The sequence below is a fragment of the Leucopleurus acutus genome (assembly GCF_964270905.1).
Source record: "Leucopleurus acutus genome assembly, chromosome: 16".
NCBI lineage: Eukaryota > Metazoa > Chordata > Mammalia > Artiodactyla > Delphinidae > Leucopleurus > Leucopleurus acutus.
In genome coordinates, this window is record NC_139158.1 from 22,984,327 (window position 1) to 23,242,552 (window position 258,226).

The following is a 258,226-nucleotide window of genomic DNA, read 5'->3' on the forward strand; positions in this document are numbered from 1 at the left end:
ATTTTTTGATTTTTTTTGTGTTGTTGGTCCATCATCCTTCATGTAGTAGCAGTAGTAGACTTCACCTCATGTAGGCATGGTCTGCAGAGACTGGCTAATTGATTTAGTAACAGGCTGAGGAAACCACACAAGAACATAGAAAATCTAAGCTTCCACCTGGGCCAGGTAACATATGGTTCAGAGGCTGCTTTGGTGTAACGGATACCTGACCGAACGTGAAAGTCCAAGTCCAGGTTAATGGAAGAGCATTAGGAATTCACTGACTCAGGCTTGGGCGCTGATGCTGTCTGATGCCTCAAAGTAGATGACTTAAAAGTGCATAATTTGTAAATTTGCCCATTGATTTTCATTTGAATAGTATCATATAGTAATAGTGGTATAGGAAGTAATTTTTTTTTTTTTTTTAGGAAGTAATTTTAATGAAAATAATTTTGTGAAATAAAGGCCACTTGGGAACATTTGAGCAATACCACTGTGCTTTCTGAATGTCTGTTATGTTCAGTTGAGGTGCATTCTTCAGTACACGCTGTTCCTTAACGGAGGCCGTTTTCTCGTGGGGTTCACTATTAAGCCAGCCGGAAAATCCATAGCATATTCTTGGTCCCAAGCTATTCAATTAAAACGTGAGTTTATGTAAATTAAAAAAAAAATTATTTTAGCTACTTTTACTGTGTGAACTGTAATCAGGCTTTTCACAGAGTAGAGGTAAAATGTAGTCTATCTACATTCAGTGTATACCTTCCAAAAGTACAATAGTTTGGGGGCACTTTTATTTTATTTATTTTTTTTTTGCGGTACGTGGGCCTCTCACTGTTGTGGCCTCTCCCATCGCGGAGCTCAGGCTCCGGACGCGCAGGCTCAGTGGCCATGGCTCACGGGCCCAGCCGCTCCGCGGCATGTGGGATCTTCCCGGACCAGGGCACGAACCCGTGTCCCCTGCATCGGCAGGCGGACTCTCAACCACTGCACCACCAGGGAAGCCCCTGGGGGCACTTTTAATCCACAGCTTGGATGCATTTTCCTGCACAAGGGGTTCTAGGCTGTGAGTCACCACCACCACCACCAATATTAATGCTCTTACTGATTCAGAATGTCAGTGGAAGCTCATTAGTGGTAATACAAGAATGAGATTCCGCCAAACTGATAACAAAGTAGACAGAATCATATGCTGTTCAGGGTTATGGCTGCAAGAAAACCAGGCGGTATGTTTAGACACGTTCTCTTCCGGATGAGAGTCAACTGTAATTAAATGAACAGTCATGAACATAAGTGTTCCTTCCGGAGGTTTATTCAGTTACAGTATATTTTCCATCGAAGCCACAGGGAATCTCAGATTTGACCTCACTTTCTCCTTTAATCCACCAGCATATTCTAAATCCAATCAAGAGCTGATTTTGATATAAAGCAAATTAGGGAAAGGGCACAGTGGGTCTGTCAAAGTGGACTGCTTTTTAAGGTTCTTTTTCCAATTAAAAAACACTTTCCAGAAAGGAAAGATGTTACTTGCATTCTTCAGTTTTTCCCTAAAGGCCCATCTGAAGGCCACCTGTGCAAAGAAACACTAAGATGCTGTGCTCAGTGAGCAGGAGTGGATTCGAATGCTCTGACAGCTCCCGCTTGTTCACTTCACTGGCAGAATAATCTAGTAGAGAAGCCAACCTGTACGTGTGTAAAAATAAAAACAAAAACGCAAAACAGGTCTTTCTGGACTTGGCACCAGAGCCCCTAGGGTCAGGTCCTCGTCTGCAGAGGGAGCCTGAGGGCCAGCTCGGTCAGATGCCCCATGTCTGGGTGTTTGCTTCGCTTCTTGATGTATTCCAGAGTTTTCACCTAGGAGGAAAGAGAAAGACTCATCTCCTTTCTGGTTCATAACTCAGGGCTCCAACAAATCAGCCATATCGGGAGCTCTGGCTTTTTTCTTAGCAGAGAAGGGAGGGGAAGAAACCAGCAGTTTTTAAATAAGACTCCTTAGATTATAGCTTGCTCTTAAAATCACCAGGAATGACTGGTGTTTTCATACATGTGGTTTTTATTCAGAGGGAATTAATTCTTAATACTACTCTGTGGTCCCTTGGTTCCAGGACCAAACTGAGGATACTGAATCCCTTATAGAAAATGGTGTCGTATTTGCATATCACCTACATACCTCCCCCTGTATATTTAAATCATCTCTAGATGACTTATAACACCTAATACAATGTAAATGCTATGTAAATAGTTGCTGATAGGTGGCAAATTCAGGTTTTGCTTCTTGGAAGTTTCTGGAATTTTTCCCCCCCCCTGAATATTTTTGATCTGTGGTTGGTTGACTCTGAGGATGCCAAACTTGCAGATACAGAGAGCCATCTGTACTTTGTAGGGCCTGGCACCTTTCTGGAAGGGTAGACTGGGGCTGTTTGATGTCCAGGCCCTGATGTTGTGTTGAGGCCGCTTGTGCCTGGCCAGTGGGCTTGCGTCACTCGCCAGGACAGCCGTGCCTGGTGGGTGTTGTGAGGGCCCCCACTCCCCCCACCCCTCCCCTCGCCTTGCCTCGCCTCACCATGGTCCTGGTGTCTGCACAGCCGTGCCTCTGTGCCAGGTGCCACAGGTTGACGGACAGCTGGTTGAGCCTGTTACTGCGCAGGTCCCCATGGGCCAAGATGCTGTTAAAGAAGGAAAGGCCCAACGAGCTCTGGCGCTTGAGGGCCTGATACAGAAAAAAGAGGTTACTATCTGGCACTGGGGCTCAGGCCCGGCCCAGTGTTGACGCTGCCAGGGGTTCCAAGGCCAGCTCTACCACGGATCTTCTGGAGGGCGAGCTGCTTAACCTCCCCGGGTTACCCCAGCACTGATAGGCCGTCTTGCATTAATGCAAGTACAGGAGTAAACTGAACAGTAAGATATGCCTCTTACAGACGTGTCCTCAAGCCACCCAAAGTTTCAGTCACTATTCCCACCCTCTGGGTGCTGGTAATAAAGACCAAAGACAGCTCCCCGTGAATAATGCTCCCCAATGCCTGGTGCCCATGCCCAGCTTTTATAGGAACCATTAGGTATTCTTCACACCAGATCATTCCTCTTTTGCTCAGTGATCTGATGTGAAAGGTACTCTCAAACAAGTAAAGTCTAACCAAAACGTCAGAGTAGACCAAACCTGAACCCCAGCTCTGAATGGTAAAGACAGAAGGGAAACTAAATCTCCAAAATGCAACAGGCCCAGGAGAAAAGATACCAGCTCCCCAAGGTAAACAAAGGCACCTGGGAAGGCCCAAGTCAGCAGGTGGGCCTGAGCAGGGGACCAGGTCAGATCACACATCTGTGTGGGTCCTGGGGAGCTGACACCCGGACCCTTGCTGGGTGCCCTTGGCTGGCGCTGCAGACGTCAGTGCTGCCAGGAGCCTCGAGTGTCTGCTTTGCTCCTTGGCAGCTAGGGGGTATGGGGTCCTTACACTGTGACAGGTATGAGCTCTGTGCCTTACACAGCTCACCTTGTTTAATCTTCACAACTCTCTGTAGGTAGGATTTTAGAGCTGGATCCCAACTCATGGTTATCCAAACACTAATCTAGGTGCTACTGTGAAGGGACTTTGCAGGTGTGATTAAGGTTATGGACCTTAGGGAGATAATCCTGGATTATCTGGGTGGGCCCAATCTAATCACTTGAGCCCTAAAAAGCAGAGAAATTCTTCAGGCTAGAGTCAGAGACAGGTAGCAGAAGAGGAAAGCAAAGGAAAGGTGACGCAGAAGGGGAGCCCAGAAAGATTTGAAGCATGAGAAGGACAGGACCCACCACTGCTGGCTTTCAAGATGGTAGAAGGGGGCCAAGAGCTAAGAAGTGCAGGCGGCTTCTAGAATCTGAGAACAACCCTCAACCAACAGCCAGCAAGGAAACAGGACCTCAGTCCTACACCGTATGGAACTGCAGTGGCCAACTCAAGTAAGCTGGGAGGTGGATTTTTCCCAGTGCCTCCTGGTAAGAGCCCAGCCACTCAACACCTTGATTTTGGCTTTGTGAAACCGGGAGCAGAGAAACTGGCCCAGCCCAGCACCAACGTCTGACTTACCAAACTGGTGAGATTATAAATGGGGGTTGTTTTAAGTTTGTGGTGACTTAAAGCTGTAATAGGAAACCAGTACGCTCCCATTTTGCTGATGAGGTCAGAAAGCTTCAGGAACTTGCTCAAGGACCACAGCCAGCAAGTGCAGAGTGAGGATTTGAGCTCCGGTCGTCCAGTTCTGGAGCCTGTGCTGGTACCCACACCCTCCCATGTCTGCCCCAGTTTATAAGATGTTCCCATAGACCCATGGTTAACATCACATTAGGCATCCAAATTCTGAAGAAGCTAACAGATTTGCCCAGTGCAGCTACACAGTTTTATCCAGGGAAATAGGAACGATTTGATGTGGTTTAGACCAATACATATTTTTTTCCTGCTTTTTTCAAACAACCTACTAACTGTCCATCTGTCCATGCATCCTTCCATGTGTGGAGCCCACAGAGCAGCAGACTACGCTAACTGCAGAGCCAACTTTGTTATTACCCCCTCCTGCTGCCCTCTCCCAAGTGAGGATTTAAAGTCTTCTAGTGGAGAAAAAAACAATGCAATAAAACTGCCAAGGAGCAGCTAAGAATGCAGTTGGGTGACAGTGGCTTTGTGACGACAGTGAAGAGATTCAAGCCCCCTAAACTGAGCCTGCCTGGACAACGGTCTGGACCAGGTGACCGCCACAGAAGAGCTGAGCCGCCCGAACAGCACTGCTGTCAAGGAGCGGGGTCACGCTGTCGGGCCTCAAGCCTGCAGGCACAAGGAGGGAAGGCTGGTAGACTAACTGGCTGGCAACTTCCTGCTTTGGGTTCCTTTGTTTAATCAGACAGTGAGCTCTGCCCCAGTCGGGAACGCGGCAGAGACCATCCAGTGGGTTCCAGCCCATCCTGCTCGCCTTTTCAACTGGCTCTCATCTGATGCCTGGGCCCTGGTTTCTGCTCAGACCTAGAGGACCAAGCTAACAGAAAACTCACAAATCCAACTATAAGAGTCTCCCAAGAGAGGCCCTTTAACTACATTTCTTTGAAGCAAGGGAGAATTTTTAAAAGTCAAACAAGTAAGACAGTATCTTACTGGTTACTTCTCTATTCTGTATCTTCTCAAGCATTTTACTCTAAAAGCCCAGTTCGCATGTGTTTTAAATGAACAGCCCATTAAAAATGAGATCATTAGAGACGGGTCTGGGGACGAGCAGGCCGGAGCAGGCAGGCAGCCGATGTGCAGAGACCCAGGAAACTGAACACATTATGACAGACCAAACCAGGGCCTCCAGCCCCTCCTCTCCCTACAGAGGTTTTAAATAGAAGAGCTGCTTTTGTTTCTTTTCCTAGGGGAATTGTCATTTGCAGGAAGTTGTAACCTTCTGGCATGGTTCCCAGCGTCACCACACCCAAACAAACAGCTTCATAAAGCTCGTGACTAGGGCAGGGCTGGCTCCTTCACGTGCACGTAGAGGACAATTTTGGAAGCAGGGCTGATACCAGCGCTGAGAGATGAGACACTCAGCTCGGGCACCAGCGTTGGGCTTTCACAGCGCCCAGCTTGGCTCCACAGCAGGTGGAGAGAGGTCTGAGTGCTCCGGGCTCTAGAGTCCTCCCCTCCCGGGGCCGCCTGTGCTGAATCTCACAGCATGCTGTTAAAGTGAAGGATGACACGTTCCATCTTAGCTCAGTCCACCCATATTTTTTCTAATAAATGTGCATATATGGGCAGACATTTTCAGTGAGAGTCCCTGGTATTTATGTGAGTTGAAATGTACTTCAGAAACTTTCCAGCCCTGCTATTCTTTCAGAATTATTTCAGAGTCCTTATCACAGTCAATGCCTCCTCCCCCAAGAGAAAGAGACAAATGTTAAAACAGTTCCAAATTATATGGTTCTGGGCTCTATTTTTGTTGTGAGCCTGGAGGTCCTAGACTGTGGTCGTTTATGCTGTCAGCAGCCACCTCTGATTAGACCCAGCCTGTCGAGTCAGAGTGAAGAAATGCATTTTCAAGCCCCGGGGCACATGTTTCTTGGGCATGACGTGTCAAACACACAGCCCTGCTCTGGCAAGAAGCTAGAGCCAGAGCCCTTGGCTGTAGGGATCAGGGAAGGTGCTAAGAATCCTTCACAGCAGGGGAGTGACCAGTGCAAGCTGAAGGTGAAGGACTCCATTTCTCCTGCAGCGTAAGGAGGGCTCTCTCCTGAAGGCTGCCTACCGCACAGAGACGAAGTTTACAGGCTTTCGAAAAAGGCCTTTCAGTTGGAGGAGGGGTGATCTCTTCTAGCACTAACTGGTTTGATAAACCAGTTCCTGAAGAAATTGGGGTTCTGATGCTGCCCCCTCCACTGACAGCCAGTGCCCTCCAAGCATTAACTCCCCAGCATTCTACAGCCCTGCACCCAGGGGGCCCCAGGGTCAGTGGGACCCACCCACAATCCTCCCTCCCTAGAGAGGGCGCTGGGAGGCACTTGGGGCCCCCAGGGCAGCAGTGGTTCCGTGTTTTCCATCTGCCTTTTGGCCTACTAACCTTAAGGCTGGCCCTGTGTGCAGTGCCCCTGACCTCCGCAGTGGCCACTGGGTAATGGAGTCTGGAAAAAATCCCGCTCTCTCCAAGACCTGCTTGAATACCCTTGGGGAGAATGGGAACGCGGGACATACATGTATGTTGCGTGTGTGTGTGTGTGTGTGCGCGCGCGCGTGCGTGCGCACCCACAGCTATAGAATATTCTCATGGTTTCTGTGGTGGGGTGGGGAAGGGGGGAAGGGCAATGGTGGCATTCTGTACAGTCCTGGAAGTGAGTAAGAATTAAAAGTCCAGTTTGATCTTATTTTGTCTTCAAAGGATTTAGTGGGGTGGGGAGTAGAGAAGCAAATCCTAAAAACGTGAGACGAGGTTTGGGAAGGAGGGAGCTGGGGAAGCGTGTGGGCAGGAAGGGGAGGGCTGGAAAGCCACTGGGAACCCTGCAGTCCGAAATCTGTCCTGGGTTTGGGAAAGGGAATTGGAGGGGGTGGGGGGTGAGTGGCAGTGAGAGAAGACGGAAATCTGCCAACATGAGATCAGGAATGAGCTGTCAGTATGTGGAGTAGCGAAGAGCAAGACTGGGGGTGTGGGGCAGACACGGAGGCAGAAGCCTGACAGGAGCTGCCCCAGGGGAAGGACGCGGAGAAAGTCAGGCACTGGCTTTGACTCCAGGGTCACTGCCAACCTCCCCACCCTGATTACACAGCAGGAATCAGCCTTAACGCAATGTCCACCAAGCCTGAGACAGAGCTTCTGGGATCCAACTGTCACCCACATGTTTGAGCTGACGCTGCAGAAATGGAGTAACTGGGTAAGGGTACCAGGTAGTTATTTAGATCGTACTATAATTTAGAAATTATTTTGAAATCAGTCAACCATCTATCTATAATATGGAGAATATGGGGAAAACTGCTCTGAAAAGGCAACGACGCAACATCTGATAAAGGAATATATTCTGTGGATCAGAGCATGGGTTCTAGAAGATTGCCTTGACCACATTCCATAGCTACCACTCTAGGATTCAGTTTCCTCATCTGGCAAGTGTAAAGGGATAACAGCTATTCCCACTCATGGGACTGTTGTGAGATGAAACCACACACGCAAAGTTCTCCACACTACACTTACATATGAGAAAGTCTGGGATGGGAATTTCCTGGCTGTCCAATGGTTAGGACTCCGAGCTTTCACTGCCAAAGGCCCGGGTTCAATCCCTGGTCGGGGAACTAAGATCCTGCAAGCTGTGGGGTGCAGCAAAAAAAAAAAGAAAAAGGCTGGGCAAGCATAGCCTACTATCATGGTTGCACAACAACCGTATGCCACTTGTTAAAAAGTAAGTGGTGGGCTTCCCTGGTGGCGCAGTGTTTGAGAGTCCGCCTGCCGATGCAGGGGACACGGGTTCGTGCCCCGGTCCGGGAAGATCCTACATGCCGCGGAGCGGCTGGGCCCGTGAGCCGTGGCCGCTGAGCCTGCGCGTCTGGAGCCTGTGCTCTGCAGCGGGAGAGGCCACAACGGTGAGGCCTGCGTACCGCAAAAAAAAAAAAAAAAAAAAAAAAGTAAGTGGTAAGGCCTTGACCGAGGAGGGTGCTGCAGTGGCTACGGATTCACACTTGAGGATCTGGGTGATCCCTGATCTGTCACAACCAGAGGAAACCAGCAGCTCTGGAAACTCTGAGCCTCGGTTTTCTTTTCTGTCCAAGGAGAATGAACGCAGCACCTACATCACAGGGCTGTTGTGGGCCTCAAAGAGCTAAGGTGTGGGAAGTGCAGGCTGTTACTCACTCAACATGCACTGATTGAGTGCCCGCTGTATGCCAGGTTCGAGGTGAGGATGCCGGGGTGAGTGACAGATGGATCCCAGAGACCCTGTCTCAGGCACAGGCAGGTCTCCGAGACCCACGTCTCGAGGTCCCGGCCACATGGAGCTTACATTCTGGTGGGGAGGCAGGCGACTGAGAAGTGAACACAGAGCATTTCAGAGAATGCCCGAGCATCACAGGGACAGTTCAGAGGGACGCAGAAGTGTAGAGGAGTGTAGTGGCTACCTGACACAGGGTTCAGGGAAGGCCACTCTGAGGAGGTACTTGAGCTGAGACCCGAATGATGAGAGGGGTGGCCAGGGGAACCCTGGGGAGGCACAGTGCAGGCAGAGAAAATGGTAGGAGCAAAGGCCCCGGGGCCCTCGATGAACAGTCTTCACACAGGCGCGTTAACTCTCTGGACGAACCAATGTCCAAGCACCCTGGGAACGCGTGCTTTCAGGGCAAGCGGCAGGGATGGGGGCGGCAGGGGCACCTACCTCGTCCTTGGCCAGGGTTTTCAGATGCTCCAGGATCTGAGCCATCACCGTCTCGCACAGCTTGTTGTTCTCAGCCAGAAACTTGGAGTCTCCCCCGTAGAGGCTGTCATTGGAGTCAACTGATGGAAGAAACCAGAGCAGTGAGACATTCCCAAGCCCAAGGCCAGGGAGAGGCAGCCGTGGTGTCAGCGGGTGGCAGGAAATCACGGCAGGGCAAATGGAAACGGCCAGAGTTTGCCACGGGCTTGGGCCCTTGGGAATCATGGAGAAAACACCTGGCCTTCCAGACAGTCTAGGCCAGAGAGCTCAGACTCTGAAGTCTGTCCCCTCCGGCCCAGGCATGGAGGGGGACAGCAAGCATCACAGTGGCCATCAGAATGGCTGTCAATACTGAGCACCGGGGTGCCAGGCGCTGGGCTCAGTGCTTCACAGGTGTTACCGTGGAGTCCTCAAAACCGCATGTGCAAGAGATGACAGATGGGGACACGGAGGCTCCGAGCCTGTCCCAGCCAGGATCCCAAACTGGGAGGCTCCCGTCAAAGCCTACGCAGTTAAGCACCGCCCCCAGCCCCCTGCCCTGTCACTCCACCTCCAAACTTCTGCAGATCGAACAGAAGGTTCTAAGTCTTCTCGCAAACCTGAATCCTTTCACTAAAGTCCCCTCTCTCCTTGGGCATCTCCTGTGACAGCCGCTGTCTAGAGAAAGAGCAGCTGCAAGAACAGCCTGGGTTTGACCTCCCCCCTCCCTCCTTCCTATCGACCTTCGCACAAAGCATGACCTCTGGGTAAGGAAGCAGAGGGACTCTACAGGGTGCGGTTTTGCACTTGTTTCTTTTTCACTTAATGATTCCTGGAGTTACTTCCATAGCATATATGGATGTGCTGCTTTGCCTGTACTAGCTGAGCAGTAGTCCATTGTGTGATGGACCAGAATGCTTTTGGTTGGTCCCTCCTGTGGACACTTCAGCGGTTCTCTTTCTTTTCTTTTTTTTTTGGGGGGGGGGGGCGGTGAGGGGTCAGGGCCAGGCTGCTGCAAAGTCTGTAAGGGAACCACAACCTCTGCCTTGCAGAGTCGATTCTTTCCCCCCATGCCTTTTCTCGCCAGATCCTTTTTGAACTGCTTTCACCCCAACTCCCAAATGCCGACTTGTATGTACGTGGCTGAGCAGTTATTTCCGGTGTGAATGAGCGGCGCTCAGCTCAGTGCAAAACCATTGGAGCACCCTCAGCGCTAAGTGGTCAAGGGGAGGAAAAGCGCAGTGGCAGCTCTTAGATGTTTCTGATCTGGTGGAGGCCTAAAATTTGGGCCACTGTCCCAGGTGCCGTGACATCTGATAAAGCAGAGGCCGTGCAGGTGCCTTTGGGGGGCGCGGCTGGGCTTATACAGCCATGTACACACAGTGCTAATCCAGTTCATGGTTTAGAGACGTCAATAAGCCGGTTCAGCTTAGCTCATCTGGGGGAATGTGGTTTGCTGTGCTCTTCTCGGCCCAGCTCCTCACCATCCCTAGGATCCTGTCTCTTAGGTATATACAATCAAAAGGGATGATACATATGGGATCACAGTAAAGCCCATGAAGTTGTGTGACGCAAACAACAGGTGACACCACAAGCGAGGGACACGGGGCACCCGTTTAGCTGGCAGGTGGGTGAGGCTGAGAGTCAGAGCCACAATGGATAGCCCCATTATGGTCAAAGTCACCAGCCGTCTGTCAGGGCCTGCACAGAACTATTCCCTGGACTGCTGGCAACGAGCTACAGAACCAGGGGATCACGTTAAACAGGCATTGGCCATGAAGACAAGAAAAGCCAAGCTACAATGTGCAGGGATGGCTTCTGAGCTTTTAAGAAAGAGACCCCTCTTAGGGTCACTTATAGGAAAATTGGCAAATACATCAGTGTACCAGAAATAAATCTAAATGGCCTATAATTTTAGGGGAAAAAAAAAGTTCAATTTCACTAGTGATCAAAGAACAGAAAACTAAAACCACAGAAGAACTTTTAGTAAAACATCACCTATCAGATTAACAAAGGTGAGAAAGAATACCAGGTTTTGATGTAGGCCTGGGCAAACTGCTGGTGGGAGTACCATAGTTTGGAAATCAGTAAGAAAAGCCTTAAGAAATGTCCAGTACCACTTCACACCCATTAGGATGGCTGTTATTTAAAAACAACAACAAAGAGGAAAATAAGAAGTATTGATGAAGATGTGGAGAAACTGGAAGCCTCGTGCATCGCTGGTGGGGATATAAAATGGTGCAGCTGCTGTGGGAAAGCGACTCCAGGATCCAGCAACTCCAATGCTCAAAGGACTTGAAAGCAGAGGCTCAAACAGATACATGCACATGAATGTTCATAGCAGCATTATTCACAAGAGCCGAAAGGTGGAAACAACCCAAGTATCCACTGACAGATCAATAGATAAGCAGAATGTGGTTTAGTGGTTTATCTAAACAGTGGCATGTTATTGAATCACAAAAAGGAATGAAATTCTACTACGTGTTACAACATGGATGAAGCTTGAAAGCATTATGATAAGAGAAATGTGCCAGACACAAAAGGACAACTAGGGCTTCCCTTGTGGCACAGTGGCTAAGAATCCGCCTGCCAATGCAGGGGACACGGGTTCGATCCCTGATCCAGGAAGATCCCACATGCCATGGAGCAACAAAGCCCGTGCGCCACAACTACTGAGCCTGCGCTCTAGGGTCCGCGAGCCACAACTACTGAGCCCGCACGCCTAGAGCCCGCGCTCCACAACAAGAGAAGCCACCGCAATGAGAAGCCCGAGCACCGCAACGAAGAGTAGCCCCCGCTCGCTGCAACTAGAGAAAGCCCGCGTGCAGCAACGAAGACCCAACGCAGCCAGAAAAAAATAATAAAAAAAAAGGACAACTATTGTATGACTCCACTTATATGAGGTACCTAGAAGACGCAAATTCATAAAAACAGAAAGTAAAATAGAGGTCACCAGAGGCTGGGGGGAGGGGGGAAGGGGGAAGTTATTTTCATTGGGTACAGAGTTTGTTGGGGAGGATGAAAAAATTTTGGAAATGGATAAAGGTGATGGTTGCACAACACTGCAACTATACTTGATAAAACTGAATTAAAAATAGTTAAAATGGTAAACTTTATATGTATTTTATCACTTTGTATATTTTACTCCAAAAAAAAAAGTCTTAGTACAGAAAAAAGGTCAGATCTTTGACTTGGGAAAACCCACTCCAAGGGATTTATCCTAAGAAAATCATCCCCCTAGTTGCACAAAGATGCATATATGTGATATTGTTTCATCACAGAGGACAATGTTCATTGTATGTTCAATGTGTGTTCATTATAAATGTTGTGTATAATGGTGAGAGGAGAAGCAATGGAAATATCTACCAAGAGTTTTGATTAAATGCTCTGTGGCATTAGCATTAAATACAATACTATGAAGGCAATAAAAGTATATGATCTATATAGTTGTTACCTACCATGTACTACACTATACTATACTATTGCTACAATATACTATTACAGAAAGATATTTATAATATACTGTTAGTAAAGTGACAAACCAGTATACCTATATACCACACACAGACATATATAGCCATATATTTCCTAATTTATAACTTCCTAAGAAACAATTTTTTCAATTAAAAAATTATATTTTATTACTTTATATATTTCCTGTAATCTGTCTTGAATCTTTTGGGGAATGGTACAGGTATAAGCATATAGTAATTAACTGATTGACAAAATAATTTCAGGGATGCTTCATGTACATTTCTCGCTGCTATTTCAAGAATAACTCCCGGGCTTCCCTGGTGGCACAGTGGTTGAGAGTCTGCCTGCCGATGCAGGGGACACGGGTTCGTGCCCTGGTCCGGGAAGATCCCACATGCCGCAGAGCGGCTGGGCCCGTGAGCCATGGCCGCTGAGCCTGTGCGTCCGGAGCCTGTGCTCCACAACGGGAGAGGCCACAACTGTGAGAGGCCCACATACCAAAAAAAAAAAAAAAAAAAAAAATAGAATAACTCCTTCTTCTACTTCAATAAAATTGTACATAATATTCTTTTAAAATTCTTACGTTTATATTTAACTCCCAATTAGGCATTTGGGAAAAGTATGAAGGAGGAAGAATGACGCTATGAAATGTATTTTTTAATGAGCCATTCTTTGCTTATTTTTTTCCAAATAAATTACTACTGAGTTTCTAAGTGGGAAAAAAAAAGAGAATAACTCCTTCTTTTATCCCCAGCTTTTTACTTAAACAAACGTCAAGGCTGTAGAACAGTGGGAATAACAGTACAGTGAAGCGCCGCCTCTCTCTCACCCAGCATCACCAGCTGATGCCGTTTTGCCACTTCCGTGAAGCTCTCTCACTTGCTCTCTCCACACACTCACGTACACACGTCATTTTTTTTGTCTAAACCATTTGTAAGCAGGTTGCAGACATACTGCCTGAGAACGAGGAGGACAGCTGGTCTCCTTGCTCCCCAGCTTCTCTGTCCGCCTGAAACCTCTACTCCGGTTCCGAACTGTCCCTTTGTGGGGAATATTCTGGGAGTGCTCTCCTGGGTCGGCTGCTGGCTTCGTAGTTGTTCCTATGACACAGGTTGGTAGTGAATTGCCCTGGGCTGCAGGCATCCGTCCCAGGATTTCTGAGACAGCTCTGGCTCTGGCTGCTGTGTTTCAACTGCCGTCCATGACGTGGAAGACAGCAGTTATTCTTGTAAGCAGAGAAAGAATTTGATTCAGCCATTCACCACCATCTGATTTTGAAGGGTGGCAAAATGCAGCTGGTAAAGGAATTTCTCGCACCTGCTGCCGAGGACGCGGCTAGTTCCTGGCATAAATTCCCAGTCTTACTCCGAGATGGAGTAACCTGCTCTCCTTCGGATTAGCCCAGCAGCAGGGGAGAAGTGAGAAGGTCTAGGACCACCTGTGGTCAACCACCCAAGCTGCAGGCATCCTGCCCAGAGGGGCCAGAGGCGTGTTGAGAGCAGCCCACTCACACACGCAGAGCGCGGACTAGGTGAGGACCTGCTCTGCGCCAGGTTCCAGGACCCGGAGACCCGGTGGGTGGGGAACGGGCTGACCTGGTCCTGCCCTCACAGAGCACACAGTCCACAGGAGGTGCAGACGAGCAAACGGGCAATCACAACCGCATGGGCTGCATGGCAGGAGAGGGTGGCCTAGGGGTCCCAGGATCCTAAAATCTAGGCTTGGGATGGAATTATAGAATCAGTGAGATCCAGGCTGAACCCTGAAGGTGGAAAATTCACAGAGAAAGTGAAAAACGGGGTCAGAAGTGGGGAAAAGTGTTTCCATGCTAACACTCGGTGGTGACAGCGGGGGAGAGAAGCGCGAAGTTCACAATCAGAAGTAATTTGGCCTGGCCAGAGTGTAAGGCAGGCCTGAGAGTCCAGACTGGCGCTCACAACGGGGAGAAATGAGATCCCTGGCAAATGGCTACTAAAAATAGCCCAGGATCTCTGCATCTGTCTGGCCCTGGGGTCACAACCCCAAATGCTTCAAGGGCCTGGCAGGTGACACGGAGGAGTGAAGGGGCTGTGCCAACTTCCCACGGGCCCCTGAGCTGTACTCTTCCAAGTAGACATCTGCGTGTTAAATAAATAGACATTCAGTGTCAGAAGTGTCCTGCCCTTCCACAGCAAGCACACTCTCTCGCACGCTCGCATGACAGCACTGGAGTTACGGCTCCAGGTCATTTCAGAACATTGTCTTCTTATTCATCTGGAAAGAAAACAGCCAAGGCATCCTTCGTAAATGCAAAGAAAAAAGCTGACCCCAGTTTTCCAAAAGTTCGAACCTTTGCCAGCGCTGTCTAAAGAGCGGCCTCGACTAAGAAGGAGGTGGGAAAGTGGAGCCCCCACCCTTGCAAAGCCTCCCGGGGCCCCAGGACTCTCTGCTACGAAGACAACTGTCAGGTCACAGTTGTGCACCCAGAGTAAACAGCTGGGCCGAGAAGGCAGCAAAGAAAACCCGCCGTTCTGTTTTCATCTCTAAAAGCTAGAGAACTAGACTCCACCTGTCAAACACAGCCACGCTCCCTGTGCTGGCGCTCTGGCTCCTACAGTCCGCCCTGCTGTGCTGTGTAGACAGGGGATTCAGTGAGTCTGTTTAAGGAAGGGAAGAGCGAGGAGAGGGCTTGCCCCTCTCATAGGGCCCAGGTTTCCAGACCCACTTCCGCGGCAGCATCTGGTCCTCAAAAGTTTCTCTGTTGTTCTGAGCCCTCCGCGTGCCCTTCACAAGAGAGGAAATAAAAATGCCAACAGATACGGGAAAAGCTCACCCTCATTAGCCATCAGAGAAATGCAAATTACACTCATCAGAAGAGACAAAATGAACAAGGGACCATATCAAGGGAACAAATGGAAATCTCATTCGTGCCTGGTGGGAGTGTAAACTGGTATAACCATTTTGGAGAACTGTGAGACAGTACCTACCAGAGCTGAACATAAGCACATCCCACCAGGCAGCATTTCCACCCTGGGCATATACCCAACAGACATGAACCCCAAGAGTTATATATTCAGGAATGTTCACAGCAGCACTCCTCACAGCAGCTCAGAACTGCATCCACAGGGGAATGAAGAAATTCTGGTATATTCATACGATGGAATACTATGCAGCAATGCAAAAGGATGGACAACAGCTACACACAACACAGAAGAATCTCACCGACGTAACACTGAGTGAAAGAAGCCAGACGCCAAAGAACGCCTGCTAAATGAGTCCATTTACGGAAAAGTCAAAAATTGGCAAACTAATCTGTAACGTTAGAAGTCAGGAGAGCAGTGTACCTTTGGAGAGGAAGGTGGTGGTGCTGAGTGGACGGGGGCATACAGGGGACTTCTGGGAGCTAGTAATGTTTGATTCCTCTGTCTCGGTGCTAGTTACTGGGTGTGTTCAGCCTGTGATGATCTGCTGAGCCTTATGATTTATTGTATGCATGTACTATGATATACTTTAATCAAAATACTGTTACTTTGTAATTAAGGAGGCAGCATAACGCGTGTACCACAGTGAATTCCACTCCGAGCACTAACTGGCCTTGAGCTTGGTAAAACCATTTGTCTTTCGGTGTCTCCCCTTGCTTGTGTGTAAAATGGAGACACATATGCCCGTCCTCCTCATAATGCTGTCAGGATTAAAGGAGACAGAGGCCCATGGAGTCTGGTGCCGTACCTGGCACACAGTAGGAGCTCAGATCGTGGGAGTTATCATCATTGACATTAACCAACCTCCCCAAGTTACATCTTTACGTAACCTCAGCCCCCAAATCCCAGCCAGAGGAAGCCTCTGAGAGTCGTAACAGGAGGCCATCCTTAGCACTGCAAATTTGTTCCCTAAAATATCCAAGTGTAGAGACAGTTGCTTAAACCCTGAAGTATTCATTTATTGGCCAAACTGCTTTTAACAATAGGGCCACTTTTTTGGAAACCAAAAATCGGAACTGAGGCTCTGACAAGCAGGAAGATGCTTAGGCTCACTGGGCAGAGGTCTGGAATTGGGCCTGTCCCCTGTTGTGTCAAGGACATGAGGAGGCTGCTCCCGAACCTGTAGGAGCAAGTTCAAGACGGCTGGTTGCATGTTGGGGAGCAAGGCCGTCTCCTTCTTCCAAGCACCTGCTCTAAGGGTCCAGGTCAGGACCCACATGAAACTGGTAAGGAACAGTCCTGGGATGAAGGTCATGCATGTGCCTACGTAGTCCCCATTCTAGGTTATTCTGTGGCACACCCAAGACATCACTGATCCAAGATAGTGCTTCTCTGAACTCGTCTGTTTGCCGAAATGACCTTGGATGCTTGTTAAAGATACAAATTCTCAGGCCTCTTCCTGGGGATTCTAATTTAGAAGAGACAGATGGGGCCCAGGAACGTGTATTCTTAAGAGCTCCCCAGGTAATTCTTACACTGGGCAAATTTATCAAGACCCTGGACTAGAAGTTCATGGTAGGTAAAACACAAGGGGATTAAATAAAAGAGAAAATGAAAACCCTGCACTTGCTGCTCAGAAGTTCAAACACAGTGCAGTCTGGTGGAGGGACCCAGCTACCTTTGTCTACGTGGTAGAGATAGGTCTCCTGGCTCATGGCGGACAGCAGGTGCAGGACACAGGTGTAGATGCGGATTTTCTCATCACTGTTGTCCTCCCAGGTGTAGTCCTGGATCACGTTGAGCAGCTCTCGAACAAGAAACAGAACCCCGTGTTCCGGATGATCCTAGTGGAAGACCAAAAAAAGGAAAAATAAACCTAGATGTGAAGCAGGAGGAAAAAAAAATCAAGACAGAAACCCAGGTCCCTCCCTTTAGCAGCTGTAGAGAAATTAAAGTGCCAGCTATGGTTAAACAATAGAGAGAAAAGTGACACAACGTCGTTAACTCCACTAAACAACACACTCCAGTCTGGGGAGACAAGCTTTGAGAGCTCTGGGTCTGAGGAAAGAAAGCAAAATTACCTGTCAGTTTAATGGGCTGTTTCCAAAATTACAGCCTTGCTCTTATGTCCATAACAGTAAAAAGCCCTGTTCTTCCAACTACAAAAGCTAGATTGCAGGTCTCGTTGCAGACAGCACAGCAGAAGCCACCTACCTCGGGTAAACCCCCAAATGATCACTGTCACCACCAAAGGCACCGACTTTAAACACATTCTCACTCTTTAGGGCATTCAGCAACATTAACAGCTAAATTGAGGATCCTCTCTTGGGAGAGGAAAAACCCAACAGTCAGTCACAGAGCTTATAACAGTGTTTCTCAGATGCTAAACTGAACCAGTGCTGGGATGCAAAAAAGTCAGCAGCTTCAATTCAGTTCCAAAAAGGATATGCAGGGCTTCCCTGGTGGCGCAGTGGTTGAGAGTCTGCCTGCCGATGCAGGGGACACGGGTTCGTGCCCCGGTCCGGGAAGATTCCACATGCCGCGGAGTGGCTGGGCCCATGAGACATGGCCGCCGAGCCTGCGTGTCCGAAGCCTGTGCTCCGCGACGGGAGAGGCCATAACAGTGAGAGGCCCGCGTACCGCAAAAAAAAAAAAAAAAAAAAAAAAAAAAAAAAAAAAAGGAGTATGCAATGCAGTGGCTCCCCTGCTGAATGCTCTCCAAAGACCCCTCCCCTCCCCAGCTCCTGCTGCCATCGCCCTGCTGACCCGGCTGGTCCATCTTGCCCCTCACTCAGTCCACCGCCACCTTTATGGCTCCTGGGACCAGCTGGACCGCTCAGGGTCCTGGCAGGACACAGAGGACACGCTCACAAGGGTTAAACGAGGATGGGTTAAAGAAAGATTATCAGAATGAAGAGAAGTAGCGAGAAGGCACCCAGGGCCTGGCAACAGAGGGAAACTGTTACCATCCTCGGGCTGAAAGCACGCGGTGGGGAGCGAGTTTTTGCAGTTGGAGGAGGCCACCCAGCAGCAGCTGCAGCCCTGGATGGAAGAACAAAGCCATCGCCAAACACGGCCCAGTGACAGTTGGGGGATAAATACCCCAGCCTCGCTCTCCCCCTGCCCTGCAGTCCATGTCACTACTCGCGCTGGCTGAACCAGCTGGAAGCCAGAAGGAAGGAAGCCCCGGTGATGCGATCCCCAGAGGCCCGTCTCCCACACAGACCGGACTGAAGGGCACAGGGTGCTCTGCAGGGCAGCTCATATGCCAAGGGGGTCTGGCCTCCCAGCCCTGCTGTTCCCCTGACTGGAATATTCACCTGTGAGACTTGGCTGCACTGGCTCCTTGACAGCCTCCAGATCTCATCTTACATGTTAGCTCCTGCCCTGATCGGCAGTCCAGAGCCCCTACCCGTCTCTCTTCATCTCTCTTCACGTCAAGTCATCCATCTCATTTTTTCAGAGCAGTGCTCAGCATCTGAAGTGATCTTATTTATTCCTAACTACCCAAACATACCTCTTGGTTCATCTTTTTTTTCATCCTAGCCTATAACCTCCAGGACGGCAGGTACTTTATCTGCTGTGTTTGCCAGTAATACACTGCCAGGACTGCCCAGGACTGCAAATGGTGCCCCATCCCTGTCTCTCCTTCCTGGGACAGTGCTGGGCACAGAGCAGGCACTTGGTAGGTAAATAATGTTGAATGGATAACATTTTTCAAGCACCTTCTACGTGCCAGGCACTGAGGTGGCTACAAAAACAACAGCTAACTTTTATGGTAGCTATTGTAGCTACCATAGCTTTTCTACGTTCCGGGAAGATACTTTTATGACTTCCTCTCCCCCCCATTTCACAGATGGGAAATGAGCTACACTGCTGGTGCATGGGGGAACCAGGATTTGAGCCCCGGGAGTCTGGCTCCAGAGTGGACATTCCTAACTGCTAATACTCTATTTATACTGCCTCTCTACAGATGAATTAGGGACGAACTAGACTTTATGGAGCTGGCCGGTTGGGGGAAGGCATACACGCAGTCGGCTGTCTTGAATTCAGGCATGGAGTAGAAGTGTGATAACTGAGGGGGGCGGGAGTTAACAGCTACATAATCCAATGTGTGGATACACAGCAGTAATACTTCCAATGGGCAAGAATGAGGGCGGAGGAGAGAGAGATGATTTGTACAGCTGCTAACATCTACAGGAATTGCTGTTACGGTATCGGCACAAAAGAAGACACACGATACTCCAAAATCTGAGTACCTCAAACTATATGCAGCAAAATTGCCCGTGCCATGGTCCGCCTTCCATTGCCAGAGTCAGTCTCAGATGGCAGCTCACTACTGCCTCGCTTTGCTAACAGCTGTTTCTAACTAGGCTATTTCGTTCTGCTGTGTGGATGTTCAAAATATATTCTATTTCAGGATCTGCCCTGGAAAGAGACGACACTCTGAATGTTCCAGTAACTTAATTTCAATACAAATTGCCGTAACTATTGTGAGAGAGCATTCAACACACCTGCAAAAAGGTGGAAGAAGGGGTCACGGAGACGTGAAGGTTCTTAGCCAGCCGTTTCTGCTAGCTTTAAACCGAAGAGACGAAGAGATTATTTCCAACCTTCTCTACAAGGAAAACATTTTCCACATGATAGCCACGCTTCAGTGGTTGTAACATTTTCAAAAGAAATTGTACCAGTGCCAGCAACTAAAGAAAGGCAAACACAGATTTTTTTTTAAAGAAGAAAAAGAGATCCCGATTCAGTTGGCAATCCGAGGGGGAAAAGGTTTCCCCGGGGGTCTCTGCCAAGGCTGCCCGGCAGCAAACAAATGCTCAGGAGGCGGCTCCCAAGGGGCGCCTGGGAGGGACTCAAACTGCTCGCTCTCTCTCTCTCTGCTGCACGGAAAGGGGGCCTGCCTTCAACCACTCAGAATATCCCTCTGGCTCCTTGGTCTGTGGGAATCCTTCTATTAAATGTCACTGCTTGAGGGAAGGAATACCCTGAAAACGACTGACTCCCCAGGAGACCTGAGAGGCAGCAAAGACAGCGCCGAGTACACACATCAAGGCTTTGAATTCTGTCTTGGCCACTTACTAGCTGGTGACCCTGGGTGAGTCACTTCACCTCTCTGTGCCAGGGTCTGCTTCTGTGAGATGAGGATAATAACAGGTTTGTTTGCAGTGAGTATTTGTGAACTGCTGGCTGGCTCACTGTAAAAGGTATGTAAGTGTGTTAAATAAACATTCAAGTCCTTTAGAAAAGGAACCAGAACACAAGGGGACGGGGAGGAAGGGCAAGGAAGGAAAGAGGGGCACTGGGAGGGCGTGGCGGGGGTGGAGGGCAGGAGACAGATCACCATGGAGATGCGAGGCCCTTGGTGAGTCTGCAGAGCTCCCTGGCCTTGCTGCAGCCAGCCCCTGCCCATCTTGCCAGCTCGAGACCCTGGTGTCCCTCTAGCCTCTCACCACCTCGCTCGTCACTGCGGCTCTCTTCCAGTCCCTCCAGTGCTGCTGGGTGACCCTTCTCACCTCAAGGCCTTACCCACGCTGCTCCCTCTGCCCGGAACACCCTCCCCTCCCCGCCCCCCGCACTTAGGGACCTACTAGTCTTCCTCTGGATCTCGGCTCAGGTAACACATTCTCAGGGAACTTCCCTGACCCACTTCCCTTCAAATCTGAGGCTCTCAGAGGTCCCTGCAGTTCTTTATGACACTTTATACAACTGTAGTTAAGTATTTATTTGCTTATTAGCATCGGTCTCCTTGAGTGGGAGCACACATTTCTCATGTTCACTCTTCCATTCCCAGATCAACAAATATTTGCGGGGTGGACGGAATGAATGAATCTTAGCATCTGGATACCATGTTATGCTGATGGCTGGACTTTTTCTCAAAGATAAGACGGAGAAAAGATATTTCCCTGCTGTGTCCTGGTGATCAGTGCCAGAAAACTGATGGGAAACATTTCCATTGCCTACAAATTTCAACTGAATCAAAATTAGGCGTCTGAAGTGGTAACACTGAACTTGTTCAATTAATTCTACTTTGCTTATCCTATCGAATGTTGTCAAAAGAAATGCATTAGTTCAGTAACATGGAGAAGACTGTTCTGCAGTCTACCAAGAGGCTGACTGCTACTAACGCCAAAGAAGAATGCTTCAAAATGCTCCAAAGGTGGTACTGCTTGCTGAGGAGAGAGGGCTGTCCTGGGGGAATGTTTACTTCTGCATTTATAAGTATGAATAGAGTGGGCCATGTATTTTATTTGGTCTAAAATGGCTTCAATTTTTTCCTAAACAAATAAAATGAATCAAAGCTGTCCAAACCCATTCTTTAAAAGTCTTGTGCTCTGGGGATGGGAATGCAAAATGGTGCAGCCACTACAGAAAACTGTATGCAGGTACCTCAAAGAATTAAAAATGGAACTGCTATATGATCCAGCAATCCCTCCTCTGGGTATTTATCCAAAATAATTGAAATCAGGATCTCAAAGAGATACTAGTGCTCTCATGTTCACTGTAGCACTATCACAACAGCCAAGATATGGAAACAACCTGAATGTTCATTGACAGATAAATGGATAAATAAAATGTGGTACACATATAATGGAATACTATTCAGCCTTAAAAAAATAAAAGAAAGGAAATGCTATCATAACCTTGGATGAACGTTGAGGATATTATGCTGAGTGAAATATGGCAGTCACAAAAAGACAAATACTGTATGATTCCACTTATGTAGGGCATCTAGAATAGTCATGTTCATAGAATCAAAGCGTGGAATTCAAGGGCTGGGAGGAGGAGGAAATGGGGAGTCACTAATCAATGAGCTTAAAGTTTCAGTTAAGCAAGGTGAATAAGCTGTAGGGATCTGCTGTACAATATTGTGCCTTGAGTCAACAAAGCTGTACTGTCCACTTAAAAATATGTTAAGAGGATAGATATGTTAAATGTCCTTACAACAATAAAATTAAATTTAAAAAATAGAATTTAAAAAAAAAGCTGTGACATGAAAGGTAAAATGCGAACCAGGTAGGGCTTCCCTGGTGGCGCAGTGGTTGAGAGTCCGCCTGCCGATGCAGGGGACACGGGTTCGTGCCCCGGTCCGGGAGGATCCCACATGCCGTGGAGCAGCTGGGCCCGTGAGCCATGGCTGCTGGGCCTGCACGTCCGGAGCCTGTGTTCCGCAACGGGAGAGGCCACAGCAGTGAGAGGCCCGCGTACCACAAAAAAAAAAAATGCGAACCAGGTAAAGGTGGGATATGGGAGTCATCTCCTGCTAAACCTACTCACGGCAGGCGGAGCTCGCGTGTGGCCCATCCTCCGGCTTCTGAGCTCGGTTAGCGCCCGGCCTTGGCCCTTCAGGCTCAACATCTCACGGCGCCCCGGAGAGCCTGCCAGTAGTTACTATGCTGCATCCCACAGGAGGGACATAGGGTTGTTAAGTCTCAACAACCTTGAGCAAATAAAGCCCCCTGCAAACGTTTCAGGCAGACCATGCAGGACAGGCTCTGGGGCAGCACAGACCTCCCAGCTCTGCTGCTCAACAGCTGCGCGACCCCAGGCAAGCCTCTTGGGCTCCAGGTCTCCTTAAGTGGGAAAGGTACAATGACTCCTACCTTGCAAGGCTTGGGGGCATTTTCCTAGAGACTGAATGTTGACGAAGGGAGTTAGCACTGCACAGGGCACCTAGTAAGAAGTCACGAACTGTGGCTATTCTTCATCTCATCATCTTTAGTAAATCCTGGCAAAAGCCTGAGCACTGATACCAGGAACCAATAAAGTCTGGCAGGGGGGTTCCCCTGAATGCCTAGGGGAACGGTAGGCAACAGAAAAGGATTTAATGGACCCAGAGGCACCCGGGGACCTGGAGAGAGTGCACATGCCCCGCAGGAAGGGCAGCTGCTCTCCAGCTGAGGTCAACTGGCCAGGCGGGGAATGCGGGCCTCACATGGCTGGACCTGATTTTTCACAAGGAACTAAATTTCTGGGGTTTCCTGTGATCTACCAATTTTTATTTTTATTTATTTATTTATTTATTTTTTCAGTACGCGGGCCTCTCACTGTTGTGGCCTCTCCCATTGCAGAGCAGAGGCTCCGGACGCGCAGGCTCAGCGGCCACGGCTCATGGGCCCAGCCGCTCTGCGGCATGTGGGATCTTCCCGGACCGGGGCACGAACCTGTGTCCCCTGCATTGGCAGGTGGACTCTCAACCACTGCCCCACCAGGGAAGCCCCTACCAATTTTTAAATGTGGGTAATTAGTTCCAAACGTTTTCCATCATGATGTGGCCAACAAGTATGTCTCCGGGCTGGATTCCACCCCCTGGTCATCAGTTTGTGACCCCAGGGACCAAGCTTCTGGCTCACAAAGCACTTTCATAGCTATCATTTCAGTCAATCCTCACAGCAGCCCTGCTAGGTGTGCATTTGGATGACATTTTTTTTTTTATTTTTTATTTTTTTTGCGGTACGCGGGCCTCTCACTGTTGTGGCCTCTCCTGTTGCAGAGCACAGGCTCCGGACGCGCAGGCTCAGCGGCCATGGCTCACGGGCCTAGCCGCTCCGCGGCATGTGGGATCTTCCCGGACCGGGGCACGAACCCGCGTCCCCTGCATCGGCAGGCGGACTCTCAACCACTGCGCCACCAGGGAAGCCCTTGGATGACATTTTAGAAAGGTGACAACTGAGACTCTGAAAGTTACAAAACTTTCTCAAGGCCACAAGGCTATTGAGTCATTGGGTCAGGACCGAACACAAGCTTTTCTTCAAGGCTCCAGTGATTTTTAACAGAGAAAACCCCATATGCAGAAGGAAAACGCATCCCAGTTAATCAATGAACAATGACACTGATCAACTTCCTCATTAGAAACCCTGATTTTGTCACCTGACAAATAACTAGAATATCCAAAAAAGAGAGAAACTGATTATAAAGTACTAAGAAGGAGATCTGAAAACACTGAAATCAAGCACCAAGCCCGCCTCCTGAATATCCCAGCCCCTCTTCAAAGAACTTGGGATCTGAACTTGGAAACTTCGGAGCAACTCACTTTTTGTTCTCTCAGCTTCACTAAGATATAATTCATACACCCAACAATTCACCCACTTAAAATGCACAGTTCATAGGTTGGTTGTATATTCAGAGTTGTGCGGTCATCACCACCGTCAATTTTAGAACATTTTCATCACCCCAAAAAGGAACTCTGTACCCACGGGAGCTGGGCTGCTTTCATGGCCTGAGTCCAGAGGGACATTTCTTAAAGTGTGGTCCTAGGACCACCTACACCTGACTTGGTGAGGGAGCTTTCAAAAATGCTGGTCCAGAGGCCAATCCCGCCTACTGAGTGAGACTCTCAGTGGGGAGGCGGGGATGGGACAAAGCAAGACTCTATTTTAAAAAGCATCCCCGATTCCTATGTACATCTGGCTTCATCAGGAGCCGACCCGTTTTGTGCCTGGGCCTTGTTACAACCTGGTGACGCCTATGCACAACTCAGAGTACTATTTTTAATGCAGAAAAGAAAATATGTAAGACTACAAAGGCAATCAATTATGCTAAAATATAGTTGTCAAAATATTTTTTCAATGTATTTGTTATACTGTAATCTATTACTTCTTGGTGAAGTAATGATGGGCCTAATAACTACTGCACTTTTAAAGGAAGGAAACATGTAGACGATCTTCTGAAATAACTTTCACACCTGAAATGTGATATAAACATAGTGTTGATTATTTTCGTGACGAAGTCCCAGCTACTGCAACTGGTACTGTGGCTCTTTGCCCGTGATTCACAATGAAGCAAAAGGCTAAACTTCACTGAGGTTTGTGAAAACAACAACAACAAAACAAAACAAAACACAAAAACCTTTTTTTTCTCATCTAAATTCGTGGTTGCCCTGCCAGAAACCCTGGGGTAGGTGGACCCCAGGTTAAGAACCCCAACTAGGGTGAAGGTCCTAATGCTGGATCCTGGGAGTGGCCTTGATTCCTTCCAGCCCAAGCCTGACTTCTCATCTCCTATATTCCACAAGAAACCCCAGCATCTTCCAACAATATCCCCTTCGACTTTTACTATCTTGTTGCGGTTTCTGGTACTTGCCATCAAAATAACACCACCATTACCTTTTTAAGTGTTTACTGTGCGCTAAGGCACTGCTCTAACCATATACGTACATTTGCTCACCTAATCATCACAACAACCTAGAGATGTAGATACTCTTATTATTTCCATTTTGTAAATGAGTAAACTGCATCCTGGTAATGGTACATAATCACCTGAAACTCAGAGCTGGAAGGCAGGGGAGCTGGGATTCTACCTTAGGTGTCTTGGTCTGGAGGCCTGAGCCCTCACCACTAAGTGATACCCCCTCGACCATACAGAGAGCCTAGACTATATACCCTGGACACAGAATGAATAGAAAACACATTGAAAAATTCGAACATCTGACTAGAAAACCAATACAGGTATAGACAGAACATCCCTGCACTTTTAGGACTAAGAATGTATGTAAAACAGGTCAAAGAAAGACATCACCTACAGGTCTTCTGGGGAAACGTACCGGAACTATTAATAAAGTAGAAAAGAAATTGCAGAGGAATTCCAGAAGGAATGATTCTGAGGGCCGCATCTTTCCATCAATACTAATCATCTTTGGAACTTCTGGAACGAGGCTTATAGCGGCTTTGAAAAAGGCATCAGCTGCAAGACAGAAGAAAAGTCCGTGTATGAGAATGTTGAAAACTTCAGGGTCTGCTTTCTTCTTCACACGGCCTGGAAGTCAGGCCACACCGAGGGCCCAAGACAGCTGGCGGGTCCTGGAAGAGGGTTTCTGCACCGTGATCGACTCGTTGGAACGTTCGCTTGAGAGGGTGCTGCCGCCTCCCAGCTCTCCTCTTCCCCCCTTCCTCCTTTGAGCGATTTGGCTCAGAGAACCTTAAACTGACTTCAGATAATACGTGAAAAAAGCACGTGGCAAATTGTTACAGAGGGCATAAAAGTCACAGTTGCCTGTACTGAAGGCTTCACCTGAACTGGTTCAGTGAACCATCCGGTTCACCACAGGAGGAAAGTGCTGTCCGCAGCCCACTTCACAGGTGGGAAATGAGGTGTGGAACGAGAAGTGTCCGGTCCTACCACAGGGCCTGTGTATGCGGGAGGGTCCAGCCGTGGTGGTGGAGCCCAGGCTCAAGCTCTGGTTTGTCTGAATATACTCTAACGCACACTGTATTTGTTAAAGAAATAACAATGGAAATGCCTGAAAGAATGTGTGTGCGCGCACACACACACGCACACACACGGCTTTAAAGACTTCTGATTAGGTGACAGTTCCAGAGAATCATTTGGAAAATGAAGACACTTTAAGAACTATGAAACAGACTATAAAACAAGAAGACCTCCAAGGGTGAGAGGGAGGAAAGAAGGGGAAGAGGGAGAGGGGAGGGATGGAGAGGAAGGGGGAGGCGAGAGAGAGGGAGTAACAGAAGGACACAGCCGGTGGGGGGAGGAACTAGTGTGTTGGTGGGAGCGTAGATGGAGAGGGAGAAGGAGAGATCTTTCTAGAACTGCCTAAGTATTAACCATGAGAAAGAGCCTCAGGGTCAGAACAGACAGAACACTGACCTGACAAACGAAATTTTAAACTACCCGACAAGATCAAACGTTTACATGGTTCAAATACACTTCCACTCCGCGACGGCTTGCAGTGATGCGCACAGAACAGTGCTCTGGTCTGCAGCACCCCGAGTTAAAGCCAGAAGCCCCTCCAGCACAGCAGAGGAGCAGATGCAACAACAAACGCCCACAGCCGGAAACAGAGGCTGGCCCTTAACGAGAAGAGTCTGCGACTGAAGCTGGAGAGTGGGGTAGTGACTTCTCTTCCTTCTTCAAAAGAAAAAACCACAGTATGGAAAGACACTGATATCAGGGTTTACTACGTAAAGTTACCTCTGCTCCAGGAGCTTCCCTCCCAGGACCCCGAACTCACACCCGTACCGCGTTCACCTAAGCACAGTTATTAAGCTCCAGCTGTGAACTGGCGCTCTCCCGGGCACTGTGGGCATGCATGGGAAAACAGAGGCGGCAAGAGTTGACGACGTAAGTGTGGTGATGAGCCCAACGTGATCACACTAATTAACACCTATCTGCTGGGAGCCTGTCGTATGCTCTGCTCTAAGGGGGACACAAAGCAGCTGATCCTGTCTTGATATAGGGGCTCTGGTAGATAAACCTCCCAGAGAGAGTCAGAAGCTGCAGGGTCTTCTGTCTTGGCCTACAGACAGTAGTAAATGGCACTATTCATGGAAACCAGAGGAACTCCTAGGCCCTATCTTACGGTAATTAACATTCTCAGTCCTCAGCAGTCCTATGGGGAAGGTACAATTATTTCCATGCCCAGATGATGAACAAAGCTCAAAAGCTGAGCGGCCAGGTGAGAGTAGCCCAGGGATGGTGAAAGACTGAGCTGAGCAGAGTTTAGAGGCCATCACCAGCACTGAGCAACACAGTCAGGTGTGCGTTTGTTAAAAGAAACACAAGTCTACAAATGACAGATATGATAAGGGGTTTATAACCAGAATACACAAAGACATTCTACAACAATGGAAAAAACAAGTAACCTGGCTAAAGGTTACCCTGAATAGACATTTCTCCACAGAAAATACACAAATGGACATCAAGCACATGGAAAGACGCTCAACATCATTCATCACGAGAGAAATGCAAATCAAAACCACCAGGTGAGGGGCTTCCCTGGTGGCGCAGTGGTTAGGAATCCGCCTGCCAATGCAGGGGACACGGGTTCCAGCCCTGGTCTGGGAAGATCCCACAGGCCGCGGAGCAACTAAACCCATGCACCACAACTACTGAGCTCTCATGCCACAAGTACTGAAGCCCACACACCTAGAGCCTGTGCTCTGCAACAAGAGAAGCCACCGCAATGAGAAGCCCGCGCACCGCAACAAAGAGTAGCCCCCGCTCGCCACAACTAGAGAAAGCCCGCACGCAGCAATGAAGACCCAACGCAGCCAAAAATAAATAAAATAAATAAATTTATTAAAAAAGAAAAACCACCATGAGATATCATCTCACACCCATGAGAATGGCCACTATGAAAAAAAAAGAGTAAATAACAAGTATTGGCAAAGATGTAAAGAAACTGGAATCTCTGTGTCCTGCTGGTGGGAATCTAAACTGGTGCAGTTGCTGTGGAAAATAGCTTGGTGGTTCCTCAGTTAAACATAGAATTGCCATCTGCCAGCGATTCCACTTCTAGGTGTATACAGCAAAGCAATGAAAGCAGGGACTCAAACAGATGCTTGTACACGAATGCTCACAGCAGCATTATTCACAAGAGCCAAAAGGTGGAAACCACCCAAGTGTCCATCAAAGAACAGATAAGCAAAACATGGTACATACATACAAAGGAGTATTACTCAGCCTTAAAAAGGAAGGAAATGCTGACATGTGCTATAAATATGAACGAACCTTGAAAACGTTATGCTAAATGAAATAGGTCAGACAAAAGGACAAACACTGTCTAACTCCACTGGTATGAGGTAGTCAGAGTGGTCAAATTCAGAGAGATAAAGTAGAATGGGAAGGCGGGAACAGAGGTATTATTTAATGGGTACAGAGTTTCATTCTCTTTGGGATGATGAAAAAGTTCTGGAAATGGAGGGTGGTGACGGTTGCACAGCACTGTGAATGTACTTAAAGCCACTGAAGTGTACACTCAAAAATGGTTACAATGGTAAATTTTATGTTGTGTGAACTTAACCACAATACGAAAATAAGAAACTGAGCTGAGCCTACCCTTGACCTCACCCCCTAGAGCACAGGCAGGCCTGGACTCCACCAGGTCCTGTGTCTTCCTCCTGGCTCTATAGGCACTGCTTTCCGGTGAAGACATTAAGTCCATCATCAAACAAAGTGAAGAGCCTTTCTCGGCGGAAATTAAAATTCTGCTCAGAACAACCTGAAAGACCATTTATGTATTCTATTTATGTGTTTGTTACCAAGTGGCCCTGAGAAAGGTGCCTATTATTATGGCTCATTAAAGAGGGACCCACTTTGTGCCGGGTGCCCTACTCCTCCCAGCCACCCTGCTCAGTTCCCATTCCAAAGGAGGGAGTGAAAAGAAACAGTTATTTAAGCGTTGAGGCAGGAAATGTTTCAAAGCAGATTTTTATTTCTATCCTCGGAAGACTTGCCCCATATATAAAATCTTGTCTGGGAGACCTTTCAATTTTGTCTTAGTAATTAGAACTCAAATCCTACTGTGTATGAAAACAGTTTTTCCTCATAGAGTTCAGAATAATCATGCCAATATCATATAACATTTTTTAAAAATTGAAGTTGGTTTATAACACTGTATGTTTCACGTGTACAACATTATATTTCTATTTCTATATACCCTACAGCACATAACACTTTATTTGTGGCTATTAAAAGCCACAGAAGACAATTACAGATAAAATGGGTTACATTGTTTTTTCTAAAAAAGACTTCTAGAAAAAGGAGAAATCAGATTCCAATTCATAAAGACTATTATCCTTGTTCCACTGGGGGAAGGAAAAAGCATGTACCAATCTATGCACTGGCTTCCCCATGCTATGCATTCCTCCATCTGAATCTTCTGAGGTTTCAAGGAACGGCTAGATTTATTTTCCATATTCCATCTTAAAAAAAAAAAAACAAACGAAAAACCCCACTCAAGCCTGGCTGACCTCACCCCAGAGTTCGTTCTGTTTAAGATCCTTTTTCTTGGGGTGCTGACTGCTCTGCAGAGAGGCATTCTGCTGCTGTTCTCTGCACAGTGATCAACACGTCCTTCAGTGCTTCTGGGCACTGGGTGGAAGACAGACAGCCACAGTAAGAGGGACTGGGCTATTGGAGACGGTGTTTTCCAAAATAGCCTGAGCATAACAATCATAGAGATCCTGTGAAAACACAGATTCCCAGGCCCCCAAACATTGCTGATGGGAATGGAACACGGTAAAGCCACTTCGCAAACTAATTTGGCAGTTCCTCCAACTCCACATGCATGCGGCATGTAGGCGTACATACACGCGACAATATGGACGCGCCTTGAAATCACTATGCTAAGTGAGTGCAGCCAGTCATAAAAGATCTGCATTGTAAGAGTCCATTTATGTGAAATGACTGGAATGGGCAAATCCATCCAAACAAAACGGAGGTTGGTGGCTGGGGGAAGCCTGTGGGAGGGGGGACGGGGTGTGAGATTGGTGGCTGGGGGAAGCCTGTGGGAGGGGGGACGGGGTGTGAGATTGGTGGCTGGGGGAAGCCTGTGGGAGGGGGGACGGGGTGTGACTGCCTAATGGATTCGGGGTTTTCTTTTGGGGAGGTGGAAATATTCTGTAATTAGTGACGATGATCACACAACTCTGAATATACTAAAAACCACTGAACTGTACTCTTTAAAAGGAGGGATTTTATGATACATGAATCATGTCTCAATAAAGCTGTTATTTCAAAAATATATATGGGTTCCCAGGCCCCACCTTAAATGTATTAAACCAGACTATCCATGATAGAGACTCAGGAAATCTAACTTTAAAAAAACATTTACCTTTGAATAGGCAACAGAGTCACATGATTTTAAATTCCAAAGGTAACACTCCTTCTCACTCCGGTCCCTGGCCATCCAGTTTCCCTTCCCAGAGGCAAAGAGGATTACCTGCTGCTTGGGCATGCTTCTAAGCGTACAGAAACAAATACATTTTCCCTTTCTTTGCTTCTCTTTCTGCAGAGTTAATATACGGTAGACACCATTTTGCAACTCCTCCCCCACCACTCAACAACATGTCTTGGAGATTAATCTATCAGGCATATAAAGTACAACTTCGTTCTCTTTTATAGCTACAAAGTGGAATCTGGCCCATTTCCTTTTTTCTTCCAATTTTTTTTTAAGAGGTAAAAGGCATATAACATAAAATTTACCATCTTAATCAACTGATCCATTTTTTTTTTAAACAAGCTTCTCCGGTGAATTTTATGATTCAACAGGTTTGAGAAAAATTGTTCTAAATCCTTCAGCTAAATGCAGAATATGACTTTCCAACAGCAAATGGCACACTCTGAAAGGTTTAATCTGGAGACATTCAGCAAGAAGCACACAGAGGTAGTCAGTAATAATGAAATTCAGCCAGGTCAGGCTGCCATCATTTCACATATACAGTGAGTAAGGGCCAGGGAGGCCTGTTAGACAATTATCACAGCACTTTAGATAATTTTCTGTCAGAGATTTCAGGTTTTCCTGTTTCCCAATCTGGGCAGTTTCAAAGGGTCTGCAGAACGTGAAAGGAGGATGATATTCTAGAAGCCTCAGGACATGAAGAAATCAAACACACCCAAAACACAAAGCCACTAAAGCTACAGAATGGTCACCAAGATATATGCCACTAGCAAACCCTGGGAGAGAATGAAAATAAGGGATCAGTTGAAGGTACTAAGTGAACTAGGTATGTTGGGATTATCTGGATCACCCATGCTGCCTAGTTACTGTAAACAACTGGGCCAATGGTTCTCCTTAGATGAAGGTATTTCGTATCAACTCAGCTCGATTGGAGAAAAACTGCAAACAACCCGACCATAAGAGACCAGTTAAAGAAATTATCGTACTGCCACACCATAGAAATGATATAGCTAATGAAGAAAATAAGGTGCGTTGGTATGTTTTGATGTGTAATACAGATTATCTATGATATATTAAGTACAAAATGTTGTACAACTGCATACAGTATGATCCTATTTTTACAAGAAAAAAATATATATATATTTAGGTAGATGCATAAAGAAAGGGAGGCAATATAATGCCAAACTATTAAGCGTGTTATAGAGTGGTAGCTGAGAGTGAAGGAAACCAGGTTCTTTCATGTACTGCTAGGTTACTATTTTGGAATTTTTATTTATAAATTTCCCCAAATAATTTTTCTTTAGCAAAGTCAATACAAGTTTATTATAAAATTTTCAATCACAGAAATGTACAAAACAGAAAGGGTAGTGGGATACATAGGGAGGATGGTCAAAGGGCGTTTCTGAGGAGTAGCCCCTTCCTTCTGTACCAGAGCAGGGAAGGCGGGAATGAGACTGGGGAAGGGCTCCTGTGGACTGTGGCACTCCTGCTGCCCTCAGGGATGCCCACCCTCCTCATGTACATAAAGCGAGGCACTAAGCTGAGGGGGGCACACATCTTCCAGGGCCCCAGGGACTGCACTGCAACCCACAGCCAATGTGCCAGGAAGCTTCCTCTCTGATTATCTGCTCTACAAATGGAGTCACACATAGCTCTCTAGACAGCTTCACTTGCATGGAACCTTCTTCTCAAGGCTTTAAAAGGTTTTGTTCACCCTGTGCTCTGAGGTCTCTTCCAGCTCCCGTAGAAAACTGAGGGGCCAGCGGCCTCCCACACACATGCCCCCACCTGAGGAGCCCCACTGCTGTCTGTTGTGCACTGAAGCTCTGCATATGTCTCTGAACAACAGGGTTCCATGTTCTAAGAGACAAAAATATCAGTCAATTGGACAACTGTCAGTTTCAAAATGCTCAGAATTAAGATGCCGGTTGCTCACTGTCTGTAGGAGCAAAAAACTAGAAAGAGTCCAAATATTTTTCAATAAGAGTTTGGGGGAAAAATGGGGGGGGGATGGTTGGGGAAATAATTTATAGCCCATCCCCTCGCCAAAAAAAAGAAATAGGGTACTGAATAGTCATTACAAAGAATAGAGTGGCAGGAAGGGGGTAGGAGGAGAGAGGCCAAGATAAGCAAAAAAAGCAAATTGAAAAACACTAGGGAAGACACATTTCCGTTTCTGAGGTGGGGGGCAGTGCGTATTTATATAAGAATATAGACAGATGGGTAGGACAGAAGAGCAGAGGAAAGAGGCAGACAGCATATGAGAATGGAAGCGTATTTTTTAATGTACACATAGAAGAAAAAAATCAAGAGAAATATACTAACTGAACAGTGGATACTTTTTAGAGGTGAGGAGACAGAGTGGATTACTGGTGACTTTACTTGGAGGCTTTTTATTTAAGATCTACATTTCTGTATTGTTAGAATTTTTTTCAAATGAGCATGAAATATTAAAATAAAAATCATTAAGATTTAAATGTGCTCCATACATGATAAAACTCAGATTCAACTGTGATCTCTGAGAGTAAGTTCGTCCTTCTGTGTCCTTGGCATTTGTTGATATAGAAGACGATTCAGTACATGAATCATAAGAGACGGTCAAGAAGTGATAACCCAGACCACCTTCAGAGGTAGCGTTTTATTTTGTAAATAACGCATTAGGTCAGTGCTAATGGAAACCTTTACTACTTGTCAGTCATAAACTCCCAGGCTAAACAAGACCTCACAGTAATCCACTCCACCCCATTCGCAGAACTTCAGTCATCATATGTCCTCCTGGACAACTCAGAAGGACAACTGTCCTAATCCAGGGAACTCCAGGAAAGGAAACATCACATTTCTTAAAACAAAATGTCATGAGTGGTTGAAAGACTCTCGTCCCTTGAATATACCTTATTAAAGCAGGGTTCAGGCTACAAGTACTATTCACTCTCTCAAGTTCTATCAACCCCATTGCTAAACATCTTCACCAGTTTTCAACATTTTCCATTAGGTTTGGATTCTATATCTATATAGCGGAAACTACTGTATAAAATGCAACATCAGGGCATAGCCTACTCTCTCAAACTTTGTGTTGTGGATTAAATGTTTACCCCCCACCAATTCATAGGTTAAAATCCTAAACCCCAATGTGATGGTATTAGGAGGTGGGGCCTTTGGGAGGTGATTAGGTCATGAGGGTATAGCCCTCTTGAATAGATTAGTGCCCTTATAAAAGGGACCCCAGAGAGCTCCTTATCCCTTCTGCCATGTAAGGACATAGCAAGAAGACAGTCTGTGAACTAGAAGTCCTCACCAGACACTGAATCCGCTAGTAGCTTGATCTTGGACTTCCAGTCTTTAGAACTGTGAGCAACAAATGTCTGTTGATTAAGCCACCCAGTCTATGGTATTTTTGTTATAGCAGCCCAAAGAGACTAAGGCAGTCTGCCATGAAGATGTGCTGTCACCAAGTGATAGGGGTGTCTTTGGGTAAAGCCTCATAGTCTAAATGGCCAAGTTATTATCCATAAGCAAGTTATCATAGAGACTCAATACTCTTTACTACGAAAACTGTGTTTTTATAACAGAGCCTGTTATTATAGGAATTAAGTTTGAGGATTTAAGGACCACTATTTTGGTGATTTGTGTATAGAGCAAGATTTAAAGAAATATGAATGCCTAGGGACAATTGAATACCTCATTCATTAAGCTGTCATCGATAACAATTAAGCATTAATCTAACCTTGATTCTGCCACCTGATTTATGCAGAATGTCGACAGTTAATGTGGAAAGTCCACTCAGACATACAGACGACTTCTCAGTTTCAGCAGCACCATAAGAGGTGCCTGTACGCTCTCCCTCTTTTATCTCTGATCAGCAAGGCCTCTCTCTGAGCCAAGCATGCTCAGCCCACGTGTCACCTGACTCAAATCTCTGGGATATTGCAGGGATGACACACCTTCCTGCCATCCCTGCAGTAGCTCACAGGAGGTTGTGAAGTTCTTCTGTGGATATTAAGCTTAGATTTCCCTAAGCAGAAAGGATTAGGCATTCCTTATCTTAATTCTGATTGCCTCCTAAATAAGTTTATCTAACGTTCAATCTATAATAACTGGTCTCTAGCAACCACACATACCGAGGGTTAGAAATAAAACACTGGATTATCGTTTAGAGGAACTAACCTAACTACAGAGAAGCACAGCGGTGGAGAGAGCACTTGAAGTCACTTATTGGCTAGATGCTCCTGGGCAAGTCATGTCACACCTCTGAGCTTCAGTTTCCTCCTCTGTAACAAGAAGATCAGCCACCCAGCAAATAATATGTACTGAATAAAACTAAACTCCTTTGCCAGGAATTCAGTTCTCTCAACATTTAGTCTCCAAACAACCTTCCTAACTTGATCTTCCACCCATTCCTTCCAGATGCACCATTTTTCCAGCCTCTAGGCCTTTACTCTTGCCGTTGCTTAGGCTAGAATGCCCTCTGCCTCACTTCAGCATATATAGATCCCCTTTACCTTCCACACTTTTCAATTCCACCTCTTTTAAGAAGCTTTTTTTTCTTCCTCTTCCAAGCCAAGGGTCATTTCTCTCTTCTCTAAAATTCCCTGGTACATTTTATGAACATCTTGCATGACATTTATCATGTGCTGCTTTGAATCACTGTAAACAGATCCGCTCCCCCTTGCTAGCAGGAAGTCTCTGTAAGTGCATTCCTGTTTCGGCACAATGCTCGGCACAGTGGCTTGCACGTAAAAACTGGCCAAGAACTGCTGGCAGGAGGAAGCAAATCGTAGGCGTTTACAATCATAAGGAGTTGAGTAAACTTAAGGGGGAGACTCACCCCTGCTCCTTTTCTGTGGGTTCTCCATCCCTGCCCTTACCTCCCCTAAGGTGGATGGATCATGCGTGTTCAGACATGAACATGGGCAACAAGCTTCATGCCATCTGCCCACCTGTGAACTGTTACAGCAAAATTAACCTATTGGGTTGGCCAAAAGGTTCATTTGGTTTTTTCCATAAGATGGCTCTAGTAGCGCTTACTTGTCTTTAACTTCATTTGAAACAATTTTTTTAGATTGTATTGTGACAGCTTTCATATCAGCTTGCATTTTAAAAAAACCTTATCAAAACTGGTAAATTTTTATGTAGCTATTTTAATATTGAAGATGGAAGAAAAAAAGCAATATTTTTGGCATATTATGCTTTATTATTTCAAGAAAGGTAAAAACGCAACTGCAACGCAAAAAAAGATTTGTGCAGTGTATGGAGAAGGTGCTGTGACTGATCGAACGTGTCAAAAGTGGTTTGCAAAGTTTCGTACTGGAGATTTCTCACTGGACGATGCTCCACGGTCAGGTAGACCAGTTGAAGTTGACAGCGATCAAATCGAGACATTAACTGAGAACAATCAACGTTATACTACGCGGGAGATAGCCGACACACTCAAAATATCCAAATCAAGCACTGAAAGTCATTTGCACCAGCTTGGTTACGTGAATCGCTTTGATATTTGGCTTCCACATAAGTTAAGCGAAGAAAGCCTTCTTAACCATATTTCCACATGCAATTCTCTACTTAAATGTTACAAAAACATTCGTTTTTAAAACAAACTGCGATGGGCGATGAAAAGTGGATACTGTACAACAATGTGGAACGGAAGACATCGTGGGGCAAATGAAATGAACCACCACCAAGCACACCAAAGGCCTGTCTTCGTCCAAAGAAGGTGATGTTGTTTATACAGTGGGATTAGACGGGAGTCCTCTATTATGAGGTCCTTCTGGAAAACCAAATGATTAATTAAAACAAGTACTGCTCCCAATTAGACCAACTGAAAGCAGCACACGATGAAAAGCATCCGGAATTAGTCAACAGAAAACGCATAATCTTCCATCAGGATAACGTAAGACTGCATGTTTCTTTGATGACCAGACAAAAACTGTTACAGCTTGGCTGGGGAGTTCTGATTCATCCGCCATATTCATCAGACATTGCACCTTCGGGTTGCCATTTATTTCGGTCTTTACAAAATAATGGAAAAAATTTCAATTCCCTGGAAGACTGTAAAAGGCACCTGGAAGAGTTCTTTGCTCAAAAAGATAAAAAGTTTTGGGAAGATGGAATTACGAAGTTGCCTGAATGATGGCAGAAGGTAGTGAAACAAAACGGTGAATACATTGTTCAATAAAGTTCTTGGTAAAAATGAAAAATGTGTCTTTTATTTTTACTTTAAAAACCGAAGGAACTTTTTGGCCAATCCAATACTTTGCCATAATCACCAGAGAGGCCTCATGGTTTGAGAAAACAGTCACATCAATCACATTCTTCAGAAGATGGTTTGTCAACAGAACAAGTAAATATGACCTTAAGCATAAACCCCAAAGACTTGGTAAGTGGATAGAGACCATTTTTCTCCATCACAAGCTGCTCCTTACTCTCCAAAAGGAGGAAATACAAAATTATTTTTCTCCTCCATTCTACTGCCCTGGCCTCCTCCATCAGCAGTTACAGTTCACAGTAGCCAGTGGACTTCATAATCGCAGGCTTTAGCCTTTCTTCTGGGCGTCCCCGTGTTCCTCACAAATCAAGCCAGCACTACAGCTCCAGTTAACGTGTCTATGAGCCTCGGCATATATTTGAACCTACCTTGTTTCCTGTTTTCTATAAATAGGAAAATCAATTATTTAAAACCTACCAAGAGGACTTTGATGAGACTCTTCTGAACACTTAGGTTGCTTAGGAGTTAGGTCCCTACCATGAAAGGTTTGGTACCATTTTACATTCATCAATATTATAAAGAGTTATCAACCATTATTATCATGTGGTACCATTCATTCCTTAAACATTTACTGAGCACCCATGCGTCAGGCAATGTGCCAGGAGACGGGCACAGCACAGTGACTAAGACAGATGAGACCTAATGGAGCTGACACTCTTCAGGGGAGAGAAGCAGACAATTCTTTACACATTTACTTGTTAAACAACAATGGTGATATGTACAATGAAGGAAAAGTGCATAGTGTGAGGATAAGATGTCTTACAGGAGAACCTGACCTAACTTTTGTTTGGGGCTTTTACTTAAGACATGGCTTGTGAGCACAGCTCTCCAAGATGAAGATGCAAAAAATAAGTAAAAGAAAGTACATTTTTAAAAGGGGGGAACCACGGGTGGAAAGCGGTTGGGGGTGGTGGTGGGATGAATTGGGAGACTGGGATTGACACGTATACACTGATGTGTATAAAATAGATGACTAATAAGAACCTGCTGTATAAAAAAAAATAATTTAATTTAAAAAAGGGGGGAGAAATAGGTAGAATCTAAAAAACAAAACAAATGAGCAAACATAAAAGAGAAAGAGTTCAAATCAAACATAAAAGAGAAACAGGTGGGCTTCCCTGGTGGCGCAGTGGTTGAGAGTCTGCCTGCCGATGCAGGGGACACGGGTTCGCGCCCCGGTCCGGGAAGATCCCACGTGCCGCGGAGCGGCTGGGCCCGTGAGCCATGGCCGCTGAGCCTGCGCGTCCGGAGCGTGCGCTCCGCAATGGGAGAGGCCACAACAGTGAGAGGCCTGAGTACCGCAAAAAAAAAAAAAAAAAGAGAGAAACAGGTGGTTGCCAGAGAGGAAGAGGGAGGGGGAAGGAGAGAAGTAGGTGAGGGAGATTAAGAGGTACAACCTCCCAGATGCAAAGTAAATGAGTTACGGGTATAAAATACACAGTGTAGGGAATACAGTCAATAACGATGTAATAACTTTATATGGTGTCATATCATAACTAGACTTATGATGGTGATCATTTTGAAATGTAGAGAAATGTCAAATCACTATATTGTGTCATAGGTCAATCATACTTCAAAAAAACCAAACAAACTCCTAGAAAAATAGGTCAGATTTGTGGTTACCAGAGGTGAGGGACAGGGGGAGGAGGAATTGGATGAAGGCAGTCAAAAGGAGTAAACTTCCACTTATAAGATAATTAAGTACCAGGGATGTAATGTACAACATGATAAATAGAATGAACACTGCTGTATGTTATATATGAAAGTTGAGAGTAAATCGTAAGAGTTCTCATCACAAGGAAAAGGTACTTCTTAAAATTTCTTTAACTTTGTACCTATATGAGATGATGGACGTTCACTAAACTTATTGTGATAATCAGTTCATGCTGTATGTAAGTCAAATCATTATGCTGTACACCTTAAACTTATATAGCACTATGTCATATCTCAATAAAACTGGAAGAAGAAAAAATTTTCAAATAAAAGGAGGGGGAAAGAATTCTGTAGGAGGGAAAAGCACTATTATTAATGATAAGAACAAAAACCGTTCTTTTTACCACTATTTTGCTTTAATTGTTCTCACTATTGTTTCATCTTCGGAGGAACTGCAGATCTGTTATTTTCAGGATAATTCAGCAGGTTTATCTTGAACTGAAGATCAGCTTTCCTGCAGATTTTCCAAGGTTCTGCGCATGAGAATTGGCTTTCAGAACTCTGAGGCTGCAGAGCTGCACTGTCCACAGTTAGCTCCTAAACTCCAAGGCATACTTTCACCTTTTGAGAGACGGTTATACTAAGTTAATATTTACTGAGTCGCTACTGTGCGCCAGTGGGCCGAGTGCTCCAAGTATGTTATCTCATTTAATCCACCACAGATAGGAACCATTGCCATCATCTTCACTTTAGAGATGGAAAAACTGAGGCACCATATGGCCAATTTGTCCAAGGGCATCCAACTCACAAGTAGCAGAATCAGAATTGGGACCACTGCATTCAGAAGACTTGAAACTTACCATTCATTAGGGCCTTATCCCTAACACGTCATGTAATCTCACACGTCCATGCCTTTGCTCAGGCCATCTCCTCTACCTGGAAGGCCAACTATTCCTTCTCCCCTTCCCCATAGCCCTTTCCTGATAAACAAATGCTCTTCTTTCAAGACCCACCTTTAACATTACTTCCATTGTAAAACATCCTCCTTTCTGAGGTTAGAAACTGTAAAGATAAAGGAACCAAGATAAAAATAAAGGGGAAAGAATCTGCTCTTGCTGTGAGCTGGTGGTAACCTTCCAGAAAGAACCACTGACAAACAAGGGCAAGGAGCTATCCAGTGACAGTGAACAGGCATCTCTGGGCCACATCTAGGTCAGAAGCACTTGATCAAACAACTGATTTGCAAGTCCTTCATTTCTCCTAAATATCTGGGGCAATGGGTGACCCTAGACCAAATCCCCGCATGATCCAGTCTACATGCTGAACCAGTGTGTCCAAAGGACCAGAACTGGGCCTCCCCATAATAAGCCTTCGTCAGCATTCCACAGTGGCCTGGCTGAGAGTTCAATGGGAGTTTACTTGTTGGGCTGAGTCAGCCCTGGCAAAGCCACAGCCTGATAAAGAAGATACAGCCAAGGCTGGATCAAGGGAGGCTAGAAAATGAATAGCGGGAGGGCTTCCCTGGTGGCGCAGTGGTTGAGAATCTGCCTGCTAGTGCAGGGGACACGGGTTCGAGCCCTGGTCTGGGAGGATCCCATATGGCGCGGAGCAACTGGGCCCGTGAGCCACAACTACTGAGCCTGCACGTCTGGAGCCTGTGCTCCGCAACAAGAGAGGCCGCGATAGTGAGAGGCCCGCACACCGCAATGAAGAGTGGCCCCCGCTTGCCACAACTAGAGAAAGCCCTCGCACAGAAACGAAGACCCAACACAGCAAAAGCAAATTAATTAATTAATAAACCCCTACCCCCAACATCTTCTAAAAAAAAAAAGATGAATAGCGGGGAGGGGATGTTTTATAACCAGCTGAGGAGGGGGTGTTTACGGAGGCAAACAAACCAAAGTGGCCCACTTCCACAAGCTTCATTTCATTTATATTTAGCCTTCCCGTTCTCAGTAATTGAATGTATGATTTATTTTGGCCAGCAATTGCTGCATGTGGCTTTCAGAAAAACAACAACAGCCTTTTACGGTTTAGCACCACAGCGCTTAGAGACTTGAGCAAAATCATCAGATAAATTATTGAGCATGAAAAAAAATTATTAAGCATGAAGTGGACTCCACACTCCTGCCCGCCCTGCTGCAGCTTAAAGTGCAGGGGAGGTAGAGGAGGAGTCCAGAGCTCTAACACAGGGGGCGCTGACTGCCCACACCCGGGTACCAGTCTGCTCTGATGCTACCTATCTCTGGGTGTGGACTGAGGGCATCCCAGCAGGGAAACTGTCATTCCCGGCTCTCCTCCAACAGTTCTTGGGAGCAGCAAATCTTTATTTAGCTTAAGAATTTGTTTTTCTTTTTTGAAAACAAAAAATAGCATGAAGCAAGTTGGGAGAAGAAAGACCTAGGCTTGCGGGGCCTCCACGTGCAGCTCACAGCTCTGGTATCTGCAGCTCACAACCCATTCCTAATGTTACAGGTGACGCCAAACTCAGGGATCCCCACGTGGGTCTACTACTCCTGACCTTTTTAAGAGGGAACCGGTTTATAAGATTTAAAAGTTCCTAACATTAATTTAATCTAATTAATTAAGCGAATCTAATCTTCAGTTTGCACATCACTGGGGTTTTGGCAGCGGCTGTTAATTTTTGTTTTGTTTCCTGCAAACCCATCATCCTTACCAAAGCAGGCACTAGGAGAAAGGTCCATGTGTACTGACAAATAATGAGGACATATCTGCTCTTGTGGGACTTGCAGTCCTCGTGGGGAAAGAGGGTGTCCAGACAGTAAGTAAACAAACACACACAGTAAGAAAGCATCAGAACAAGGTAAACGCCGTGAGGACAAGAGGAGGATGGCACAGAACGTGACTGGGGAGGTGCGGCTACTTTAGCTAGAGGGGACAGGAAAGGACCCTGCAAGAGGTGAGGCTTGATTCCCATCTCTGGCCTAGTAATTTAAAAAAATGCAAATATCTGGGGGTGAGATCATTCTAGAAGAAGGGAACAGCAAGTGCAAAGGCTCTGAACTGGAAGACAGCTTAGTATGTTCAAAGAACAGTAAAAAGCCAGTGTGGCTAAAGCGTGGTGTAAGATGAGGACAGAAGGCCGGAAGGCACCAGACCACGTAGGGACTTCAGCCAAGGCGTCTGGTTTAATTCCAAATGCACTGGGAGGCTACTACAGGAACCCATAGCAAAACCAAGCAGAGTTTGAAAAGGTTCCTGGATAGCAATCATGTCTGAAGACTTTGGTGACATCGAGGCCTCGGTGGGAAGGACCCCAGCTTCCCACAGCGCTAACCCACCCACCATTGCACCCTTTGCTGGCGTCCTTCCCTTCCCAGTCTCCCCTCCCCGTCACCCTACGGACACTCACTGGGATCGCCTCCTAAATAAACCACTCGCACGATCCTGGTTCCAGGAGAGCTCTGTACCTCGTACAGAAACGGGTCTTGGGCAGAATTTTTATACCTAATAGCAAGCTGTAGAGAGTCTTCATTCTCTACTGATTAGACTCTACTCCTGTATCTCTGGGGTTTTAAACAAATGAACATTGAAAACAACAAATAAACTTGAATCTGCTGTGAATAAGCAGTCCTAACTTCTAAAACTCTCTACGGATGTCTGAGCCACCTGACCTGGCCTGCCTGATACAGATTCAGGAAGGTCCTTACAGGAAATTACCCCTGCTCTGTAATCTGTCTGACTCTATAAATGTGTGTCCGAGGTGCTTCCTACTAAAGAAACAGATTTAAAACTCATCACTTGTTGATCACTTCTTTCTTTCTTTCCTCCTTAAAGGATTCTCTCTACACACTCACACACACATATCCACACACTGCTGAGTCCGCTTTCCTAAGGAGCCAGGAATTGTCTGAGAGCAGAGGAGAGGAGAGAGTGAGGGATGGGCTCACCTTGGGAGAGGCACTGGTTGGCCAAGGCCACCTGACCAGAATGCAGGTAGAGGTTGAGGCGGGTGAAGATTCCCACCAGGGAGGGAATGGTGATGAAGCAGTAGGCAACGCAGGCCTAGAAGGAAGGGGAGAAACAGCAGGTTACATGGCAATGCCATCATAATGGGTTAATACTCTTGTTTTCATCCACCATATATTTTCAAGTAAAAACACTAAAATAATTAATCTCCCCATTAGGAACCCCCATTTCTCCCCCTTGCTTCCGCTGTATTTGCCTCTTTGGGAGGAGGGGGAGGGGCAACCAAGGAGAGTAATGGTGTATGAAAAATAAATCCTCATCCATCGTCGCAGGAAGTAAACAGATAACACCTAATATTGATAAGTTAAAGAAGCGGCTGTTAAAACCAATTAGTTAAAAAAACAGAGGTAATTTGAAGAAGAAGTTGCTACAAAGAGCTTGAGGTGGTTGACGCTGAGGAGAGAGGTATACGGTGAGAAAGGGCAGGGCCGGGGCGCTTATTTTTCACTGTAATCTTTTTAGTATGATTTTATTTTTAAAGCATGGATATGGATTGCTTTGACAATATTTTGAGCAGCATACTCAAGAAGCAAATTTCTTTCAAAGTTGGGAATTTATCAAGAGGGAAAAAAGGTACTAGGCCTTCCAGTTACAGGCACAAGCCAGAGACAGCTCAGCTGGCACACAAAATTGCAAATCCATTTCTCAACCCCCTCCCCATAACATGTATCAAAATTCAGACTCCTTTGATCATTTCTTTTGAAAACATTAAGAAAAGTGGTCAGTCAGAGATATGCAAGGAAAAATCCAGAAAATCAGTACTAAACCAGCCTTAATCTCTTTCTGGGAATAGCAATTCAGAAACTTGCAAAAGAAACAGCCCACTGGAGTTCAAAGTCTGTGAGTCTTATCTTTACAACATACCCGGACAAATGCAGCCGTCTTTCTGGAATGATTTCCTTTCATTACTTTTCTTGTTTCCATTGCCAACCGGTTCACACTCTAGATTAATCAGTAACACAGAAATGGGAATGAAATGATGGCTGATTCAGATTAACATCTTCCAGAGAGATTTGGACATTAACTGCATACAAGTCAATGAGAGCAAGCTAACCAGAACCAAGACTCGTTAGCTCCAAACCCCGAAATGGCAAAGGAGTCATCAGGCCAGATTCGATCTCGGCTTCAGCAAGCATCTCCAAGGGACGCTCGCTGAGTTAAGTCATGCCTATCAACCGGCGTAACAAATGACCATTTTCTGGCTTAATGAATAGCTAGGGTTCGCTTACTTCGTTTCCAGAAATCCCCCACACTAAGCTTAAGATCTTAGAAATCTTAACAGAAACCTCCAAAACCGGACGCAGACCATACAAAGTAGCTCTGCAACACTAAGGATAACCGTAAGAACAGTATAACCGCAGCCGCATCATCACTTATAGAGAAGCGGGTGCTGTTCTAGGAGCTGCACATTCCTAGCTCATTTCATCCTCATAAGTCTTATATTTAATCCTCATATTTAGGTCTGAAGCTTAGTAATGCTACGAAATCTGATAACCAGCAGACAAACACATAAAAAGGTTGCTTTCCTTGAATTTACACGAAGCAATTCAAGGACCTTAGGGAATCTTTACACAAATATAAAAAGTTTGGACCTATGGTTCCCAAACTGTGTACAATGACACCCCAGGGTGTTGCAGCAAAATCACAGGGGCACCACATTTTTTGGACAACCACAGCAAGGCTCAGTGGTTGAACACTATGCAAAGCACTAGTGTGAGGGAGCTCACAGACCATGGTACATTCCTTGCAGTCATTTCATATCTTTGCAAAATTGGGTTTTTAGCAGATGCTGTGATAAAAAGCACTGTGCAAAAATTAATGTGGGGAAAAAAAATCTATCTGGAATGGGAGATAAAGTAGTGGTGTCCCATCTGATTCCAAGGTTTAAGAAGTTGTGCAGTATTCAACAGATGCATATACTTTATTAGTAAGTAATTATGATGATTTAAGAATGGAATGAAAATACATTATTTTTCTTTCAATTTATGTATACTGTTGGTTCAGAGGGCTGTCAAGCTGTTAGGGCACAAATTCTTAAGTTGTTTGAACCTTATTTCTTAATAAACAGAACTGTTATTTCTTCCTTTTGGCCTAAGGGCACCATGAAAAGTTACTGAAAGGCACCATGATCCAAGAAAGCTGGGACTCTGACTAGGCAACAAGGAATTCTAATGAGGTTAGTATTTCTATAACTAAATAATCAATGCAACTCACTTAACTCTTTGCTGTTGGCACGCAGGAATGAGAATATGCAAGTTTCAGAGAAAAAGAGGCCAATAAAACCACTCAAAGGCTTAAGCAAAGTTGCAGATTTTATTAACCTTTGAGAAAACACCTTTCATGCCTTGGGAACAGAAGCAATATGGGGCCAGAAGAATCCCAGATTAAAATTGGTGCGTGGCTCAATGATCAACAAATATGTATTGAGAGAACACATGAATGAATGAAAATCCTTACATGAATCAATTGCACAAGAACAGGTTCCAGATTGCAAAACATCGACCTGGCCTCAACGTAAAAACTCAGCTGTTGTTCAAAATCACGGCCAAAGGACACCTAGAGTCAAGGAGAAAGACACCGAGGATGTTATCTCCATTGTGAGCACACAATTGGAAAGTTTTGCCTGAGCTTGTGGGGGCAGGGGAGGCGCTGTGATGACAAGTCACCAGAAATCCCACAGCTATAAATGGTGGCTATCTCAGTCGTATGTAAGCAAACACACACATCCGTGCACTGGAATATACTCTAACTAGACTTCACATTACTTCACCCAGCAGAGAGCGGAAACGTTACTATTACCACCTCATCTTCACGACATTGGCATTGTTGTAGGACATAAAAAGACCAAAGGGTATAAAACAGAATCTCATAATGTAAAGAGGATTTCCCAGGCTAGAAGGAAACCACTGGAAAGGAAATGATGGAATTTTGTTTGTCAGCTGTGGCCTTTTTACAGAACACAGATTTGGTGATTGGGAGCCATTTGTCAGAGGGGTTCCCTCATAAGGGCCAAACCTTTCTGCTTCCTGAAGGGGATTCCAACCTCGGCAGCTCACTGGTGGCTGCCAGAGCCATAGATGGATGTTTTTCCACCATTAAAAATCCCCTCTACTCCTATTTCTTCACATTTATGAACAGCTGGTTGGTAGGACAAACTTTACTGCTACAGCAATCATTTTTGTCTGGAGGAGGTTTAATGTCACAATTTCCATTATAGCTATCAGGTTTCACATCTTATTTCCTCATATTCTTTTCCATTATAACTTGGTGGCTTTCAGATAAACCCATAAAAGGATAAATACCATGTGATCAGCATATAACTCAAGGGAACAAGAGAGGCACCTGGTAACAGTCATAGGTATTCAATACATAAAAAGGCTAATCCTGAATTTTCATCAAAATCGGTATTTTACCCATAGTTAAATTGACCCCTGTTGTTGAATGAGTCACATTTTCAAGGTGATTTTCAAAGTGATCTAGTTACTTTCATCTCAGTCAGCTTTTGTCTCGACTTTTCTATTCCAACAGCAGATACTGGCAGCAGTGGGTATTTTAGATTTGTGCCCTGAGAATTAAGGCAAAGGTTGTTCTGGCGGGGATGGACTGGTGGGTTATTCCCAAAGAAGCCTGCAACAACGCGTCCTGCTCTGCTTGTCCCTTCGCAGTGTCCCCGTAGACTCTTCCCATCCGAAGGTGGAGTCTGCTTTCCCCCGCTTCCAGAGGGCTGGCCCTGGGACTTGCTTTGACCAACAGAATGAAGCAGGAAGCAGCACAGATCACTGTGATTTCTGAACCTCCAAAGGCCCTGCAGCTTCTGATTTCACCCTCACCACACAAGAGCTCACTGAGATGAGTGAATGATGAGAGAATGACGGACAGAAAGAGGTCACATGGCCGAGAAATAAGCCACCCCAGCCAACAGCCACCACCAAGACCCCAGACACGTGCTCAAGGCTGTCCTGGATCCTCCAGCCCCAGTTCTGCCGCACCTCTGACATCCTACAGAGCGGCCTGGTTATCCAGCCAACCCACAGAATTGTAAGAATTAATAAAACACTGTTATTTTAAGCCACTAAGTTTGCGGTGAGTTGTTATACAGCACTGGGTAACTAGGACGAATGGAGAGTGAGCACTTGGCATTTCTCCCCGCCGACCTGACCCCCAGATTGTTTTCACCAGCATCTGATGAGCAGCATATCAGGTGCTTCAGGAAGCCCCTTCTCCAGGGAGTTCCCTGGTGGCCTGGGCCTTAGGATTCTGCGCTTTCACTGCCGTGGCCCAGGTTCCATCCCTGGTCAGGGAACTGAGATCCCACAAGCCGCACAGCACGGCCAAAAAAAATAATAAAAAAAAGAAAAGAAAAAATTTAAACTGGCTTTATTAAAAAGAAAAAAAAAAAGGCAGCCCCTTCTCCCACTCCACATGATTCGGGTGCCCAGGTGTGCCTGTCTCCCTAGCCTGGCCGATCAGTGTGTTCATTCTTTCTCACAGCAGCAATTTGCTCAGAGATGAGCTGGTGACCCAAATTAATCCAAGGAGACTCAGCCCCAGGACTTCTGCTGGAGCCCTTCCGGCTGGGCTGCAGAGCTGGAAGGAATGAAAACCCGGAGCTCTTACGGGGAGTGAGCCTGCCTGGGAAGGACGCCAAGAGAGAAGAGCCACGAGCCAAAGACACACATGGCAGGTCCTGACACCACCACAGGGACCCCAGGTCCAGCTGCTCCTCCTGAGAGGTCTCTTCCTGGACTTTATGTCACATCAGCCAGCAAGTCCCCGCCCACCCTCCCCTTTTAATTTTTTCCTTAAGCCAGTTTGTCTTGGCTCTCCTTGCCCCCAGGGGAGTGCTGGCTAATATTAAGTTGTTTTCTAATTTCATCTTATCTCAATAAAAATGAAAAGCACCAGGGAACATAATGTTAACTGCTTTCACCAGAGGAAGGATAAACAATTACATCACATTTCCAAGTGCACTGAAACTTCTTCCCCAATACTTACCATTTTTATAAATCCATTAATCAAATATGCCAGCATTCTTTTCTCATCCTCAAGAGTGAGTGCACTAAAATCAATAATTGTACATAATTAACATTGAGGTGATAAATTAAAGTTTCCAAAGGAAAAAAAAGTATTAGAAGTAAGCAACTTAACAGGTAAGAACATTTTGCATTTTCTAGATTTAAAAAACTTCCAGGTATGTGTTTCTTTTGATGAAAATATGTAATCTAAATTAACATAATTTAAATGTGTTTCTAATTTCCCTCAAAGATGCTGTTCTCAAGATATATTTATTAACAGCAAAAGAGAAGGTAACTCTCTTCTTTGGAATTTGGATAGCAAGGTCCAACTTCAAATTTTCTATTTCAGAGAAATTTCATTCAACCTTTTACTATAAAAAGTTTAAACATGTAGCAAAGTTGAAATTATACAGTGAACACCAATACACCCTACTACTATCATTTTACAATATTTGCTTTATCATACAACTCTCCATTACTCTCTCCATCCATCAATCTACCTTATTTTGGAGATACAGCTTAAAGTAAATCACAGAACTCAGGTGCTTCTGTTTAATAGCAAATTTAGTATGAATATAAATGAAAAAATGTCAAGTCCTTATAGTTTTGATAATACATGTAAAGGTTTATAAATAGTTCTCCAAATTTATTTAAAAAAATTTTAAGAGCCAAAGACCAAGGCTCCTGTTTATTGGTTTGTTCTAAGGGAAAACAAGTCTGTATTGGCAAAGACTGCATACTGTCCTTCAATATGCAGTGTCCCCTTCATTATTTGAGACTACATTTCCCAAACTCCTTTGTAGCTAGGAGTAGTCACATGACAGTTCTGGCCAATGGGATGTGAATGCGAGTGATGTATGAGCCTCCCAAGTTGTGTCCCTAAAAGGAGGGTGCTGTCCTCCAGTGCCTGCCAGCTGCAACATGGACATGGTTGAGGTAAGTCACCTCCACCAGGGAGCAAGGACAACACCCCGGAGGGATAGCAGAGCAGTAAGACAAGAAACCTGGGCTCCTAGATGATGTTCTCAAGCAGAGCTATCCCACCCCCACCTTTTGGCTTCACACTTCTCATAAGAGAAACACATCTTCTATTTCGCTTAGGCCAAAAACCAATGGCCTACTAAAACAAGTACCTTTCTAAATGTTTTTTGTGCCTTTATTTCTATTTTTGTGCAACTAAAGTCTATCAGTTCCATTTATTATAAAAAGTCTGGATATTTTGATTTTGAAAACTACTTGTGAAGTTGAAAGCACAAAGTCATGAAATAAAGATTCTAAAATTCAGGGGGAAAAAAAAAAAGAAATACAATTCATCTTTGTTGATGGTTAAGTTCCAAAACAATTTTCTCATTTCTTGTAACATTTTCCTGTGAATCAAGCTGCTATGTTTAAAAATTCTTTGGGGACCAAACTTTCTGCCACAAATAAGCAGGAACTGCCTCAAGCACAGTCAAATGGAAACATGTAATAAAAAAGAAAAAAAGATAAGACAAATAAAGCTAGAAAGCAAAGGAGATAATTTGGCTTTTGACCCAAAGGTAAGGCCCATGGGTAGGTCTGACCCTCAAGTATACTCAACAAACTAAAGTCCTTCAGGTAAGGAATATACACAATTTTATTTGAATTTTAAATACTTGGCTAATATTGAGAAAAAAACTTAAAGGCTATGTTACTGGATGAGTGAACTCATTATTATACTATCCGCTGCTCTCAGAAATCTCCAGGAGACATGGAGTATGAGTTCACTTGGATGAAACCAGCCTTTTCCTCCCAATAGAAATCCCTTTGTAAAAACATTTGCCATCTCATTTTCTCAGGAAGGTTACCCTCAGCTCAGCCTCCCTTCTCCCCTGGACTGGAATGTCCTTGTTAACATGTATCTTAATAGACTCCATAAAATAATGTTATTCACAGTGGCAGCTTGAAGCAGTAATTCCCTAATGTACTATTATGTGGCATTAAGACCCAATCCAGGCTCGTTTCAGCCTTAAACATGGCTTACTTCACAGAGTCATGCATGGTCTTGCAAATGTGCAAAAGGGCGTTCAGAATGACGGGGTCCTTGGTGGGCTCTTGCTGATGCCTAGAAGACATTTAGAGATAACAGTAAAAGCCATGTCCACTGAGACCACAGAAAGCACAGATTTAGTTCTCATCTACGATACATATGTGAGAAGCAGTAAATTATCTGGTTGGCATTTGACATGGCCCAGATCACCAGCAATGGGCAATGATCTAGTTTTCTCTTAATTCTCCTTTAAATAACAAGTTTGCTCTTCTAACATATCATAACTTCTCCTAACTACAAAATCATGGTAAAACTGATACATTTCCTAAGCCAGACAAAGGGCAAATCTGTTTTCTTACCGTGTTTCTTGAACTTCTAAAGCTGTCCAACAACCTGTCCGTAACTGTGTTAAGTGCCAGGCAAAATTATTAATTTGGTTTCTCAAATAACATAAAAGGACACGCTCTTATAACAAATCTTTTTTTTTTTCTGGCCGCACCACGCGCCATATGGGATCTTAGTTCCCCAAGCAGGGATGGAAACTACACCCCCTACAGTGGAAGCATGGAGTCTCTCTCTCTCTTTTTTTAATATTTATTTATCTATCTATCTATCTATTAGGCTGCATCGGGCCTTAGTTGTGGCACGCAGGATCTTCACTGCGGCATTCGGGATCTTTAGTTGCAGCATGCAGGATCTAGTTCCCTGACCAGGTACTGAACCTGGGTCCCCTAAATTGAAAGCGCAGAATCTTACCCACTGGACCATCAGGGAAGTCCCAATAAATCTTTATGTAAGTAAAGTAGGTATACTTGTTTCAAGCATATGGAATTAACCTTCTGGAAAGGTAATACAAGGAAAGCTTAAAACATACATTCCAGCAACTTCTAACTCAATTTTCCAAACTCTGGTTACTTGAGTTCCATCTTGAGATATTTTTTTAATCACATCTACATACTTAATATTTACAGGGACTTGAACTTTTAACTTAACCTTGTCCTAAAGAATAATACATTTGAGGTCACTGATTAAACTAGTTATATATTATCTAACATACTTTAAAATAAATACACGTTTTAAAATAAAAATAAAAATCTCTCTTCCATGTACCACCTGAAAGTATTTCATGTACCATCAGCAGCAGGCAGTTTTGGGAAAACAGACTTAATCAATAAAATGAAAGGAACTAAGTTGAAAACTGATCACAAGTCTACACATTAACGATAGAAACCTTTCTAGCTCTGGTATCTTGAGAAGAATGACTTTATCTTCTACAATGACACTTCCTAAATAGTACATCAATAGATTGCTCCTTCCCAAATCACAGGAGTGAGATATGGGTGATGGTCAGGCTCTGTTAACATTTATTACTTTGTCTTCTTCAGCTAATTATAAACTTTTATCATGACTTCTCCTTTTAATGTGGTTTTCCTCTCAATGTTATTTTAGGTATAAATATAGCACTACATCACAGGCCCTCAAAATGCATAAATTGATTTCTTAGCAACAGGCTTCACAAGGGCAGCTGGAATTGAAGTTTCTGATTACATCATGTTACACTTACTTGATAAAAACTTCCATGATGCATTTGCAAACCTCCACCCGCACACTCTCTTTTTGGAACATGTCCAGAAATGGCAGAAATTTTTCCTAAAAAAAATAATAAAAGCACTCTACCTGCAATTTACACAAGTTACTGGAAGGAATTTGTGGGTTACTTTTTCTTTGAAGGGCAAAACAGAGGAAGAGTTGTTCATCTTTCTGAGGCAGCTCTGATCAGGACTCACATGAAAGCAAGTACAGAACTCTGAGGATTTTAAAACTATTACTATTAAAACAAATTGCACATGCCCAAGGACCAGGGCTGGGACCAGTTAACATTTTGGCAAATCATCTGGACAATCTTTAGATGAGAATAAGCTCTTCTTGGTAGCAGAAGGCAAAGGAGGCTCCAATCTTTTAATGAATGTATAGAGGAACAGAGAAAGAAGAGTCAGAGTTGTTCAGAGCAGCTTCTGCAACCTGACTCCTCATTCAGTGGCTGTGTGACCTTAAGCAAGTTACTCCACCTCTTCCAGCATCAGTTTCCTCATCTGTAAAGTGGGACTCATTACTACTCGTGCCTTCCCAGTGGTGTTCTGAAAATGATCTGAGGCAATCCATGTAAAGTCAATAGAAAAGATCAACAAAACTAGAAGCTGGTTCTTTGAAAAGATAAACAAAATTGATAAACCTTTAGCCAGACTCATCAAGAAAAAATGGGAGAGGGCCCAAATCAGTAAAAGCAGACATGAAAAAGAAGTTACAACTGATACCACAGAAATACAAAGAACCGTAAGAGACTACTACAAGCAACTATATGCCAACAAAACAGACAATCTAGAAGAAATGGAAAAATTCTTAGAAAGGTACAATCTCCTAAGAGTGAACCAATAAGAAACAGAAAATATAAAACAGACCAATCACAAGTACTAAAACTGATCTGTGATTAAGAAACTCCCAACAAACAAAAGTCCAGGACCAGATGGCTTCATAGGCAAATTCTATCAAACATTTAGAGAGGAGTTAATAAACTATTCCAAAAAATTAACTCACTCTCTGAGGCCACCATCACCCTGATACCAAAATCAGACAAAGATACCATCAAAAAGAAAATTACAGGCTAATATCACTGATGAACATAGATGCAAAAATCCAACAAAATACTGAATACTAGCAAACTGAATCCAACAATACATTAAAAAGATCATACACCATGAACAAATGGGGTCATTATCCCAAGGATGCAAGGATTTTTCAATATCCACAAGTCAATCAGTGTGATACACCACATTAATAAATTGAATAAAAACCACTATGATCATCTCAATAGATGCAGAAAAAGCTTTTGATAAAATTCAACATTCATTTATGATAAAAACTCTCCAGAAAGTGCATATAGAGGGGACCTACCTCAACATAATAAATGCCATATATGACAAACCCACAGCTCACATCATACTCAATGGCGAAAAGCTGAAAGCATTTCCTCTAAGATCAGGAACAAGACAAGGATGTCCACTCTCACCACTTTTATTCAACATAGTTTTGGAAGTCCTAGCCACAGCAATCAGAGAAGGAAAAGAAACAAAAGGAACCCAAATTGGAAAAGAAGAAGTAAAACTGTCACTGTTTGCAGATGACATGATACTATACATAGAAAACCCCAAAGTCACTACTGGAAAACTACTAGAGATTGCTCATCAATGAATTCGGTAAAGTTGCAGGATACAAAATTAATACATAGGGATCTGTTGCATTTCTATACACTAACAATGAAAGGTCAGAAAGAGAAACTAAGGCAACAATCCCATTTACCATTGCATCAAAAAGAATAAAATGCCTAGGAATAAACTTACCTAAGCAGGCAAAAGACCTGTACTCCAAAAACTTTAAGATGCTGATGAAAGAAATATAAAATGACACAAACAAATGGAAAGATATATACCATGTTCTTGGATTGGAAGAATCAACGTTGTCAAAACAACTATATTACCCAAGGAAACCTACAGATTCAATGCAATCCCTATGAAATTACCAACTGCATTTTTCACAGAACTAGAAAAAAAAATTTTAATTTGTATGGAAATACAAAAGACCCAAATATCCAAAGCAATCTTGAGAAAGAAAAACGGAGCTGGAGGAATCAGGCTCCCTGACTTCAGACTATACTACAAAGCTACAGTAATCAAGTCAGTATGGTAATGGCACAAAAACTGAAATACAGATCAATGGAACAGGATAGAAATCCCAGAGATAAACCCACGCACATATGGTCAATTAATCTACAAAAAAGGAGGCAAGGATATACAATGGAAAAAAGACAGTCTCTTCAATAAGTGGTGCTGGGAAAACTGGACAGCTACATGCAAAAGAATGAAATTAGAACATTCTCTAACACCATACACAAAAATAAACTCAAAACAGATTAAAGACCTAAACGTAAGACCAGATACTATAACACTTCGAGAGGAAAACGTAGGTAAGACACTCTTTGACATAAACTGCAACAATATCTTTTTGGATCTGTCTCCTAGAGTAATGGAAATAAAAACAAAAATAAACAAATGGAACCTAATTAAACTTAAAAAGCTTTTGCATAGCAAAGGAAACAAAACAAAAAGACAACCTACAGAATGGGAGAAAATATTTGCAAATGATGTGACTAACAAGGAATTAATCTTCAAAATATACAAAACAGCTCATACAGCTCAGTATCAAAAAATCAACCCAATCAAAAAGTAAGCAGAAGATCTAAAACGACATTTCTCCAAAGAACATGTACGGATGGCCAAAAGGCACATGAAAAGATGCCCAACATTGTTAATTTATTAGAGAATTGCAAATCAAAACTACAATGATGTATCACCTCACACCCAAAAGAATGGCCATAATCAAAAAGTCTACAAATAATAAACGCTGAAGAGGGTGTGAAGAAAACGGAACCCTCCTACAGTGCTGGTGGGAATGTAAATTGGTACAGACACTATGGAGAAGAGTATGGGGGTTCCTTAAAAAACTAAAAACAAAGCTACCATATGATCCATCAATTCCACTCCTGGGCATATATCCAAAGAAAAACATAATTCGAAAAGATACATGCACCCCAATAGCAGCACTATCTACAACAGCCAAGATGTGGAAGCAACCTAAGTGTCCACTGACAGATGAAGGGATAAATAAGATGTGGTGCATATGTATATATGTACACACACACACGCGCACACACACACACACACACACACACACACACACACACACACACACACACACACACTGGAATATTACTCAGCCATAAAAAAGAATGAAATAATGCCATTTGCAACAACGTGGATGGACCTAGAGATTATCATACTAAGTGAAGTAAGCCAGACAGAGAAAGACAAATATCATAGGATATTGCTTGTATGTAAAATCTAAAAAAAGGATACAAATGAACTTATTTACGAAACAGAAATAGACTCACAGACATAGAAACTTATGGTTACCAAAGGAGAGTAGGTGAGAGGGATAAATTAGGAGTTTGGGATTAAAATATACACACTATTATATATAAAATACATAACCAACAAGGATCTACTGTATAGCACAGGGAACTATACTCAGTATCTTGTAATAACCTATAATGAAGAAAATGTAAAAAAAGGATATATATTTATATATACGTATAACTGAATCACCTTACTGTATACCCGAAACTAACACAACATTGTAAATCAACTATATTTCAATAAAAATTAAAGGAAAAAAAAAGTTCTAGCACAGTGCTTGGGGCGTGGCAAAAGTCCAATAAATAAGAGCCTTTATTATTAAATAAACAAAAGCTTACAGTCTGTGAGAGTACTGGAAATGGAAGCAGGAAGAGGGAAAAGGAAAGTTGAGGGCAGGGCAGAGAGTGTTACTACACAGAGAATCACCTAGATTGGTATGTGACCAGGGCACTGCAGCAAATGAGAAGGGTGTCATGGGCTATTTTAAATTTTTGAGGGAAATATAATAAATCTCAACTCTGTCAGACACTGAGACAACTATTAGCTTGATGTCAATCATAGTTTCAACATTAGATTATTGTGTGATAAAAAGCAGGTACCATGCAAAAATCAATGAGGAAGAGGATGTCCAATTTGATTCCAAGGTTTGAGAAGTTGTGTGATACCCAGTAGGTGCACATATCCCATAGTAAGTAATGAATGAAATAAAGACAATATTTTTCTATCAGTCTATGTGTATTATTTTCTCAAATGCTGCTTAAGTTGTCATGACATAAATATTTAAATCGTTTAAACCTTACTAGTGTTTTTTAATAAAAAACGGAACTGTTAAGTATTTCTCTTGGTCTAGGACACCATGAAAAAATTATTGAGACACTAAAGGAACCTCTGAGTCAGATACAAATTTCCAAAGATAGTTAAGGAAAGTTACTTACCACTGAAAAAAGAACTGAGAAATCATGGAAGTGTGCAATTACTTTCTTAATTATTGACTGAAGCTGTAAAGCAAAATGAAAAACACATCTTTAATAAAACTTCGATATTTTTAAAAAGGCAACCCTGCCCATAGTTTGCAATCACAGTTACAATAAGGGAAACCTAGATTACACAAGGAACAGGGAATTGCTGGGTTACGTTAAACCTAGTCTCAATCTGAGTTTGCCCATCTTACTCTAGTCTTGGAGAAACACCTTGGCCTCAGTCTTCTCTTCTGTAAAATTGGAGAGCAAAACAGTATCTCACTCATTGTGAGCACTAAATGGGATGGTTTGCTTACAGTGTTTAGAGCAATGCCTGCCCTTCAAAGCTCTCCATTCAAATCAGGTATGAATATTCAAGAGGTGGGCAAACGTTTTCTATACAGGGCCATACAGTCACCACAACTACTCAACTCTGCTGTTGTAGCTGGAAAGTAGTCATTGATAATGTGTAAACAGAGGGGTGTGGCTGGGTTCCGATAAAACTTTATTCACAACAGGTTGTGGGCTACATGGGCCGTGGTTTACAGATCCCTATTCTAGCCCATGGTGGTCCTGTGTTTTTTGACTGCTTCAGTGGAGAGGCACTGGACTGAGTTTGTCAGTGGGGTCAAAGGCCATGCATTACCCGAGGATGGCGGCACAGTCTGTGAGGTCTGTCCTAAGTGGCCATGTACTGATGTCCACCACCCCTCACCCTGACATGCAGAGTCCTGTTCACAGTGCCTTGGCACGGGAGAACCAAGGAGGCACTTTCTCTACATAAAATGTAAACCGCGGCCAGGAGCGATGCCTACCCCCACGTCCTGCCTGCGACAGCCACACACAATGGGGTGTCACTCTAGGCCTTGCTTCAGACATTGCAAGGAAAACCAGCCCTATTTGGATCACCAGCAAAACTACTGCCATTGAGAAGCTACCCAGGACTAAAGCCATGTGGCTGACAGGGTCTTGGTGTTCTGGCTGGGTGTCTGGCCTGAGCCTCTGAGGTGGGAGAGCCGAGTTCGGGGCATTAGACGACCAGAGACCTCCCAGCTCCACGTAATATCAAAAGGCGAAAGCTCTCCCAGAGATCTCCATCTCAACGCTAAGACCCAGCTCCACTCAACGACCAGTAAGCTCCAGTGCTGGACACCCTGCGCCAAACAACTAGCAAGACAGGAACACACCCCACCATTAGCAGACAGGCTGCCTAAAATCACAGTAAGTTCATAGACACCCCAAAACACACCACCAAACGTGGTCCTGCCCACCAGAAAGACAAGATCCAGTCTCAGCCACCAGAACACAGGCACCAGTCCCCTCCACAAGGAGGCCTACACAACCCACTGAACCAACCTTATCCACTGAGGGCAGACACCAAAAACAACAGGAACTATGAACCCGCAGCCTGTGAAAAGGAGACCCCAAACACAGTAAGCTAAGCAAAATGAGAAGACAGAAAAACACACAGCAGATGAAGGAGCAAGATAAAAACCCACCAGACCAAACAAATGAAGAGGAAATAGGCAGTCTACCTGAAAAAGAATTCAGAGTAATGATAGTGAAGATGATCCAAAATCTTGGAAATAGAATGGACAAATACAAGAAAGGTTTAACAAGGACCTAGAAGAACTAAAGAGCAAACAAACAATGATGAAAAACACAATAAATGAAATTTAAAATTCTCTAGAAGGGAACAATAGCAGAATAACTGAGGCAGAAGAACGGATAAGTGACCTGGAAGACAAAATAGTGGAAATAACTGCCACACACTAGAATAAAGAGAAAAGAATTTAAAGAATTGAGGACAGTCTCAGAGACCTCTGGGACAATATTAAACGCACCAACATTCGAATTATAGGGGTCCCAGAAGAAGAAGGGAAAAAAGGGATTGAGAAAATATTTGAAGAGATTATAGTTGAAAACTTCCCTAATATGGAAAAGGAAATAGTTAATCAAGTCCAGGAAGCACAGAGAGTCCCATACAGGATAAATCCAAGGAGAAACATGCCAAAACACATATAATCAAACTATCAAAAATTAAATACAAAGAAAATATATTAAAAGCAGCAAGGGAAAAGCAACAAATAATATAAAAGGGAATCCCCATAAGGTTAACAGCTGATCTTTCAGCAGAAACTCTGCAAGCCAGAGGGAGTGGGAGGACATATTTAAAGTGATGAAAGGGAAAAACCTACAACCAAGATTACTCTACCCAGCAAGGATCTCATTCAGATTTGACGCAGAAATTAAAACCTTTACAAACAAGCAAAAGCTAAGAGCATTCAGCACCACCAAACCAGCTTTACAACAAATGCTAAAGGAACTTCTCTAGGCAGGAAACACAAGAGAAGGAAAAGACCTACAATAACAAACCCAAAACAATAAAGAAAATGGTAAAAGGAACATACACATTGATAATTACCTTAAATGTAAATAGATTAAATGCTCCAGCAAAAGACATAGACTGGCTGAACGCATACAAAAACAAGACCTGTATATATGCTGTCTACAAGAGACCCACTTCAGACCTAGGGACACATACAGACTGAAAGTGAGGGGATGGAAAAAGATATTCCATGCAAAGGGAAATCAGAAGAAAGCTGGAGTAGCAATTCTCATATCAGACAAAATAGACTTCAAAACAAAGACTGTTACAAGAAGACAAAGAAGGACACTACATAATGATCAAGGGACCAATCCAAGAAGAAGATATAACAATTGTAAATATTTATGCACCCAGCATAGGAGCACTTCAATACATAAGGCAAATGCTAACAGCCATAAAAGGGGAAATCAACAGTAACACAATAATAGTAGGGGACTTTAACACCTCACTTTCACCAATGGACAGATCATCCAAAATGAAAATAAATAAGAAAACACAAGCTTTAAATGACACATTAAACAAGATGGACTTGGGCTTCCCTGGTGGTGCAGTGGTTCAGAGTCCACCTGCCGCTGCAGGGGACAAGAGTTCATGCCCCGGTCCGGGAAGATCCCACATGCCACAGAGCAGCTGGGCCCGTGACCCATGGCCGCTGAGCCTGCGCACCTGGAGCCTGTGCTCCGCAACGGGAGAGGCCACAACAGTGAGAGGCCCGTGTACCACAAAACAAACAAACAAACAAACAAAAAACCAAGATGGACTTAATTGATATTTATAGGACATTCCATCCAAAAACAACAGAATACACTTTCTTCTCAAGTGCTCATGGAACATTCTCCAGGATAGATCATATCTTGGGTCACAAATCAAGCCTTGGTAAATTTAAGAAAATTTAAATTGTATCAAGTATCTTTTTCAACCACAATGCTATGAGCCTAGATAACAATTACAGGAAAAAAAATGTAAAAAATACAAACACATGGAGGCTAAACAATACACTACTAAATAACCAAGAGATCACTGAAGAAATCAAAGAGGAAATCAAAAAATATCTAGAAACAAATGAAAATGAAAACACGATGACCCAAAACCTATGGGATGCAGCAAAAGCAGTTCTAAGAGGGAAGCTTATGGCAATACAAACCTACCTCAAGAAGCAAGAAACATCTCAAGTAAACAACCTAACCTTACACCTAAAGCAATTAGGGAAAGAAGAACAAAAAAGCCCCAAAGTTAGCAGAAGGAAAGAAATCATAAAGAACAGATCAGAAATAAATGAAAAAGAAATGAAGGAAACAATAGCAAAGATCAATAAAACTAAAAGCTGGTTCTTTGAGAAGATAAACAAAATTGATGAACCATTAGCCAGACTCATCAAGAAAAAAGGGAGAAGACTCAAATCAACAGAATTAGAAATGAAAAAGGAAAAGTAACAACTGACACTGCAGAAATATGAAGGATCAGGAGAGATTACTACAAGCAACTATATGCCAATAAAATGGACAACCTGGAAGAAATGGACAAATTCTTAGAAAAGCAGAACCTTCCAGGACTGGACCACAAAGAAACAGAAAATACAAACAGACCAATCACAAGCACTGAAATTGAAACTGTGATTAAAAATCTCCCAACAAACAAAAGCCCAGGACCAGATGGATTCACAGGCAAATTCTATCAAAGATTTAGAGAAGAGCTAACAGCTATCCTTCTCAAACTCTTCCAAAATATAGCAGAGGAGGGACACTCCCAAACTCATTCTACGAGGCCACCATCACCCTGATACCAAAACCAGACAAAGATGTCACAAAGAAAGAAAACTACGGACCAATATCACTGGTGAACACAGATGCAGAAATCCTCAACAGAATACTAGCAAACAGAATCCAACAGCACATTAAAAGGATCATACACCATGATCAAGTGGGGTTTATCCCAAGAATGCAAGGATTCTCCAATATATGCAAATTAATCAATGTGATACACCGTATTAACAAATTGAAGGATAAAAACCATATGATAATCTCAATAGATGCAAAAAAAGCTTTTGACAAAACTCAACACCCATTTATGATAAAAACTCTCCAGAAAGTAGGCATAGAGGGAACTTACCTCAACATAATAAAGGCCACATATGACAAACCCACAGCCAACAACGTTCTGGATGGTGAAAAACTGAAACCATTTCCACTAAGATCAGGAACAAGACAAGGTTCCCCACTCTTACCACTATTATTCAACATAGTTTTGGAATTTGTAGCGACAGCAATCAGAGAAGAAAAAGAAATAATAGGAATACAAATCGGAAAAGAAGAAGTAAAACTGTCACTGTTTACAGATGACATGATACTATACATAGAGAATCTTAAAGATGCCACCGGAATCTACTAGAGCTATTCAATGAATTTGGTAAAGTAGCAGGATACAAAATTAATGCAAAGAAATCTCTGGCATTCTTATACACTAATGATGAAAAATGTGAAAGAGAAATTAAGGAAACACTCCCATTTACCACTGCAACAAAAAGAATAAAATACCTAGGAATTGACCTAGCTAAGGAGGCTAAAGACCTGTATGCAGAAAACTATAAGACACTGATGAAAGAAATTAAAGATGATACAAACAGATGGAGAGATATACCATGTTCTTGGATTGGAAAAATCAACATTGTGAAAATGACTCTACTACCCAAAGCAATCTACAGATTCAATGCAATCCCTATCAAACTACCACTGGCATTTTTCACAGAACTTGAACAAAAAAATTTCACAATTTGTATGTAAACACAAAAGACCCGAATATCCAAAGCAATCTTGAGAAAGAAAAATGGAGCTGGAGGAATCAGGCTCCCTGACTTCAGACTATACTACAAAGCTACAGTAATCAAGACAGTATGGTACTGGCACAAGAACAGAAACATAGATCAATGGAACAGGATAGAAAGCCCAGAGGTAAACCCACGCACATATGGTCACCTTATCTTTGATAAAGGAGGCAAGAATATACAAAGAAGAAAAGAGAGCCTCTTCAATAAGTGGTGCTGGGAAAACTGCACAGCTACATGTAAAAGAATGAAATTAGAACAATTCCTAACACCATACACAAAAATGAACTCAAAATGGATTAAAGACCTAAATGTAAGGCCAGACACTATAAAACCTTTAGCAGAAAACATAAGCAGAACACTCTATGACATAAATCACAGCAAGATCCTTTTTGACCCACTTCTTAGAGAAATGGAAATAAAACCAAAAATAAACAAATGGGACCTAATGAAACTTAAAAGATTTGCATAGCAAAAGAAACCAGAAACAAGACGAAAGGACAACCCTCAGAATGGGAGGAAATATTTGCAAACAAAGCAACTGACAAAGGATTAATCTCTAAAATATGCAAGCAGCTCATGTAGCTCAGTAAAAAAAAAACAACCCAATACAAAAATGGGCGGAAGACCTAAGCAGACATTTCTCCAAAGAAGATATACAAATTGCCAAGAAATATATGAAAGGATGGTCAACATCACTAATCATTAGAGAAATGCAAATCAAAACTACTATGAGGTATCACCTCACACCAGTCAGAATGGCCATCATCAAAAGATCTACAAACAATAAATGCTGAAGAGGGTGTAGAGAAAAGGGAACCCTCCTGCACTGCTGGTGGGAATGTAAATTTATACAGCCACTATGGAGAACAGTATGGAGGTTCCTTAAAAAACTAAAAATAGAACTACCACATGACCCAGGAATCTCACTACTGAGAGATTTCTTATATACCCTGAGAAAACCATAATTTTAAAAGAGTCATGTACCACAATGTTCACTGCATCACTATTTACAATAGCCAGGACATGGAAGCAACCTAAGTGTCCATTGACAGATGAATGGATAAAGAAGATGTGGCACATATATACAATGGAATATTACTCAGCCATAAAAAGAAATTGAGTTATTTGTAGTGAGGTGGATGGACCCAGAGTCTGTCATACAGAGTGAAGTAAGTCAGAAAGAGAAAAACAAATACTGTATGCTAACACATATATGGAATCTAAAAACACCAAAAAAAAAAAAGGTTCTGAAGAACATAGAGGCAGGACAGAAATAAAGATGCAGACGTAGAGAATGGACTTGAGGACACAGGGAGGGGGAAGGATAAGCTGGGACGAAGTGAGAGAGTGTCACTGACATATATACACTACCAAATGTAAAGTAGATAGCTAGTGGGAAGCAGCCGCATAGCACAGGGAGATCAGCTCCGTGCTCTGTGACCACCTAGAGGGGTGGGATAGGGAGGGTGGGAGGGAGACACAAGAGGGAGGGGATATGGGGATATATGTATATGTATAGCTGATTCAGTTTGTTATACAGCAGAAACTACCACAACATTGTAAAGCAATTATACTCCAATAAAGATGTTAAAAAAAATAAACCCCTATCCCTGGTTGCTGTCAAGAAAGGAAAATTTACTGACAAGTTCTTTGTTTATACTAAAAACATCACTGTTTAAATCATCTGCAACGGAAATGGCTCATGGTCCAAAATATGGAATATTAAGAGGTACACACCCCATTTCATAATTACGCAGTTTACTAGGTCAGCAAGCAAAAGGACTTCAAAACGTCATGACAAACAGTGCTCCAAGGCAGAGCATTCAAAGATACTGCAGTACTGTCTGGTTAAAATAGTTCCTGAAACCTTATCCACAATAACTAATCCCTGTAGAACAGGAAATTTTTTTTTAATATTTAAAGTACACTTACAAATAATGCCTTTCCTGGTTTTAAAAGATGTATTTTTTCCCTTCAACGTTTCATTATGAAATGCTGAAATGTAAGAAAATTCAATGAATAATAACAAACACCCATTTACTCACCACTTAGATTCTACAAGGGCTCACATTTTGCTATATTTGCTTTACCTCCTCACCTATCCATTGATCCAATGGCAGAACTTTTAAAAATGTGTTGACTGTGTGCTGCCAACTTTTTTACTGTGAAATAATTTCAAACTTGCAGAAACATTGAAAAAACAGTACAGAAAACTCCCATATTCTCTTTACACAAAGTCATCAATTTTTAGTATTTTGCCAAATTTGTTTCATTGTCCTCTCTGTAAAAAGACATATTTTTTCTGAACCATGTGAAAGTAGATTGAATGTATCATGTCCTTCACCCCTTACCACTTCATTTGTATTTCCTAAGAATAGTCATATTCTCTGACATTTCTACTCTGTTGTTTATCAAATTCAGGAAAGTTAACACTGGTATAATTTTAATACTTTAATCTATCATCTGTATTCCAATCTTGTCAACTGTCTCAGTACATTCTTTTTTTTTTTTTTTTTTTTTTTTGCGGTACGTGGGCCTCTCACTGTCGTGGCCTCTCCCGTTGCGGATCACAGGCTCCGGATGCGCAGGCTCAGTGGCCATGGCTCATGGGCCTAGCTGCTCTGCAGTAGTTGTGGCACGTGGGTTTCAGTAGTTGTGGCACATGGGATCTTCCCGGACCGGGGCACAAACCCGTGTCCCCTGCATCGGCAGGCGGACTCTCAACCACTGCGCCACCAGGGAAGCCCTCAGTACATTCTTTACAGCATTATTTTTTCCTCTCTTTAGTACAGGATTCAATTCAGGATCATGCATTGCATTTTGTTTTCACGTCTGTGCAGTCTGTGTTAATTTGGAACAGTTCCTTAACCTTCTTTGTCACGATGGCAAAGATTTTTTTTACAAGCCAATTACTTTATAGAATGCTCCTCAATTTGGGCATGACTAATGTTACCTCATGATTAGATTCAGTCATGCATTCTCGACTGGAATGTTACATAGATGATGCTGTGTCTTTCCTTTTTTTCGGGGTTCCATATCTGCAGGCACAAGACAGCCACTTGCTCCTCAATGGTGATAAGGATTTTGATTAGCCTGTCAATGACTGTCCAAATTCTCCACTCCAGAGTCACTATTTTTCCCCTTGCGATTACTACTCATTCTATGGGAGGAGATACGAAAATGTCCTGCTCCTCATCAAACATTCCCCCCAGATTTAGCATCCATTGCTGATTCTTGCCTGAAGACCGATGATTCTTGTCTTCACTGTGACGGCTGCAAATGGTGATTTTTCAACTCTACCATTTCTTCCACATTTCTCAAATGGCAGCCCTGCCCACCTTTCCCCTCATCTATTTATTTATTTATCTATTCGTCATAAGGGCCGACTCTTACTCAGTGGATTATAATCCATCACTGTATTTATTTCATTTGATGCTCAAACTGGGGACCTGAGAGAGCCCCTTCCCAGCTGTTCCTGTGCCCATTCCATGTGCCCCCAGCAGTACTTCCTTACTTCCTGGCACAAGAAAATGTTCCAGGCTCACCTTATACCTTCCCTGTCCTAGAACTGGAGAAAGCTAATTCTTCACAGATCCCCACAGTTTTATTTTCTTGATGTGGCCCTCACTTAAGACCAAGGACTCACAACCGATATGGGTGGCTGTCTGGAATGCAGGCTGACCCCGGGGCATCTTTTATAAGTTGCTCTTAGATATGACAGAATTACAGTATAGTATAGTTCCCTTGTCACTTAGGAATGGACTGCATTAAAATTACTGTTACTTAAAGTTTTCAATTAATTGGGTCACTAGCAGTCAAGGCCTTACTGAAAATTCCCCAACTAAAATTCTGCACATCAGTCTTCATATGAGGCCGAGACCTTGACCACCCACAAGGGTATGACCCATCTTCTCTACACATTTTATTTACCCTGCAATATTGACCAAGAGCCTGCTGTGCGTGACTGTATTCTTTTCATTCCATCTAGAAAAATGTCAGATTGTTAGTGGCTGCTCAATAAATTGTAATGATGAACCATTTTAATTAGCAAATGGTGAAAATTTCTTAAATGAGTAAAATGTAAGAATTCTAAAATTTATACAAGAATATGTAACTAGGGCTTCCCAGGTGGTGCAGTGGTTGAGAATCTGCCTGCCAATGCAGGGGACACGGATTCGAGCCTTGGTCTGGGAAGATCCCACATGCCGCAGAGCCCACGTGCCACAACTACTGAAACCCACGTGCCACAACTACTGAAACCCGCGCACCTAGAGCCCGTGTTCCACAATAAGAGAAGCCACCGCAATGAGAAGCCCGCGCACCGCAACGAAGAGTAGCCCCCGCCCGCCACAACTAGAGAAAGCCCACGCGCAGCAACGAAGACCCAACACAGCCAAAACTAACTAAATAAATAAATAAATTTATTTATTTAAAAAAAAAGAATATGTAACTAATTTTCTTATACTAAGTGAGCCCAGAAATCACTTGATCATAGGCAGTAAGTGCCAGAACATCACGTTATTAAATAAAAAATAAAATCTTAATTAGGTCTGAAGTTACTTTATAGTAAGTGATCCTGAGCTGGATTCTGTACTAGAGGGGAAAAAAATCTGCTACTAAGGACATTGAGTCCACTGACAAAACTGGAATATGGACTGTGGAATAGGTAAAAGTAATATATTAACATTAAATTAATTCCCTGATGTTGGTAACTGAACTGTGGTTATAAAGGAGAATGTCCTTGTTCTTAGGAAATACTCACTGAACTCTTTAGAGGCAAAAGTGGCATGATGTATGCAATTTATCCTCAACTGTTTTTTTAAAAATTTACATACGTATGTATGAATATATACGTCTCTGTGTGTGTGTGTGTGTACACACACAATGATAAAGTAAACATGGAATCTCTCAACAGCTGGTGAATCTGGGTAAAAAATAATGGAAGTTCTCTGAGGTATTCTTTTAACTTTCCAATAAAGTTTGAATTTATTTCCAAATAAAAAGTTAGCTTAACTGAAAAACATAGGCATCTTACTTACTGGTGCCAAGCAACTGTACAGGGCTTTCCACATCACACCTCACTGAACCCTCACAACCATTCTGAGGAGGACTATTATTATCCCCATTTTACAGTGAGAAAACTGAGGCACAACAAGACTAAGTAACTGATTAAAGGGCACAAGGCTAAGACATGGCAAAGCTAGGATTCAAACCCAGGATTATCTGACTTTACAGCCTGACCCATGCAACATACCTATTTAATTCAACAGAATAAAATTCCTTACAGTGTGGAAATGAGAAATGAAAATCTGTCACCTGAGGGTAGGAGTCTTCAAATGCACGATCTGGGGTCATGTGCTTGATGACATCGGCCAAAACAGTATTCACCTCTCGTTTCTAAGTGGGGAAAAAAATCAAACCTGTATTTAGACACTGAATGGTAGTCATTGACCATTTTTCTGATAGAAAGAACTAACGTTTTCATAATACAGCACACACTTTCCAGGAAGCAGTTTCAACTACTCTGCTGAAAATAATGTAAGGGGGGAAATCCCACCCATACCACAGCCCTAAAGATGGCCATGTCTGCACCAAGTCAGGACTAAAACACGGTTCTCGAAGGTTCCTGTCGCAGCTTTCTCTGAGTGCTGGTGGAATCCAACGTGCCACTTTCTGCCTGCCAGTCCCAGGCCCCTCCCCAGGTGCTGCAGAGAGCAGCGAAGCATTGTGGGAAGAGCACAGACTGAACCCTTACAAGCTGGGTGGCCCAATGACCACTTCACTTTTGTCAGCTGTATCAGGGGTCAGCCAACCAGCCCAGCACCTATTTTCATACAGTCCAGGCGCCAAGAATGATTTTTACATTCAAACCAAAAGAATAATAATATTTGGTGACAACGAAAATTATATGAGATTCAAATTTCAGCATGCATAAATCAGGTTTACTATTTACACAGCCATGCTCACTCCTGTATGGTCTACGGCTGCTTTCATGATACAGTGGCAGAGTTGGGCACTTGTAACAGAGATCATATGGTCCACAAAGCCTCAAATACAGAAAAAAGTGGACTTCTACAGAAAAAGTGTGCTGAGCCCTGGTCTATATAACTGGAACAGTGAAACTTCCTGGCAAGGTCACTATGAAGCTGTGCAGCTTACAGGTAAAGTGCCTGGCACATAGCACGCTATCTAAATAGTTGCCATTATGTACTCTCTCATTTAATGTTCATTAAACTCCACAGCACGCGGACTTCCCTGGTGGTCCAGTGGTTAAGACTCTGCGCTACCAATGCAGAGGGCCTGGGTTCAATCCCTGGTCAGGGAACTAGATCCCGTATGCCACAACTAAGAGCCCGCGTGCCACAACAAAGATCCTGCATGCCGCAACTAAGACCGGGCGCATCCAAATAAATAAATACATACAGAAATAAATAAATAAATATTTTTTTAAAAAACCTCCCCATGATAAATAAATAAATATTAAAAAAAAAACACCTCCCCATCATGGACATCATTATCCCCATGAAAAGTTAAGTGGCTAAGCGGCTTAGCCAGGGTCACAGAGCTAAAAAAATCTGACAATGGCACTAAAGGAACCAAAGCTTCCTGGAGAAAGAGCTGATTCCAAATCTAAGATAAGAAAAATACAAGGGAGGCTGGAGCATCTTATAATAGAAAGCAAGGAAGGCATTCTTCCTTCCTACAAAGAATGTGTCAGGACTCAGAAGCCAACCTGAAAAAGCACCCGCTGGACAAAAATGGGACAATTGAACATCAGTAAGAATAATACAATTGCAATGACTGATACATATCAAATATGTTTCAATTAGTGAGCTCCTACAGATACCCACAGCAACTACTACTCACTGGTGACCTTTGGGGATGCTGGGGAATTGACTCTTTACTCTAAAAACTAGTAAGTAACAGGGGCAAAAATGAGCATCTTGCCTTTTCTGTACAAACTGTTACCTCAGGGTAACCAAATACGTGGAGCGAAAAGGTTCTCTTCATGCAAGTATTCTAGCTAACAAATAAAGGAGAAATGATAACTCCGAATATCACCACTTCGCAACCCGTGATAAACCATAAGATGAATGCGCTTCAGTGGTCACTCACATCACGGAGAGACAACCAGATACCGTGAGCCTCCCAGGAGAAGCACCATGCCAGCACCCAGGGTGCCAAAAAGTCAGACCTGAAGCTGATGAAGTCTCCTGTCTCCACAACTAACTGCCGATTTATAGGAAATACTGGAGGCAGAAGAGCATGTTTAATCACCACCACAGGCATACATCTGGCCAATCGAGACCGGGAAACTCTACAGGACAAAGGACCCAATTTCTTCAACAAATAAATAATAGAAAAAAAAAAGGGAAGGGAACAGGGAGGGAGGGAGGGAAAGAGAGGGGAAGAGAGAGGGAACTTACAGATTAAAATAACTCTAATTAAAGCTTTTACAACGTATAGACCCTATTTTAATCCTGATTGAACAAATAAACTGTAAAAAACTTATGAGACAATTGGGGAAATCTGAAAATTTATCGATTTTTAATGGTATTAAAACATTATTGATTTTATTAGTTACGATAATGTATTGAGATTTTGTTTCAGAAAAGTGAATTCTATTTTAGAGATATGTGCAGAGATACTGACAGGTGAAACACGGTGATTGAGCTGTGCTTCAAAATAATCCAAGGGTGGGGAGAAAAGGGAAGGACACGAAACAAGATCTGTCATAAGTTGATCATTTCTGGGTGATAAGTACAAGGGGGATCATATGTTTGAAGTTTCCATAATAAAACAAAAAATGGACAAAAGAAAGAAAATTAACAGATCAACATTTACATAATGCTCAAAACGAGGCAAAACCCATTTCTGGAGTTAGAGACCAGATGGTGCCTACCTTCAACTTCCAAGGCTGTGACTGGGAGGAGAGTATGGGGGGCTTCAGGGTGGGGTGGGGAGTTATTTCCTGTTTCTTGATCTGGACCATGATTACATGGGTGTATTTTGTGAAGATTCATTATACAGCAAACTTACGATATATATGCTTTTCTTCATGTAGGCTAAACTTCGGGTTTTTTTAAGTTGATTAAAATAAACACCTGGCAACAGGATTTGAAACCACTCCTACCTGCTTCTAAAGTCTCTGCTCAAAAAAAAAGTCTCTGCTCATTGACAAGACCAGTATTTCCCAAACTGGGGTTCTAGTTTGGGTCTAGGAAAAGAAGTATCTTTGTTTGCTTAGAAAAAAATTAAATTACATGCAAATCAAATATGTTTGGAAAACGCTGCTGACTAGACTCCCAAGGAAAGTCCCAATATACTTTAACAATAAGGATCTAAGGTGTATTATGGTGAAAAAACCTGCTTAACTTTGTATAATGCAGCATTTCCCAAGCTTACACGTGAGTGTGGAACACTTTTGTTACAGGTCACGTATTAATGCTCCATCACACTATACCATAAAGGATGCAATTTTCATAAATTAAGAATAATTACCATCATAAAATACCTAAATGTCTAAGCTAGACTTATTCACAATTACGAACATGAAAAAAATATACAGTAATTCTTTCAAAAACAATACCACAGCACACATACCGTGAAATGTTTGCAGGTGTACTCTACCCATACTTCAGCACAATTAATGTAGTCCTACAAAGAAAAAGTAAAAATGTCTTTACAATAAGAATGCCACGATTGACCTTATGGCAAAAGCTCATCATGTACAAATCCCTTCAAGGGCTTTGAAAACTAAGAGTTGGTAAGTGATGGGGATTTCAAGAGTGGTTCATGTACAGAACACTCTGGCCCACTGATGGATTTTACCCTGAGAGGTGACGTGAGAAAACATAAGTTGCCTGAAACTAATTAGACTGTCATTCCAGAATTGCTACTTGGGCCAAGACAGAAATTTGGGAAGCTCTGCCATGTCTGGAGAATGGGAAGAACCAAAGGGCAGCGGAGATAACAGTGGGGAGACCTCATCACACCTCAGTGGACACAATGACCACAGATCTGGTTGAAAATTCAAGTAGTGTTTACGATGTGACTTTTGAATGTTCTGAGAAAAAACAGGCCTCCTGCCTTTAAAAACAAACCATTTGTCCTAGAGAGGGTGATGCATATAAGTTGTAAAAAGGTTAAGAAAGCACAAAGGTTTTAGGTAAGAAAGGATGTGTTAGATTCAAGTAGAAGAGACAATGAGATGGCTACGGAAATGGCAATGACCAACTTGGTAAGGTTGTCTGCCCCAGAAAATATGCGCATGGGAAAAAACTGTCAAGGAAAAACAGAGTCTGCAAGTTTACCTTTTCTGTTCTGACACTTCAAGGAAAAGAAAGAAGAAATGGGGAGGGAAGAAAACAGTTATCTCATTCACACAAGAAAAGCCAGGAACATTCTAAAGTCTAACAAGAATGCTAGGGTGGACTTAACGAGGAGAGTGTGAAGTTAAAGACTGGAGAAAACTGTTATTATGAGCTTTTGACGCAAGGTTGCTTTGAAGCACTGAAGTACAGGCACCAGAGGCCCAGAGGTTTTTGACTTAAATATCCTAAATAAGCTGTTTTCATTAGCCAATCAGAGTTAAGTTAAATAGAGAATTTCAACGGCTAGAGTTTAGTGAGAATTTTGCTGAATTAAACTAGGTATATGATTTTGTAAAAAAGTTTCTAATTTTTCTAAATTATATTGTTCTTAATACACTATCATAAATGTGGTGATTAGCAAGGGGTTTATAACTGGGCTCACTTCAATATTTCCTTCTCAATAAATGATCAAATCAAATGCCACATATTCACTTATTCTCTGTGTTATGGTCTGAATGTTTGTATCCCCCCCAAAACGCATATGTTGAAATCCTAGCCCTTGATGTGATGGTATTAGGAAGTGAGGCCTTTGGCAGTGGTTAGGTCATGAGGGTGGAGCCCCCGATTGTAATTAGTGCCCTTATAAAAGGGACCCTAGAGAGGTCTCTTTCCCTCTTTCTGCGATGTGAGGAGGAGAAGCTGGCAGGCTGCAACCTAGAAGAGGGTCCTCACCAGAACCCAACCATGCTGGTCACCTGATCTTGTACTTCCAGCCTCCAGAAATGTGAGAAATAAATTTCTATTGTACATAAGCCACATGATCTGTCATATTCTGTTACAACAAACTAAATGAACAAGGACATACTGCTAGTAGGAGAGGAACAGTGCAGGGTGTGGTGAAGTTTGGCCACAAAGACAGCCAACAGCATTTCCCTAGTGGCAGCCACATAAACTGCTGGCACACTGCCTGAAAGGACAGTGAGGCATAAAACCCAAACCTACAACATGATGACCAGCACTACATGCATTACAGAAACTAACATCAGTTGGTCCATCTTCCCAAGACTTCCTGTGTCAGAAGTATGGGGAGAAAGAGCCTTCAGCTGTCCATTCAAGGGAAGGAAACTGGAATTCCCTTTTGCTAATCACTGGCTTGACTACTGATCTTCAATTTAGGAATATCTCAATAAATTGGTTTTTTCAAATCCAAATACAATTTGACCCTTAAAAAATGCAGGGGTTAGGGGCACTGATCCTCCACGCAGTCAAAAATCCACATATAACTTATAGTCAGCCGTCTGTATCCACGATTCCTCTGTATTTGATATTCCACTTCTGTGGATTCAACCAACCATAGGTTGTATAGCATTTACTATTGAAAAAAAATTCCATGTATAAGTGGATCTGCGCAGCTCACACCCATGCTGTTCAAAGGTCAACCGTGCTACAGACTGCTGTACTTCGAATGCTCTTTGCAAAGCTACAGGTCTTTTAAAGTTTCAAGTATTTATAATTTTACACTTCTGGTGCATCTTAAGGCCTCAAGAATAAGACATGCTAGGGATACAAAAATCAAAGAAATACATCTTTAAAGCTGTAAGTTCTCCATTACAGATTAACAAATAATGCAATTAAAAGTAGATTTCTTTAAAAAAATAAGGATGATTAGCTGAAAGAGAAATTTTTTAAAAGAAAGAGTATACTGCATAACTTGGACAAAAAGCAGTCAATACAAGGTCTAAATGGTCACCCACCTGTGGATTCTTCAATTTAGTGATAACTTTCCAAGCTTCATTGAGAATCTGAAGTCGATCACTCTCAGGAGGATTAGCCAAGGCCAAGTTTAAGCCCAGTGAGCGAAAGAGAAGATGCTAAGAAATACAGCAAACCATTACGATCCTGGAGATGTACAATCAGAGTAACTTGAGGCAATAAAGGAAAAGGCTGTTTCAGTTGGCCTGTCTTGAGGTTAATCTTCCAACGACCGTTTTCTGAAGTTCTACTACAGACCTGTGCAAGTTAGACTGAGATGCTCAAAACAGAGAGCTGGCTCTGTGTACTGGTCCAATCTGTGGGCCATAATATTCTCCTGGACAAAGCTCTTCATAAATAATAAGTGAAGATACAGTTTTAAGGATGTAAGACCAAAGTTCTTCCTAAATATTTCATAGTGAGCTAATTTGACAGATTTAGGACTCAAGGAGGCCTGACTCGCGGCAATTACACGTGTCTCACAACCCCAGTCGCTAACTCATTCTCCATCGTACTCTTCAGAAACAGAGCCCTTGCTTGTTTTCCTGTTGGCTGGAGCTTCCCCTGACTCCGAACTCTCTCTCCCTGGGGAGCTACTGGGCAAACATTGCCTATTTGTTCTCCGCTAAGCATTAAGTCAAGAGCCTACCTTGGGGAAACCAGACTCATCGCACTCTTTAATCATGCCGATGAAATCCATGGACCTTGTGGCGATGAACTCGGCCCGGAAAGCTGACATTACGGAATTCAACAGCAAGGCACTGAAAGACACACACACATGCCCCACGTCAGCAGAGCTTCCCCTTAATGAAAGTCGCTTTCATTTTAGGATGTATGTTGTTGGGAAAGATGACTGACAGCCCTTTCATGGTAAGGGTGGAAAAATAAGAAGACTGGAGTAAAAAGGCCACCTCTAGAGACTAACTCGGTGTTTTATGCATATTCAGAACTTAATATTCAACTGACTGGAAGAATGGATGGATGGGTGGGTGGATGAGTGAATGGGTAGATGGATCAACGGATGGACAGGTAAATAAGAAAGAAATCAAATCCACTTAAACAGAAGAAAACTGAGCCTTCAGTGCACAAATAAAACTAAATATTAAGTAAGAATATTGATCCAAGCTGCAAATATATATCCGCATCTCTTATGAAAAGCACTGTTCTAGGACCTAGGGACACAGTGGTAAACAAAACCCACTCCAGGCTGCTCACACATCTGCCACCAAAAGGAGAGCAGAGGAGAAACCTCTTATGCCTGGTAGAAGGAATTCGAGTTTATCCTGACCTTATCACTTAACGCAGCCCCGTAGGGAAAGAACTATTATTATACCCATTTTACAGAGGAGGAGAACGAGGCACAGAGGGGTCAAAGTAAGTGACCCAAGGTCAGAAAGTTAAGAAAGAGTGGAGCCAAGATCTGAAGCCAGGCACCTGGACTCCAGCATTCCTGACCTCCATGCTATCCTGCTTCTCTGTTGGCCCTCTTGCCCATGCAAGCATGCCAACCTCAAAAAAAAGCAACCAAGTCCATTTTCAAACACAGGCTTTATGAATTTCAAAATACTTACTTGTTTGCTAGTTTCTTACATCTCTCCATCATTTCGGTTAGCAGAGCCTAATCAAAAAAATGATAAAAACCATCAAGTTGGAGGATCTAAAGCAACACTTCTCATGAACAGATTTCCAAAGCAATACTCTAAAATAAATACAGCCACATGCCCATTTCTATCTCAGTGCCTGGCATGGATGGGGAAGATGAAGGAGAAAACAAGCTCACTCTTGTGGCATTTAGTATAATGGATAAGAGCTGGGGCCCTGGCCTCAGGCACACTTGGGTTCAAATCCAGTCTCACCAACTACTTTTCCTCACCCTTAGGTAGATGATACCGACCTGTGGTACCATCCCACATACAGATTACTGCAGGATGATGAGAGTGGTACCTCCTATGCTCCAGGGCACCAAGAATGAAATCTGCTTTACTCCTCACCTCCTCTAGACCCCCCTTGTTCCTCCCCATTTCACGAGGTGTCTGTGAAATTCTCAGTAAAACAAATAACAAACACTGGGCCAGTACCTGGTGCTGGCCAGTCACGGCGAGAAGCACTTGGCACTCATGATGTCACTTCTCACAACCACCATGAGGCAGGCGCTCTATTCTCCCATTTCGCAGATGAGAAACCAAGCCACTGAACAGTGATGTGCTTGGGCCAAGGTGACACAGCTAGTTACAGCGGGCTGGATGTGACCCGGGCAGTCGGGCATCAAGGGCCATGCTCTTCACTATACTTCCTCTCCATGCATTTTGAAGGACATTTTTTTCCCCAAAAGGAAGTAAATGTTTTACTCATTGGGATACTATTAATGGCTTTAGAGCTATCTTAAGACAATTATGTATCTTTAAAAGAGCTCCTATTTTAAAAAAAAATCAATGGAAGAAGTCTCCAATAGGGCAGCGGTTTGGGCAAGGTTTTGAATGGCATAGGCAAGGTCAATCCCAAGACAAAAGAGCTGGTAACAGCAGCATGGACACTGAGAACTCACCAGGCGCACAGCACTAGGCACTGGGCTAAGCACTTTACATACCTTTTCCCATTTACTCTTCACAATGGCCTTTGAGGCCCATGTCAATTATCAGCACTTTACAGACGAGGAAGCCAAAACTCAGCTAGGTTAAGCCACTTCCTACTAAGTGGTAGAAATGAGATTTGTACCTGAGTCTGGCCCAGAAGGCAAAAGATAAAATCAGTCTTCTTTAGTAAAATTCTACCCTTTCCAGCTGTGGCCCTCTGTATCCTGGGTGCTGCCTGAATAATTAAGGTGGTAGTTGCTTGTGGAGATACTGTCAGTACCCCTTACCCCAGAACCCTGATTTTATTCAGATTTCTGTCTCTGCCAACAAAATACAGGTTGGGTCCTGTTATGGAGTGAATTATGTCCCGTCCAAATTCATATGCTGAAGCTCTAACCCGCAGTGTGACTGTGTTTGGAGATGGCGCTTTTAAGGAGTTAATTAATGTTAAGTGAGGTCATAAGAGTGCGGCCCTAATCCAACAGGACTGGTGTCCTTATAAGAAGAGGAAGAGAGACTAGGGACACACATGCACAGATGAGAAGACGAGGAGAGGACACAGTGAGAAGACAGTGAACTGAAAGCCAAGGAGAAAGGCCTCACCAGAAATCAACCTTGCAGGCACCTTGATCTTGAACTTTCCAGCCTTCAAAACTTTGAGAAAGGGGCTTCCCTGGTGGCGCAGTGGTTGAGAGTCCGCCTGCCGATGCAGAGGACGCGGGTTCGTGCCCCGGTCTGGGAGGATCCCACGTGCCGCGGAGCGGCTGGGCCCGTGAGCCATGGCCGCTGAGCCTGCGCGTCCGGAGCCTGTGCCCCGCAACGGGAGAGGCCACAACAGTGAGAGGCCCGCGTACCGCAAAAAAAAAAAAAAAAAAACTTTGAGAAAATAAACTTCTGTTGTTTAAGCTACCCAGTGTATTATGGAAGCCTGCTAAGGTCTGAATAGCCACCTAATTCCCAAGTTGATGGTGTTAGAAGGTGGAGTCTTTTGGAGGTGATTAGGTCTTAAGGGTGGAGCCCTTATGAATGGAATTAGTACTCTTATAAAAGTGGCCCAAGAAAGCTCCCTTGTCCCTTCTGCCATGTGAGGACACAGCATGAAGACAGCTGTCAATGAACAAGGAAGTAGGCCCTCACCAGACACTGTATCTGCCAGCATCTTGATCCTGGACTTCCCAACCTCCAGAACCATGAGAAATAGATTTCTTTTGTCTATAAGCCACCCAGTTTGTGGTGTTTTCTTCGAGCAGCCCAAACATACTAAGCAAAGTAATACAGGCCCAAGCCAATCACGGCGGTCCCATTCCCCTTGCCAGTGGTGAGTTTAGACAGGGCACATGACCCATTTCTTGCTACTTAGATGGGGGCTTAGAGGAAAAGTTTCCTTTTTTTTTTTTTGGCCACACTGCACGGCCCGTGGGATCCTAGTTCCTCGACCAGGGATTGAACCCAGGCCCTCAGCAGTGAAAGCACCGAGTCCCAACCACTGGACTGCCAGGGAACTCCCAAAGTTGTCCTTAAAGAGGAACCGAAGACTCCCCATCTTTCTGCCTTCGGATGCTGCCATGTCTGGACATTATGTGTGGAATGGCTACAGCCACTTTGCTGCTATCTGCGGATGGCAGAGCAGAGAAAAAAACGGAACCTGCCTGGCCCAGAGCCTTCACTTGTTATTCAACAGAACACACTGAATTATTTTTGAAGGGCCAGTTAGGTGTTTGTTCCTTGCAGCCAGCATCCCAATTGATGATAAAATTGACAATATCACAAATGGCTTCCCTAACCCATTCATGGGGATTTAATATTTGAAAAGTCATTCATGAAGACCAATATCAAAGTGGTTTCTGGGAAGACTGGGAAAGAGATATTCTTATAATGATCATCACATTGATACTCCTTAACATGCACAAATAATCACTCACTCAACACCTGCCTGTGAAGCAACTCTAATGTACTAGCCACTATTTTAGGCACTGGGAATAGCAGTGAGGAAATCAGACAGAAATCCATGATCTTAGATGCTTATTCTCTCTTTCATACACACACATGCAAGTGCACATGTGCACACACATGCACAAATGAATGAGCTATCTTGGCCCACCACTTCTGAAGAGACGAAATAGGGCAAATGCTAACATATGGACGAAGTGTTCTGGCCATTAAGACAAGACAAATGCTTTAAAAGTTCTCTTTCCACAGGAGATGAACGCATTAAAAATGCATCCAAGAATATAACTTAAAAAAAAAAAAAAGGGCTCACTGTCATTACCCTTAAGTGTCCAGGAGCCAAATGCTATATAGATCCCAGGAAGGTCTGTTAGAGGTTATTAATTTTTTTTTCTGAGAAGTGACAGGATTGATTACCTTTGGCAAGAACAAGATGAACAACAGTTCAAAGCAGACTGAGATCGAAAAAAGCCTATTGGCTGAGATAAACAATTGAAAAACTTGCAACTCTGAATATATGTTCACAGACACATCAGAACTTGAAGATTCATTAGGCCCCTACATTTCATTTGTTTATATATTTGTTTTTTATAAAAATAAGAAATGCTTATGGACATAAGTTCAAATAATATTGTCATGTATCAAGTAAATTATGAGTGCCCTCCCTCCCAACTCCCACTTCCTAGGGATCAACAGTGTCAACATTTGGTGTTTATCCTTCTAGGCCTTTGTCTATGCCCTATGAATACGTAGCTTTTGTTGTAGAAGACTTTTGTTCTGTTTTACAGAAATGGATAGTCTTATACACATTGAGCTACAATTTGCCTTTTTCACTCAAGAATCTACACGGGCCTCCCTCCTCCCGTGTCAGTACACTCAAATCTACCTCATTCCTTTTAATGCCTGAGGAATCCACATCATGTACGTAACTATTTTCAAACTGCTCCAAATTGATGAAGTTTTTTAAATGTTTTATTTTCAACTAATTATAGCCTCATGAGAAATTGCAGAAATAGTATAGGTGCTGGGTACCATCACCCAGCTTCCCCCAGTGGTAACACCTTACATAACTATAGGGCATTGTCAAAATCAGGAAACTGACATTGGTATAATATAATTAACTAGACTATTTCACCAGGTTTTTCATGCACCTTTCTTTTTGTGGGGTAAAGGGTATATCTTTGTGACACTTCATTAACATATTTGGATTTGTATAGCCACCATCACATTTAACTACTGGATTTTTAAGGTTATCTCCAGATTAGGGTTATCTGCCCACTTCAAAAGTATAGGAAAAGAAAAAAGAAGTTGGGTCAATAACACATTTCTGTTTTCTAAACTGAGATTAACTCATACACAGCCCAGGGTGCTCAGAGGATATGTACTTATGCTTTTACTAAATAGCCTTCCAATCAGCATTTACAATTACTGCTCCATAAAAAAAGTGAACTAAATGATACACATATCACATTTTCCTTATTTTTCTAGATGAAACAAACATGTAAAACAGTAGGCAAAATCATAAACTAATCTTAAAAGCTAGTATCTTTCCTCCAATCCAGAGTTAATATGGCTCAAGTCTCAAAGAAATAAAATATTTCAGTGTGAATAAAAAGAAATTTTATACCCCAGGTAGTAAAATGAGAAATTTAGAATTTTTCCTTTATTTATCTTTCTCTGGGGATTTTTCCCTAATTCAAAAGAATGAAAATAACACACTTGTATGCTTGAGAGGGATTTATCATCGACCAAGAATAGTCTTAGATTTGCATTACTAGCCTAATCATACATTAGAATGTTTAAAGGGCAATTTATAGTATGACCATCGGAGTAGCAGTCCCATGGGTCAATCCGTTTAAGTCCCACCTTAAAATGTAGCAGTTAACAGGAGACACCTAGAATGAAAGAGTCTAAAGCAGTCAAGGGAACAAATCTGTTGGCTTCAGTCACTGCCAAAATGGCTACATGACCTCTTTCTAACTGTGTGACTGTAAGAAGTTTGTAAGCCTCAGGTACCCCATCTGTAAAATGGGTATAACAGCAACACCTAGCTTGGGGAAGCTCTGAGAGTGAATTAAGATAGCCCAAGTAAAGTAACTAATACAGGCAGACCTCAGAGATATTGCAGGTCCTGCTCCAGACCACTGCAATAAAGTGAATATTTCAAAAAAGCAAGTCACACGAATTTTTTGCTTTCTCAGTGCAAATAAAAGTTATGTTTACACTATACTGCAGTCTATTATATGTGCGATGGCATTATGTCTAAAAAAATGTACATACCTTAATTAAAAAATATTTTATTGCTAAAAAATGCTAACCATCATCTGAGCCTTCAGTGAGTCATACGTTTTTTGCAATAGTAACATCAAAGATCACTGATCACAGGTCACCATAACAAATAACAATGAAAAAGTTTGAAATATTGCAAGAATTACCAAACTGTGACACAGAGACACAAAGTGAGCAAAATGCTGTTAGAAAAATGGCACCAATAGACTTGCTCGACGCAGGGTTGCCACAAACCTTCAATTTATGAAAATGCACTATTTGCGAAGTGCTCATAAAGCACAGCACAACAAAACGAGGGGTGCCTGTGGGGCGCATGGCAGAGGGAGCCTCAGAAAGAGGTGGTTAAGGGCTCAAAGCTTAGCAGCATCTCAGACCCATCTCCCCGCTCCATTCTTCACAGCCAACCAACACTGCCTTCTAAACTCTTCCTGAAAGGTCACAAAATTTTCCTAACAATAGGTATTTGTTATAATGTTAAGCAAGGGAAAAGCATCATAAAATCATACAGGAAATATTTCTCATCTACAAAACCACAATTACAGAGCAAGAATGAAAGTGGAGAGAGAAATATTAAAAAGAAAATGCGCCAAAACGTTAACAGTGACCAGTTATTCATGACCGAATTTTAGGTGGCTCCTTTCCTCCTTTTAACCTTTCTGTCTTTTCCGAGTTCTTTCCAGTGAATATGTACTCTCCCACCCATTCTGCCTCTTGGTTTTTCCATGGCTACCAAATAGTTCTCCTCTAATCCATCTCAGATGCTTCTGCCAGTTTGATCTTCAAGCACCACTTTTTTCAGATTATCCCCCTGGTCAAAAATATTCAAGCGCTGCCTGGTCTCCAGGACATGATGTTCAACAACCTCTGCCTGAGCCACTCCCAGCCAGCCTAGTCCCTCACTCTTCTCCAGTAATGCTTGTCTCCTTATTATGTCCGTCTATACAGGACCCGTCCCTCAACCCCTCCTTACTGCCCCTCTGCTCATCTCCTGGCCTTCAAGTCAGTCCAGGCTCCCATCTGCTGTTAAGGTCAAAGACAACAATGGTAACCACCCCCATCTGCCTGCTGCCTACCATGCCCCAGCTCTTGGCCATGCGCTTGACGTGCACGATCAGTCGTCTCATGAGAGCCCTTCGAGGAAGGTTCTATTATTAGCCCCATTTTACAGCTGGTAATACTGAAACACAAAGAGGTAAAGCAGCCCAAGGCAACACAGCCACAGTTGGAACCCAGGTCTGCCCGACTACCTGGCCCAGCCTCTACCACCTTCCTCTTCCCTCCTTCAACAGTGACAACCTGCATCACACAGCTTAGCAAGTGATCATGAGATTCCACACCAGACAAGATAAAAAGCTGCTGAAAATGATGAGAAGCTTATCAAGGGATTCGTTTTCATTGCCCAAAAGCAGGCTTTATGAAACGGTTGCTTTTTTCTCTGCAGAATGTGCCTAAAATTGGGGGCATAAATGTTTTTCACTTACTCTAATTTTAATTGTATAAGGGGGAAAAATCCTGTCTTTAAACAACAACAAAAAAGCCTTTTTGAATAATCACTCCTTGATTTTTGGGGGGGAAGGGATTTGGTATTTCAATTTCGATCTGAAATTTCGAACATCAGATATTTGCAGCTGAAGGCACTTCTCCCTTCTCTCATCTAGATAGTTCCCCCTTCCTCTCTCACACCTACCTGTCATGTGCATTGCCAGCTGCTGCAGACAAACTCCTACATTCTGCAGGCGTGGCCTCTTACAGACACACACAGCTCCAACTCCCCGGTGGACACATCCCAGCCACTGTCAAAGAGCTTTTAGGTATCATATTGCCACACACATCTTCAGCACCACCCTGCACACTGACATTAATTCTTCCACATTTTGAAAATGACTTTTTTTATGAGACACTGCAAGTTCCTTATTTAAATGCCCCAAGAATCAGAGTTTATTATTATTCAGGTGACCTAATTTTTTTAATCACTTCTTCTAGTGCAATAATGATTTCCTAGAGTTTTACTCCCCAGGAAAGCTCTACTCTCAGCTTCTGCCATCCTTTGAGATTACTGGCACTTAAAAGGAAGAATGCCTTATGACATGTACTTTTTGTTTTAAATCCAATTTTGCTTTTCATTAAAGTAAGGAGAAAAAAATAAGTGTTCTCATTTTCAAATGATTCTGTCTTGCTCATAGGTTTCAGTCATTCAGCTGAATTGGTCAAGTTCATGATACGTCTTCCCAGGAGCCTGGGCCAGCGTGTGGTGGCTGAGACTACACTGAAGATCACAGAGAATGGCCTGCAAGTTTTCAAAGCATCTTCTGTTAAACTGGCTTGATTTAAAATCAATTTACTCAATGGTAAAAAATTCACCTGAAATATGAGATGTCCCTATTTTTCTCCACATACTTTAGGATTTGGAAAAATTTCAATATATGCAAGACATTATACTTGCTGAAAAGTTAAAAAACAGGGCAAAAAAATAAGTTAAGACGATCCAAAATCTTGCCCTCCCGCGATATTCTGTCATTATCTCTCTCCCAATTCTCCTGTGCAGATATGAAAATCACGTTTGCAATCCCGATGACACAGCATTCAAGCGCTGTGTGTGGGACTCTCCACTAAGCACTGTAAACGGACTGCCTTGTTTGATCCATGCAGTAGACTAGAAAATAGGAAGTATTACTGCTCCCATTTCACAGATAAAGAAAAAAGCTGAGTGATTAGGGACAAGTGACTTGGCCTCTGCTTTAGTCTGACAGCTGTAAACAACAGAGCTGAGGTTCAGATTTAGGCACCCCAACTCCAGGGCCCACACTACCACTTAGGACACACACAGTAACAGGTGTAACTTCTTTTTTTCACTTGAGCACATCAGTGTGTACTCCATCGTGGGTCTCCATCATCTTAAATGGCCCCACAACATTCCACTGAGTACACAGACCATAATTTAACCAATCCCCTTCTGATGGCTGTCTCCACTGTTTCACTAGCGTGAACGCAGCTACACATGTGTATGTGTGTGTGCTTACGCACTCATCAAGTTATTTCTACCGGATATTTTAAAAAGTGGATTGCTTAGTCACAGTCGTATCTTTTTTTTCTTAACAGCTGTCAATATGTGTTTGCAGATACAGGGAAAAGGCAGGTGGATTTGAATTTTGCTTTACTCCAAATATCCTTGTTTTGTAGCAAGGTCTTTTTTTCCCTCACAAAGAATAAATTCTCAACCATCAACGAGAAGACAACAGAAGCTTCATCTATCACAGTTATTGCGACAATCTGAAACTGGTGTTCCACTGAAATTGCTTCTCAGTCTTGGGGAAGAAAAAGAGTATTTCTGCTATGATTCTGACTTCACTTTAATCCCTGACAATGCTTCAATTAGACAAAAAAGAAAAGAAAAAAAAATTTATAAGAGCAATTACGTACCTTGAGTTTCACTTTCCTTCCATAAAATGGAGAAAATATTATCTGCTTTACGACTTTATTAACTTATTATCAACACAAAAGGAGTGCATGAAGGTTAGTGAAGAGGCAATGAAGCCTGCTGGCCCTGGAGTCGGATTCAATGGGTTTGTGTCCAGTCACTGCCACTTTCTAGCTGTGTGACCTTGTGTAGTTATTTGGCCTCTCTGGGCCCCTACCTCCCCCTCCCAGAGGTGGTAAACAAGGCAAGGCAGGAAAAGTGCTGAGCGCAGAACCAGTCACAACAGTGAGCCGTTATGAAAGGGCCCTGATTATGTCCCTGGGCACACAGGTGTAGGGCTTGTTACGACACAGAAGAGAGGAGCCCTCCTTGGTGGTGAGCTTCACACTGATGCCACCTGGCAGTTACCTCGGGGGCATGGTAGGAAATGCACTGGAAGATCCAGTCCATGGCAGGCGAGTACAAGGGGAGGTAGGATGGAAGCTCCACTCCCTGAAGCACCAGCTGGTTCTGGACAGTATCGCCGTGAATCTACAGGAGACCAAATAAACACTCAAAAGAAGGGGAAGTCACATAATAAACGAATAGCATGTAACTCACAGACTGCGCATATCTGCAGGCATCTGGATGGCCCCGAGAGAAATAGCCTGGTTTCTCAGGGTTTTTTTAAACTAGAAAAAAGCACACAAAGTTTCCCATGTCACCAGGCTGAGCTGTTCTGGGAATGTGTGCTGTGCAGAGAAGTAACCTGATAAAACTGGAGCCAGCAGATGCTAAGAAGAAAGGCTGATCAACGCGAGATGTTTCCTGGTAACACATGCATATTAACCCTCTCTGCTTGTTCAGTACAATCAGCACGTTTTAACTGTGTGTAACAGACTCGAGTGTAATTCTATAGGGTTTACACATTCAAAGAACTTTAAGGCAATCTCGGCTTGGAAACCCAACTGGGTTTTATAAATTTGTGATCACGTAGCTATTACATCAGTTAGCTGCGCTGACTGATGGTGTACTCTTACCTGTTTGAATGTGAGGAGGAAGTCAAAGAAGTTCTTATCTAGGCTTTCTTTGAGATGTGGAGCCACTTCCATGCCCACCTGTAGCCAATCAAAATGAAATTACCTTGACCATGGAAAAACAGGTTGTAAATAACATATACAGTGTGATGTCATTTTTTGTAAATTAAAAATATACACATAGACAGATATAGGCAGAGGTCCAGCAAGTTAACTTTTATTCTTTTTGCTTATCTGTTTTCTTATTCAATAAGCATATCTTGCTTTTATAAGAAAAACCACAGAAGCTATTTTTAATGAAAAAAGGGCAACATTTGCAGTAATCATCTTAGCAATTTCCCAAAGGTAATGAAAGTATGACTGAACAGATGACCAAGGGAACAAATCAATACAGCACTAAGGAGAAATGTACTCTCAAGATCATGTATACGATATTCTCTTCCTCTCTAAAAAACGATAAACACACGTGTGGCTGTACTTATTAAATGAAGCAAAAAGATTCTGGTATGTAAGAGAGTCAGCTGGGACTTCACTGTTGCATTGTTAAAATACATGGATTCATTCTTTGCTGGGCAGTCATGGAAGCAGACATAAATTTTGATGTATTTTAAGCCGGTTTTTATTAGACAAGCATGAAGCCTAACAATGCTGTAATCCACTGGTTCCTTCGTTCATTGTTTTAAAAAGATGGTAACATTTTCAGCTGAAAAAATTTGCTAATCATAGAGAAGGTGGCCAGAGCCTAGGGTTGGATGGAAAAGTGAAGGTCTCAGCTATGGCAGGGAGTGCAAGTATTTAAAACAAAACAAAGCATCATGATGTTCCTTAAACTGAGCTCCTCAGAACACCCCTCAATTCCACACTGCTGCTTTAGCACGAAAACAACTTTGTAAGGGGAGTTGCTTTCTGGGACCTGGTTCCTTCCAAGGGGGACAGATTCCTGCCACTCACCTCCCCCCCTACCCAGAGGTCATGAAAATTCATGATAACAAGGTTTTTTAGATGTCTGTAAAGAATTCCTTTGAGAAGAATTATGCAAGATCCACTGGGGCGGTAAATTCCAAGGGCATCTCTATGGCTGTTGGGGATGCTTCCAAGGACAGGCACAGAGATTAAAAAAAAATACTAACAACAAATGTCAGATCCACTTCTACTGTGTTCTGATTCTATTGCCTTTCCTTCCACTAACCATTTTGTAGAAAAGGCAATAATTACCTGTTAGGCGACAGCAAAAAAAAAAAGCCCAGTGGACAAGCAGTGGAGAGGAACTGAAGGGGCCATGACTTAGGAGTTAATCATACTTTCCTTTAATAAGCAGCTGTGAGGTCCCCCCATGCCCTGCCTACTCAGTGCCTTTGTGGGTTTTTTTTTTGCGGTACGCGGGCCTCTCACTAGTGGCCTCTCCCGCTGCGGAGCACAGGCTCCAGACGCGCAGGCCCAGCGGCCATGGCTCACGGGCCCAGCCGCTCCGCGGCATGTGGGATCCTCCCGGACTGGGGCACGAACCCGCGTCCCCTGTATCAGCAGGCGGACTCTCAACCACTGCGCCACCAGGGAAGCCCTGACTTTGTGTTTTGTTTATGTCTTCCCGTAAAGCCAAATGAGCAGCTTGGAAATCTGCTTGGGTCTAAAAGGTTTCTACCTAGAGTAGCAAGGGTAGTTACTCATGATTTCCATCTGCTGTTTCTGCCTGCCTGGCATTCATTCCCTTTGTTTCTGGAATCAGTAAAGTGGATTTGTCTTCGGGAAATCAAACTTCCCTCTCAGACCAGGTCTGTGGCAGAGCTGGACCCGGCCGACCCTGAGCTGCAGGGGTGGGCACGTGACCCAGGCTCAGTCCGTAGGCATATCCCATCCCATGGCCACAGTGACTGGTCTATCTATGGACAAGGGACCCAAGGTGGTGCGGTGAGTTTCTGCCCTGAAACTCTGGCTGGAACTACTGCGGAAAAGGCACTCTTGCCACTGGAGTTCCTAAGTCAAGAGGATGGAGGTCTTTCCACCATATGGAAAAAGAAAGCCTCAGAGTGCAGTCACACAGAGGAGAGCAGAGCTGAGCAATGAGGGAGGAAACAACTCTTGACATGGTCTGGGGGCCCTGGGTCTGCCATGCATGCACTACCTCAGGCTCTTCAGACGCAACGGCCAACAATTTCCCCCCTTTTGCTTCAAAGTACTATGAATTGGGGTTTTGCCACTTGCAATTGAAAGAATCCTTACTGATGCACACTGTCTCCTTCTTTTTATATCAGAAGATTTTCAGTAACTACCCAACCAGGGAAATCAGTGCTCTGCCTAAATTGACACAAATGGTTTCAGATACAGTGCATCTCATCACCAGCTTTCCTAGGGTGGGTCTGTAATTTCTCCTCATTGCCACTGAGTTTTAAAGTTGCATCTGTCATGCAAAGGCACGTTATATGCAACAAATACCATCTTTCACTAGGTTGTGTACCTTACTTCAAACTTTAAAACTGGAACAGGTTTGTAAGGAATGAATATTTCCACCCACTTTCTGATTTCTGTTTAATAACTGTGTGTCATAAAACACACTGAGATTCTAGATCTTTATTATTCTACTATTACTGACGTCAAGGTGAGTTCAAAGAATGTGATGTGTCCTACAAGGGGAAAGGCAGCAGAGCACAAATACACAAGTGATAGTATCCTTTCATCCCACCGCAGGATCCAGCAGCATTCTGCACAGAATAGGCCCTCAGCAAACACTGACACGGCTGGAGCGTTCAAGCTCCCGATATCCCAAAGCTGAGGCTCCAGGAAACATATCTGATGTTCCCGTATGAAAAATCCACGCCAAGTTTCAAGCGGATGGCAACGCGTAAATGCTTCGGCCCCGGTTACTACGAGGGAGCAAGTGCCGTTTAACGGAGAGCTTTTCCTTTCTTTCTTTTTTTCTTTTCTCCCTTATCAGGGAGTGGACCTATAAAAAGTATCCTTCCTAAGGATGTCGGCTACTCACTCTGAGGGCAATGACTGTTTGATTTCTTTGTGACACTGGAGACCACAGGGCTTCTGTCATTTGTTAGACGTCACATAAAAGAAGCGGATCAAAGGCTACGGTCCTCGCCTTCTGATTTCTTGGCACTGGAAGTCTGGGGTTCATCAGGACCCTAAAGAACAGGGGCAATAACCCCTCTCTAAAGGTGAACAATGCCAACGGAACTAGCAAGGGGGACTCCACAGAAAGCTACCAGAGGCAAAGGCCCCATGTGAGTTGAAGAAAAACGAGTGTAAACTCTCCACAGGGTGCATTTTTCATAAATGAAAAACGTACTAGTTTTAAGTAGGAGCTTCACGGTGCTTTAAAGGAGAGAAAGGCTGAGTGATTTACAATCCTCGCCAGCAGAGCAGCCCTCCAAGGCCAGGCGGCACAGACCCTGATGCCCGCCGTCACCAGGCGCCTCGCCCTGCCAGACAGCCCTCACCAACTCGCGCTCCAATCCAACTCTTTAATACAGAGACCAAAAATCTAATAAAACAATCGAATTCCAAGACAAAGGGAAAGCATGTTTCGAGTCAATGAAAAGCAACCTATCAGCCGAAAGGCTCTGGGAGCCTCCTTCCCAGCAAGAAGGGAGAAACAATTAGTTCTGAAACTTAGTTCGTTTCTAAGAAGATGACCTTAAACACCCCCTAATTAGAGTTACTGGTAAGTGGGTCTACTTTGAAATTAATTTTTAAAAGGAATCCTACAGTTCTGCTTTCTGCGAACAAGCTGTGCTCTAAAATTAGCAGCTAATAAAGTCCTTCTTCCAGTGACTGGTGAGGTGGCGGGGAGGGAGAAGCGTGAACATTAGAGGAGACAGGACACGGTCACAGGCGCGAGTGCAGGGACGCAGCTTACCCTGCACAGGTAGGCCCTGGCGTACACCGACACCAGAGGGTCCCCGATCCCTCGGACCATGCAAGTCAGCCGGGGCAGACACTCTGAAATCCCCCTGTTAGAGACAAAAAGACAGCAGCATTACACCCCGTGGGAGAACTCTCCGTTCTTTCATTTTTTTTTTTAATAAGAAAAGCTAGACTTCCGAAATGCAGGGGGGAAAATCAAGCTTCGGAACCAAACCAAGGCCAAAGTCTGAGTCTTCTAAGGCCGTGTAGCACGTCTCTCTCTTGCCACGATTCATACTTTGAATGGTTTCTTTTACCTTCACCATTTGCTCAGGGCTGGAGTCTAACCTTCACTCTTTCCCTGCTTGAGGTCACATTTATTTTACTAATTTAACGATTTTTGTCCCCCGATTATTTTCCATTGACAGCTCACTCCTTGACCTTCTTGATATTTTCGTCGTGTCCATATTCCTTTGGTACTGATTTGCGCCCTGTGCCCCGCCCCTTCCTAGCACCTGACACCCAGCACCTCAGGCTAACATCCGCATCCCCCTCAGTGTGAACTGTGACTTATTTATTCCTCCTGCCACGTGGGCCTTCCATCTGCCTTGGGCATTATTCTCCCCCAACTGGTGAGGCAGAGTAACTCTTTCTTCAGCGCCACGTTATCCCCACAAACTCCCCCAGGCATTCCCAGATCCCAATCAAACACATTTGGTACACATTCTAAATCCAACCCAACTATTCCTCAGAGCTCCGTGAGTCAGCCCATGGCTTTGAGGAGTTGATTATCTAGACGGGATCCAACACCACTCAGTCTTTCAGCAGCTCTGCAGAAAGCAGATCTGGTTTCTCCCAGTTCTGCAAAACTACTCTCAGTACAATGCCCGAGGTGACCCAGAGTAGCAAAGGGCTTAGGGGCAAAGGCTTTTTTTCCTTCTGACATCATCTTGCACAGCAGCCGCAAAGACAATGAGTGAGGGCCCACGGGTGTCGCTCCCAGTGTGGTGTGTCCAGCTCACCAGACCCTCACAGACCCCTTCTTAGGGCCTTGTTCACAGAGGAGACTGGGGGTCCGAGATGCTAAGTAACTTTCTCAAGACCACACAGCTAGTAATAGCAGAGCTAGGATTCAAATACAGTTGAGCTGAACTTCCATGAGTTAGTCAACCAACCGCTCCCAGCTTGAGTTTTCTTCTCTGTAAAATGGAGATTAAAAAACTATCTCTAAGTTTTCATTTGGATTAAACGAGAAAATGGATGGAAGGTGCTTAACACCAGATCCGCTACACACTAAGTACTCAAAGAATGACAGCTGCTATTACATCGTCATTAGCATGTGTGTGTATGTGTGCGCACAGGCATATATGAGAGAGAAATTTTTTGGAAATGTATGGTCCCGGACTTTTAACAAGAGCCTTACGTTTTGGAGAGGAACTTGTTACACTTCAGGATGGATGCTTCCACATAGCTACGAAAACATTCTGTTAAGGAGACATTTTCCAGATGGTCTGCTCCCTATGGGGAAAAGCCTCAGCTATTCATGCAGAGACCTTGGTGCGTCTTCAGGAAAGGGGGCCACAGTGACTCTCAGCAATCCAGAGAATTAAATTAGCGAGTGGCGTGTGGTTTCTATACTTGGTTTTCAAGGTTTTATATTTATTTATAATAAAATCTGGAAAACGCTGTACGCTGATGTATGGTCGCATGCTGAAATTTAAACTGGGTTTTGAGCATTTCCAGTAGAGGCTTTATGGGGAAAAGGATGAAACACAGAGAACTAAGATTCCATTTGTGTGTAAGTTGAATTCTCTGTCCTTCAACACTGGTGTTTGTGCAGAGAAGCTTGACCCTGTTCCTTTCAAGTTCTTGAAACCAGAGAAAACACAAAAAGATGAAGCATTTTAACTGAGAAAATTAATGTGGGAATGTTCCTCAGGGAAACAAAAGCCTGGTACATGGCACTATAGTCAAAGTAAAAAAACAGAAAACTGGGGAGAGCCAGAGTCCAAGGACCTCGTGGACAATGTGGCTGGCCCTGTACTTCCAGGCTAGCAACCGTAAGAGAACTGCATTTCCAACAGGAATTTCAGGGCAGCCCATTACATGGCTTCTATTAGCAGTGCAACTCTTGCAGCCTATCTTTAAAACCATCAGACAGAAAAAAAGGATACAATCTCGGAATGAGTTCCCTGATGGAAGCAATCTTGAAAAACCAATTTAAGCATGTTTCTTTGGCTGTGTCATTTACATTCTCTGGAGAGAAGTGATCTGTAAAACAAAAATAATATCTATCAGCCCCTAATTCTTGGGATCTGTTAGAGCTGCTATGAGTCCTAGGACAAAAAAAAGTTACAGTGGAGCAGAAGAAGGGGTGGGGCACCCAGTCCTTCTATGTTTTTCCTTCCAAATATCATTATTATTAGGAAACAACTGGTGGCAATGATAGCTGACACACAAAGGCTTTCTAAGTGCCAGGCGCCGTCCACAGTGTATAGACATCAGCTCACCTAATCCCCACAAGAACCCTCCAAGTTACATACTTTTATTGTCCTCTTTCATAGACACAGAGGGCAAGGCACAGAGAAGCTTAGGGACTTGCCCAGGGCACACAGGAAACCGACGTAAGAGTTCCTTTTGGACCTGCCATCTGCGGTGGCACCGCCGCCAATATGCAGATTTTTGTGAAGACCCTGACGGGGAAGACCGTCACTCTCGAGGTCGAACCCTCGGATACGATAGAAAATGTAAAGGTCAAGATCCAGGACAAGGAAGGAATTCCTCCTGACCAGCAAAGACTGATCTTTGCTGGCAAGCAACTGGAAGATGGATGTACTTGGACCACAACATTCAAGAGGAGTCCACTCTTCATCTTGTGTTGAGACTCCGTGGTGGTGCTAAGAAAAGGAAGAAGAAGTCTTACACCACTCCCAGGCAGAACAAGCATAAGAGAAAGAAGGTTAAGCTGGCTGTCCTGAAACACCATAACGTGGAGGAGAACGGCAAAATCAGTCGCCTTCGTCGGGAGTGCCCTTCAGGTAAACGTGGTGCTGGAGCTTTTATGGTCAGCCACTTTGACAGACATTATCGTGGCAAATGTTGTCTGACCTATTGTTTCAACAAACCAGAAGACAAGTTTAATAAAAGACATGAACTAATGAAAAAAAAAAAAAACAGACGTAAGAGTTAGAATTCAACTCAGGCAGTCTGGCTCCGCAGCCTATATTCTTAGCCACTGCCTCTAATTTAATTCACTGGTTCTTGGTGTACCCACCAGTAATTATGGTGATACTATTGAGAATTCCAGATGCTTGAGGAACCTGCAACTGTAATATTAAATGTGATCGATCAGTGTTTGTGCTCTAAATATCACATGGACCAGACTTGAAAGGTAAAGCAAGACTCTGAGGCGAGAAACCAGCCAGAGTTAGGCTGCCAGCTCAATATGGCACTAAGACTTGAGTCACTTTGTGGCAAAACTGCCACTTTCCCCGCTTACCTACTCTCTTCCTCTTTAATAGAACTCTCATTTTCTGCTGGGCATACGGCCATCCTTGCAGCTCAGTGTGGCCATGTGACCAAGTTCTGGTCCCAGGATATAAACAAAAGCGCAAGGTCTGGGAACTAGCTGTAAGGGAAAGGGCTTGATCTTCGTTCCTTCTTCCTTCCTGCCGGCTAGAATGCAGATACGATGGCTGTGACCTCCATAACCATCTCGAACCACAAGAGCAAGACCGAAGTCAGGATTATTGGCCCCACGGGCTGGCTGCCCACTAGCCCTCATCCTCCTTACTGCGATTTGGAGTTTTCTGGCACTGACAACCAAGCCCAGTCATGACACACATCTTAATAAGGAATGGAAAAGAGTACGGAAAAATGAAAACAAAAACGAACAACAAAAAACTCATCCACTCCAAGAAGGCCACTGTTGAACTCTTACATGAAAATGATTTCTTCTAAATGATTTCCACACAGATTGGAGCCCAATCCCGCCACTGGGTGTGCTTTACCCTTTCAGGATTCAATCAAAACAGGAGAAACTAATTACTACAGAACGTAACGGATGAGCATTAGCTTGCTGGCTGGTCTCACCTTGCCGTTCAGTGGCTCATTGTTCGTCCCTGACTCTACTTTCTGCTACTTGGTGGTACACCATTAAGGTGATCAAAATATCTATGGAATCAGCAAAAAGATAAAACTCTAGGTACTTCACGAGCTGAGAACAGTCACTCATCACAACGGCAGATATTTTGGAATCGCAATCTCAAGGATTCGTCTATTTTTGGACGTTCTGGCATGCTTCATTCATTCGAGAATTCTTCACTTGCCATTTTCAAAGGGAAGGGAAATTACCACTTTCCCTTTCCTGGCCTGAACCCGTGCACTTCAAAGTAACTTATTTTCAGGTTCCAAGAGATCCAGACAGGAAAAGATAAGGGTTATTCTTAAATTCGTTTGTCAATCTTGCCTTTTGGAAAAGGGAGAGGTGGGGTTAATTTCCCTTCATATGAACAAATCATGTGACTTGAGGCCCAAAAGCAAAAATAAGTCTCTGAGGTCATCTAAGAAAAACTCTTGCTTTTCAGTTGAGGCAATGGAGTGCAGCAGCAAAGGGTGGGATGACAGGGATTCCGTCTGCCAGAGAGAGCTGCACATCACACCAAAGGCAAGTTGCCCTGCGTGTACACATTGACTGAAAGCTATACAATAATCTTCATATGCAATATAAAGGCTTTAGGCTTTCCTTCCAGCTCAAGGAATAATTCAGGAAAAGGATTATGTTATGCAGGACTTTAAAATATTATAGAAAAAAAGTAAATAAACAAAACTGGAAGAAAAAAAATGTTACAGAAAACTCAATATTACATTACTTCATTTGCTCAATACAAACGTCTTAGGAACCAACTAAAAGTGGTATTCTAGGCTCCAGGCAGAAAACAGCACATAAGAGAGACCCTGCCCTAATGAAGCTTACATTCCAGTGGGGGAAGAAACATAATAAACACAGAAAGGAATGAGCAGGCAAACAAGAGAACATGCAATAGCAGTCAACACTAGGAAAGATATAAAACGAGGTATGGAATAGAGAGTGACCTGAGTTAATCTGGCAGGGGGGATTCATTAGACAGGGTGTCAGTCAGAGAAGTCTCCTGCAGATGGAGCATTTGAGCTGAGCCCTGAATTATAAAAAGGAGCTAGCCATGCTTAGATGTGGAGGCAATGTATTCCAGGAGGAAGAAACAGCAAGTGCAAAGGCCCTGTGGTAGGTATGACCTCTGGTGTGGTCAAAGAACAGGAAAGGGAGCCAAAGTGGTGAGAGCAAGAAGCGGGGGAGCAGGCATCACAAACCAGGTCGTGCGGAGTTGCAGCCTTTGGAGAGGAGTCTGAGAGTTTTTCTAAGTATGACGGAAACTCCCTGAAGAGCTCTGAGCAGAGGAATGGCATGGCATGACTTATACTTCAGTGCCTGAGCTGCTACGAGGAGAAGGAATTCAGAATTTGGAAATTAACTAAGAAGAGGCTTTGATGTAACAAAAACCAAAGATATTTTCCTCTAGTTCTCACTTATTTTTCTTTTATGGTGTTTCATTTTTCAACCCTAACTTCTGTGGATATTTTAGGAGGAGGGAGGACACCAGCGACTCTAGTTCTCTTTCATTTGCCAAGTCTCTACCCTGGCAGTGAGAGGTCTCTTTACATAACAAGGCTATATTATAGGGGTGCCACGTCACCTTAATATGTGCCTGAAAGGCCAGGTCAGTTAAGGACATTGCTTATCCAGATGCAGCTTACATCAGCCATGGAGAAAAACTGAAGATAGGAATGCCCCCAGTTGATGAGGAGAGCCACAACACAATAACCCAAGTTATTTCTCCCAACATGGAAATAGAACTGTTTCAGCACTTAGAGTACATTGCCTCTTCAGTCATATGCTGGATTAAGAAATGTTGGGGGAAAACTACACAACTAGTAGCATATACTTTCCGTGAACCCAAAGGACACTGGTATCTTTCTGAGGTCATAAGAGCTATGCCTTAGTTAAAACTCCTGAAGGTAAAGGGCTCGAATACTAAGTTCACAATCTGAACTTGATTCAAATGGAAAGAATGAGTACACACGCCACCGGACTTCTCTCTCCACATAATTTCTTTGGGCAGAATTCTGCATAGTAGGTTTCAAAGCTTTCTTCATAATTACTGTTAAGAGTCATCCCCAACATTATTGATGTTTCTGAGAAAAGTTTGCCCCTCTCCCTTTCAGGTTCTGGGAAGCAGAAAACACAAGCAGATGAAGATTTTAACTGAAAGGGGGGAAAATGAAATTATTTTCAAGAAAGCAAAAGCCCGATTCAAGGTAAAAAAAAAAAAAAAAAGGTATTTTGGGAGGGAAGAATTTAGTGATAAACGTGCTAATTAGTATATTTAGATAAGAACTAAAAGTGAACACGAAAGTAGCCTTTTATTCTGAATTTTTATAGTTTAGGTAGGGAGAAAGTTATTAGTAATTCTCCCTTAACTAGCCCTAAAATGTTGTTTGTATAGTTAGTGAAAACTAAGAGGAAGGAAAACTATTGCAATAGGTGCAAACACAAATGCCCTTAGGGGCCAGTCAGGTAATATAAATATTTTTAAGCAGTTAGGTATACAACAATAGGAAGAAGTAGAACCTATATGAAGAAGCATTTTAAAAAATACTGTTATAGCCAAAGAAAACACCTATCTGAGTTTATTTCTGCCTGCAGGCTAAGAATTTACTGCTGCTGGTATAGCATATGGAAGAAAAGTTGGCAAGTGTAAAATAAATGCACCCGAGTTTCCCAAATCCTTAAGTTGACAGAGAAGCCTTTCCATCAGGCTTGTCCCTGCCTCCAAGTCTTGAGAAGCCTAGAATGTGGGAGGAGCTGTTGGACATACATACACTACCAAATGTAAGGTAGATAGCTAGTGGGAAGCAGCTGCATAGCACAGGGAGATCAGCTCGGTGCTTTGTGACCGCCTGGAGGGGTGGGATAGGGAAGGTGGGAGGGAGGGAGACGCAAGAGGGAAGAGATATAGGAACACATGTATATGTATAACTGATTCGCTGTGTTATAAAGCAGAAACCAACACACCATTGTAAAGCAATTATACTCTAATAAAGATGTAAAAAAAAACAAACATTGCAGGTATGATGTGGTGGAGGGGAGGGTCTAGAGCAGCAGCGTCCAGTGGAAATACCATGCGAGCAGCACTCAAAAAGCTAAAACAAAACAGGTGAAATTTTAACAATTTACTTCATTTAATCCAATTCATCTAAAGTATCAGTTCAACATGTAATCAACTTAAAAATTAGTGAGATACTTCATGGTCTTTTATTTGTATAAGTCTCTGAGGGACTTCCCTGGTGGCCCAGTGGTTAAGACTCTGCACTTCCACTGTAGGGGCCATGGGTTTGATCCCTGGTCGGGGAACTAAGATCCCACATGCCACTCAGTGTAGCGAAAAGAAAAAAAAAAGTCTCTGAAATCCAGGGTATTTTTTTTTTTTATACTCACAGCACATCTCAGTTTGGACTGGCCACATCTCTAGTGTTCAAGAGCCCCACGTGACCAGTGGCCACCATATTGGATGGCGCAGGCCCAGCGCTAAGAACCAGGCTCTCGCTAGCTGGTGGCAGGGCTGTGGGCAAGTCCCTGACTCTTCCCCATTGGGTTTGCCCACCTATAATGAGACACGGTGATTCCTAAGAGCTTTTCTAACCCGAAAGGTCTGTAGAGTTCTGTCTTTCTCTCTGAGAAATGTACATATTAAATAGTTTTTAACAATATAGATAGATGGAAGGAAGGAAGGAAGGTAAGAAAGGGAAAAAAAGGAGAGAAAAAAGAGAGTGAAAGAGAGCAAAAGAGAGAGAGAGAAAGGAAGGAAGGAAGGAAGGAAGGAAGGAAGGGGGAAAGAAAGAGACAGAAAGGCAAGACAGATAAACAGACAAAAAGAAAAGAGGTCAAATTACGGGTACTGTCACATGCCATCTCTTCATCCTCCAGGGAAGTGCCGCTGCTAGAAGCAGAAGGAGGTGGGATGAAGGTGGAGTGAGCTTGTTCTAACTTGTACAGATAAGCGCGCTTCCTCTCAGCAGCGCTAGGAACTTGAAAGGAGGAATAAGAGGGAAAGGACGCTGTTGCTGGGCGTTCCATGCTGCTGGCCCCATCATCATCATTTATGTGACAAAAGAAATTTGTGATCTAGCTGTCCCATTATAACCTCCTGAGAGTTTAAAACTGAGTGGCAATAAATTTAATGCAAACATCACTTGGGCATAGAATGTAGATTCAAAGCATCTGTTATTATTGATTTATTTGACATTGTTCCTTAATATAAAGTTGATTTTATAAAGTAATTTGCTTCTTAGGAAAAACACATAGGAAAAATATTTAAATGTCCAGCAGCAGAGAACTTGAAGTTGGTATAAAAGTTCAGTTGAATCTAATTGTAATATCTCTTCATTCTTGCAGATTCAAATTACTTGCCCAAATCCCTAGCTGGGCTGTTGGAAAATCTAATGTTTTTTGAAGACTGAGATGATCAGAAATCCGTAAAGGCGTTTCTTTAACTTTTAACACAAAACAAACAAACACAAAAGCCTTTATTTCAGGTCTCAACAAATCCCGACTTGATATAAACCTTCTAGTCCTGACTTGAGGGCAGCATGAAACCCATGGAAAAGCTAAGACATTACCTGGTAAGATGCTGTGGTTATCCATACACATGGAAAAGATGCGCTCGTATACCAGCTTTCCTGGGGAGAAAAGGACATATGGTGTCAGCATTGTGCCCTTCAGAAGCAAACAATAAATTAATGTTTGTTAATTAGGGACACAGATGGTGGCATCTCCCATATGAGCTTCTACTTGTGATAGTATGCTGCCACCTAGTGGGACAAATTTTTAGCCATGATTCTTTTTTAATTTTAGATTTTTAATTAAAAGAGGGGACTTTCTGCTCTAGGCAGAAAAGTGATCCTTCACTTATGCTAAGCAAAATAAGTCAGACAGAAAGACAAATACTGTATGATTTCACTTGTATGTGGAAACTAAAAAACAAACAAACAAAAAAGAACAAATATAACAAAACAGAGAGTCATAGATACAGAGAACAAACAGGAGGTTGCCAGCGGGGAGGGGAAAGTGAGAAATAGGTGAGAGAGATAAATGAGTCATGGGTATGAAATATATGGTGCAGGGAATATAGTCAATAACTACGCATGATCTTTGTAAAATGACAAATAGTAACTAGACTTATCATGGTGATCATTTTGAAATGTACAGAAATATCAAATCACTCTGTTGTGTAACAGGAACTAACAAAGGTCAATTATACTTCAAAAAGAAACAAACTCATAGAAAAGAGATCAGATTTGTGGTTATCAAAGGTTGGGGGGAGGGGGAATTGGATGAAGGCAGTCAAAAGGTACTAACTTCCAGTTATAAGATAAATAAGTGCTAGGGATGTAATGTACAACATGATACATACAATTAACACTGCTGTATGCTATATATGAAAGTTAAGAGAGTAAACCCTAAGAGTTCTCATCATAATGAAAAAAATTTTTTTCCATTTCTTTAATTTTGTGTCTATATGAGAGAATGGATTTTCACTGAACTTACTGTGGTAATCAGTTCATGCTGTATGTAAGTCAAGTCATTATGCTGTACTTCTTAAACTTATACAGTGTTGTATATCAATTATATCTCAATTAAACTGGAAGAAAAAACCCCCAGATTTCCTGCTCCTTCACAAACTACGCGCCAAAAATGACCCACATCCCTCTAGGATAAAAATGAGCTTGAATAGATTAGTAGCTGCCCCCTGAAAACTACCCAGTTTGCCACAGTCTCCACTGCTCCCTACTGTCTTTCATCAACAGCCTGCTTCACGCACTTATGTAATCTGCCTGGTACCTAGAAGCACTGGAATTTGAGATTCATCTAGGTATACAAGTTCTACAAGGGCAGAGATTTGTACCTGTTTTGTTCACTGACATATTCCCAGTACCTAGATCAGTGCCTGACATACAGTGGGTGCTTCATCTTTGTTGGATGGATAGATGAACATATTTTAGGTTGTGTGGGTCAGAGATCACCATTGCAACTACTCAACTCTGCTACTGTAGCTCAAAAGCAGCCATAGACAATAGGTAAACAAATGGATGTGGCTGTTTCCAATAAAACTTTACTCACAAATACAAGTGTGCAGTCTGGACTTGGTCTACAGGTCAGCCTAACACAAAAAGTTTTATGTATTCTGTACGAATGTTATTTTGGAAAATGCTATCAATATTCAAAGGATAAAAGTTACAGTTCTATTCATTTTCTGGACTTTCCCAAATCACCTTTGATGTTGAAAGTATTTTCCCATGCCTATTTTCCCCCGCACAACCCCACCATTCAGGGCTACAAAGAACCACACCCCTTGTCCATACGCGGAAAAAGACAGGAGAGTTATAGGATCATTTCTGGTCAAAGAACATGAAATCAAATGACATCATCAAGAAATGACAGAATGCTAGGTTAACATGCAGGAAGCCAGCCAGGCTGAGAAGAGCCCTAGATGCCTCTCCCAGTGTGGACTACTTACATTACCATCACCGAAAGACACTTGTTAAAAATGTCCATTCCTGGGGCCCACCTCAGGGCCAGTGAAAAAGAATATTCTGGGGGGTGAAGACTAGGAATATGAATTTTGAATAACCTTAACGGGAAATTCTTATACACACTCAAGTGTGAGAACCACTGATTCAGGCAGGCGCTGTGGGTGCCTCCCTCCTCCCTCTAACCCAGGGGTTCTCAACCTTGGCTGAACACTCAGAGCACCTGGGGCACTTGAAAATGCGCTGATGCCTGCGTCTGTTCTCAGAGATGCTAACGTAAACGATATGGGGCACAGCGTGACCATCAGAAAGAAGTGTTTTTAAAGCTCCCCAGGTATGCAGCGAGGATGAGAATCACTGCCCCAAACCGTGGATTCAATTTAGAAGTTCCCGGGAAGCCTCAGGGACCAAGCTCCAGTTCTCAAAGCCACCTGCCTTTGTCCTCCTGGCAGGAAGTAACCTGCAGTCACGGGCTCCCCAAGGCAGCCACACCTGATGCCAAGAGAGGCCTCCTCTGAGATGAGCACAGAACCCCCGGCATTGGAACTACATGCAGTTTACCTTGGCCATCACACAGCACAGCAAGCCACGCTGGGCAACCATGTAACTTCTCATACCTCCTAGAGTGCGTGGACCGGGCTTAAGAGAACCCAATGCCTTTACTTCCTCCACAAAAAGCTTGCCATCTCTCCAAAACTAGCTTTCTTTTAAAAACGAAAGCACAACTTTTATATTTCACCTTCATATCCTAAGGCCTTTAACCACAAAACCATTTTTGGCCAAAAGAGTTTGGTGAATATTTGTTTTCCTTTGTTAAGTTAGTGGACAACTACTTTGAGAAATAATACCTGACCCTAGATTTTCTTTCTTGATTCACTTTCTTATAAATCAAGGACACTAATACAGATCGTTAACGACAGTGACGACAGTTAACAGTTTCTGAGCACCTTACTTCGTGCCAGCCACGGCTCTAAGTTGTTCACACTGACCCTGCCAGCTCCTAGAAGAGGAAAGACATCACGTGCTTCCTACACATTCTCTCATTTAATTCTCTCCAGAAACCCCCAGAGGCAAGGCCTATTATGCCCATTTCACAAGTGAAGAAACCAAGGCTCAAGTTCACACAACCCTGTAGGAGGAGAGGCAACGAATGCAGGCAGAGAGACGCCAGAGCCCAGCTCTGTGCTCACTGCCTCCAGAGAAATCCCAGCTAAAGTGCTGCCGCTGCAGACGCCTGGGGCCGTGTCCCGCATCCTTGCCCAGCAAGACGCTCCCACCCTCGGTCAGCCTCGTTCACAACCACTGACCACCAGCAACACATGCACAATGGACCTCAGCACAATGGACCTCAGCACTCGGAGCTGCCACCCAAGCAAGGCCAGTTCCGCCCCCTTTTTAAAAGGGGAAAGCTGCTCGTTAGCCCCAAAGCATAACAAAGTGTCTCGAGCACCTGCACACGCAGGCTGCCTCGCGCTCCTGAGGAAATCTATTCGCAACAGGTCTGGACAAGGGCACCTCTGGGAACGCTTTGAAGAGGTAAAACATGGCCACCATTCAAAATTCAAAAGGCTGCAGGAGGTACTCAATGAAGGTTCTCCCTCAGCCCGTCCTGTCCAGCTCACTGTTCAAGCCACCCTCTGAGGGTCTCCGCTCTTGTTAGCTCGTTGGGGATCCTTCTAATGTTTCTTTAGGCACACGCAAGCGAAAACAACCAAGCGCTCTAAGTTTCCCTCCTTTCTTAAACAAAACGGAACATACCCCATAGCAGTTCTGCATCTTGAGTTTTTCACCTGATAATGTACCCTGGGGATCTTTCCACATTGGAACACAGCACGTCCTCACTCTCAGAGGCCTCCCCGTACTGCTGCATACAGACGTGCCATCGTTTGTTTAACTGGTCTCCTATGGACGGTCACTTGGGTTGTTGGATGAATTCCCAGAGGCAAAGTTGCTGGGTCAAAGGTACACGCATTTGTAGTTTTGTAGAGAGAATTTCCCCCGTGAGCCAAGTACAAGAGAAATAAAGCAGGTGCTCTGACTGCAGAGAGAACTCAATTTGGGTCCCAGCTCTGCCCCTCACTAGCCTGGGGACTTGGACGAGCTGCTTTACTTCCCTGTGCCTCAGGCTCCTCGTCTGTGAAGTGGGGATAATTACAGACCCTACCTCACAGAGCTGTTAATGAGGACGGCATGACTTAAGATCACTAAAGCACCTAGAACAGAGAGTCAGGCCCAAGGAAAACCCTGATTTGTTGAGGATTTATCACCATTATTCTCCGCTCCTGGCCCAGCTAATTTCTGGGACACAGCAAGGACGGCGGGCATCTACACTGCATCCCGGCCGGCCGAGGCATGGGACTGGGCCGCCACCACAGAGGCTGACAGAACGGCCGCCCCATATTCTCACAAGGTTAACGTCTGGATCTGGCCAGGCTCGCAGGCTCAAGCAATGATCTCAGAGCTAGTCTCACCCGGGGATGCTGACTCATGCAAAAGAAACTTGCAGGAGGCTGGCGAGGGAAACCAGAAGGCCAATGTGTCAACTCACCATGAGATACAGAACTGTCAGGGGAACCAGACATAGCCACTGGCCTCTCTCGCTGACTAACATCCTCGCTCCCGGAAGGCAAGCTGGGTATGAGGACAGGTCAAGGCCCAAGGGGCGTGCGATGGATATCTGTTCTGAGAGCCTAATGCACCCATCTGTCCTGGATCACCTTCCCCCATCCCCACCGCCACCCCGGGGCCATGCCACCCTCATTTTTCACCTGGAGTGCTGCACCGGCCTCCCAGCCGGGCCCCCCGTTCCACCCTCGCCCTACCGTCTAGTCTCAACACAGCAGCCAGAGGGAGCCCATTAAAACCCAAACTGGAACTTGCGCCTCCTGTGCTCAACACCCTGGGCGGCTCCTCATGCCCTCGGGCTCAAAGCCCAAGTCCTTCCAATGGCCTACATGGCCCACCAGGCTCTCTGGCCACATCCCCACCCCACCCGCCCCCCTCCAGCCACGCCGGCCTCTCAGTTCTCCAGACCTGCCAGGGCTGCTCCCACCCCAGGGTGTTTGCACTGGCTGTTCCTTGGTCATAAGCCGGCCCCACGTTGCCAGCATACGGCTCATCTCTCACCTCCTTCAAGTACTTGCCCACACACCGACTTCCCAGCTAGGCCTCCCCCGACCCCCCATTTACATAAAAGCACTGCCCGCCCCACCCTGCCCTGGTTTGGGTTTTCTTCATCCACAGCACCAATCCTTGTCTAACACACAATCAGGTTTACTTATTTGTTCTGCGAATCCTCTTTCTGGCACAGCCCACGAAGGCAGGGATTTTTGTTTCTTATTTGCTGACACAACCTCAGCACCCAGCAGAGTGCCCAATGCCACCTTCCCGGATCATCTGAACCCAAAGGTCCCGTCGTTTGGCCGGGACATCTCTTCCTTTAACCCAGTTGGCTCCCATTCCCCTTTCCTCTGGCAACAGCATCACCCTTTCTCCTTTGGGGCAACCAGCTCTGGATAACCTGCACATTTCATCCCCCAGATCCCATAACTGGCTCAGGGTCCGACGTGTGATCCAAGCCAGGCCAATGAGATGGAATTCCGGGACTTCTGTTGGAAAGCGAGGATAAAAGTTCCTTCCTTGTCCTGGGACTAGTAGCAGCAAAACTGATAAAAGTTGAGGACACCTTGTGGAGCTTAAGAATGAAGCCAACACAAGAAAAAGTACTAGAAAAAGCCAATGTCCTGAAGATACTGTTTGAGTTCCTGAATCCAGCTACACCTGAAGCCAGAAACTATCCCTGGCCTTTTCAACATAAGCTAATAAATACTCCCCCCTTTCCCACGAGGAAATGAATGAGTTAGGTTTTCTATCCCTTATTCTAGCTAATCCACTCAGGTCCCCGGTCTCCTGCACAGAAATAAATGGGTCTCTCTGAATGACATTTCATTTTCTGACACATCTGACCTTTCAATGGGTCACAGACAAGACTTGTCAGGTTGGGAGCCCGTCGGTCCTTCCTCGGCAAGACAGCAAAGGTCTGTTCCGACCCCCTGTGTGTTCAGTCCTCAGAAGATGACTGTCTCCTAGTTCCTGCGGGGCACCTCTCTGCCTACAGGCTGCACGGTTTGGGCAAACTGCTAACGGCATGATGCTCTGGCCACTGACCATCCCCAAGCAGCATGGAGACCTCCTGTTTCTCCAGAGGGCTCCTGGTCATTAATCTCTTCAGTTTAAACCTCTCTGCTGCACTCCCGAAGATCATTCGGCTTGAGGGGTGGAGTGTGGGATGAGGGGCAGCCACAGTGACGCAGGAAGACCTCATAGGAGCTGCAGCCATCATCCATGGGGCAGAGAACAGGGGCTTGGACTAAGGTTTTAACAGAGAAGACAGAAAAACAGACATACGGGAGAGAGATTGAGGAGGGTGAACTGAAGAACCTGGTGACGGGCTGGACATGGGGCACGGGCGAGAAGACTCAGATTTCCAGCGTGGGCACGGGGGTACATGGTGCCGCCATCCCCTGAGACAGAAACCCAGCGCGGGTGGGAAAGGGCTGGGAGGAGATGCCAGGTTCAGTTCTGAACAAAGTGAGTTCCAGATGCCATGAGCCGGCCGGCGACGGACCGAGGCTGGTCTGTATAAGACGTGTGCTCCCCAGCCTGCCTTGCTTGACTCACTCGCCTCGCTAGCCTATCAGAAGGTTAGAAACACACAATTTAAAATTCTTTTAAAAACAGCACCCGCACCCTTGCTCCCCTCATTAGAGCAGGGGAGCAAGGGTAGGGGTGGGAGTTTGGGTCTCCCTCGTGACTTACCTGGTAATTTAAACCACAGCAGAACCCAATTTAAAGCAACTCTACCATCCAACTTCTGGCAAAACAAACGTACTTCTTAGATTTGAGATGAATAAAACTAGTACTTACCAAATGTATCAAGTATGTCGGTGATAAGGACAAATTTGCTTGGGTAGAACTGAATAACGCTTGTGTCCGAAAGCAGCTTTGAACACTAGAAAAAGAGAAGAGAAGAGAAAAGAAAAGTCACTGTCGTGTCTGACTGGGTTGGAACACTCCAGGCCTGGAAAATTAAGGATCTCCACAAACAAGTGGAGGTGTATACCATGTGCCAGGCCTCGTGCTAGTCACTGGAGGTATAATGACAAGCAAAACCACCGTGCTTTTGACAAAGGGAGTCAGCTCTGCTCACAAGAGAGCCTCTTCATGAAAGGCACCATCACCTCCCTCAGGAAGCCACGACTCAGGAATCTTATCCAGAGGGCCTGAACTAGGGTCAGCACTCGGTCACCAGAGAAGTCAACCAGCGTCCCTGCAGGTAACTCCATCCTTTCAGCATTGCCTCCGCTGGTCTATTTCAGGATGGTCTTGATTCTTAAAAGTTCTTTTCTATGAAATGACCCCATAGGCAAATCTCTAGGGTTTCTTAAACTAGCACCTATTATTTATACTTACTCTTAAATTTCCTTCTAAAAGGAAACGTGACAAGCTTCAAAGAGTTACATGTTTCTCTGGAACTGTGCTCTGCAAGCCAGGAACATTTTGGCTTTGCCGGGAATTCCTCAGTTCCTCGGCCATCACTCACGCCAGAGGGCCATCGACGTGTTCAGGACTCATAACGGAAGATGGCAGCCACACAACGTGGCCCCAAACACCCCAGATGAAGTCATCTTGTATAATCAGAAACAAAAATCTATCTCTACTTCGAAGAACTAGAAGTAGTGCCCTGAAATCTCTGCAAATTCAGAAGTCTGGATAAGGAACTAGAAAACCTTGCCATATTTTATCAGACAGGAAAAATGTCACGTTAAAAGAAAAAAACTATTTGGACGTTTAGAAAGGGTCCTTTCATATGTATGCGCTTCCGATGTGCACAGAATGGCTAGAAAGTTCATCATATCAAGATGTAGGCTGACATGTGTTTTCAGTTTGGCTTTGTTACACAATATCTAAATTATTACATTCATCAAGTTTCTCCTTAGCATTATGTAACTAAAAGTAAACAATGTGTCTAATTTGTAAAACATCCTCTCATGGCCCGAATGTTATTTGGGGATTGGAGGTGAGGGGAATGTAAGCTGTTAAAACAATGGCAATGACACCAAATGTGGCATTTGGATGTACACAGAACTCCACTTCCTGACACCTTGCTTTGTGTTTTTCACATGCCCTTTATGAGAGCTCCAACTTAAACAATTAATTACCCCATGAGATTTCAGGGCTTGGAAAAAACAAACAGTTCTGAATCCTAGAGACTGTTTACAATACACAGCTCTTGGTTCCTAGGGATGTGACATCTCCTGAGTTCCTACCCAGAGCCCCTCAGAGATGGGTTACTGCCCACTGGTGAGGTGAGAGGGAGAGAGAATTCAAACAGAAGATTTCAAATTAAACACAGCTGGCGTTTTCCAACACCTGTGCATTGATTTGTCTCCCAAGCTGGTGTCACAGAATATGTATTTTATATAAAGACAATAGGAAGCAGAAAAAATTTTTTAATCCAAAGTTAAAATCATAATAATGTCATAAATTGAAGTTACCTTTTAAATCACTATTTTGAAGATTCCACAGTTTTTTGTAAAGCTTTGGTGCAGTTTCCTAAACCAATAAAAATCAGGCACCCCCAGGGTATGTGTTAAAAAAACAGATTCCCTGCTCCAAAATCAGTATTTTCAACAAGGGCCCCAGGTGACTGCTGCACTGACACAAGCCCAGGACACACTGGGTTCCTGAGACCAGCAATCTGTACCACATTCTGAGTGAAATGAGCATTCTACAAACCAAGGGTTCTCAGCTTCGGAATCATCTGGGAAGCTCTGTAAAATAACAGTGCCTGGATCCCACTCTCAGAGATTCTGATTAAGCTGGTCTGGGGCGCAGCCTGGACGTCAGCATTTCTTAAAGCTCCCAAGTGATTCTAATGTGAGCCAAGGTTGAGAACCATTGTTATAAACACTTCCTGAGCAACTAACTGACGAATTACTCTGCCTAAAATACTTGCTATCGAATTTATTAACACTGCGGAAAAAATACTAAAAGAATGCTTTGCATTTGTTTCCAGTTAGCAAGATTCTAGAAGGAAACTAGCAGTTCCTAAAATTAAGTTGGCAATAAAAACCAAAAATGTGAACCAAAGCAAATGGATAAATTAAAAGATAACCTATGGTTCAGTATAAGAAAGTATGACTAGATGGATGGCTAGAAGGAAGGCAGGAAAGGAGGGAAGCAGACTAATTAATCAGAGGACAATTACTGCCCACAATATATATTTTTTAAATCCTAAAAATCAGTAAGAAAGGTACAAATAACATAATGGAAAAATGAGCAAAAGGAATCAACAAAAGGCATTTTACAGAAAAGGAAACCCCAATGGCCAATAAACATATGAAAAGATGCTCAATCTTATTATAATCGGGGAATTGCAAATTAAAACCACAGTAAAATATGATGTTATTACCTCCTAAATTGGAAAAATTAAAATAGAAAGTCTGCTCATTCCAAATGTTGGTAGGTCACTGAAAGGCACAGGCTCTCACACTCCCACTGCTACTACAGTGCAGGCTGGCACAACTACTGCGGAAAATAACTTGGCATTGTCTGGAAAAGCAGACAAGGCACACATCCTACACCGAGCAATTCCACTTTTAGGTATGGGCCTTTATCTAGAGAAACACTTTATATGGTCACCAGCAGACGTGACCAGCGTTCACAGCAACATCGTTCGTAATAATGAAAGAAGGAAAAAGAAAAGAACCAAATGCCTATCAACAGAATGAATGATACGTAATTTATGCACCAGTAGATTAACTCTGCTTCAGATGGCAAATCTCTCCAACTGATCTGTAGGGTCAGTACAATCCCTATCAAAATCCCAAAGGTTTTTTTTTTTTTTCGGTAGAAATTGACAAGCTGATCCTAAAATTCATATGGAAATGCAAAGGACCCAGAAGAGCCAAAACAATTCGGAAAAAGAAGAACAAAGTTAAAAGACTTATACTACCTAGTTTCAAAACTTACCATAAAGCTATAGTAATCAAGTGTGGTACTGGCATAAGGACATACCTATAGATCTATGGAATAGAATTGAGAGTTCAGAAATAAACCCTTACTTTTATGGCCAATTGACTTTTGACAAAGGTGTCAAAATAAGTCTTTTCAGCAAATGCTGCTGAGACAACTGGATATCCATATGGAAAAAAATAAACTTAGACACACCATACATACAAAAAAATAATTCAAAATGGACCATATAACCTAGATGTAAGAGCTAAAACTATAAAGCTTCTAGAATAAAACATAGGAAGAAATTCTCACAACCCTGGGTTATGCAAAGAGTTCCTAGATACAACTCCAAAAGCATGAGCCAAAAAGGAGAAAACTGATAAACTGGACTTCATTAAAATTAAAAACTCCTAGGGCTTCCCTGGTGGCGCAGTGGTTGAGAGTCTGCCTGCCGATGCAGGGGACACGGGTTCGTGCCCCGGTCTGGGAAGATCCCATATGCCGCAGAGCAGCTGGGCCCGTGAGCCGTGGCCGCTGAGCCTGCGCGCCCGGAGCCTGTGCTCTGCAACGGGAGAGGCCACAACAGTGAGAGGCCCGTGTACCACAAAAAAAAAAAAAAAAAAAAAAATTTAAAACTGCTACACTTCAAAAGATACCATTATGAAAATGAAAAGACAAGCCACAGACTAGGAGAAAATACAAATAGATCATGTATTTGATAAAGAACTCGTATCAAGGATAAAGAATTACTACAACTCAACAAGAAGACAAACAACCTGATTTTTTAAATGGGCAAGTCTTGAATAGACAGTTCACTAAAGAAGATATAAAAATGGCCAATAAACATATGAAAAGATGCTCAACATCATTAGTCAGTAGGGATATGCAAATTAAAACCACGATGAGGTACCACTTCACACCCACTCAGATGGTTATAATCAAAAAGATGGTCAATAACGAAACAAGTGATCGAAAAGATATAGAGGAACTGGAACCCTCATACATTGCTGGTGGGACTGCAAATGGTGCAGCCATTTTGGAAAGCAATTTGGCCGTTCCTCAAAAAGTTAAACATAAACTTACCATGTGACTTAGCAATTCCACTTCTAGGAATCTATCCAACAGAAATGAAAATATACGTCCATACAAAGACTTGTTTGCAATTGTGAACAGCGGCATTACTCATAATGGCCAGAGTGGAAACAACTTAAATGTCTATCAACTTGTTAATGGATAAGTACAATGTGGTTATGCATGCAGTGGTATACTATGCAGCAGAAAAATGGTACAGAGTACTGATATTACAACATGGGTGAACCGCAAAAACACGGTAAGTGAAAGAAGCCAGATGCGAAAGAGTACATAACGAGTGACCCCACGTACATGAGACGTCAGGAACGGCAAATTCATAGAGTCAGAAAGCAGATCGGTGGTTTTTCTAAGGCTGAAAGTGGCAGCAGGGTTTGAGTGCTAACAGGCTTGAGGAAATTTGGGCAGGGGGTGGGGCGGGGGCGGGGGGTGGGCAGTGGCTATGAAAATGTTCTAAAACTGGATTGTGTAATCGCTGGGCAACTCTGTAAACTTACTAAAAACATCACTGAATTGTACATTTACAATGGTGGATTTTAGGATATGTAAAATATCCTCAATAAAGCTGAAAAAACAAAGTAAAACCTTACTGCAGAGCAAATAAGGGAAACTGCTCATTTCTCCATATTCTGTACCTTGACTAGCTTTTTTGGATAAAGAAGGCAGTCTTTAAAGTATTGCAAGTCAAACAGTTACTATTAGCTAGATGTGGAGTTAATTAAACAGTTTCATGATTATTTTCTTTGGGAAGACATGAATCAAATCTCCTCCAGATGTCAAACTCTTAGAAGTCACAGTTCTATACCACAATACTCTATGGAGAGATGTTGCCAACAAAAATATTTTGAAGAAGCTCTTGTTAGTTTAGATATTCTCTCACTTGAGCCACTCAGCAAGCAGCCTCCATCACATGCCTGCAGGATGAGAGAAATCTTCTTCAGAGTATTTGCTTTGTCAACTAACAACAGTGATGGAAGGGAAAAGGGCTTGGGTTTGCCTGTGTCACGAACACCAAAAACATAGCACCTGCCATACAAAGTGTCATCTTAAAAGACTTCAAGTGCCCAGTGTAAAGACTCCCAGAGCAAGAAAACAAACGTCACATTCCCATGACAATAAACAAGGATGAAATCTTGTCCTTCTGAACTAAAATGGCTGTTCAGAAATTCTCTATTAACTCTGCTCTGAAAAGCATAATGCTTACATTATTCCTTTTACCGTGTACTTCTGAGCGTGTTTTGACAAGACGGGATGATCTTAAGAGTCAAGAAACAGAATAAGCTGTTTTCCCTGTGGAACTTGCTCTTGTGATCCAAGAGCTGTCAAGGATTAACAAATTCATCAACAAAGAGGATTCAACAAACATACCTCTCTCAACACTGTATATACATTTTCTTTGTCACATCATTATGCAGAACATGACCCCAAAATGCATATATCAGGGACACACAACCATTAGTTCCAAAGATACAAAGCAATTTGGTCAAGGAAACCCAAAAGACAGTTGATCAATCTTTAGTCTACACAAATCATAAATGTGTCAGGTGATGTAACAGGGCCAATGAACTGCACAACCCAGGGGGGACATCAGTAATTCTGTAATCTAGGGTGAATTTCCTGGAACTGCACAGTGCACAACCTATGCAGCTGCACATGGTGGCCCTGGGATTAGCCATCTCATAAAAACAGATTCATAATTATGGCCTTTCACAGAAGTATGTGAAAATAGAACAGATGAAAAAATTAGGGTAAGACCCTGAAGGCAGGCCTCTGAAGACCTTAATTATCCACAAAGGAGTTTTACAAAGGAAATTCTGGGGAAAAAAAAAAAAAATCACTCGACCTGACCTGGATGACTATTTTTAGAGCCTTCACTTTCTGGTCCGAGGCCCAGGCGTCCTTCAGCGACTGGTTGAGCTCTTCTATGCGGTTCACATAATCCTGTTGAGTCAAATTCAACAGCTCCTTTTGGGATCCCTGTGGGCAGAAAAGTAGAAAGATACAGGCACAGAAGAAAAAACATTGTTGGATTCCCCCCTCGCCCCCATGAACAATACTGAGTATTAGCTGAGTTTTGGTCTCTTAAGTTCCCCTCATATCCTGACCAGGATTGATAGTTCTGTCTTGTAATCAAAGAGGTTCTTTGAGTTTTCTGCAAAGATGGCTAGAGGGCAGTGATTGAAAAACTGGCCTTGAACACAAGTCAGACCTGAGCCCATTCCCAGCTGAGCCACATTCTAACCATATGATTCTTGGTGAGCTGCTTTCCTCCCTGAGTCTCTTCTGTGAACAGTGATAACAGGACTTACCTTATTCAACAAATAGTTATTGGGGGGTATTGTGTGCCAGGCAAGTATGGTATACCAGATGCCCCAGATACAAAGGTGAGCAAAAAGACATTGTTTCAGCACTAATGGAGTTTAAGGTACAGAGGACAAGATGGACATTAATACAAACTGAGACAAATGCTCAGGGAAACAATTCTACAAAGACACATATCATAGTTCTCTGAATCTGAGGTGCCCGTTTTAAGAAGCACAACTGTTTTATGTACCACTAAGGAAGAAAAAGTGCCGATCACGGACATGCACCAATTGAGAGACACAGTCCAGTTTCAGGGATATTCAAATGTTGGGGGAAAGGTTCATCTCAGAATGGACTCTAGAATGGTGGTCAAGAATGGTTTCCTGGAGCAAGTGATGCTTGAGACAAACTCTCAGTGGTGTACAGGTGTTAACTAGGCAATGGAGGGTTGTTAACTAGACCAGGGAGAGAGCATTCAGGACAGAGAGCAGACCCAGCAAAAACCCACGGCAGAAGAGGGCAAGGTCATCACATGGATGAAATATTATAACATATGTAAAGACCTGGCACCACCTGGCACACAGTACATGCTCACTAATCCTTGCCTACTGCTAAGATGCTGATTGCACAGCTCACAGGAGTGAGGGTCATGCTAACCCACATGAGGAGAGCAGGAACCAAATCTTTTTTATATGAATGTTGCCTGGAATCCAAAGTAAAGAACTTTTTTTTTTAATTGAAGTATAGTTAATTTACAAGGTTGTGTTAGTTTCTGATGTATAACAAAGTAATTCAGTTATACATATATATATACTCTTTTTCATATTCTTTTCCATTATAGTTTATTACAAGATATTGAGTATAGTTTCCTGTGCTATACAGTAGGTCCTTGCTGTTTTTCTATTTTATATATAGCAGTGTGTATATGTTAACCCCAAACTCCTAATTTATCCTCCTGCCCTTTTCCCTTTCGTAACCATAAGTTTGTTTTCTATGTCTGGAGCCTGTTTCTATTTTGTAAATAAGTTCATTTGTATCATATTTTAGATTCCACATATAAGTGATGTCATATGATATTTGTCTTTCTCTGACTTACTTCACTTAGTATGATAATCTCTAGGTCCATCCATGTTGCTGCAAATGGCATTATTTCATTCTTTTTTATGGCTGAGTAATATGCCATTGTATAAATACACCACATTGTCATTATCCATTCATCTGTTGGACATTTAAGTTGCTTCCATGCCTTGGCTTTTGTAAATACTGCTGCTGTGAACACTGGGGTGAATGTATCTTTTCGAGTTAGAGTTTTCTCTGGATATATGCCCAGGAGTGGGATTGCTGGAAGAACTCTTTATTAAAGGAATACAAGTAGGAGGTTCAGGAAATCTGAACTGATCCCAACTGGTCACGTGAACTGTGAGACAGGATCCTCCCTGCCCCTCTGCTGTAGGAAGAGCCACGTGACTAGTTTGGGCAAATGGGTGGTAAATAGAGTGGCACGTGTCCCCTCTGGGCTGAGGCAGCAAAAAGTGACCCTTTCTTCAGCTCTGCTGTGACAACCCTGGAGCCATATGTTGAGATGGCAGCACCACGAGATGGTGGTATGTCTGTCACCTACACTGGACGAGTAATGTGAGGAAGAAATAAACCTTTGTTATATTAAGCCACTGAGATACGGGGGTTCATTTGTTATCACAGCACAACCTAGTCTTATCCTGACTAATATGCTATGTTAACCTGGAAGCCATGGGGCAGCCATGTGCTCCTGTGAGCGGGGGAAGCAAGGAAACCAGTCTGCAGAAAAAAAAAAAAAAAAAGGAGAACTAGAAAGAGTCTGGAGGCTACACAGAAGCAAGAGACACAGAGGACAGCTGCTGGGGTTCTGGGTGGTTTTTCAGTTCCTGGTTCCAGGCCACTGTGCCTTTGGGTTCAGGGTAGTGCCCCAGTATCCTTCAATACAGTCCTTATTTTCCATGTAAGCCAGCTCAAGTGACTTTCAGATACTCAACAGACAAAAGAGCTTTGATAAAAACCCTTAGCAATTCCCTTCCTACCAGCCAAGGTTGACTGATGACATGCAGACTGAGGCTCTCGGGCGCCCTAATTCAAAATATGTCATTTCTGAATTCGAAAATAAAATATTGGACTATTAGACTCTGCTGAGCACCTAACAACTCTGGTCTTAGAGCTGGAAGGACCCTGAAACTGGGGCAAGATGCAGGACAGAGCAATGGCAACTGCCGTTATAGGGACCTCTGTGGATTTCAAAGCATTCCCATTCAGCCTACACAACTGCATTCTTTATCCCCATTTTACAGATGAGGAAATGGGTACAGGAAGATGAATGCCCAAGGGCACCCCATTAATAAGCGGTCAAGCTAAGGCCTCTAGACTCATAATGGTGATGGTGACAGCAGCTAACACTTGCAAAGCACGTACCATGTGCTGGGTGCTGGTCTAAGCACTTCACATACATTAACTCATGTAATCCCCTGTAATCACCCTAAGAGGCAGGTACTAGGTAGCACCCCCACTTTACAGATGAGTAAACTGAGGCACAGAGCTCAAGCTCTTAAGCACCTTGTCCCAAACTACAGAATTACCAAACAGTAGAGCCAGGATTCAAACCCAGGCAGTCTGGCTCCTGAGTTTGCCCTCTTAACCCCCATGGTATGCTGCCTCTCTAAATGATACTCCAGAGGATGCAAATTCACCGCCTCCAGGGGCCAGGCTAGTAATGTTTATGGGTGAACTGGGCCAGGGAGGACCATGCAACCTGGACAGTACACACCCAGGTTAAATGCAAGAATGTGAGCCCACAGTTAGGTGGAATTTAAGAGAAGTCAGAAATCTGGATTTATACGTTAAATTTACTAATTTTTATGAGTTGGCAAGATTCATGTTCTTTAAAAGCACGTGCAGGCTAATTGAAAGGGTTCAGCAGCTGAGCGACCATGCGTGGCCTCTGCAGCAGGCATGACCATTTTACACTATACGAGGTGGCTTCCCGGGAGATGGCTACCGTTGGCTTTCACAGTTAGACCCTGTCCCCAGACACCCGGGGTTTGCTCAAGCATCACAGTGAGAAAAACGCCTTCAGAAAACCAGCCCAAGGAAGGCTCCTGTGAGCTTGGCCAGCCGCGCCACTGGCATCTCTCCCTCGATCGGTTGGTGCCTCAGGAGGACTGAACACAATGCGCAGCTCGAGAATTAACCAGAGAGCAGCCACTGAGACTGACCTCACCTGGCAGAGACACGGGAAGCCCCGCCCCCCCCGGATTCAACAACTGACTTGCTCACCTCCTCAAAATCATCCAGCTCCTCCAGCCTGGTCCGAACCTTCTCCGACATTGCGGATATGGCAGTCCCAGCTTTGCCTAAACAGAATGGATTCATGTCACACAGGTGGCTTTCCTCTGTCACCAATACCCCCAAAGGAAGGCATCTTTCACTCTACACTTCATCATGAATAAAGAGGCTGGGGAACAACTTCATTACAGAAAACTCCCTGAGATTTTGGAAGCAACTTCCTTACGTAACCAAAGTTTCATCAGAAACATTTCTGCTTAGGAGCTGCCCGTGGGAGTGCAGTGGGCCAGCCTCAAAAAGGTTCTGCGACATCTGATATTTACAAACTTTTCACTGAATCATTTGTTTATTCCTAAAGAAAGGCGGTCCAGATAAGGCTGCCAAAAATCCGTCATTTAATTGTTTTCCACAAACAAAAGGCCCTCTCAGGCTCATATTCACAGTGCAGAACTGTGGTACTAACAACTAACAAAACAACAATCCCACTGTCTGTCCAGAGGTGGAAACACTAGGGCTTCAAAGCCGTCTCTTCAAGCAAACAGGACTAGTGAGCCTCCTTCCATCATCCATCAGCACAACTCTTCCCATCAGCAGGGACTGGCGGGGAGAGAAGGAAGGGACTCCGGGCCACAGGCCGGTCACAGGACAGGGCCCTCTGGCCACCTGGCTGCTGCCCTCTAGAGCCTCCTGTTTCAGAATGCTTTCTCCATCTTAAGGGTGTTTCTGTTCTAGACCAGAGGTTTCCTGGCTCCTGCCTACCGAACTCGCTCTCAGGAGCTAAAGTTTACTCTTTTAAGGCACTGCTTTCTTAGCTCCGGTGCTAACTCACAGATTTGTCTGGGATCAGCTGAGAGCATGGTACAATTATTCAATTACTAACAACTACTAAAATTAAGGAGTTTCCAAATAATTTGATTTTTTTTACCTTACTTCTACTTTTCCCTTCATTTTGAAATATAGTACAGAACATGCATATATGTACATTTTAACAGATAATTATAAAACCTTTGTAGCCACCACCCAGATTGTACACTGTCTTGCTTCTTTCATTCACCACTGACTTTAGTTCATGAAGTTTACCCCTGTCATTGCATAAAGCTCACACATTTTCACCACTGTTTAGCATTTTCCACTGTGTGACTACATCACAGTTTATTTCTTATTCTACCGTCAGTGGATCCTTGGGTTGTATCCTGGTTGGGGTTACTATGAACAATATGCTACAAACATTTCTGTGCATGTCTCCTGGTTCATATATGCATGCATTTCTTCAGGGTAGTTTCTCAAACTTTTACAGGAATCACTTAAGGATGTGTTAACATGCAGATTCTGATTTTTACTAGGTCTGGCAGGGCCTGAGACTCTGCATTTCTAATGAGCCCCCGGTGACGTCAATGCTGCTGGTCCTTGGACCACACTTTAAGAAACATGGATTTGGGCAGAGCTGAAAAAATGCATTCTATAAAAGGCCATATATAAGTATTTTAGGTTTTGTGAGTCCTACAGTCTCTGTCACAACTACTCAACTGCCATTATAGCACAACAGCAGCCACAGACAATACGTAAACAAACCGGCACGGCTGTGTTCCAATAAGACTACTTACAAAATCAAACAGTGGGCCAGATTCGGCCTCCAGGATACAGTTTGCCGATTTCTGATTTAGGGTATATCCTACTAGTGGAACTGCTAGGTCAAAGGGCTGGCCCATCTTCAATTTGAACAGATAATGCAAAAGTGCTTCACACAGCGGTTGTGTCATTTTACACTCCCGCCAGCAGCACATGAGCGTTCCTGTTGCTCTACATTCTCACCAGCAAGTGGTACTGTCACTTTCTGACCTCTCCAAACTGGTAGATATGCAATGCTGTGATTTACTTTTTGATGGTTTGGGGTCAAAGTTATGCCCATAACAAAGGTGCTCCAACTCTCCTGATTTCTAGTGTGCTGCCCCAACCTGCAGAGAACGAGGAGAGTTGCAGCTGCCACACCAGCGATTTGCACATAAACCACGGCTGTGCTCCTCTGCACCCCAGTGATACAGCATCTAAGACAGTGGCTTCATAATCACCCAGGAGCTTTAAAAATGGAATTCCTGCAGCCCCTTCCTCAAGATTAATTCAATAAGTGGAGTGGGGCCCAGTGGTCTGTATTTTTATGAAATATATATATATATACACACATATATATATATTCCTCAAGTGACTCTGCTGAACAGCTAGTTTGAGACACCTTGGTCCAGACTGTGTCTTGGCACAAGAAATTGAGAACTGCCGTATTCAGGGACCAGTGGCTGATAAGACTGAGTCTGTGACTCCCCTCACCAGTGCATCTGTGTTTTCACAAGGGATAATGACTTAAGGCAAAAGAAAGGATCTGTAAAAAGGAGAATTTCAACCATTTCCCAGCCAGTGAGGAGGCACATAGATGGGAGACTACTGCTCTGTAATCCCAAAGTCAAGCACTGAGTTTCTGTTTTCCTCCTAGTAAACTCTTTGGTCTTTTTTTTTTCATTCGTCATCTAATATGTATGTTGATTCTACTAAGTCTATACATAATCTAGGAAATAATAGCTTCAATTGAATTAAACATCAGGATTGGACGTTTTTTTCCTTTGGAAAATTATATTAAAGGTTATGGGAGAATTCCCCATCAAAACAGTAACAACAGCAAAAACTCACCTTTTTCAGATCCCATAAAAAGATTCTGCAGAGGCAAAAAATATATGTTAATATTTTTTAAAACTTACTGGACCCTGTGACAAAAACTTTACTTATTGTTCAAGCAGCACTAAGACAACATGATCCATCGTTTTCCAACAAAGCCACTTATTTATCTAAATGAAAAACAGAAATATTTATTCAAAGGAGGAAAACACAGCTCACTAGAAACTACTAGAGATTCAAATTTCTACTCATTTCAGGACTCTCAAAATGAGCCAAAAAAAAGCAAAATTTTGAGACAATGGTGGCAATGTGAAAGCATTTAGCTTACTCTAAATCAGGGTTTCACAACCTCGGCAATATTGACGTTATGGGCTGGAAAATTCTGTTGTGAGCGGCTGTCCTGTGCACTGTAGGATGTTTAGTAGCATCCCTGGCCTCCACCCACTAGATGCCAGTAGCACTCCCACAGTTGTGACAACCAAAAACGTCTTCAGGCATTGCCACATGTCCCCTGGGGAGTAAAATTACTCCTGGTTGAGAATCACGGCTTTACATTAAATCAGGGCAATCAGAAAACAGTAAGAAAAAGAATTAAATAGTCCAGCAATTCTGCTCAACAAGTATAGACTCTGGGAGAAGGGAGCAGAACCTTCCTAGTCGCTACTGAGTTCACCCCTTCCTCCCTGCTCACAGCCCCGATTTTTGATGGGTGCACTGTGTACAGCCCATGACTACCTTCAAGACAAATGTAACAGGACATGTTGAGGGGACTCCAGGAAGTGTTCTTTTTTTTGGCCGCACCACTCGGCATGTGGGATCTTAGTTTCCCGACCAGGGATCAAACCCGAGCCCCCCCCTGCAGTGGAAGCATGGAATCTTAACCACTGGACCACCAGGGAAGTCCCAAGGAAGTGTTCTTGAATGAGAGAGGGTGCATCCCACTTTCCCCTTTCCGCCTTCTAACAACTTGGACATGAGGTCACACTGAACATGATAGAGCAGCAAGACAGAAAGAGCTGGGTCCCTGATGACTTTGGAGCTGCCACATAGTCCTGGACTATCTGCTTCTAGACTTCTTTCCAGTATGAAGAGACGAACATCCCTCTTCTTTAGGGAGTGCTTCAGTCACAAGCTAGACCTTGACGACATAAGCATTAACCTGCTTTCCCCGGCTGAGCAACTTGCAGAGTACAAGGTAAGCCCCGGGCACTAGCCAACAACCTGCCCTAGTGAGTGACACCCAAAGAAGCAGTGAACTCCCAGCCCTGGCAGGAAACCCACCAGTGGGACTCCCCGAGCAACAGTAAGAAGTTAACCTTCTTCACGGTGGCACTCTCTTCCCCTCGTAACTCTCTCCTCCTCCAGAGACACGACTCTGCGGCTCCAGTTCACTGTCTGAACTGTGCCTGATCCCCGATTCTTAACACATTTTTTGAGGAACGAATTAGCACGTTTTCTCCCAACTAACATTGACATAATAACTGAAACTTACAGAACGTCGGCGTTGGGGCAACATAACTGTGATACTGTGATTTATAAGAAGAAATATATGTTTAGTCTTTGTCCCAATTCCAGGCACAAAGCTCCTAACCCTTGGAATGTCCCAGGTGAGAGAACAATCCAGGAGTCTTCTGTTCTTTTTAGGAAGCACTCTCCTGTGATTTTTGGAAGCACCTAAGGATGGAGGCTGGTTGTCAGGGGAACCAACCACATGATTAGAGGGTGGGAACTTTCAGTCCCACCTCCCTGATTTCTGGGGAGGAGAGAGGGGCTGGAGGTTGAATCAATCACCAGTGGCCAATGATTTAATCAATCATATCTATGTAACGAAGCCTCCATAAAAACCCGAAAGGAAGGGGTTCAGGGACCTTCCGGGTTGGTGAATCAGAACACATCCACATGCTGCCGTGCTGGACCCCAAACTCCATGGAAACAGACGCTCCTTTGTTCAGGACCTCACCCTAGGTATCTCTTCATCTAGTTACTGGTTTATAACCTTTAATATCCTTTGTAATAAACCAGTAGTCTAGTCAGTTCTGTGAGCCACTCTAGCAAATTAATTGAACCCAAAGAGGTGGTCATGGGAAACTCTGATTTATAGCTAGTTGGTCAGAAGCCAGGTAACAACCTGGACTTTTTTTTTTTTTTTTGTGGTACGCGGGCCTCTCACTGTTGTGGCCTCTCCCGCTGCGGAGCACAGGCTCCGCGCAGGCTCAGCGGCCATGGCTCATGGGCCTAGCTGCTCCGCGGCATGTGGGATCTTCCCGGACCGGGGCACGAACCCACGTCCCCTGCATCGGCAGGCAGACTCTCAACCACTGTGCCACCAGGGAGGCCCACTTGGACTTTTGATTAGCATCTGATGTGGGGCCTGAGCCCTTAAGCTGTGGGATCTGGTGCTCTCTCCAGGGAGACAATGTCAGAATTGAGTGGATTGACAGGACACCCCACTGGTGTCAAAGAACTGCTTGGTGTGGGGGGAGCGAACCTACACACTGGAATCGGGTGCAGAATCGTAATAACAAAAAAAAACTACGAAATCTGAAGTAGACACTGGGAGAAAAGTATACTGGTACTCACAATAGAGAGCTTTTCCGTGGTAGTATACCGGGCAAGGATTTCTCCTCGTTTGCTGGCCCAAGGCTCAAAATCTGATCCTACAATGGAGTTATCATCTCTGTCACGTTTCTTTCTGGAATTGTCCTAAGAAAAGGCAAGACAATCTCTTCAGCAGCAATTTTTAAATCTTTTAAAAAAGTATAAGCAATCATGGTGATGACAGATGATAACACAGTATTGTATAAGTGAAATTGCTAAGACAGTAGAACTTAAATGTTCTCACCAAAAAAAGGTAAGTATGTAAGGTAATGTATGAGTTAACTCAATGGAGGGAATCCTTTCACAATGTATATGTGTATCAAAGCATCACATTGCACACTTTAAATATCTTACAATTTTATTTGTCAATTATACCTCAGTAAAGCTTAAAAAAAAAGTATGAGAAGGCAGACAATCCCTCACTGCAGACAATCCCTCACTGTAGAATGTAACAGGTTTACTATGATAAAAAAATTTCAGGCCAATTCACCACAGATGGACAATAAACCTATCAAAAGATGCTCAAACTCATTAAGAATCAAGGAAAGGCAAACTGAAAGAGATCACTTTTCAACAATCAGAATGGCAAGATTTAAACTGACTGATAGGGCTTCCCTGGTGGCGCAGTGGTTGAGAGTCCACCTGCCGATACAGGGGACAAGGGTTTGTGCCCCGGTCCGGGAAGATCCCACATGCCGCGGAGCGGCTGGGCCCGTGAGCCATGGCTGCTGAGCCTGCGCATCCGGAGCCTGTGCTCCGCAACGGGAGAGGCCACAGCAGTGAGAGGCCCGCGTACCGCAAGAAAAATAAATAAATAAAAATAAAATAAAATAAAATAAAATAAAATAAAATGACTGATAGTAGCCAGGTTGGCAAGGATGCAGGGCATAGGCACTCCAAAATACTGCTATGCTGATGGGAGTGTAAATTGGTGAACCCTTTCGGGAGAACAATCTGGCAGTAACCATCAAAACCTTATGTATATGGGGACTTCCCTGGCGGTCCAGTGATAAGAGACTTTGCCTTCCAATGCAGGGGGTGTGGGTTTGATCCCTGGTCGGGGAGCTAGGATCCCACGCCTCAGGGCCAAAACACCAAAGCATAGAACAGAAGCAATATTGTAACAAATTCAATAAAGACTTTGAAAATGGTCCACATAAAAAAAAAACTTTATATATATGTTACCTTAACCCAGTAATGAACTCCTAGGAAGTTACCCTGCAGAAATCCTTGCACGTAGGCACCAAGATCTATGTATGTTCAAGGACAAATGCGCCACTGCCTATACCAACAAACACCACACACGGTCTATGTGTCCATCATGGCAATTTAAATCATGTCCCTGGGAATTCCCTGGCGGTCCAGTGGTTAGGACTCTGGGCTTTCACTGCCGAGGACCCGAGTTCAATCCCTGGTCGGGGAACTAAGATTCCCACAAGCCGAGCAGTGCAGCCAAAAAAAAACCCCAAATCATGTCCTGTTCCTTACCATACAATGCAGCTGTTCAAAATAAGAAGGTTGTTCTGTAAGTACTAATACAGAAAGTTCTCCAAGACATATTGTCAAGTTAAAAAAAAAAAGTATACACGTTAAAAAAAAAAAAGTAAATAGCTGTGTGCAATGCCAGCAAAGAATGATGGTGGATTCTGAAGTCAGACTGCCCAGGCTTGAATTCCAGCTTGCATGTCACTTAACATCTCTGCTCCTCTGTGTGGACCTCTTTAAATGAAGCTTAGGCAGTATGAGAACTACACTTGGAATGCACTTGGAAAATACCTGCTACGCAGTTAGCTGATACTCTTATGACTGCTGTTGTTGTTACTTATATGTGAGTATGTATGTAAATGTTCAGAAATTGTTGTCATAAATATCTATGAAAATACAAAGAAAAAGTTGAAGAATATACATTACACTGATAACAATAATGCCCTCCAGAGTGGAGAACAGAATGAGAACTGGTCAGCTGGACTCCTCTGTAATGTTTGATTTTTTACATGAAAAATTAGTAAATTAGTTATGTGATTACATAAAAATAAATCCAAAATAAAGGGTATGAAAAGAGAAATGAAAATAAAGAATTTTAAAATGCTTTAAAACGAAAGAAGAAGAAGAAGCAGTTTCCAGGATCTACATGCTATGCAGTGTCACTGAGTCTGGATTATTTGAATTGTTACAACCCGAGTGCACTGCGTATTACTTGTTCAGTGAAAATCCCCAACCCTGCACCCACAGGACTGACCATAGCTAGGAGCATTACCGTGGTAGCCGCCAGGGCTGCAGGGTCAGCAGAGGCCGCAAACATGGAAAGGGGGTCGGTCCCATCCAGGACGCTGCTCAGTGGGTCCACCACGGAGCTGGAGGATGAAGAGGACGTGGAAGAAGTGCTTCCTTTCCGGCTCACTTTCTTTGTCTTTGACTCTGTGACCTGTGGGGAAAATCTGTGGAGGTAAAATGGTAGTCTCCTATGACTTTTCCCAATGAAACACTCAAATGGGTTTTCCCTTGTTCCGTTACGAACTGACCATTCCTTTGCAGCAGGGACACTTATTTTTTGTGACAAACTGACATGACTCGGAATCCCAGCTGTCGAGGAAGGGAAGGTGAGAAATTGGGGTTAGGAAGGGAGAGACAGGGTCTTTGAGATTTAGAAGGTGATGCTATAAGTGAGTTCTTACAGAGCCTTCTTACTCAAAGTGTGGTCTCTGGACAAGCCGCGTGCACATCACCTGCCAGCTCATAAATCTGTAGACCCCCGAGCCCCACCCCGGACCCAGTGCAGCAGAATTTGCATCTTGCAGCAATGGTCTAGGTGGGGTAACGAACCAGCATACGGAAGATCCCAGAGTCGTCATTCTCGAAGACGGTCTCAGTGGCTCTGCGCGGCCAGCTCATCATCACAAAGCAGTGAGCGCCCAACTCCTCCCTTTCGGGAGAACTGTGTATGTGTTAAGAAGCAGGCGGGGGTGTTGGGGTGTGAAGCCATGTTCTTGTTCCACTGCCCCCAACCCTCCCCAACTTCAGAGGACCAGACCGTGGTGAACCCCTGAGCCGAGAGGATCCAACCAGAGCCAGAGTCTGTCTGCTGAAGGTTTAGGCTCAACATCCAGAAGGGCTAGTTAGGCTCCACTCCTTTTTAAATGAGGAGGCTATAAAGACCTGGAACAATTCTTCAGAGAGAGAGACGATGTAACAGCATGAAGGAGAGAGGGCGTCGGATAAAAGAGAATTTGGCCTCTGTCCCCGGTTCCTGGAAAGGAGACTCCAAGTCCCTGGAGCATCAGTCATTCATGAGCCCCTCGATCACACCTGAGTTTATGCTGATGTGAGGATGCTGAAAGACCAAACATGTGATTGAAGGGCTCGGACTTTCAGCCAGGTGATAACCCTCACTGTAGAATATAACAGATCTGTCTAAAGGTTTACTACGATAAAAAATTTTCAGGCTAATTCACCACAGATGGACAATAAACCTATCAAAAGATGAAAGAGATCTCACTTCAGCAGAGGGGAGGGAAGCTGGAGATCAAGTTCAATCATGTGGCCAAGGAATCAATCAATCATGTGTGTCATAAAACCCCAATAAAAAGTTTGGACACCAAAGCTCAGTGGAGCTTCCCAGTTGAACACATGATGCGCTGGGAGGTGATGCACACCCTGACTCCACAGGCAGAGGACAGGAAGCTCTGCCTTTGGGACCCTCCCCCTTGCCCTATATGTCTCTTAATTTGGCTGGTCCTCATGTGCATCCTTTATAATAAAAATATAAGCATAAGTATTTCACTTTTCTGAGTTTTGTGAGTTGTTCTAGTAAATTAACAAACCTGAGGGAGGTCGCCGGAAACCCTTAGATTTGTAGCCCGTTGGTCAGAAGTGCAGGTGGCCTGGGGACCCCCAAGTTTACAGCTGGAGTCTGAAGCTAGGGCAGTTTTATTGAAGACCATGCCCTACACCTGTGGAGTCTGACACTAACCCTAGGTAACTTGGCGAAGTGCCTCCCACTGGTGCATGTCTGTTGTTCCTGTCTGCCTGGCCTCCATTCCTCCATCTCCCAGCCTCAACAGTCCACATTTTCTTTGGGAAGGCATCCTTGCCTGACTTTCAGCTCTTAAAGGCCTGGTGGAGTGAACTCTGCTCCTGGCTCCCAGGGTGGGCAGGAGCCCCAACCCAACCAATCAGCATATTCTACACCCCAGTCACCAGGGTTGATTCAGGGAAGGACACATAACCCAACTGGGCAAACAGAAAATGCAGAGAAGACACTCTCCCTGCTGTTGGGTTTGAGTTCCTGAGATTGGAACCAACTCACTGGTGGGTCAGCCACAGCCACTCGAGCCCGTGGGGATTTGAGGGGCCCTGGGAGACTGAAGCTTGGTCTTGTGACCTCCTGCTTTATGTAATCACCTCTGTGTGTTCTCAGGTTCTCTGCCATTCAGAAATGTCACGTCCTCAGTGTCTAGTGGCATCTGTCAACCTCATCCCACCCATGATGACAACCACGTAGCTTCTATTACTTGTTAATAAAAAAGTGCTAACTCAGAGGAGACAATCTATGACTCTTGCTTGCCTTTTGTTTTGTTTTTTAAATAAACTCACAGATAGACTAAGATGCTATTCAGGACAGCACCTTATATTAGTAATTAGAGTGATCTTAATATTCCAAATCGGCAAATTAAGAAGTATTTTGTTTACACCTCCAAATCAGGAACAAAGGCAGCCCATATGCATCATCACCTCACTAATATGAGAAAGGGAATAAAAATGATGGTGGGTGAGACCAACATCACAAAAAAAATGGTTGATTTAAATATGCAAAAGCACCTACCACTGGCAAAATGAGAAAGACCCAGGAATACTGTCTATAATTTTATGGAATAAGAATGTCACAGAGGGACCCTCGACAAAACTTACAGTTATGGGTTTCAGTGGGTGATAGTCCCCAAATTCCAGTGGTACAGCCTCCAACCGGCATGATGCAAACTCAGCCTTGTAGTTTCTGTTCCTGGAATGCCTGGTAAACAGCAAAACCCAGAAACCAATTAGTTGGAGATGCATACACACTAACAACTTTTTGCTGAGACTTCCTCATCGATGAGACAGTTTACAGTGGAACAGTATTTTTACCAAGACCAATAAGAAGTGGTAAAGTAAAAAAAACATTTTTTTAAAAATCAGTTTGAAGGTATAAGGAGCTGCCGAGGCAAACAAGACCTGCGAGGACAGAGGCCAGGACAAAGGGAAGCTCACTGAAGTGAAGCCAACTCTCTTGCCCAGCTATCTCTCACAGAGCATTTGATTCTTGGCATGGGACAAGAGCCAGGCAGAGGGCAGCTGCTAGGGTGCAGAGTAGCCAAAGAAGCTTTAAGGAAAACTCACAGGGCTATAGAGATAAACTAGGGTTCAGGGCTATGGAGACAGCCAGGGCTTGAAGGAAGAGATTCTGAAGAGAAGGCAGTGCAGAGAAGTGAGAGATTCGGTCCTGGTTTCCCCTCAAAGTATTCTCCAATTAAGCTGTGGAAGAGCAAGAGGAATAAGCCAAGTAGATGAAGAGCAGAGAGTTTTCATCAGTCTTGCGGAGGCTTAACAAGTGAAGGGATTAGTGAGAAGGAACATAAAAGAGGAGAGATCACTCACATTGAAGCATGCAGAGGAAAAAAGATGAAAAGCACAGAAGAGTGCATAACGGACATGAAGAAAGATCTAACACACATACGATCTGAATTCCAAAGAAGAGAGGAGGAACAGGCAGAGCAGTATTTGAAGAGATAATAGCTAAAAATTTTCCCCAACTAAAGAAAGACACTGATTCGCAGATTCAAGAAACGCTTGTGCCCCAAGCAAGACCAGTACAAAAACAAAACAAAAAACAACCATACTTAGGGCCTTCATAGTAAAATGGCTGAAAACTATAAAGAGAGGATTTCTTAAAAGGAATAAAGATATGTTATTTTCAAAGGACAACAGTAAAGATTATTATCTCAGCACAGAAATGAGAGCCACAAGACAAAGGAATGATACCCTTAAAGTACTGTAAGAAAATAATTCCCAACCAAGAATTCTAGACCTAGTGAAACTACTCTGTGAACATTAGGGCAAAAGAAGGAAGTTTCCAGTCAAAGAAAAAGGAGAACAGCAGCAGCAGAACCACACCTTAATTTTTTTTAAATGCTGAAAGTAGAAGGAAAATGATCCCAGCTGAAAGCAAAAAATATATGCTAACATGTATATATATGCGCATATGTGTGTACATATGCATATATACTAGATATATACTAAAGAGCATACAAAAGATGAAGGTGTAGGTAAAACTAAATATCGACTACAGAAAACTTCTTACGGTGTTTAAAATATATATAGAATTAAAATGCATGAGAACTAGAACATAAAAGGCAGGAGAGGTGCTACGATCTGAATGTGTCTCCCTAAAATTCACAGATTGAAATCCTAACCCACAAAAGGTATTAGTAGGTGGAGCCTTTGAGAGGTGCTTACACCTTGAGGGTACAGCCCTCATGATGGGATTAGTACCCTTATAAAAGAGGCTCCAGAGAGCTCCCTAGCCCCTTCCACCATGTGAAGACACAGTGAGAAGGTGCTGGCTGTGAGCCAGGAAGAGTGCCTTCACCTGACCATGCTGCTGCCATGATCCTGGAGTTCCGGCCTCCAGAACTGTGAGAAATTAAATTTTGTTGTTGATAAGTAAACCAGTCTGGGGGACTTCCCTGGTGGTCCAGTGGATAAGACTCTGTGCTCCCAATGCAGGGGGCATGGGTTTGATCCCTGGTTGGGGAACTAAGATCCCACATGCCACACAGCACAACCGAAAAAAAAAAAAAGGAAAACCAGTCTGTGGTATTTCGTTACAGCAGCCCAAACGAATTCAGACAGAAAATTGGTACCCGGAGCGGAGTGCCAGTATAACAAATATGGAAGCAGCTTTGGAACTGGATAATGGGTAGAGGCTGGAAAAGTTCTGAAGGATGTGCTAGAAAAAGCCACTACCGTGAATGGACTGATTACCAGTGATTATCGTGAGGGCTCAGAAAGAAGAGAGGAAAGCTGCAGAGAAAGCCTCAACCTCCTTAGAGAACACCTAAGTGGGGGTAAACAGAATGTTGGTAGAACCGCAGAAGGTAAAGGTCATTCTGATGAGGCCTCATACAGAAGGAGGAACACGCTTTTGGACGATGGAGGCAAGCAATCCTTGTTATAAAGTAGCGAAGAGCCTGGCTGAATTAGTCCGTGTCCTGGTGTTTTGTGGAAGGCAGACCTTGTGAGCCATGAAATTTGGATATTTGGCTGAAGAAATTTCTAAACCAAGTGTTAAAGGTGCAGCTTGGCTTCTCTTGAATACTTACAGTAAAATTCAATAGGAGAGGAATGACTTAAAGACAAAATGGCTGACCAAACGGCAAACAGGCTTAAAAACCTGGAAAACTCTCAGTTTCAAAGAGCACAGGAAGCTGGCCCCTTTGTTTCCTTGGCCTCCAGATGCCTTGAATTCATCCCTTCCACGCCCCCCCATTCCCACCCCCATTCTCAGCTCCTTGACTTCATTAATATGTGTATGAACCCCAAATCTAACTGTGCCGTGCAATTAATCAGCTTTACTCAATAAGCCCCACCTACTCAGACATCTAACACGATACAAAAGAACTGAGAGCCCATGTAATTTCGCTTCCATCCCTTTCTAAATAAATTTCGCTCCGAGTGTAGGAAAGGAGAAAAGCTAGTTAACAATATAGACTGGCCTCTACTTGTTTTTTGTTTTTAAAGGAAAACCCCTACCACAATACACTGCCTAGTCCCTTTGGATAACATTTACTAAATATATACTGTCTTCATCTTCCAAAAATATTTCAGTTGAATTCATTTATGAAATAGTCTTCCAAACTCCTTTTAATATGCTACCAGCCAATCCTTGATTTATAAAACAAACAAAACCCCAAAGAATAAATTGGAAGTCTAGTCATCAACAGCCATAATGGAGTTTAAAAAATCAACTTATACTTTTCCTCCTTTCAGATCACTCTTAACTTTATCAATAGAATTTTGAAAAGTTAATTTAATAGAATGAGTAGAAATGTAATCTGACCTGAAATTCAACTGCAAATGTGTTGTTCATCACCATAATAATTATTAACGAATCAACAGCTAAAGAAAGGATAGTATCAAAAGAGCAGTATGACTTGATACACAGCCACCAAGTATCAGTTCTCATTTGTTATGTGCTGATTATTGTTGGGGCCCACAGCGGGCCACCCCCAAATATGGCATATTGATTATCTTGAATTAAAGTTACTTAAGAAACTTAAGGAAGAGCTGACGTAGAGGGACACTCTGACCCTCCTCTCTGTCTCCCTGAAGGCAGGAAATAAGTCTCCCCTGTGAAAGGTGCCCACCTGCATCTGGAGGTACGACACCCTTGTCGCCAGAGATGGGGACTCAGGGCCAAGAAGCCTATATAAACGAACCTTGTTGTTTCTTTAATACCACAAGCCTGCTGTTTAGATTCTTCACTAATTAAGCACCCAAAGCCCAACTTTCTCTGTTCTGTCAATTCCTCACAAATCTAGTTTTTTTGTCTAAAAAGTATAAAAGCTGCCTGTTTCAGCCACTTCTTAGGTCCTGTATCTATGAGACCTCCAGAACACACAAATTAAAATTTGTTTCTTTTTCTCCCATTAATTTACCTTGGGTCAATTTTATTATTGGTCCAGCCACAAGAACTCAAGAGAGTAGGAGGGGGAATTTCCTCTCCCTGACACGATATACCAGGATACAGGACAAGCCCTTTACCTCTATTTCCTCATTTAATCAATCCTATGAGGTAGGTACTATGATTATGCCCATTTCTCAGATGGAGAAGCTGAGGCTGTTGGTAACTTGTGAGAGGTTAGCAAGTGATACAGACAGATGCAAACCGAGGCAGCCTGCCTCTAGGATTCAGTAGTTCTACAGATCATCTATAGGTCAACTTGAGAATTTGAAAAAGCAATTTTTTTTTTTTTTAAGAACTGACCTTTGAAATGTTTTTTTTTTTTTAAGTGTGAGGGGAGGGAATTCTTTGGGGAAAAAAATACTTGTTCTGGACAAACCTTTAAAAAACAAAAGGGAAGGAAACATTTACCCTTGCCGTAGGTCCATGTCAAGCTGCTATTTCGATTTTTCAACCATTTCTCCCATTATTTCCTCAAATTTGCTCTCAGTTCCCTAGTGTTTCCTATAGGTTGAGATGTTAAAAGCATTTTCTTCAATGCCTGGGTCTTTGGTAAGGCTAACAGTGACCTCTAGTGGGCATTTTCTCAAAAAGCCTTACTCTTCTTCCCGCGAACATAGCTGGTAAGCTGGTAAAAATACCCCCAACTCCCAGCAACGCGAAAGGGTGGTCTGGCTCCTTGGCAGCTGCCACAGAAAAAAGGCCAACATTTCATACCTCCACTCCTAGCTTGGTCTGGCCTCTGGCTACTCCAAGTGTGAGTCACAGATCACCAACAAGAGCATCACCTGGGGAGTACTGAAATACCCCTACAGAATCAGGGTCCGCATTTCTCCAAAATCCCCAGGTGACTGATATGCACATTAAAGGTTGACACTGCCCTATTTTTAAATTATTTACATTGGGTAACATGAATGTGTAGAAATCCTACTACCAGTTACCAAATTAATCTCCTTATACTGGAAATACCGAAATCCAATAACTGCTTTTTAATTCTCAAGTGACTTTTTTTATTTTTTGGATTTGCAAATACAGTTTATTTTACAGAAATTCAACATTATAAACAGCAGGCACCTCCCAGCCCCCCACCCCCCTCCCCACAACCCGTACCACTGGGTGCAGACCATGCTATGCAGAGTGAGCAGTGATGCAGCCCTACTGCTTTGGAGGGAGATTCGAGAGCGATGGAACCTGCCTGCACCACGGCCTGCCTGCCCCACACACGCACGCGCCTGCCTGCCTCACAGGCCACCAGAGTCTGTCTGGGCCCAGCCCGCGCTGGACCAGTTAAATGGATCCAGCCCAGGTCTCCAATTCCTTCATGTCGTCGTCTTCCTCTTCCTTCTTCTTGGTGGGTTTTGATGGTATGGATATAGAAGGAACATTTGGTAGAGGGACTGTTTCCGGTCCACTGATTTCCAGCAAATTCTTGTCTAGTTCCTCCTGTTCTAGTTCTTCTAATTCTGCCATGAGCTCATCCTCGTCAAACTCTTCTCCAAACCCTACAGGTTTTGAAATAGCTGTTGAAATCTCTTCTGCAAGTTCCTGCTGGTCAGCAATGTCCTGCATTAACTCATCAACTTTATCGATGTCCATGTTGTCGTGGGCAGCCTTCATGGCTTTGGTGGCATAGCCCATGTTCTTGAGCACCTCGGTGTTCGTGTTAGCATTCTCCAGGGCCTCTCGCTGGAACTCGCTGGGCTGGTTGACAGTGTGCCATCGATCTGTGCCAGCTGCTTTTCATACCTCTTCTTGCGCTTCAGTGCCTGGAGGGCAGCGCGCTTGTTTTTGGTGCTGTGCTTCTTGGCGGCTGTCAGCTCCTGCTCGATCTTCTTCTCCAGGAATTCCTGTTTCTTACTTAGCATCTCCTCTGTGTCCCGAAGCCTCTGGATGGCCTCCTGGGGGGTCGGGCCGCCCTTGCCCTCAAGTGACTTTTTAATTACCAATGACATAATCTGGCAACACAGTTTTTTATCTCCCAATCACAATATACTCCCCCTCCGCAATAGAGTCTTAAAATGATGTAGAAATTCTGACTCCAAAGAATGGTATTTTTAACAGTGCTATGACCATAGGACTGAACAGGAAATGTAATCCACAGTGCACTGGACATCTCACAGGTGAGGTCAGTAATAACAAAAAGTGTGGGTGAGAAGAGGCATGCTGGAGAGACCCATGACAACACAGCAGGACTCAGGAACCTTGCTGCCCAGGACCTAGACTGTAGGGCCATATGACAATAATGATTAAGATCAGAGGTTTGGGACTTCCCTGGTGGTTCAGTGGTTAAGAATCCGCTTGCCAATGCAGGGGACACGGGTTCGATCCCTGGTCTGGGAAGATCCCACATACTAAGCTCGTGCACCATAACTACTGAGCCTGTGCTCTAGAGCCCATGAGCCACAACTATTGAGCCCGTGCACTGCAACTACTGAAGCCCGCGTGCAGCAACAAAGACCCAACGCAGCCAAAAAAAAAAAAAGATCACAGGTTTGAGTTCCAAACCTCAGTGCTCCTTGCAGGCTATAAAGCTAAATGAACTGCTTCATCTTTCTGTCTCCACTTTCTTATCTGAAAAATGGGTTTTTTAGGAGATGAGATGTTGCACGTTCAGCACTTAGCACAGTGCCTGGCACAAGATAAAGGCTCGATAAATGTCAAATTTAGTGACAGAAACACGTTTCTCCTCTGAGGGCCTCCTCAGTTTCCTCATTCATTCCATAAATATTACTCAGCACCTACTCTCTGCCAAGCTCCATGCCAGGCTCTGGAGATACAATGATGGTTAAAACTCAGCCCCTTTAACTTAAGAAGCATCAAGTCTAGTGGGCAAACTGAAAGATGAACACATGCTACCACAGACAGAAGTGTTTAGAGCACAGCCAGACTAGGAACTGTGGAGACCCTAGATGCTAAACGGCTAACGGCACCTCTCTCTGTAAAGTATACCAAAGGTAAAAATGCACTGGGATTAAACAGCATCTTCCTGGATCTTCTGATTACAAAATTCCAGCCAGATAAGTGCATTGAAGCTATATGTTTTGGTATATAAGCCTTAGTGATTTCCTAAAAGGGGTTTTGCATGACTAGGTCAAAGAAAACTCAAGGCAGGTCATATAAGAACTCACTGGCATCCAATCCTGATTTAGCATACCGAGACTTTTGAAGGAAGACTCTTAAAGAGTTAGACATGTGAAGGGAACAAGAGAAAGACCGCTGTTTATCAAGCATAAAATCAGAAGTATGTATCTGATTATTTCTAAGGTCCAGGGCTGTATATTTTTTCATTTGCTCACTCACTCACTCATTCAATGTAAACCACTTTGCATCATTTGCAGGGAAAGATCAGAAAATAATCTCCCTTTCTCACGTGCCCAAATAATTCCACTACTACCATCACATCTTGCTCCGGTTCTTCACACACCCGTAGAAGCAGCTGGAGCCTGACGCGCCAATCACTCCTAGCTACTCCAGCCACAAGAGGCCGACAGGCCCAGCCGCTTTGGAACGCGCCATTAGCTTCTTCTTGATGACCTCCTATTCATCCTCCAAAACCCAATTTAAGGCTCTTCCTCTCTCAAACCTTCCCCAAGCCGCCAGGTGTGCCTAATCCCCAATGCCTTCTTTGGATATCCTTCTATTCAGAAGCTTATCTGCTCCACTAAACTGTCAGCTCCTTGATGCCAAGGAGTACGTCTGAGGGTTGTGTATCCTGAATGCCCAGTGCAGGGCCCTGCACAGAGTAGGATGAATGGCAGCCATTTCACAGATGAGAAAAGCAAGTCTCCTCTAGATGAGCCCAGTCATTCAGAAAACTGCCAGGTCTTCCGAGTCGTCCAGACCAGAGCTGAGCCCACCATTTTCTGCAGCCAGCTCCCCCAGAACCCGCGCCAACTTCTGGGAAAGCCGAGGCCGGGGAACTTGAGCTTTTTTTAGGGAATGAATGGAGAGGGTGGCGTGGAAGGCGCGGGGAGAGGTAGCGGAGGAGGGGACCAAGATCCCACCCGTCCGGCTTCAGGGAGGTTCTCTGAACCCGGGTAGCGGCCGGGGATCTGTGGTCAAGACCACCAGGAGATGGGGTGGGAGACTCCCCCAAACCCAACAGAAAGCAGTTCACACACTCCCTCGCAGAGACACACACCGAGACAGAGACAGAATCCCAGAAACAACGAAGGACACCACCTCCCTTAAGCCCAGCCGCCGCTTCCTTCTTACCAAGGAAAGACCGCCATCTTCCCAGTCACATGACCGCTACTCCTGGCACCGCCAGCCCAATTCGCCCTTCCAGACCACGCCCCTCCAGGGGGCCATGTTTGTAAGGGGCGGACGCCCCGCCCCGCAGGGTCAGGGCCGCCATGTTTGTGAGGGGCGGGGCGCCCTCCCGCAAGGCACGGGCCTTGCCGCTCGGGCGGCCATGATTAAGAAGGGCACCGCAGGCCTTGTGGCTGCTGGTGCCGCAGCGCGGACATGAGCTGGCACTTGCGGCAGGTGGCCGCCTGGCCGGCCGGCGCCCTCTGGAGGCGGTGAAGAATCCAGACACCTGCGGAGAGAAGACGCTAACCGCGGCTGGGGTGGGAACAGCGTCCAGCCTGCGCGTGCTTTTGCGGCTAATTAGCAGTTTGGCTGGGTAAGCCACGCCCCCTCTGCAGGACACTGCGCCCACCTCCGTGCACCGGGGAATTTAGGCGCTTACCGTACCCACCTCCCAGGACTAACAACCTGGGTCTCTAAGGGCTGCCGTAGATCCAAATGGGACAGCTTTCGACTGGAACTAAACTAACTGGAGAAATCGGGGTCAGCATTTCACCCCACTTGGCGAAGCCGTACGTTTCTATGAAGGTGGATGTCCGTTTCCACTACAGAACTTCCGTGCTCTAGTCTAGTCTAGTTTTCTCTGATTAAAAAAAAAAAAAAAATCACAGGATATTTTACTAAATGGTTGCCATAGTAAGCATGTGTCACGCCCTGTGCTGAGCACTTTGCGTTCACTCTTCATTTACTCCCCACTGCAAACCTCTGAAATTACGGCAACCGGGATTTGACCTGACTCCAGACCTGACTACTAGTTTAACAGGGGAGATCTAACAGGGGTGACTGATTGTTAACAGTTGGTTAATCACAAGGCATCTGATCCTCACTTTTTTCCCTTTTTCTTTGAAGTGTCTTTTCTGACAGGAGGAGGTCAGAAAACCACATTCTCAAAAATCTCCTCAGGAAAAGGCAGTAGAACATACCCTAACCCTCTAACGGAATACGTAGTTTATTTAGCACGCTGAGTCCTAGTTTCTTCAGCTGTGAAGTTAGGATAATTCTGACCGAGGTGAAGGGAGATGATTATCAAATGCCCGGCAAATGGTCAGCACTCAGTTGAAGCAGTACATCACTCACTTGGCAGGCTGAAAAATCATATTGTAACTTCTGTGACCTTTCTGATTTCAGAGCTTTTCTTTCCAGGGCCACAGACGATGCAGTGTATCATAAAGCAGGGCTTCTCCCGTTTGAATTGCACAGACTCACCCGGGGATCTTAAAGGCAGGTTCTGATTCAGCTCTGGGGCGGGGCCTGGGCTTCTGCATTTCTAACAAGTCCCTGGGTGGCACTGCTGCTGGTCTCTGGATGCAGAAGGGGCTGTGATCGTTGTGGGTGGTGAAGGTGGGGAGGGGCATAGAACACAAGCAGCGGCAGAGCAACAGCGTGCGCTCCTCAGCACATTCGGGCACACCCACTGATTCTGAACTCTTTAATCATGTCAGGTGTGTTACACAGATAATGGAGGTAATCCTGAAACAGGCTGTTGTAAGTTATGTAAAGTGTGAAAGGGGAGTCTTCCCACCATAGGCTGAGAAGCAAAACCACGCTTCTGGTGGCAACTTTGTCAACCACCTCAAGAAACTGCGTTGAAAGCCATAGAGAAACTGACCAAAAGGGAACAGATTAAATAAATATGTGAAAAGGTAATATTTTACTGTGAAGTATAATTTTGGTTAGACATGGTATTTGTTCCCAGAGCTGTCCTTTAGAACCTAACCGATGTGACTCCACTGCACCATACCCCAATCGGATTTGCTGCATTCCATGACTGAAAGTCTTTGTTTTTTTAAATTTTTATAACCTACATGTATGCCCACTATGGTCTGTTACAGATAGCATTCCAACTTCACCTGCTTATTTTTTTTTATAACTATTACTCTTCATTTGGGAGTAGGAGGGGGATTGTGTGTGGTTGTTCATGGGACAGTCACACCTGACAGAAAAAAAGATCTTCATCTCCAGAATGGGTCCTTGTTTTCAGCTCAGTATGAGTAATAAAGAGTTCCCAGTCAATGTACATAATAAACAAGAGCAAAGGGTGGCCACTGGAAAAGGGAGAGGCTGTTCTCACACTGCCTTGTAGATTATCAAATGTAGTATCTCCTCGATAAGAGGTAAAAATGAGAACCATTGGACTATGCTCACGTTAGATGACCAGGCAGCAGCAGTGGTTGGATTCTTAACGCTGTGCAAGTCAGCAGCTTGGTGTGAGCTTCAACCTGAGCATTCTCTCCCACTGGATCCAGCTAAGACATTTCCAGCTCCAGTGAACTTTTGCCCTCTGAGAAGTCCAACTCATGCAAAATCAAATGCCAGGGGGCTAATGTTACAGGTTACATATGAAATAGTGGGATATACCTTTCATGGGTCTTGTAATTGTAAAAAATTATCATATTACAATATTAATGTCTTGGCCACATACTTTTCAAAAGTCCTTTCTTTGGTAAATAAAAAATCAAATGAGATTTCTTTTAAGATGAAAAGTTTATTTTGCCTTTTGCCTAGAAGCAAAGCTAGTGAAAATTAAAATTAAAGTATAAAAATAAATATAATTTACATTCATGGACATTCCACTCAAAGAAAAAATAACAAAAATAATATATATAAATAAAAATCCATTAAAAGCACAAAACAATGTCTGGCACTTTTATGAGAAAAAGCTGTGAACATTAAAAAAATTTATAAAACACACAAGCTTTTATCCTTAAAAAAAACACTCAAGTTTTGCATCCTTAATCTAAAACTAGTTTTATCTCTGAAACATACTATTTGTTGTAGCCAATTTGCATTACTGTACACAAAACTTTTAGCATCTATCTTTCATACTGGAAAGACCCACAAGATCTGAGTAAGCTGTATCCTGAGTTTTCAGAATGATAAAGCACAATTTATCATATTAAGATAATTTTGATACACTTTGCCCACAAATATAAATTGGTAACTCAGACATTTTTGACTGTGTTCTATTTCTAATTTTCTGATTCACTCATTAAATAAATGATACATCTCAATAAAGAAAATCAAGTTTACACCCAGAGTAGATTACTATTTTCTGTCTACAGCTAGATGTAAAAGTTAAATTTTAAATGGAACGGAAAATCGAAGAAAACAATCTTTATCTCGACATTCTTAAGAGAATATTAAGAATATATATATATAGTCTGCATTTTCAAAATACCAGTATCTTTTTAAAATTTAAGTTAGAAAGATTAAATGTACACATAAATGTTCCCAATTTTATGTGAGAAGCACAAAGCCCTTTTGGAGATGGCATGATAAATTAACAGTGACATTCTTTTTCATAAAATCATGTTCCCTTGGTAACACTTTTTGGTTTATATTTTAAATGATTATGTAAGTGATGAAAAACCTTAAACATTAGTGCCTCTTATGTAATGCAGACTTTAAACTAGACAGTATTATTATCCCATTTGAAAATCTGAATTTATCATATTGTATAGCCCTTTATTCTCCCCTAAATCCAGCATGCTAAAAAAAGCAGACTATGAAGAAATAAACAGACTAAATAGAAAATGTAACTGCATGCAACACGTTATTCTGTTTTAAAGAAATAGATGTAATAATGCATTCATTCCTAAGCGCTACTACATTTAAGAACATTGTGCTATCTTCCCCAAATTTGTTATACCCTCCACAGAAAGATTTTATAATTTAATAGAAACGTTTCTAATAGTACTAGGGTAACATACATTATTAACATACATTAAGCCTAACATTTCTGTGAGACAACTAGTTGCTGAGAGGAATGTGTACCTATGACCAAAATGGTGATGCCCAGCTACTCCTGTGGTGAATTTTAGGTGGACCACAATCAACAGGCAAGTGTTCTATCCTATGTGGTTACACCGTAAGTCCAAGAATATGAGAGATTAATCAGAGTTTTCAAAGTTACAAAACCGGGGAAAAACATTCTTCTGCAATAATTTCCCCTCAAACAGAACAGTATCTAGTTTATCAAATTCAGCAATCAGTGTGCAGAGATTAATGAAATTTATATTTCAGAACTTATTTATAAGTTATCACACCTTTTCAATATTTTATAGAAATAAACGCAAATGTCCTTTAAGTTTACAAAAAGGTTCTCGGCGGACACCTGAGTAATAAAACAAACTTATGTTTGTGCAGGTTAAGGACAGAAATGAGCCAATTACTAAACACTAATTTGTCTTCACCTGAAACTGATATTAAGAGGAAAATTCGGTGGGGGGGATGGGATTAGCCAGGCTGACCAAAATATCCAGATGATTTTTCAGCCCTTTGGCATCACTTTGCCTGTGTAAACAGAGTCCAGAGTTAAATAAAAAGTCGTGAGCAGGGAAAATAATATGGATCCTAACCCTTCCCCCCTTTTTTATCCTAGTGAATGTTGTCTTCTTAAGTTGTCGCAACATTTGGCTGCTTTCTTTGGATTTTTCCTGCATATACTCCTAAAAATAGAGCAAAACTATTATTATTTCTCAATGTTAGTTTTTCTGTAATGATACCATTTAATGAGTGCTCACTATGTACCAAGCACTGAGCTAAGCAAAACACATTATTATATTTAATCCTTATGTAAAATAATCACGAGGTCAAAACTGTTACTACTATTTTAACAATAATAAAACTGAGACATAGGAGAGTAAGTCACCTGTGTAAGTGACAGAGCTAGAAGTAGAAACTCTGAGAACCCAATTCTACCTGATTCATTGTTTTACTTAACCATTTTGCATTACTACCTCCTACTCTGCTTTAATTAGCAATTTCTGAATTTCACTATAAACTCTTAAGCACAAGACATCAAATGACTGTTTTAAAACATATATGAGATCAGAGACTGCAATTTAGTTTCTAAAAACTATAAACAACTTTAATTGCTTTGCAGCAAACTTTAATGCCTTAGAATTGTACTTCAGTCTAAGAATATGATAGTCTATCAACATAAAAATGAGTTTTCTATAAAATGCTTAATAAAAGGTTTGTCCTCCATGTAGGTCATATCAAAGCATAATTTCATATTTGTTTGAAACATAATCCAGGCCATTAAAAATTTAAGGAGGAAAGAATAATCTTTTCAAAAGCAACTATGGATCCCTGTGTTGAGATTCATAGTAGAATTTTAGTCATAAGCCAAATTTTCAGTTTATGTAAAAGGATAAAATTCTTTAGTCTTTTTCAATTGTCTAAATATGCACTCACGTATAAATAAATCTTTAGGAAAAATTAGGAAAGAATTTTTGTACTTGTTTAGATACATGTTAATTATACATGTTAATTCAAGGGTTAAGTACATTTTTATTAATAATTATGTTGCAATGCAATTAAACCACAATAGTTCTAGATACTAAACTTCATTGTACACATTAACTGCAATGACTTCCTATTCATCCTTTATACTGTTGCGTATTACTGAATAGAAACAGTAGTTGCTATTTTACTTATAGATTCACAGGTGACAAATAGTGGAGATGAAATGCATGAGAAAAGAATATGGAGAGTAGTCACTCGGGCAATAGACAACATTAGGCAAAGCAATACTAATTCCTCAATGATTTGCCAACTAGCTAGGATTTATTACAATATATAACACTAACATGAGGAAAAATGGAAAATGTCTTAAAATTCCGTGTAACTTCACAAGCAACAGGTCTGATGTTTGGTCTGAGTTCTTCCAAATGGTTATCTTTCAAACCAGCTGATTCTACCTCTGGAATAAGCAGGATTTTCAGCTCTGTAATCCCCTTTAAAACAACTCCATTGACTGTCACTCACAGTGAATTCCAAAAGATGACCTTTTAAATTATCCTCTATATATTCAACATTATGAATTAAACTCACTATATATACATGCAAAAGGTGAGCAATCAATTCAAAGTTGTGATCAATATCTTGTTCCCTCTTTGAACTTATGTGAATAACATGAAAAAATTTATGTTGCTTATTCCCTCCTAATTTGGAGAAAATTACTTAGTAATAAAAGCTCTAAAATATGACTAATGGTGTATTAATGAGAAGACTAGAATTGATTAAAGATTTAATTTTAATTGCCTGGTGATTAGGTTTCTTTTAAATGTTTAGAAATCAGTCTAGTTAAAGCAAAGCATTTTGCAAGTATGTTTAATGGATCACATAATTTTTGGTGAGTTATCACAGTGTCTTAACAAAGACACTTAAAAAATATTAAAACATTAGCTTAAGGGTTTTGCATTAGCTCAACACTGAATTTGTCTTTTTGCCACCATAAACAGGATTTTAAAATACACTTTTTGGCTTAGCCCTTAAATAATTCTCAAATAATGAACATAAAGAGAAATTTAGCTCAAGCTTCTTATTGAGCAAAAGATTAAGACTTCATCCCCTCCCATTTGGCATATTCACGTGTGACCTTGTGGTCAGACAGAAATTCTTCCCCTTATGTGCAGATACAAATATTCCTGGGTGACACACTTTCCCAAAGCTGTATAGACATGCACAGATTTAGACATCAGATCATTATATTTTACACATTTATAAAAACTTCTCTGAGTTAAGCATGTATAATTCTACAAAGTTTTCAGATTAAAAAATACATAGTGTCTCCATGGAATTTACAGAAATCAAGATTGCAACCACAGTTTCACTGAGATCTCCTGACTGCCGCAAAATACTAATACAAATGATCACTGGTAGGAATGATGGTGAATATGCCAAAATTATGGTGGCAAGGAAAGACAGTCTATCCCGCTGGTATGGCCTGGGTCATGGGGCAGCTTGTGCACGTCTCTCTATTGAATGGGTTTCAGGAATTCATTTGCTACACACCTGAAACAGGCGCTCTGTTAGGCACTCTGCTCTGTGAAGACTTCTGTCTATTTTGCACAACCCCCTTCACTGATGTCTTAGGGGTTCTAATTGAATATAAAAAAATTAATAAGTCACTTGCGTTAAGTTCTAAATGTTCAACATTCAAAAAAAGCAACCATACTGCATCAACCGTTCAAAGCACAAATAAGCTTGAAAAGAATTAAGTCTCATGCATGTGCACAGTAAAGAAACTATACCTTTCCCTTCGTCAGGAGACTATAACCATGACTTATGCTTTGTTGGAGAAACACTTTGGTGATGTTGAACTTACTATGTGGATGTTTACATTATTTAATGAGCAAAATGGTATGAAATGAAAAGTAAAAACACGCCAACATAAGATGATAATTAAAATTTAATACACAACAGTACATCAAAGGGTTATCTTTGAACAAAACGTTAAAAGCTCTTCCTAATACTATAAAAAGATCACATTTGAAAATAGTTATCCTTTATATAAAAAGCTAATCCCTCTCAAAGCTAATCTTGATTTGAATATTTTTAAATACCCATGTGTGTTGAATTCTTACCCTTGTCTACTCAGTAGCCTATGAACAGGTGCATTCTGTCCTTGATTTGGCTGAAGGACTCTGTTGACAAGGTAAATAAAAAATTAATTCAATAGGATAAATTCAGTTTTTCCCCCACTTTCTTTCAACAGATGAAAGAAACAGTGAGGCAGAAGTCAACGATGCAACGATTTGGCCTATACATTATCACAATGCAAAACAAATTGATTAAAGTGTATTAATATAGTGCTTATTTGCTCACCAAGAGAACAAACCTCGGTTTTTTTATCAGGAAAGAGATGTCTAACACAAGTATTAATCCTTGTGCTTTTAGATAATTTATTTATGTACTTTACAGAAGGAATTTTTCCTTTCAAACATCTGAGAAACAAAACATCACTCTTGTAAGAGCAGAAAACATGTCAGAAACATTAAGCTAGCTTTCTAAGGTTTTTAAGTAAGTATCAAAGACCCCTTGGACTGCAGACTGAACTCAGCATATGGGGCTCAAATTTCCATCAGAGATAGCATGTCCTACAGAAAGCTCCAGGAACATCTGGTCTGGCACATGACCATGTATATGACCAGGTGTTACTATGGATTCTGACTCTGTGACCCTCCACCCCAACAGGGAGAGATTTACTGATGTAAAGTAGAACAAAGCCAACAAAAAACAAGCTTGGGATTTATAAGATTTTCTTTCCCTTAAAAGTTAAAAAATAGCCTCTTACTGAGACTAAGTGATTTTTCTCACCTTGTTTCAGAAGGATTTTGCTTAACCAAAAATTTCTTATTTGGCATTCCCATTTCTGCAGCTCTAACACAATATAAAAATAAGGACACACAAATAATGTATTTAGAAAGGGGGAAAACACATGATTACAAATGTGATACAGGATGACAGAAACAAATCATCATTTCAAAGTTGGTGCACTACTGAAAGAGCTGTAATAGGCATACTAAAGACAAATTTCAAGAAAGAAGAGTTTTAATAGGATAGTTTCAGAATATTATTTGCATTAAGTTTTTCCTGCTATGAAGTCTTTAGGATATTTGAAAAAGAATATATTTAAAAGATATAAAATTAACACTGAATAAAAGGATTAAGTATTTTTAAGATTACTTGATTAGCTATCAATTACACAAGTTGAATGTTGACCAATTTATTAGTTAATACATTTATCTAAAGATAAAATCAGATTTTACCACCTGATTTTAATAAAACTATTTATATAAAGGGATTTCTATCACCTCAGCTGCAGAAGTGTTAACAAATTAATTGGCTTGATAATAATTAGAATATGACAAGACATGAAAAACACTTACTTCATGTACTTCTTCCTATCAAGAGACTTCTGTGTTGCAGCTGAAAGAGCCACTCGTGGACTTTTCATTTTATCCTTTAAAATACAAAAGTAACATAAAGCTCTAGTGGTACCAGTAATACCACTAAAGTATAGTATTGAATGATCTCAAATTGCATGGAAAAGCTTCTCTTACTGGCATTTTGAACTTTAATTTAGTCTTTACAATTGAAGCAGTCTAATTTTTTAAATTAAATAATTAAAATTATTTTTCCCAATGAAATGGTATAAATTTGGCTTTTCTTTTGCCAACCACACTAAGATCACTGATTCAAACCACAGATCTCCAACACTCTGATATACAGTTGACCCTTGAACAACACAGATTTGAACTGCACAGGTGACTTACATGCAGGTTTTTTTTTCAACAAATATATTGGAAAATTTTTTGGAGATTTATGACTTTAAAAAACTCACAGATGAACCACATAACCTAGAAATATGAAAAAAAATTATGTCATGAATGCATAAAATATATGTATATACTAGTCTATCCTTACATAAGCATAGGGTGAGTGATATTTAATATAAAATTAATGTGTTAGTTTTCTTACTGTTTTATAACTGCTTTCAAAGAGTTACATTACCATTCAGTATGCAGGCCTCTCGCTCTTTCTCTCTCTCTCTGCCTCCCTCTCCCTCTCTTCTCTCTCAACTACAGCCTATCATCACAGGTATGTGGGGTTTTTTTTAATGTAACACTGTTTCCAATACTGTATTATGAATATGACAACACTGTATGCCATGATTATAACAATTTATTCCTTAGTGTACAGGCTAGGCTACTGTGAAGCAATCATATTGATTACACTAGGTTCCCATAAATCAAACATATTGCTGCTTCCTCATTATCAATGCGTGAATTGTTACAACTGTAAATAAATGTGAACTTGTTTTTCACATTATCTTTTCTTTTTTTTATCATTTCATTTTTGATGTCTAATGTTAGTAATACATATAACATCTACAGTGTTTTGTATCATATAAGACAATATTGATGTAGGTACTTAACAGATATGATTCATCTTATAAACAGACAACATAAATTATGGTATTGATAAATACAGTACAGTACTATAAATGTATTTTCTTTATGATTTTCTTAATATTTTCTTTTCTCTAACTTATTTTATTTTAAGGATACAGTATATAATACATATAACATATAAAATATGTGTTAATTGACTATTTATGTTATTGGTAAGACTTCTGGTCAACAGTAGACTATTAGTAGTTAAGTTGTTGGGGAGTCAGAAGTTATACTGGGATTTCTGACTGTGGGCCACCCCTAAGCCTCCACGTTGTTCAAGGATCAACTGTTTTTCAAATTAATTTGGAGCCTCTTTTCTAACTCTGATTTCCAAAAGAGGTAAAATGTACATGACAGTTTCAAGGAAATTCAATCAGGAGCAGCGGACAGTTTTTTATGAGTCATCCAAGTAATATTCAACACTTAACTCAAAAATCTAATCCCAAAAACAGTATGTAATTCTTGCCAATTTCTTTTAAATTTGTCTACAGATTTAAATATTATTGGTAATCCTGGGAACTACCTGTTTTAAGAATTGTAGGATGGGGGCTTCCCTGGTGGTACAGTGGTTGGAAGTCCGCCTGCCAATGTGGGGGACACGGGTTTGGGCCCTGGTCCGGGAGGATCCCATGTGCCGCGGAGCAACTAGGCTCGTGCGGAGCAACTAGGTCCGTGCGCCGCAACTGCTGAGCCTGCGCTCTGGAGCCCGCGAGCCACAACTACTGAAGCCCACACACCTAGAGCCTGTGCTCCGCAACAAGAGAAGCCCCGCAATGAGAAGCCCGTGCACCACAACAAAGAGTAGCCCCCACTCGCCGCAACTAGAGAAAGCCTGTGCACAGCAATGAAGACCCAACTCAGCCAGAAATAAATAAATATTAAAAAAAAAAAAAGAATTGTAGGATGGGCGCTAAAGTCAATAAAGAATGATATTTAGTATCAATTACACCAAACCCAGAAGAACCTCAATGTGAAGTAATTATAGATAGATCAATCGATTGATCTGCCCCTGGTTCCTATTAATATTTGGTCTTTGACCCCAGTTCCTGACACAAAGCTCCTAAAACCCTTTTAATCAAATCTCCTGAGTGATAGGAGCATCTTTTGTTCTAATGCTTGATCTTTGACTTCGGTTCCTGACACTGAGCTCCTAAATTCCTTGAAATTTCCCAGGTGATAGAAGCAAGTTTTTTGAACCCAGGCCCCGACAGTGAAAGCACCGAGCCTTAACCACTGGACAGCCAGGGAAATTCCCCAAAGTATCTTTTGTTCTAATAAGACAACTTTTGGTGGGCTCTGAATGAGGGCTAGTCACCAGAAAGACCAAGCACGATTACAACCTTGAAACTTTCAGCCTCACCCCCTATCCTCTGGGGACAGGACAGAGGCTAGAGATTGAGTCAATAATCAATCATGCCTACATGATGAAGCCTCCATAAAAACCCTAAAATACACATCCACATGCTGGGAAGGTGGCACACACCCTCCACAGGACAGAAGCTCCTGCTCTCAGGACCCTTCCACACCTCGCCCTATGCATCTCTCTATCTGGCTGTTCATCTGTATCTGTTACTGTATCCTTTATTACATAATAAACCATTAAATGTAGGCAAATGTTTCCCTGAGTTCTGTGAACCGTTCTAGAAAAATTTTCAAACCCGAGGAGGGAGTCATGGGAACCCCACTTTATAGCTAGTTGGTCAAAAGCAACATAATTATTAATAAAATATACTTAACCCTTGAATTAACATGTATAATTAATATGTATCTAAACAAGTACAAAAACTCTTTCCTATTTTTTCCTAAAGATTTATTTAATGAGATTGGCATCTGAAGTGGGGGCAGTCTCATAAGACTGCCTCCTTGACATGTAGGATCTGATACTAACTCCAGGTAGATGGTATCAGAACTGAATTGAATTGTAGGACACCCAGCTGGTGTCAGAGATCTGGTGTGGGGGGAAAACCCACACATTTGGTAACAAATAATTTGTGAGTGTAAAAGAAATAGAGGGTTTTTTTCACTCACTAGTTTAAAAGTCATGTAACATACCATTTGCCTGAGCATTTTCTCTTTGCGAACTTCTCGATCATGATGTAGAATAGACATTCTTTCAGCTGCATCCATTACAAAGAATATGTCATGAATACCATACAGGGCAGCTCGCAACTAAGTTCAAAAGAAGAAAATATACCCATTTAAAAAGATGAGGTTAGAGATCAGTAGTATTACGTATGCTCTTATTTAGAGAAAAAGGTTAAAGTTTTCATTGAAACCTACTTTCAGTGGTTCAGTGAAGGTAGAGAAATAAAACATTTCCATTTCCTAAGAGCCTTGAGGATACATGCATTACCTGAGCTAACACTCTTTCCTGAAGAGAAGCATCTTGTGCTGAAACAACACCTCTCTTTAATGGTGCTTCCAACTGAAAACTTCTTATGAATTCCATAGTATCCTGAAAGAAATGCTCCTTCATTTTTCTAGAAAGATTTCATGATCACTGGAGTTTCCTTTTGTTCTTTTTCTCAGTCAAAACGAAATGAAGAACACAAAACTATTACATCAGAAGTCAAACAGCACTCACTTTAAAGTGAGACAAAAAAATGCACAAATTACTTCGTTTACATATTTTAAAAAATTATCTGAATGAGATTAATCAATTTCGAAAACAGCCTATGTGACTAAAAAATGTTTGATCTGCCTAAGTTCTGAACTAATTTGTCAACTCAGCTGTCACAACACTGATAGAAACTGAGACAGAAATGTAATACAATTTACACAATCCTCTTACTTTTACAGTTTGTCGAAGTTGTTTCAGTTTATCTGTCTGCATGAGCCTACGAGTAAGAAATCCTTTTGCTACTGCAGTTACTTTGTTAAATTTTGCTTGTACTTCTGCACTGAAAACCTAGAAGAAATAAGATAGACACAACATTTTAATAATCTGAGCATTATACTCAAGATTGTTTTTCTTAATCTATTACAATGACTAAATTCTTCTATGTGTTTACTCTGTGTAGTTTAATCTTTAATAAAAGTTAAGCTTTTGATGTATTGCAAAATATTTATGCCTCATTTGTATAACCTAAGATAACATAGCTCTTTAGAAAAGATATAGACAGACATGCATGCATATATCTTTAAGTTTGCCCACCTGAGACCATTTAGTTTTGGCCCTTCCAAAAGGTCTTGTTACTGAGAGTTTGGTCAAGCCACTAGTTGATGATCCCCAGAGGTAGAATGGTACTTCACTTGCAGAACCAAAGCTGTGTTGTAGGGCAGAACTTGTGAAACCTTGAGAAATATACATAAAGTATTATACTTGATGTCAAATAATTAGAATACACAGAACATCCAAATAAACATGACACTCATTAAGAATAACAACTCTGAAACTGATCCATAGCAGACTTAAAATATTTATGGACTTTAAGCATATGCACCAGATGGATCTTTTCAACACAAACAGCATCTCAGGATAATTGAAGACGTGAAGATAAGCTCTTATTGGGACTGGGTAATTAGATGTAATTCAAGATCACTCAGGAGATAGCAAACTGTGTTATCACTTGAAGAATATCACCTGCTACTTGAATGAACAAAGACCAGGCTCTGAGTCAAATTTCCTGATACTTTCCTTGCTAAGGTGGCTTTTCTCGTGAACCTGCTCATTGGTCTTTGATCTGCTGCTATCACTTCATTTTTCACCAGTTTCTAAGAAGCTGGCAAATAGCATGGGTTGGATGTGGAATGACTTATAGAAAGGAGGTACAATTTTAAAGTGTGCCAAATAAAATATCTTACTATAGGATAATTTTTTCAAATGGAAAAGGATTTTTTTTAATATTTACCAGAACTATTTGAATTTGAAGAATGGAGTGAGTCCACTTGAGACAGCATTGTTTCTACTAAACCAGAGTCACTTATCTTTCTCCATTCTAAGTCCACAGCATTGCTAATGTCCAATTCAGAGGCTTCCGCTGTAATCACCTTCTTCTCTTTTAACATTTTCTCCCGTTCTTCTATTTCCTGTAGATTAACAGTTTATTATAATATGGTAGCTCTTTTAATTACATCTCCAAATAGTATTTTAGGCTCAGCTAAAAGTATGTATGGGGCTTCCCTGGTGGTGCAGTGGTTGAGAGTCCGCCTGCCGATGCAGGGGACACGGGTTCGTGCCCCGGTCTGGGAAGCTCCCACATGCCGCGGAGGCACGTGAGCTATGCGGCCAAAATAAATAAATAAATAAATGCTCTTTAAAAAAAAAAAAAGTATGTATGGTTATCAGCAAATTATTATTTATTTCAGGTTCTCCTCCCTCAAATAAAATTGACAATTTATTTAATTGATTTTAAAATGTGATAATCTTAAAACAAGTGTCCTTCCTCTTATGATGTACTCTTACAGAATGCATATTTCAGCATCTACTTACAAAATACCTTTTAAAAATACTACAAATTTTGAATCAAGGATTCAATTAAGTATCCTTTTGATAAATTATGCATTTATTTTTAGATAAGGATCAAAATATTTTAGTTCACATTTTGGCAATAAAAATACTCTCCATGACACGGGGAGGGGGAAGGGTAAGCTGGGACAGAGTGAGAGAGTGGCATGGACATATATACACTACCAAATGTAAAACCAATAGCTAGTGGGAAGCAGCCGCATAGCACAGGGACATCAGCCCGGTGCTTTGTGACCACCTAGAGGGGTGGGATAGGGAGGATGGGAGGGAGGGAGATGCAAGAGGGAAGAGATATGGGGATATGTGTATATGTATAGCTGACTCACTTTGTTATAAAGCAGAAACTAACACACCATTGTAAAGCAATTATACTCCAAAAAAGATGTTAAAAAAAAATTGATAATTCCAAAGTCACTTTTTTTTTAATCCAAACAAAAAAAAAACTCCATGTATGAAAATCAATAACCCCCTTAGATTAAGATACACAAGGGTAACAATTATAAGTGTCCTATACATGACCAAAACTCCACTCACCAGCCCTATATCCCTACATTTTAATTCCTCACCTTTTGCAGTCTCTCCTGTTCCCTTTCCTGCTCAGCTATGAGTAGCGATAACTGCTGGGCATGCTGCTCTTCTAGTCTCTTCCGCATTTCTTCGAAAGCTAACATCTTGCTTTTTAATATCTCCTCACCTTCTGAAAAGAAACATGTCCCCTCAAATTTAGAAAATTTAGTAATATCTGATGTTTTATAACATCAATTTAAATTACGCTTCTGACCAGAGAGTATTCCTGGATCTGACCCAGTACAATCAAGATACAGCCAGGTCGCCACTTTGAATCACATTCTCTTTTGCCCTCCTCTCATTTCATGCTACTAAAGGTCTGTATCTCATCACCCTAACCCACTCGTTCGACAGATCCCATCATGATCTGAACTGATGAAGCCAAGACTATGTGTTCCATCCAATTCTCTTTACTCCAATTAACTTCACAATGTGGTTCTCATGTGCATCTCACCTCCATTTATTTTCTTCACTCCTGTCCTTCTCCAGGGTCTCTGGTATTGTAGCTTCTACTTTTGCTTTGTTTTACTTTTTTAAAATAAATGTTACTTTGACAGTATAAAGCTACTCAGCTTGAGGCTCCAAAAAAGACTGGATATTAAAATTCTAGATATTTTAATTACTAACTAAAAAATTTATTAAATCAGTATGACTATGCAACTTACTGAATAGAAAGTGGTATGACACTTTGAAATGTTGAAATATCAAGTATTACACAGATGTAGCACATAGATATTTAGGAATCCATTATAATTCAACTAAATTCAAAGAATCCTTCTTTCCAAATACACAATGATTTTCATTGAAGATAAGCGCATTATATTTGTCCTACCTGCCATGGTATTCTGATAATTTGTTCCTAAATACATTTTATTCAGCTACAACAATATGCAGTTGTTCACGTGCAATTTTTTTATAGGCGGGGGAGGGGGGACTGGAAAAGCAGTTGAATTGTAACGTTCAGCAAGAAAGGAAAAAGGCCCTCCACTCGACCACTCAGCCAACAACTGGAGTCCATTCAGCTCTACCTTAAAAACTTTATAAATGAGTGCCTGTCCAGGGGATCCCTCTCTGGGAGGTGTACCCGAGGCAGGCAGCCAAGCTATGGGCAGCTCTCGGCACGATGCACTGCCGCCCTTGCCCACTCTGATAGCAAGCCGGCTGCCTCCATGCCTGGCCTCATCTCACACGCACCGGCCTTCCTCTTGTGAAAGCACTGCCAGAACTGCCACTTGGTCAGTCTGTGTACTGTAGGTATTCACCGAGCCAGCTTCCAGCCTGCTATGTCATCTACTTGGAGAAGCCAAGCTGGCTCCTCAGATATCAACTGTTTTTATTAGAGTGCTTATAAAGTCGCACAGGTGTTACGTAGTCTGCCCCAACCCAACCCTATTTTTCCTATAAACCTTGTTACTTTTAGTGTGCAATTTTACAGAATACGAAGTTTTTTTCAGGAGGATGCATATCACATTAGAGTTGAAATGTCTGTGTCTAAAAACATAATTTACTTGATTTATATGTCTTCCACATCAGTAATGAAGAACTATGAGCCATGACAACAAAGTAAGGAGTAATAAAGAAATGTTTTAACAAGTTACTGTTAATATAACACTAGACACAACAGAAATTTGAAATAATTTTCATTAATAAAGACACCACTCTTGAAACACTACTCACAGAGCCTTATTTGTGATATCTTCTCTAATAATTTAGTGTTAAAGTGTTTACTAAAGGGCCAACTACATGAAGATCTCATTACAAATGAAAGGGCAAACTGATGAAAATATTAGAAACCACAGTCCAAAAGGAAGACATCATAGCAATATACTGGATTAAAACTATGAGTGATGTTTCATGCAAGAACTTTTTCCTCCAGTCATTAACAATATTCTCTATAATACCAAGTGGATTGTGAAAGATTCATAATCTAAATAGGAAAATCCTTTAAGAAAGCCTATCAAATGGCAGTAAACTGTAGCTAGTGATGCTCTCTGATAAATGAACAGATGAAGACAATTATAATTATTCTGCAATTATTATTATTATGACAATTATTAATTATCAATTAAAGGTATTAAATAGAGATGCCACCTGCTTGGCAGATATTAAACACTTCGAAGCTTTCTTACCTTTTGAACTACTTTCTAACATTTTATTCTTGTTGATGTAGACAGACCCCTTAGAGTATCTTTTTTCTGGCAAATGTTGCCTTTCCTGTTCAGCTATTCCAGTTGTTATGACATAAGGCCAGTTTTCTTTTTGCAAATTATCAATATCTAAATCAAGTCTCCGTTTAACTTTCTCAAAACTGTTATCCAAAAATTGTTCATTTCCACAGGACGCTGCAGGGGTGTCCATATGCTGTCTGGTATTCTGGTTTTGCATCAGTAAAGGAGATGGGTTTTTTACGTCATAAGACTTATTCAGTCCCATTTGGAAATTGCAGGAGTTTTTCTCTAACACATTGGCTGACTTGAGTCCACTCACAGTTCCAAAGTTTTGACTCACTATACATTGACTGGTGGCATATGGCTCATGCAATCTTTCCACTGCAGTACATGTACTGTCCATTTTCTGTGGTCCTCTCCCATCAGATGTTAACTGACCTTCCGTGATAGCAAGTCCATGAATAACTTTATTTTCTAATTGACTTCCTGAAGACTGACATACTTGATTTGATTTACCTAAAACCATTTCCTGTATGGCTTCAGATGTATTTTTACTGACATAAACCTTGCTTGAACAAACTCCTGCTAAATCAATTGGTAACTCTGGCACAGTTTCAGGTACATTTGTTTTTTCATCAGTTTCTTGAACAACTAAGTCTACTGCCTGTTCTTTTCCTTTAGGACTTAATTCACAAGCATTTATTGGGTTATTTATAAGTATATGACATGCTGATGATGGCCTAGAACACCTTCGATGCATTTTAGGACTTAGGCTTGGCTCTGGGCTAGGTAATTTGGCATATGAACCAGTAAGACTTTTGATGACATTATTTTCAGTAACAAAAGTGGGAATGCATTTAAAATCAGAATCAGGCTCTAAAACAGTAGAATGGCCAGTTGGTATAGGTATGTCCACTTTAGAAAAGCTACCTAAAATGGACGTATTCACGCTGCTTGCTTGAGTGGAAGCACCTTGGAGAAGAACATTTGATTTATTAAGGCTTGGTTTGTCAGGAATAACTGAACCACAGTGCCTGCCCATCAACTGGGCCTTCTCCTTTTCACAGTCAGTCACTTTAACAGCATCATTTTCTTTGTCTGAATAACTCTCACTAACACTCCTCTTTGCACTACTTCTCAGACTGTGTCTAGATTGCTCTCTTTCTATATATTCCTTTGACTTTTTCATCAGCTTCTGAAGACTCATTATGTAGGGATCGGGAGTAACTTCCCCCAGAAGTGACGGATCTTGTTCTTCATTTGTTGGAAAGAGACCACCAGAAATAAGTAGCTCTTGTGCAGCTGCTGAGGAGGTCTTTAGAGAAGCTTCGTTTTCTGCGTGGCTAATATTTGAACTATCACATTGCTTCAGATAATTGAATTCTTCTGAGTCCCTAGCTAAGTCTACCCCATTAGATTTAAATTGGTCCTCAGTATTCAATGGCAAAATTCCAGGTATCTTTTCAAACTTTGCTAAAGTAGAGTGTTCAGTAGGGCTTGGCAAGATATTTGGAAGTGTAGCAGGAACATTCAAGTTTCTGACTTCTGAATTAGAGTAAACTGTTTCAGTCTCCCACTGATCAAAATCACAGGCATTAGGTGCTTTTCTAACCTGAAAAAGGAAATTTAAAAATTATTATTCCCAGGAATTCCCTGGTGGTCCATTGGTTAGGATTCCGTACTTCCACTGCACGGGGCACAGGTTCGATCCCTGCTTGGGGAACTAATTTCACATGCCGTGTGGCTCAGCCAAAAAATAAATAAATAAACAAATAAAAATAAATTTAAGAAATAAAAAGTAATATTTCCTGACTACACAAAAAGCCTTTGATTTCATTGTTTTCTAAAGTGAAACTGAAGATTCAGAGTTCTAATATTTGAAAACACAAATAAAAACTCAGATGACCTTTTCTATGGTATTCTATATCACATGGAGCTCAAATTACTATAAAAAGCATCTACTGGTCATCCTGGCCTATTTATTAACAGATTAAAAGAGAATTCCCTCACAGTCCAGTGGTTAAGACTCCGCACTTCCACTGCAGGGGGTGCGGGTTCAGTCCCTGGTTGGGGAACTAAGATCCCACATGCCGCCAGGTGCGGCCAAAAAGAAAGAAAGAGGGGCTTCCCTGGTGGCGCAGTGGTTAAGAGTCAGCCTGCCGATGCAGGGGACATGGGTTTGTGCCCCGGTCCAGGGGGATCCCTCATGCCATGGAGTGGCTGGGCCCGTGAGCCATGGCCGCTGAGCCTGCGCGTCCGGAGCCTGTGCTCTGCAACGGGAGAGGCCACAACAGTGAGAGGCCCGCGTACCACAAAAAAAAAAAAAAGAAAGAAAAGAAAAAAAGTCACTTATCTAATCTGATACAAATATGAACATATGTGCATATATATACACACACATATATATTCATATACTCATGTGCAATTTAATCTTGGAATAGAAGCATTTTCCTCAACTTTCTTCTGGTTATATGTTATAACATCACCAACTGCTCCTCCTATGAGAACTGTCATCTAGGGATAATAATGTGTAAGATAAATAGCAAGTAATTAAATTTCTTACATAGATGATTCCTCTTTAACAAGGACTAACTTGCCCAGGACACTGATTAAGCAAAAAAGTAATTCAGTACCAAGACTCCTGCCTCCCATACGCTTACTCCAAATTTTAACTAAAATCCTTCTATATGATGAGACAAATTTGTGGTAAATGAAAGGTCAGCCATCTAGCTTAATACTTAAAAAATAAGAAAAACTTCAACTTAAAACCTGATTAAGGCAAGTTTCAATTTGATTAGCTGGATGATCATTTAAACCAGCAACCTGGGGGCTTCCCTGGTGGCGCAGTGGTTGAGAATCTGCCTGCCAATGCAGGGGACACGGGTTCGAGCCCTGGTCTGGGAGGATCCCACATGCCGCGGAGCTCCGAAACAGGAGAGGCTCACTCAACAGTGAGAGGCCCGCGCACCACGATGAAGAGTGGCCCCCGCTCGCCGCACCTAGAGAAAGCCCTCGCACAGAAACGAAGACCCAACACAGCCAAAAATAAATAAATAAATTTATAAAAAATAAATAAAAAAAAAAGCAACCTGTTAATGAGTTTTTGAACAAGCAAAATAAGTTAAAAATTTAATAAAGATGAAAACAATTGTATACACAAAAGATCCAACAGAAAACAATAAAATTACATTTTGTATCTAAATAATTCGACTTTGCAAAAGAACAAAAAGTGAACTAGGATGTTTTCTAAACATTATACAAGCATATATGAAACTGGCAGAAATCATTATCATATTATCATATGAATACACTCCAGAATCCTGAATTTTAAAAGACTTTTAGGTTGTTTTGTATGTGTTTTTTTTCTTAGGCAATATGGCACTCCTATTTTACCTTACAAATCCCAAGACACGTAATGATTTCCAGGTACTACACAATAAACAGTACAACAAGATCTACTTGGTCACAACCTCACGATCAAAATAAAACAAAAGGGATACATACTCATGACACATGTTCGCAGGTTTAAGTAAAATAAATTATTTCCTCAAAATAGCTAAACATTTCATATTTGTGATATTCAGCAGCCATGCTTTTTGTACATCACTAAGAAAGCCTTTGGTTAGACAATTTAAATAACAACAACAACAAAACCTATCAGAATCATCAGGTAAAACAGACCTTAGAAATCTATTTGTATTATATAAAATTTCTCTATCTGAATAATTAATTCATTACTCTATAGTTCAACATTGTACACGTTCTATTAAGCAGAGAAAGTCTTTAAACTCAACAACAAACTCATTAGTAGTATATTTGATATATTCCCTCAGTGGACCAAGAATGATATGCCATTTTTGTTCCAATAATAGGAAATATCTAATAAATTAAAAACCTACCTTTATTGTGCTACTCACTACATTTTATAAACTCAATATGAGCAGTAATTATACTTAACAAATTAAAATCTACTACCCACAGAGAAATGAAGGTAGTAGTTAGTGGGAAATATCCTAAGGGTCATTGTACATAAATCATCTAGTATGAATTACACAAACCACAAACCCCTAGGATTATAAAAAAAATTAAAAGATGTAACCAGCGAAACAGCGTTATATAAGGCAGAAATTATTTGTTTTATCTAATTCACTGTTTTTAGTATGAAATGATCCAGACCTTAAAACACATTGTTTATACAAATTCAAATTAAATAAAAATCATTGCAAAGGTATAGATGTGTTGTTTAAGAAGCTTCAATTTGTATCTAAGATGCATCTAGGCAATTCTATTATCTAATCTAAATTGCATTTGTGTATCTAAGAGCAGAATTTTCACCAGAAAAAAAAATGGGGGACAGTTATTTACTTTAGCAGGGAATGAGAATAAGGTCATTGAGTCAATAGTCTGATTAGTTCAGAGGTAAACTACAATGGCCAATTCTATCATTTTGTCACTGAGAATTCAATGTTTTTAGAGTCATAAGACATAGACAACAAGCAATTATACTCAGTGTATGGGTCCATTGTCTAAGTACCCTCTGATTCAAGTACTGAGCACCACTACCAAGCAAGTGAATTTTCTTTGGAGTAACTGAAATGGAATATCACAAATTATGAAGATTCTCAAGCTTAACAGTATATTGGTAATTAACTACTAAGGCAAATTTATTTCTGAAAAATTATCATCAATGCTTAATTCATGATTTCTTAATTATAATTTAAAAGAGCTTAAATTACACACCTGAACATTTTCAAGAATCTCCTGGACACGTGTCAGTAAAGCTCTATTCCTGTTAACCTGCTTTCTTCCTTCTACATCAAGTGCTTTCTGCTTTTCTTGCTGCATTTCCTTTCTTTTCTCAATATTAAGCTGAAAAACATCATAAATATGTAATTATTTCTCATAAATGTAAAAATATCATAAAATCAGGTAGTTTTGAACCAGAATGATTAAAAATGTGTGCAACAGGTAAAACTAACTATAGTGAAAGAAATCTGAACAGTGGTTGGGGGTGATGACTGGGATGGAGCATATGAAATTTTTCTGTGGTGATGAAAATGTTGTGTGGGTGTGAGTTATAAATGGATGCCATATATCAGAACTCATGGGACTGCTTTTTTTGCTTTTTTTTTTTTTGGTCGCACTGTGTGGCATATGTGATCTTAGTTCCCTGACCAGGGATTGAACCCATGCCCCGTGAATTGGGAGCACGGAGTCTTAACCACTAGGCCACCAGGGAAGTCCCCAGCATTCATGGAACTTTAACACTTAAGATCTGTGCATTTTACTGTAAGTAATTATTCTCAATTGAAAAAAAAAGTTGAAAGAAAAAAAAAACTGTTCACTTATCAAATGCTCTGAAATGAAAGATAAAATTAACCCTATTGGCTACTGTTGAGATTCTCCTTTGGTAATGTCTTACTTCACTGGTTCAGCTAAGATTCTTTAGTTTCTAATCCTCTAATCAGTATACAATTCACCTCTTTGCTACCTCAAGAAAATGTCCAAAGGTTTAATGATAAAAGAAACAGATAATGTTTTATTTGCCTACAAAATCAGAACACATATTTGGTTCCACTTCATTGTAATCTCCAATAAAAATGTAATGTATTGAAAAAATTGAAGGCGTCCAAGCATTATTTTTTTGTGTGTGGATTTAAGTCTTTATTATTAAGTCCTGGGAAGTTTAGTCACTATGTTAAGGAGTCAAGACTTATTTTAGATTTATGCAAATAGAAAACATGTCATAAAAAATTATTTCAAAGTTGCAGTATTTGACTATCAAATACAACCTAAAATCATGGATTAAGGTCCATAAGCATTAGATTTTGTTTATAAATAAGTAACTGATGAAGTCGTAGACCTTACACAACAAGGCCCAGACATTTTGGCCTATATTAAACTAATCAAGCAATATGTCATCAAGTAGCTGATAAAAATGTTTTAAAATCTTTTCTTATTTGCATGGTACCAAAGAATCATTCCAGTTTACTTGCTAATCGAAAAGAGAAAAGAAAATGTATACCTTTAGAGTCATATGGCAGTCACCACTGTAGAAGCAAGTGTTCAAACTACACATTACTAATAGACAAACAACTACACATTATGTAACTTCTGATTTAATTTAATATGAAGTACATGGCATCATCTCCAAAGAATTCTTGCTAAAAATGTTTAACCTGACTCTAACCAAACTATTAAGCTAATTTCCAGTTTATAGGAACTACAGGGACTAGAGGGTAAGTTAAATGTCACCATGAGGAAACAATTAGACAAATCCAAAATAGAAGGCATTCTGTAAGATCTCTTTAAAAATTTACTATCATAAAGAACAATTTTTTAAAGAAATTAAGGAACTGTTCTACGTCAAAGACATTAAAAAACATAACAAGTGAAAAAAAAAAAAATACATAACAAGTGAATGCTATTTGTGAACTCTGACTGGATCCAGACAATAAAAAAGTTATAAAAGACATTTTGAGCACAAATAGAGAAATCTGAATATAAACAGAATATTAGATGCTATTAAAATCATTATTAATTTTCGTAAAGTGTGATACGATATTGGAGTTTTATGTAGGAGAGTATCCTTATTTTTAGAAACTGTATACCAAAATATTTAGGGGAGAAGTGTCATGTATCTGTAATTTTCAAATGGCTCAGCAATAAAAAAAAAAAAGTTTTAAATAAAGCAAATAACGCAGTAAAGTGAAGACAGCAAAAATGTTAAAAATTGTTGAATCTAAATGGTAGATATGTGGGTAGTCACTGAACTATCCTTTCAACTTTTCTGTATGGTTGAAAATTTCATTACAAAAAGTTGACAGAAAATATTGACCTTTTAAATCCTGCTATACAAAAAAGAAATAAATTTAAAACTCTCTTTCAGTAATATTTTCTGATTTGAAATAACGTCACATACATTTATAAAATATTCAATCAGTATCAAAGGGAAACACGATGAAAAGTGCGTCTTCCCTCTCATCTGATATTCCCTCACTCCTCCCCAGAGAAAGAAGGTAACAGTCTTATTTAAAAACCCAAATAGTTAGCATATATTGAGTACCTACTATGATCTAGGTAGTGTTCTAAGCATTTTAAATGTATTAGTTCGTTTTCCTCAAAACAGCCCAATGAGATAGGCACTATTTTTTAGCCTCATTTAACAGATAAAGAAAATGGACCTGCAAGTTCACACAGCAGGTAAGTGGCAGAGCAATAATCTGAATCCAGGCCAGAAGGATCCAGAGCCAGGCTTTAACTACTACTCTATACTGCCTCTGAGAGCATGCTGTGTCCAGTGATTTACAGCAGCTTGTGAAGATCCTTCCATGCCCACACATTAAGATCTACTGTACTCATTTTAATGAGTCTATAAAGTGGACCAGTTAGTTAAACTAGTCCATTACTAATGGACATTTAAGTTGTTTATCAATCTTTTGCTCTTTTAAACAATGCTCCTGTAACCTTACACATACTTCTTCAGGCACATGGATGAGTATAATTGTAAGATATTCCCCAAAACAGAATTGCTGAGTCAAAGGTTATATACACTTTTAAATTCTGATAAACACTACCGAACTGCTCATCAAAAAATAAAATCAACCGATTCTCTCAGCAAAAGTGCATTTTAAGTGCCTCCTCCCCACAAGCTAAGAAATACTAGGTCCTATCAGATCGTTGCCAATCAAATGTTAAAAAAAAAAAGCAAAAAACAAACAAAAAAAACCAACCGCTAACTCATTTGCATTTCTTTACTTATGAAAAGGGTCAGGCATCTTTTTGATATTTATAAGCCAGCCTTTCTTTTGTTTTTCTGTGAACTACCTTAGTGGTTCACTATAGAAAAAAAGATTATTTAAAATCAAAAACATTTACCAGTGGAGAAAGCACAGCCACTCCATGGAAGCGAATAAGTGAGATGCTTTCAGACTGGACAGGTAGAAAGCTCTCTGTGGCTAGTGATGCTTCTTGGATTCTGGCAAGAATTTTCTCACAGAACTTCTCATACTCTTCCATCTTCCCACAATTACACTACAAGAGAGAAAAAAAGCCATTTTTAATGTGCTGACAAAAATAGATCTTAATTTATTTGGCAAATTTGTAGGGCATTGAAATATTCCTAGAATTCACAATTCCTAGAACTGGCTTTCCCAGAATTGTTTCACTGATCAGGAGCTAATTCTTGGCTATAGGAAAGCACCTCAAGACCCTGCCCAGTCAAGCCTTGCTTCATATATTAAATATTTCTGAAAATTTGTACATAATCAATCTTTAAATGTGATTAGTTTAGAAAAGTACTAAGAACTCAGCAATGAAACCTTCTGAAAGGAAACAAAGTTCTATACAACCTAACTAACTTCAGTTGTAAAACATAATATTATCTTTTCTTCAGGAGGATTTATCTACACATCACAAGGAAAACTAAATAGGACTTCCCTGATGGCGAAGTGATTAAGAATCCGTCTGCCAATGCAGGGGACACAGGTTCGAGCCCTGGTCCGGGAAGATCCCACATGCCGCAGATCAACTAAGCCCATACACCACAACTATTGAGTCTGTGCTCTAGAGCCCGCAAGCCACAACTACTGAGCCCGCGTGCCTAGAGCCTGCGCTCTGCAACAAGAGGAAGCCACCACAATGAAAAGCCTGCGCACCCAACGAAGAGTAGCCCCCGCTCGCCACAGCTAGAGAAAGCCCGCACGCGGCAACAAAGACCCAACACAGTCAAAATAAATAAATAAGAAAGAAATCTAAGCACAGAAATGTGTACCACGGTTTATTTAAAAAAAAAAAAACCTAAATAATACAAAGGTTGGAATGCTTTTGTAGCCAAAAAAAGAGACAAAAGGGCTAGTTAAATAAAAACTGGTATTTACTTTTAAAAGTTCTTTTTTCTATCATGGAGTCCAAAGTCTATTACTTGCATATCTAAAGAATATAATTTGACTCCATGATAACTGAGCAAATCAGTCGGAAGTGGAAAACAGAATCTACTGGCTCTCATATTAATTCACTTTACTGTTAAAAAGTGGAACCATCACCAAACCACTTAAAATAATCAGTCCAGTAATTTCACAATTTCTGGGAACCTGTGATGGTGGCTATGAAAATACAAGGTAAAAGGAAGGGTTAGATACCAAATTCATTCATGTAGCAAGTGTTAAATATTTGATTGCCTGTTTCCATAGCATTATGTCTGGCATTGTTTCCTTTAAATAAACAAGGGAAAGGGAAAGGGAAAGAGGGATATCACTGGACACATAACCAACAACGATATGATCTGTGAAAACAGAAAAAATAATACAATAATGCTTCTTTAAGTGTTCATTTTAAAACAATTAATTAACAAATAAAAAAAGAGAGAGGGAAGGGAAATTCAGTTCATGACGTGGGATATGCAAACATGAAACAAGATACAATACGATACTGCCCTAAGCCTCAAGATACTTAAAAATTTAGTACGCTAACGTATCAGGGACAAATAATATCACAGTTAGCAATGAAGAAAAATCATATTCAAAATTATGATTAGATTATGAAAAAAGATATATTGCTACTTTTGACCAACTGGTAGTCTTATTAATAGCAAGACTTCCTCCTACCATCCCATCAATTCTAATTATTTCTACATTCATTTATGCAAACTGAGAGTTTAATTTCAAAGAAATGGTTCTCTAGAGTGTAAATGAGATTATTTTGCAAACTTATATTCATAAGACAAGCAAAAGTAAAAAACAAAACATAACACCTTAACTGCATGATAACCATAGCAAGGCCTCCTTATTTAATCTAGACTTCAACCCACATTATGATATCTTAACAATCAAAATAGGCATAAGCTAAGATATGAGAAATTCGAATGACCCCATTTCTACTAAAATACTTCAAAAGATTTTTTAACACAACCCATGCATCCAGCATTACAAGAAACCAAAACAGATTACTCATACAATTAATGTAATATACTTCCAATGGACACACAAGCAAAGAATGGAAGGTCTGGGAAATTTAAGGAAATAAAATATCTTTATGGCAAAAGTTTTATATTTCTTTCAACAACATCATATAAAAAATATGCCTCATTGCTTCAGAAAGTTAAATTCACATCCCTTAAACAGTATATGTTTGTCATATATATTGCAGACATACAGCAATATATTATTATTACAGCATAACTTATAGCCTATAATAAGGTATTAAACATCCAAATACAAGTCTAATATGATGATTATGGAAATTACCAAGTGACCCTACAGCATGACTGGATCATTCTCATCCTTTAGTCTCAGCTTGGAGGTCTCCTCTTCTGAGGCCGTCCCTGATTATCCCAACTAAATTAACCCTGTGTCATTCACTATCACACTACCCTGCTGTTTCCCAATTTTCATAGCACTTACCACTATCTGAAATTATCTTGTTTATTTCCTTGGTTTTTGTCTTTCTTCCTCCACCAAAATGTAAGCTCCATAAGCACAGGTACCTTCTCAGTCTTGCTCACCACTGAATCCCCATTACATAGGACAGTGTCTGTACACAGTAGGCACTTCATAAAAATATTGAATAAATAAATTAGGATAATTAGCTCAAACAATAATGTAAACCAGAAAAAGAAGACAGTGGACTACACAGCAAAGAAGCTAGCAAGGAAGAATGGAATTTTGAGAATGACTGTTTCATAGATGACCCTTTTCTCAGAGAAACTGGTACCTCTAAACTGCAAGGGCAACCATTTAAAAAGTGAGTGTCTGTATCTTATATGATTAAGCAAGAGGGCACTTCGCTTCTCAGGCCACAATTACCCCTGTCAGAAGGGTTTTTTTAAGGGAGCCTGGACTACAAGGCCACTCCAACCACAAATCTGCAGCCCCATACTTTACCAGCAGGCATTACTGGTCCACTTGAATTAATAATTTGTTGGCTGCATCAAGTTCAGACATGCCCTGTCTTCTCCATTTAGACGATGATCCTTCCCCAAATAAGCCTCTTTGCAAACTCCATAGACTCATGACTCTGCTACCTACTCCTCACCAGTGCTCTATCAGAAATGTCACTGAAGGGAATGGTAAAAGTAACACAGAACACATCTTGCCTTGTTGTCAGTTGTTAGCTGGTTGTTTACCCATCAGTCATCCTAAAAACAAACTTCCTGTAGAGGCAATAAAGGGGAAGGTTCTTATTCAGGCACACACACTAGCTGTATGTTCTTGGCAATTCACTTACCATCTCTGTCTCAGTTTCCTCATTTGTAAAACAGGGATAATCAAGAGTATCTATCTCAAAGAGATTCTGTGAGGATTCATTAGTATACTGTAGGATATGCAGAAAGCATCAATAAATGGGAGCGACTTTTATTTCTAAGAGGATGATGATGACTATGATTTTTTTCACTAGTTTATGAACTCCTGGAGGGTAGCGACAGTTCTTGGTTCCTGGTAAGATTCAATTTAACTTAAAAACGTGGAAAGGGGGACAACGGCTTCCTCATTTTGCTGTGTCCAGACCCCTCCCCACTAAATCAATCTCTAGGCGCCTGCCATTTGCCTAAACTGGGGGGTAGGGAACTGGGATTATAACCAGATAGAAGCAAAGGGTGGGAAACACCCAGTAGCACCATGGGTAATAAAGAGAATTTCCTTTTTTTCTTCATGCTTCTGCCCCCAGAGAATCGCAAAGGCAGAGTAAACAGCGCTCCTAGGGTCTTTGCTTGGTGGTAACTGCCGTTCAGAAATGGCCAGGGCACACCCTGGGGATGCTCCCCTCGCCAGAAAAAAAAAAGGCCCAACCACTTTTATCAACAGGAGGTGGTTCCTCGGGTCTGGCCCGAGTTTATTTACTGTGGACCCTCTGCCCTCACCCTAGCGCCCCAAGCCCACCTCCCCCAACTCCTCTGATAAGGCTCCATCCCGAACACCCACCAGACGGTGCCAGCATCTGAGCATCACCTCCGCGCCCGGTGCCGCCGGCCCCCGGGATATCCGCCTCCGCCCACCCGGAGCCTTCCCAGAGGCTCGAGGCCCAAGAGCCCGGCACCTTCGCTCGGGTTCCGTGCAGAGCCCGCCCTCAGATAGCGCGCCAATTCCGCCCGCCCTGCGGCCTCGCAGCCGGACCCGCTGAGTCAAGGCCCCTCTCACGCACACACCTGTTCTCCCACGGCCACGGCAGCTTTCCTCCCCTCGCTCCGGGCCTCGGCAGGAAACAAACTGCTCAATTGGTACTGACTGAGAGCAGCTCCATCCACCGCCGCCTCCTCCTCCTCCTCCCCGCCATATTACGGTGCTCAGGCGGCAACGCGGGCTCCTGGCAACCGCCGCCGCCGCCGCTGCCGCCGCCGGCCGGACTCCACCTCTTAGGGCCGGCACTTCCGGTGGTTGCTTCCGGGCCGTTGGACTGGTTGGGCCTCCACAAAACTACAATCCCCGAGGTGCTTTGCGCGCCTGGGTACACGTCCAGGCCCAGCGATGGAGGGCGTTGTACTTGAGGGAGGCGCGGTGCAAGCTGGGAGGCGTAGTCTTCACTGCAGGCTCGCAAATCTTATTTCATTAAGAACGCTCCTCAGGTCTGAAGCCCTCTGAAATATTCCTTGAAACTGCTATTTTTCACTTACCGGTATAGAGGAACTTCTTTATGTATAATCGTTGTAATACATACAACGGTCACCAAAATTTTTTTCTCTGTCAATAAAAAATTACTGAATCCTAGATGCCAACTCTAAGCTTCAACACATCCATACCCGCTTGCAAATCAGTGGGAAAATAGCTCCAAGAAAGGTAGTTAACAGGTCCAAGATGGCAGGAAAAGCTCCGAATGTTTTGCCAAAGTTCTCTATCGAAACATGTTACCAGATTTTGTCAACTGAAAAAAAAAAAGCACAACATAAGAGTTGTGAGTTAAGTTTTATTTGGGGCAAAATGAGGGCTATAGGCCAGGAGACAGCATTTCGGATAGCTCTGAGAAACTGCTCTGAAGAGGAAGGGGGGAAGGCCAGTGTTATATATGGTTTTAGTGAAGGGGGATCCGTGCAATCAAGCACACATTTTGGCAAAGGCTTGCTGCTAGTCACAGGAGCAGATGTCACTGTTAATGATTTTAGTGCTTTCCTAGATATGAGGAGATGCAAGAATTGGGCTCATAAAATCTTCCGAGAATATCTAACGATCTCCCTGAACTCCTTTCAGGGTGTGTTGAAGGTCAGTGGCTGCAGTGGCTAGTAACTTAATCCTTGTAGAGGCAGATGGCAACTGCCAACTTTTTGTGGGCATTTCCAAAATATGATTTAGCAGCTAGCCACTTTCCATTTCCTAAATCGGCTTTACTTTCTGCCTCTCTTACTGACCCTCTTTCCCGTGTCTATTTTTTCATATGTAAAATAAGATTTTCAAAAGTGCCTATCACAAGGTCGGTTGCGAGGAACAACTGAGATAATTCTTGCAGTGCCTTGCACAGAAGCCCCATCATTAGCCCTGAGTAGGAGGAGAAGGTTAGAAGGAGTAGCAGTGGAAAATTCATGGCATAAAACTGGGGTGTCATGATGTCAGCCCTGAATCTGCCATTTCATTGACTCCGCTCAAGTCCTTTGACTTCTCCTGGCCTCAGTTTATTCATCTATAAAATGAGGGCATTATTAAAATCCCTTCCAACTTTATAATCCGATTATGCCTCCTTTGCTATGTTCTTTCATTCCCTCAGAATCTGAAAAAATCCTTCTAAAGTCGACTGAATTCAGTTTCCTGAGGTAATACGCAACCGAGCCTGTTGTGAGAATAACACACAAAGCAGTCGCAGTCATGGAACCTGGAACGTGGTTATGTGCTCTATAAATGTTAACTGTATTCTCTAACACTATTATTTTGCCCCACGAGAATGTAAGCCCCGTGAGAGCAGGGATCCTGTCGGTCCTGTTCACTTGCTGTTGTCCTGAGCATCCGGAGTGCTGTTCGCATACCTTCAATTGAATTAATCAATAGTGTAAGCGTCCTGCCCCTCCAAAATTTCCTTGACGGCAAAATGGAGTCATTAAGATCCTTTCCAGTCTTACGACCTTAAGACTGCTGTCATATCCCTCGCCTTGCTTCTAGAGTTTGAAAGTCCCTGAGGAAATCCGGACCACAGAATAACGCAAAACGTACTTTGGAACTCGCCTCCGTTGCCTTGGCAGCTGCTACGCCCCGAGCTCTGGAGATCCTCGGCCCTGATTGGCTGGACCTCGGGCTCCTTCTACGGAAGTAGTCGCTGCCGCCATTGTGCGACGCTCGTCCAGTCGAAGGGTGTCAGCTGCGGTCAGCGCTTTGGGCTGTCGTCGTAGTTTCTTGGTTTCCTATCCGCGGAGCCCGGCGGGACCGGGACTCCCGTCTGTGCCGGTGCGGGCGCCGGCATGTGGCTATGGGAGGAACAGGGGGGCCTCATGGGCCCCTTCTCCTTCCTGATGATGATGCTGCTGCTGGTGACGCGCAGTCCCTTCAATGCCTGCCTCTTCACCGGCAGCCTCTACCTTCTGCTGCGGCTCTTCAGCTTTGAGCCGGTGCCCTCCCGCAGGGCCATGCAGGTGCTCAAGCCCCGGGACCGCGTCTCCGTCATCGCCCACCGCGGCGGCGGCCACGACGCGCCCGAGAACACGCTGGCGGCCATTCGGCAGGTGAGTCCTACACTCCTCCCGCCCTTGCGCGCCTTCTGGGAGCTTGGACTTGTGCCTGTCCTTCCGAAGGTTCCCCAGCCTTTTCATGATAGCCTTACCACTTCCCCATTTGTCCACAAGGAATACATTCAAGTGGCCCTGGATCCCTCTGAATTACGGAAAATCTCCAGACTTCAAGTGTTTATAGAACACTGCAAATACTTAACGTATTTGCTATGTGCCAGGTACTGAGGATGGTCATGAACAAGACAGAAAGGGTACCTGCTTTCACAGAGCTTGCATTGGAGTAGGGGAGACAGGTCTTAAATAAATAAACACGTACATAAGGTACTTTAAGAAAGCGATGAGTGCAATGAAGAAATAGGGTTACCGAATAAGGAATGTCGGGAGGGTCATTTTAGACAGAAATCCTGTCCGAAGAAGTGACCTTTGAACTGAGACCGGGATTATGAGGAGCCCGCCATGGATCTGGGGGAAAAGTGCTCCAGGAAAAGGGAACAGCAAGTGCAAAGGTCCTGAGGTGCGAATGATGTTGGAATCCTCATGTAACAGAATAGACAGTATATGGCCTGACTTCAAGGGACAAAACAAAGGCTGGTGTGTGAATGAAGTAGGAAATGTGGCCAGGTTAAGTAGAGCCTTGGTCAGTCGTTAGCTAACATACTCTAAACGGATCACCTTCACAGCGGCTGTCTTTACTTGTCCTTCAAATTATCCAAATCATCTCCTTATCACCTTTCCCCGTGGTAAGACAACACTAGCAGGGGGACTCCTGATAATTTCTGCCTCCCCTTTCCACAGGGAGCTCTCGGCAGTCTCCGGACTTCATCATAATAACAGCTTGCGTAGTAAGAGAGCTTTGCAGTTGTCTAGGCACTTTTGCATATGTGGAAATATATCTGATCCTCTCATTTCCCTGAAACATTATTTTAACATTAAGTGGGTAGGAAAACTGGCTCAAACACACACAGCTCCTTTTCGAATTCAGCCTTCTGATTCCAAGTCCCAGTGCCCTTTGTCCTAGATTAGAATATGTTCCAGGATGTAAAATTTGAACTGAATGTCCTTTCTTTGTCCAGCTAGGGACAGACAGTATTGTGTAATGAACAAGTTACTTAAGCGCTCTGTGTCCCAGTCAGAGTCACGGGTAGGATGTAGCAAGCAAGGCACCCTAGGGTACCGCTCCTCACTCTAGTCCCAGCTCTGACCTTAAGTTTCCTCATCTGTAAAATGGGAATGATGTTAATATCCACCTAATCGGTTGTGATTCGATGAAATAGGCTACCTCACATTAAATGAGAAAGTATGTATGCGAAATACACATATACATACTGTGTCATATCCTGTTGTGTTGCAAGGGAATTATAGCTAAACTCCATTCATGTCTTGTATGTTTAGGTTGAACATGTCTTTTTTTTTTTGCGGTACACGGGCCTCACTGTTGTGGCCTCTCCCGTTGCAGAGCACAGGCTCCGGATGCGCAGGCTCAGCGGCCATGGCTCACGGGCCCAGTCGTTCCACGGCATGTGGGATCTTCCCGGACCGGGACATGAACCCGTGTCCCCTGCATCGGCAGGCAGACTCTCAACCACTGCGCCACTAGGGAAGCCCTGAACATGTCTTTAATATATGTAATTATGATAAATAACATTGCACCAAGCTGATTCCTGGTTTTAAGAGGAAATGAGATGTAATTTAGCTTGTTCAAATACAAGGTCATTATCAATGAACGTTTTAGCCGTGACAGAATTTAGCTGCAGAAGACAAGGTCACGTCCTCCCTCTTGACTTCAAAAGAAATATGTAGTTTACTTCCTTCAAAGTTTGTTTTTTGTCCTGTTCTTTTTCACTTTGCTTGTTTGCAGCTCATAATTTATATTCTTAAACATTCTATTATGTAAAAAGCAGGGAAGACATTCTGACAGTGGTAGAATTTCTGGTAGATTATGGAATAGATAGAGAAGGAAAAACTTGAGAGCGGTGAAATGAATGCATTCCAAAAACGGAGTCACGATTATAAACAGTGACAGAGCATGAAATCAAAGCCACAGTCCACTCCACAGAGGGGCCACAGTGCAGCTTTAAAAGTATAATTCAGATTATATCATGCCCATATTTAAAACCCTCCGGTGTTTTTTCTATTGCAGTTAGGTAAAATCAAAACACCTTTCCATTTTGGACCTTTCTCAAAGCCCCAACTCCCTCTGTTTAAACCACCTTGGGTGTTTGTTAATGATGCTTTTGGCTTCATGTAATAGAGAATCTAACTTAAAATATTTCAAACAATAAGGGGACTATCTCACGTAGCAAGAGGTGTGTGTGGGAGAGGTGACTTCCAGGATGGTTTATTCCGCTGTTCAATTTGTGATTGTGGAGGACACCGTTTCTACTGATCTATCTGCTCTGCCACCTGTAGCATATTTACTAGCCCTCATTGTAGTTGCCAGGTGGCCACTGCAGCCCCAGGACTCACATTCTTACATATCAGCATCCAGCCTCAAGAAAAGGCTCTACTCCCTCTTCCATAAGTCTTGCCCAGAAGTCAGTCAGCCTCTCTTACTCTCTCTGACAGACACACACGGAGGGGTTGGGAATAGTCCACTTACAGCAGAGGAGAAAGCTGAACACTGGAGAAAGAACAGCTCTCTACCAGCAGGGAAGAAGAAAGGAAATAGATCTGGGTAGGCAATCAGTACTTTGTGGCTCCTTCCTGCCTTGTGGCCTCTGTATTATATTTGCCATTTCTTCTACTTAGAAAACTCTTCCCCTGGATCTTTGTATTGTTGACTCCCTTTTATCACTAAGGTCTCAGCTCAAATGTCATATTCTTAAAGAGGCCTTCCCTGATTGCCTTGTCTAGTGACCCCCCACCTGCCTTAACTTTCACATTACCCTCTATTTTCTTTTTCAAACATTTATCACTATCATAATACATGTAACATGTGTATAGTCTGTTTCTCCCCAGTAAAGTGTAAGATCCATGTTCCTTTTCTTTCTTGCTCACCACTCTCTCCTCACTGCTTAGAACAGTGCCTGATACATAGTAGACACTCAATAAATATTTGTTGGAAGAATTGTGATGTACAAATAAGCAATAAGCCCATCAGAAAAGATACTCAACATTATCAGCCATCAGAAAAATGCAGTTCAAAACCACAGTGAAATAACACTTAATACCCACTAGGACAGCTGTAATCAAAAAGGCAGACAGAAGTATTGGCAAGATTATGCAGCAGTTGGAACCTTCATGCACTGATGGTGGGAAACTAGTCTGTCGGTTCCTCAAAAGGTTAAATATAGGACTTCCCTGGTGGCACAGTGGTTAAGAATCCACCCGCCAATGCAGGAGACACGGGTTCGAGCCCTGGTCCAGGAAGATTGCGGAGCAACTAAGCCCATGTGCCACAACTACTGAGCCTGTGCTCTAGAGCCCGCGAGCCACAACTACTCAAGCCCACCCGTCTAGAGCTCGTGTTCCACAACAAGAGAAGCCACCGCAATGAGAAGCCCGTGCACCGCAACTAGAGAAAGCCCACATGCAGCAATGAGGACCCAACACAGCCAATAATTAATTAATTAATTTTTTAGAAAGCAGTTAAAGATAGAATTACCATCTGAAGCAGCAATTTCACTCCTAGGTATATACTCAAAAGAATTGAAAACATGCATCATGCAGAAACTTGAACAGGATTGTTCATAGCATTATTCATAATAGCCAAAAAGTGGAAACAACAGAAATGTCCATCAGCTGTTGAAAGGATAAATAAAATGTGATATAGCCACACAATGGAATATTATTTAGCAAGAAAAATGAATGAAGTCCCCATACATGTTATAACATGAATGAACCTTGAAAACAGTATGCTAAGTAAAAGAAGCTAGTCACAGAAGACTGCATATTATATAATTCTGTTAAATAAAATGTCTCGAATAGGCAAAGCCATAGAGAAAGAAGTAGATTAGTATTTGCCAGGGACTGGGAGGGTTGGAGAGAGAAGTGGGGACTGACTGCTAATGGATATGGGGTTTCTTTTTGGGGTGAAGATGTTCAGAAAGCGATTGTAGTGATGGTTGCACAACTGCAAATATGCTGAAAACCATTGAATTGTACACTTTAAATGGATGAATTTTATGGTATGTGAATAGTATGTCAAAAGCCGTATAAGTATAATGACTTTATTAAAGCAGACACTTTTTAAATCAACTTTGTCAAAGTATAATTTACATACAATAAAAGATACATTTTCAGTATACAGTTTGATGAGTTTTGATAAATATTTACACCTGGGTAGCCACCACCTCAATCCATTTCCATCACCCTAGAACGTTCCTTTGTGTTCTCTTTGGAGTCAACCCCTACTCCTGCCTCTGCTGCAAGGCAATCATTGATCTGATTTCTCTAACTATACTACACTATACTATTCTATTACTAAACTATTAGTATAGTTTCAAATTAACATCTTAAGTAAAATTTTAATAAATTACAGTATTTATGTAGACTAGTTTATGTGAAGTGTGTATGTTTAGAAGAAAAATACTATTATAAGAAACTTCTTGAAATAAGAGTATGAAGTATATACTAATATGTGAATCAGATTCAGGGGTTTATCTTTTTGCCTCTATATAAAAGTATTGGGAAAGAAAGTTGAATGCAGTCATTAGAAGATCTGGTCTAAGAAGCTCTAGTATGGTGATTCTTTTATAGAACTTTTGTTTTGGGCCTTAATAAACTACACAGAAAAGACAAATGAACTCATTACCTTTAGTATTCTTGCTAAAATACAGTGTCTCACCATTGTTTTTTTTTGTTTTGTAGCCAAGTAACAATGGCCCTAATGGATAAAAGTACAATTGAACTGAATTACTAGCATCAAGGAGTAAGGTTAACATTTGTATTACAGTGAGAGAGATGCACTGTGAATACTGGAAATGTGATCTTGTTTTATGTTATACAATATATAACCCATGTGGATTTACCAGTGCATTATTAAACTTAGAAAAGATATACCTTTAATCTTATAAAAAGATGTACCTTTTAATCAGTGTAGATGTAAGCATTACATCTTATGTAATGACTTTTTCACCGAGGCAGAAGTGTTATTCTAGTCATAATAGCTTCTATTGAGCGCCACCTCTGAGCCAGGCACCAAGCTTGGTGATTTACATACATTATTTCTAAATCCTCACAACTCTTAAGATCATTAAAGAAGTATCATCATAAAAGTGATGAAACGGAGGCAAGAGTAATATTTGTAATTAGATGACATAGCCAGTTAGTGATGGAATTGGAATTTTTAGAGGGGGAAATCTTGGTCATATATGTGAAAATCAAACTGAAGCCTAGAAGAAAACAGTTGTTTATAAGTGGGGGTAAGAAAGGATTTAAATAAGGTAGACAAATCTCCACCTATAAGGGACATAATTAATAAATTTGACTATTTTACGGTTAAAAACATGTTAACAAAACACAATAACAATGGCTAATGTTTATTGAATGCTTACTGTGCACTAGTACAGTGCTGTATGTTGTTTATGGGTACTTAAGTGTGTAGTAAATATATAAAGACCTGTAAGGGAATTATAGAAATTATGCACGTCCACTTGGCAGTTGCCTCTGGAGAAGAAGTGGGGAGGATTTTAGCTATATCTGTAGTGTGATAGTAAAGTCATGTGGTTAAGAGTGTAGCCTCTACCACGTCCTAGTTTGTGTAACCCAGAGCAAGTTTCTTAATCTCTCTCAGTTTCCTCATCTGAAAGTGAGAATGTTAATAGTACTTCCTGAAGGGTTGTGAGGATCAAATGAGTTAATACATTTACAGCAGTTAGAATAGTGCCTGACAAATATAAAAGGCTCAATAAATAATATAGCTATTATTGTTTTAGGGCAGCAAGAGATTGAAGCAAATATGGCAAAATGTTAACATCTGTTAAGTCTTTTTTTTTGCTGTATACTACTATGTATGTTTGCATAATTTAAAAAAAAATTAAAGTCTTTAAAGTCTTGATCATAATGAGTGTTTCACGTCTTCATTGTGACAAAGAAGCCAAGGAAGCAAATGTTGGATAGTGTGTCTTAGAGGAGCATGGCCCCTCAAACTTTATGTTCATGTTCTCTTTTTAGATAAATTCTTGTGCACCTTATCGGGCTTACCAACTTGTTGGCCAACAGCCAGTGCTGCTCACATAAACAAAATCTAGCGTCCTCTAGAAGCAGTCTTGGTGTTTCTGCTCTAGAGGATGGGATTAAACCAGCAAAAACCTGACTCGTCCTGTTTATGCCAAGGTAGTGCAATATCCAACTAATCAACAAACACAGGGGAATCATCAGAGATACTGCACCAAAGCGAGTGTAGGTAAACAGTGAAATGTGACTAAATATTTGTAATTGTAAGCCATTAATGGTCTGTATAGTTAAAGCAACCAGAGAAAACAAATTCCAGAAGTCTCTCCATCTGCCACTCTGAGAGTGAGAAAAGTGGGGAAATTGAAGTTTATAAGGAATCCATAAGTGTGGACCCTGAAGTAAGGTTAACATCCATGAAAAAGAGAAATAGGTTGGGTTGCTCTTTGGTATAGGAAGGGAATAGAATCAGTAAGAGAAACTGTCTACTTAGCCAGTCCTGTTGGTCATCTTTAGTGTTTAGATTGCAAAATGACATCTGTGGCCACTTGACATTAATATCGTTGGTGTTTTTGTTAAGGCAGCTAAGAATGGAGCAACAGGCGTGGAGTTGGACCTTGAGTTTACTTCTGATGGGATTCCTGTCTTAATGCACGATAGCACAGTAGATAGGACAACTGACGGCACCGGTCGATTGTGTGATTTGACATTTGAACAAATTAGGAAGCTTAATCCTGCAGCAAATCACAGATTAAGGTAAGTGGTGTACTGTCAGCTAAACATATCTTTCAACTTGTGTTGGAGATCACAGAAAGACACTGGCACCTTCTAATTACATCTTCTGCTCCAGAAGAGTTGTTTTGTTGTGTTTTGTTTTCAGCTGTATACAGGTTTCCCAAGTAATGGGCAGGTGCCACGAACAACAGAAATATGGCATGAATGCTTTTCAGCTTTTCCCACTGAGGCCAAATTTGGCTTCAGAAATTATTCTCAAGACGATACTCTAACGTGACAATTACTTTGTACTGTCATATAAATTTATATATGTATATGTGGTGTGTGTGTGTATGTGTATTAGAGCTAATTGTATAAGATGTTCCAGAAGAAAAGGGTTCTATGATCAAATAAGATCCAACACTATACTTTAGATATTCCCCTTGGGGATAAACATTTCACGTCAATCAATTCTTGCCTTTAACTTAGTGTTTCTAAAATGTATATGACCACAGAACCCATGCCCTTCCCACCATTAACAACTATAAACACCTTGGAATTGGTATCTGGGTAATATACTTTGGAATGTGGTTATTTAAATCCCTCTCCTCTTGTCTTTGTAATACCAAAAAATGTGTTCTTACTGTAATTCATGTCATATCAATTCTCTGGTCAATTTATTTGACCCAGTGATTAAACTGTAGTCCTCCCTAAAAGATGATTCAGACTTTATTTTCCTAGGAACTGAAAGAAATTAAAAGTCAGCCAAAGGAAGTCATACTTTAGAAAGAATATTGATAACACTTGAAAGTTCTGAGTCCAAGCTGCTGGAATTGCTCTCTGCTGTTACAGATATTTCATTGCTCAGCTGTAGGCAAGGGGAAGGCTGGTTTTAATATTACAGTGACACTGTAGCTAATAAGATGTCAAATTCAAGGTCAGCACTTAATGCAAAAAATGCTTAGGGTCAGCGTCACCCTTAAAATACTCTAAGAAGGCATGGTATTGGAGCCAATATACCATCTTAATGTCTTTAACCCAAGCAGTCTTTGTTCCATAGTTGAAAGGTTGCATTTTCTTTGCTTAAATACCAAATAATTGGCTTGTGTTTAGAGACTATGTTGTTGGAAAAGAAGGGAAATTTTCTGTCAGTGGGGTAAAATGCTCATCCTGAGAGGGGAGCATGGCAACTAAGACTAGCCGGAGGAATAGCAAATTCATGTCTCTGATTCCCAGGGAATAGTCACTGAATAGAGTGGCTGGCAGAGTTTGCTGTACTATTTATCTTTATCTTTTTTAAAACCAATATCTTACAGTTGAATTAATACCGTTGAATTAGCATAAGTTAAATCATGTAGAGTGAAATTTTGTTATTTGAGAAAAGCTGATTTCTTATGTGTCAGGCACTTAACTTTCCTTTTCTTTTTCAGAAACATATGTATTAGAAAATTATTTATTTTAACCAGTTTCACTTAAATGCACAACCATACAGTTAACAGATGTATATATAGCTAGGAATTTCTCCTGCATAAGGTTCTATTAGGGAAAGTACAATCTTGGGTCTCTGAGTTCTCCAAAGATGGCATATACTCTGCCCTTGAGTGAGTAGAGTTACTAATTATATTATAAATCCAGTGACTGCCTAAAAAATAAATGATTTTTGTTGTTGCTGTTCTGTGGCCAAGAATATCTTTAATTTGGTTTAAAAACATATTATCAAAAAGAAAAAAAACATATTATCCTTGGACTTTGGTATGGTTGGAGAAAGGAAGTTGGGGAAACACTCTTTTCCTTTGGTTGGGAGACATTTTTCAAGTGTCTGTTTCACTAAACTTTTATCTTTTCCTTGTTCCTACAATGTACTATTCCTTTTCCCTCTCTTATAGGAGTGATTTCCCTGATGAAAAGATTCCTACCCTGAGAGAAGCTGTTGCAGAGTGCCTAAACCGTAACCTCACAATCTTCTTTGATGTCAAAGGCTATGCAAATATGGTACAGTTTATACCATAGACTGCACTTTGGAAAAGACAGCTTTATTTAAGTGCTAGTTTGTTCCAAAATTAACTATATATTTTATTTTTTATATTCTTAAATTATTTTTACAAATTATATTTGCTTAATGGAAGTTTACAGTGCAAAAATCCACATCTTCAAGGAAACAGTAAATTATGGAACCTTTTTAACCTTTTAACCTTTGATGGAACCATTTAACAATCCCCAATATTTGACAACTAGCACAAAGTAGAACAGTCAGGTTTCTTTTATTTGCATGAAACATTTACAAAAGATATTAAATGAACAGTAAAGAGGCACTTCTTTTTTTTTTTTTTTTTCCAGTATGCGGGCCTCTCACTGTTGTGACCTCTCCCGTGGCGGAGCGCAGGCTCAGCGGCCATGGCTCACGGGCCCAGCCGCTCCGCGGCACATGGGATCTTCCCAGACCGGGGCACGAACCCGTGTACCCTGCATCGGCAGGCGGACTCTCAACCACTGCGCCACCAGGGAAGCCCAAGGAACAAGATTTTTAATGAGCACCTCGGGTTTTATTGATGATAACGGCCCATGTTTGGGAACGCTGATAGGTCCTCCATTTCACCCATGGTGTACTGACCTTCATGATTATTTTCTTAGAATAAAGAGGGGTGAGGGAGGAGAAGAAATTTTTTTTTTTTTTTTCCAGCTATTTGAGCTTTCTGGTTGGGTGCTCACAGATGGTTTGGGCAGCATTGGGCAGAACATAGTGATCTAATTCACCAAAATGGGAGCATAGGGACTTCACTGGTGGCACAGTGGTTAGGAATCCGCCTATCAATGCAGGGGACACGGGTTCGAGCTCTAGTCTAAGAAGATCCCACATTCCACGGGACAGCTAAGCCCATGTGCCACAACTACTGAGCCTGTGCTCTAGAGCCTGTGAGCCACAACTACTGAGCCCGCATGCCACAACTACTGAAGCCCGCACGCCTAGAGCCCATGCTCTGCAACAAAGAGAAGCCACCGCAATGAGAATCCCGTGCACTGCAATGAAGAGTAGCTCCCACTTGCCGCAACTAGAGAAAGCCCGCACAAAGCAACGAAAACCCAACGCAGCCCCCAAAATTAATTAATTAATTTTAAAAATGGGATTATAAAGGAACAAGTGTTGGCATTAAATTGGAGACAGTAGATAACAGGAGCCAAGATCACGGGCTTTGGAGATTGTGATTAAACTCTCACCTACTACAGTGTAACCTTAACCTTGATAAGCTTCTGTTTCCTTATGGGCAAAATGGGAACAATGTAAGAAATGATCACATAGGGTTGTTGCGAGAATCAGATAAAGAATGTAGGTGAAGCATCACACATGGTGCATGTTAGTTCACAACAAGAAAACGACTGCGGCTCTATAGCTCACACTCTGTGATATTAGTGAAGGGAAGCATGAGATGAATAATTTCTATGTTTTCTATGTTTTTTATTTTGGGGAATGCATTTAGTTGCTTATATTTGGTTATAGGTTATGTGTGACTTTCCAAAAATTAGGGGTATTTCAAGAATTATGATGTAGCAACATTACATTCCACCTAACGTCTGGTCATCTCTGTTGTTAGCTGCTACTGTTGCTCAGTGGCCAAATCTGTTAATTCACTAGAGGTTACAAACTATCAGTATTTTAATTCTATCACTTCTTCTTCATTTGGTAGCTGGTCTACTGCAAAAAGAAACTTCTGCTTTTCTTGGGAAGAGTTGGGAGACTCTTCCCAGTTTCTCCCTTGTCCCATTGCTTCTCCTTCCCTGTTGATGATGGATGACGTTTCCTCTTAGTCGCCTAGACTGAGAAAATCTACCCTCTCTAGTTTGCAGACTGGTTGACTCCCACTTCAGCTAGGAAAGGCAGAGGGAGATAGAGTTGTGGGTATAAAAGGACCTACCTAGTGGCTAAACTAGAATATAAGGAAAAGATTTTAAAATTTTGCTTCCAACCTCCACTGGCCTGTAGTCTGCCATACTTTTCCAAAGTATGACAAAAGGAGGTGAGCCTCTCAACAAAATAGTAAAGCAGCAGTACCCCAGCTTCTTCCTTATCTGCTGATGTGAGTTTAAAATGCATCCTAGTGGATAAAGCAACCTACCAAAACTCCTTTTCACATCCCCATATGTTAGTAAATTTCTGATTTACTTAATAGAGTTGTACTTATATATAGTAGTTACTGGTTGGGACTACATTTTAATAGATTTTAAATACATGAATCTCTTTTACAGGCTACTGATGCTCTAAAGAAAATATATATGGAGTTTCCTCAACTATACAATAATAGTATTGTCTGCTCTTTCTTGCCAGAAGTTATCTATAAGGTAAAATTCTGGATTTTTGTTGTGTATAATATTATGTTAGTTGGTGGTAATAATAGCAGTGGGCTAAATAAGCATAAGATAGATGCCCGTTAAACTGAACTGAATTAAGAAACTTCTTTTTTTTTGAATTTTATTATTATTTTTTATACAGCTGGTTCTTATTAGTTATCTATTTTATACATATTAGTGTATGGATGTCAATCCCAGTCTCCCAATTCATCCCACCACCACCACCCCCCACCCCACCCCCTTTCCTCCCTTGGTGTCCATACGTTTGTTCTCTACATCTGTGAAGAGACTCCTCTTTTAAATTAACAAAAATGCAGGAAGGGGAAAGTACTCGTACGCCGTTTTAAAATACCATGATTCCTTTTTAGCTCCTTCTTTCATGTTGTTTATAGGCTCATTCAGATTACTTTGGAAACATTCTCAGAACAGAATGAATTATATATTTCTGTGTCTCACTAAGTAACAGCAGACTATACCTTTTTAAAAAATAAGTCTTATAGAGAATTTAAAATATGCATAATTTGAAATATGCAAATACATAGATACTACACAGCAAGCCCTCCTTTAACCATAATCCACCTTGTTTCATCCATAACCCCATTTATCCCCAGAGTTATTTTTTTTTTTGTTCTTTTTTTTTTTTTTTTTTTTTTTTTTTGTGGTACGCAGGCCTCTCACTGTTGTGGCCTCTCCCGTTGCGGAGCACAGTCTCCGGTCGCGCAGGCTCAGCGGCCATGGCTCACGGGCCCAGCCGCTCCGCGGCATGTGGGATCTTCCCGGACCGGGGCACGAACCCGTGTCCCCTGCATTGGCAGGCGGACTCTCAACCACTGCGCCACCAGGGAAGCCCCAGAGTTATTTTTTTTAATAGATCTTTATTGGAGTATAATTGCTTCACAATACTATGTTAGTTTCTGTTGCACAACAAAGCGAATCAGCCATATGCACACACATGTCCCCATATCCCCTCCCTCTTGAGCCTCCCTCCCATCCTCCCTATCCCACCCCTCTAGGTCATCTCAAAACACCAAGGCAATCTCCCTGTGCTATGCTGCTGCTTCCCACCAGCCAACTATTTTACATTCAGTAGTGTATATATGTCAATGCTACTCTCACTTCACCCCAGCTTTGCCCTCCCACCCCATGTCCTCAAGTCCATTCTCTACGTCTACCTCTTTATTTCTGCCCTGCAACTAGGTTAATCAGTACCTTTTTTTTTAATTCCATTTATGTGCATTGGCATACAGTATTTGTTTTTCTCTTTCTGATTTATTCACTCTGTACGACAGACTCTAGGTCTGTTAAAGACCCCCACTATTATTGTGTTACTTTCGATTTCTCCTTTCATGGTTGTTAGCATTTGCCTTATATATTGAGGTGCTCCTATGCATAAATATTTATAATTGTTATATCTTCTTCTTGGATTGATCCCTTGATCATTATGTGGTGTCCCTCCTTATCTCTTGTAACAGTCTTTATCTTAAAGTCTATTTTATCTGATACGAGAATTGCTACTCCAGCTTTCTTTTGATTTCCATCTGCATGGGATATCTTTTTCCATCCCTTCACTTTCAGTCTGTATGTGTCCCTAGGTCTGAAGTGGATCTCTTGTAGACAGGATATATATGGATCTTGTTTTTGTATCCATTCAGCCAGTCTGTGTCTTTTGGTTGGGGCATTTAATCCATTTACATTCAAGGTTGTTATCGATATGTATGTTCCTATTACCATTTTCTTAATTGTTTTGGGTTTGTTTTTGTGGTCTTCTTCTTCTGTTGTGTTTCCTGCCTAGAGAAGTTTCTTTAGCATTTGTTGTAGAGCTGGTTTGGTGGTGCTGAATGCTCTTAGCTTTTGCTTGTCTGAAAAGCTTTTGACTTCTCCATCGAATCTGAATGAGATCCTTGCTGGGTAGAGTAACCTTGGTTGTAGGTTTTTCTCTTTCATCACTTTAAGTATATCCTGCCACTCCCTTCTGGCCTGCAGAGTTTCTGTTGAAAAATCAGCTGATAACCTTAAGGGGATTCCTTTGTATGTTATTCTTTGTTTTTCCCTTGCTGCTTTTTATATTTTTTCTTTGAATTTAATTTTTGTTAGTTTGATTAATATGTGTCTTGGTGTGCATTTCCTAGGGTTTATCCTGTATGGGACTCTGTGCTTCCTGGACTTGGGTGACTATTTCCTTTCCCATATCAGGGAAGTTTTCGACTACAATCTGTTCAAATATTTTCTCAGACCATTTCTTTTTCTCTTCTTCTTCTGGGACCCCTGTAATTCAAATTTGGTGAGTTTAGTGTTGTCCCAGAGGTCTCTGAGATTGTCTTCAATTCTTTTCATTCTTTTTTCTTTATTCTGCTCCTTGGCAGTTATTGCCACCATTCTGTCTTCCAGCTCACTTATTTGTTCTTCTGCCTCAGTTATTCTGTTATTGATTCCTTCTAGTGTATTTTTCATTTCCGTTATTGTGTTGTTCATCTCTGTTTGTTTGTTCTTTAGTTCTTCTAGATCTTTGTTAAACATTTCTTGTATTTTCTCAATCTGTGCCTTCATTCTGAGATTCTGGATCATCTTTACTATCATTGAAATTGCTCTGAATTCTTTTTCTGGTAGATTGCCTATTTTCTCTTCATTTATTTGGTCTCGTAGGTTTTTACCTTTCTCCTTCATGACACAATTTTTTGACATCTCATTTTTTTTTTTTTAAATGAGTGGGATTGTGTTCCTGTCTTACTGGTTGTTTGGCCTGAGGCTTCCAACACTGGAGTTTGTAGGCTATTGGGTAGAGTTGGGTGTTGGTGCTGAGATGAGGAACTCTGTTAGACCTCACTCCGATGAATATTCCCTGGAGTCTGAGGTTCTCTGTTAGTCTGGTGGTTTGGACTCGGAGCTCCCACTGCAGGAGCTTCAGCCCAACCCTGGGCTCGTGAACCAAGATCCCGTGAGCCACGTGGGGTGGCAAAAAAAAAAAAGAGAGAGAACAGTAACAAAGTAAAAAATAAAATTAGACTAGGAAACTACCAGATATGTTAGAAAGAATATAAAAATTAAAATATAGATGAATCAACAACTGGAAGGTACATCAGTACCACAATACTAAAAAAGAGGAGGAGGGAAAATTTTAAAAAAAAGGGCTGGGGGGAAGGCCTTGGCTGTGGGGGGCGGGGCCTGAACAAGGGCGAGGTTTGGGCGGTGGGCAGGGCCTGTGCTCAGGACCCACAGGGCTGGAAAAGGCCCTGGGGGCTGTGGGGGGTGGGGCTTAGGCTCAAGGAACAGAAGGGGCCCAGGCGAGTCCCCTACCCCTGGTCTCAGAGGGCGGGGGATCTCACCTGGAAACCCAGCAGGCTTCCTGGGCTCGAGTGGGTGGGGCCCTCCTCTCCTCTCCTGCTCCTCTGGTCTGGGAGGGCCCCTCCTGCCTACCTCTCCTGATCTCCCCAGCCTCAGGGGCACAGATCCTGTCTGTCCTCCACTTCTCCTCCCCTCTCAGTCCCCCTACATCCTACCGGTTCACTTTGGGGTCCCTTCCGTCTCCTTGGGCGTCAGAGTTCCCCACCAGCAGCCGGCAGGCACCCTCATTGTGGGGAGAAGCTAACTCCGCATCTTCCCACAATGCTGTCTTGACTCCGCCTCCTCCCCAGGGTTATTTTGAAGCAGATTCCAGATATCATATCATTTTATCCATGAAAATTACATTAAGTATCTTTAAAAAGTGATTCCTTTTTTTTTAACATAACCACAATACCATTATCCCATCTAAAACCACTAACAAGAAGTCCTTAAGATCATCAAATATCCAGTGTATAAATCCCCCTTGTCATGTATTTATTGAAGAAATTAGGTTGTTTTGTAGAGTTTATTTAACAAAGTCTGGATTTTGCTAATTATGCCATGGTACAATTTAACACATTCATCTCCTCTGTATATTTCCTATGAATTGGTAGAGCTGAAGGCTTGATCAGGTTAGGTTGTATTCTTGGCAAGGTAATTTCTTAGGCAAGGGTCTTCTTCCATCAGGGGGCGCATAATGCCGGGTTGTCTCGTCACGTTGTCAGCAGCTGTTATTGATGCCAGTGGCCGGCTCTGGCAGTTTACTAGGGGGTTTATTTTTATTTTTAATATTTATTTATTTATTTATCCATTTATTTATTTGGCTGCGCCGGGTCTTAGTTGCAGCACACGGGATCTTTAGTTGCAGCATGTGGGATTGAGTTCCCTGACCAGGGATCGAACCCGGGCCCCCTGCATTGGGAATGTGGAGTCTTAGCCACTGGACCACCAGGGAAGTGCCTACTAGGGGTTTCAAAGTGTCAATATTTTAAGTCTGTCATTTCTTGTTCATGTATTACCTAGAGGGAATACTTCTATAAAGAGGATCTCATCTGCTGTTTAGCTATCCAATAGGCAAATAAATGCTTAATCCTGTCCTTTATTTACCGGTTTCCAAAATAATGAGTTGGTTCTTCAACAGTGACCAACACAGCATGTATTAAAATTTTGCAGTAAGGGTGGAGCCTACTGGGATATAAACTGTCATTGAGATGAATAGTGTCCTGGGGCTTCTAGACATTTGGATCAGTGTTTCCCAAACTTCCTTGACCAGAGGCCTTTAAAATGAGTGATACCTTTTCCAGAGGACCATAGAGCACAGACTAAGAAAATTCCATCCATATCCCCCATTTGTCCATTGCTCTGTCCTTGTCCCTGCCCCCACTTCTCTCCCTTCTCACCCCATTTCCCCGCCCCCCACAACTTTTTTCAGCCATCTTCTCTAAAAAGGATCAAAAACTAACCAGCGCATCTTGAAATGATCATGGTTCCATCTTCACTGTGTTCTAATTATCTCTGGCCATAATTTAAATCAATATCGAATTGAAAGTTACTCTTTGTGACATTATTAAAATTTGACCCTGAGGTTATAATGTTCTCATTTTAAAGATAGTATTGCAGTTCTTTTAGGATTGTGGAGGAAGTGTTCTCATTTATACTATATATTAAATGCTTTACGTTCAACACATTATTTTCTCAAAGGGTTTATGATGGAGTATTTATTTAGTAGACATGGGGGGCAGCATACCTCCTTGTACAGACTGAGTACATTGGCTAAATCTAACGAACAAATGAGAAGTATTGGCCTTAAGATATGATAATTGCTTTATTTTCCAAAATTCCTTTCAGATGAGACAAGCAGATCAGAATGTAGTAACAGCTTTAATTCACAGACCTTGGAGCCTTAGCCATACAGGAGATGGGAAACCACGCTTTGCTACTTTCTGGAAACAGTCCATGTTTGTGGCATTGGACATTTTGCTCGATTGGAGTATGCATAATATCTTGTGGTACTTGTGTGGAATTTCAGCTTTCCTCATACAAAAGGATTTTGTATCTCCGTAAGTTGGAAGATTTTTTTTATCTTCTGATACATTTCCTGAATGTTCTTCTTGAAAAGGGAGGATTAACAGTGGACACCTGGATTGGTTCCCACCCATGAAGCCCACCATGCCTTTATTAAGTTGAAATGCCACTAGCTTCTTAGGTGGGAAGAGTTTAGGCATATTTCACTGTTTCCAAAACAAGTTGATCAAATATTCTTAGGTTTTAGTGCATTTTAAAGAAAAAATAAACGTGCCAAACTATGACGTCAGAGACAGAGAGATTGTATTTCCTTGTGATTGGCTCCCTTTAAAAACCAACATAGGATCTAGGGCAGAACCACAATGAAGAGGTCTTGTGGGCACCTACCTCATCCATCCCAACTTTCCTTCTGCTCCCCTATATATTACAGGCTCTACTCCATTGCTCCCAGGAAACTTTCCATTCCCTAACCTGCTAGCAATCTCTGAATCTTTATTTTGGCAATTTTATAGCTGTGTATTTCAGGTGGTTACAGTTGTAAGTTTCATATTATTTCAGGTATGTGTGCATTCAGTTCAATAAATATTTGTTGTATGCCTGCAGTATTGCAAGGTACTGTGTTAAGAAGCTGAAGATGCTGTGGTAAAGAAAGAAAGGCACAGTCTGCTCTCATGGAGTTTATAGTCAAGTGGAAGAGATAAATGCTAATCAAATAAAGATCCAATAAACATAAAATTAGAGCTAAGATAAATGCTGTGTAAGAGAGAACAGTGCACATATGCTGTTTAATTTGTCCTAGTCGAGGGAGTCAGGGGAAACATCCCCAAGGAAGTAACAGCTGAGCTAAGATCTGAAGATTCCTCATTTCTGAAGGAAATGAGGGGATTGGGGGTGGAGGTCCAAGTCAGAGGGGAAGACACGTGCAAAAGTGCTGTGGCAGGAAGGAGCCTGGTTCTTTCAAGGAACCGCAGGAAAAATCAGTATGCACACAGAGTACAGCACAGAAAAGAACGGGGGAGTGTGGTGTAAGATGAGGCCAAAGAAACAGGTGGGACTAGGCTAGGTACAGCCTCCGGTAGGGGTTTGGGGTGGGGGGGTCTTCAGCAAGTGGCTGAAGTGTTGAAAGCCGCAGCGGCGTGGTGGAGGTGCTCATGCTGGGTTTGGAACACCCTCTGGCTGCAGTGCGGAGGCCAGTTAAGAGGCTCCTTCTGGGGGCTGTTAGTACTCAGCGAACACCATATTTAGTGACCATTGTAGATTCCTGAGACAATTGGCATTATTCTAACAAGGTTGGTTTTTCCTCTTTCTCCAGGGACTACTTGAAGAAGTGGTCAGCTAAAGGCATTCAGGTTGTTGCTTGGACTGTTAATACTTTTGATGAAAAAAGTTACTATGAATCCCATCTTGGTTCCAGCTATATCACCGACAGCATGTTGGAAGACTGCACACCTCACTTCTAGACTTTTCCCGCAGGGAGGAAACACAGGTACAGAAACTGCCTGCTGGCCTCATGGAGGAATATCAATATACCCAAGCCCTTGCGGGATCAGGTGGCTCCCACAAGCAGTAGTCGGTAACTGGGTATTTACCTGAACCAAAGCAAAACCCAGTGTTGCTACCATGCTCCATGAAATGCCTGAGTTCAAAACCGATGCTCTTGAAAGTCTGGGTCTGCAAAAAGGCACAACACTCTTGCCCCAACCTAGCTGAGGCACGCACTGAAGCCCAATGAAGATAAGCACAGATTGAATTGTGCAATTTGGGGGTGCAGATGCAAATGCATGGGAAATGCATGATCACTCAGAGTTGACGTTTTAAAACTTGACACACTTACATAACTTTACTGATTTAAAATATTTGTATCCAGCTATGTTATCAATGTACTGTAGACATCAAACTTGTGACCATACTAATAAAATCATTAAAAGGAGCACTAAGGGAAAACCATGTACCAAGCGTCATATCCTAAGACGTAAAGAATTTAAGGGAGCTGCTGTTTCCAATCCAGTGGCCAGGGCCCCTGGTGAGACATTGGTGTGAAGCAAAGAAAATGGTAAGGAGGTCTTAATATCAGTCTGCGGGATTGTTTATCGCATCTGGAAATAAGAGCTACAAACCACTAGGGGGCAGAGTTGTACCCTTTCAAGCTGCTCTACAGCAGATGATCACAGACAGAACTAGAAGAAACTTCTGGGAACATCTAGGCTTAGCCTCATTTTACAAATGAGAAAACTAAAATCTGGAAGGGAAGGGTCTTCCCAGAAATGACAGCTGTGACATAGAGCCTGATCTCATGATAAAATTTCTTGTTTACTATTTACCAGGAACTTCAGTGATTTAACATGTGTTATTTTAATTAACCCTCACAAAAATCTTACAGAGATATTAATCTCTTTTTACTGATAAGGAAACCGAGGTACTGCAAGGTTAAAGTCACTTACCCAAGGTCTCAAATTCCTTGGTGTAACTGGTATTCAAGTCCAGGTCAGTCGGTTCAGAGAACCACTCACTTTGTCTGCCTTTATAACGTAGAGCCCTTGATTCCCAGCTCTGCTCTTTCCCTTGTGAGCTTCCAGGGGTCTTATTGTGAACTTAAGTGGCATCATTTAAAATGAAGTTGAGTCTTCAGAAAATTGCAAAGCTCGCTCTCTCCTCTAGCTGCCCCACACCCCCACCATTCAGCCCTGTCTGGCCTTGATCACAGGCCCACAGCTTATTCATGACTTCCCTCCTGAATCCTCATGGGTCACTGAGCTCGGCCACCAGCCTACACAGCTGGATGGTGGTGAGAAGCAGACTGATTTTTGCTATAGTTGGTGTTGGCAGGAGGACAATAAATGAGGCTTGGGATGTTTACAAATGAATTTTCTTGAATTTTAAAATTAACAGCAGAACAGAGATTCAGTGAATGGAACAGATATCTAAACTGCATGACTTCCATGCCACGTTATGACTAGAGTGACAAGAGGAAGAGAAAGGGACCAAAGAAAACATCTGAGGACTGAATTCCCCCTTTGGTTTACCTGCAGAGGCTATACAGCAACTGACAGGGAAGAAATTCTCTTGGGGGCAGCACAGAGTTCACAACATCCCTTCTGTGGTGTGAAGACCTTTTGAGAGCCAGAAGTTCTCTGTCTCTTGACCTTTGTCCCAAATCCCTATTGCACTTAACTCAGCCAGGCCCAATTAAGGATTGAGATCCTATGCTAAGGTGGTCGTGGGCCTTGAAGAATGGAGAATTCAGATGAAGAAAGAAGGTGTTAATTACTTACTTGGAAGGTTTAGTAAAGGGGTTAAAAACAGGATTTTATTTTTTTGGCTGCATTGGGCCTTCTTTGCTGTGCGCGGGCTTTCTCTAGTTGTGGTGAGCTGGGGCTACTCGGCTACTCTTCGTTGCAGTGCGCAGGCTTCTCATTGTGGCGGCTTCTCGTTGTGGAGCACGGATTTCAGTAGTTGCAGCACACAGGCTCAGTAGTTGTGGCTCATGGGCTCTAGAGTGCAGGCTCAGTAGTTGTGGCGCACGGGCTTAGTTGTTCCGCGGCATGTGGGATCTTCCCGGACCAGGGCTTGAACCCGTGTCCCCTGCATTGGCAGGAGGATTCTTAACCACTGTGCCACCAGGGAAGTCCCAACAACAGGATTTGACATCAGAAAAAGTTAAATCTGAATTCCTAATCTCTAGCTCTATGACCTTGGGCAAGTCATATAGCTAGTGTCTTGAATTCATCTCTAAAATAGGGGCAGTATTAGTACCACGGCAGGGGTAGTTGTGATTAAAGGAAAGAGTACATGTAAAATGCTTGTTTATAACTAAGATTTATGGACTGCCTACCATGTACTGGACACTGTTTCAAATGCTTTCTATGTGTTTACTCTGCTACAACACCATGAGGTCAAGGTCCCATTATAATTCCATTTTACAGTGAAGAAAACCAAAGCCCAAGGAAGTTAAGTAACTTACCTAAAGTCACAGACAGTAATAGGATAAGGATTCAGGCCCAGATTATGTAATTCCAGAGCCCACACTCTAAACCCAGGCTTATCCTTTTTTCTGTCGCTTAGCAAGGGCTCAGTCATGAGAAACGTTCCCAGCACTCCTTGCAGTGCCTGTCACAGTAGATAATAAAAGTTGTAAGAGGGCTTCCCTGGTGGCGCAGTGGTTGAGAGTCCGCCTGCCGATGCAGGGGACGCGGGTTTGTGCCCCGGTCCGGGAAGATCCCACATGCCGCGGAGCGGCTGGGCCCGTGAGCCATGGCCGCTGAGCCTGCGTGTCCGGAGCCTGTGCTCCGCGGCAGTGAGAGGCCCGCGTACCGCAAAAAAAAAAAGTTGTAAGAATGAGTTGTGGGATAGCCAAGTGGAAATTTCCTTGAGGAACCTGGATATAGACCTAGAGTGAGGTAAAGATTTGGGAGTGTAATGATTCAGTAGCATCAACAAATGAGCCATCCAAAGATAGCATTCTTTCCAAGAAAGTCAATAGGGATAAAAATCACATCCTCTGCTGTTCATTGGACTGCCCCTGTGTTCTCAGAATGGTGGAGACAGATAACCTGGAAGGGCTACCTGAAAAGGCTTGAGAAACCCACTGCTTACTTCATTAAACGATACTCATTTTCTTATTTGGAGATGAGCGTGCCATCTTGTCCTGACAAGAATTTCACTAAGACATGAATACTCTTTATTAGACAAGAATCTCTAAATGACACCATTTCCTGAAGTGGGAATAATGCTTCAACAGGACAGTCAACCACAGCTTTGAGGACAAGGCAAGGTGGAAGTTAATGAAGTGTTCCAGACATCCACTCAAACCTTAGCATGGAGTGACGGTTACTGTAGGGCAAAGTTACTTGATTTCTTTGATCAAAAATACTGAAGGGCTTCCCTGGTGGCACAGTGGTTGAGAGTCCGCCTGCTGATGCGGGGGACACGGGTTCGTGCCCCGGTCCGGGAGGATCCCACATGCCGTGGAGCGGCTGCGCCCGTGAGCCATGGCCCCTGAGCCTGCGCGTCCAGAGCCTGTGCTCCGCAGCGGGAGGGGCCGCAGCGGCGAGAGGCCCGTGTACTGCGAAAAAAAAAAAAAAAAAATACTGAAGATTAATGACCTGTGTGTTCCTTTGTCAAACTTTAAATTACGCTCAAAATCTGACAGCAGGACACCAAGTGTTAAGAAGAGGATGGAGATCAGCTGGGCAGAGGGTTCTCAAAGAATGTTGTCCTTTGAGGCTGAAAGGGGTTCCTGGGCCCAATTCTAGTGTGTTCTGTGTGTGGAGGCTTCCTCACATCAACAACAAGCAATTCTCAGTCGCAGGCAGGGTCCTTCAGAATCCAGCTCAGTTCTGACACTATCTACCCAGAGATAGAATCAGATTCCATGGGTAAAGGGCTCAGTCCCAGACGACCATCCTCCAGATGCCAGCTGCAAGCACAGGTTGTTACCCGCAATTGTGACTGACTGGCTATAAATCAGATATTCCCACAGTCCCCTCCTCAGGTTTGATTATTTGCCAGAACAGCTCACAGAACTCAGGAAAACCCATTCACTCACTAGATCACCGGTTTATTATGGGAGGCTATTAAAAGGCTACATACCCACAGCCAGATGAAGACATGCATTGGGCAGGTCCTACTTAGAGGAGCGTCTGTCCTCCCGGAGGGCAAGATCCTACACGGAGGAGCTTCTGTCCTCCCGGAGGGCAAGTTCCTACGCAGAGGAGCTTCTGTCCTCCCGGAGGACAAGGTCCTACGCAGAGGAGCTTCTGTCCTTCCGGAGGGCAAGTCCTACGCAGAGGAGCTTCTGTCCTCCCAGAGCTTGGGGCCAGGCATGGGGGCACCCAGAAGTGTCAGAAGTGTTCTGTTTCCCCCACATGGAATCTCTCCAAAAAGAAGGGTAAAAAGCTGTCCTTTTGTTTTTTGTTCTTTGGGGTTTTCTTTTGCGGTACGCGGGCCTCTCATTGCCGTGGCCTCTCCCGCTGCGGAGCACAGGCTCCGGACGCGCAGGCTCAGCGGCCATGGTTCACGGGCCCAGCCACTCCGCGGCATGTGGGATCTTCCCGGACCGGGGCACGAACCCGTGTCCCCTGCATCGGCAGGCGGACTCTCAACCACTGTGCCACCAGGGAAGCCCCCCTAGAAATTTTTGATGCAATATTCTTAGCTCACTATTTGCATGTTCAGTAAGTGCCTCAGGTGACTTTTATGGTCAAGCAAGTTCAGAAAGCACTACTCTAGATTCTAGCTCAGTTGTTCTCAGCCTTGGCTTCCCACTGAAACCATCTGAGAGCTTTTGGGGAAAACTATGGATTCCTGATTTAGTTGGTCTAGAGTGGGCAGGGCCTGGGTCTGGCTGTTCAAACAGCTCCCTGTGTGATCCTGGGTGCAGCGAGCAATGAGAGCCCTGCTGCCTGATGAGAGGTCCTGATGGGACTGGGGGTGAGTTTCCCCTATTACGGGCTGAACTGTATTGACCCAAAATTCATATGGTGAAGTCCTGACCTCCAGTACCTCAGAATGTAACCATATTTGGAGATAAGTCCTTTAAAGATGTGACTTAGTTAGAATGAAGCCATTAGGTTGGGTCCTAATCCAATCTGTCTTGTGTCTCTATAAGATGAGGAAATTTGGACACAAAGGTACACCAGGATGTGTGCACCGAGGAGAGACCATGTGAGGACACAGCGAGAAGGTGGCCATCTACAGGCCAAGGAGAGAGGCCTCAGAATGAAACCAAAACTGTGGACACCGACTGTGGACACCTTGATCTTAGACTTCCCACCTCTGGAACTGTGAAAAAAATGAATTTGTGTTGTTTAAGCCTCCAGTCTGTGCTATGGGTTATGGCAGCTCTAGCAAACTAATATATCCCCTATATCTCAAGACTAAGGATGTGAGGATGTTACACACATCCAAATGTGTGTGTGAGACCTACAGACTAGATCTTTCTACTGTGTCTGCTCCTCCAGGAGAAGCAGGGGCTACACTGAAGTAAAGATAAGAGGTGAATGGAGAAGCAGTCCGGATATAAGCCCTGAGCATATGGGAAGTGAGCAAAAATGATGCTTCCAGAGGGAGTTCACATTTCAGTGCAGAAGCACAGATAGCATTAGGATAACACAGAGGGGAAAAAAATCCCATCAAACATCAATTCCACAGACTGCCTTCACTGACCCCACAGACAAGTTAAGTCTCCCGTCATCCCTTGGGCTTCTCCTTCATGGCACCTGCTATAAGTAATTACTGTTTAATTATTAAGTTCCTGCCAAAAGTGATGTGCTAGACAGTATATGAGAGTGGAGGCTGTGTCTTGACTTGTGCACCATCTTGTTCCCCACCACGTGGTACATATTTGTTGAACGAAGGGATGAACGAAGAAGCACTTCTAGCAACCACCAGCAAAGATGGTACCAAAAGAACTGAATTCAGCTGATGAATGATTTAGTGAGCAAATAAGTCAATGAAGAAGTGAACCAATGACTGAGCACTGACTGGATGTTTGTGTTTTAAATTCGTCTTAAATGTTTTCTAAATTCAGTTCCCATTAGATTTCATGACAGTGATTACCCAAGAGGAGATTTCTCCTCCCGAGTAATTTGGTAATGGCAGTTTTCTGCTGGACTCTTCTGTTTTAAGTAGAGTCAGGTGCCTTGTGAATCATTTAGGAAATCTGCAAAAAAATGCTTTATACATGTATGTGTGCATATGTACACACACACACATATACATACACATACATATTCAATATATATATTCCACACATCACCACCGATTTCATGTTTGGTTCAACGTAAGACTCTGATGATCACGTATAAAACCTCACAGGGGTAGAGTCCCAGTCCACACATGCCCACCCCAGTCCAATCCAAAAGACTCATATACTCAATGTGCAGTAAAGTTCATAGACGAGCCCTCTGGTTGTTTCTCACCTTTGGGAAAAATGGGGATGTTTTTAGTGCAAAGTCATGAACAAATGCACGTTCCAAAATTCAGAGGCTTCACATCCCTGATCGAGGGTCACATTTTTATTCAGACTGGACCATTTGTCTTAGCACCAGTCTCCAAACCTTTGCCAGGTCTGGGAGTTCTGGGAGCGGAGTTCTAAGGATCAATCATTCATATGCGTCTCTCTTAAACTACAACTCTTCCCAGGTTTTTGTGAACTAGTTCAAATATTACAACAATCTTTACTGGAAAATCTCAAATATTTTGTCTGGAAAAATCAGCAATTCAGGTGTAAAAACAACAGCAGGGAGTGCCCAATTTTACTTCTGTATTTACATTGTAGTCAGTTTCCACTCCTGGCTACAGGCTTGAATTTCCCATCTGGGAATCTCGTAAAGGCCCAGGTGTCATGGAGGAAGCTGCTCCATCTTCATCTTCTCTCCTTATTTGGTTGGTGTCTGGGTACCACAATAATTATCAGGCCTTTGGATTATCTTCTTGAACTGATCGCCTAAATCGCAGGTCTGGGTTTGATACAGGAGAAGAGAAGTTAGCACAGAGGCACACTGCCCCATATCTCCAAGGGAAAAACCAAATTAGCTTTCAAGATCCCGCAGCTTCTCAGGCCTTCCTTGCCTCCTCCTTTTAAGTTTCTTCAATTCTCTCCCTTGAACTCCCATCATTGGATGCTGTCAGTGAATGCTATTCCAAAAAGATGAATGGGTTTATTTGTTTGTTTCCTCCCCAACATTCATTCCCCTCCTGGCATCAGCCACATGTTTTCTTTGGAAAGCCACCCTTCTCCACTCTCTCAGTCCCTGTGGTCTGTATGTTTGTACCACCTGTATCTAGAGATGAGGTCTGCGACTCAGATCTGGCCAATGAAATCATCACAGTCTCTTGGCCACAGCAATTGTTTCAGATCCAATGAAACACAATGAGAATCTGGATCTCTTTCACACTAGACTTGAATCTGAGAAGATACAAGAAGCTAAGAAAGCTGTCTTGTAATTATCAGGAGATAATGTGGAAAAGAACTGAACAGAAAGAAACCAGGTTCTGCCAACATACTGTGAGACCCTGCTTCTGGCCACACCTAAAGCAAGAATTATTGTTGAGTTTTGGCTAAAGCCAATTTGGGCCAGTTCTTGCAATTGAACGAGTGACTGATACAGGAGCAGTTCTGACCCTCTGTCTTGGGACCTATCATCTGGATGAATTAGGCCTCACTCAGTGCCAGTCGGGTACTCACCTTGAGCAGCATCATGCTCTCTGACACGCAGAGGACCAGTTTGCTAAAAAAGAAGAAGACAAGAAATCTCATCACTGGAAGAGAGTGTACACCTCAGATCCGCTGCATCAGTGGTGAGACTTGTGAGACCTCACCATTTTAATATTAACAGGTGACAGATTAAGACCAAGATTCAGCCATAGAAATATCAGACATGTTTCAATTTTTATGGGCAGTGATTCCATTCATTTAATCATTCATTTCACAGATATTTACTGAGCATTTACAATATATACCAGGTAATATATTAGGACCTGCAAAGGTACACTCATAATCCTTGCCTTCAAAGGTGGGCCTCTAGATCCCTTACCTATGTTGTGCTGATGGTATTAATTTGAACAGGCAGTAAACGACATGGCAGTCTCTTCTGACAAGATCATAACTTCTAAAACTAGTAGCATTTGAATTAATGTGGGTTTACTGTTTATCCACATTTTCTAGGACACCAAGGAAGCCAGCACAGGCTTTGGTATTAGAGCAGGATTCCAGGCATCTCTTGTTAAGAATGAAATTGGTAAAAATCTTTTTAAGAGCGTGATATGGCAATATCTGTTAACATTATCATGTGCATGCCTATGGCAGATAAAACACTCACATAAAACAATTATAATAAAAAATGTTTCATTACACATCGTTTTTAGTAGTAAAAAAAAAACAAACTAAACAACCCAAATGTCCAAGTAGGTACAGACTGAAACAGTGTCTGAGATACAGTATTAAGCGGGGAGAGGGGGAGCGTTGTGTAAAATGTAACCCCTTTTTTGTAATAAATAAACAAGAATGTTAGTAGATGCATGCTTGTTTGCAGCCTGGGGGAAAGATCCGGAAGAATACACACTGAAGCATTAACCTAGTGGGGTGAGATTTCAAGCCATTTTTCATCTCAGTGGGATATATTTCTGTTTGGTTGGGTTATGGAAAGGATGCAGGCAAGCCCCACGAGGGTAGAGCCCTACTGTGGTACCATGATAACCCCAGAACCTAGAATGGGGCCAGGCATAGAACATGGTGAATGCATATTATTTATTTATTTATTTTGTGGTACGCGGGCCTCTCACTGTTGTGGCCTCTCCCACTGCGGAGCACAGGCTCCAGACGTGCAGGCTCAACGGCCATGGCTCATGGGCCCAGCCGCTCCGCGGCACGTGGGATCTTCCCGGACCGGGGCACGAACCCTTGTCCCCTGCATCGGCAGGCGGACTCTCAACCACCGCACCACCAGGGAAGCCCACGTATTATTTTTTTTAATAAAAAATACAGAAATGTTAAAACACAGAAAGTGAAGTGCCCTGATGTGATTCTGGTTTCCTGATGCACTTTTCCCAGGAGGGCAAATCTGTGTCACAGGGATCCCAAGGCGGCTTCCAGCCTCACCTCCACGTCTCTTGTGTCTGGCGTAAACAAGGCGGGGCTTGCTCTCTTCTCCATATCCTGCAGCTTGATCAGCTTTTCTATCAGGAACATTTTGTCCTTGCCCTCCTGCCAAGAAGGAAAACAAAAACAAAAACATGGAGGATGAATGATGGTGTGGGGCTGGGAAGTAAATGATGGAAAGGTTGATTTTTAGGCAGGTAGGGTCCTGGACATTGGCTTCGCCACCAGGGAAGCCCAGTTTCCTTAATTTTAAAATAGAGGTTAAAGAAATAAATGTGCTCGGGACTTCCCTGGTGGCGCAGTGGTTAAGAATCTGCCTGCCAATGCAGGGACACGGGTTCAAGCCCTGGTCCGGGAAGATTCCACATGCCGCGGAGCCACTAAGCCCGTGCGCCACAACTACTGAAGCCTGCGCGCCTACAGCCCTTGCTCCCCAGCAAGAGAAGCCACCACAATGAGAAGCCCGTGCGCAATGAAGAGTGGCCCCCGCTCGCCGCAATTAGAGAAGAACCCACTCGCAGCAATGAGGACCCAACGCAGCCAAAAATAAATAAATAAATTAAAACTTGCTAAAAAACAAGAAAAAAGAAATAAATGTGCTAAACACCACCGCAGGGTTACAAATCAGATATATCCAGAATGTGGGAACGACTACAAGACAAAAGACCTGGTTTCTCCAACAATAAATGGCAAGAGAAGCAGGAAGTGTGAACAGCTACAGATTGAAAGAAATGTAAACAACACATCAACCAAATGCAACATGTGACACTTTTTCAGATTTTGACTTGAGTAATCCTGCCGTAAAAAGGCAATGCGGGCTTCCCTTGGTGGCGCAGTGGTTGAGTCCGCCTGCCGATGCAGGGGACACGGGTTCATGCCCCGGTCCGGGAAGATCCCACATGCCGCGGAGCGGCTGGGCCGGTGAGCCATGGCCGCTGAGCCTGCGCGTCCGGAACCTGTGCTCCGCAATGGGAGAGGCCACAGCGGTGAGAGGCCCGCGTACCGCAAAAAAAAAAAGACACTTAATGGGACAGTTGGGGAAATTTGACCATTGACTGACTATAAGATGATAGTAAGGAATTACTAAATTTTCTTTTACGTGTGATGATTGGTACCGTGGTTATGTTTTTTAAAAGGGTGTATCTCTCAGGCATATAGAAGAGTCTACAGATAAAATGATATAAAGGCTAGGATTTTGCTTGAAAATAATCGAGATTTACAGCAAAGAGATAGTGTAGAGGACATAAGAGTATGCAAAGGTTAATGGTTGTCAGGGCTAGGTGGTGGGAAGGTTCATTGTACTGTTCTCTATTTTGGGCTGTGTTTGAAAATTTCCATTACAAAATGTTAAAAAGGAGGGGAGAATAACAAAGGGATCCAATGGGACTTACGTTAATGATCTGTTCATGGAGCAGTCTGATCATAATCTTCCTTCCCTCTGTGATCTGCCAGTAAAGGTAAGTGATGATTCTGGAAGAGAAGAAAAGAAAGAATGGCAGGGCTTCCCTGGTGGCGCAGTGGTTGGGAGTCCGCCTGCCGATGCGGGGGACACGGGTTCTTGCCCCGATCCAGGGGGATCCCGCATGCCGTGGAGTGGCTGGGCCCATGAGCCATGGCCACTGAGCCTGCGCATCCGGAGCCTGTGCTCCGGAATGGGAGAGGCCACAACAGTGAGAGGCCCGCGTACCGCAAAAAAAAAAAAAAAAACAGACCCCCCCCAAAAATGATAAGAAGATATTAAATAACTTTTAGAAAAATTCAAGGGCAGAGTTGGGATGACCCAGAACACTGAGCCCCACTGTCGTCTTTGCCTTCCCACCAAACAGCCCTCGGCTGCCCACATGACGTGTAGATGAGGTATTTCCCCCACTAGTTTTCCAAGGGCCCCCAATTACAATACAATGAGGGTGAGGATGAAGAAGAAGTGCACGCTGCCGACAAGGTTCTGGTAGATCCAAACGACCCACAGGTAGCTGCGACTTTGACTCAGGGTGTCAATCCACCTGTAGATGGACTCAATGAAGAAGGACAGACCTCGAAACGGGCCACAGTCAGCTGAAGGTGTCAATCTGATAAAACAAGGGACAGAGAAGCATCTCTAGTGCCAGACTCAGGTATAGTTTATTCTAGAATAGCCCAGTCATTTCTGGGCTCTGAACATGGAACCAGCAATTCTTACCTGCTCCACCCACATCCCCCTGCAAAGGAAACCCTCTCGCTCATAGCCCCAGCTGGTGTGTTTTGTTTTCGTGACCTGCACTCCAAGGACCAGCTCTTGGACAGGGGTATCACCTGATCCAACCGTAACCAATCCAAAGACCAGGCAGAGGGGTCTCAGTGGTATCCTGGCACAAAGAAATGAACTGGGACGATCAGACTCTCTTCCTTAGGAACTTGAACTAAGAAATACAAAGATGGGAGGCTGTAATCTAGGGAAGCTGGAGTTGTGGTAATAATGGCCACATGAAATCAATTGTGAACAAGCAGAAACTAGAAGGCAACAAGGAACTGGTCAGGAAGAGAGAAAAGAGGGTAAACACGGCGAGAGAGTCAAGGACATCACAGAACAGAGGAGCCTGCCCTGAAGCCGCTGAGACCCTCATGGTTCCAGTTCCACGAGTATCCTAAAAATCAACTCCCTTGTTGTGTGTTCGGTTGCTCATTCATTCTACAAAGGTTTACTGCCCTTGTACTGAGGCAGGAGATAGATGGGCTCCAGGTTAGACATTTACAAGCCGGTTTCCTTTCTATACTTCCAGATAGAAATAACAACAGGAACAGGGTGAATAGCTGGACTTTGTCTCCAGTGGACACTTTAATGGCAGGGGCAGAGAGGAGCTGAGTCCTGCCCAGATAAAGAGAACACATATTTCTGATTCTTGAGGTCACGGAGACTTCCCTGACTACATATGCACAGAAAGACTCCTTGGGGTTAAAAAGGAGGGGGCTCCACCCCATAATAGGTGATGCCAAGCCTCCCACAGGCCTCTGCGCTGGAATCCATCTTGGCTAAAAGTTGTACAAGAACTGCTCTATATAAATGACCTAACCGCCTCTTTACTGCATTCCTCCTCATTAGGGAGGACACCCACACCCTTTTCTCTCCAGGTGTGTATCTCTGCCTTGCTTCTGTCTTAAATTAAAAAAACTGTTTCCCTGTGTGCTCTCCCACTTGCTGTGCTGTGTCTCTAATAATAATCTTTGTACCTGTTTTTACAGTTTTTGCCTCCTTGAAATATTCTTGCTTTCAAACGGGGCAAGAGCCAGGGGAACTTTGCTTCTAGCCTCTAGCCCTCGCTGGTCTAGCAGCTAGGATTCCTGGTTTTCAGCCAGGCTACCCAGGTTCAAGTCCTGGGCAGGGAACTAAGATCCTCCTTCAAGCCAACGCTCACTGCTGTCTCCTTGAGATCAGTACCAGGCTCTGTGCTACATACTAAGCCCTGGAGAGTCCACTGTAAACAAGACAGACATGATACCTGCCCTCCCAGGTTCTAGTGGGAAAGATGGTCAAGCAGTGAGTATGTAATTAAACAAAGATTCAAAGGCATTTCTGACACGAACTAGGGAACGAACAAAGGAAACCACCCTGAGAGAGAGAGAGAGGAGGGGGGTGCTGACAGAAGACGAGGATGGTGGTGAAAGTCAGATCTTCAAGAGGACTTTTGAGATGAGGGTGGAAGGAAGGCCGCCAAGCAAAGGGACTGGGGAGAGCACTTCAAAGATGTAACCCCATCCCATGTGAGGAGAGGCTCCCAGGGTCCCAGGAACAGACTGAGAGCCTTGAGGCTGGAGTAGGATGGAGCCATGGGGGTGAGGTTGGAGAGGTAAGAGGGAGCCTGACCAGACAGGGCCTGTCAGTTCATTAGAGGAAGTTCTGTTCTGCATGTGGAGAGCTGCCTTCTCCCCAGCTGGGAAGCTGCAGAACTTGGAGGAAGTAAGGAAGCGTGCCGTCAAGACTGGGCACCTGGCGGGTGGTGACCCAACTTGGATATATTGCCTCCCTTGGTTGTAGCAGCATCTGTTGGTTACCAAGGCAACTTGGGTTAAACACTGAATGAAGCGTGTCTTTTTATTCTGACCTGTGGCATCTGGGGCCTTACTGATCCTGCAGAGACTGCCTTTCCCAGGGCTAGCCTACAAAGCATGCCTTTCATATGCAAACCTGAGCCCCCATCCCACCTCCAGCTCCTCTCTCGAGCGCTCACACTCTGGGCCCTGTTCCTCTGCCCCCATCACCCCAGAGTCACATACCAGCCAACTCCAGAGGGTCCCTATACCCCAGAGCCTGCTGAGATTATTCAAACTCACCACTCCTAAGCACGCTAACCCTGCCTTTCCCTTTCCTCCCCACCGAAACCACAATAAAGACTTTTGACCACGTTGACTGCTCTCTCCCTCTGCCTCTGACGGACCCTGGTGCCTCCCCATGTGACCCACCCATGGTGTGATGTGCCCCCTCCCTTTGGGGTCTGTGAGTATAACAAATTATTTTTTCAGTGGTAGTCGTCTCCTGATCTGCTGGCCTCACCATACCTGAAGAATGATAAAACCTATATGTTAAAACACGCACCCACCCCAAGTCTGCCATCTCCTACCTCCAGATGGTGATGGCCAGGGTGCACAGGGCCCCGGTGAAGGACGGGAAAAACAGCAAAAAGATGAAGACAGTCATCATCTGTGAGGCCCGCCAGGCTTTGCTCAGAGGCTGGAAATTCATCATCAGGCTGATCTGAAGAAAGAGAAGCAGTCACCTCCCTTCTGTAGCCGGAGAAGCAGGCCAGAGGGACCCCAGCCAGACACCAGCTCCCTGACACCTTTCCCAGCAGCCCCCACACCCAATTCCAGCCACCACTGGGTCACATGGGACTGAGAAAAGCCGAATGGTTCCACCTTCAGACTGACTCACATTTTTGACGTAAAACATGATGAAAAGAGTCATCATTTGGATAAAGGGCAGCAGAGGGCAGAAGAAGATTCCAATCCTATGAGAGAAAGGGGATGAGTGTCAGAGATCAGGGGAGACACAGGGAATCTGTGCGGAGGGCAGGGAAAGAGGGTGTTATGGGCTGAGTTCTGTCCCTCCGAAACTCATGTGTTGAAGTCCTAACCCAGTACCTCAGAATGCTACTGTATTTGGAGATAAGGCCTTTAAGGAGATAATTAAGGTAAAATGAGGCCACTGACCTAACAGACTCATACAGAGGGAAGAAGACCAGGTGAGGACACAGGGAGAAGGCACCATCTACAGGCCAAGGACAGAGGCCTCAGACGAAACCAACCCTGCCAACACCTTGATCTTGCATTTTGAGCCTCCAGAATTGTGAGAAAATAAATGTGTGTGGTTTAAGCCACCCGGTCTGTGGCACTTTGTTGTAGCCACCCTAGAAAACTCATACAGAGGGAGCCTGATTCCAACACAGCAAAGCAGGCAAGTCCCACCATACACAGTATCCACAGCTCTGGAAAAGAGATTTTGCAGAGAACGCTACCCACACAGCCATCAATTAAACCACCAGAGGCCTTCAGCCAGCCCTAATCCAGGTGTCCCACATGTGGGACGTGAATTCCTCCTCCCCCTTTGGCATTCAAGAAGGCCTGAAATCCTGCAGGGACAGGCATTAAACTGCATCGAGTTACAAACGACAGGCATTAAACTGCATCGAGTTACTCAGCTCTCCCCAGTGCTTCTGAGGCCAAAAGAAAAAAAAATCTCAGTTTGGTGCTAGAAGGTCCTTAAGTTCTAACGCTTTGCAACCTCCATTTCTTTAAAAAAAGAAGCAGCCTTTAGACTGAGAGCCTTGACAGACAGCAGCATCTAGCTAGATTTTTTTTTTTTTTTTTTTTGCGGTACGCGGGCCTCTCACTGTTGTGGCCTCTCCCGTTGTGGAGCACAGGCTCCAGACGCGCAGGCTCAGCGGCCATGGCTCACGGGCCCAGCTGCTCCATGGCATGTGGGATCTTCCCGGACCGGAGCACAAACCCGTGTCCCCTGCATCGGCAGGCGGACTCTCAACTACTGCACCACCAGGGAAGCCCTAGCTAGAATTTAATGACTTTTTGTGATGGGATTGATTTTATTTTTCAAATTACTTGCAATTTCTGTCAAATGATATGATTTTCCATTGATGATGATAAAGACTCATTAAAAATATATTTAAATTTTAAAAAGGCAAACAATTTAAAAGATAATATTAAGTCAAAAACAGTACAGGTGATAGATAGATATGCCCCAAAAATAGGCAGGCTGGTGTACAAAAGACTAAAGTTTGGGAAACATTTTCCTCACCTCATTTTCTACCATCATCCCTAACATACACTCAATTTCTGTCACTCTATTATCTTCTTTTAAAGCTCATCATCAAAGGCAATATTCTCCTAAAACCCACAGAGATTAAATCTATAATTGCCACAGAGAAAGGAAAAGATATGTGTGTTTCTGATTGTGCTTATTTATGATTTATTAACAAAAACCTTAAAGGCCCAGAATAATGAGCATCTCATTGTAAGCTTTCCCGCCTCGAAGCTAACACTTCCCCTGGGAATCTCTGTCGAATGGTCAATAGTATGAGGGCTCAGCCTCTAGGATTCAAAAACCTGGATACTGAATCAGATGACTTACCCACATTACTTATTAAACAACAAAAAATTTGAGTGCTCATAAGTACCATACAATCCAGCGATTCCACTTCTGTGTATATATCAAAAAGGATTGAAAACAGGGTCTCAAAGATATATCTGTACACCCATATTCATAGTAGAATTATTCACAGTAGCTAAAAAGCATAAGTAACCCTGGTGTCCACTGGCAGATGAATGGATTAACAAAATGTGGTACATACACGCAATGGAATATTATTCAACCTTAAAAAGGAAGGAAATTCTAACTAACACATGCTGTATGGATGAATCTGGAGGACATTATGCTAAGTGAAATAAACGAGTACAAAAAGATAAATTCTATGTGAGTCCACTTATATGAAGTATCTGGACTAGTCAAACTCAAAGAAACAGAAAGTAGAATGCTGGTTGCCAGGGGCTGGAGGGGAGAGGGAATGGGGAGTTGTTGATTAATGGGTACAGAGTTTCAATTTTGCAAGGTGAAAAAGTTCTGGAGATTGGTTACGCAGCAATGTGAATGTACTCAACACTACTGAACTGTACACTTACCAGTGGTTAAGATGGTAAATTTTATGTTATGTGTTTTTTACAACAATTTTTTAAAAAGAGCCCTTAAGGATAACAACAGCCATGTAATATCCCTACTTATAAACATTTCTGAATCAGTTACTCGCTAAGCACTTAATGCATACATTTTCTCATTTAATCCTTACCAAAACCCCGCAAAGTAGGTACGAGCATCGCCCCCATTTACAGATTAGAAAACCAAGGTTTAGAGAGAGTTTATGTTATTTGCCCAACGGCATTCTGTTCATTGAGATAATGTGAGTAAAAGGCCTTTGTAAACTGCCCAGTTGCCAGTGGGTGACCTGGCAGTGTGCAAATGCATCAGCTAAACTACACAAAGAAAAAGTCCTCACCACCTCCAAAAATAAATTCATTGACATTAGTGAGTTATTTGCAGATAGCCAAATCACCCAGGGCAACTTTAAAGAGCTGGAAAATAAAGCACTTTACAGTTGTATGGCACGTTGGAGATTGCAAAGCAGTTTTCTTGTATCATCTGTTTTAATCCTCAACACAATTCAAAGGCAGCTGTTATTATGTGCATTTGACAGATGAGACTGAGGCTCAGAGAAGCTCAGTGACCTCAGTGAGTAGAAGAGCCAGCCCCAGAATCCAAGTTTATTCAACTCCAAATCCCCTACTTTCAGATTAGCAACCCCCCGAAAGATGGAACCTGGCAATGTAATATGCCATGCAGAATTCTGGCATTAGCTACATCATGTTAAAATAAATAAATAAAAATAGTCACTGGCTATTGGTTTGAGTTTCTAGGTGAGCTTGTCAAAAATTTGATGCAACTAGCTGGCTATCCTCAAAACACACATGCATGCTCACACACACACACGCGCACACACACATGCACATGCACGCATACACAATTGCCAAAATTGAGCTGGCAAACCCCAAAGGCTCCAGAGGTCTACCAGGGCCCCACCACCAGGGAGTGAAGCAGATCAAGTGTAAGGCAACTTTCTCTGCCTTTATTTTCCCAGTTCTGTTGCGATATCAATACAAAGTAAAGTTTTCTACCATAAAAAACTGACAGCATAAGGGCAACAAGAAATGGCAAATCAATACTGGGGAGACAATAGTTCAAGGTGGGTCTGCAGCAAACTGGAACCACTCACCCCAGCTCAAGGCCCAGCCAATTGTTACCATAATGGGAGATGATCTAGATCTTTCCTTTTTTGGCGAGAAGTCAGAAATTTTAAATTTTATGTGAAATCCCCTGATTCTTAAATACTGGTGGTTAATTCAAATTTTTAGAAAAAGCACTGCATCGGACAAGAAAAACACACTTGCAGGCTGGATACGGCCCGGGGCCCTCCAGGTTAGGAATCCCTGCTCTATGTTGATTCTTGGCTGAAGTCCTCATAAAGGAAAAGAACAGTCTGGGACATGAATTCATGGTTCTCAGACTGGCTGGATTTGGTATCACCTATGCAGCTTTGGAAAACCACAGATTCTGGGCATTGCCACCAAAATGCCTAGTCCACGGTCGGGCTGGAACCACTGGGCAAGCCAAAGATTGTCAAAACTTACCACACCAGAGTTTGTGAGTAGATCAGTTCTAGGACATTCCTGGCAATGTCAAACTCCTGTCGGCCAAGACTTGTGATGAGCCGCAGCCCAATGAGTCTGTGAAAATGTCATGAGTTTAGTGCCCAAACCATCAAGTCCCTCTTTCAAAAGATTCCTCACAGTGGAAAAAGGAGGACAAATCCTCACCAGTTTGGAATAAAGTCATAAGTTCCCTTGCAAATTTCTGAAAATTCCAAGTATGAGCATGGTTTTGAAGAAATAATTGAGGGAAAATGGAATTAACACAATGCATTCCAATGGAGGTACTGCTAAAGTGGTTCAAAAAAATTCTAGAGAACATTATTTAAATTATCCCAACTACTATTCAAACAGATAATGAATTTAAAATAGGTATTATTTAAATAAGATAATTATTTAAATTATCCCAACTATTATCTTGTTTATACCACCTTTTGCTTGTTAAACCTTTTTTTTCAGGGACCAAACTCAGCACTCTCAACCCAAATAAATGAAATTTTTCAGCTTTCAGTTACTGCTATTGAGTTAATGGTGTTTCCCAGTTTTCTAAGTCCACAAGGAGGAGCCCTACATCCCCATTTATTCTGAAGAAACTTGAGACCACTTTGATTTTTTTTCTTATGGAGGAATTGCCAGTAAAAAACTGTTGTAAAAAATAAACAAAACAACAACAACAACAAAAAACTTCTCACCTTTATGTCCAGACCCTGGACAGAGGCTGAACTAAAAGTGAGTTTGGGCAAACTGAGTGAGGAAATTTGGCTTTCAACCTACCCACTGAGGAAGGAATCAGTATTATGCCATGCTATCTTATCACTAGGGCAATTTGCAAAAATAAGTAAATGTCTATTAGGAATGAGATGCTCATAATATTATTATAAAATAAATGAATAAATAAAAGAGGACCACACATGGGCCAATGATGACATTGCCCTAATCCTGCACACCTGGAGTCTAAAATAAAAATTCGTGCATTAATTAAATTCAACGAAAGCAATGAGATAAATCTATAGGTACAGGCATGGAAAGATGACAAGGCATACTGACAGAATTAGTAAGAGCAAACTCCGTGGCGATTTTGCAGTGTGACCCCATTTTTGTCTTTGAAAATTATATAGTATACACACACACAAAGCAGTGCATAGACAAATCTGGAGGAATATACATAGACTAGAATATTAAAATGGTCTATTGTGGATAAGATTTCAAATGACTCTCTGTTTCTGTGTTTAATTTCTAGAACTTTCTCAGGAGATTGCATAGGGCCAATTGAACTAAATGAACTTTGACAACAGGACTGTCAGGTCAAGATGAAATTTCAGTTAATTCAGAAGAAAACAATATTTCAAAGGACAATAGGCAGACTTAGAACAACATACACTTAGAGTACAGAAGGGACCCACACTTCATGCTCAGCCAGGACTATGGCTCTGGTTACAACGTCAGATATAATTACTCGGAGACAAACAAATATTTACCTCCTCAGGAACTCCCCCAGGAGGGAATCAGTTAAAGAGAACACAAAATCCATGAGAAGGAGCCGGTAGATTTCTTGGCCAATGAGGGTTTCCCAACACTGGAAGGCAAACAAGATTTGGGATGTGGGAGGAGGCTGTTGTCTCCACTTAGTTCCCATCTGTTCCTGGCCCCCTGTGCTCCTAAGAATGTGGCTGGTGGCTTAGTTTGACTGAGTTTTTGTGTGCCCAGAAAAGCAGACCCACTCTCAACAGAAATGCACCTTTAGGGTGAATTTGTTTTCAAGAATGTTTATTCTCTTCCTGTGCTCCTTCTTCCCCCATTAAGGCTTGCCCTCCTCAGGTACCCAAACTTTCCCTTCTCACTAGCTCTCCCCTTTAACATTTTTCTTCTTTGTTCTATGCCTTCTGGATCCCGTTTCTTAACCAAGGAGAGCAGGAGGTGTCAATGGCGAATAATGCCTCCACTCCTTTTGCTTATTAACCTTATGAAAAATCAATTAATATCTTCTTGATTAAGAAAGTGGCCTAGAGGTTTAGCAGACCAGCACAAACGGGAAGGTTGAATTAATCAGCTTATGAAACTGGTGGTTAGCTACCTCTGCAGGAAGTCAGTGCTATGAGCTGATGGATTGAGAGCTTTTAGATTTGGCTGAATGAGGAAAGTTTCAGGTGTACAGCCCAAGGATGGATGGAAGAATGGATGGATGATTAGATGAATAGGTGGATAAGTAGATGGACAGATGGATGGAAAAATAACATGATATCTGCTCTAATATCATAAGCAGAAGCTCTTGAGAAACTCACTTCCTCCCTGGCGGTCAAAGGCAAGCTTAAGGCAAAACAGCATGGAAATCTCACCTCTTCACCAGCCAGGGCCACAGTGTTGATCCAATAGTAACAAAGAATTCCAACGATTGATAATTTCAGAAGGATATTTCTAAAAAACAGAAGCAAAAACAACTACCATTACCCTCCACAGCAGTCATCAGTGCTGTTTGCCAATATTTCCTTTGGGGCATACGGTAGGATGGAAATTCCTGCCCCCCTGTGGTTGAGTGGGGCTATATGGCCAGATCTGGCAAATGAGTTGTGAGCAGAAATGATGTATGTCATTTTGTGTCACTTCTAGACTAGAGCATTTAAATGCCAGTGAGACTCTTCAAGACTCACTGTCTTCCCTCTGGAATGACAATCAGAAGTATTTGAGATGGTTGCTGCAATCTCAGCCTGGACCCCTGAGTGACTAACACGAGCAGAAATCCCCTGCCAATCCACGATGGGCATGTAGCATGGACAAGAAATAAACATTTGTATTCTAGACCACTGAGAGCTCGAGGTGGGGGATATTTGTTACCACAGTTTCACCTCATTTATTCTGACTGATACACCTTCTTTTAGGTATCTCCAAACTACCTGATTTCATTTCTCACTGTAACAGTAGTACATACACATACTATTCATCAGGTGCTACCATGGACAGTAAACGTGCTAAGCACTTTATCAAATCATCCCTCTTCATCTTTACAACTCTATCATCAGGTAGGTGGTATTTTATGCCTATCTTACCGATGAGGAAACTGAAACGCAGAGAGATGAAATAACTTGTATGAGATCACACTGTTTAGGGGGATGTTAAAGGTTCAAACCGAGGACCATCTGATTGAACAGCCTGAGGTCTTAAACCCAGTCACTCTGCCTAAATCAATACCTTCTGGTTTTAAGAAGTCTTCAGCCTTGGTGTGTCAAGAATCATGCACCACTAGACCAGTGATTCTCAAAGTGTGGTCCCCAGACCAGCAGTAGCATCTGTAAACTTGTTAGAAAGGCACACTTTCTAGCCCCAACCCGGATCTGCTGAATCAGAAACTCTGGGGTTGGGGCCCAGCAATCCCTCCAGGTAATTCTGGTGCATGCTAAAAGTAGAGAGCCATTGCGCTAGACAACATTGTGAAGAAAGGGACAGGATCTGTCTTTTCAACTCCAGATCCCAAACCTCTTACCCAGTGCTTAGCCTATAGTAGACCCTCAATAGCGACTGGATTAACACCTTAGTATACAGTGATACTGTGATTTACAATAATATGTGTTTGGTCTTCTTTCCCTTTTCTGGCACTGAGCTCCTAAAGCCGTTGGAACTTTCTAAATGAGGAGAGCTATCAAGGTGCCTTTTGTTATATTAATGAAGTGACTCTTGGGAAGCCCCGAGGTCTATTAAGGTTAGGGGCTGGTTGTCATGACAACCAATCCTGTGATTAGAAGGTCTGAACTCAGCTTGCCTATCTCAGACTCCAGGGAGGGGAGAGGGGCTGGAGATTGAGTTCAACCACCAGTGGCCAATCATTTAATCAATCACGTCTATGTAATGAAGCCTCCATAAAAACCCAAAAGGAGGGGCTTCAGAGAGCTTCCGGATTGGTGACAGGACAATATTTGGAGAGAGTGGAAGTCTCTGAGAGGGCAAGGAATCTCCGCACCCCTTCCCCAAACCTTGCCCTACATATCTCTTCTACCTGGCTGTCCCTGAGTTATATCTTTTTATAATAAAGCAGTAATCTAGTAAGTAAAGTGTTTCTCTGAATTATGTGGGCCGCTCTAGCAAACTAATCAAACCTGAGGAGAAGTTCGTTGGAACCTCCGATCTCTAGCTAGTCGGTCAGAATCCCGGGTGACCACATGGATTTGCGACTGGCATCTGAAGTAGGGGTGGGGGCAGTCTTGTGGGACTGAGCCCTTACCTTGTGGGATCTGACGCTATCTCCAGGTAGATAGTGTCAGAGTTGAATTAAATTATAGGACACCAACTGATAGTGGAGAATGGCTTAGTGATGTGGGAAAACCCCACACATCAGAATGGGTGTCAGAACTTTATGTACATTTACTGCAGTATAACTCCAGGTTAAACTAGAAAACACACTCTTCTAAGCCGAGAGAAGCTTATCATAGGTCAGAATGATTGTCTATTTCTGAGCTTTCTCATTTTCTCTGCGTGTACAGAAGATCTTAAATATTTTATGAAGCAATACGTAGGGCTAATATATATTAAAAGAGAATGAATCTCTGTTGGGATCAGAAAAATGCAAATTAGATAAAGGGATTACATCAAAATGACACACTGAGCATACATGCCTACCACCTCTCTATCCAAATTCCATTGAAATGATAGAAAAGTTAAAAGCTAAAAGACCCATAAAGGAGAGGAAAACACGTCACCAAGGACAGACCAGATATACAGAGGAATTCATGGAAAATAGAAAGCAGAAATAAAAATATGAAAAGATTAAAGAAAGATGAAAATATCAAAAGGGGTTGGAGAAAACCCCAGTTTAAAACAAATTTGGCAGAGGACTTCCTCAGAGCTTGTGGTAGTTCTGAGGATGCCCGGAGCACAGAGACAGCAGATACGAAGTGTCTGGAAAGGGCAGCTGGGTGATTATTTGACCATGCCAGATTTCAGAAAACCTCAAAGCAACACCTGCAGACCTCAGAGAGGTAGTTAGAATACAGAGTCTTTGGTCCACTCAAACCCACATTCAAGTAGAAAGGCAAAATAAAAGACATGTGGGAACGCGGAAGTACTTAGAAGGCTGACCATACTGATATCTACTCTAAAATGATGTCTTATCGTCTGTTGTAAAACGAGGAAGTTGTAAGTAGGATACATTTAACAAACACTGGTGAGCAAAGAAGCCAGTCAAACCTAACGTGTATGTCCAAAAAAATTGCTTTATGCCCCTGAATTGTACATTTAAAATGGTTTCTTTAACCACACACACAAAATCCCAATTGTTTCTAACCATTGAAAGGAGGCCCCCAGACGTGTAGGGTGGGTAGAAGTGAAGGCTTTCTCAGATTTTTTTCTTCAGGAGAATAATACATATATAGATTAACTCTAAACATCAATCTTAGAAGTCAGCCAACTTTTTCTGTGAAAGGCCAGACAGTAAATATTTTTGACCTTGCAGGCCATACAGTCTGTGTCCCAACTCTGCAGTTGTAGCAGGAAAGCAGCCATAGATAATACGTCACCACTGGACATGGCTGCACTCCAATAAGACTTTATTTATGAAAATGGGAGGCAGGCTGGGCCTGCAGGCTGTAGTTTGCTAACTGCTGATCTAAAACATATATGTGTATATATGTGTATGCGTGTGTTAATATATGCTTGTTACAAATTTAAGGGTAACAGAAATGTTTAAGATCTGTATGAAGAAACTATAAACATAGACATAAGCATAGATATGCTATTCCAGGAGCAAGGAATGGCCAGTGCAAAGGTCCTGAGGTGGGTAGGCAGTTTGGCATGTTTGTGAACAATCAGAAGGTGAGTAAGGCTCGGGGCACTGAGGAAGGAGGGGGGGAAGCAGAAAATGAAGTTGGAGAGCTGGCCAGGAGCCAGATCTCAGAGGCCATGGTAAGGTAATGGCTCTGGAATTGATCAGTAAAGAAAGTCAGTCTGCATGTACAGCCTTATCATTATAAACACCACCGTAACCAGGAACTGGCCAGGGCACTAGCCAGGAAGAAGCAATAAGGACACAATTTGGGTAGTTTTATACTCTGTTTATCAAAACTGTGGGGTCACCTCTAGCACATACAGTGCCTTTGTGGGAATCACAACAAGCCACCCCTTCCCAGCCAATGAATTGCCAAAAAGCAACCCCTCCACTTCCATTTGGGTGGATGAACTACAAAAATGCCCCTGTTCCTCCCGGATGATTCAGTGGGTGGGTACTCAGCCTCACCGTTTGACTCATCGGAACACTGGATGATATCAGTCCCCACACAATGCCTTAGCCAAGAACATTTGTGCAGTGCACAACCTGCCCATCTGTACATCTCATAACTGAGAACTATGTTAATCCTCAGGCTGGGAGCAATTAGGAAAGATAAGCTATTACTCTGAGCAAAAGGCAGATGTACTCAATAACTGTATTTCCTCAGGGCCCTTTGGACTTCATGGCTATTAACCCATACCATAAAAACACACTTTATTCTTGAAATTCTTTCTGGAAAACAGAACTTTGATACTTGAGTGTAACCCTTTCTAGCTTCCATCCATTTCCCTCCATAAAAATGGAAGCTGGTGTGGGGAGTAATAGCCACACTTACCGGATCAGGAGGCTGTAGACTTCGTGCCTTGGCATCTCATAGCGCTCCACCAGCCTGAACACGGAGTAGAAGCGAGGCATGACCAGGTTGATGCAGGACACAACGAAAGGCAGTAACAGTACCGCCCCGGGGTTCCTGTGGTTCGCCAGGAACTACAGGGGATGGAGGGAGAGAATCAAGATGCCAACTGTACACTGGACCCCTCTCTGCCTGACTCAGAAGACCCTCCCACTCCCATCGTCACGATGGGAAAACCGCAGAAGTAGATCCTCTGAGGTTAGCTATTATGGTACCATTTATCCAGCACTTACCCTGGGCCGAGAATTACCCACATGATGCTTTAATTCCCACTACAGCCCAGCAGGTGGGTGTTAATAGACTTAACTGATGGACAACCTGAGGCTCAGAGAGGTGAAGATACTTGCCCAGGGTCACCCAGCTAGGAAGTGGCAGATTCGAACCCTGGTCTATCAGACTCAGGGACCTGAGCTCCAACAGCCATTCTGTGACTTTACTTTCCTTACCAAGAGGTTTGGAAGAATGAGAATGTGCTCCTGGCCTTTGGAGCAAAAGCTTGAGTCACTGAAGCTACCACACAAGGGAATTTCTCCTCCCCTCTCCTGCATGCCCTCGTTCATTTCACCCGGCTTCGCCTGTCCTCAGGTGCTGAATTAGGGGCAAGGGGAGCCTCTGCTAGCACCTGCTGCACATTTGTACGAGGGTCAGAGGGGTGCCCCTGCCTTCAGGTGTTTGGCTGGAGGGAAGCCTGGGCTGCCCCTCTGCCAGACGCCCTTGGGGTAAGGGATTCCAGTGGATTTATTTGATGTCTGACAATTGCCCATTCCCCACCCCCAGGCCTGACTCTGCCTCTATCTACCTCTGGATGGTTTTGAAAGCACCACACGTAATTCTGGCAGTGTCTTTGGAGCCAGAGTAACCTAGGGTCAAATGCTGCCCCCCTCCCCATGCTTATAAGCTGCAAGGTTTCGAACCAGATGCATAGCTTCTCTGAGCCTCTGTGCCAGTCTGCATGATAGGGAGATTATCACGTAACCCACAGAGACACTGTAAGAATTAAGTGAGACCAAATAAGGGAACGTCTAGCCGCAGGGCTGCTAAACGACACAGCTGGGGGCACCATTCACGAGAAACTGTAGCTGCCAGTGAATGCGACCCCTGGAGTTGTGCAGAGGGTTGATCCTGCCTGGCACAGGAAGATGTTCAAACAATGGGAATGATTCCACTTCTACCTCCTCTCCTCCTTAGATGCCCTCCTTCACTTCAGGTGAGTGTGAAGCAAACCTTCCAGGTCAAGGAGAAACTCAGAAGTCTCCTTTATACCTACAACTGCCCTGTCACAGCTTCCACCCTAGGTAGGCAGTGCCAGACCCCACAGGACTGTGATTCAATTTTGTCTCTTTCAGAACAATACTTAATATGGTTGATGACAAAGCCTTAGGTTTATATAATCTCACACCCATTTTCCTGCTGGCTCCTTTGGTATTTCATCCATTGGGTTGAGCGCCTACTATGTACCAGGTATTGGGCCAGGTGCCTGGCTATTCTTCTGAAGAGACAGATGCATAAACAAGCATTTTCGATGCTGCATGTGACCAGCGCACAGGGAAAGACTGCAGAGTCAGGCACACCTAACTCAATCTAGTAAAGGTAGTGATGCTGAGAAGACTTCCTGGAGGAAGTGTCACTCACGCTGAGGTCTAGAGGAAGAAAAGGAGGAGTTTGCCAGATGAAGGGAAGTGGGGGAGGGCAGTGCAGGATGAATGTTTCCCATCCAGAGATGAGGAAAAACATGGTGTGTTCAGGGAACTATGGACACACCATTTAGTGTTGCTGGTGTGAGATATGGGTGGCTGTGAGGTGTTGAGGCTAGAGATGTGGGCAGGGGTCACATCACAAAAGATCTATCAATCATGCCATGGAGGATAGATTTTATATTTAGAGTAATGGGAAGCCATTAAAGAAAGTGACACAATCAGACCAACCTGCACCACAATTCTAGGGGTTGGCAAAATGGGCTAAAATTAGCCCCATTTCCCAGAAGACTGAAATCTACAGAAAAACAGTACTTTGTCCAGCCAGCCAATTAGTCTCAGAGTTCATATCATTAAAAAAAAAAGAAAGAAAGAAAAAGCTAACATTCCTTCAATCACCCACGGTACCAGGCACTAAATAGACTCTCCATGTAACTTTTCTCTAGTTCTGACCACACACCTGCACAGCAGGTATTCCCAGTTTACAGGTAAGGAATCCCGGGCCTTAGAAAGAGTAAATCACTTGCCAGATTCCATTGGTTCACAATACTTACTGAGTGTCTACTCGGTGCCAGGGGCTATGAGAGACATTAGGGATATAATAATAAAGGAGGAAACCAGAACCTGATCCCAGGCCTGCGGCCAAAGTTCCCATCTCTCCACTAGCCCAGCTTCCCACTCTGAGGTGTGCGCACGCGTCACCTGGGGATGTTCTTGTGATGCAGATCATGGGTCAAGGGAGGGACCCAGGATTCTGCATTTTTTAGCAAACTTCCCGCTGGTGCGGATGCTGCTGGCCACGACCCCAGTTTGAGTGGCGGGCTCTCCCCTCCCCTCCCCCTCCTGCATCCCGACCCTTCACCTGCTTCTCTGTGCTCTGGACCCTGGAGTTCCTGCCTCTCTGGTTACCTCTGTGTTGTTCTCAGCCAGGCAGTAAACGGCTACACAGCAGGCAACGGTCACTCCAGTAGAGACAACCCAGGCTGCCAGGTGGGCAGAGAAGCGAATCAACTGCTGATTGAGTGTTAACTTGACATTCTCCTGACGGATTTCTGACAGGTTCTCCTGTAAACACAAGGAAGTCAAGTTCACCCGCAGACCCACTCCACTGTCAGCAAAGATTCCCCCCCAGGTCTTGCTGCCCCTAGTGACACAAATCCACCCCAGATCCACAGGAAAGAGGGGGTAAGTGCACAAGGAACTTGGATTAGGAGACCTGTGGGAAAATCTCGAATGGGCAAGACCCCCATCACTTCATTAAATACATTTTCCATCTCAGAGAAACAGAGATTGGGACCATGATCTTGGGAAAATACATTGAGGCCACAGAACCTCCTTGAAGAATAAGGCTGTGTGTCTGCACCAGGGAACCCTCTTGTCAAAGCCCCTTCGTTTATAAATTCTGCTTGCCCTTTTTTTTTTTTTGCCATTTTTTTCTATGGACCGGGGTTTGTCAAACTTAGCGCTATTGTCATTCAGAGTTTGATAATTCTGTGACAGGGAGCCTGTCCTGTGCACTGCAGAATGTTGAGCAGCGTCCCTGGCCTCTACTCACGAGGTGCCAGGAGTACACACTCCCTGGCTGCAACAACCAAAGAAGCCTCCAGACGTTGCCATGTGTCCCCAGGGCAAAACCACTCCGAGTTGAAAACCACTGGATAAAACTTTAAACCCGGAACTGTGAGGTCGAGAAGTATTTACATTTAGACCTTTGTTATAAATTGTTAAACTGCCCTCCCGCAAGCTTGTATCAATAACAAAGACACCACGTTGTGTGAAAATGTCCATTTCCCTACACCGTCACCAGCCCTGGGCATTTAAAATAGTTTTGGGTTTTTTTTGCCAATATCATGGAGAATAAAACATAATTCATTAGTACTTTAAGAAAAGTTACAGACATATTGAAGGAGGAAAGATGACTGGCCATGGGAAGGGGTGTAAAGCTAGCTTGCCTCACCCTTATCTCAGTGCTCAGATTCTTCTGTTTCAGCTTCACAGCGCTGTTATGAGTGACAGTGAAATCCCAGCAAAAGATGAGTTTAGCAATCCCTCTGGAGTAAATGTGTGGGTTAATGAAGTTGTTCCGGAAATACCTGGCCATGCTAGGGAAGGCAGGAACCAAAACACCCAGAGGTTATTAGGACAGGCATTGGGGGTGCAGGGAGTATAGCAAAGAAGAGTCCCATCATTAATGGTGAAAGGCAACATGGAAGAGTTAGCCCCAAGTTCTTCTGGAACAGGGCAACAGCAAACAGAGTAGTCAGGAGTGCTGGCTTTGGGATCTGACTTTGTAATCCCAGATTGCCAGCTGGGGGATTTTGTCATTTTAATTGTTCTGACCCTCAGCTTCCACCTCCATATAATGGGGAGAATAATAGTTCACACCTCACAGAGTTATTATGGGGTTTGTATTAGTTTCTGCTATAACAAATTGCCCCAAACTTACTGGCTTAAAACAGCACTTATTTATTCTTACTGGAGGTCAGAAATCAGAAAATGGGTCTAAAATCAAGGTATTGGCAGAGTTGTATTCCTTCTGGACACTTTAAGGGAGAATATGTTTCCCTGCCTTTTCCCAGCATCTAGAGGCTGCCTACATTCCCTGGTTTGTGGCGCCTTCATCTTCAAAGCCAGAAGAGTAGCATATTCCACTTTCTCTCTGACTTTGACCCTCCTGCCTCCCACTTTCAAGGACTTTGGGATTACATTAGCCCATTTTAAGATCCTTAATTTCATCAATCAAAATGCCTTTTGCCAGATAAGGTAACATATTCATAGGTTCTGGGGATTAGGACATGGACATCTTTCAAAGGGGGAGCATTATTCAGCCCACCACAAGTCAATGTAACCCTCAGGGCAGTACGCACACGATAAAGGCAGCTGTTATTATCATGGAGATGTCAGTAGGATTCAGTGAAATCCGGCCCAGGAAGCACTTAGCACTAAGCCTGGCATGTAAAAAATGCTGAGTAAAATGGACATTACCTTTCCAAAATTTGCCACCACTGAGTAATAACAGCTTAAGAAACAGAAACATTTCCTAGTGTGATAGGACAAAAACAATCTTATTTTATTTTGGATTATTGTGCTGGCAGTGAGGTTGTTATGGGATGAATTGTATCCTCTAAAAATTAATATGTTGACGTACTAACTCCTAGTACCTGAGAAATTGACTGTATTTGGAGATAGGGTCTTTACAGAGGTAATTAAGTTAAAGTGAGATCATTTAGGTGAGCCCTAATCCAGTATGGCTAGTGCCCTTATAAGAAGGGCATTAGGACTCAGATATGCACCAAGGGCGGATCACATGAGGACACAGTGAGAAGGCAGCTGTCCGCAAGCCAAGGAGAGAGGCCCAGGAGAAACCAACCCTGCTGACACCTTGAACTTGGACTTCTAGCCTCCAGAATTTGAGAAGAAAAATTTTTGTTGTTTAAGCCCCCTGGTCTGTGGTACTTTGTTTCAAAGACCTAGTAAACAATAGGTTTAACAGATTGAACATCTGTACCTCCTCTTTGACAATTGTCAGTTGACAACGGTCAGTCAAAACTACTTGAGTCATTGCATCCTTATTTTCAGACTGACCAATTTCTTTAAAAGCACATGAAAACTTCTCTTCCTCTATCCCAACTTATACTTTATGTTCTAGGACAAGGAATGATAAGACAGCAATAGAAAGTTGAAATTTCAGAGAAACTGTTTCTCCAGTAACTTTTGAGTCTCTTGAATTTTGCCTAAATCTAAAAACAGCTTAGAATCAGAAAATGCAGACATTCTATACCTGAAGAGCAAACTGAAAAAGCAGACAACCAAGCATGCTCCGACTGTGAAGATGTAGGCCAACTGCATGTTGTAGGAGGTCCCACTACTCCCATGCTGGTTTTCAGTATTGGTGTAAAAGCCGTAGTACATCACTGTGTCCCTAAAATAACCCTGAAAGGGACAATAAACCACAGGTCAGGTGGATCTCTTGAGAAAACAATGAATGACTATGGTCTGCACAGTTGACCTCTTCCATATGCAAGAAGCCTGCACTGGTCAGTGTAGACATTTTGTTTGCCAGGAAAGAGGCACCCAAGGCCACTGAGAACCTAGACATCTTATCACTAGGCTCTCAGAGGTGGAAAGGAATCTCAAACCAACATAACTTTACAATGGAGGGACCCAGCGATCACCACCCAGACCCAGTGACCAAGCCAAGCATGATTAAAAGCAGGCCAGCCAGCCATTATGTGCCTCTGTCCTCTAACAAGTATTATGGTCAAACAGGTTTAAAACGAAACAAATCAAGCCTTTAGGTCTAGATTTCAATTTACAAGAAATAAGGAGTCTGTGTAAATTAGAGGAACAAATTAGAGAGACCCGGAGGAAACAATTTGACTATTGCAGAAGGTAGAACATTGGAATCTGCATGACAACTGGCCTGGTTTCTGCAATAAGCCCATGTCAAGAAAAAAGGAGGAAGGGACTGAGGATATCATTCTAGATTAATAAAGACTTCAGAGAAAAACAACTGAACGCAAAGAGAGTGTGGTCTTTGCTTGGATCCTGGCCTGAACAAAAAGCTATGAAAGACATTTGGGGGACAACTGGGAAAATATGAATATGGTCTGGATTTTAGATGATATTAACTTTTAATATTGCTAGGTGTGATAATGTATATGCCTGCAGGAAAATGTCCTTGTTGTCCAGAGATGCATGTTGAAGAAATTCAGCTGATGTCTGTGATTTACTGTAAAATACTTCAAAAAACAAATTTGGGAGAATGGTAGCAATGTAAAATCTACGTAGTGGGTCTTTGGGTGTTTATTTTACTACTCTTTATTTTCCTGTATGTTTGAAATTTTTCATAATAAAATGTTTCATATATACAAATATACACAATAATGAGGAAAAAGTGAAGGATAAATTGACACAATAATTCCATTTGAATGTGTCTATCCCAAGGAAAAAAAATTTTAACAGAAAAAGAAAAAAGAAAGATGAATGGAGGAACCTTACTGTGAATGCTCTACTACAAGAGTAGGCAAACTCTTTCTGTAAAGAGCTAGATAGTAAATATCTTGGGCTTGGCCAGCCCATAACTGCTCACCTCTGCTATTGTAGCAGGAAAGCAGCACAGACACGGAAACAAATGGTTGTGGCTGTGTTCCAACAGAACTTAACCGAAAAGACACCGAAATTTGAATTTCATATAAATTTTATGTTTCACAAAATGTTATCTTTCTTTTCATTTTTTTCCAACCATTTAAAAACATGGAAACCAATCTTATTTTGCAGGCTATACAGATTTGGTTCTTGGGCTGTAGTTTGTCTATCCACAGAATCTCAGTGGCAGAAATCGCTTCTAGAAGGTAAACTCACAAGGCAGGGGCTATGTGCTTCAGTAGGCAGCTGGGTAGATATACCGTGGTTGTTAATAAAAAGAATAATACGGATGTATATCCATGCTCAAGATTCATAGTAACGCAAAAAAAAAAAAAATGTTGCAAAGCAAGATTTGTAGTATCTCATCTTCTTTTATTTAAAAAAAAAAAGTTTAACTATCTATCTACCTATGTATCTATGACTGTATAGAAAGAAAAATGGTGGACAGAGGTACACTCCAAACTGGAGAGTTAGACAAAAGAAGGAGGATAAGATAGACTTTCTCTTAGTTTGCTCTCTTCTGTACTAGGAATTTTTTTTTTAAGGAGGACTGTATTTTGTAGAAAGAAAAGAAAGAAAGAAAAGGTAGATCTGTGAACATCAATATGAGATGTCCACCACATATTAGGTGGAAGAAAGCAAGTCGTAGGCAGTCTATAGGAATAATTCATCTTTTGTTAAAAAAAAGAGATGCGTATGTCCATGCACAATGTGTCCATTTGTGTGCAGAGAAGAGGATTCTGGACAACAAAAACTGTTAACATGTTCACCTCACGAGACAGAAATTCTACTAGGCTGTGTATATGTTACTTTGGGGGGAAAAAAGAAATCATTTTAAACACCCTCTTTCCCCATCAGTTGACTCCCAGGTAAAACGAGAGGCCTGGAAGGGTGACGGGCAGACCTGTGCCTGCGTCTCCAAGGTGTGAACTCTGGGCAGGGGATGGTGCACTTACAGCCCCAGTTAAAAATTCCAGTCCAGTGAATTGGAGGTGGTTCTTCTCGGCCATGGTTAACTGAGGGATTATGATGAAGCTGAAGGTCACAATGAACAAGAAAATGTTGAATTTCAAAAGCCACCTCAGAAAGTTGAAATAGGAGAGGACGCTGGTGCCGAACTTGCCTCCGATGACCTTGAGCGTCTTCTGCCACAGGCTGATGGAATTGAACAGTTCCGACAGACTGTTCTTGGATCTCCGGTATGCCTGCGGGTAGACACAACGTGCGCGGCTGGACCGTCCCTCAACAAATATCTACTGAGCAGGCTGCATAATAGCGACAATGGCCACTGTTTCCAGAGCGGTATGATGTGCCAGGCGCCACCCTCGACGCGTTTGCAAACGGTATCTCATTTAATCCGCAGGACCACCCCCTAAGGTGAGTGCTATTATTTATTACCTTCCCAGGTTTGCTAGTGAGGGTGACACTCACAGTGGCTAAGTTGCCCAGATAACTCAGCAACCTCTTAGGCCTTCCCATGCCTGCCTGTTTTCCCCACACCCAGACTGACCCAGTTTCTACGTCTTTTAAGGAAACAACCGTGAACTTTGGCTCCTCCTCCCTGTGGGTCCCTTCTCATCCTTACTCTCCCACCTCCCTGGTTTCACCCTACTCTGTGCCCATTTACTGACTGCGGTAAAGACCGATTTACCAATGAAATGGAATTCAGACACTGAGCACAGCCGTTGAACTCCAGGATACGACGGGGCTGCTTACTTTTCTCTTTGTCAACCATTTTCCTGTGGGAAAGAGCAGAAGAAAGTGAGAGACATCAACGTTGTTTTGCATTCATTCCCCAAATATTTCCTGAGCGCCTGAGATGTGCCAGGCATGGTCCCAGGGGGTGAGGTAGAGACGGATTTCCCCAGCTCATGGAGCAGACATCTTGGTTGGAAGAGAAAGAAAATAAACAATAAATATAGAAATAGAGTGGGTAAATGATATAGGATAATAGAAGGTGAGTTGTACTATGGGAAAGAAAATCGAAAAACAGAGTAAGGAGGTGGGAAATGCTGGGGTGAAGACCGTGGTAAAATCTGAATAGTACAAAGTGTTTGCGCCAAGTCTTGAAGGAGAAGAGGGGTTAGTCTATGGATAAGGGAGTGTCTGAATATAGGGAACAGCCAGTGCAAAGCCCCAAGGAGTCCAGGACAGCTGGAATGGAATGAGTGGGGGAAGGGGGAAGGGTGTGAGTGATAACCGTAGGTAGGTGGGTGAGGTCCTATAAGTCAGTGGTTCTCAACCTAGGAGATTTTGCCCCCAAGGGACATTTGGGTAAGTCTGGAGACTTTTGGGGTTGTCAAATTGGGGGAAGGGAGGGCACTGACATCTAGTGGGTAGAGACCAGGGATGCTGCTATACACCCTACAGTGAACAGGACAGCCTCCCACAGCAGAGAATGATCCAGACCCAAATGTCAGGTTGAAAATCCTGCTGCAAAGTCTTTCGGGCCATACAAGGCCCGCGCTCTGTGACGGAGGAGGCTGTGCAGAGTTCGAAACGGAAGAGTGTTTTCAAAAAGATCCAGCGTCAGTTTTCTCTTTACTTCTCCATGAACTCATGGCATCTCCTTTGCTCTGCCCGCTTCCTGGCTCTCTTTTGTCCACCCCAGAGGTCCATCACCACATCACCATCTTCCAAGGCTCAGCTCACAGATGCCCCCCTGCTTTGCCCAAGGGACCTATCTCTCTCCTTCTAATCCTCCCCCTGCAAACTCCTTCCACCTTGATTTGGTCTGATTTTCTTTCTGTCATTTATAAGTTACTTGTTGACCAATCTATGTCCCCTGCCAGACCCGGAACCTCAGAACAACTGCGTCATTGAATCATTTATTAGCAGTTGCATCCACTCTACTAGTCTCTGCTGAACGCTACAAATGGCAAAAAGAAAAAGAAAAAGGCTGAGGAATGGAAAATGTAAGAAGGGCTGAAGGCTTAAACAGCCCTCGCTCTTGTTTTTGAATTCCTGGGCTTGGAAAGCTTCTGAGGTTTTGTTTGTTTGGGTTTTGTGGTCCCCCACCCCGGCGCCTTGTGGCTTACAGGATCTTAGCTCCCTGACCAGGGACTGAACCTGGGTCGAAACAGTGAAACCACCCGAGTCCTAACCACTGGACCACCAGGGAACTCCCTCCCCTCACCACCCCCCCACCTTTTTTTTTTTTAAACAGTAGTTTGAGATTTACAGAGAAGTTACAAAAAGAGAACAGAAAATTCCCATCTACTACTCACCATTTCCCCCCCTTAATATCTTACATTTCCATGGTAGGTCTGTCACAACTAAGAAACCAACACTGGTGTCTAACTTTTACCTAAACTGCAGACTATTCCGATTTTACTAGTTTTTCCACAGGTGCCATTTCCAGGACCCATGCAGGAAACCACATTGCATTAATTGTCATGTCTCTTCAGAGCACTTCAGCCTGCGACCGTTTCTCAGACTTCCCTTCTTTTTGATGACCTTGACAGTTTTGAGGAATACTCCTCAGGTATTTTGAAGAATGTCCCTCGATTGGGGTTTGCCTGATTATTTTGTCTGGTTAGACTAGGGTTGCTGGTTTTAGGAGAGGGTACCACAGAGGGGAACTCCTTCTGGTCACATGACTCTCCCTGGGAATGTTAACCTTGACCACCTGGCAGTATTAGCCTGACTTCACCCCTGGGAAGCTACTTCCCCCTCTGCATGCTCTGCTCTCAGGACGAAGGTCACTAAGCACAGCCCACACTCCAGGCAACCAACACAGACTGTGTGGAATTCTTCGGTAGGGAGACTGTCTCTTCTCTTGCATTTATTTATTTCTTATCTTTCCAACATGGGACAAAAGTAGAAGATTGAGGTTTCCATGAAATCCGGGCAAGAAGAAAAGCTTTTTGTCCATACCTAAGGTTCCTTTTCTCTTCCATGGTCCTTGGTTGATTCCTGATGGCTTTCATTCTGTCTCTAAATGTCATGGGTATCAGAGATGCGATTAACTTTTGTCCTGCAGGAAAAAAAATGGAGTTTAATTTTTTTCTCCTTTAACAGAATAATAGCATTTGAAAATATGGTGCTGAAGATAGAGCATGTTTTTATAAGATCACAAAGAAAGAAGAATATATGTACTCAGTGATCCCCAAAGTCACAAATAAAAACAAGAAGACAGCACGTACACGTGTGAAATCTCGAAGCCAAAGCATATGATAGTTTGCACGCAATTCTAATTCAGTGCTTTCCTTTTTCCCATGACAAGGAACACTCAGCAAAGCTGATGAGACCCAGCATGTTCGGTCGGCCTGGCTCTCCTCCCTCTGTAATTTCCCACATGGCTTTCTCTTGCCCCCTGCACTCCAGGCCCAAGCATCTTCTTGACTTTTCTGGACCGTTGTCTTGTGTTCCTCCATCCGCTGGAAGATGAGGCCTCCCCCCTCCTCTCCCAAGAACTCAAATTCCCACTTTGCGTCAGCGTGGCAAATATTGTTGGTCATCTATCCCGCAGTCAGCTCTCCTTTTTGACAGAATCCCGATCTGGTTCAGAAATCTACAGCCCTCTCTCCCACGGCCCTGGGCTTCTGCAGGGTGGGACCCATCTCCAGGCACGGGGGACAGATCCCAGTGAATCCAAGCCTATCTTGATGCTCCCAGCCCCCTTGCAGGTGACCTGTTCAGGCCCAGGCATGTGACACATTGGCCAATGTTCTGTGAGGGGTGGTCTGCTGAGGAGTTTCTTGGAAAAGGTTTCTTCCCTCTCAAAAAAGCAAGGCTCAAAAAACATGGAAAAGGCAGACCCTTCTCGCTCTGGGTGGTGTTGTGTCCACGTGTGACGCCTGGCACTGCTGCCCCCCCTCCAGTAGCAGTGGAGGGGCAGCTGGGGGCCCGCTGGGGCGGTGGCCGGGAGCGGGCTGGCTCCTGGCCCTATTAGGGAGCTGCTCGGAACTCCTCATTTCAGTGACATAGCTGAGGTGGAGGGAGAGTGCCCAGAAGAGGGCCACCAAATCACTCGGCTGAAGACGAGGAATTTGAGTGTCTCCTGAGAGGGAAGTGGGAGTAGACAGAAAGGAAGAAAGGCGAAGGAGGGAAGAGGAAAAAACCCGGTTTCACGGCGGACTTGACAAAAGAGGCACCCCTTGTTGCCAAACCCAGAGTGGAGAGCGATGGGACCAAAGCAGGACAGGACGGTGCTTAAGGTGTCAGGCTTGGGAATCAGGCAGACCTGCCTTTGACCCCAGATCTGCCACATCATTGGACTCCCCTGAGCCTCAGGGTCCTCATCAAGCAAATGGAAACGACAGGCATGCCTGCCTCACGGGTGTGGAGCGTGGCAAGTAGATAAAACTAAACTCGATGGATAACAAAAAGGCAGAACACTGGGCACATGAAACGAGCTTGATCAAGGTAAACTCCTTCTTGGGTATCAGACGTTCTCAAAGTGACCCCTTCCGCAGTCCCGAGCATCCTCAGGTCACCCACCAAACCCTCACCCTCCTCGAAGTCTTAAAACCAAAACCCTGTGGGCAACTTGGAAGGTGCCGTTCCCCTTCTAACTCCTCTGCCCCAGGGTCTCACTACCTTGGATGTTCTCATGTGAAGTACAAGGGGTGTCTAAGCCCATGCTTTCTGAGCTGTGAAGGGTCTGGGAAAACGATTCATTCACAGGTGCTGAAAACCGTAAGAACTGCTTGCCCTTTTTGTCATTCCAGTTGCTGAAAATCTGAGAGTCTGTCACATCAATGTCAGAAATGGAGGAGACCAAACTAAAGCTTGAGTTAGCCAGTGTCTTTTCTGGAACAACCCGACTTGAAGATGGATGGCTTTGGACCCCAGATGGGACATTCTCAACCTCAACGATGATTTCATTCATTTGGTCACCAGACAGCATCTCTGGCTTCCTCCAAGCCTTACTCTCCACCAGGGTGGGCTTCCCAAGACCTCATACAGCAGTCACACTGGCATTGTGAGGAACCTCCAGGAAAAGTGATGACAACCACAGAGAGCCTCCCCCCCGCCATTCACAGGTTTTGTTTGTTTGTTTGTTTTTGTGGTATGTGGGCCTCTCACTGTTGTGGCCTCTCCCCTTGCGGAGCACAGGCTCCGGACGCGCAGGCTCAGCGGCCATGGCTCACGGGCCTAGCCGCTCCGTGGCATGTGGGATCTTCCCGGACCGGGGCACGAACCCGTGTCCCCTGCATTGGCAGGTGGACTCTCAACCACCGCGCCACCAGGGAAGCCCTAGAGTATATTATTTAATTTCCACAATCACCCTACAAAATAAATACTATAATAAACCCCATTTTATAAGAAAACTGAGGCCCCAAAAGGTAATTTGCCTAAGGTCACAAAACCAGCAAGTAGCAGAGCTAGGGATCAAACCCAGGTCTGTCTGGTCCCAAAGCAGGGCCTTTTAATCACTTCACCCTGGTCCTCTCCTGTAACAAGATGCTGAGGTATCACTCATTCATAAATGAATGAATGTTTATGAGTACCTGCTAGGTGCCAGGCACTTCCTAGATGTAGGCATGATACATCAAAGTGACACTCTATCAGGAGACTGTCCACCGATTAATTATAAATGATTTGAGAATCAGAACTGGTGCAAAGCAAAATGGTGCAGAAAGCCAGGTTCATCTCTGGGTCCTCTATTTCTTTACTTCTCTCTGCCTCCTGGACACTCCACCCAGAGGCCCTAAACTTCATGCTGGCCAGAGAGAGCATCTTAGGAGGTTTAAAAGCATTTCTTTTCCCCCAGTAGTTAAAGCCATTCCCTGCTCTCGTGGGAACCAAATGGAGAGCATGACTGTTTATATCTCCGTGGTTTTCTCTCCCAAGTAGCAATACCTACCCCTTGAAAGATACAGGCCTCCTTGAGAAGGCTCTTAGAGAATGAGGCTACAGGATATCATCCACCCGAGGGGGTCAGAAGGTGAGGGTTGTTTTTACGTCATGGGGCCCCACAACTTGCGTTGTTACTTAGAGGACGTCTTCGGTTTATTCCTCGTTTTTCACAGGTTTGCCTTTAACTTCCAGTATTCCCTGGCCTCTCTCCTTTAATGATTTTTTATTTCTCAGCCTCTGCCTCTGCTCAGACCTTCACCACAGCACACAGTGATCCTTATAGCGCTTCCTAACTGATCTCAAAGCCTTCTCCAAAAAAAAAAAAAAAAGCCTTCTCCAATCTTATTACTCCTACCCTCCACTGTCATCATAATTCTATGATTATTCAGAAAAATTTGGCTCAAGGCACTGCCACCTCACCAGCACATGTATTAGGGTATTAGGCACGGGATGGACATGTGACCCAGCCTTCTTTCCTATGTAAAAATGATTGGTTCATGTGTACGTATGTGTCCCAAATGGGGCTGGAGAGAGTCTCCTCAGCACTGACTCACAGGCCTAGAGAGAAAGGAAGACTTTCCATGACATTGTTGAGCTGTGTGTGTGTCTAGGGCTGCTGCTGTCACGCTCCCTGGCCTGCAGGGAAAGCCTGACTGGTTGAGATGTATGAGGTGAAGCTTAAAGAGAAGCTGCATCAAGCAAAGATGCGAAATAGACGGAGAAAAAGGATCCAGGTGGCCCCGAGCCCCTGGCTTCAGACTCAGGCCCTGGTTCCTGTGACTCAAACAACAAATATCTCTGAGCACCTACTATGTGCCAGGCACTGTCCTAGGTGCTGGAAGGTAATTCTACCTTCAATTCTTTGTTTCTCCATATCCTTCCCACCACACAAGCCTTGGGCCTGGGTGGGTTGGGTTTCTGTCACTTGCAACCAGAAGAGTCCTAGTGAAGACACCCTGATATCCAAAAGAGAAAAAACTGCGTGTGTAAAAGAAAACCCGGGCTTCCCTGGTGGCGCAGTGGTTAAGAATCTGCCTGCCAATGCAGGGGACATGGGTTCGAGCCCTGGTCTGGGAAGATCCCACGTGTCGCGGAGCAACTAAGCCCGTGCGCCACAATTACTGAACCTGTGCTCTAGAGCCTGCGAGCCACAACTCTGAAGCCCACGTGCCACAACTCTGAAGCCCACGTGCCACAGCTACTGAAGCCTGCGTGCCTAGAGCAGCAAGAGAGGCCACTGCAATGAGAAGCCCGCACACTGCAACGAGGAGTAGCCCCCGCTCTCCGCAACTAGAGAAGACCGTGCATAGCAGCGAAGACCCAACGCAGCCAAAAATAAATAAATAAAAGAAAACCCCATTATGATAAATTAAGGAAGTACCGCATCAGTTAGCACACCAGAGGCCAAGAGGAAATGGCAATGTCCGCATTGCCTTGAACACATTCCTTCTTTAGGGCTGACATTTTTGGTCACTGTCCATTTAAGCCTTACCTTGGGGTGACTTGTGCCAATCGTGTCCAGAGAAGGGGGGGTCTCCATAAGCTTGGCTGAGGCCATTGTCACCCACATAAGCAGGGTTCACTGGAATGAAGAGACAAGAGACAATTAATCCTACCACACTAGATGTTACTGAGCACACAGTGGTCAGTAAGACTTGTTAATGGGTCACAAATCAGAGTTCGAAAAATACTTGTCTGGAGGGGGAGGGACGAATAGATGGAGCTCAGAGGGTTTTAGGATGGTGAAAATACTCTGTGTGATACCATGATGATAGCTACATGTCATTATATATTGGTCCAAACCCATAGAATGCACAACCCAAGGTGAACCCATTGTAAACTATGGATTTTGGGTGATAATGATTTATTAATGTAGGTTCAATTGTAACAAATGTCCCACTCTGCTGGGGGACTCTGATAACGGGGGAGGCCATGCACATGTGGGACAAGGGATATGTGGGAAATCTCTGTTACCTTTCCCTCAATTTTACAGTGAACCTAAAACTTCTGTAAAAAAATAAGTCTTCTAAAAATTGAGTAAAAAAAAAAAAAGCTTTTCTAGGTGATTACAAAGCTTCCTTCTACTTCTAGCATTTTATGATGACACGTGAATAAATTTGAAATTTGGCCTGATTTTCTTAGGGACAGAGTCCACTTTCAGCATCTACACGACAGTGTCACATTTCAGTATATTTTTATTCAACTCATGGTAAACAATGAAGGCTAAACTCCTCAACAGAGAAAATGGAGCACATTTTGATGGAGATGTACAAAATTATACTGCAGGAGGTTCTGGAACTTCTTGCCAAGGATCAGTTCTTGGCTTTGCCGCTTACTAGCTGTGTGCTCTCTGGCCTGTTACTTAACGTCTCTGAGCTTCAGAGTCTGTAAATCAGGGATAATAATAAGACCTTTGCATAGGATTATTGGGGAAATTGAATCAGTTAATACACGTAAAGTGCTTAAAGTAATCCTGGAACATAGCAAATTCTTAATATATATTAACTATTGTGGTAAATTAATTGTTTTCCAGCAAATATTACACTTCCTCCACCTTGGAAACCTCCATTGAAGTTGGGCTTGCTCATGTGACTTGCTTTAACCAGTGGAACATGGTAGAAGTGACAGTTTGCTAGTTCCAAGTCAAGGACTCAGAGACATCGTTTGTTTCTGCTTCCAGCTTATGCCATGGGAAGAAAATGGCCCAGGTTAGCTCACTGGGTCAAGAAGGACCCTAGATCTAAATAGAATCTGTGACCTCAAATCAGACACAGCCAAACCCAGCCTGGTTCAGTCAGACTCCAAGCAAACCCACAGGTGTGTGGGTGAGAAATAAATGATGCTTATCTACAACATTGGGTTTTGGAGTTGTTTGTTATGAAGCATTCCTGTGGCAATAGCCAACTGATACATCCCTTACAGTTGTTGCTATTAATTCAGTTAGCATTGCTCAAGCACCAGCTGTATGCTAGGCACTAGGAAAATCACATAGAGCCTTGGAGGATACATGGATGAAATGGGTTCCCCTTAAGGAGTGCATAGTCTAACAGGATGGCATAGCACTGGACAAGTGAATGCCGGCACAACGACCTTGGTCCTACAAGGAGCCCAGAGAAGGAAGCCACACTTTACGTGACCACTTTTTAAAATAGCTTTCTAATTCCAGTGTTCTATGGGGCTCGGTGGTCAGGAATCCGCCTTTGCCCTGATCCTACCCAGAAGTAATGCAGGGTCAGAGAGACTAGATTCTGACACTGGCTCTTTTGATTTAGTAGCTGGGTGACCTTGGGCGTGTTTCTCTCTGAGCCTCAGTTTTCCCCTCTGTAACATGGAGAGCTGTAGTGTCTGTCTGAAAGGTGGCCGCAGATGAAAGAAGACTGTAAAAGTAAAGTGCTTGGCAGGGTTTCCAGGACATGCGAAACACTCAAAACCCACTGGGCGTTATTAGCTCTGCTTGCATTGGGGTGGGGCAGTGTTTCTCAATCTTTTTTTTTCATTACTGGCCACCCAAATAGCCTTTTTAGACATTTCTTCCTTATTGCCCTCCCCCATGATATTTTAATGCCACAGATATACGTATAACTATATACATATACTGTATGCATATCTGCTTTATACATAAAAAAGGAAGGTTTTTTGTGGCCTTTCAATAAATTTTCACCCTTTGGGATTGATATGCCCCACTGAGAATGCCTGGCATAAAGGTTCGGAATAGCCCAAGTTAATGCTGTCTATGCAAATGTGTAAGAGTCCGCGTTTTTCCTTAGTGCATGGCGATGCATCCCACCCCTCCTCCCTGTCTTCTTCAATCCCTTCCCCACCCACCCCCTCAGGGCTGAGCAGTCTTCCATCTGCACCAACCAACACTTAGGTCCCTCACTCTGTTCATGACTGAACACTCCTTTTTCCAGCTCTCACGGGCTCTGAATTCCTATAACATTGACTTGTGCCATGAGCTGGCTTCTTCTATCAGACAACAAGTCCCTTTTTTCTTCCGGAAGATGAGAACTGGTAGAATCTCCTTTACCTCCTAGAGCTAAACCTTCACACACAGCAGATTCTGAGAACGACGTGATTTTTCACATATTGTCAGTCTGTTTGCTAATTTTCTTTAGTCTTGATGTGTTGGTGTCACCTACTCACTTAGGCTTTACGAACCCTGAGAACAGAGCTACTTCTAACCCCTGTGCCCCCAGTAGGTTCCAAAGATACAAGTGCTGACCATCTGAACACCTGCAGGATGTGCTGAACTAAAGCTGGACACTGGCAGCCACACATACTGAATCCAGTCCACCAGTGGTTTTGTTTGCCCAGCTCAGGGATTTTATTTATTTATTCAAAAAATTATTTTGGAGCATGTAAAAACCCAGATTTCTGGCTTCTTTAGAAAAATCTGAGGATCTGGCCACACTAAATCCATCTTCCCACATCACGGCGATGGGCTGAACCTGACCATCTGTCGCCTCACACAGGCACAACCCCTGCCCAACCTGCTTTGATAATTGATGACACTGCTTGTCTCCTCCAGACCCTCAATGTTCAACTCTTGTAAGGTGGGTGTTTGAAGGAGGAATAAACCAATTCTTCTCCTGCTGATCTTTAATGATTGGTCCCAAGCCCACTGAATTTTACTTTCTTCCCAGGATATGATTCTCTTCTTAACAAATGCTTACCATAGCCATTGCCAGGAGCACCTGGCACAGAGGGGCTGTATGGATTTGCCATCTCCCTGGATTTCATTTCAATGCTTTCAGGATAATCTCCATCCTTTCTCCCCAGGATGCTGAAGGGGCTGTCACCCTCACGGTGAAATGAGGGCTGGACTGAAGATGCTCTGCTGAGCGTTCTGAAATCCCAAAATGATGGATCAATAGTCAACCAATAGCATAGTAAAGATAGTCATCCATCCATCCATCCATCCATCCATCCATCAATTCATTCATCCCACAAACGCTGACTGAATGCCAACCATGTATTAGGCATGGGCGATGGGGTGAGAATACAAAGTTAAAGACATGGGTTGTCTACCCTCAAGGAACTCTCAGTACAGTCTGGCTGAGCTTATTAACCACAGCCATAAGCAATTATAATACAAGTAGCAACAGATGAATACAAGAAGACAGGCCCAAGGAGTTCAGAGGAAAGAGAAGAGAATTTGGCCTGGGAGTCTGAAGGGAAATCCACATGGAAAAGAGACATCTGAGCTGGGATTGGAAGGATAAATTAATACATAGTTAGGAGGAGGGCATTCCAAGGATGAAGAACAGCACAAATAAACATGTGAGACCAGAAAGGGTTGAATATATAAAAGGAATGCTATGAAGATCAATTAACCTGGAGCAATGATTCTCAATTTCATGTATATACCTATTCCCAGGCCTCACCCCAGACAACTAAATAGAATCTCTGAAAGTTGGGCCCAGGCATTTGTATGATTTTTAAGTCTCCCCAGGTAATCAGATAATTCTAATCAGCAGCCAAGGTCAAGAACCACTGACCTAGAGTTCAGGGTTCAGGTAGGGAGAGGATAGCAGAGGTGGGAGGAGGTCAGTCAGGCTGGGCTTTGGCTGGCGTCTTACATTAGCTCAGTGCATCCTCATTCTTCAATGTTCTCACAAGTGAAGTGGTGTAGTCTTTCTCCCAAAGGTTATGAAGAACAATGGAAGATGAGAAACAAGGGAGTGACAAGGTCAAAGGTATATTTTTAATGATGAGCCAGGCAGTGGGGGAGAAGACCAAGGAGGACGCTTTGACATGGTCCTAGTAATCCGCCTATTTAGGTTGTATTTAGCATTATTCCTGTAGGCATTTGACCTCACTGTGCACCCAAAACCCATATCCTTGTTCCTAGAGGTAAATAAAAGCCATTCGTCTTTGTTGAATACATAAATATTACTAGTAGAAATAGTACATACAAAATAAAACTTGTATTGTTTGAAATTTCACATGGTAAATTTGTTATAGGTTAAGAATAACCTGAAAAATAAATAAAGAATCACATCTTGTTGGCAACGTGAACATTAAGAAATTTAACCCAGGAAAAACGCAGCTTGGCAAAACTGTCACCCAAGACTAACACTCAGCGACCCAAACTGTGCCTGGTAAAATTTGTCAATGACCAAAATTGATGGAAGATTAAAATTTTTTTGACAAAATTTAGATCTATCAAATCTGAACCAGGAAAAATTGGACTTAAAATTAAAAAAAAACCTTCTTAGAGGCGAAAACGAATTAATAAAACTTGATGAAAACAACAATGCAGAAGATCAATGAGCCAAATCTACTCTAAACATGAAAAGTGATCAATTCTGACAATAATTTCAGTAAAATAAAGATGAAAGTGGAAAAAAAATCAGGAGTGGCTCAATCATCTTGTATAAAAAAACTGAGGAGTTGAATGGATTTCATGGAGTTAGACCTTCAAAAGACTTTCTTGATTAAAATGCCTTCCTGGGCTTCCCTGGTGGCGCAGTGGTTGAGAGTCCGCCTGCCGATGCAGGGGACACGGGTTCGTGCCCCGGTCCGGGAAGATCCCACATGCCGCGGAGCGGCTGGGCCCGTGAACCATGGCCGCTGAGCCTGCGCGTCCGGAGCCTGTGCTCCGCAACGGGAGAGGTCACAACAGTGAGAGGCCCGCGTACCGCAAAAAAAAAAAAAAAAAAAAAAAAGCCTTCCTGTTGATATAATTCTGGTTAAAATGTTTGGGTTCATAAACATCATCTTAATCCTAACCTCATTGGCGAAGTAGCAGTGTCAAAACAGTGGGGATCTAAATGTCTTGCAGGGATTAGACGGGAAGAAATAGGAGACTGGGAAGGATGTTACTTGAGCAAGAAGTGATGAAAGATTATGTTCAGGTAAGGGCTTGAAGCCTCAGGCTGAGAGTCCAAGGACCAGGTGCGGTATACAGGTAGGCATGACAGTTTCACCATAAATTCATGTCATGGAAATAATCATACGTGTCCTTATCCCAAACATCGCCAACCAAGTTCAATTGACTGAATGATCTAGCCTTCATCCTCCATCCCCAGGGGAGGGAGATTCCGGCACTTACTCCCTGGTCATTTCCGGGTTCTCTGAAGAGCCGTAATCGTGAGCATTCTCAGCACCTGGGTAATCGGGCTCCCCCCAGAACTTTGTAGAGCTCCGATAGTCCTGAGCGCCGGGATAGTCTGGTTCCCCCAAAAAGCTTGGATAGCTAGATTGATTCTCAGCCTCTGGATAATCAGGCGCTCCCGGAGCGTCTATGTATGGACTGATCCTGGAACCAGCACGTTCTGGATTCCTTCTGGAGTCTGGATGGTTGGAACTGGCTCCGGGGCCAGCATAGTTAGAGCTGCCCTGAGCTCCAGCGTAGTCTGGCTCTCCCAAGGAGTCAAGATAAGCTGGATTTGTTCTGGAGCCCGAGTAGTTTCCACTGCCTCTGGAACCTGCCAAATCAGGATTCCGTCGAGATTCAGAGGAGTCTGGCTCCCTGGATGAGCCTGGGCGATATGGATTGCTCCAAGATCCGGGATAATCTGGCTCCGCCAAAGATTTGGGATTGTCTGGACTTCCGGAACCTGCGGAGTATGGATTGCTCCTGGTGCCAGGGTAGTATGGATTCCTCCGAGATCTAGGATAATCTGGTTCTGCTAGAGACCCAGGATAGTCTGGACTTGTTCTGGAGTCTGCAGAGTATGGGTTGCTCCTGGTGCTGGGGTCATCTGAGTTGTTCGGAGGACCTGGCGAATCTGGATAATCCTGAGTTTTCAAATACCCCCGAGTATGGTTCCGAGACCCGTAATAGTCAGGGTAAGCTGGATCCTCCTCGTAAGCATTATTCCTGTAGGCAGACATGTTTACCCTGGAGTATTAAAAGGTTCCTGCCTCTGCAGGTATTCAGGGATCTCTTTCTTTATCTGAAAAACAAAAAGGAAGGAAAGGTCAGAATTTTTTTCCCTTTCTTCCCTGCAAAGATTGATGGTTATTTTCCAGGACCTGTTCTTTTTTCTCTCAGAGTTGGGTACACAGCTGCCCAAAATAAAGACTATGTTTCCCAGCCTCCTGTGCATCTAGGTACAGCCATGAGAGGGGTCAACAAGATGTGAGCAGAAGTGATATACACAACTTCCAGGTTGTGCTGTTAAAGGGAAGGGGTGTTCCTGCCTTTCTCAGTCTTCTCACTTCCCATGAACTGGACTGTGGAAATGATGGGGCGCTTCCTGGCCATGCACACAGGCAGCACCCACCCTAGGGAGAGCAGCAGAACAGCCTGGGCTGTTGATGATTTCACAGATCAGTGCCCAATATCAGCTTGGGCTTTTATGTAAAGAAAGAAATAAACCATTATCTTGTGTAAACCACAGTTTTTTGGATCTGATACTTCTGGCCAAACTTATATCCTGACCAATACCTTCTGCTGGGGAGGGGAGCAAGGAACCAAAAGATTGGAAGAAACAAGGACTTATTGAGCACTTTGATTGCACTTGTTCTTGGGTTCAAAGCATAAATTACTATGAGCGCACAAAGGAAGAATGGTTAATGGTAACTAGAGGGCTTGGGTAAGGAGACAAGCACTACCATCCCCTCCAGTTTGAAAATATGGTTTTATGAGTTCTATGAGCTGTAATCTATAGACACAGCATACTTTCAAATCAGAAGTGATGGGGTTTTAATTTCTAAGTGAACTATCTGTTGTTTTTACTTGCCTTTTACCCATTTCGCCTTCTTTTGGCATCAATGCCCTGATTTTCCTCTGGGCATCTGCTCACGGGTCCGGGAGATTCAGGAAAGGCTGATTGCATTCCTGACTCCAAGGATGGTCACATGACCAGGTCTGGCCAATCAGTGTCCACCATACCCCTGGCCACAGGGTTTGGTTCAGGAATGGGCACATAACCCAAGTCAGTCTTCCAGGACCTTGACGGACTAACTGGGAAAGATGTGCTCTTATTTCACTAAGTTGCTTTGGAGATAGAATATAAGCCTGGAACTTCCGGTGTAGTGTCAGTCAGAACAGCAAAGAAAATAAGTAGGGGAGGAAATTTAAAGAAAGAATTAATAGGATTAGTGGACTGACCCGATATGGGAAGGGTGAGAGCTAAGGAAAAGAAAAGATAAAAAATAGCTCCACGGTTTCAGCCAGCATGATTAGATAAATGGCGATGCTTTTGAAAGAAGGAAGTAGACCATTTTTAAAGTTCAGCCAATGTTTACAGGTTTATCTCTATGTGAACAAAAAGGGTTAGACTTTCTGTTGAGTAATCGGAGCTAAAGAATTAACCTTCTGCCGTGCCTTATAGCCTTAGAATGTTTATTTGCCAACTCATTTCCATACTTCTCAGTATAGCAGAAGTCAGTTTTTCATTATTTTGTCCCTACCCAACATCCACTTCTCTCTTTTGTGGCACATTTTCCGCTCAATCCATGTCAGCCAGGTGTAGACGTGTGACCCAATCAGAATTATTTGCTTCTTGGCCACAGTGATTGGGTCGGAGCCAGTGAGACTCAATTCTGGGAGTTTTATCAGAAATGTTGAAAGAGAGAAGTTCTCTTTTGGCTGGACTTGGAGTTAGGAAGTTATAAGCCTGAAGCAGCCAGAGGTCACCAGGGGAGAAGGCCTGCCTGAGAGTGGTACCAACAGGGAACAGAACAGAACCAAGAGATAAACAGAAAGAAGGATCAAATATTATGACACTATTTAAGCACCTGAATCCAGCCATGCCTGAAGGCAGCCAGCCACTGGATACTTGAGTCATTACATTCCCTTTTTGACTTAAGTTGGTTTGAGTTGGTTTTCTGTCATACACAAATGAAAGAGAATTTCAACTAATATGCTGAGGGTTTTTTTTTTTTTTTTTTTTTTTTGCGGTACGTGGGCCTCTCACTGTTGTGGCCTCTTCCATTGCGGAGCACAGTCTCCGGACGTACAGGCTCAGAGGCCATGGCTCACGGGCCCAGCCGCTCCGCGGCACGTGGGATCTTCCCGGACCGGGGCACGAACCCGTGTCCCCTGCATCGGCAGGCGGACTCTCAACCACTGCGCCACCAGGGAAGCCCTCCCTCACTTTTTAATTTACTTATTTAACTACTGACATATTTTGAACAATCAATGAAGATTGCTCAAGCAGAAAGGGAAATAGGGGCAGAGGTTTTTCCCCTACTTAAGATAGAACATAAAAACAACACAATTCTGATTCATGTAAAAAGAAGCCTTCTTTGCAGAAAGAAAAACAATAAACAAGATGAATAAAAGGAGGCAAGACTTGGTATAAAGACAGACAAACAGGCCAACGGAACAGAGTAGAGAGTCCAGAAATTAACCCTTGCATATAGGGTCAAATGATTTTCAACAAGGAAGCCAAAACCATTCTACAAGGAAAGGACAGCCTTTTCAACAAATGGTGTTGGGAAAACTGGGTATCTACATGCCAGAGAATGAAGTTGGACTCCTACCTTATACCATATACAAAAAGTAACTCAAAATGGATCAAAAAGACCCAAAGCTAAGACCTAAAACTATAAAACTCTTAGAAGAAAACAGGGGGAAAGATTCATGACCTTGGATTGGCAATGATTTCTTGATTCAACACCAAAAGCACAGGCAACCAAAGTAAAAATAGACAAATTGGACTACATTCAAAAAAGAATTTTTTTTGACTACATCAAAATTTAAAACTTCTGTGCATCAAAGGAGAATCAGAAGAGTGAGGAGACAACCTGTGGAATGGGAGCAAATCATTGCAAATCGTATATCTGATTAGGAATTAATATCCAGAATACATGAAGAACTACAACTCAACAACACACAAATACAAATAACCAGATTTAAAAATAGGTAAAGGGCTTGCACAGTCATTTCTCCAGGAGATATACAGATACCCAACAAGTAGATGAAAAGATGCTCAACATCATTAATCATACAAAACCACAATGAGATATCACCTCATATCCATTAGGACGGCCACTATCCAGAAAAAGCAGAAAATAGCATGTGTTGGTGAAGACGTGGAGAAACTGCAACCCTGCACACTGTTGGTAGGAATGTAAAAGGGAGCAGCTGTCATGGAAAACAGTATGGCAGCTCCTCAAAAAATTAAAAATAGAACTACCATGTGATTCAGCAGTCCCACTTCTGAGTATATCCCCAAAAGAATTAAAGCAGGGTCTCAAAGAGATATATGTACACCCGTATTCATAGCAGCATTATGCACAAGATCCGAAAGTGGGACAAGCCGTGTCCATCAATAGATGAATGGATAAACAAGCTGGGGTACAGCCACACCGTGGAATATTGTTCAGCCTTAAGAAGGAGAGAAATTCTGACACCTGCTACAACACGGATGAAGCTTAAGAATATTATGCCAAGTGAAATAGGTGAGTCACAAAAAGACAAACATTGTATGATTTATTCCAGTTATATGAGGCATCTAGAGCAGCCAAACAGAAAACGGAGTGGTGGTTGCCAGGGGCCGAGGGGAGACGGAAACGGGGATTTGTTAGTTGTTGCTTAATGGGTATAGAGTTTCCGTTTTGCAAGATGAAAAAGTTCTAGGACTGGTTGTATAACAACGTGAATGTACGTACACTACTGAACTGTACACTTAAAAGTGGTTAAGATAGTAAATTTAATGTCACGTATTTTACCACAATTTTTTAAAAGAATTGTAAATAAAACAAACAAAGAAAGGAGACAGAATTTTTCCAAATCACAGTCATTTCAAAACAAAAACCAGATTTTAAAAGGAGTAAAGCACTGTGTCTGGGGACAAGGGGAAGAGTAAAAGCTGGAATAAGCTGACTGTGTGAATGTTTTTCTTCCTAATCCCCAAGTAAGCTACAGAAGCTGTAAAACAGATCAAAATTAGCTACAGTAAAAGAGTATTGAATTTTTGAACTGTGCCACTTACTTAAAGCCTCAAAACTAGCACAATAAAATCGTTAAACGTTCAACATAAAATTCATCAAAACAATAAAAGGAAATTGAAAAACCAACAGCCCTAAATGCACTTCCAATCATACCTGCACTTGACAAAGAACAATGACAAATGTGATACTTTCAATCTACCTCCTCTACCAGGGTGCCAAGGAGCCTAGCGGGGTAAAAGAAATCGAAGATGATTCCCTCGTTTATCCAGAGGAATGCACCTCCCAGGGGCTCCAGAAAAACTAGACCACAGGGCACAGTTTAAAAAAAAGACTCAATGGACTTCCCTGGTGGCACAGTGGTTGAGAGTCCGCCTGCCGACGCAGGGGACACGGGTTCGTGCCCCGGTCCGGGAGGATCCCACATGCCGCGGAGCGGCTGGGCCCGTGAGCCGTGGCCGCTGAGCCTGCGCGTCTGGAGCCTGTGCTCCGCAACGGGAGAGGCCACAACAGTGAGAGGCCCACGTACCGCAAAAAAAAAAAAAAAAAAAAAAGATTCAATAATTCCCCCACCTCCATCCCAACCGTCTGAAAAGTATTCCATGAACTGGTCCCTGCCTGCCTCTCCCCTTGTCCATCATTCTCTGAAGCCTGTTGACCCTGCTTCTGTGAAGAGCCAGATGGTAAATTTTTTAAGTTGTGCAGGCCATATGGTCTCTGTAGCAACTACTCAACTCTGCCATTGTGGCACAAAAGTAGCCCAAGACAACACAAAATTATTGTTCCAATTTATGGACACCAAAATCTGAATTGTTTCATGTGCCATGAACTATTATTCTTCTTTTGATTTTTTTCTATAATTTAAAACTATAAAAACCATTCTCAGTTGGAGGGGTTGCATTTGAACTGTGGAGTGAACTTTGCCAAGCCCTGTACTAAACACACTGGCCTGTCCTGGGTCATGACCTTTGTACATGCTGTTCCCTCTGCCTAGAATGCTTTTCCCTCCACTCTTGGCCTGGCTAACTCCTCATTCTTAAGGTGTCAGCTTAAATGCTGCTTTCACAGAGAGGCTCCCTTTATTTCACCCCATCCATATAGTTCTCCTTGAGTCTCTCTCATAGCATCCTGCCCCTTTTCCCACAGGACTTACCAATTTGTAATTATATATTAATTTTATGCACTTATTGTTCAAAATGTGTCTTCCACTAGACTGAAAGTTCTGTGAGGGCAGGAGTTGTTCTATTTTGCTCACTATTTCCCCAGGATCTAGTACCATGCCTGGCACACAGGAGATTCTCAATATTTGTTGAATGAATGAGTGAATGTTGTCTCACAAAGTTCTCATTCATCTCACACATTGCCTGGAGCCTATCTTGGTGGTAGCTACCCTCAGCCAGTGGGAGAGGAAACAAATCTAACTGTGATCTGCTGGGCCACCCTGGGGGAGTGGGGAGTGGGGAAGCTTTCACTCGGAGCAGCACTTCTGATGCCTAGCTCCATCATTTTGGGCCCAAACACATCCCATTTAGAAATTGACGGTTTCAGATCTGCGCAGGCATTCTTTTTGTGTGTGTGTGGGGGGGGGGGGGGCAGTGTGGTGCCCGTGCTGCACAGCACATGGGATCTTAGTTCCCCGATCAGGGATGGAACCAGCACCCCCTGCGGTGGAAGCGGAAAGTCTTAACCACTGGACGGCCAAGGAAGTCCCAGCGCGGGGATTCTTGAAAAGATAAATTCCCTCGTAGAAAATAACAAGAAATCTCCCAGAGATAGTTCCTTCCTTTTTATTTCCTGTTCAGTAATTCAAGTTAACAACCATGTCATCTCAATTAGTGCTAATCGTTCTTCAACACCTCTTTGAATTGGCCAGTCTCTTTTCAACCAGGAGAGAGCAACACTCCAGGCTCAGAACCTTCATGAGGCCACAACTTACGACTAGAATTTAACAGTTTCATTTTAAAATTAACTTACAGTAAAATATTTGAGGGATATAGCTCTATGAATTTGAACACTTGCATAACCACCACCACAATCAGGATACAGACAGTTCCATCACCCCCAAAAGTCCCCTGTGCCCCTCCCTGTAATCACCCCTCCTCCCATCCTTAGTCTAACAAGGATCTGTTCTCCATCTCTTTAGTTTTGCCTTTTTCCAAATGTCACGTGTATGGAATCATACAGAATGTAGCCCTTTGAGACTGGCTTCTTTCATAATCTAGTTAGAATTTAACAACATGGTTTGGTTTTCCCTGTATGTATATATGTCTATAAATATATAGTCACTATAAGCAAGTGATAGAAGTTTTCCACTTATAATAATGTTTATCTATATCTATAAGTAAGTGATAGACGTTTTCCATTTACAATAATGTTTCCTTTTAAAATAAATCTTTTAGGTTAAAAAGAACAGATAAATAATAGTATTCACGGTAAGAAAAAGGGCAACAGTTATGAAGGTGGAATGCAAATGACTAAATTTGGGGAAACAATGGACATTATACAATAATATAATTACATACTCTCTCCGTCCCCCCAACACACGCACGAAATACCAGTTGTAATTCTAAGAATTCCTGAAAGGGAAGGAAAAGGAATTTAGAAAGAAGACAGCGTTCATTCCCAGGCATCTCATTTGAGCCAAGCCCTCATAATTGCAGTTCTAGAAGCTTTGATTCCTTTCAGGTAACTGACCTTGGAAAGGCAATTCCCACACGAACAACCAAGGCCACCACACGTCTGGGAGCCGTTGCCCAGGCATCAGGCCATGCGCTCACACACATCCATGTTTCAGCAGAGACGTAGATTTCATTTGCTCACAATTGCTTTGTTGTTCTTTCTGGGCTGGTCATGTTAGCTTAACGATTACTTTGGCTGTCATCATGGAAGCCACTGTAAACAAATGCTTTAGAATCCTTTTTTCTGCGGGGAAAGCTCAGAACAAGGAAATAAAGACAAGGAAATCAGTCTCTTTAAAGCATGTGAGGGCAAAACCTTCAATCACCCAATCACTTTAACAACATCTTCCCAGAACAAAACATTTGTTAGCATGCGTCCCATGAGGCTTCTCAGAGACCGTTTCTGCCTTTGACTCAGGCACATTCAATGCCACACATTGGATCCCTCAGAAAATAAGGTCTGGTTTGCTATGAATAGAAGGGGAAATATAAATATAACAAAATGGGTACATTTTGTCTTTTTTCATGTTTTCCCTTCAACAAGGAATTTACTAAATTTTCAAGACACAATGTCCGAGGAACGATCATCATATTTTATGAATGACAAAAGAATATAAGATTTTTAGCTTGTTAAGCACATGAGAAAGTGTCAAAGACTAGAAAATAAACGTGAATTTTAATCTTACGAAGGGCATCACCTTGACGTGGCAAAAATCTATCCAGAGAACGGTCTAATGGGCTGCATTTAGCAGTGAGGTAGCCGATGCCTCTTATAACACAAAATGAAGATGAGTTCTAATATATTTTTAAAATAAGACTTGGGAAACTTGGGGTGATAGATTTGGCAAATGTCACCAATTAATCTCCATGAGGAAATTTCAAGAAAAAGAGTGGGATGATTTTACATATTTTTTAAAATAAAGTTATTTATTTATTTTTGGCTGCGTTGGGTTTTTGTTGCTGCGCGCGGGCTTTCTCTAGTTGTGGTGAGCGGGGGCTACTCTTTGTTGCAGTGCGTGGGCTTCTCACTGCAGTGGCTTCTCTTGTTGCGGAGCATGGGCTCTAGGCGCGCGGGCTTCAGTAATTGCGGCACGTAGGCTCTAGAGCGCAGGCTCAGTAGTTGTGGCACACGGGCTTAGTTGTTCCGCTGCATGTGGGATATTCGCATACTAGGGCTCCAACCCGTGTCCCCTGCATTGGCAGGCAGATTCTTAACCACTGCGCCACCAGGGAAGTCCCTATATGGATGTTTTGAAGCCCTTCAAATTTCATTACACTAGCTGATACCTCCTCTTTTACTTCCCTCCTTTCTTGGTGGGAATTCTCTGGACCAAACCCTTCCCAACAGTCATCTTTACTATAACCCTAACCCCTCTTCACACAAATGACACTTTATATCAAGACTTTCTTTCTTGTATATAAGATTGCCCCCAAAATAGATGAAACCCACAGGCCTTAGATGTGAAGCTGGCTGATGCAACTGAATTGACAGATAGCGCCTGCATTCAGGTGACAATGTTCTGTTTGAAGTGCAGGGTGTGAGTGCCTTTTATTCTACTTTAGAAAGAGGTTAGTGGAAGCCACAGTCTAGGGCAGAAATCGTCAATCACAGCAATTTTGCCCTCCCATAGCACATTTCACGATGTCTGGAGGCATTTTCGGTTGTCAAATTTGGGGCGAGGGGTGCGATATTGGCATCTATTAGGTAAAGGCCAGAGATGCTGCTAAACATCCTACAGTGCATACAGGTGGCCAAGAGGCACATGAAAAGATGCTCAACATCACTAATCATTAGAGAAATGCGAATCAGAACTACAGTGAGGTATCACCTCACACCAGTCAGAATGGCCATCATCAAAAAATGTACAAACAATAAGTGCTGGAGAAGGTGTGGAGAAACAGAAACCCTCTTGCACTGTTGGTGGGAATGTGAATTGATACAGACACTGTGGAGAACAGTATGGAGGTTCCTTAAAAACCTAGAAATAGAACTACCATATGACCCAGCAACCCCACTACTGGGCATATACCCTGAGAAAACCATAATTCAAAAAGAGACATGTACCCCAGTGTTCATTGCAGCACTATTTACAATAGCCAGGACATGGAAACAGCCTAACTGTCCATCGACAGACAAATGGATAAAGAAGATGTGCTACATACATACAATGGAATACTACTCAGCCATAAAAACGAATGAAATTGGGTATTTGTAGAGACTTGTATGGACCTAGAGACTGTCATACAGAGTGAAGTAAGTCAGAAAGAGAAGAACACCTATCGTATATTAACACATATATGTGGGATCTAGAAAAATGGTACAGATGAACCTATTTGCAGGACAGGAATAGAAAGGCAGATGTAGAGAACGGATATGTGGACACAGTGGGGGGAGAGGAGTGTGGGATGAACTGGGAGAATAGGTTTGACATAAATACACTACCATGTGTAAAACAGATAGCTAGTGGGAACCTGCAGTATAGCACAGGGAGCTCAGCTCGGTGCTCTGTGATGACCTAGATGGGTGGGATGGGGGGAGGGAGGTCTAGTAGGGAGGGGATAGATGTATACATATAGCTGATTCACTTCACTGTACAGCAGAAACTAACACAACTTTGTAAAGCAATTATACTCCAAAAAAAAAAAAAATCCTACAGTGTACAGAATAGCCCCTCACAACAGAGAATTTTCTGATGCAAAATGTCAGGAGTTTCCGGGTTGAGAAACCCTGACCTTGAGGAGATCCTCTAGGGCAATGTCGTCCAAAACAGGCAGACATTGGAGATACTGTGAGTTTGGTTCCAGACCACTGCAACCAAGTGAATATCACAATAAAGTAAGTCATGTGAATTTTTTGGTTTCCCAGTGCATACAAATGCTATGTTTACATATACTGTAGTCTATTAAGTGTGCAATCGTATTATGTCTAAAAAAAAATGTACGTACCTTAATTTAAAAATACTTTTCGGCTAAAAATGCTAACCGTTATCTGAGCCTCCAGCAAGTCTCAATCTTTTTGCAATCGTAACATCAAAGATCAGTGATCACAGGCCACCGTAACAAATAACAATGAAAAAGCCTTAAATATAGCAAGAATTACCAAAATGTGACACAGAGACACAAAGTGAGCAAACGCTGTTGGAAAAAATCAGTGATCACAGATCACCATAACAAAATAACAATGAAAAAGCCTTAATATAGCAAGAATTACCAAAATGTGACACAGAGACACAAAGTGAGCAAACGCTGTTGGAAAAATGGCGCCAATAGACTTGCTCGACACAGGGTTGCCACAAACCTTCAATTCGTAAGAAACGCAGTATGTGCGAAGCACAATCAAATGAGGTAGAACTTTTTATGATGATGGAATTGTTCTACACTATGCTGTCAAATATAGCCACCACTAGCCACATGTATCTACTGAGCACTTAAAATGTGGCTAGTGCAACTGAAGAGCTGAATTTTTAATTTTATTTAGTTTTCATTAACTTTAATGTAAATAACCATAAGTGGCTATAGGGCTACCAAATGCAAGTCTAGGGAAGGAAAAGAGAGTGAAGCATAGAGCGTAAAGGAACTCCAACATTTAAAGTGTCGCTGATCTGTGTGTATCGGGGAGCATCAAGCTGGGTGTCCAGGAGAGTTACCCAGGAGCTTAAGGGAGATGGGGGACCCGTGGGTTGTCAGGTGACCAACTTGTCCCAGTTTGCCCAGAATATTCTCAGTTTTAGCACTGGAAGTTCTGTGTCCTGGGAACCTGCCTGTCCCAGGAAAACCACCCTAACTCAGGTCCCATCCCCAGAAGTTTTGATTCAGTGCGTCTGGGGTGGGGCCTGGGAATCTGCCTTTTTATCGGGTTTCCCAGGTGATTCTTCTGTGCACCAAGGTTTGAGAATCACTGTGGATCAGCCAGGGAACTGATCAGCAAGGGGCAGGCGGAGAGGTGGGAGGAGAAGAGGAGCGGTGAGGGTTGCTTGTGCCTTGGTGGCTCTGTACCTTCCTGCCCGGCTGGAGCACCCCAGCCCATCCCAGAAGAACAAGGACCCCTTTCTGGGAGAACCGGACCCAACACGAAGTGCACATCACAGCTCCTGTACCTGCTGAGACCTGCTGGGAGGAGTGGGTGACTCTGCTACCCAAGGAAGGACCCCACTTCCTGGAGATCCCTCCTCATGCCCTTCCCACTGTCAATGTGCTCAGAATCCTGCCCAGAGCAGGGAAAAATGATAAACCTTAGTGCCCCCCCCACCCCCCGGGGCTGGGGATCCTCCCCTTTCTTTACCACTGTGTCTCAGAAAGGCAGGAGGGACCAGTAAAGCCAGGTTGAGCTTTATCCACATTCTGTGATTCTGGGTCTGTGTCAAGCCTCCCATGTTTAGAAGAAAAACAATCCCCTTTCTGGATCGACCTTTGGGACTAGAAGCTTAGTTCTTCATCAGACTAATTCAGATCCCTGTAATATAACAGTCCTATTATAATGCCTATATAAACAAACATTATATAACACAACCTAAGTATTATTATTCCAGATTTGCAGACAGGAAAAGAGAAATGAAACCAGTGATAACAAAACAACAAATATATATATTCCAGACGCTGTTATGAGAACTTGACAGGTGTTAACCCATTAAATCCCTATCATAGCCTTAGTAATAGGTGTTATTATTACCCTTATTCTACAGAGAAGGACATGAAAGCACAGAGAGGCTGAGTAACTTGGCCAGGAAACACAGCCAATAAGGAGTGGAGTACAGTATCGTAAATGCCCCTTCCTCTCAGGGAAGAGAATTCTCTCTTTTTCAGCTTGCTTGTCCAACATTCACATCTTGAATACAGTCATCTTTTTGCCCATGCTGGGTAAGTACGAACTTAAGTGTGGGAAGTTTCTAGATTCGGTGCTATTTGCAGCAGGGCCAACAGTAGGGTCCTGGCCCGGGATGCAAACTTAAGGGGTGCCAAAAATCCTAGTAATCAAGATCAATTTTTTTTTTATATACTTTTTTTTTTTTTTTTTTTGGCTGAGTTGGGTCTTCGTTGCTGCACGCGGGCTTTCTCTAGTTGCGGCGAGCGGGGGCTACTCTTCGTAGTGGTGCCTGGGTTTCTCATTGCGGTGGCTTCTCTTGTTGTGGAACATGGGCTCTAGGTAAGCGGGCTTCAGTGGTTGTGGCACACGGGCTCAGTCGTTTTGGCTCGCGGGCTCTAGAGTGCAGGCTCAGAAGTTGTGGCACACGGGCTTAGTTGTTCTGCGGCATGTGGGATCTTCCCGGGCCAGGGCTCCAACCCATGTCCAATGCATTGGCAGGCGGATTCTTAACCACTGTGCCACCAGGGAAGTCCCTAGATCAATAATATTTTAATGCAATATTTTTTATTTATTATTTATTTTTTTGGTGGTACGCGGGCCTCTAACTGTTGTGGCCTCTCCCGTTGCGGAACACAGGCTCCGGACGCGCAGGCTCAGCGGCCATGGCTCAGGGGCCCAGCCGCTCCGCGGCATGTGGGACCTTCCCGGACCGGGGCACGAACCCGTGTCCCCTGCATCAGCAGGCGGACTCTCAACCACTGCGCCACCAGGGAAGCCCTAATGCAATATTTTTTAAAGTAAAAATGCAAAAATCCATGATGAACCAAATATCAACATTTTCAATAAAGACAGGTCGGGATTACTAACTTGTCCCCTAGCTCCAGTCTGGCTCAGCTCCATACTGCCTGGCAGGCAGGACCCCGAAATCTAGGTGTTCCTTGAGTCACATACTGCCAGGTACCATCATCTCACACCAGGAGTGACAGTTTTGGGAGCAAAGAAAACCATCTTCCTGGAGATCACTGCCTCTCTCCTCTCATTTTTTTAAAATAAATTTATTTATTTATATTTATTTTTGGCTGCGTTGGGTTTTTCTTTGCTGTGCGCGGGTTTTTCTCTAGTTGCAGCGATGGGGACTACTCTTCGTTGCGGTGCACGGGCTTCTCATTGCAGTGGCTTTTCTTGTTGCAGAGCATGGGCTCTAGGCGCGTGGGCTTCAGTAGTTGTGGTGCAAGGGCTCAGTAGTTGTGGCACGGGGCTTAGTTGTGCTGCTATATGTGGGATCCTCCCAGACCAGGGATCGAACCCGTGGCCCCTGCATTGGCAGGCAGATTACCAACCACTGCGTCACCAGGGAAGTCCCTCTCCTCTCATTTTAAGGCCTTTCCTCTGATCAGACAATTTATAAGTCTCTACCACAGGAGAAAATTCTGCCTGTCCTTTGGAAAGCCACTATTTTGCATTTATTGGGGATGCAAATACAGGAAATGTTGGTAGCAGTAACTATGGTCCCCAGTTCTTCCTGTGAATTATAGAAATAGGACTTTCTTCTCTTTTATTAAATGCCACCCCACCCAGATTCAAATGCCATAGAAAGTGGAACTTGTTTGTTTGGGCTTGCAAAAACCCGGAAATCTTACCCAGTCTCTTATTTCTTTCCCTACAATAGAGTGTCTTTCCTAGAAATGACCCCGTCTAATGATTAGCATTTCATCAGCATGAGTTTATCTCTGGGAACATTGAACTTCAGGCTGCTGGAAATAACCTAAGCAGTAATATAGTCCAATCTCCCGTTACTCCATTCCAGGAGCTCTTGTCAAACGTGATACATCATGTGACTACCTCACCCAGCCTCTGAGGAGAGGACTCTTCCTGGCAAAATAGGACTCTAAACCCCACTGCTTGACATCCATTTTCCCCTTTTCAGTGCAGAAGGAATCTAGTCAAACAACAACAGTAACTAATGATAAGCATAAAGACAGCACCATTTGTTGAGAGCTTAACCAAGCACCACGCACCAGCTATACCCTTCACGTGCATTAGCAAGTGAATCCCCAAGCAAACTTATGGAGAGGTATTATTATCTCTACTTTATGATGATTACACTGAGGCCCAGAGAGGTTAAGTAATTTGCCCAAGGTCACACAGTTAAACAGACAGAATGGAATTCAAACTCTTCCCTCTCTGCCTGAACTTTAATCATGATCATCATCATCATTGCTATCAGAGGAAGAAGAGAAGCATGAGAAGGAAGAGGAGAATGAGATAACATTTATTGAGTGCTGACAGTGCACCATATTTTCTGATTACCCCTGATAGCCTCTCGTGGGTTTGGGAGCTCTTAGCACACTACTCATCCTACAGACAAGCAATCTGAAGCCAGAAAGGTCCAACTCACCCAGAGTCTCATGGTGAGGACCTGGGAAGCCCAGATTCCAGCTCAAGCAGACAGCTCTAGAGCCTTCTCTTATAGCCAACACTCATTTGCCTCCCACTTCCCCAGAGTCATTCTTTCCTCTAACAAATATTTATTGTGCATTTATTCTGTACATAGCATCTGGTGCTAAGCAACAAGACAGTTCCGGTTTGGGCCTCCTCCCATGACTCATTCCCAAGGGTTCCCCATCATCTGTGTGACCCCCCCAACCCTCCTTCAAAGCGTCCTCTCTTACCTGCTTCCCATCCTGTAGGAATGTGCTGGCATTTCCTCTCCACTCTGCAGAGACAATGGGTCCTCTTTTCTTACTAAGCCATAAGGCCCATCTTTTTCTGCCTTAAACACAGCCCTGCTTGCTCTCTTGGTCATGCCTCTGGGCTCCCAGGGAGGGGATGTTTACCAGCTCGTGGCAGTTTTATGCCACCCTGGTTATCATCTCTCCCCCTGTCTGCCAATGAATAACTGGGTCTCACCCATTAAATGCAGATCAGTCCTTGACCCACAACTTCATGGCTGCACCATGGCCTCTTTGTGCTGGGTTTGAGGGGGAAAAAAGCCCTAACTCAGGGCCCACATCGTGTATTTATTTATTGCTGAACCTCAGCCCCACCCTCTCATCAATGTTCTTTCAGCATTAGTGTAATAAAAAGATCAAAGTTCTTGCTAAAGGTGATCTTACTTCTTGGACAACATAAGGAAGTTAGTAAGGCTGGGTTTTCCCCCCCACCCCAGAGAGCTTAGCTTTTCATTTTTACAACAAAGCCATTCTGGACTGAATGCTCCACTAGACACCCTCAGACACCGGCCACTTTGTCCTGCAGATTCAGCCCCTGAGGCAATATTCAGACTTTACAGGTTTAACTTCATAATTATGATGGCCTGTCCTGCAGGGACAAAGGATAGTGTGGAACCAGCCCACACTCAAGGCTGACTTGAATCAAATCCTGACTCCAGCACTTCATGATTCTACCCCCCTGAACCAAGTCTATCCCTCTGAATCTCAATTTCCCCCGTCTTACCTGAAAGATGGGGACAATATACTCAAACTCCTGAAAAGTGCTGGTTAGACCTAAATGGGTTAAGCTCTGAGAAAGGTTGGACCATTTTAATGGTCAGGTTATTAACAGCTACCTAAGGTTCGCTAATCCTCCAGGAAACGGTCATGTCTAGGAGCGAGAGTATTCATATGGAAACAAAGACAGAAGTAGATGATCCAGGGCTGGAATTTTTACAAATGCCAAAACAAACAAGTTTCCTATGGCATCTGACTCTGGATGGATAGCATTTAAAAGAAAAAAAAAGGTCCTATTCTATAATTCACATGAAGAATTGGGGGACCATAGTTACTGGTCCCAACATTTGATGTGTTATTAATGGGCCCCCAATAAATACAAAATAGTGGCTCTCCAAAGGCAAGGAAACTCTTCTCCTGTTTATTTTATTTTTAAAAAATTTTTGGCTGTGTTGGGTCTTCGTTGCTGCACAAGGGCTTTCTCTAGTTGTGGTGAGCAGGGCCTACTCTTTGTTGCAGAGCACGGGCTCTAGGCGCGTGGGCTTCAGTAGTTGTGGCTCACGGACTCTAGAGCGCAGGCTCAGTAGTTGTGGCGCACGGGCTTAGTTGCTCCGCGGCATGTGGGATCTTCCCGGAGCAGGGATCGAACCCGTATCCCCTACATTGGCAGGTGGATCCTTAATCGCTGTGCCACCAGGGAAGTCTGTTTTCTCCTGTTTAGACAGAGACTTGCTTTACAAATTGTCTGATCGAGGAAAAAGAGAGGAGATAGGTGGTGATCCCCAGGAAGACGTCACTCCTGGGGCGAGATGACAGTACCTGCCAGCATGTGACTCAGGGGTCCTGCCTGCCAGGCAGTAGGGAGCTGATCCAAGTTGGAGTCCAAGGCAAAAGGACAGATGAGTAATTCTTTTGTAAGTATAAGTCAGGGTGTCTCAATCCCAGCACTATGGACATTTGGGTCAGATCATTCTCTGTCGTGGGGTCTTTTCTGGGTATTGTAGTATGTTTAGCAGCTTCCCTGGCTTCTATTCAGTGAATGCCAGTAGGACACTCATCACTACCCCCACAAGCTGAGAATGAGTAAATGTCCCCGGGGGGCAAAACTGCCCCTGGTTGAGAGACGCTGCTGTGAAGGCTGTGATGCTGCATGTATTGGGGATGGCATCTCCCAATTCCCCACTGCATAAGACAAGGAAAGGAGTGTCTCATCATCTTCCTCTAATAAACTTTTCTCCTCCTCAGTTTCCCCACTTCTAGAAACTCTACCATGTTTTTACATCTTGTGGTTTATAAGACATATATTCTGTCCTACAAAATGTAATTATAGGTTTCTTGCTTTGTCTGCAGGCAGACTGTAAATTGACACTCGTGGTTGCTTCTGGAGTGAGGAACTGGGTGGCTGGGGATAGATATGGAGGGAGAGATTTTTCAATATTTGCTTAGATGTCTTTTGGATTTTATACCATGTGGAAGTACAACATTCAAAAAATATATTAAAATTTGAAAATTTTCTGCTGTGAATTGCACACAGTTTGTAAGGTACGATCCCATTTTTTTTTAAGACCAGTAAAAATGACCTATATGAATTTAGCATATGCAGTGGGAGGGAGAGAAACCTAGAGAAACATACATGAAACCCTAAACAATGATTATCACTAGGGGATGAAATCACAGAGAGTTTCTCACCTCCTATGCAAATATTTTTAGGAGGCACAAATTTTAAAAATTATGTATTTTTTGTTATGTATTACATTTGTTATCAGATAAAACGACAGGAAGAGTAAAAGAAAAAGAACTATTTCCAAAGCCTCTAGGAAACACCTAGAGTTTTGTAAGAGAGAGAGAGGGAGAACCTTCTGGAAGGAGGAGATACTGGGACCCAAGCCACAGGAAGCAGGGATTCCAGAAAGAGGCAGATGAGGGAACTGGACACGGAAAGAGGAGGCATGAATTAAGATGATGGCAGTGGAAATGAAAATAAATGGGCAGTTTTGAGAAGAAAGGATAGCTCTGTGTCATCAGGCTGTTTATTAATCTCCCTCAGTTTCCTTGGCTATAAAATGGAGACAATTATAACTATATAAGTAACTAATGTTTATTATTACATTGTTCATATCATCATATATATGTTCTTTATATTTAATCCTCATGGCAGCCCTGTGAGTTATGTATATTACAATCATCCCATTTTACAGATGAATCATTTGAAGTACAGAGAGGTTAAGTAACTTGGCCCAAGTTCACAGAGCTAGGAAGTGGCAGAGGTAGGACTGGAACCCAGGCAATCTGGCTTTGGAGCCCAGGTTCCACAGATGACCAGAGCTGGGGCTTAGCACAATGCCTGGCACAGAACAAGCGGAACAAATGTTAACGACTCATTATACCAAAAGGCTAAGATCCCTACCCCCACCAAGTGTACACATCAAAGGATGGAGTTCCCCAGGCAGAGAGCACGGTGCTCTTCCCATCATATGCCAGCTTTACTGTCCCCAGAAACTGCCCTGAAGCACCTAAGGGTCGCACTTGCCCCATCAGAATACAAAAACTCTTCAAGGATTTGACAGGTGGAGATCCCAGAATGAGACTCTGTACATGAGAAGGGGTTTGAGGAAAGGACACTTTAGTTAATCCTCCTTGGAGAGTTTTACCTGCACATCAACAGATCCTAAGGCCAGGAATAGACAAGAGCATCACACATCCATAGTACGAGCAAGGGCTGCCATTTATCATGTGCCAGACACTGTGCCAAATGCTTTCGAGACAGTTCTGATTATCCTTCTAACACTTGTGAGGTCCTATTATTGTGCCCATTCCACAGATGAGGGAACTGAGGCTCGCAAAGCGATTTGCCAAAGTCCCAGAGCTGGGAATTACTTTCAAGATGATATCTGAATGCAGGTCTAATTAGAATAACCACCACGTAACTGTTCTTGCTTCCTGAAATCCTCCTCCCAAAAGCCCATCTGCTGCAATGGCTAGTCAACTGAAGCAGAGAGGACTCAGGGCCTCCTCTGTATAACAAAAGGGTAGCAGGTCCTCAAGACAGCCTCCTTGTACACTAGATGGAGAGCAGGATGTCAAGTGACGACCCTCCCTCTGCACTGAGCATGGGGGCTTCTCAGGAATATTCCAGAGGGCAAACAGGGGCCTGGTTCTGTGGACTGCACAGAAGGCAGGAAAGCTCCTTGGTCACCTCCTCCCTGCTTCCTCCACTTCCCCTCTTCATAATCAGACACGTCTGCTGTGCCATCCCCTCCACTCTCTCGTGGGCAGACATAGCATTTACTGTAGCCGAGGTTTACTGAGTACCTACTAAGTGTCAGGCACTGCTCTGAGAGCTTTATCTTTATTTAAACCAGACAAAAGCTATATGGGGTAGGTACTTTCACTGTCCCTATTTTATGAATAGGGAAACTGAGACACAGAAGAGTTAAATAACTTGCCACACTACCCCTATTGGAAAGTGATGGTACCTGGGTCGGGCATCAGAACTACACAGACTTTATGATCAAACAGACCTGGATTCAAATATTGACTCCTCTACCAGCCACCGGTGTGACATCTCCCAAGTTACCTAACCTCTCTGAACCTCAGTCTCCTCGTCAGTAGTACGGGAGTAGCAAGGATTGTTGTAAAGGATAAAAAGAAATATGTGTTCCTTACTCATTTGACAAATATTTATTTAGCATCTACTATGTGCCAGGCACTAGGGATGTATCTGCAAACAAAACAGGGGGAAAAAAATCCTACGCTTGTGGCATGCACACTTTAGCAGGGAGGCACTTACATGTTAGCTCAGTTAATCCTCACAATAAGCCCAAAGGTTAGGCACTATCAATATTTTACCCGGGCTTCCCTGGTGGCACAGTGGTTGAGAGCCCGCCTACCAATGCAGGGGACATGGGTTCGAGCCCTGGTCCGGGAAGATCCCACATGCCGCGGACCAACTAGGCCCGTGCTCCACAACTACTGGGCCTGCGCTCTAGAGCCCATGAGCCGCAACTACTGAACCCAAGTGCTACAGTTACTGAAGCCCGCATGCCTAGAGCCCGTGCTCCGCAACAAGGGAAGCCACCGCAGTGAGAGAACCGCGCAACGCAAAGAAGAGTAACCCCCACTCGCCGTAACTAGAGAAAGCCTGCGTGCAGCAACGAAGACCCAACTCAGCCAAAAATAAATAAATTAAAAAAAATATTATACCCATTTCCCAGATAGGGAGAAGGGGTCTCAGAAGCAGTTTATCCCCACCCCCTCTTCATCCTTCTAGGAAGTAGCGGAACCTCGATTAGACGTTAAAGTCCAGTCTCTGGAGTTCGACTTCCTGGTTTCAAATCCAGCTATTTCCATCTAATTGCTGTGGGCAAGTTACTAAATCCGTCTGAGCCCGAATGTCCTCATGGGAAAATGAGACCAGGAGACCCTATCTCACGAGATTATCCCAAGGGGAAATAAACCAAGTCTAACATTTAGGAAGCACTTCTTGGGTTCCCAGCACACAAAAGGCTCACAGAAACCCTAGGAGGGACGTCCTATTTTTAACAGAGTTGGAAACTGGCTCTCAGAGAGGGTAAGTAATTTAACTAAAGGCGCACAGCGCATAAACGGTGTGATTCCACAGCCCGCTCTCTGACCCCCATCGCGGCGCGAAGAGAAGCTCTCCGGTCCGGCAAGGTTGAGTGAGCGCCAGATAACTGGATGCGATTATCCTTTCCTTCCTTCAGCTGCAGGGGAGGCTGCCCGAGGCGGCAGCTGGCGCGCACCCCTGGGAAACTTTCCTAGCGCGGAGGTCCGCGCGCGGCTGCCTGGAGCTGGAGCCACTGTCTCGATACCCCCACCCCCCGATTCCCGCCCCTGAATGGTTCTCCCCCCCGTTTCTTGCTCGCTCCCCACTCCCCGCCAAGGCTGCCACCCGGGGCCACCCTGCTGCAGACCCGCGTTGGGGACACGCCCCGCTGGGGCGCCTTGTTCTGCCCATCGACCCCCTCTCGGGGTCAGCGAGGGGGCTCCGCCACGTCGCCCAACTCGGCGGATACCTGGCAAGGCAGCCCCAGGGCCCGCCCCGCGTCCTGGCGAGGCCACCTCACCTCCCACCGAAGTTCGCGTCGCCTGCGCCTGGCGCTCCGGCCGCCGCCCGGTTGGCTCACCCGCGAGGAGCGTCCGCGACACTGGGCCTGGCAGCAGGTAGACTGCGCGTCCCTGCACACGCGCTGGACTTCCTGCCTGGAGGGCCGATTGCTTTCTTCGTGGAATCGAGCCAGGTTCTTGCGAGTGCTGAGTTAGCACACCTGTTGGCATCCGAGACCTCTATTCATTAACCTCGAGTCTGCATTCATTCTTTGCTTCCATTGATCAAACCATACAGAGCGCCCACCAGATGCTGCACAACGGCTTGGGTGCTGCGGGCACCCAGGGGACCCGGAGGGCGCGCGGACAAGGGCTGCGCTCTCCAGAACGTTGGCCACTAGCCATGTGTGGTTATTGAGGGCTTGAAATTGTGGCTCCAAAGACTGAGATGTGTTTAACAATTAGGACCAAAAAGAGTTTTTTAAAAAACTCATTAACAAGTGTTAAATTGAATGTTAAAATGATAATATTTTGGATATAGTTTTTAAAATGAAATTATTATTAATCTCACCTGTTTCTCCTTTTCTAAAACACAGTTACTAGAACATTTATGCGGTATGATGTGTCTCCTTTCATATTTCTATTGGGTGGTGCTGATCTTGGGCAGGAACCCATAGGGTGTTCCCAAATAACCTCTCCCAGTTCTCCGTTCTAGAATTTATTCAGCCTTTTCTTATTTCCTCCGGGAAACAGTTGGGGAAAACCTACTGTGTACAAAGCATGAAGCTTGTGTTGGTTCACAAACTTGGGAGCTTCCCGGGTGAAATCTGAAACTGGTCGTGGTACACAGAGGGCAAGAGGAGGCCAGAGAAACAAGCAGGTCACTCCAGATTGGTAGGTGGCAAGTGTAACAAGAAAGAGAACCTACCTACGAGGCTCGTCTTGGGTGCTGCAAGATCTCTGCCAGGAACCTCTGTTGAATCCCCAGTACCCAGGATAGAGCCTGGCATGTCATAGGCACTTGGTATTCACTGAATGAATACAGTCACTGGAGCTGAGAGTGAGACAGGAGAAGGAAATAAACCAGCCCCAAAATTCAATGAGGACCCTCCAGCCCATGGCTGTTTCCTCACCGTCATCGTCTTCAATTTTGTCAGCATGCCCCTTACATGTGTGTACATCGCTTTACAGTTTGCAAAGCGCTTTCACACCCTTTATCACATTTGATACCTACACAACCCCATGAGAGGGATATTAGGGGATTGAAGGGTCACACTACCCCCAGGCCCCAGTTTCTTTTTTTTCTTTATTTTTAATTGATGTATAGTTGCTGTACAATATTACATAAGTTACAGAAGTACAATAGTGATTCACAATTTTTAAAGGTTATACTTCATTTATAGTTATTATAAAATATTGGCTATATTCCCCGTGTTGTACAATAGATCCTTGAGGCTTATTTTATACCTAATAGTTTGTACCTCTTGCTCCCCTACCCCTATCTTTCCCCTCACCACTTCCCTCTCACCACTCCCCTCTCTCCACTGGTAACCACTAGTTTGTTCTCTACATCTGTGAGTCTTCTTCTGTATTATATTCACTAGCTTGTTGTATTTTTTAGGTTCCACATATAAGTGATATCATACAGTATTTGTCTTTTTCTCTCTGACTTACTTCACTTAGCATAATGCCCTCCAAGTCTATCCACATTGCCGCCAATGGCAAAATTTCATTCTTTTTTATGGCTGAGTAGTATTCCATTGGGTGTATGTGTATATATATCTCACATCTTTATCCATTATCTGTTGATGGACACTTAGGTTGCTTCTATATCTTGGCAATTATAAATAATGCTGCTATGAACACTGGGGTGCAGGTATCTTTTCAAATTAGTGTTTTTGCTTTTGAGATGTATACCCAGGAGTGGAATTGTCCAGACCCCAATTTCGGATGGAAAAATAAATAAAACCAGGGCATTTGCCCAGGACCAATTTACTGTGGCAAAAGAACTATAATTCAACTACATCTTCTGACTCTGATAAAGGTGTCTTTATCTCAAGCAGAAAGGCTGTGTGTGCAGTGGTTAGACATGCAAGCTGTGGAGTTTGGATAGAAAAGACTTTGAAACTTGCCTCCCCCACTCCCTAGCTGTATGACATTGGGAAAGTCGCTAACCCTCTCTGTGCCTCCATTTTCTCAATCGTCAAACGGGCTAATAAGAGTACCTACCTCACAGGGTTGTTCTGAGGGTTGAACTGAGATGAGATCTGGAATGTTACCATTAGCCAGTTTTTTTTTAAACGTAAGCATGTTACTTTTTTGAGTTGCCCCCAACTGTGCCCAGATTTCTTCAGCTAACCTGATGGGGAGGGACTGGGAAGTATGACACCATCTATTTTAAAGGTGGTGAAACTAAGGCCCCTGGTCACAAAAGGGATTTGACTCAATGCTTTGGGAAGAGTAGCTGTGAAACTTCCATAGGAACCAGAAGGCAGGCTCCCCAGGGGCAAAGCAGAGCCGTTGCCACCCCCCTGGAGCACACATTATATCCAAGACATGATTTTATTCTGCCATCTCCCGAGAGGATGGTGTTTACACACTGCAAGGATGCTTGCAAATGAATACAAACGTAGCCCCGGAGCCTCCAGAAGCAGGGACTGCGCTCAGCCCAAAGGCTGCGATCCGCTCACACCCGCTCACCTGCGCCCTCTTGTGGGAAGTCCCTGCAGTCTGTCCAGAAGGTGCTGCGTCCGGAAAGGGAACCAATCTATACTAAGTACCTCGGGCTGGGAGCCCACCCGACACTTGACGTCGTGTATGACCTCATTTAACTTCTCCATGAGGTAGCTTTACAAATATGGAGACTGAGCGATAGAAAGTAATACAAACAAAGAAAAACGAAACTTGCCCAAAGACACACCACTATCAAACATCAGAGCCAGCGTCCGACTCCTTGGAGCTTGCAGACTTTCCCCAATTTCGCATTGTAGCCTTGAAATGGAGTCAAGCCAAGTGACTTATTTGGGGGTCAAACTTTGTCACAATTCCATTATTCCATCCCACGTGGAATCACAAATTACGAAAATATCCCCTCAACACCTAGAAAAAAATCCCCCAATGATCAGGCACTGGGGAGTAGGATGGGGCTGGAAGCCGACTGACTTCTAAATGCACTGACATAACAGGCATGATTCCCAAGATAAACTGTTCCACCAGTTTCTAAACCACTGACTTACATATACACTAGAATCCCATTTATTAAATATCAGCATAACATGTCTGTAAGTTAAGGTAAAGTGGTCAGAAGAACATAAGCTTAAAAGTGGTTACTGCTGGAGAGGGAAATAGAATAGAGTATTAAGAGGGATGTTAGTTTTTATTCTTGTTTCTGTGTCATTGGAAACAAGCATATTTATACATATTTCTGAAAAGTTGAACAAGCATTATTATTTTCATAAATTCAAAAGACAATTAAAATTATTTTAAAAGGCAATATTAAGCTGAAAATCCATGTGATTCTGAGGGGCATCCTGGATTAAAGACAAAAAGATTATTATCTTAAAAATGGTAATGAGGGAACTTCCCTGGTGGTCCAGTGGGTAAGACTCTGCGCTCCCAATGCAGGGGGCCCGGGTTGGATCCCTGGTTGGGGAACTAGATCCCGCAGGCATGCCACAACTAAGACCCAGTGCAGCCTAAATAAATATTTTTTAAAAATTTAAAATTAAAAAAAAATTATTTAAATGGTAATGAAACATAGCAGGACCCTATGGTCCTTGCCCCCCATGTCCCCAGTCTGCCTTTTGTCTGTGGAAAAACTTTAGCCAAAGAATAAGCTTAATCAGGGAAGTGAGAAAATGCAGAAGCAAACAAAAGCAATCATACAGGACAAAACAGTAATAGTTTGGTCCGTAAGCAAAGTCATGGACCTTTAGTTCCTTCTCAAGGGCTTTAGAAAATATTCTGAGCCTTACCCTGTGAGCTGTCCTGTAGATACTGAAACCTCCACCGGGTAGAAGAAGTTAACTTGACCAGTCCATGATGACCAGACTGTAGCCATGACATAAGCTGCCATGATTCTGAGAATTGGCCTCAAAGAAATGGGAACAAACCGACCCTGGAACTGAAGATTAACTGTACTTAGAACAATCAAGATGATGCTGGTCAGACCACCGCAGGACCAATTTCAAGATGACTGTCAGAGCTGGCTGTGCTCTTACTGCATGGAGCCCCCTCCCTCCATCTATAAAACTCTTGCCCACTGATTCTCAGCGAGGGGGAGTCAGCCTTTGGACAGGAGTCCACCTTCTCCCCTAAACCCCCGGTTGCCGGCATCCAAAACAAAGCAAACTTTCCTTTCCACCAACCTTGCCTCTTCATTGGTTTTTGAGTGGGGAGCAGCTGGACCCACTTTCGGTTACAATAAGAGTGAAGTAGCTGAAGAAAGTGAAACTGCTTCCCTCTGGGCCAATAATAACAAAAGGTAACATTTATGAGCCCTTACAGTATTCAGAGCGTTGGTCTGGAATCCTTTCTGTATGGTAATGCATTTAATCCCCGCGACAGCGCTGTGAGGTAGGTGCTGTGATAGCCAGCCTATGACGATGGCCGTCAATGGTCCTAATCCTGCGGTGCTCACGTCCCTGTGTGTTCTCCTCCAGCTCTGAACAGGGCCAATTTATGAGATCAGTACAATGTCGTGGAAATGACAGTATGTTACCTCAATGGCGAAGTCATAAAAGACCTTTTATTCTCTCTTGTATCACCCGCTCTGGGAGAAGCCAGCTAGCGTGTCGTAAGGACACTCAAGCAGCCCTATAGAGAGGCCCACCTGGGGAGGAACTGCATTCATTTTCAAGCCTCTTTATTATCCTTTAATCCTTTAATCTTTAATTTGTCCGATTTTGGGGGGTGTGTTTATTCAAGACATTGGCATTTTGTTGTTGTTGTTGTTGTTGTTTTGCCGTATACGGGCCTCTCACTGTTGTGGCCTCTCCCGTTGTGGAGCACAGGCTCCGGACGCGCAGGCTCAGCGGCCACGGCTCATGGGCCCAGCCGCTCCACGGCATGTGGGATCTTCCCGGACCGGGGCATGAACCTGTGTCCCCCGCATTGGCAGGCGGACTCTCAACCACTGTGCCACCAGGGAAGCCCCACACATACATTTTTACTAAAATAGGATTATATCCTATATATTCTTTATATTTTTTGTATTCTGTTTCAATTTTTTTTCACTTTAACAAATGTTGTGAAAATTTTTTTCATGTCATTATGTGAGTTCTTTTAAAACATCGTTGTTAAGGATTAGTTAGCATTCCATTCAATGGATAATTTACCCAACTGACCTCTTATTGTCGGACATTCTTTTTTTGTTGGTTTGTTTTACACACACACACACACACACACACATATTGGCTGCACCGTGTGGCTTTGGGTTCTTAGTTCTCCAACCAGATATTGAACCCGGGCCCTCGGCATTGAAAGCACAGAGTCCTAACCACTGGACTGCCAGGGAATTCCTTGTTTTATATTTGAAATAGGATCATCATAAAAACACAGTGGTTGACTATATGCACTCTGGGTTCAGACTTCCTGAGATCCAAGCTCAACTTTGTCACTTCTCTACAGGACCTTGGAGAGGATATTTAACTCTCTGGAGCTCATTTTTCTCATCTGTGAAATGGGGTTATGGTAGTCCCTACCTCACTGGACTATTGTAAGGATTAAATGGATTAATCCACATAAAGTACATACAACGGTGTCCGGCCTTCAGTAAGTAGTCACTCAATGTGGCTTCACTGTCATCATTGCCACCATCATTAGTTTCACTGTAACTCTTTGTGCCTATGTGTTACATTTTCCTAAGGTAAATTCCTAAAAATAAAGTGACCAGGCTAACAGATAGGATTTTTTTAAAATTAATTAATTAATTTATTTTTTGGCTGCTTTGGGTCTTTGTTGCTGCACGTGGGCTTTCTCTAGTTGCGGCGAGTGGGGGCTACTCCTTGTTGCGGTGTGCGGGCTTCTTACTGTGGTGGCTTCTCTTTGCTGTGGAGCACAGGCTCCAGGCACGCGGGCTCAGTAATTGTGGCTCACAGGCTCTAGAGAACAGGCTCAGTAGCTGTGGCGCACGGGCTTAGTTGCTCCGTGGCATGTGGGATCTTCCTGGACCAGGGCTCGAACCCGTGTCCCCTGCACTGGCAGGCGGATTCTCAACGACTGCGTCACCAGGGAAGTCCCCAGATAGGATTTTTGATATTCTATGATAATCTGATCAGCAATGGAGATTCATTATTATAATTCTTACAAGCTAGTGAGTTGACTTTTCCTGCAGGGACCTCTGTGAGTGATCTGTGTGTCCTGGAGACACATTTTTGAGATCATGTTCTTCCACGTTAGCCTGGCATCTGTTTTATTAGACACGGATGTTCATGAACAGCACCAAGGTTGTTCACTCTGGAATTCTATGTTCACCACCCCAGAACATCTTCAAGATCCCACAGGAAGGAAAAGAAGGAGCAATGCAAATGGTAGTGGGATTGTGGAAGCTCTGTTCCCAGCATGTCCTAGAGACAGTGACCTCAGACGAAAGCACAGTCAGCGTGAGAGGGCCTGCAGCCCAGGGAAACTTCTCTGCTCCATGCCAGGATTTCCCATCTCCTCTAGGAGAAGGAGGTGAGGGGAATGAAAAGAGGAGTCAAGGCAGAACTGGTTTAATGCAATCACCCGTCTTTTATGAACATTTGTATTATTTGTTATTGAAGAAGAGCTAGAGCAGACAATGTTGCTGGACCACCCAGTAGTCATTCCTAACCCTATTCTATAAGCTAGAGAACCAGATCCTCACTTCCCCAACCCTCCTAGCAGCTAAGGGTGGTCATAATGCCAAATTCTGCTGGCTTTGTCTTTTATCCCTCTTTAGTACCTTCAACATGGATGTAATGTCTGGAGATGTGGCAGCCATCTTGCGGCCATGAAGACAAAAAGCGAACATGCTATGGATGGCAAAGCGGAAAGACAGAACCTAAGTCCTTGATGGCATTGATGAGCTGCCAAACTCATCTTGAGATATCTTACTAAATAGATAAAAATGCCCTGAAGGGTTAAGCTGGGCATTCTGTTACTTACAAATGAAAGCATTCCTGATACAAGCACCTTAGAATAATTTACACCCATTTTTATTTTTTTATTAAAAAATTTTTTTTGCAATTACTGAACACTCTTTTCTTACAAAGAAGAAAAAAACAAATCCCTGACTCAAACCTATGCAACAACACTTCAAAACTTACTGCTCTGTTCCGGCCTCTCTTAGAGGAAGACACCTGGTAGGACCAAGGCTTAGCAACCCACAGAAAATGCTTCCCTCTTCTTTCCATGGTAATACTTGCACCCACAGCTGTCTCCTCCTCATGAGGTGATATATGTGGGAAAATTCTACAGTCCTGCATGAAAAGGTCTCCCAAACTTGATTTAAAATGAGGCTGGTGTCACACTTAATAACAGATTTGGAAATTACTCAGAAAAGTACAGGTAGAGAGACAGAGCAACCACGAAGATCTGTTGGCTGCATCAGCTATCGCCGGTCATTTTCTGCCACCTGTACTGGTGGAAAGCTGGGACATAGTGTGAGAAGGAACAAGCAGCCTCAGAGACGAGCCAAAATGAGAAAAGGGGAGAGAGAATCATCTTCCTGGTTTCCCTCCAGTCCTCGGTTTCCATCCTTTCTGAGGCTCAGCTGTGTCTTACCCAGCAACCTTCTAATAAATTCTCATTATCCCTTAAGAGAATCAGACTGGGTTATCACTGCTGACAAATAAAAGAGCTGCGATCTTTACAATCAGCAGGTGTCAGAACTTTGGTGTAAGTCAGGGAACATGTCAGAAGGTGAGGAAAATATTTTGCTAAAGGCTGTTTTTAGGCAAATCAGCCAAATGAGTTAAAAAAAGCAAACAAACCAACAGCAAACTCAAACTCTCCACGAAAATTCAGAGTAGCAGAGGCACTGGCTAATTCTCTGGCTATAAATGAACTAAGATGATGAGCTTTATTTGCACGCATCTGTGGTATATAAAATGCCCCCTTTTTTGTCCCATTTTGCAACCCCATAGTTATGTCTTACACAGCCACAGCTACTATATTAACATTTATTTAGACATTTGCAGTTTACAAAGCATTTCTGTTGTAGATCACTTGTGGAATGACAGTTGTTGGGGGTGGAAAGAAGGGGAAAGGCAATAGGATGCACCAGGACAATCTACATTAAGAACGTGGTCAATGGGGCCAGGAATTTACTCTTTTTTTTTTTTTTTTGGCTGCATTGGGTCTTTGTTGCTGTGCGCAGGCTTTCTCTAGTTGTGGTGAGCGGGGGCTACTCTTTGTTGCAGTGCGCAGGCTCCTCATTGCAGTGGCTTCTCTTGTTGTAGAGCTCGGGATCTAGGTACGTGGGCTTCAGTAGTTGCGGCGCACAGGCTTCAGTAGTTGGGGCGTGTGGGCTCAGTAGCTGTAGCTCGCTGGCTCTAGAGTGCAGGCTCAGTAGTTGTGGCACATGGGTTTGTTGCTCAGCGGCATGTGGGACCTTCCCTGACCAGGGATCAAACCCGTGTTCCCTGCATTGGCAGGCAGATTTGTAACCGCTGCACCACCAGGGAAGTCGTTTACTCTTTATTTAAGTCAAATACAATACATCAGACTCTCCCTCCCAGGATCTGGGAATTGTGACTCAGACCTCTAACCAGTCTTTTCAGAGTTTATATCAACTTGGGGCTGCAATGTGGCCATATTTTGCCATGTGATGGGAGAAGCGGACAAAATCAGGGGCAAGTGTGAGGTGCAGGCTCTGGGAAGAGGGAAACAGCAAACATGAACTCGTAGGCAGGATCAGATAGGTGTGTTCAGATAGGAGGAGAAAGGAAGCCAGCCACAGTGGTGATGGTAGGAGACGGGGCTGGACAGATCCCCCAAAGCCTGCTCCACACATGATAAGGAGAGCGAGGGTGTATTCTAAGTGGCAAGAGGAAACCAGAGGAGGAGGGGATGTTTAGCAGGAAAATTACAAGATCAATTTCCTTTCTGAGAAGTTGGTTCTGCTGGTGGACAAGGTTTGGATGAGGCAGGGAGGCAGTCAGGAGGCAGTCCTCGCCTCGGCAGAGGTGGTGGTGCTTTGGGTCAGGTGATCGCTGGTGGTGAAGGAGAGCAGAGGGCTGATTCCACCCTGTCCCTCTGCACCCTGGTTCTTTTTTCTCTAAAATGGGGATTGAAGGTTCCTACTGTCTTCTTAGGGATGATGAAAGTTAAATGAGGTAATGCATGATATGGATTTGGTACAGAGTAAGTCCTCAATAAGTGGCAGCTATTATTATTATCCTAATAATAAAAGAGAGACCCCACCATAGCTTTCCTCATACTGTATTCCAGTGTGGGAAACAGACAAATTAAGTAGTAAAAATAAAGTGCTAGGATAGATAAAGCTGATAGGGGGCGCTGTGGAAAGACATGCGCCTCCCCTTGAAATAAAGCAATACCTAAATGGAATCAAGAATTCCATGTTTGATTCTGCTTTCTGTCCTACTCGCCATCCTTCTGTCTGAATTTCTGTTTGTCTGCTACCAGCCTTCTTCCCCCTTCTGTTTCCTTCCAACAGATTTTTGAGACCTTTTCCCAAAGAACTACCCTATTTCTATTCCTGTAAAATCAGTCGTCTCCTGGGAGGAAGGAGTTTCCGTCAGGGTTCTGGGCTCATTCCCCTGCCCCAGAGAGAACCCAAGGCCTCTCCTGGCTTGGGATGCAGACCAAGCCAGGGCCAGGTGCCAGGTGCCGGGTGAGACCAGTAGGAGGGAGATGAGCATTGGCAGGCTCCATCCATCTCCTTCCAGATCTGTGGGCTGGGATCAGGGCTGGGAGGTGGCCTCTGGTGAGGAAGGGAAGAAGGAGGCACTGTCTCACGACAGAAAGAGCCATCATTTCTCGACACTGCTTTGTGCCACAGACTTTAGAGGTAATTTTTTAAAACTTCAAGCATATATAGGTAATATAGCTGTGCAATACAGAAGAAAAGGATTATCAGTAAATACCCCCAACTTGTCCTGAAATTTACTATGCATTTCCAAGCACATACATATTCTTGTATTTTCTTTACCCAAATGGTAGCTTACCTAATACACTTCTGCACCTTGCTTTTTTCACTTAAGTGTATATTTCCACACATAGAACTTTCTATATGTAGAACTTTCTATATGTCTCCATATACAGCTATTTGATCGCTGGATGTATGTGTCAAAATGTATTCAACCAGCCTTGTATCTATATTGATTTAGGCTGCTTCTTTCTTTTGCTAGTATAAACAACATTGCAAGGAATAGCCTCATAGAAATGTCATTGCTTGTCTTGCAGAATTTTAAAATTTTATGTAGTTTGAATAAATGAACAAAACCGAACCCAAAACAAAACAAAAACACTCATTTACAAAGCACTTTCATGGTTTTATTTTTTACATTTATATCTTTGGATTTTCTTTTGTGTGAGGTTTGCATCAGATTAGGTTTGTTTGGGTTTTTTTCCCCCAGATGCTCTGCCAGGCACTTCAGGGGATTATTCTCACTACAACCCTTTCTACAGGTGAGAAAACAGAGGCTCAGAGAGGTTGAGCCACATGGCCAAGCTCACTCAGCGAATAATCAGAAACCAGTTTCCAATTGGAAACTCAGTGACCCAACCCTTTACTACAATAAAAATAGCATTTATTTTGATCCAGGCAATTACTTCTTAAAAAAATAACTTTCTATCTTGGAATAGTTTTAGAGTTACAGAAAAATTTGAGAATATCACAGAGAATTTCCATACACCTTAGACTCTGTTTCTGTGATTATTACTATCTTACATCAGTAGCAGATGAGCCAATATTGACACAGTATTATTATCTAAAGTCCATACTTTATTCGGATTTGCTTAGTTGTTACTTTTCCTGTTCCACATGCCCACCCTGATGACCATATTACACTTAAGTGGTCATTTAAGCGGTCATGTCCCCTTAGGCTCCTCTTCACTGTGACAGTTTCTGACTTTCCCTGTTTCTGATGACCTTGACAGTCTTGTGTAGCTATTCAGGTCTTCTGTAGGACGTCCCTTGACTGGGGTTTATCTGATGTTTTTCTTATGATTTGGCTATGGGTTTGGGGGAGAAAGACCCACACAGGTAGAGTGTCATTCCCATCACATCATATCAAGGGCGCATACATACCATCAACATGACATCACTGTTGATGTCGACCTGGATCATCTGTCTGAGCAAGTGTTTGTCAGGTATTATTCAGGTAGTTACTTGCCGTGCCCCGCCCTCCCTTTCCACACTGTCCTCTTCAGAGGGAAGTCACTGTGTGCAGCCCGCACTTAAAGACTGGGGAGTCAGGCTCCACCTCCTTGAAGTAGCTGTATAAATTATTTAGAATTTTTCTGCATAGGCGATTTATCTACACTTCCCATTTATTTAATTTGGAAGCTACTTGTATACAAATGTATATACAATTACATTTCTTTAATTATTTGGCACTTATTTATATTTGCTAATTCCTTTTCATTCTATCTTTTAAGCTGTACCTGGATAGAGGCAGAGATGAAACGTGGATAAGGTGCAAATTTTAAAAGACAAACACGGGCACGTAGTGAAAAACTATCCCTCGTACCTTACTCATCCAGGCCTCCCAGCTCCCCACTCGACAGATATCTTATGCATTTACAAACATGTACAAATATATTCCCCCCCTCTTTTTTTTTCCTTTTGGTACCCAAATGGTAACCTACTAGATACACTTGTTCGGCGTCTTGGTTAT

The 258,226-nt window shown here is 43.2% G+C and overlaps 4 protein-coding genes and 2 pseudogenes across 17 annotated transcripts; 2 read left to right on the forward strand and 4 right to left on the reverse strand.

The window, feature by feature from the left end:
- Positions 1-1,208: 1,208 nt before the first annotated feature.
- Positions 1,209-130,713, reverse strand: VPS35L (VPS35 endosomal protein sorting factor like; the record flags this gene model as incomplete). 4 transcript variants are annotated; one of them, XM_082857441.1, is made up of 31 exons in its annotated part: positions 1,209-1,830; positions 2,540-2,686; positions 8,828-8,946; positions 16,898-17,063; positions 25,769-25,908; positions 42,689-42,803; positions 43,632-43,709; positions 45,225-45,323; positions 47,763-47,826; positions 49,785-49,865; positions 51,355-51,440; positions 55,756-55,818; positions 66,309-66,389; positions 69,597-69,650; positions 72,061-72,177; positions 72,708-72,819; positions 73,630-73,676; positions 82,694-82,816; positions 83,305-83,382; positions 87,167-87,260; positions 88,577-88,624; positions 89,328-89,424; positions 95,869-95,928; positions 102,706-102,790; positions 108,736-108,864; positions 112,495-112,571; positions 115,183-115,207; positions 117,748-117,870; positions 120,023-120,190; positions 122,674-122,773; positions 130,697-130,713. In XM_082857441.1, 31 exons carry the CDS (start codon positions 130,711-130,713, stop codon positions 1,732-1,734), a joined length of 2,892 nt encoding a protein of 963 aa, XP_082713567.1. In that variant the 3' UTR covers positions 1,209-1,731. The 4 variants fall into 4 exon arrangements, with proteins under 4 accessions (XP_082713567.1, XP_082713568.1, XP_082713570.1 ...); XM_082857442.1 differs by lacking the exon at positions 45,225-45,323; XM_082857443.1 differs by lacking the exons at positions 1,209-1,830; positions 2,540-2,686; positions 8,828-8,946; positions 16,898-17,063 and adding an exon at positions 39,208-39,310 and having other exon boundaries at positions 25,831-25,908.
- Positions 89,802-90,343, forward strand: LOC309972886 (ubiquitin-ribosomal protein eS31 fusion protein-like; annotated as a pseudogene). The gene has a single exon. The product of its transcript is annotated as a ubiquitin-ribosomal protein eS31 fusion protein-like (transcript).
- On the reverse strand, positions 127,614-128,433 carry LOC309972981 (charged multivesicular body protein 4b-like; annotated as a pseudogene). Its single transcript has one exon. The product of its transcript is annotated as a charged multivesicular body protein 4b-like (transcript).
- A 1,689-nt stretch (positions 130,714-132,402) lies between the features above and the next one.
- CCP110 (centriolar coiled-coil protein 110) lies at positions 132,403-159,981 on the reverse strand. Of its 4 annotated transcripts, XM_082857340.1 has the most exons (15): positions 159,884-159,981; positions 155,620-155,775; positions 152,482-152,610; positions 147,703-149,353; positions 145,573-145,703; positions 144,390-144,567; positions 143,693-143,832; positions 143,330-143,446; positions 142,892-142,993; positions 142,591-142,707; positions 139,471-139,544; positions 138,899-138,961; positions 138,166-138,225; positions 137,594-137,679; positions 132,403-135,240 (listed from the first exon to the last, which is right to left on the reverse strand). In XM_082857340.1, the coding sequence occupies exons 2-15, from the start codon at positions 155,758-155,760 to the stop codon at positions 135,188-135,190; spliced, it is 3,042 nt and encodes a 1,013-aa protein (XP_082713466.1). In that variant the 5' UTR covers positions 155,761-155,775; positions 159,884-159,981; the 3' UTR covers positions 132,403-135,187. The 4 variants fall into 4 exon arrangements, with proteins under 4 accessions (XP_082713466.1, XP_082713468.1, XP_082713467.1 ...); XM_082857342.1 differs by lacking the exons at positions 142,892-142,993; positions 159,884-159,981 and adding an exon at positions 158,142-158,464; XM_082857341.1 differs by lacking the exons at positions 137,594-137,679; positions 159,884-159,981 and adding an exon at positions 158,142-158,464.
- Positions 159,982-161,990: 2,009 nt separating this feature from the next.
- GDE1 (glycerophosphodiester phosphodiesterase 1) lies at positions 161,991-187,044 on the forward strand. 6 transcript variants are annotated; one of them, XM_082857524.1, is made up of 7 exons: positions 161,991-162,376; positions 169,077-169,252; positions 171,097-171,202; positions 173,453-173,545; positions 178,724-178,935; positions 180,213-180,386; positions 185,508-187,044. In XM_082857524.1, the coding sequence occupies exons 1-6, from the start codon at positions 162,116-162,118 to the stop codon at positions 180,358-180,360; spliced, it is 996 nt and encodes a 331-aa protein (XP_082713650.1). In that variant the 5' UTR covers positions 161,991-162,115; the 3' UTR covers positions 180,361-180,386; positions 185,508-187,044. The 6 variants fall into 6 exon arrangements, with proteins under 6 accessions (XP_082713650.1, XP_082713649.1, XP_082713651.1 ...); XM_082857523.1 differs by lacking the exon at positions 185,508-187,044 and adding an exon at positions 181,790-182,412; XM_082857525.1 differs by lacking the exon at positions 185,508-187,044 and adding an exon at positions 181,793-182,412.
- Positions 187,045-187,114: 70 nt separating this feature from the next.
- On the reverse strand, positions 187,115-226,395 carry TMC5 (transmembrane channel like 5; the record flags this gene model as incomplete). The annotated part of the gene is made up of 20 exons (XM_082857521.1): positions 187,115-187,359; positions 188,088-188,130; positions 189,501-189,605; positions 190,892-190,970; positions 191,396-191,569; positions 194,096-194,229; positions 194,407-194,482; positions 198,228-198,323; positions 199,724-199,821; positions 200,582-200,660; positions 204,833-204,984; positions 207,514-207,669; positions 208,562-208,706; positions 210,386-210,537; positions 212,709-212,957; positions 213,404-213,491; positions 215,629-215,728; positions 220,049-220,138; positions 223,230-223,402; positions 225,611-226,395. 20 exons carry the CDS (start codon positions 226,393-226,395, stop codon positions 187,313-187,315), a joined length of 3,021 nt encoding a protein of 1,006 aa, XP_082713647.1. The 3' UTR covers positions 187,115-187,312.
- Positions 226,396-258,226: the final 31,831 nt, after the last annotated feature.

What these genes read in the sequence shown, in the direction of transcription:
- CCP110 (XM_082857340.1), bottom strand. Translation starts at nt 155,760, where the DNA reads ATGGAAGAGTATGAGAAGTTCTGTGAGAAAATTCTTGCCAGAATCCAA. An exon ending in AGAAAATGCTCAGGCAAATG is followed by an intron (nt 139,545 to 142,590) that starts GTATGTTACATG and finishes TGTATTTTAAAG; the next exon opens with GATAAAATGAAAAGTCCACG. An exon ending in CAAAATCCTTCTGAAACAAG is followed by an intron (nt 138,226 to 138,898) that starts GTGAGAAAAATC and finishes CCTTGTCAACAG; the next exon opens with AGTCCTTCAGCCAAATCAAG.
- GDE1 (XM_082857524.1), top strand. Translation starts at nt 162,116, where the DNA reads ATGTGGCTATGGGAGGAACAGGGGGGCCTCATGGGCCCCTTCTCCTTC. An exon ending in CGCTGGCGGCCATTCGGCAG is followed by an intron (nt 162,377 to 169,076) that starts GTGAGTCCTACA and finishes GTTTTTGTTAAG; the next exon opens with GCAGCTAAGAATGGAGCAAC. An exon ending in TCAAAGGCTATGCAAATATG is followed by an intron (nt 171,203 to 173,452) that starts GTACAGTTTATA and finishes TCTCTTTTACAG; the next exon opens with GCTACTGATGCTCTAAAGAA.